We start from the raw sequence: 212,162 nt of genomic DNA on the forward strand, positions 1-212,162 counted from the left end.
TTTTGTCCCCATCTCCATGTATATGTCAAATAAACCAGTCTGCTGTGGACATGACATGCATTAGAATGTCCCTATTAAGCGCTTCTGGGACGGACCGCTGCCACAATATCAATTGTCCTGGTCAGACGGTGTGCCGGTCAAAATAAGCGGCGCTGATGGGAGCGGTTAATGAGTGGCCCGACACGCTGAACTCGTTCAACTGTCGATGTTCGATGAGAAGGAGGCCGGGAGTCACCTGCCTCGTGTCTCGACCGTCGAGTGGACGAAGCGTGTAAGAAGCAGCTGCTGTTAGAAATGTCCACGTTTCAGGTTATGTATACTATATGAAGGTATATGTATGAAGTACTGACGTACTGATAGTAGTAGTACTGTTGTCAGCTAGTTTTTACTGCAGCGATCCAGCAGTGACCTCTGGTGGCATCTCATTTGTCTGTTGCTCTGCCAAAGTTTTGATTCTGAAGAAAAGGTTCATTTACAACACTTACTCACTTAATCCTTGTTAGAATAACATTCAAATTATTTGGCAAATGAAATTATATCTAGAGTGAACGCACACATAGGTCAGGTGTTAATACTTCTGGGTTTATTGAATAGGATGACTGACATTCTGCACTTATAACCCCTTTCCAGCAGAGAGCAGCAGAGAAACGCTGAATCAAGCATTCAGAGGAATCGTAGACTGAAACTATGGTTATGAACATGAACCAGAAGAGTCTGCAGCGTTCAACCCGTCCGATCAAACAGGAAGCAGAGGAATCACATCTGGGATCAGCAGCTCTTTTTTGCATTGAAAGAAGAACTTAAAATGTCCTCTCAAACCTAATTTACATTGATTTACGTAATTAGAATTAGAAAAGGTAAAACTCAAAATGTGCTCCACAATTTCTTCGAAAAAAGGGCCTTCAAGTGCTTTGTTTTAAGTAATTAAATGACAATTAAACTAAACTCTCATCCCATTGGATGAATTCAAATGTCTATTAAAACCAGAAATAATCCCTTTGTTTTAAATGGTAATCAGTGACACTCAAACATCAAGGACAGACACAGAATGTTAACTAGCAGTACCGCCAACATTGAATAAACTACTAAACTGAACACTTTATTGTTCTTGTTGGGGTTCTTATTATGGATTTATCAGCTGATGTGATGTTCGGCCGGCGCAGGAGGTCCGGCTCAGATCCAGTGTGCAACTTCAAATACACGGTCCAACCAGCGATGAGCTGCAACTCTGACACCAGTTCTGCCTTAAAAGTGTTTCCCACAAAGGTTTAGCGCCTTCGTCCGCGGCTCAGTAGAACCTCGCGTTGGTTTGAGAATGTGTGCCGGGGGCGAGGGCCCACAATGACCAAAGGGGGGGGGGAAATGAAGACGGCAGAGAAAAGCTGAGGAATAAAAGCTGAGGCGGGGAGCCGCCAGCCCCTCACTGCGCCCGAGTCCCTGCAGGCAGAGCGCCAGCGTCCATCATGGGGGGTCTTAGTGTCCAAATCTATGGAGGACCTGAGCCATGCTGCTCCCTGCTGTGTGTGTGTGTGTGTGCGTGTGTGTGTGTGTGTGTGTGTGTGTGTGTGTGCGCGTTGGGATCAGGTGAACATGTTACAGAATGTTACAGAACACGGATGGATGGATGGTACAATATATAGAGCTCAGAAGGTGTTCTGCTGTATTTGTGGTAACTTCGTCATTCATTCTGATACATCCAGAAACCGACGGCAGCAGGAGAGGCTTGATGCCATGTGTGTAACGCTTGATCACGCACTGGGGAGTTACATTTACACAATTAATGGGAAATACACACAGAAATTGGGGAAAGTTTCCACCTGGAGGTTTTGACTCAAGTTCAATTTCTCACTATAACTCCGAGTCGTAACACTATAAAATAATAATGTGAAGCTCAACTTGTGAGATGCTGTAGGCCTGACTGCACGAATGTGTTACTCAAAAACATAAAGTAACATCTCAGAACGTGAAAGCAATAACCTCAAAATAAGTGAGAGCATCTTTAGTCAGCGGTAGTGGTTCTGACAAACCGGTCGATGCAACTAACGACTAACTCAAAGCTTGATAGCTTTTGAAATAAACTGGTTGACGCGGTTCCAACGTTTCCATAACAAGAATCTCTGCCCCACAAGGCCAGCGGGATTCAGCAATAATTGGCATCTGTGTGTGTCCACACACACACAGTGGCACCCGCTGTGTCATACACCTCCTTTTAACAAATTGCAGGCTACACTGAGCTATAGATCCGGCAAATTGCCACAGAAACCACTACAACACACACACACACACACACATAGACACATACACACAAACCGCCTTTTGAGGTGTTGGCATGGTAACAGCTGAAAGGTATCCAGGCTCTCTGAATGGCCGGTTCCCTCCTTCTCTCCTTTGGACTCGTTCGGCTGCAAAGTTAGATGTTCTATAATCAAAGCTCTTCGTTAGACTGCGCTGAGTAGACATGGACCTTCAATACTACGGTGTTGTTAAGCTGTTGTGTACAAACGCGTTTGACCTAAAACTGGTGGAGAAACGTACGTTTGATATGTTGAACGGACCTTTGCAATTCTCACTGAAAATAAATCAATACATGATCTGATGGACACGTTGAACGTTCTTGGTTTGGGGTAAAATAACTATTGGCTGGTGGTGTGATGGGGAATGTTAGGGATTTAAGCCAGAAGTGCACCCCTAGTCAGGAAATTATAGTACGTGTAATAATGTTTAGTGTTAGAATTATAGTTTGTGTGTTATTAGATATTAGTTATTACATTAACATGTTAGATGAAGTGAATGCAATTTCAATCAAACACAATTCATAGTCATTTAAATCATATAAACACTGTACACATTAACATTCTGTCACAATGTGATGTTAAAACCTGGGGACGGATGCCAATTGCCGTTCTTTATGGATTTCTCCCAATTTTATCCCCAAAAAGGGTTTTTTGGGAGTTTTTTCTCCTGTCAGGTAATAAAATGAACGACTTATTGCGAGGCAGCCGACTGAGGCAAATGTCTTGAGAATTGAACCACATGAACTGTTTTAGATCTTATGATGAAGTGTGATGAACGGAGATCATTAATGATGTGTTGTAATTAAAGTGTACTAGTTATAAGATGAAGACTAAAACGATGTATGCTTTGTTAAATTCACTCATTGGGGCATAAAGCCACATGTATCTACATTGAGTGCATTGGAGTGTGAGGGACAGATGGACAGAGAGGTTTCAGGTTACAGCTGCAGCTTCACACCTCGACGTGGAAGGGACAATGGAGGAGGAGACCCTTTGGAGAAGAGGCCAATGACATTCAAATGCACCAAGGAAGACACACCTCAAGAGGTTTCAAAGGACCAAAGCGGGGAAAAGACTGTTAGAACTTCTCCTGCAGCCGCGTTGATAAGTCACTTCAGACTTGCTCAGAGAATTCTCTATTTCGCGAAATATTCCACTGTTCGCTTAGTATTTCACTTTGTAATTGTAATCCCTATTACGTTGTTCAGTTATTAAATAACTTTTGATTTTTGAATTTAAACGAATTGACTCATTCGTGTCCTCGTTTCCGGCCGGGACGAGAACCAGGAGTGAGGCCTCCCTCGAGAGCTTCCGCAAACCTTAACAGGAAAGAAGGCCTCATTGACTGCTGGTTGGGTCCGTACATACCTTTTTATGGTATTTACTGGAATGAACCAATAGGCCGACCAGCTCGTATTAAAAACGTGTATGTTTTCAACACACGGTGGGAGTTGTCTCTGATTTATTGTTGTACACTATGTGAAGCCCCCCGAGCTGTTTTCTTTCAGTCCCTCGCACAACAGAGCAGCAAAATGCAGCGACGGACCAATGAAAGAGACGAAAAAAGTCACGACTTTAGAACTCGTGCTGATCAACTCCTCTAAACTTGTTAGGGCTCGACCAGCCAGAGAGTCGCACACCTGACGCCGCTCTGCTCATCGCCACAGCTGCAGCTCGTCAGCTCATCCCACAGGGAGGTTAAGAAGCAGATCTGCCAGTGGCTCGCTGTGAGTTCGTGCTCTGTGTTTCCCCAGAGAGGGTTGATTGTTCTTCCCCTGTGCTCCTCTTGGAAACCCTTCCGGAATTCCCTACGCAGAGTTTTTGTTTTCCCTGTGAGTATCGTGTGAGTTTTCATTTTTTGATTGGACTAAGAGCGCCCACGGACTAGAGAAGTTTTTGGAGTTGCCTTTTTTTTTGTTTTTTTTCCCCCATGCCAATTAAGGAGGCAGTTCTTGTTTTTGGTTTGTTTCTCGTATTTGGTTATTTTGTGAAATAAACTACGCCGTTTTCCGGCTAAACCTAAGCTGTGTCTGGTGTCGTGCACTTGGGGTCAGAGACAATCCATAACAGTACGAACTCACCATGATGACCCCAGCCGACACAGACCGTGGCAGTTTAGAAGCTGCCCTGGATAGACAGCTTCAGCTGACGGACAATCATACTCACCAGCTGGAGGCGGCCGCCATTGCCGTGCAGAACCTCCAGGTCCAGGTCCAGCCCCTTCAAGCTTCGGTGGAGAGCCTGACTCAGCATCAGGTGGCGTCGGCGGCCCAGCAAGCCGAGATTCTAATACAGCTACGGGCATTGACGGCGGCTCTCACCACCCAGCCGCCGAACCAGCCTCCGCCGGTGAGGGCAGTGATCCCGCCCCCGGGGGATCCCCTCCCAAGTAGCCCTGCGGAACCTGCCTCGTTACCCTGGGAACCCTGCCTTTCCAGCCCACACCCGTTCGGGGGTGACTTCGAGACTTGTGCCACCTTCATAATGCAGTGTGAGTTGGTGTTTACTCACCAACCCAGCCGCTACACCTCCGACGCTGCCCGAGTCGCATATGTGACGAACCTGCTTACCGGCCGGGCCGCCCAGTGGGCTGCCGCTTCCTGGTCCATGGGTGCCAGTTTCCGTCACTCCTACAGGGAGTTCGTGGCCGAGCTCCGCAAGATGTTCCACCATCCAGTAAGGGGTAAGGACCCCGGCGCCCGGTTGGCCAGCATCCAACAAGGCAGCGGCTCGGTGGCGGACTACTCAGTGGATTTTAGACTGGCCGCTGCAGAAAGCGGGTGGAACGACCCAGCCCTTCGGGTTGCCTTCCGAAGGGGACTCTGCGAGGCAGTGAAGGACCAGCTAGCTACACGGGAGGAGCCCGCCTCCCTCGACGACCTCGTCAGTCTCGCCATCCGCATCGACGCATCGACGCCTTAATGAGAGAAGGCGGGAGCGAGTTCCCCGGGGACCCCTCCCTATCCCCCACATCTTCAGCACACGGGAGAGGAACCCGGTCGCCCATTCGACTTCCCCCAGTCCCGTCCGGCCTTCCACGTCACAGACAGCGACCGAGGAGGAGCCCATGCAGCTGGGACGCACGCGCATCAGCCCAGCCGAACGGGAGGCCCGATTCAGGGGAGGGCTGTGTCTCTACTGTGGCCAGAAGGGGCATCGCATCAGCGGCTGTCCCACACGGCCAAAAGATTAGGCTCACCAGGACCCCGGGAGATCCTAGTGAGCCGCCTTTCGTGTTCCCGTAGTCCTGCATCACCTAACCGGCGGGTTAGCGTCACCCTGGCTTGGGCAGATCAACGGATTACGGTAGGGGCCCTCCTCGATTCAGGGGCGGATGACTGTTTCCTGGATTTGGGTTTCGCTGTCCAGGCTAACATTCCACTGAGGACACTGGAGAAGCCTTTAGAGGCCTTTGCACTGGACGACCGTCATCTAGCCCGCATCACCCAATGCTCCCACCCAGTCTCCCTCACTGTGGCGGGTAACCATGTAGAGACCCGCCAATTCTACCTCATCCAGTCCCCGTTGGCCCCAGTGATTCTCGGGTACCCCTGGTTCGTGCAGCACGAGCCACACATTGCCTGGTCCTCTGGGACTATTCTGGAGTGGAGCGCCTCCTGTCACGCCCAGTGCCTCCAGGCAGCTCCAAGTCCGTCACCCCGCCCGACTCCCCGTGCCCCCTCCCCGGACCTTTCCGCTGTCCCTCGGGAATATCATGATCTGGGAGAGGTTTTTAGCAAGTCTCGGGCTCAGTCTCTCCCTCCACATAGGCCATACGACTGTGCAATCGACCTCCGCCCAGGGGCCCCCCTTCCCAGCAGTCGGTTGTACAGCCTGTCCATTCCTGAAAAGGCCGCCATGGATGATTACATCTCGGAGTCAGTGGCAGCAGGGCTCATTCGGCCTTCATCCTCACCGGTGGCAGCGGGGTTCTTCTTTGTGAAGAAGAAGGATGGGGGTCTCCGACCCTGCATTGACTATCGCCAACTAAATGACATTACGGTCAAGAACCGGTACCCCCTCCCCCTCATGAGCTCCACCCTCGAGCCCCTGACCCAGGCTGCAATCTTTTCCAAGCTGGATCTCCGGAGCGCCTACCACCTGGTCCGGATCAGAGAGGGGGACGAGTGGAAGACCGCCTTCAAGACACCCCGAGGTCATTACGAATACCGCGTAATGCCATTCGGCCTTACCAACGCCCCGGGGGTTTTTCAGGCGCTCATGAACGACGTGCTCCGCGACATGCTGGATGAGTTCGTGGTTGTGTACCTCGATGACATCCTGGTGTTCTCCAGGACTCTCGAGGAGCATGTCCAGCACGTTCGTCGGGTGCTCAAGCGTCTCCTCCAGAACAGACTCTTTGTCAAGGCTGAGAAGTGCCGTTTCCACTCCGCCTCTGTCGACTACTTGGGTTTCATTGTGGAGAGAGGGCAGACGCGGGCCGACCCCCGCAAGATCCAGGCGGTGGTAGACTGGCCGAGCCCTACGTCGCGAAAGAAGTTGCAGAGCTTTCTGGGATTTGCTAACTTCTACAGAAGGTTCATACGGAACTACAGCGTCGTGGCAGAACCCCTCACCAGGCTGACCTCCTCTTCCCAGCCGTTCATCTGGTCCCCGGCCGCCGACGCCGCTTTTCGGTCACTCAAGAGGAGGTTCACTAGCGCCCCAGTGCTGCTCCATCCCGACCCAAAGCGACAGTTCATTGTTGAGGTGGACGCCTCGGACACCGGGCTGGGGGCAGTCCTTTCCCAACGGGCGGTGGGAGATCAGAAGGTGCACCCCTGCGCGTTCTTCTCCCGGCGTTTTCTTCCCGCGGAGATGAACTACGACATCGGTAATCGGGAGTTGCTGGCAGTAGTAGCTGCTCTGGGGGAGTGGCGCCATTGGCTGGAGGGGGCAGAGCAGCCATTTACCATTTGGACAGACCACAAGAACCTGACATTCATCCGGGCAGCCAGGCGTCTCAATGGGCGACAGGCTCGTTGGGCCGGTTTCCTCAGTCGGTTCAATTTCTCCCTGACCTATCGTCCCGGTTCCCGCAACATCAAAGCGGATGCCCTGTCCCGACTACATCAGGGGGGGGGACTGGCCACCGAGGAGTCGGCACCCATCGTCCCCGAGACCCGGGTGATCGGCATGGTGGCCTGGGGCATCGAGACTGTCGTGAGGGGGGCGCTGCGCTCCCACCCTGCACCGAGTGGCGTACCCCCACGTAGGCTTTTCGTCCCGGAATCTGTCAGGCCCCGGGTACTTCAGTGGGGCCACGCCAGCCAGTTTGCCTGTCATCCCGGGGTCCACCGCACCTTCACCTTCCTAGCTCGACGTTTCTGGTGGCCCACAATGAGGAACGAGGTGAGGGACTTTGTGTTGGCCTGCCCCGTTTGTGCCCGCAGCAAGGCCTCTCACCAGGCACCTGCCGGGCTGCTGCAACCCCTCCCTGTTCCTAGCCGTCCCTGGTCCCACGTGGCCTTGGACTTTGTGTCTGGATTACCGGCCTCCCAGGGTAGGACGGTGATATTAACAATAGTAGATCGGTTCAGTAAGGGGGTGCACCTGGTGGCCCTCCCCAAACTCCCTTCGGCGTCAGAGACGGCGGACCTCCTGATGAGCCATGTGTTCCGGCTCCATGGCCTCCCCCAGGATGTGCTCTCGGACAGAGGACCTCAGTTCATATCCCAGGTATGGCGGGCATTCTTCAAGGGGTTGGGCGCCTCTGTCAGTCTCTCTTCTGGTTATCACCCACAGACTAACGGGCAGACGGAGAGGATGAACCAGTGTGTGGAGACGGCACTCCGCTGTGTGGCTGCCAGGAACCCGTCCTCCTGGAGTCGGTTCCTCCCATGGGTTGAGTACTCGATTAACTCCCTTGTCAGCTCTGCCACAGGTCTCTCCCCTTTCGAGGTGTCGCTGGGGTACCAGCCACCGCTGTTTTCGGCACAACAACCTGAGGTGGCAGTTCCGTCGGTACAGACTCATCTGGACAGATGTCGTCGCATCTGGGGAGTCGCCAGAGCCGCTCTACTCCAAGCGGCTGAACGTAGTAGCCGGGGGGCCAACCGTCGCCGGAACCCAGCGCCAACATACCACCCCGGGCAGAGAGTTTGGCTGTCCACCAAGGATCTTCCCCTGCAGTCAACCGCCAGGAAGCTGGACCCCCGTTTCGTGGGCCCCTTTGAGGTCACGAAGGTGCTCAGTCCTGCCGCAGTGAAGCTGAGACTACCGGCTTCTATGCGGATCCATCCTGTGTTCCACGTATCAAGGATTAAGCCCGTCACCTGCAGTCCTCTGATGCCTCCTGCCCCGGACCCACCTCCACCCACAATCGTGGATGGGCACCCTCAGTGGAGGGTTCGCCGACTGTTGGACGTTCGGCGTCGGGGGCGAGGGTACCAGTTCCTGGTGGACTGGAAGGGCTATGGCCCGGAGGACCGTAGCTGGGTATCTCGCCGGCTCATCATGGACCCGGGGCTTCTGACCGCCTTTTATCGAGCCCATCCCGAGAAGCCTGGCAAGTCGCCGGGTGGCTCCCTTGGAGGGGGGGGTAGTGTTAGGGCTCGACCAGCCAGAGAGTCGCACACCTGACGCCGCTCTGCTCATCGCTGCAGCTCGTCAGCTCATCCCACAGGGAGGTTAAGAAGCAGATCTGCCAGTGGCTCGCTGTGAGTTCGTGCTCTGTGTTTCCCCAGAGAGGGTTGATTGTTCTTCCCCTGTGCTCCTCTTGGAAACCCTTCCGGAATTCCCTACGCAGAGTTTTTGTTTTCCCTGTGAGTATCGTGTGAGTTTTCATTTTTTGATTGGACTAAGAGCGCCCACGGACTAGAGAAGTTTTTGGAGTTGCCTTTTTTTTTGTTTTTTTTCCCCCATGCCAATTAAGGAGGCAGTTCTTGTTTTTGGTTTGTTTCTCGTATTTGGTTATTTTGTGAAATAAACTACGCCGTTTTCCGGCTAAACCTAAGCTGTGTCTGGTGTCGTGCACTTGGGGTCAGAGACAATCCATAACAAAACTATTTTTATTCATTTGTTGTTTCATTGATATTTATTCCCTGTATTGAATTAAAAAAAAAAAGTATTTATTTTTATTTTTGTATGTATGTATGTATGTATGTGCCTAAGGTGTTTTTTAATACCAAGGTAGAGCTGGAAAATCATTTTTTTAAGTTTATTTTTATTGTCACGGTGTGGTTCACTTCCTGTCTTATTTTGTAGTTTTCTGCCACTCGTGTCCCCGGGTAACTTCACTTCCTGCCTTGTCTCGTCATCCCCTGTGTTCGTCTAATAGTTTCCACCTGTGTCCAATCACCTGCACCTCCCTTGTGTATTTAAGCAGTGTGTCTCCTGTGTCACTTGTCGCGTCATTGTCTTTCGTCTTGGATCGTCGTAGTCTCTTGCCTGTGTGCGTTTGCCCCCAGTTCCGGTGTTTTTTGATCCTTGTGACTATTAAAGTCTTTTGTTTGCCGCAAGTCTGCGTTTGAGTCCTGCCTTCCACCCAGCAACCCTGACAGAATGACGCGACCAAAGAAGGGCTCAGCAGACCCGCTGCCAGACTTCGGTCCGGACTACCTGGACGTAAGGAGTCCCTTCTGGCAGCGGAAAACAAACTGTGTTTTTGGTCCCAGGAGCTATCAGCTCGCCTGCCTCGAGCTCCGGGACCTCCTTAACCCTAGGAGGAGCAAGCGGAAGAAGCGATCTCCCGTTCCCGCTGGGCCGCCGCAGCGATCTCCCGTTCCCGCTGGGCCGCCGCAGCGATCTCCCGTTCCCGCTGGGCCGCCGCAGCGATCTCCCGTTCCCGCTGGGCCGCCGCAGCGATCTCCCGTTCCCGCTGGGCCGCCGCAGCGTTCTCCCGTTCCCGGGCCGGCCCGACTCTCACCCATGCCCCCGACCCGACCAGTTCCGGCCCCACGCTCCATGCCCCCGACCCGACCAGTTCCGGCCCCACGCTCCATGCCCCCGACCCGACCAGTTCCGGCCCCACGCTCCATGCCCCCGACCCGACCAGTTCCGGCCCCACGCTCCATGCCCCCGACCCGACCAGTTCCGGCCCCACGCTCCATGCCCCCGACCCGACCAGTTCCGGCCCCACGCTCCATGCCCCCGACCCGACCAGTTCCGGCCCCACGCTCCATGCCCCCGACCCGACCAGTACCGGCCCCACGCTCCATGCCCCCGACCCGACCAGTACCGGCCCCACGCTCCATGCCCCCGACCCGACCAGTACCGGCCCCACGCTCCATGCCCCCGACCCCCCCAGTCCCCGCTCCGAGACTCAGGCTCCCTCCCTCCCATCCCATGGTCCTCTCCCACCCTCCCGTTGGTGATTTGAGGGCCGTCTGGGATCCGGCCCTTGAGGGGGGGGCTACGGGGTGGGTTATGGGGGGGGCTGAGCCGCCGCAGACTACGGAGGGGTTCCGTGTCCCCGAGCCGGAGCAGACTGCGGAGGGGTTCCGTGTCCCCGAGCCGGAGCAGACTGCGGAGGGGTTCCGTGTCCCCGAGCCGGAGCAGACTGCGGAGGGGTTCCGTGTCCCCGAGCCGGAGCAGACTGTGGAGGGGTTCCGTGTCCCCGAGCCGGAGCAGACTGTGGAGGTGTTCCGTGTCCCCGAGCCGGAGCAGACTGTGGAGGTGTTCCGTGTCCCCGAGCCGGAGCAGACTGCGGAGCCGACTACCCAGGAGGTTTCCCGTGTCCCCGAGCCGGCGCCGCCGACTACCCAGGAGGTTTCCCGTGTCCCCGAGCCGGCGCCGCCGACTACCCCGGAGGTTTCCCGTGTCCCCGAGCCGGCGCCGCCGACTACCCCGGAGGTTTCCCGTGTCCCCGAGCCGGCGCCGCCGACTACCCCGGAGGTTTCCCGTGTCCCCGAGCCGGCGCCGCCGACTACCGCGGAGGTTTCCCGTTTCTCAGAGCCTGCCATTCCTGAGACGTTCCGTGCCCTGTGGTCACCGCTCCGGAGCCGGCGAAAGGACCGCCCGCCGGGCCGACCCCCAGAGGCTCCCCGCTCGTCTGGCTGGCCGCCCGCCGGGCCGCCCGCCAGAGTTTCCCGGGTGGTCCGACCAACGTCTCGGGTTTCCCTCCCCCCCACCCCTTGTTTTGCTCTAGTGTGAGCCGCCTGGAAGTCGGCCCTTGAGGGGGGGGTACTGTCACGGTGTGGTTCACTTCCTGTCTTATTTTGTAGTTTTCTGCCACTCGTGTCCCCGGGTAACTTCACTTCCTGCCTTGTCTCGTCATCCCCTGTGTTCGTCTAATAGTTTCCACCTGTGTCCAATCACCTGCACCTCCCTTGTGTATTTAAGCAGTGTGTCTCCTGTGTCACTTGTCGCGTCATTGTCTTTCGTCTTGGATCGTCGTAGTCTCTTGCCTGTGTGCGTTTGCCCCCAGTTCCGGTGTTTTTGATCCTTGTGACTATTAAAGTCTTTTGTTTGCCGCAAGTCTGCGTTTGAGTCCTGCCTTCCACCCAGCAACCCTGACATTTATTGATGAATTCCGGGAACAACTTTTTTTTAGGTCAAAAAAAGGCTGCTTGAGTCTTGCTGCCGCAAATCACATTTAACAGATTTATTGTTCATACAGAACAGTTTCACAAAGTTTACAGGAAATATTAACTCAACGCCACGAAAATAAGATGTTAATTACTACTATTACCGCCATCATCATCAGAGATGATCAGTCATTGATTGATTGATTGTTCACCGAAACACTATTTTTATTAGTTATTCAAAAAGTTGAAACCGCTCAACTACAATGTAGACAAAAAAACACAGTTAAAGTTAAAAAATTCTTAATTAACACAAGATCCAAAGTTAATGTAGTCAGAATGATTCGTTTTCCTCTTTTCAAATATAGTTTGCAGAGTGTGTGAGGACTTGGAGGAACATTTATGTCTTTTATTTAGTGTTGGCAGGTTTAGTATAATTGTTTTGTAAAATTTACTTGAGTACTTTGTACTCAATCAGCTCAGTGGTGAGAAAATGAAAACCTTTTAGAAATGAGCTGCCTGGTGTTTCCTGCACACATTTGTTTTCTAACATTTTAGATTGTGAATTCGCACCATCATGTGTCAAAAAATCAGCTTCGCATTTCCTTAATAACTTTCACATCAACCCTCAAAAAACTTGACGAAGAACGAGCAGACGGAGTGCCACCCCCCGTTGCAGTAAGTCTGCACGGGCGCCATGTCGTTCACCACCCCTTCCTCGTCGAACCCCATCCAGTCCTCCTTCTTTTTCTCCTCCTCCTGCTCCTTGTTCTTCCTCCTCTCCGCCTTCCCTCCGTCCGAGGCCTTGCCGGCCGGCGGCGCTCTCTTCTTCCCGCCCTTCCTCTCCTCGTCTCCGCTGCGTTGGGCCAGCTTCATGTGGGCCTCGGCCGGAGCCTTCTTGCAGGTTTTAGCCTTCAGGACTTTCTCTCCTTCGCATGCGTTCTGCCTCTTCTTCAGCTTCCCCACCAGCTGCTTCCAGTACTGGCTGGACTTCACCCCGTAGGCCTGGCAGAGGTCGGGTTTACCGGCGTAGCGGCACCAATACCTGGAGGAGAATTGAGGGGCGGAAAAAAGTAAATGGACAGTCCAGTTCTCTGAATGGCTTCAGACAAACCACACAGAACTTTGTGCCAGATGTTTCTCAACGAGGAGCGCAGACAACAGACTTGACAACCACACACGTCATCCTCTCTTTGCATATTACAAAATATTTCCAATATTTTTAAGGCCTGTAGCCTTCTTTGTTTGAATAAAATAGAGAGAAAGGGGACCTGATCCAACTGAAACGTGTCTACATGTTTGGTTTCCATCCCTGTTGCCTTGCTTGTAAAAAACCACATGTTCAACCTGAACCTGTCCACGTCAAGGATGTGAACTGTCCCCACATCACACGCTGTTGGACGTCGTGTTCCCTGTGTTCCCGCTATTATTCAACCGGGACACACTGTCCAAATCAGTCCGACTCAGCTGCTCCGTCTAATCATGAATGTGTGTCACGTTCGTCCCACCAGGCAGATCAGTCCACAATTATTCAAACCACCAGAGGAGCGATTTGAATAACGGGCGCCGGGTTTTGAGTGACATTCTCTCTTGCCGCGGCGCTTCGCTCACCTCTGCTGGACTCCCAGTGTTTCAGCGCTGCAGTTCACCAGCAGGCGGACCAGGCCTTCGCCGGACGTCTGCCAGGTGCAGCTGTGGCCCTCCTTGGTGGTCAGCTCCCCGGAGCCCGGCACCGAGCGGTTTCTAGCTCTCTTGGCTGGTTGGGGGGACGGTGGGGGCTGGCGGGGTTTGTCCGGTTTCCCCTCGCCGGGCTGCCGCTTGGCCTCCGCGATGGCGGGGAGGCAGAGGAGGAGGAGGAGGAGGAGACTGCATGGCAGGACACTCATGGTGACCGGAGACACTGAAGGAAAAGATTAGATGAGAGCCTGTAGCAGCACATCTGTTTTTGCTTTTTTAATAAATAAGCTTTTTTTTTTAGCTCTGAAAGTCAGTGTCAGCGACTTTACAGGTAACAGTTTTGTTTTTGTGAAAAAGAAAAACTCACAAAACTCTTACCTTGCTAGCTGGTGAATAAAATAGAATATTTGGCAGGTGAGGAGACTGGTGTTTTTCTCAGGACCTGGATAGAGACCAAAACCCAAGCTATCAGGTTTTATCAGGTAACAACTTGTAACTTCTTACTCAAAACACTGGATCCTACATTTCCCATAATACAACTTAATACAACCTCTCAGGCCATTGGCGCTTTGCAAATGCCAATACACTTAAACCCCATCATGAACTTTGGTTTTAAATGCAGAAGAACATTGATTGAATACCAAGATTATCGATTAGAATGAATGCTTTTTTCCCCCTATCCATTAATAAAATGCTTATCCAGTGCCGAGTGGAGACAACTTGTGTCCTTCACCACACCAGAGCACAGCGTTCAAGCTCCTCCCCGGGAACCCTGAGGCCAAGCCAGCCGAATGAATGCAATACTTCTAATCCCTGTACGGTGTTCTGAGTCGGCCCCGGGGTTCTCTTGGCATGTTGGGCCACGCCGCTACAGTCGGCCTGTTTCAATGTGAGGGAACAGCACCTTCAACGACCAAATGGATCGATCCGAAGAAGCCGACGGAACCACATCATCCGCAAAGATAGTTGTTTACCGACACGGCTCTTCTTTTTGTTTCCCACAAACGCACGTTTAGACGGGCAAACTCCCACGAGGCCGCAAACAGACCTGCGAGGGAAAAGAGCCGATTCTCTCTGCGCCCGTCCCATTAAAAGATGGCTTTGGAGTGACAGACCCTGGTCTGAGGCGTGTCGGCCCAACTATGTCCGAAAACGTTCCCCCGTGGATGTAACTTACAGTATTCTTACCACGTAGTTAACAGAAGGAATCTGTACAGAATGAAATGTTCAGAGAAGTCGCGTGAGTAGAGAGCTTTCTAAATCAGCAATTCATTTCACTCCTTCAAACCGAGGCCTTGAATGAGGCAAAATAAATCAACACTGGAACATCTTGTGATATAATTCTCTGTCTGAAGGTATTCGGCATCACGGAACTTTTAAAAGGGCTTTGTTTTTTACCCAAGAGGTGGAGAATGTCAAAGAGTGGCGCAGCACGACAGAGTTAAACGTTCTTAGAAAACAGACAATGAGCTCCGAGTGGGGGCGTGAGTCTCTGTCGGTGACTTATTGAAAGTCAGCCAAGCGTCAGAAACACTCCCCCAAGACGCCGCGGACCGGACTCGCTGCTGTCGCACATGGAGCAGGGAGGGAGGGGAGATCGAGGGGGGGGGAAGCAGCTACACTCCCATTAATTATTCATTCCACATGGATTTGTCTCATGAGAAAAAACGTGCTATCAAATGCAAAGAGACACTGGAAAATACAGAGATAGATAATGTCGCTTAAGACCCGTTTTTGTTGTTCGCACACAATATTTTAAACAAAAATGCATGAAAAACAAAACTTAACATTGATTTTAGCAAAGTTCAATAAAGTAAATGTAAAGAACTGGGCATAGTGAATCCGAATGCTTTGTCTCTTCTGCCTGCAGTTGATTACTCGAGTTGTGTGTTTAACTAACTGCCTTTGCAATCACCACAATAAGCAGTTAGAGTGGATTAATGCGAGTGGCCCTGCGTCTGTGCATCCGCTCCTAATGTGCAAACAACAAAAACAGGTCGCGAGGAGCCGTAGTCATTCACAGTCATGTTTGTTTTAATGAGGTTGAAAATTAAATCAATACATCAGTACATTGTGCTCCAGGGATGAGGAGGTTTTTTTTTGTTTCCTCTATATCCAAAGCACTCTCGCAACAAAGGGGAGAATAAATATAAAATATAGTTATTATATTTATCTATATTTGGAGAAAAAAAACAGAGAAAAATAATACGCACACTGATCCCAGAGCTTTCCTGCTCATCAACTCCTTTCAAATTTCATTTTATTAAATCTATTTTAAATAGATTGAGAGTAAAACCGGCATTGATCTGCCTCCCGTGTTCATTTTTGAACAATAGCAAACCCGTTCTTTGTGATTGTATTCTTCCCATAACAGATGAGTGAATCATATAATCACACAAAATATAAAATGTACCACACAACAAGTTGTACCTCTCCTAATTACGCGCCAGGGAGGACTGTAAAACTAAAATGACCACTTACCAAAAAACAACCTCATGCAATCACCGGCCATTCATTTAGTTAACTACTTTGTTATGATTAAGTTTACAACCAGCATGGTTTCTAATTTATCTCCATGCAGCACGCAGGCAAACACACTCTGCTTGAACGGATTAACCTCCCTGGATGGTGCTTCATGCTATGAGCGGCGAGGGAACAGCACGTACAGTTTAACACAAGAGCTCGTGTAACACAAACAAACAAGCGCTGCTGAATGTGAAGCGGCTTCCCTTTGGGTCTGAACCTCCAGCTGGAGTGGCGTCCTGGGTGCGGATCACGTCAGGTGTTTCTGCAACTCGCCGTAACGTGTGAAGCAGTGCGACGCGCATAATCCCCCGTCTAGACGCCCATTGGCCCGCGCGCGTTGTCGACCGCGGGTCATTCGCTCCGTCAACAAGCAGCCGTGTATTTAGGCCACGAGCTCATGTTCTTTGTGTCCGAGGCTCCACCACCAAGGTGTGTGGGGGCCCACGAGGAGACGCCGTCGTAGCGCTAGCTCCGCGAGCCGTTAGCCAGAAGTTTGGCCTAAATAAATCTACGGATGAATAAATGTCTTTAGTTTCCCGGAGGGAATTCTGTTGAGACAGAAAATACATCAAGCTGCTTCTTATTGAAGAAGAAAGTGAGGCCATGCGGATTTCAGAAGCTGTGGTTTCGGCTTTTTCGCTGTTTTTTTTCCCCCCAGATTCTCCTTAAATATTTCAAATGTTGACGCTCATCTTCAAATGCAAAAAGAAATCACATCCTATCGGCAGTGTGAAACGGCTTTCAGCTGCAGCTTTGTCTGAGAGATGGAAAACAAAGACACGCAGCACCAAAACAAAAATAATCCCGCTTCCATGCACGCCCCCCCCCCTCACCCCCTCCCTCCGACAGGCCGCCTCATCAATAAGTCATGACAATAAACACAATCTTTCCCCTTTGCCTCCCACGCTGCGATATCTGGTTTGACAGCTGTAAATGAAGACTACAGTTCCGTGTGCGGCGTTCGTTACTCAGTGTGAGCAGAGGCCCGGTGTTCTTACCATGTGACGCTGCACGCCTCAGAGCTGCTGTGGGAATGTGGGGACCACAAACACTCGGATAAAAGAGGGGGAGAGGAGAAGGATAAAGGAGGAGAGGAGGGAGAGGGGGGGGGGGGCGGGGGGGAGGTGAGGACTATACGAAGAATTGGCCACCCCAAAAGCACCTCCCACAATCCCCCCTCCCGACAAAACCCTATATGTGTGTGTGTGTGTGTGTGTGTGTGTGTGTGTGTGAGGGAGAGAGAGAGGACAATGGACACACTATGAGACACTGATGACACCTCGGGGTTCTGGATGCTTCGGTGTCGTTCATCTCCACAACAAAATGCTTTTCAACAAGATTCTGCACGAATGCTTCAAGATGTTGTGATCTTGTTGAAATAAATATGACAAAACAAAGACTTGTCTGAAGTTGCATGATCTGAACATGAACAGCGTATATATTTAAAAGGCACCATGTTGATCACGCAGCGTTCCTTCTCTCTGTTTGGAGCATCAGGTCTTCAGTGGGCCTTTTGAATAGAGGGTCCATTGCCAGCCCTGGAAAAGTGCAAAACAACTGCAGGCAGATGTTCGGATCCTAGACAGTGCGATAAAAGCAACGTGATCTCCAAAACCTGTTAGTAAAAACGTGTACGAAAATCATGAACATGCAAATTCGTAACAATACATACGTGCTGGCGGGGGTTAACCACGCCCCTTGAGCGAACAACATGGCGGACCATGTCGGATTCTTGAGTGAACGTCTCTCCGCCATGTTGGATTTTTTGAGGGGGTTAGGGTTAGTATTCTATTCTTACAAGTTAACATTGATTGCTCATTAAAAATGCAATCATAACACGTTTATTTTACATCGTAAGTGTGTTTACGGGGCGCGGGTCCCCGTTCACTTTGAATAGGGTGACGTCATCAGTTGCAGTCCGTATTTATTTCGTATATATCACTACGAATTTGTATGTTCAAGATTTTCGTATAGATTTTTACGAACAGGTTTTGGAGATCAGGCTGGATAAAAGAGAGATGCACAAGATACGATCGCCACTGAGCTGTTGTGAAAAATGAAACTTCAGATGACCGAGGTGGATTATCCGCCATGTGCTAAAACAGTCATTATATAATATTCAGGATTAATGTGGTCAGAAAATGATGTTACAGCATTCCATAAATGCCAAATTCAGGCCATTCAGACGGCTGCGGTCGAAGCGTTCGTCCTAAATGTGAATGTGCAACGAGCTCCTGCAGAGCCGGTGACCTTTTCTTCATAAATCCAGAGCTCCTTCCAGAAAGAGAGACGAACAAACACGGTACAAGCGAAAAGAGACCTACGAATGTTCCACGTATCCCCAAAAACGATCCATAACGCATGGACATGAAAGAACGTCCCTGCTCAAAGTCACTTTCTCTGTTGGCCCGAGTCCCCCGTCCATGACAGCGAGTATCACGGCCGTCAGCGGGATGAATGAGGAGAATCTTTATCTCTCTCCTCCAGGACAAAGCGTGGTGGAGGAATCTGGGTCACAGCTTAACCCCCCGTTGACACCCCCAGTCTTCTCCTCATTCAGCTCGGGGGTCGCTGGAGATCCGAAGACGGCCCCTGGCCGGCAGACGCTGCCAAAAATCTGCTTGGCGAGAGAAGGATGTCCTGAAAACAAGGCGACCGCGGTAAACATGTTGTTTTTTTACGCCCGAGCTCGAGACCAATCGGGGACAAACGTGTCACTTTTCTCCTCAGCCGCCGGTACGCTTTGCTCTCCAGCGCGCAGGTAGACGTGCAGGGGGGGTCATGGTGTATGAACCGTGGAGGGGAAGGAGTACAAGTTAGATGGTCTTCCTCAACACTCCATCTTTTGTTTTGGCATTTTTTACACCAGAGAGAGAGATATTTGTCATTTGAGGGCAGTAAAGATGGAGGAGGACAGAACAGAGATCTTTCCGTTGGTAGTTTCCACAGTTATTTTGACCCAAACGGCAATTTAGTGTTTCCTCTGAAGACTGAAGTTTATTTAGAAAAGGCCGTATTTTATAAGCAGAAATGAACGTACAGGTCTATAGATTATGTTCACTTGTGACTCCAACTGATGAACACTCAAACGCCCCCGAAATAAGAAAGAAATCCCTTCAATCGTGTCTCTTCTTTGGGTGGTATACATGTTGGATCTAATGTGTGTGTGTGTGTGAGGGACGGTGCCGAGTCATCAGAGAACAGATCAGCAGCTGTGACTCTGTTGCCTCCTGTTGGTGGATTCTAGAAACACAAACAGAGAGCTGAATAGGAAAAGAAACACTTCATCTGTTGTTGAACGCTGAAGGTGCTGACACCTTGTTCTCATGCACACGTTGTCGTATTCATGCTGCAGGGAGGCCTTTTTTTGCTTTTCGGAGGCTTGATTTGAACACACGTTCCCCCATTCATCTTCCAATGTCTTCTCCTCTGTACATTTACCCCACAAGACTGCAAAGCTGACGGAGCGACTGCTAAGTCGCCTTCTAGCTGTCCACTCGTGTGTGTGTGTGTGTGTGTGTGTGTGTGTGTGTGTGTGTGTGTGTGTGTGTGTGTGTGTGTGTGTGTGTGTGTGTGTGTGTGTGTGTGTGCGTGTGTGTGTGTGTGTGGTGAGCGAGACGATGCTGGTGATACTCGGAGCCCTTGAGAACTAACAGAGGTCTCCACTTTGGGCTGTTTCAACGATCGCTGAGAGGTGGCCGCAATCAGCGCCGCATCTCCGCCGTCACCTCCTCTGCCGTGATTACTGCATTGATTATGACACCAAACCACCAACTTAAGTGTGTCTGTGTGTGTGTGTGTGTTTGAGACAAAAGGGCAACAGAAAGGAGGTGATTTGAAATAGAATGGGACGGGACGGTAAAGGAGCTGCATGAAAATCCTCTAAAGCTGAAATAGCTGTTTTCTGTTTGCATAAATACTGCTCAGGGCGTGAAGGGTGAGAGTGAGATGCTCACAGAATATACAGTATATATATATATATATATATATATATATATATATATATGTATATATATATATATATGTATCTGGTTTTAGCAATTACCATCAACGTCCAATTGCATATTTCAACTAGCAATTAGGCCTTAGTCAACGTTAACAAGCAACCCAGTAAACAAAGCAAAAGGAAGAAAGTAATGAAAGTTTGAAAGAATCAACGTGAACATTTTGTCATTGAACTAAAAGCGCAATTCAAGGGGTTTTCATCATCATCAAAAAATAAATACCTGAGCGATGAGTAAGTGACGCACTGGATGAATGTATCGGAACGGTCCTCCAGGAGGACCATCATGGCTGTTTCTATGACAACTGAGTAACCGTTTTCACTGCCTCACCAGCTTGCGATCACTCCGTCTGTTATCTAAGTGATGGATCCGGGTTCATGCCGCTGCGTGACTACAGGGAACAAACATCCAACCAGATGTTATGAAGTATGTTTGAAATATGTTTCCCAAGTGCCTTCACTCAATCACTCAATTCACTGGACCGACATGTTTAATTTAACTAAAAATAAGTGTAAATCACTTTTGATTCAGGTATTTAATATTCAGGTTGGTGCAGCTGTGCTGCTAATAAATAGATGAAATGAAGCTTGCGTAGCTCCGTGTGTTACTAGGACACAGTGGAATCAGAAAACAATGGCAGCAATCACCATCACTGGAAAGACGAGCGTTAAATGCTGAGGGCGAAGTTGTGCGTGTGCCTGCGTGGGAGTAAATAAGTGAAAATGTAACCGGCAGATCTGGGTGAGATCTCAGCTTCACATTTACATCCAGTGACAGAATTCAGGAGAACACAAAGTCACAAACAGGTGAAGGCATCACATTGGATACAAGGGATCAACTTAACCCAGAAGTTAAAGCATCAACCCTACAGCGGCTTAAACGTGGTAAGTATATAAAATAAAAGAGAAAACATGAACAGTGGTTTCTCAGAAACTGGAAAGACGCTGCACAGCTGGCGTGCAAAGTTCCACATCTGCATCAGTTGCATCGTGTATTCCTGTTGCTGTGTGCGATTTCACATTTTGCATAGTGAAATGTCCCAACGAGTCCTTCAAATCAACCGAGGAGACGTGTCGTTTGTCCACGCTCACGAGGACGCCGCTGCTCATGTGCTTTGTTTCTGTTTAACGATTTTGTTCCACCACTGAAAGGCCTTAAAGTGCTCCACGAAAAACAGACCCCACGTCACCAGAAAGGAGATGCGGAGGACGCAGAAGAACACCGGGTTCAAATGCGGGATGCTGACCTCGTCATTTATTCCTTTTATAGACCCAGATGTGAATTGCATTCAAACAGGTAAAGGACGTCAGAGACATGATGTGCGCGTGGGTGTCGAGAGAGGAGAATGAGCGTGTTCTCGTTAACCACGACCCTGACGTCCCACCTTTTAGGAGATGATCATTGAGTTGTGAAATACTAACATTGCAATCATTATAAATGATTAGTGCAGCGCTTTAAAAAAAAAGGAAGCGAGGTACTTTGGTAAAAGTTCCGGGCTGGTGGAGTGATTTTACTCTCGACCTCTAAATGCAGCGACACATCTGCGTCTCTGGCAGCGGGGACACATCTGCATAGTGATGCCCCCTCCTAGTGATGAAGTGGTGTCGCTTTCCTCTTTTGACAGTCGACAATCATGGAGCAGAGCTGCGGAAGAATAAAATCTCATTATCATTCTGTGACACTTCCTGTGCCTTCTTTATTATAATTAAATGTTCAAGATTTTCAAGATTTCAAGAAGTAAGATTTTCTCATCTAAATTGCGAGCTCTGTCATTGGTTAAGATTCTGCTCAATTCTGCAAATTAGATTTTTGGGGAAAATAAGTGTCTATAACCTATGAAGCAATCACAGGCTCTTGAGCCTCATCAACACATCCACGTCTCTGTTCAGTTCTCAGATGGACAGAGAGACCATGCGGAGACGCGGGGACCTTTGTGTCAAACAGAGAGTCGCTGCTCTTCAGGCATGAAGCGAAATGGGAAATGATGACGGCCGAGAGAAGTGTGACACGGTTTCATCCAGGCAGGCAAAGAAGAGAACAGACAATTTAAAGCATTGAATATCGCTAATATTTCTTTTTCCTCTGTCTGCACCGAATAGTATGAGCACACATCCATCCAGAAACATTGACATGAATCCCAATTGGTACATGACTGTTAAATTTATGCAAGATAGGAACATTGTTTGTTTCCATCAAAGGCGGAATGCGAAACGCTTCAAATGTTGAATTGTGTGCCGCCATCATCTTTCTTTCTTTTGGTAAAGTAGACGAGAAAAGAAGCATCCAAGCACCAAAAACCCTAAAATAGCACTCGGTTAGTTTCTTTCCTAATGTAAAAAAAAATGAATTACTGGAGTAAACAATACAATAGCGCTTGAGCAGCTGAAATGTTCGTCTCTCTTGTCTGGAGGAAACACCTGTGGGGTTCAGGGTGTCGTCCCCTTTGCGGCCCCCCGGGGGCCTCGGCTTCGTTTCAACTCCACTACCGACTGAAGATTAAAGGAGCAGGCGGAGAGACGTTGGGGAAAAGAAAAGCTTCATGCTTTTTCTATCATGTTTTGTTTTATTCCAACGTCAAGGATGTGACATAATTAATCCTCACAGAGATTCATTGTTAGCGGCGTCAGAATAAGCAGCTCATCCTGTGAAACATCTGTACGCTCGGGATAAAATCAATTCCTAAATACACAGAACACCCGGGGGGGGGGTTATGGAGGGGGGGTTGAACATCAACAGATATGCTTCCACTAGTAGTAATACACAGGAAACACTTTGCATATCCTGTGCTGTTGTATTGTTCTTTGAAAGTTAACAACAGAGGTGCAGCAGGATGTTTCTGCAGCAGGTTCATCGTGACTCAGAGGTCACCAGTGAAAATGAAGCCTCCCGCCGCTGTTGTTTGAAACAAGCCGCTGATGACTGCAAACAGGTTCCTTTTTGGCTCCATTGGGCCTGAATTTCACTTTTTCTGTATTCAATGCTTTGACCTTCATCACTTAGACTGGTTTTTAATATTCCTGGGTTCACTGCTGAGGTGCTTAGTGAAGGTGTTTTGAGCTCTCGTCACGCTGATGAAACACTTTCTGTTTTGTGGCAAACGCTTACTCCCCAAACTTGGCTGACGACCTCAGTAATTATTTTTACACTTTTCCTCAGAGGTCTGTAGGAAGCGATTAGGGTGGTGATGGAGGGTGGTGGGGTGACGGAGCAGGTAAGAGTTGGACACCCCCGCATGGTAAAGGTTTATTTTTCACCAGTCCTTTAATACATTATGAGGTTTTCTTCCGTACGATTTACTAACCTGTTGCAAACATCATCATCTTAAATTAGCATGTTCTGAATTTTCCACTTCAGCCCAATATACAGATATTAAAACAACACATTTTCTTCCACCACTAATTTCCTTTTGTTCAGAGTAGGTCCTCGGGGAATAATATCTGTGAGGACATTTTCCCACCAATTACTAAACTTGTGTTGCTGATTATTCCATGAGTAATAAATAAGTGGAATAACCGAAGCTGATCTTTGGCTGGTTGTGTGTCTGGCCTCAGTGTGGCCACAGGGTTCCACCTGCACCCTTCTGGCTCAATAGATTGTGTTCTCAACGGCACAGCGTGTACCAAATGTCTGCAGCTTGCCTCATATTAATATGCTAATTCAATTAGATCTTTATTTGTCGTATGATGGCCTTAATGCACATAAATTGACAAAAGAACGACGTGTACGGCAACTATTGTAATAATCCTGTAATACCAGGAATAAACCAGCAGCTAGCACTGCAACGGTTCCCTTTAATTTTGTGGTTAATTTACATTCAAATGAAAACCTGAGAATGATATTCAACAAACAAAACGATTGAATGAATGAATGAATGAGTGAGAAACCTGAAAGAAAGACGTGAACACTCGCAGACATGATGTGAATGGTTCTTGGTATATCTTGACAGCTGTGTTCCATTTCGGGCCGTCTTCACACGCTGCACTTCGACAACGAGCACTTCATCACAGCCTGATGTCACAGGCACAGCTCGATGTCTCACACCTTCAACTTCAAACTTAACCTTCCAATTATTTTAACTTTTCTCCAAGAAAACCGCAGACATTCTAGAGCGCAGGAATGGAATAGTTGAAACATTTGGAACCACTTTAATGACAATGAAAATCATCACTTGAGGCTGCAGGATTGGGAGCTTTCCTCTCAAAGAGCCTCCTGCTTACAACAATGTTAACAGCCATAACAACGCACACAACAACAAGAGAGCGGACAGAATTAGGGGTGTCAACCTGAGGGGGGGGGCGGGGCGGTTGGTGCTACGCTTCTTCACAGTGAAGATCTGTGGCTCTTATCTTACCGTGTCAAGTAGGTCTAATTAAATTAAACTAAATATGCTTCCATTTAAATAAGTGCAAATACAGAAACTGAGCAAAACAATCCAGCAGTCACATTGAATGAATGAGTAAATTGTGATGTTTTTATTTTATCTGAAGCTTTACGGTTGTGGCTTTAGTATGTTTCGCCGGACATTACAGAGCAGCTTGGTTATAAAGCCTTCAAAGTCCTCCGTCATTTCAAATGAAATGAAAAGAAAAAAACTAGGGAGTAAAAGTTTAACTGCAGTTCGTTTTAAGTTGATGCTTTTATTTTGAAGGCAACACAGCATAACTTCCTGTTTCACTATGGCCGCCCAAACTCAATGCACGATCTGTCCTATTCCTCCTGTTGGATTTGTCCTGGCAGTAGAGCATCACTCTCGAGCCCCATTGCCGAGGTGAACGGCGTGATCGTTTCCAAGGAGACCTCCGGGTCATCCTCCAGCTGCACGGTGGCGGGGAGCAGCGGCAGTCTGTTGTGGCTTCGGGAACCATTGGAGATGATCGAGTCTTCGTCGAACTGGGGGCTCGTGTCCTCCAGGTGATCCGACACCACGTTGATGGTGCGCGGTGGAGGCGGCGGCTGCGTGGGCACCAGCGTCTCCTTGTGGAGCGTCGTGTCGTGGTGGTAGGAGACCAGCTCGTCGCTGAAGTTCACAGCCTCCACGGCGTTGCTGGAGCACATTTGGTTGCAGCCCAGGATGGTGGCGAAAGCCCGGCGGAAGTCCGCGTTGAATGCATAAATGACCGGGTTGAGGGAGGAGTTGGCCCAGCCGAACCACACGAAGACGGTGAAGGTGGTGTCGCTGACGCAGGGCGGGTCACAGAACGGCACCGTGCAGTTGAGGACGAAGAACGGCAGCCAGCAGAAGACGAACACCCCCATGATGATGGAGAGGGTCTTCAGGACTTTGGTTTCCTTCTTGAAGGACGACTTGAGCGAGGCTTCCTCGTTGGGCCTGTGCTGCTGCTGCTGCTGCTGCTGGTTCCGGTTCCCTCCGTAGCCTTGGTTCTGCGCCTGCTCCGCCGCCCGCTCCAAAGACGTGATGCGGCGTATCTGGGTCTGAGCGATCCTGTAGATCCGGGTGTAGGTGGCGATCATGATGACCACCGGGATGTAGAAGCTGATGAGGGAGGAGGAAATGGCGTAGGTTTTGTTCAGGTTGGCGACGCAGCTCTTGGCGGCGGCGCTGGCGTTGACGTTGCTGCTGTTTGTGAAATTCCTGCCAGCGGCCGCCATCATCTCCATCACTCGCTCCATCGCCTCTCCACCCTCCTCCCCGACCTGATGCCAGTTGAGCTGCACAGGGATGAAGGAGATCAAGATGGACAGCGACCACGCCACCCCGATCATCACGAAGGCCACGCGGTGAGTCATCTTGCGCTCGTACTTGAACGGGCTGGCGATGGCCCAGTAGCGGTCCACGCTGATGATGCACAGGTTCAGGATGGAGGCCGTGGAGCACATGATGTCGAAGGCGATCCAGACCCCACAAAAGCGCCCGAACAGCCACGTCCCCGTCACCTCCGTGATGGCCTCCCAGGGCATGACCAGCACGGCCACGAACAGGTCGGACACGGCCAGCGAGATGACGAAGAAGTTGGTGACCTTGGAGCGCAGGTGGCGGAAGCGGACCACGGCGGCGCACACCAGCGTGTTCCCGAGCAGCGTGGACACGATGAGCAGGAAGAGGACGCAGCCGACCAGGACGCGCAGCCCCCCGCTCGCTCCGCCGCTGCCGCCGTCAGCCTCTTCTTCCTCGCCGGCCGTCCCGCCCAGCTCCGACAGAACTTGGGTGAAATTACTCCAAGTCGCGGTGTAGTTTTCCATTTTCTTCCCCGCAGAAGGAGCGACGGAGGTAACGGGGGGGTTAGTGGCCGCTTGTCTTCCGCGCGGCGACTCCTGGCGCACAAACCATCCTCTGTGTCCCTCAGTGGAGAGAAACCCAGCGTGCGACTTTCTTATGGATCAGATTTCATCCGCAGAAGAATTGAAACTGGTGATGATAACTCAGTGAGCACGGGGAGGGAGGACGTGTCCGCCCTGGTCTTTGGTCCCGGAGTGGACTCGCAGTGGACTCACCTCGGTCCGTGTGAAGCGCAGGCTCTCAGTCAGGTGGAGCCCTGCGGGGGGGTCGTTGCCTCCCCGCCGCAGGTTGCTGCCGTCCGATTCCACGTCGTGCGTTTCGGAGTCCAAAGACGTGCGTGGATTTTATGTAAACGCGCGCGCGTCTGAGTTGTGAGATGGTCGTGCCACTTTGTACTCGTGTGTTCCCGAGCGCTTCTGTGACAAATAACATGTGACTTAATGAAAAAAAAAAAGGCAACACAACAATTACGACTATAAGAGGAATTTGTTCTATATTATTTATATCTATTTGCAATGATTTACCAGTTTTCCTCTTTAGAGTATGCAGTCATTTTGGGAAAGAAATATGAATATTCCAATTTATAATCATAATGCAATATTAATTGAAAATAATAACAATAATCAGGAGGAATCTTGAGCAGTAAGCTAGAATACATTCATTTGACTTTGACATTAAATCTTCTGTTATTTCAGTGGGCTACTGTGATTTTCAGCAGGCAAAAGGCAAAATAACAAGATATTAACAGATGCACAATAAGCACATGCGGCATATAAAAGGAGTAGTTCAGTTAAGCGCATACATGCAAAACAAATCCTGAACTAACTAACTGAATATAAAATGATGACATTTTAGTGCTACTTCCTCTAAAGATGCAGACGCATCCTTTTAATTCCGTCTTAATGATCAACGCATTTGACATTGCATTATTTTAGAGGTCCTTTTCCAGTGAAATTCGAATTAATCGGCCAATTCTGAGCGAACTGTTTGTCGACATCTTCTTCATGCTACACTGTGTTTAATCATTAATGAAATTTAAAAGCCAGGTGCTTCTTTATTTCTCAGGTTGTTATGGGGCCCTCTGCTGGTGTCTGCTGCTGTCACTGTTGAGGCATTAAGGAGCAAAAAAAACAAAAAGGCTTTGCATTTCTGGCTCCTTCCCACCATTTGATTGGTTATTCTCCACAATCTGTGAAGTCACGACTCGTATTTGCTGCATTTCAAGGTGAATTTGATGTTGTGTTTCTTTTGTCATTCTGCTACATCCAGTCCCTTCAGTCCTTCTCACGTTCTTGTGCCGCAGACGTCATTCATGAAAGTCTCATTCATCAAACTGAGCTTTAAGCTTTAAACAAAAGGAAGTCCAACAAACCTTTTAAAGGTGGTGCGAAGAAAGAAAGGCCTTCATTTTTTGTGGCAACCCTGAAATATGTTTGGCACATCGCCCGTGGTTTTATTTCTGCGCCAGGGCTCCGAAGTTTGAAGCTCAGTGAAATGTATTTTTATGAAAACAAATGAGGCACGTTGCTTAAATCTGAGTGGATCTACTAAGTGCGCAGTAGAAAATAACTATGATGCCTGAGTTTAGTCATCTGGGATTCAAGGCAAAGAAATGACCTGAGGCCGTGACGGTAAGTGGGTCATGTGGCCACCAGATGGCGCCACCTGTCTACTGTTGTGTCTTTACACGCCAAACTATGAAGTAAACTACACCTGAATTATTTCGTGTCCTCTTTAAACTTATCAAAGATAATCTGACCAACACGTGTTGTGGAACCCGGCATACTGGTAGTGCTCATTACCTCTAGATCAACAATGGTTGTTGTGTAGAAGCTTCTTGTTCTTTAATGCAACACAAAGGAGGGATTCCAAAATGGCCTCGGTATTGGTCACTGTGAGGCACGACGTATCTCAGGTAAGTGTCCCTTTGTTTAGTTTCAGTAGTTCAAATGTAAAGCAACGTTCCTTCATTGCACGTTAAGCTCTTGGTATCACGTTTGTGATGAACGCACTGAACTCTGTAAGTCTCATTTTGGGGGTTTTGCAATGCATCCACAAACTACAACAGCAGACACAGCCGGTAACAAACCAACGCAGTGCATTGTTAATGTGAAAGCTAGAACAGCTTTTGAAGCCATGTGAGGACGTCAGCGTGTCACTCAGAAGCAAACCCCGCCCCAAATTCCCAAAAATCAAAGGGTGTGTATAGCACTGCTTCAGCAAACCGGTCTCCTAATACCTAAAGTTAAAATAACACAGTTTTGTTGAGCGGGCCGACAACAGAAAGGTCGGATCAAGACTCGCATTAGTTAATGAAGACCGGTCTCACCTCACAGACCGCTCGGGCACGGCGTTACTGGTGAATTATAAGTGATGGCGGTGGTTTTGAAGTCTGAACTTTCTCTTTTTTTAATCTCAATGACAGACTTGAACACACGATTGACAAGTGATGACTAGTGCGTGTTCAGCAATAGCAGCGCCTCCTTTGTGCAAACGGTCCGTATAGCCAGATGGAAAGTCTGTTAACATGGAAGAGCCGAAATGGGTTAAAACACGCAGGCAACTAGAAACCAAATACACCTTTGCGTTTCGCGTTATTAAAACTGTCTAAGGGAGCTTATCTGAGGGGGGGAATTATGCAAGCGCAAGTATTGGCACAGTTTAAGCTCCGCTCTTTCTCTTTAGGGATCAAAGCGTTGATTCCGTTGCTGCCCTCGGGCCTTGGAGTTAAACTGTCCTCGATTAACTTTCACAAACCCCCCGAAGCATACATTACTGCTTATCCGCCCAGATCTCAGTAATGGCAACACCTTTCTATCCTTATAGACAGATGTGAGATCATGAAAAGGTCAAACCGAGTGTGCGTGCATGTATACGTTGATCTTTGTGGGAACAAATAGAACGTTTAACCTTTTAGAATCACACACCTCTGTGCAGCCTTTAAACTTGTGTTTTCTAGTGCAGCATTGGAAGAGCTGTGTGGAAACAACAAAGCTGATGAATTGGATAAACGTCCTCAATGACAAAAAAAATTCTGTTAAATTATCACAGCAAACTATAGTTTCCAATTTGTACTTGAAAATTTGAGAGATGCACAGCAACAACAACAATAATAATACCTATTACCTATAATAGATATATGACGCACAACCGTGACTCACGGCAACATCATGTCTTTGTTTGCGGTTGCTATAAACCTTTGTTTTTTACATCTGCTCACACGACGTGTACTTGCACGTATGTGTGTGTGTGTGTGTTGCACGTTGCCACCAGGCGAGGGAAGAGTCCCCTCTGACGCAGGCGGGCGGATCCTTATCGCCCGTAGTCACACCCGGTGGCAGATCGCGCTGAGGCTGACGGTTGCACGTCGAGGTGAATAGTTGAAACTATAATCACTGTTTTGGTGCGACTGTTGATGGGCGAGGACGGATGCTCATTGTGTGCGTGTGTCTGTGAAAGCGCGTGTGTATACACTTTTGGTTTTAGTTTGAATGCACATAACTATAGTTTGATAATGACGCACAAACAAACATTTTGACAGGGTAAATGAATGTAGTTCCCTCAGGAAACCAGCTCGTAGCCCACCTGTCGTTGAACCAAGGCCTGTGTTTGTGTGTGTGTGTGTGTGTGTGTGTGTGTGTGTGTGTGTGTGTGTGTGTGTGTGTGTGTGTGTGTGTGTGTGTGTGTGTGTGTTTGTGGAATGCCGCGCAGTGAACTCGGCAGTGCGTCTTCCACTGAAGCCGAGCGTCACTCGGAGGCTTCCCAGCCGACATGAGCAGAGCATCACGGCTCACCTGAGAGCTCGTCTGGAGGAGTCAAAAGGAGAAGGAGATCCTGTGTGAGTGCAGCTCACACAGATGAGAACACTCAATGCTCAAGCTAGCTGGTACGTTTCAGTTCCCCACGAAAACCCCCTGAGGACACTTGATATGTGTTTGGGGAGGTTAGTGCATCACAGCAAGTACTTTGCCACCTTGTAAGTGAAATTACATACTGTGTTTTGAGCAGAATTTTTTTTGGATCTTGGAACCTGGATCTTATTTTCATGGTTTTCTCCACTGCGCTTATCGTACACTTAATTGCTCGGTGAACATATGCTACAACTCGTCTCGCCCCAAAGCAAAGTTCCTGTCTGTCTACTTTGGATGTTGTGCGTGCCATCGACAGTAAAGAGAGACAGTTAATACCCACTAAGGTGTAACCTATCCAACAACACGTCCGTCAACCTAAAAACAGAAACAAACCTCGCCAACGCTCTCCAATGCTCGCCTGTCAGTCGCTTCTTTTTGTAGTTATTTAGTTGTCCGTGACCTTTTTTGCTTTAGTGTGAATGCCTCCCTCGTCACAGCAGGTGAGGACCGGGTCTCTACCAGTTCATTCAGATGACAGAACGTAGCAGAGCTCCACCACCAACCCCCTCATGCAGCTTTTGAGTCATTGCTCAACCTTCTTGTTGCTGCACTTGAAAAACTTGAATTGGGAAATTGTCTCTTCACATTACCTTGTTTGACCATGGAAGTCTGGATTAATGAGCGTAATTGGCAACCTTGATGACAGGATATATCACGCTCCTTCAGTGAATGCGGAAGTTCAGGTAGTCGCGAGGGTTGTATTTCACCCACAGCCGAGGGTTTAGAGAGTAAAAAGCCCAAAGTAGAGAGAGACACGTGGGGTGGTTGTGACCCACTGCTGAACTTTACAGGAATAATGACCCTAGAGGACAAGTGTGTGTATGTGTGTGTGAGCGAGTGTCAAACATGTTATCGTAGCAGCCGTGCTTGTTTTAGATCTTATCCTGGTTTTCAGGGTTCATGTGTTTCGGAGTTAATAGTTGTTATCGTCCATGATGGCTCTGGGCTTTAAAAACACTCCACTCGGCTGTCAGGATATTTTTAGCTTCTGGGGGGAATTTTGTGTTTCCCTTCTGAACTTAAAGGTCAATTCAAAATGTGTTTTGGTATCCGCTGATTCAACTCAATATAAACCCATATGTTTACCTTAAAATATCATGTTATTATGAATTATGTATACATTGGAAATTGACCTCTATTTTTTGGCAATATTTTCTTTTTTTATTCGCTCAGCCTGTAGTATGTGACCCTTCTACTTATCGGAAATTAGGCTTTTAACCGTCAGGGACCGAAATACACCTCTAGATTTCATAGTATTCCCAGATCTTAATACTTTACTTCTAATTCATTATTTGTACACTTGGGTTTGAACACATTTTGGCCCCCGTCGTTTTCCACGAAGACGGAGCGATTGAGAGAGCGGTCCAGTCATAAATCCTGCAGTTTGACAGCAAACACACGGCCGGGTCACCAAGAAAACACACACACACCTTCACACACACAAAGGTGGTCTCTAGCCCCTGGCTGCAACTGAGATGAGGGGTGTGAGTGTGTGTGTGAGTGTGTGTGTGTTTGTTCCCTATTCATCCGTTTATCGGCTAATAAGAAACAGACAGCAGCTGTGTTCAGTTTTCGCTTTAATACATAACTTTATTTAATCAAGATCTGAATGAAAGATTCTTCATTAAAATATACCAATCATATTTAGGCAACTCATTCAAAAACACGTTAATTCATTATATCGGTTTAAACCTTTCAGACTGAATCCAAGGAATGAAAATGTGTGGTTTCTTTTTTTTTATCAAGCAATACGCCGATGATGCAGCCCTATCGTCCTACTTTCCCTTCCGATAAAAGCACCAGCTGATCCTTGGAGTCCAACTGAAAGAGGGGACTAACTTACACCCAACATGGAGGCTGGCATAAATCTGGAGAAAAGGGACCGACTGAGACAGACACAAGCGAGTTGGACACCGAATGAAGAAGACATGCAAAAGGGGAGCCGTGTGACTAGACTCTCACATCGGAGCCTCGAAAGCGAGGAGAGCTGTGAGTGATGGCGGAGACGCCGTCCAACGGGAAGATGAGCGAATCCCAGTCATAAATATTTACACTGAGAACAGACAGAAGCCATTTCAGATGTGTGGTTATGTTTTTGTCAAACGGATTATAAAAGAAAGCATCGGGTCAAAGAGAGTGCAGCTGTCATTCAGAGGTTGTGCGTTAAATTTTCAGTCGCTGACTATGATTCAAAGTGAGAGAAACGGATGTGAAGAATCCCTTTTATTTGCTAACTTATTTGTTTGTTTGTTCACATAAGTTCACATAACCCTTACATACTTACACAATGCATATTTCATCACTTGACGAGAGATGGTCATTGTGTTTGTGTGTGTGTGCAACATTGACCACAATTCAATAATGTTTACATCTTATTCTTTAAATCCCGATCGAGCCCCTATAGAGAGAGTAGGGTCTGGATATTAACGCTTCATATGTCCCTTGTGTGTCTGCATGCATGAGCTCTGTGAGGATCATGTGATTGAACAGAACCTACAGTTGGTGCCTCTTGGTATAAACTACATGAAGAAGACCCAAGCGGTCGCTGAAAGGGTTAAACAGATGAAGCCCCTCTCCCCCTAAAAGCTTCCAGAAGCCAGCCGCTCTGAGGGGATCAGAGCTTTCAGACCACTTGTTGCTAATAGAGGGATATTTACGGGAACAGAGAGAGAGTGTAACCTCGGGTCACTGCACTCTGCAACAACACTGACACTAAGACACACAGACAGCCTGTTCTGCTTTTACAGCACGAACAGACAGATTCAAAATAAAAGAGTGTGAAGCAAAGAGGAAAGCTGTGCTCAGACAGGCAGCAGGTTCAGTGCGGGTCGCTTTTGATTAACAGATATCAGCAGGAGAAACGCGGCGAACACGGCAGGTGTTTGCAACCAGCTGTCAAGCAGAGGTGCCTGCACCTGCTGTGACATCATCGCTCAGGTGTGGCTGGTTGCGCAACAATGCTCGAATATTTCGGCATCGGGGAGAATCCACTTTCTGTTTTTTTAAATAGAAGGAACAGGTTAGGTTGGAAACTTCACTTTCACTTCTGTCTAATTTGAAACTGTTGTTAGAACAAATTACACTATTATTAAGTATTACCATTATTATGTTAACAACGCATTGACGTTTTTAATGGGTTAACGTTTTCTTGACAGCAGTACAGCCGATTCTGTCACAGTCTAGAAGGTTGAATCATGAATTATGTAGATAAATAGTAAAACTGCACTCTATATTTGTTTGGTCCATACTAACTAACAACAACTTCCCTTCATTGGCATTTGCAAATATAAATTGTAAAAATGGAAAAAACTAAATTGTCCCAATAAAATAAAGACTTCCATCAAAAACCCTGGTTGGTTGGTTTGTTGCAAATCTGTGCAGAAAATAAAAGAAAAAAATGTTTTTGTGGTTCTTTGTTGAATAATGGCAGCCAATCATAACAATGTCCCATAAAAGAAAGCTATTAAAACAGAAGCAGGGCCTGAGCGGTTACTTTGGGGGCGGAGGGACGGCGAGGGTCCTCGACACGACACAAATAAAATGGAACACTGATTGAGTCAAACGTCCGGTGTTGTCAGCTGAGCCCCGGCTTTGGGAAAATCACCAGCAAATTAGCCGGAACAACACAGTCCGACCGTGTTTGTTGTCATTCCGGAGCCAGTTATGCCTGGCGCTGCTTCGCTGTAACCCCGCCGCGGTGACACCTATCTCGCCGTTGAACAAATATGGCGAGGTCCTGACCCCTCCGTGTTTGGATTCGCAGGCTGGGAGCCCAGACAGCCGCGCAGCGCCGCGACGCACGTATCAACACAGACCTCCGTACAGGAATGCAGCCGCGGCCCGCTTGACTCGGCCTCGGACCCCGCCGTGACCCCGGGTGTGTGAGCATGTGTGTGTGTGTGAGAGGGAGAACGTTCGCTCCTCTAAGTCTAAGCTTCTGTCTCTGACACACAACACATTGACCAGTTCTGAAGCATATCGATCGCACAGTTAGAGGACGGTTACATTTTACCGTGGTGTCTGTTTCAGAGCCGTCTCCATCACTTCATTTTTGACCCCTTGTGTATGTTTGTAGAATATCTGCAATTATCCTTCACTAAGCCACTAAGTGTGTGTGTGAACACAGTGAGGTGGACGATCAGGAGCAGAGGGCTCGATTGTTTGTTGTCGCTCTTCAGAATGAAGCTGATTGCTCCTGTTAAACTCTTTGAGGTGAGGCAGACCTGCACTTCAGGGCTCTTTTTAAACACAGACTACCCCTCATTTGGACTTTATGATTCAAACCTTCCTCCATTTCACGGTGCTCTTTTATCTACGATGTAGAGGTTGCTTCCTATACCAAATGTGCAATAATACATTCAGACACAAAAGTGAGTAGTTGTATAGACACATCGCGTAAGTAACATGTTAATATCGGAGCAAACTGTAGGATGTTTTCACGATTCTTTGCCCCCGATTTGTTCTTTTCCGCTGAACAGTTTCTGCTTGATTTGTGGTATTCATTCCTACATCAGTGTTTAATGATGATGATGGATGTGGGTTCATCGTAGACAAAGGATCTGAGTCTGCAAAATGGGAAGGAATCTGCGTACTGCTCGTAAACACTGTCTCGCACACAGAGGGTACAATATGGATAAGAATGTGTGCATGCACAGTTCAACAGATTAAGTTTGTCTACGAGGGGGATTACGACGTCAATCATACATGAGCTGGAAACCTGTTTCCAATCTGCTGTAGAAAGTTGGGAATGTCTGACAGCTTCCTCAGAAATCCTTCCAGTGTGCGTTTGAGCTGCGTTACAACCAGAAGGTCCAACTAGTGGATGCTGGTGGCGACCGTTTCATTTGTTCCGTCTTTACAAGCGAGACGCACAGAGGGAGAAGGAGAGAAGAGCCCCAGGACTGTCGGTCGCGTGTAGGAACTTTAAAAACGCATTCATGTACGGACAAACTTCCACACATGCTGTAGAATGAGTAACGCATGAGGACGCGGCAGCCCTCGTGCTCGGGGGATTCAGCGTGCCGCTGGCTAGGTGTGGCGCCCCGGCTGAGTTCATGAATCAACTGAACTCTTGAACCGTTCTGTGGTATGCAGCAGACAGTCATTCAGACAACCAGTTGTTCAAACTGCGCAGGAATAATCTTTGTCTAAACAAGTCTGCGACTGAGACCTGAAATCCTATTTTCAAAGGGGAGGAAAGTGAGCGTTTCAGCTGACGGACAGCACGGGACCGTTTTTGCAGGTTGATTCCTCACAGAGATGCTTACAAGTTGTGCTTTGGACAATGCAATACGGAACCGAGTCACAACCGTCAGTCATCTAGACATAATCATTAAACCAAATCGATAAATCTGCTTGTATGTTTTCAAACGTACAAATCTTCAGGTCTCCCACGTCTCACTCGTCCTGTTCTCCTTCTCTTCTGCTGACCCCTTAAAGGGAAACACACCTGCTGCGGCATGTATGCGTGTTATGCGGCGCATCTGGTTTACATGGCGAACTCGTCACATGCAGGCAAGCGCCCAGGTCATGTTCATGATGTTGCACAAAAAAAACGGATGGGGGAAGTTGTGCAAAGACCGTACGTACGTTCACACCTTTGAACACCTGGCCAGTTGCCGTGAGGGTGTGATTGTTGGATCGTCTGTAGCTGTCGTTCATTGAGTCCTGAGTTTTCAGTTTCTTGTTTATTTTTCTGGTCGCTGCCAGTAAATCCTGTTGGCTCTTGACAGCTGTAAAGTTAACTCATACCTCCGGCTCTGTTATCTGCAGAAGGACGTGTCGAATTGACAGAGCAAAGCCCCCCACAGGTGAGTCGCATTAAGTCCTAAAACGCGAGTTCAAATGTGTGGGCCGTGGAAAAACACCGTAGCTAAGGCAACGCGAAACTCCCTGGGACGCTAGAAGAAGGTCAGAGGTCACGGTCAGCCCGAGGGGAGTCCGTCTTGGTCAAGGACGCTGCAGCCGGGCAGACGTGGATTTGAACTTTTGACCCCCCCGGGCGGAAGGTTCAGACTGCGCTCGCATAAACATGAAGGTGAACTCCAACGCGTCCAAAGCGGAGGCAGGTTCTGCCTTCCTGTGTCTGGCCTTGTTTCTGTCTGTCTCTCACAGGCTCTGCGGGCGCTTTGCAGCTCGTCCTCCTCGGGGCTGACGGCTGGAATGCTGACATAACAGATGTTGTCTGACAAAACCAATAATTATCTGCTGTACGGCTGTATGTCCGTACCCGCTCCTCCTTCTCCACATCCTCCTCCACCTCCTCCGAGTGCTGCACCATCTTTGTTTCCTCCAGCTGGTCTGTGACTCCACTGCACACACAAATGAGATTGCATTCGTCTCTTTTCCGAAACTCGGCCGAGAGGTTTGACAGATTGGTTGATTGACATGAAATTAGCCCCAGAAATACAATTTAATGGTGTGTAATCTACTCATGCAGAATCTAATCTGCGAATAGTTTGGGTTTCGTTCATCCACATTTAAACATATCTGTCTCCACTAACAGCATGATGTTCATTCATCGTAAACGATGGTTCCATTTAGAATAAAATACACAGTAAAGTCTATAAAATAGAACCTGTTAACATTATGACCTTCCCGGTTGCTTTTTTTGGGTTTTATCGTGCTTGGATCCGACCGACCAAAAAGCCAAGATGGCGACGGTCAAATCACCAAACAGGAGGTTTTAAAACCGCATTCCACCAACCAATGGGTAACCGCACAGAAACTACGCCCACCTGCAGACTACAGACTACAGCATTTTATTAAGGAAATACGCTATTTTGGTTGCCGTTGCCTTTTGCCTCCTGAGCTATATTTTAGGTTTTTTACATGCTCAAAAATGTTAACCAAGAGTAATTGTACTCTTAAAGTGGTGCCATTTGGTCAAGACAGTTAGTTAATCTTCTATTATGAGGAATCTTCTGGTTCGTTTGGAGCTTATTTCTGAGTAGCTAGTTTTAAATAAACCTGGCTGTTGGAGGGTCACTGCAGTGCACCGCCGGCACCACCAAAACGGTTAATTGTTCTCCAAGGGCCCCTCTTTTACCTCATTATTATAATTAAGTGTTCTCCCAATGACCTGAAACAGCCATTTAGAGAAATCTTTATTGATGTGTATCTTTGGTTCTGAACCAGAACACAAGCAACACGAGTCCAGAGGGTGAAGAGGTTGAATACGGGCGACGGACGGGTGAGGAGTTATGGAGTCAAATGATTCTCACTCATTTTAGGCGTTGAAAAACAAGAATAATCAGAAAAAGGTTACTTCATCTATTCATTCTAATGTTTTCATGAAAGTAAATTATATTTTGGATTCAACCTTTTGTTTTTCTCATGATTTGATTCAGATGTATTTTCTTAGTCAGGCCAAACAGCACATCAAGGAAAAACAGAGAATTGCACTAATGACCAATTGACTGGAGGTCCCTTGTTGCTTACAGTCAATGCCCCAAAAGTCAAGTTATCTGTAGAAAATAGGATATTTGCACACAACTGGACTTTTTGTAAGGCTCCAAGGGTTTGGAAACACTCAACTGAAACAGACAGAAAAATGTCCCAACATACAAAGGCCGGCTAAATATACCAGTTTGATTTTAAAAGCAACCAAAAAAGACAGTAAAAATATCGGGCATAGTTTTTCTGCTCGGTCAAGATGGATGACCTGCTGGGCATAGCCGCCACAATTTCAACCCAGTCCATTCTTATTTCTGAAGTCACACAATGAAGCCCTGAAGGTTCCTGACTGACTCAGCATTTAAACGGCAAAGTAAACTTTCAATTACAAGGACTAAAAAGAAAAACCACCAAGATTGCAGCGCTGCGGTTTTTACTGTGACAGCAGCAGCTATGGAAATAAACACAGAGAGAACCCAAGCTGGAGGTGAAATATCTGAGCGAGCACACACCGAGCGGCTGGCCGAGGTGCTGCCGTCGGCCTCCCAGCTTTCTGTCCGAGGCACCATCTGATCCGGCGTTCCCCCTCAGTTTGCTTATCATGCCCTGTTTCTGCCATCTGAACCAGAACTCACATGCACAGAGGAGCTAAGAAGAACTTTCAGCCTCCCTGCGAGGATTTTTATTTTAACTCAAAGGGAGAGAATAAATAGATTTCATAGGAGGGATAATGAAATGTAGCTGAAACACATCAGGAATCACTCATTCGAAAACGTAACCCATGAAATGATGAGTAATAGAAACATTCACAGAACTCAGCATTAAAGGTTATACTTTAACGTAAAGGTGGATTTTTCGTGGTCCAAAGTCTTGAATCTTTCAAGAGGAATCCTCTCCTCATGATCACTGTTAACACGACCCTTTTGAAGGCAGCATAAGTTTCAGTTGTTAGAACAGAAGCTACCAAAATAACAAAAAATCGCTTCAGCTAAAAAGCGCTTTCTGAGTCATAAGTGGATTAAGGCAGGAACACAAGCTACGCTAACGCTAACGTTAGCTGCAACCATGTGTTTTTTCGCAGTGTTAGCGGGTGAAGGGATTTGAACACAAATCAGCTGCTTTGTATCACAGAGCCAACGGAACAACTACAATGTGGGAATATTAACGTTATTCAGATGAGATCGTGTGACGTCACGTCGCTGTTTTAGCCGCACCAGCAGCAGCATGATGGCTGCTGTTCCCCTAACGGCCGCTGAGGTTATTGGTGACTCGTTTGTTCTAAAAGTAACATATTACACCTTTTTATAAATCAGATTGCAAGAAATGCAATCGTATTTTAATCGGAGTTAAGTCTTCAGAATTCATCAGAGACAAACATAATTTCGGATGGGATGATGAAAGGACATCCTCGCCTTCAACCTGTCCTGAGGTTGACCCCCACCTGCCCTCTATGCAGTTATGCATATAATTACCATAAAGACAATTGCTGTTTGCACAAAATATGTATTACATCGACCAACAGATGTTTTTTTTGAAAAAACACATTTGACGGAAAGATTCAGGCTTCACGCCTAAAGAATAAACTTTCATCTCTAACTCATAACTTACAAATTCTGTGCATTGTGCACATTAAAGCCCTCTGTTGTGGTCAGGTAGAAATATCCCGCCCGTAGGGGGAGCTGCTGAGTCGCTCAGACTCTGTTTCAGTTGTATAATATGTAGCAACGTTGTGTCGGGTCCCCTCTCTGGTTCCCATGCACCCTCCCGTCAGTTGACCGGTTGCTGACCTGTGCAGCCGGTGGCACTGGAGTGAACTCTGGTTCAATTTGTCGCTGAGTTCCCAGTGACTGAGGGTCCATCAGATAACGACCTTGGCAGAGCAACAGGGCCCTGCAGCGGACATAATTAGGCCGGGCTGTTTGTCTCCCATTATTCTCTCCACCCCGTTCTCTGCCTATGGAGGGTGTAGGATGGAAACGCCTGGTGACCTAACAGGTGACCCCAGCGCCGTCCTCCATGATGACCTCCGGCGTTACCACACTGTCCTTCTTGTTAGTAATGAGGTCAAGTTATGAAGTGTGTCTTACATTCATTCACTGTAAATACTGTGCATACTTCTAATACCACTGTTAAGGCAACTCTGTGCCACTGCGTGTCGGTTCGGTCTCTGAAGTCCACAATCGTAACGTCTTGACTCACCAGTTAACGGCTGTTAGTTTTATTTTTATTGTTATGTGGGATGAACCTTCTATGTTTGTGTCATCCGCATACGTGTAGATGATGACAAACTGTGGTGGGATGTACAGTGGCTGGTGTGAGGATTAGTTACACAGTGAGTGATAGAATGCTGGATATAGGAAGCGGTGGCAGGGGGATCCAGATGTGGCCAGATGTGATTAACAGCCATGTGTCTGGCTTAATATGCGATTCTTTCTGAATTGATCATTTTATTATTTGCTACTGTGAAATGGGATGTTTTTGTGTGACGTGATAATGTTAGTTGTATAACAAGACATTAAATAAATAATTCAACAATATTAATGTAAACAAAATAATTATCAAGAACTTTAAAAAGCATTTATAAATGACAGTCTAAACTCATAAACATCTCCTTGTCGAAAGCAAAATATGACAACTGTTTCTGTTTTTCATCTTCTAATTTACTCTTTATCAACTGTACAGCAGCTACATCTGAACACTCAATGAATGCATCAACAGGACAAATATATACAGACTCCTTAAAGCAGAGAAAGTGCTATCTCCTTCCACGAATCCATCCGTACATAAGAATTCACAGCGTGTCCGTTAGGCTTCGAACCTAGATAGAAACAGTCATAACATTAGACCAATAATGATAATAATTATAATAACTTTACTCTATATAAATGCTGCTCTAAACAATGAAAGATATCTACGTACTGGCACTGAAATATAGTTGTATGGACAGTCCTTTACAGTTTAGTGTCTATCTATTTATAATTATAGCAAATATTGTTACAGAATAAAAGCAAAACAGAAATTATACATCTGCATTTTAAATACAGCTTATTCATAACGCTACTTCATTTGATACACACATAATAGCACTGTTGAGGATATGTAGTATATTACATTCGTGTTCCAAAAACAGAACCGTTTGAATGTATTTTGCCCTGATGTTTGTGTAGTTCCTGGTTGTGGGATTTATGTGTCAATATTAAGTGCAAGTTCCGTCAGTAAAAGTGGTTTAGCAGATGAGTTCATTGCAAAAATGTTGTGTCCAACATTGGGCTGGAAATGTTTCCTAAAAGTGTTAAAATACCACCGCAGATCTTTTCACTCTTTTTCTGACTTTACACTGGTCGTAATGAGAACTCACATGTAGATTTAATAAAGAGCATTTGTTCCTGCGGATTTTCACAGAGCTGACCGGCATCAAGTGCCTTGCTCATATACAGGAATACAACCAGCTGTGTTTTTTGTCAGTTTTCAAAAAGGCATTTTTTTTTGAAGTGAAATACGAAATGCTTGCTCATCCAACGCAGCGACCGCTCATAGCTCTCGGGTATGTCCTTACAGATGCACGTTGGTGCAAAAGCTACATCTGTAAACCACTTTGTGTAACAAGTTGTTGAAACTGCAAGATGGCCTTAGGGAGACTGTAGGAGGTCTTTCATTCCTGTCAGCGAGTGTTGATGTGTTGCATGGTCTTAGATTTAATAAAGTAGAATGTCCTGTAGGTCTGTTCACTCGGCACCTTTTGTCAAACCCAGAAGTTCTAGGTAGGAAAAGGCTACACAGACAAACTAAATCGCACCGAGTTACCTTAACTACCGTAAAAAAAAGAAGAAGCATGTAATGGAGAGTTGTGGGATGCTGCAGGTGAACACGTTGAGCTGGTGGTTTCTAAGGAGGTTTGGGTCAAGCCACTGTAGAGATGATGAGTTGCTCCAAACCACCAATGTAAACCCCTTCTACATGCCTGTGGAAATGAAGGTTGGCCGAAATTGCACCCTCGGGCCTGGCGCGGTGCTCGTGTCTCATGTATTGGAGCGCTTTTCCAAAAGCAGACTGGAGGTTAAGATGCCCGTTTGGGTTGAATTTATTTGGAAAGTCTGTCACGCGGTGGGGTTTTTTTTTGTCTAAAGAGGGTTGTTGTAAGTGAAATTCACATGCAGCCCGTTGACCGGATGCACTATTGGCACCGTCTGCATCTTGGGGAAGTTCTTGGTGGCCAGAGTCCATTTACAGGTCCCGATGAGCTCCACTGCCAGCGTCTTTAGGATCATCTGGGCCAGTTCTTTCCCAACGCAGCTCCGCACGCCCCCGCCGAACGGCACGTAGCTGAAGCGAGCCGACCGGCTCTCCTCCCGGTCCGGTCCGAACCGGTCAGGGTCAAACAGCTCCGGACTCTGGAAGACCGCTGCGGTCTCATGAGTGTCCCGGATGCTGTACATTACACTCCAGCCTTTGGGGATCTGGTAGCCCTGTGAAATCAGGATATAATTCAGTTAGTTTGGTACATTTATGTGTGTGAAAATCTGCAAAAAACCAATGTCATGCAGTACAGCAAAGAAAGAAGTCCAACCGCTGTGTGGACTTATGGACAGGTATCTTTTAATGGACAATATACTTACTCTTGTAGAAACTTTTATCAAACATAAATTGAAAAGCTACATAATGATGTTTTATTACTTGAAAAACATTTGTAATTTTTTTTTTTCCGACTTAATGTATTCATTGATTCCATTGATCCCAACCCCTTTACAACCTAATCCTAATTATTCCTGAGTTCTGATTCCCATGTCTCAGCTTAAACAAGATGCACTCGGGTGAACAGGCATAATTACATTCTCGATGCTGCAATTACTTCTCAGCTAAAGGGGTTTATCCCCTGCGAAAGAGGCACATAAATGGCACGTTGCACTACAATAGTATTCTGGGAATCTGTTTGGAACTTCAATTGTCCCGTCGCAATAAGTGCGGCAAATTGGGGGCAAACTGAGGGCATAGAAGAGGCTCGTAAGGCCGAGGGACGAGGCTGTGACGGGGCGCTTTCTCAGCAAAGGCCACGCAACTCTGTGTGTCAATGTGTTTGTCCGTTGAAGTGCAGCGAGGCCTGCTACATCACAATTGGACCAAGATAGAATTCAATTGAACCAGGAATTAGTTTTTCCTCTGGCATAAAGTTTTAATTGAAGATCTCACTAGTCGTTTAATATTTTCTGTTGATAAACCACCTTTCGACTCTCTCGCAAACAGCCACATGCTTGCATGGTCGGACCAATTGTACTCGTCTGCATTTAGCTGTTAGCAAATAACCAAACACAGATCTAATTGCACTAACCCAAATCTTGGTATGAAGGTCACTGTAGTGTGTAAGCTGTTCCCAAACATGAAGAAGTATGAGGAAGGATGCCATTTCAATGGAAATAATTAGACGCCATCTTTGAAGACGGTATCCAGTTGTCTTTCATGTCTCCATTTGCATCACCAGTTTAGACTTGTAACTGCAAACATGTAGAAGGCTTCAGGCCAAAGGCTAACACGGTATAAACACTGCAGCAGGCTAATGGTGCTTATTGGCACTTCTGTATTTCTGGCTGGTCTTCTCAAACTCTAACAATGACATCTCCAAGAAAGGGGCGGTCAAAATAAGTTGCTGTGTCTTCAAAACCACGGAGGTCAGCCGCTGATCCACCGTTGTTTCTGTGAGCTTAAAAGATGCTCTTTGTACTCTACTTCTCCTCATATGTGGCTATGTAAAGGAGACAGAACACCTACCCAGACTGACGGTGTACACAAATGGTATACTCCCACCAGAGACTTGAACTTACGTCTAATTCGAACGTCTGCAGGGCGGTCCGGTAACCGCCGGATACCGGCGGCAGGAAGCGGAGCACCTCTTTGACGACACAGTCCACGTAGCGGAGCCGGCTCAGCTTGTCCAGGCTCAGATAGGGAACACGAGACTGAGACTGTGGAAAACCATCCCTGGGATTCTGGTTATTATGACCGTCTCCGTTGAGCAGGCGACTTGTCTCCTTGTCTGCAGCTTCCTCCTCTTTCTCCGTGGTGACATCAGATGGTCTGTGGCTGCTGTGGGATTCGTAGGCAAGGCCCTCGGCTTCCAGCTCGATCCTGGCCCTCTCCACCACCGCTGGATGGCGGAGAAACTGCAGAATCAGAGATGTGGAGGCGCTGGCTGTGGTGGAGTGAGCCGCGAAGATCAACTCTACCGCCGTTTCCTGCCAGGATGGAAGTGAGTGGATGAAATTCGTCTCAATTAACCGGTTAGGATCAATTCATTTGAACAGTGATCATATTCATTCCACAGACATTTAGTGCGCTTGGAGATCTGCTGTTGCTTTTAGAGAACTCTTCAGCCAAAGAACCACTACAGAACTGAACCCTGAACTATTACCTTTGCACATGACTTGGGTTAAGAAGTCTTGTGTGGCCGTATCTGAATGAAGTGTCGTCTTATCTCATTGCCACTTTCAGAGTGAAAGTTGAGCTGACCTCCCTGAATGGCCAATATAAAGTCTGTATCATAGTGTGTGCTGCGCTCGGGTACCTTAAGCTCCTGGATGTTGAGCTGCTGGCCGTGCTCCTTGGAAGTGGACAGCATGTAGTCAAAGGCGTCGTGATATTCTTCCTCTGCCTGCTGCCGCTCAATCTTTTCCTGAATAATTTTCTCCATGTTGGCATGCAGGATTTCTCTTGCTTTTATCCCCTGGACAGAAAACGACCCCCCCCCCCAAAAGACATAATTAGATGATCATTATCCAGTTAAGTTGGGTGGGATACATCAGCCCCTGTGATGCTGAAGGGATAAAAGGTCAGTAAAATAGTGTGTCGTGAGTTGGTTTGTTCGCTCTCTTCTCACCTTGCGTAACCCACTGAAAGGAGCATCAATGGGCAGCGAGAAAAGGTTGTTCATCAGCTGCTCAAAGGTCTTGGCCAGATAAACTATCCGCTCCTCCTCCATCTGCAGACCCAGCAGGACCCTGACTGCGATACGGAACGTCATTGACTTGGCCGCGCTGTAAACGTCGATGGCGCCCGGCTCGGAGCACCACTTGGCGATTTCAGACTTGACGACGTCCTGCACCCGGGGCAGGTAGGACTCCAGAGCCCCCCGGCTAAACACTTTAGCTAGAATCTTGAAAGGGTCGGGGAAACAAAGGACAGAGGTGTCATAAAAGGTTACCACCTTCTACACGACAGTCAACACCTTTCAGCAAATAAAAAGGAGGACAGGGTGGGGACGGCTGGGGCTCCATAGAGGTAAGACAAAAACGTAGAAGATACGAGGACCGGACAGGGTGCACGGGTTACGATAGCATACAGGAGTACAGAAATGTACACTGCCAGGTTCAGTTGAGATGAGCATTATGTGATTGTTGAAAACTAGACATGATACCAATCAGAAGATTGACAGAGTCAGAAGTACCGGGTGTATTTCCTTATAGTCACCTCAATAATGGACCACACTTAAGTGAAAAGGTTCCATTCTTACTTTTCGGTTCCTCTTGTGCAGGTCTCCAATGGAGTTGACCAGGGTGTTGGGTCCCAGGATGATGCGGGTGCTCTGGGGCCACTGGGTGCACACCAGACTGTGCTCCCCCAGCAGGATCTTGCGGATGTTTTCTGACCCCGTCACGCGGATGACGGGCTTCCCCAGGAGGTGGGTCTTAAACACGTTGCCGTGGCGCTCTCTGCGCGAGATGTGGAAGTTGGAACCCTGTAGTGTGAAGATTGAATCGGAGTTACAAGTTTGTCACATTTCAGGTAACAAGTTGTCGACGAAAATACCAATTTAGGCGGAAATCAGCTTTCCCACACTTCACTGTTCAAAATTCCAACAGCTAGTTTCGGTCCAGTTTGTTTGCTGCTCAACAGGAAATGTCGAAACACTAATTGGTAGTTTCTGTTGACATCTGTTTCTCTGCGTGGGCCAAGGCTGTTTTGTTTGTTTGTTTTTGGGGTAAAATAATTAAGGGGAAGATTTTATTGTCACCCAAACTGCTAGTTTCAAGTTACTATCATCTGCATAACAATCACTCAGAAACTGTAGTTGGCAACGAGAGTCTTTGATCCTAATAATAAAACTCATTAAATATGATTACAAAAAAACACTAAGAATGTTACTTACTTCAATTATAAAACTATCGATCCCAATTGGAAATGGTGTTGTCATGGGAAGTTCTTTATACGTTTCTCTCAAAAATCCTACATGCATTGCGACCTGTGTGCGTAGCTAAATATTGAAGGGGATGAAATATCCGAATCGAGAGGAATAAAACAAAGGAACCCGCCACATCACGTGTGCAGTAACACGGCGCCGTGCGTGACGCACACGCGTGGTTTGAGGGACACAGATGAGGGGACGCGAGTGCATTCCTCACCGTGGAAGACACAGAAATAACGACAGAGACCTGGAGGGGGGAGGAGGGGGGAGAAGAGGAAGTTTTGAAAAGAAAACGTCTGTTTCTGCTCCGCAGGAAGGAATTGCGCACCGAGCATCAAGTCCGCACATGTCACATTAACAACGGAACTCCGCCTGGAAGAATCTCCGCAGGATTTTAAAGCTTCCCGCGCGCTCCCACATACGTCATACATTATTCGAATAGTAAGACGAACATTGATCCGGTCATTTCAAGTCCTCATGAAACAATCAACACAAATAAATAACTAGAGACGCACAGGAACCTGTATTTTGGAAGGCTTTGTAAAAAAAACAAGACGAGTCAACTCTCACCTGGAACAGCCAGTGGAAAGTCTCTCCGATCAGCGGCCAGCCCATGGAGCCCTTGGGCAGCGGGAGGCTGCTCTCTTTGTCCCGGGTCAGGCTCCAGCGGAGGCTCCAAAGCTGCCGGGTCAGCGCCAGCAGCAGGAGCGCGGACAGGAGCGAGGTGAGCGCGGTGGCCAGAGCCGACAGCACCCCGAACTGGGCCATGGGTAACATCTCCTCGAGAGCTGGTCCGCTGCCCAGCATCCACCTGTGTCCGTGCGTAAAGGCGCTTCTGCTCCGTTCACAGCAGCGGCGTTGCGCAAAGCTTCCCTCTGCGTCCAATTTCTCCTCCCTCTTGTGCTTTTTCTCCTCCGTAAATTCTGCCCAAATAAAAAATAATTGTGCGTTAGCGGGACGTGGATGGGTTTGGAAAAGGGGGGCAGTGTGACTCTCAACTCTCTCTGAACCCGTCGCTGGAGACAGCCAATGGCCGAGAGCCGTTATAAGCTGTTATTACAGCCAGTCCGTGGACAATAATAACAGTAATCAAACCAGCTGGACCTTGGCCTTCCTTTCCAGTTAGTATTATCCCGCGAGGATTCACCTGGCTGATATTTATTAGAATGCCTCAAACCACAATAAGTGATTATTTTTTATTGAAACAAATAATAATGAATGTCCAGTAATTGATTATATTGGATGTGATACAACAGTAATCGGACCGGCTGGCTGCATGAAATGTGTGAGAAACGTGCTCAATTCTCTCCTGTGCGCCCTTTATTTCGCTGTGGCTGCTCCTTCAAAATGAGGAGTAGCTGTCAACTATTCCAAATAGTTTTACAGGTTTACATGCGCCGGCTTGTCTATTAGGTTATGCTCCTTTATAGGTACAGTTCAGGGGGCTCAGCTTAACCCCCAGGCGGGCCGCGGTTTATGGAGCAGGGGCAATAAATCAGACATCAGAAAAAAAGCAGAAGAAGGGGGATTTAAATACAGTAGGCTGCAGAATGAAGCGAATTAACAGGCCTGGAAAAGTTGGGGTGAATCGAGAGGAGGCCAACAGGATGAACAAAAAAAAGTTTAACAATGTATTCAGTCATGCGCTCACTTCAGTGCGACATAACGAGAAAACGCTCCGTCCATACGGAGACTTAAACACGAGACTTACCTGCGACCGGCGTCCCGTCAGCGCCGAGGGAAATCCGTGTACTTTTAAAGCAACGTTTCCTTTCTGCCTTCTCTGACGAACCGGCGGCTATTTGTCCCCAGCGAGCGGGACGCGGGGGGTTTTATAGAAAAGACCGCGCGGCATGATCCACCTTCGCTGGATGACGTTGGTCTGGATATGTTAAAGAGGCTCGTTCATGCACCGCGCGCACCGGAGAGGTGGAGAGGCGGCGGCGGGTGGAGGGGGGGGGGGGGGGGGGGGGCAGTTTGGAGAGATCAGAGCAAAGACGCAGCGGTGCGCTACGAGAGAGAGAGAGAGAGAGAGAGAGAGAGAGAGAGAGAGAGAGAGAGAGAGAGAGAGAGAGAGAGAGAGAGAGAGAGAGAGACTTGGCGCAGGAGGGAGAGAGACAGATCGAGAGGGTGAGAGAGCGAGAGAGAGAGAGCGAGAGGGGTGAGACTAGGGGAGAGGAGATAGGAAGAGGGCACCAGATGGAGGAGACCAACAGGTAGCCAATCAGCTGCCAGCGCGCTACAGACACAACTTCTCACTTCAGGTCGGAGCTGCAGCCGCTGCGTCGCTCTGCCGATCAGAGGGTTCGAGCTCTGAAAATAATCTAGATTTCAACTGGATTGATTTTTTATTTCTGTGGATGAAATTTGACGGTGCGTCTATGGAGAAAAATTTCCAGCTCAGACTATTTAAATCTGATTTAATCATTAAAATGTAGGCTGTTAGTTTGAGTAGTTTTACCTGTGGATAAATTGTTGGAAAAAAAAGTAAAATACAAAAATTGCAGGACAAGGTAGTTGGGAATGCATGAGGCCGACTGAACGACTAATTGTGGTAATAAAAAATAATTATTACGATAATAATTCGTTTTTGAAAAGTGTCCAAAATGTCCAAATCTGAAGCTCACATTCATTAAAATAATCAATATACAGCAGCCTGAAACAGCTCGCTTATTGACACATGTGGCCAGATGTAATAGTGGGTTTTGGTGACGCGGTGTCCGATGAGAGTTCCGCTATGAGACGGACAACATGACTCTCTTTTGTCCACCCTGGAATTATATTTGAACCCAACAAAGGCCCCGCGATGAGAAGGATATTAAACACATTAGATTTCATTTGTACAACACAACATATCATGTATAATTCCATTCATTAACGTGACGTGGATTTTTATTATTTTGGTGTTTCCTCGTTTTAGCTGCTGCGACGCCGAGTTTAATTCTCCAAATATTGGAGAATAATTATTTTCACCCTCAAGTCTCCAATGCAGTTTATTTGATGAATACGACGACGAAGATACAAGAGATTAAATGCGTAATTCCCTGTAGATCTGAGTGGCGCTTCAGTCACTTCGGTTCCTGCATTAATGGTTCGTGTCTGATTAAACCGAGACGTGATCGTTTGTAGAAGCGCACCAATCAGCGCAACGTGCGCACACGTCCAGCGGCCCGGCGCGTTTTCTCAGGGAGGAAAAGTCTATACGTTTAGTTTGGCGCGGTGACCGTGGGCGGCGAAGGAGCTGCGACCCCGAAGGAAACTGTTCAAAATGAGGGTTTCTGCGTGGATTTAACGTGCATGTCCGCAGAATAATTAAAAACCGCTCCATCTGCGGCTTCACAGATGTGTTAAATTCCGCTTAGACGCATTTTCACTTGTCCACGCAACCCTTGTTGGTTTTTAAAATACACATTTTAATTATTTTGAACAAATTTCGGGTTGTAATAATTGCCCAAACATAAGATGCGACCCGAGGTGTTTTTATTTCAAATTCAGTTATTTTGGTGCTTTTGTCAAAAACGAAGAAAAGCCGTTTCATTTTTTCTTGGTTTCTTCATGTTTGAACTTGATCATTAAAACGTCGGCAGAGCAGTAAATCTCCAGATGACATTCAATAGGTATTAGAACGATGGGGAATTCCCCCAAAATGCACAAATCACACATCAAAATGAAAAATGATATTTCATATCAGCCGTTTGAAGATAATTAATGCAAATGGCACTCATGTTATATCAACCTATTATTATTATTATTATTTTTATCAAGGTTATATGATGGTTATTGTTTGTATTATTAGGATTATTATGATCATCATTAATATTATTATAGGCTGAAAAGTGTTCTTTCTGGTTCTTCTTGTTAAAGACAATATATCAGAAATGTATTGAGATCACTGTATAGTCCAGGATGTGGATGATAATCCACTAATCTTGACTGAAATGATTCCTGACTGATGAAGATACGCTTTGGAATTTTAGATTTAATATGGACTGGAGTGCTGCTCATATTCAACTTTGCATTAAATCTGACCCTTTCTGTCTCACAGTAATGATGTAAAATGTTTGTGTTTGCGTCTGTGTGAAATCCTAAGTAGGCGAAACCTTAAATAAAAGTGGGTTTAATTCAGTTGCTTAGAGAGAGAGAGAGAGAGAGAGAGAGAGAGAGAGAGAGAGAGAGAGAGAGAGAGAGAGAGAGATAAAATGATTGGAACGAATTTTACAAAAAAATCCTCACTCAAACCTTAACATTAAGAAAAAACTTGTATCTACTTTCACGGTTGTGCTTGAAGATCATTAAGGGACACCATCATCCTGGAAATCGATCAGTTTCATTCAGATCAAGTGTTTTATGGCCTTTAGTCAATACAATAAAACCAGCGGCTCCTCTTCTCTGCCTTCACGGTTTCATCCACGTCCATCGTCCTCCTCTGCTGCTGTTTTCAGCGTCTCTTTTTGTCTCCCTCCCTCCCTTCCTCCCTCCCTCCCTCCGCCTCCTTCCCTTTGTGATCACATTCAGTTCATACTTGTGTCAGAGCGTTCCTGCCTGTCAGCTCCCATCACACAGAGCCGGATTATTAATAACAGCAGCAGGGATCCTTTCGGACAGGAAGAGCGGCGGCGGCTCCACGTCAGCCGTCTCCTGCAGGTCCGGTTGTTGATGGAAAAAAACAATTGTTTATTGATCATGTTAATGTGAAGTGATATTGTCATTTAAAAAATCACCAATTGAGATATCTTTGAAGTCTTTTGAAACGATCCCTCTGGACACACATGCTGAGGTGCATTTCCCCATTTCCCGTGCCGTTTGTCCCATCACAACACACAGCTCTGGACACTTAAAGGGCCATTCCACTAATCCTAATCCTGAGCTTTTAAAAGCTTCTGAAATGGAGATCTTCCTCCACGCGGCGCCTCGGGCCGCTTCACCACGGGTTGTTCTCCAGATCCCATCTCCGGTTTCAACCTCAGACACTCCGGAGACCCAAAGTACATCAGCTCCGATTCCTCTTAACTCTGAGAAGAAACACTGGGCGACATGAAGGGTATCTTCTCATTCAGCGTCGCCATGCTGAGAAGAACAATACCAGGAAGAGTTCAGTCTGAATGAGGCAAATTTACAGGTTTGAGGTTTATTTATTTATTTCTGTCTGTGTGTGTGTGTGTGTGTGTGTGTGTGTGTGTGTGTGTGTGAGCTCTGGCCCGGGGGCCGATGAGTTGATAACTTAAGCCTGACTTTAAAACAGTGCGCTGATCCTCTTGGCTTCAGTGCTTTCATCCCATCGGAAGTATTCTGCGCCTCAGAAGTCTTCACTGGGACTATAAAACCAGAGGAAATGTTCTGCAGAGGTTTCAGCCGGACGTCAAATGAGCAAATCCGTTACTCCAGAAGCCTCGACGAGAACAAATAGAAAACGTGTATTCGTCTCTTTGTGCCTTTGGAAATGGAGGTTTGTGCGAAACCTTTTTTCGTCCGCTGTGGCGTCAAAAAGGAGATGAGGACAAGCTCCACGTCCACTGAGGTCTACTTCTCTTTTGATGACGCATTCGTGGTTCCTCTGTCTGTCGTCACCTGAGCTGAGAGCGAGGACATTCTGCTCGGCCCTCACTGCTTCAGCTGGAGGTTTTAGTCTTGGATTCGATGTCAGGCTTGAAGCTACGTTTAGGTCATGCGTGGTTCTCTGGTTGTCCTCAGGGCGAGACGTTGTCAATCGTCAATTTCCTCCAGTCACCTCCGATTATTTATCATATCTGTGAAGCAGACAGACAGAAGGAGAGAAGAACAGCAGAGACCGAAGGAGGCAAGTAGGAGCATGCTGGACGCACACACACACGCACACAGACACACAACTCCAAATGCACCAGCCCATTTAGATACAGGACCATCGACACGTTAGTTATTCGATGAGCTTCCCCGCGTTGGGCGGCTTCATGTGCACGCGAGCAACGAAGGAGGAACGTTTTAGGTCAGAAAACGCTTCATTAAAGGACGAACATCTCAAAAGAACCTCCTCAATTTAACAGTAGTTCCTGAGTCAAGGTCATTTTCCTGTTCATCTACAGCTTTGTGACCCGCTGACCTTCGACCTCCTACTCTTGGCTACACAACTTCTTCTTTTTACACACTTGCACTCGTGACCTCCCCTAAAAACGTCTGGTGGTGTCACGAAAAAATCCCCTTTTTTTATTCCTCAAAACACGCGTGACTCCCCCGGACGAGCTGCTCTCTCCTCACGGCAGGAGAGCTCAGGTGTGCGTGAAGACGTCGGCCATCTTATCGCGCTGCAGATCAGCCCGCTGAAGTGTGTGTGTGCGTGCGCGTGCGTGCGTGTGTGTGTGCAGGGAGTAGAAAGTGCTGTAATGTAAACACTGGATGAACTGTGGCTGCTGTCACCCCGAGGCGACGCGGCTCTGACAGTCCGAAGGCTTCACTCTCATCAGGGCCCCCGTGTGTGTTTGTGCGTGTGTGTGTGTGTGTCAGAGAGAGAGTGTGTGTACGTGTACAAATGCACATGCGTTTTCTCTAAAGTTGTATTTGGGGCCCTTGAGTTATTGTGTACATAGTGAGTGTATGTGCACATGTTTAGGTGTGTGTGTGTGAGTAATTAGTGAAGTTGCATGTCTCTCCGGGTCGGGGGGGTCTCCTTAGTTTTGAGGCCCACAGGTGTTAAAATCTGCCTCCGTCTCCTGCTATCTGAGGAAGACGCACACACACAAACACACACGTACACACGCTTTCTAACAAAAAACAGAGGTTGTGTTTCTCTGTGAATGTAAAGCAGACTGATTAATGACCTGGATTAAGCCTCAACAGTTACATAGAAGCCCATTGTGTGTAGATGTATTTTGATACGATGGAACAGGCCGCGAGGCAGAAACGTTTGTGACGTCGACTCTATTTTAGAGGGAAATGTGAGATTTGTTGCGTTAACCTTTGTCGCTTCGTCGTCTCCTTTAGATCAAAACGCTGCAGGACGTTCTCAGATAATCTGGTCTGATGCTCATTACACTCACTCCCTCTCATTTCCTTGATCTGTAATGGCACCAAACGTAATTTATATATACACGCACAACAAACACACACACCCGCACTTATTTAATTAAATCTGAGACTGAACGTGTTTCACCAGTTCTAAAGAAGTCTTTCCTCTTCTTCATTCAGTGGATGTTCTTACTTTGTGTGATCGGGTAAAAATAAGACAGTTTATCCACTTCCTTTATTATTATAAGCCACTATTTAGACACGGAGGTCCTTCAACATTTGGTCTCACACTCGACACACAAACGCGGGTCCTCGTGCGTTTGTCTGACCCGTCCACGGCTCCTCCCATCGCCATTAGAGCCACTCTCACCCTCACCCTCTCGGCGGCGCGTCTTGCTCTTCCTGTGACGGGGACGCAGATGGCGGCCGTGGCTCAGGTACGAGGGGGGGTGGGGGGTTGTCCTTCATTCACATAACCCTCCAGTTCATGTCAATGTGCCTTTGGGCAATACACAAAGTCGTCCCGTTGCTGTGTGTGTGTGTGTGTGTGTGTGTGTGTGTGTGTGCGTGTGTGAATGCTTAGTTAGTTGAGGGCCTGCCATCGGGGTGTGAATGGAGGGTGAATGGGGGCGGGGCATGAGAGAGTCTTAAAGCGCTTTGAGTGGTCAGAAGACAAGAAAGGAGCTTTACAAGTACAAGTCCGTTTAGCCTTTAACATGGCTTTGCATTGGAGACGCCTCACACAGGCCATGAAATAAAATAAAGTGGCGAGTGTCGGCACCTGACGTGCGTCACTTCCTGTGCAATGCAAAACTAATCTGCCCCAAACAACAACAATTGCGAAAGGTGTCTTTAGCGCGAAGATCACGAGGACGGAAATGATTTGTGCAGAAGGAGTAATTGTTACGTTTTGATCAAAAAGGAGAATCATTCAGCCGTTTGGTGCATGACCCGCGCGGGCAGCACGCTGGACGCAGACTTCCTGTCCCGTTAAAGAGCTGCCCGTCAGGGGAATGGTTGTCAATTTACAACGGAAGCAACGTTTGGATATTTTACACCGTCTTTCCTGGAAATCCAACACTCCGACGAGCAGCAGGAGGGAAGAGAGAGAAAGTTTTCAGTTGTTCCCCGGAGACAAGAGAAGATGAATGAGGGGGACGGGGGGACGGACGGAGGGGGGGGGGTGGTGGGGGGGAGAGGTGTAGGACGTTGGTGATAACGAGGTAATGCGAATCATCGTGTGTGCTGTATGATTTGATCCATCTGGCATCACAAAAGTAAAGACGGCGGAGCCACCTTCTCTCGTCAGACGCCTTCAGACAAACCAAATCTCTTTTATTTGTGTGTGTTTCTGTGCGGTTGGAATTCAAAGAGGCTTTGAAGACCTTTCAGGGTGCTACAAAATAAAAGCTTGCAAAGCTCTCAGAAAATTATGAGAATTACAAAACCTGACAAGCAAAAAAATCCGTTCACAAAGGGGATGAAAAAATTGTGTTTATCGTTCACTAACCCCCCCCCCCCTCCCCCCTTCCTCCCCCACGACCCCACTTCACTTCCCCTCCTCCTCCGCCCTTCTCCCCTCCTCCTCCTCCCCCTTCCTCGTTTCTTTGATTCTCTCCTCCTTTCTCCTTGTTTGAGTCGCTACCTGTCATCGGCAGCTCCCTCTGGGGAGGGGGTATGTTTGTGTGTGTGTGTGTGTGTGTGTGTGTGTGTGTGTGTGTGTGTGTGTGTGTGTGTGTGTGTTGACCTGTTGGCCGAGGACGGTTCTCTTCATTTTAATGGCGCCCAATTCAACATGGCGACTTTTGGCCGTTCCTCAACATTTTCACAAACATTCTTTGTGTTACATTAAGAGTTCACATTCTTTACTTGTGCAGAATATAAATCAGCCTCCGGTATTCAGATGCAAAGTAAAAGCGTGTGATTTTATCAGCCTCGTGTACTTTAAAGTATCCAGAGTCAAATTATGGCAAAAACCCGCTCTCATACGACTCATATCTGATTCTATGTGACAGAAATGTAAACAGATATTTATTGGGGTAAATGTTCAACATATGTTTGGTGCCAATGGCAACCACATCAATCTGACACACAAATATGAGTTCATGTTTTGAACTTTTCGCTTTGCCGCAGTCTCAGACATTCCTTTGACTTAAACAACGTGAGAAGCGACGGCGGGAAACGTCTCTGGATCACAGCAGACCAGCGGCCCAGCTGACCCGGGTCGGGTTCTAACGCACTGGAAACTATGATGCTCAAATGCAATAAAAATGTGGTGAATGAAAAAAAGTTAAGTGAAAGTAGGAATTATATTTAGGTAACATTTAAACACCTCGTGCACACCTACATGTGGTAACAGTCTAAATATTAGTCATGATGTGTTTTGTTCTTCTGATTCTGTTTTTGACTTACAGGAGATTCATCAACAACACAATATAAAGATAAACTTCCTCTTCATGAGAATTAGTTAGATCCCTTTAATGAATTTGTTGCTGTGAGCTCAAACATTCGTGTTTGATTAATATGGTGTAAAAAGGTCTCCGTGCCGGGTGATGGAGCCACAAATGTAAAACAGAAACGCGTGTTCTGAGGGAAAAGGTGAGCGGAAGGTGAGTAAGGTGAGGCGCACTGGGTTTGACCCCCTGGCGGCCCCAGGGCGAGGGGCAACACCGGGACTACCGGTGGTCCACTTCCTTATCTTTCAGGCGGAGCGCCCCGCCGAGCTGGCGGGCCGCGTATCGGGTTCGGGCCGGGTGCGAGGGGGGTCGCGACCTCTGCCGGGAACAAGGGCTACTGTTCTGCTCCACTCGAGCTTTAAAAAGAGACGCCTGTTTTCAGAGAGGAGGGGAGGCAGCGAGTCCAACGCTTCATGCGCGGCGAAACAGTGAGAAGCTGAACGTGTGATTAAAATGTGTAAAGTGATATTTATCTGGGAATATTCAACTCTAGTTACTTACAGATGTTTGAGGTAGCGCTGTTGACCCGCGTTCCCGCGTTGGACACTCGCGTGGTCTCTCCTGCCGCTTTCGCCTCGAGCCCACTTGTGTCGATGCCACCGAAACCGGCGCCCGTGGCCTCGGGGTGGACATACCTGACGGGGGGTGGGGGTGGGGGGGAAATGAGCGCTCCACTTCCTGCCGGCGTGTGTGCGTGCGTAGGAAGTGGCATTCTTTGCTGACTGTGATGAGGGAGTAAACAAAGGGGAGAGGAAGCGTCCTTTATGTGAGGGGACGAGTGTCCAACAGGCCCCGCGGTGCACGTGCACACACACACACACACACACTCACAGCGGGACCACCTGTTACGCAAACACACACACAGAAGAGTGTCCTCGGGCTACAATTACAGATATCACACACACACAAACACACACAACGGTTGTTGCAATGACTCCAATCAGCGGTGAGTTGGATCAGCTAAGGTGTGTTTTACGAGCTGAGATGACGTTCTCAGTATTTTAATTGGGGTGGGGGGGGGGATGTAATTGAAGTGTGTGCTTGTTTTTGTGCGTCCCCGATGAAAGGAGCACATTAAGAGCACAAACGTCGTTGTAAGAGTTCAGCAACAGTCGTTCTGCAGCGTCCTTCTGTCCTCTTTGTGCAATAATCCAGTTCAGGATTGAGGAAAATCATCAGAGGACACGAGTGGAGAAAGCGTGTGTGTTGACTGAGGAATGCAGGAATCCAGCGGCCTCCTGTAAACTAGAACCCACCTCTGAGCAAACTGAGCGGGATGATGTGGGAATAAAGTCAATGTTTTAGTTTATTTACACAATTTATCCAAAAACTCCAAATAGGAAAATATTTATACAAACCCTCTGAATCTGAAAACATGTCAAGGTGTGAAAAAGACAAACCAACACAACACATGAGTCACAAAGTCCACATGTCTTAAGTTACTAATATCTGCTGTGACTCTTAACGAATGAAATAGTTGCTTTTGTACATTAACCGAGTCTCACGCTCTGTCTCTCTGTCTCCTTCTGTCTCTCTCAGCAGCGTGTCCTCCTCCCTCTCCTCCCTAATCCATTCATCATTTACAGTAGGAAGCAACCTGCCAGCAGTGAATCTTCTCTGCTCCACCCCCACCAACCCCCCCACACACACACACACACACACACACACACACACACAGAGGTCCTCCATCGCGGTCCAAACCTCAGCGGCGTAAAGTCAGTGACTCAAGTACTTTTGCGGTATTTGTACTGGACTTCAGCATTTCTCTTTGAAGTGAAAGTCATTTGAGAAGTTTTTTTCCTCAGTAGTAAAATTGAATTAAAGAAGTTGATATTTGATTCAGTTACGCCATTAAAGCATGAACCAGAGGGAAGACAATTGCACAATTGGATATAACACAATTGTACAAAAACAAAAAGTTTGTTGGTAACAAGTAGATATACTTGTATTATATTTTAGTCATTGAAGGAGTGCAAAAGGTCTCGTTTTGCTGATCTCTTGTCATCTGTTAGACATTTACTCTCAAAGGATTCAAAGAAAGTCAAAATCCATCATTTTAGTTTTTAAAATACACATATCCTAAATATTCTTGTGGGTGACGTGCAACGATCACGAACCTGAGCGTGTTCAGGTGTGTGTGTGTGTGTGTGTGTGTGTGCGCTTGAGGGGGATGGGTTCTTCCTGTCAGATGGAGTTTGTGAATGAACGTCTGAACTCCACCTACACACACACACACACACACACACACACCTGGACTAAACACATGCAGACGCCCAAAAAGACCAGACACTCACACATTCACATTAATTTCTGCTTGCCCTCCAATTCCTGTCCAACTGACCCCTGACCTCTATCCATCAACTGAGGTGCTACCTACCCTGCAGCTCCGTGTGTGGCTCTGTATATGTGTGTGTGTGTGTGTGTGTGTGTGTGTGTGTGTGTGTGTGTGTGTGTGTGTGTGTGTGTGTGTGTGTGTGAGTTTTTGCTTTCTTTTGTTTTCTTCAAGAATTAGATTAAAGATTATCGTCAAAGGCAATGAATTGTTCTACTTTATTTAATTGTCAATTAAAAATGTTTGGGGATTGGACTGTTGGTCAAATGGGTCATTTTCACTAGTAATTAGGAAATAATTAACAGAGGAAATGGACCCAAACACCTCCATCCATCCTCTGTTTAGTGGTTCATATCTTTTATTATCGGTTGACCTGCCTCAGTTCTTCTTACACTCAGCCTTTGTCGTTCCAACCCACAGTCCTCACGCTTTGCAGCGTCTTCTGGCACTCGGTTGTCCTCACGTCGCCTTTTTGTTTCAAATTCCGACCAACAGAACGTTAGCTAGCTGCCAGTGGCTAAACGTGACCGCGTGCATTCAAAATTGAATCATGCAATGTCACGATTTGCTTTAAAATGATCTTTTTTATTCAAGTGCATTCTTGAGCACATTTATATCGCTTATATTGATGCCAAAGATCTTAAATCTTAAATTGAAACGTTTGGCGGTAGATTTGTGCCCACTAGATGGCGCTCTGAAGCCCAGCGAGTCCTGATGCAGAGGTTACAGCAAAGTCATTCTGTGCCGGCCAATGAAACTCGGGCCGCACTTTGACTTTACATTTTACCGTTTGAACTGTTCCTTTAAAGTCACGCTGCGTCTCTCCCTCCCAGTGTTTGGTCCCGACACGGCCTCGCTGATTCACGCTGGCCTCGCTTTTTATACAAGGTTTCCAGGAAATCAAGTGTGTCATCAACCCTGTGTGAGACGTGTAACTGGTTGGCCTGATGGTGTGTGTGTGTGTGTGTCTCTGTGTGTCAGTGTGTGTGTGTCAGTGTTCAGTCAACGCCTCTATAACCCGTTCTGTCCCTCTGCTTTAGATTGAGGCTGTAATTATACCATCCGGCCAAGAAACACCTGTAATGTGTGTGTGTGTGTGTGTGTGTGTGTGTGTGTGTGTGTGTGTGTGTGTGTGTGTGTCTGCAACAAACAGCTCCACCTCATCTGCTGCCTTTGAAACCCTCGTACCGTCTAACCACAGCGTTGCACTAAGTGACGGAAACACAAACCTGCAGGTACTCAAACCCCTCTTCACGTGTCCTTCTGCACACATTTAGGAAACACACAATCGTCTGTGCAGGAATGTTCAGCTGCGCATCAACGTTTCTAAAGACTGTTTTCTGGATGCTCATTGAAACCTGTTTAGCCACAAACCCGGGCTGAGTGTCGCGGGTTTCTTTTGCTTTTTTGAGTGTGTGTCCCAGGTTGTGCCTCTTAAAGGAGATTTGATTGTGAAGGAGCAGGCTGATGTGTTATCAATAGGTTAATTGGATAGTTGGATTAACTGTATGATCTGGTGTCAGGTAGGACGGAGCACCGCTCTGCCTCAGACTGACACAAACAGATGAGACGAGCAGCAGGGAAACGGCAGGAACAATGAGGGAGCTAAACACACGGGGAGCTGCCCCTCCTAATGCCCTCCATGGTAATTGTATTGGCTGCGCTGTGTGTGTGTTTGTGTGTGCACTCTCCCCTGCTAGGTGGAGGGAGGGTCGCAATCACTATGAAAAGAGGGGAGGAAGGACGTTTGGCCAGCGGAATAAAAGCTGATTTAATGAGAAAGTGAAAACCCTCAGAGACGCTTAATGTCCTGGAACACTTGTCCCGCGTGATGGATGGCAGAGGAAATACTCAGTGTGTGTGTGTGTGTGTGTGTGTGTGTGTGTGTGCAGTTAACCACTCCATCATATCATAATGTATTTGCATTGTTTTCTTCTTCAAGACTTCTTCTTGTATAACTAACAATAAAGACTTTCCTGAACAATTTTGGAAGAAACTTCTCCGCCTCCAGTCAGCTGATTCGTCCAATCTCCAGCAGGTATATAAGTGGACACACCTGCTGTGAAATAAAAGGAAATTCAGATTCTTGGAGACGTTTCACTGTATCTGAACCTTCAGTCCAAAAGGATTTTGCATTGATGTGTTGCTCCATCAACTTTTTGCAAGAAGAACGTTAAAAAAAGATACAGCTCACAGTGAATGAAGAGTTAAATTAAGGGTTTAATGTCCCACTGGGGCCACTGTAGTTCCTGTGGAGGCCCTCAGGGGACCGGGAGGTGTTTGGATAAAAGCCTCCTTTAAGTCTAATGTTTTTGAGGAGTCGGTGCTCCGCTCTGCTGTAACATGATTAAGATTCAGGTTGATGCATCATCTGTCAGACAAAGTAAAAGAATGCATTAGATACAGTGGTAGAAAACCCTCTCACACACACACACACACACACACACACACACAATGTTTCATTGATCAATTAATCAAATGCGCTCAAAGAAACTGGGGCAAAGTAAAAGAACAGACAAAAGAAGATGCAATGAAGGAAAAAAGTGAAAAGAAAGTGAAAATACAGAGGATAACAGAGAGAAAGAGACAAAGAAAAGAGCAAAGGGGAAAAGTGATCGTCAGGTTCTTTACGTCTTCAGACCTTCAGACAGACAAAAACACTGCTGACCGGCCATTTTTGTTTATTCAGACCGAAGATGTTTGGTCGGCCGTCTGAAGAGAAAGAAGTCAAAGTTCAAACCAAAAGAAAACTCCTGTGACCTTCTGCTGAATGGATTCTGCTGCAGTCAGACACGGCTTGTGTCCCTTCCAGCCAGATCAGCATCGACCTGCGAGACCCCCCCCTCCTTTAAATCTGTCCCCTATCGCCCACCCTGACAATCTGTCCTCCACTTGTTTAACTCCCAAAGGTTTGTCTGTGTGGGTTTAAACTCGCCCACCTGCCTCCATTGCCACGGCTGAGCTTTATCCCTTCATATGTGCAGCCAAAGGGCCCCAAAGGGACACCGCCAAGTCCCCCCCCCCCCCCCCCCCCCGAAAGTCCCCTTAAATACGCTACACAGGTAAAACACCTGCTGATGCCCTGTTTATTCTACCAATAATAAATGCACATTTTAATACAGCCAACAAGAACCTGCCGAACCTCAAACATACGTCAAATGATGGTCTAATTAATTAATCATCAGTTTAAAGAAGTGAAACTAAACTATTTGAAAAACTATAGAAAATCATTTTTTTGGCCTCATCACAGCACTACAGATATTTATTTAAACAATATATTAAAACAACTTTTTGACTTGAGTAACAGCTTATTTTGTCAGACCTTTGATTTTCAAAAAAGAAAGAAATGTCGTCTCTCCCGATCACAGAAACGATTTAACCAAAAGAAAAGAAAGATTTAAAATAAAGATTTGTGTGCTAACATCACAATATTTAAAGCATATTACATATAATTAAATTGCAAATGTGTTACTCAGCCAAGGGGTCTGTTATTACTTATTTTTGCTGCATGTAGCATTTTTTGTTCTTACAATTCACATCTTCTTTCTTTCTTTTGTTTTTTACTCCAAACTATCAGCGTCGTTTCGTGACATGTGTGTATATTTAGGAAGACAAGTATAACCGCATTAGCACAAAAGGAATCCTTAGACAAACAATCAAAATCCCAGCTTGACCTCAAGAAGAAGAAGAAGAAGAAGTCTTCTCGCGCTGCGCGATGAAAACCCTCCGAAGTGCAAACTGGAAATCGCGCGCCCGGGCTGACGGCCTCATGGGAGGTTTGAACGAGTCTTGATGGGGTCACGAAACTCACTCAGCAGACAGACGCCCGGGTCAACTTTCAGTTCAGGTAAGAGAAAGAAAAACAAGCAGAGTTGCCGTTTGTGGCGCTTCTTCAGCGGCGGGCGGACGCTGCTGACACACGCGGCTCCTGAAAGGCAGCAGAGATACACTGGAGGGGTCAATCATACACTCACTCAATGCATTCCTGCCTTCCCCCTGAGCTTCGTCTTTCTTTCATTTCTTTTCTTCTTATGGGGGCCGGAGGGGTACGGGGGGGGTGTACGGGGGGAGGGGGGGGATGGTGGAGCTTGCGAAAACAAAAACCCTGGAAGAAAGAGAGAACGGAGAGAGAGAGGAGAGGACAGAAAGGGAGAGAGGAGGAATAGAAGAAGAAAGGGCGGGCAGAAGTTAAAGTGAATCACTTTTTTTGTGGGGGGAAGCGTCACGAGTGGACGGCGTGACAGGCAGCTTTCATCACGGGCCGCCCTGTCAATTCAGTATGATTAATGTGCCGCTCGGGGACGACCTGAATGAGAAATATGACTACTGTCTGCTAATTTGTTTAGTATTGAGCTGCTTAGACAAGGGCTGGTGTGTGTGTCTGTGTGTGTGTGTGTGTGTGTGTGTGTGGGGGGGGGGGGGGCAGGCCCATCCATCCTTAAAAAAAGTGAAGAAAAGATGCTTGAACCAAAGCCTGCAACTCACTCTTTTGATTGACACACTGTCTATCCAGAAAGGTCCACACAGCCATGAGGGGGTTCTGTGTGTGTGTGTGTGTGTGTGTGTGTGTGTGTGTGTGTGTGTGTGTGTGTGTGTGTGTGTGTGTGTGTGTGTGTGCGCGCGCCCCGCGACTGGCAGCTGGGTTCCTAAAGCTGTCAATCATTCTAACAATGTGCACCGGGGTGCCATCCCCCTAATGGCGTCCCTTTCTCTCTCTCACACACACACACACACACACACACTCAGTCATTCTCAGGAAATGCTGCAGAGTCTCTTCCTGTTGAATTGTTGTCACCGTCTTAATGTAACGTTACGCTCATGTGCGCGTTTGCTACATTAAACCAGTGATGAAAAAGACATTTGAAGCAACATTTCTGCTGTTTTTCCTCTTAACTTGTGAGTTTCCATGTGACAGAGTAAATAAACACGGCTCGGTCGCCAGGCAGGTTTTATTTACTGTATAACAACAAGTCGAACCTATAATGACTGCTAACAGCTCATAAAACACACACAACTCGCCCGCTGATGTCTGCAGGACAGCGATGCCCCTCGACCGTTTCTTCCCTTTTGCCCTCTCATCCCTCCGCTGAATGGAACATTTACTGGGAGCGCCCACACACACACGCACACACACACACACACACACCCTCACTTACACACTGCATGCATGCACTCCTTTGCTGCTGAAACAGCCCCTCAAAGACATTCACAAGTGGAGCAACAACGCCCTGCACGCCTGGATGATGCAGCCAAGACGACGCAGCCTTTACCCCACCTAGACACACACGCACACACACACACACACACGCACGCACGCACACACACGCACACAGGGATGATCTTTGAAGCCCAGGCGAGGTGAGCCGGGGATCACGGAGATTGATGCGGCGGCACGCATCCTTTGAAACAACAGCCAGAGTTGTGACAAGTGGTGATTAGCGGGCGCTTGTGTCTCTAAGCTTCACCCGGTGTCCGTCTCCAAGGAGAAAAAGAGACATCCACCCTTTTTTCGTGCGTGTTTGTGTTTCACACAAGTCTGAGTCTGTGTCACAGTGTGGGCGAAGGTGTCTCGCTTGTGTATTGACTGTGTGTGTGTGTGTGTGTGTGTGTGTGCTCTACATGCACATGCTCTGTTTCTTAATAGAAAAGCTTCCAGCACCGAGGATTCCACTTACTTTTGACCTTGAATTAAACGGCACACGGGCCTCGCGTCCTAAAAGAACAAATAACGTTCTCCTCGTCTTCTCCTGCTGAGGACACAGGCGGTATTGGAGGGATAATATGTAGTGAGTCCGATTAACTGTAACTAGTATAAAAATAAATGACCGGAGCTTCTACTGAACGGTTTTAACAGACTTTAAGCCGCTCCACTTGGCGTCACGGATATAACATGCAGAGAAAAGTCAACCTGCGGAGATCAAAACCCGGCGGGTTTCCACGGCGCACCACCCGGCGCGGGGTGGATGTTTTCGCTCTGAGCGGTCGGCAGCGGCGGATCTTGAGCACTGAACCGGAGCCGAGCAGAGTAATTGTCTCTTTCCTCCTTAACAGGATTAGACCCCAGCGGTGTGGTGGGTTCAGGCCGCCAGTCAACCGTGCCGCCGCAGTCACTTCAGCCGGGGTCACTGAGCTCCTCGCGGGTCTGCAAGCCCACGTGAGAGGGGTCCCCCTAATAATATATATGATATTTGATATTATTCCTGTACTCATGGAAGTCTACGTGCGGCATGAACATCGATGCAAACACCCGACGCAGCGGAAAGAGAACCGTGAAAACACCCCACATTCATGTTAATGTCCAACACGGACCGTCAGCGGGGGCCTTGCTTCACGCGTTGGACGTCTCTTTCCTCCTCTGCTCGGGGCCGTGGTGAACCTGATGTGATAACAGCTGACAGGTTACATCTTCTGATGAAGGGAGCGAAGAGGCCTCAGGCAGCGAGGCACCAACTTTTGTGTGTTTGTGTTTCCGATATTTGTGTGGACTCGATTGAGCTTCAAGCCTTGAATGTGAAGACAGTGAGGATGTCTTGGAGAACAGAAGACATTGTTTTGGCAGTGGGGACATTTGAAGACATTGAAAAGTGGAAATATTTTGGGAAGAAATGGTGCCGTGTTTGCGTAGCAAGGAGATACTGTTTTTCCAAAGGATATTCTTGGCCTTTTTCTGCACCTCAATTCTTTTAATGTTGATTATCGCATTCATGTGTGTGCGCTTCACTGTGTATCAGTAACCCAAACACACACACACACACACGCACACGCACACACTCACTCACAGGTGGATCAGCAGACAGTTTAGTTGCAGGTTTTCAGTCCATTGAGCGCAGACATTAAATGTTGAAAGGCTTCTCCTCCTCCTCTCTGCTTCTTCTCACCTCTGTGTAACCCCGAACGCACACACACACACACACACACACACACATCTCTACACATTCTCTCATACACATCTTCACACGTTAATGACGCTAATTACAAGCAATTACTCGACATATCTGGCGCTGCTGCCCTCCGGCTGTGTTCCGAGCGTGTTCACTCAGAGGAAGGCCCAATGACCTGAAGGTAGCTGAAGGCCTCACACTCCGTCGCTGTACTTTTGAGTGCTTTAGTTCATAAAGACGACTACAGCCGCCTTCAACTTCAGACAAAGTCTATTTACATCAACTTACAGAAACACGTCGTCATTTGTTGATGCGTTCAAGGATGCTTTGACATCTGATATTTAAGAAAGAAACCAAATAAGTCACATTGTTCTTTCCACAACATCCACACTAAATAGTAATTGTAATGTGAAAAGATAAAATATGTTAATGTACTTTTATTTTCAGTTACCTCGGTAATAGGCCGTCTAAATTTAGCTGCATGTTTAAGAGTGTCCAAACTCACATTGATCAGCATCTCAATAGTCTTAACTTAAAACTCTTATCTGTTACAATGAGCTCAGATCCATTTCAGTCCGGTATGCAAATCCCTCTCACTCCGCTACTGTCAATGTTTGACCGAGGCCTTAAAGCGGAGGAGGTGAAACCTGACCAAACATCTGTGGACGGAGGCTTATCCGGCCGGCAGACTGCAGGCTGCTGCTGGTCTCTGCCGGGTGTCTCGCAGTCCCCCCGTGCGAGACCCACAATGTGGTCAAACGCCGGGACGCGAGCATCAGTGCTCAGTGTGTCACATACAATCACAGTCAGTGCTTTTCAAGTTGGCTCCTTTTTAAAAAGATGACCCGATTGCAAATTGCCTCTCGCACTGTAAATGACCTCCGTGACAGATTCACAGTAGTCCCTCCTCTCTAATGAGCGTGCTGAGGTTATCACGCGCGCGTCTTGCTGTGTTATCAGCGGTTAGCGAGCTGATAGCGCTGATGGTGACCGCCTGCTGTCTGCGTTGACTCCCCGTCCCGAGGGGGGGCCTCGATGACCTGCAGATCAACCTATCAGCTTCCATCTCGGTACCGCCGGCTCACAGGTGGTTGTTTTTTTTGGGGGGGGGGGGTGGGGGCGGGGTGTAGTTTTCTTCTTCTTCTTGGTGCTCGCTCGCATCTGCAACGCCGCTGTCTGCGGCAGATAAAGGAAGGGAAGCTGAGCGTAAGGAGAGGAGGTGGGAAGGCAGGAGGAGGGCCGGGCGGGGGAAGGAGGACGGAGGCTCAATCAGGCCCGTCGTGCTCGACTGTTTACACAACAAGCCTTTCAATTAGCAACAGGCGACAGCAGGATAACTGTGCTGATTAGCAGATCATCGGGGGCATGTGTGTGTCTGTGTGTGTGTGTGTGTTTGCTGTTACCTGTGTGTCTGTGTGTGTGTGTGTGTGTTTGCTGTTACCTGTGTATCTGTGCTGATACCATCATGAATGCAACTAGTACCGATGACAACGCGCAGGCTGAAGGGACGTTGGTTCAATCATTGAAGGATTGTACAAATGTCTTGAAAATCTTGTCGGGGTTATTCAATTATTTGAAAGAAGCTTGAACATTTGAACAGATGAAATCTAAACTTTTCTATCCAGCCTCAGTTTAGATCAAATTGTGAGTAATATTAAACTCAAGATCTTATTTCAACAAATTTAAACCTTTACTTCTTTTGCGAAACTGCGACTAAAAATGATCTCAGATGGGCTGGTTGATGAATCCTTATTGGTGCAACGCACCCAAAGGCGTTGTTTGGTATTTCTGCTTCGTCAATGAGAGGTTCTCAGAATTGCTGGTGAGCATTTTCTCATCTTCCGCTTCCTCATACTGGGCCACTGCAGTACATAGTGTGTACATTCTCCAGCCGCACCTACATGTGTTTGCTAGTGTTGATTTATTTTGCTGAAAATATAATTTAAAACACGCCGACGTTGTAATCCATAGTAGTGGACATCACTTTTATCTCATATGTTGCTGGTCATCGGTGAGGTAAATTGTGGGAGAAGGAAGACGTGAAAATAGTTTTGTTTGTTTTATTTTGTAAATTGGACTGGCGGTTTCCCTCGGTTACAGACGGGGACGACAAAGGCCTCATTCCGGAGTTCAAACAGCTCCTCAGGCACCTTTTGTTCTTTGCGTGACCTACGTCAGTCTGTCGGGTCTTTAAACCGATGACATTTGTAAGTGTCTCCATACATCTGGCTCACTCAACTAATTAAAGTGAATAAAACCATCCTCCTGCTCTCCACCACCTTCAGTTCTCCGTCAAACGAAACGAAGCTTCTTCCAGCAGCGTCCGCGGGGACACGAAAAGGTGATTCAAAGAGTATTTTTGCGTCTCAGTCACAACAAAAGAAAGAATGTGAAGGATTCTCCTCTGGACGCCGCAGATTTGTTCCTACCTGTTGGCCGTCGCAGAAGACGCATACCTGCTCTGTGAGGCGTGTTTTTGCAAACAGCGCTTCTGCAGGATGCTGCACACCAACATGTGACAGACACACACACGCACGCGCACACGCACGCAGAGGCTTTGACATACTTTCAGCATACTTCCATACAATTATGTTCAACACCCCTCCGCCCACTCACACACACACACACACACACACACACACACACTCTTAAACTTGCAGAGGTGTTACGTGCAAGAACGCACAAATGCACATTCGCACATTCGCACACGCAACTCACACATAATGTCAGGATATTACTTCAGGGAGAGTGGAAGCGCCTGCCGGGGGGGGCGAATAAGTCCATTCCTGGGGAGGGCGGATGCTCAATCAGCGACTGCTTGATGAAACAACGACACTTAAACAATGACTCACGGATTCGGTGGGTGAGAAAAGTGTGGTTTTATTGGAGGCCGTCACGCCCATCTGTTCGTCCGTCGTCACGGGGAGTTTGAGTTTAACCTTCATCCGCATTCAATCAGTCCTTAATCTCGGTTCCGTCATCCTTTTATTTCCCAGGCCGTGGTAATTTAATGTGAACGTTTGACTGTTAAAATACAGACTCCTGTAGTGACTGATTATCTGCCTATTGGAGACAAACATTCAACAGGGCAGACTAATTAAAAGATGGCTGGAAGACAAATACAGCAGCAGAAGACAAACACTGAGTAGCTTAAAGTGCCGTTCAAGAGATTAACATTAATGATCATCGATGTTTCCAATGTTTTAAATGTTGCACAACCTTCTCTGAAACAACCTGATCCACGTAGTTACTGTGGAGCAGTCAGACAAAACCGCCTGTGTGTAGGGAAAAAACATACATGGTTGGGTTTAAATTAAGTAACCAGGTAAACAATGTGAAGGAGAGTGTGGAAGGGATGCGAGTGCCCCGCAAACCAATGCTGAGACGGTAACCTAGCAACCTGTTTAAGTCTCTCTCTCTCTCTTCCACAGTCTCTGTCCCGTCTATCCTGAAGACCGATTGGACAAAAGTTATCTAAAAAACAAAAGTGAACACAGAGGGGAAATACGACTTTCTTATATGTTTTATTCCTATTAATCGATCAGAACTCGGTTCTGGCTCTGCAGCGTAGCGCCGTGCAGCGACGGCGGTGAGCAGCAGGACGCATGAGGTCGTCTCTGTTCTTCTTTTTAAACTCGCCTGCAGCACCTGTGACCGTGTCAGCACACGGGTGTCGGCGTGGTACATTCATCAGAGCTGACGTCCGCATCCCCTTCGTGTTAGTCGCTACTATCACGTAGATTCGATCTAATTGAGTGAGTTTTTCTTTTTTTTGCATGAAAGTATTTTCTAATTGAGGCCCCGAAATCCCCGCCGCGATCCCCCTGATCCTGAACAATCATGACCCGCTCTCCCTAACGCCACCTTATCATCATGACATCATATTATTTGTCGGTGGGATTACAGCAGAACAAAGGTCACGTTAATTCCCTCGGAAAGGCCTCGGTCCCTCCACAGATCACGAGTCCCCCCTCACAGCCGCCGGGCTTAGAGGTTCAAGGCGTCTTCGGCTCTGCAGCTTCCGCGTCTTTTGTAGACAACCTTGGGAGGCTTTCCATTCATCCCGGGGTGTACTATGGCCGTCAGCACTCGGCCTATATGTAATTAGTGTCGGGGTCAAGGGTCAACGCGGGATTTAAGCCTGAGACCTTCTGGTCAGTCAACAAACGTGGGGAGCAAATCCCCCTGGACTCCGGGGACAGAAACCCCGCCGCTGACAGATCTGAGCCGCGCAAACACACACACACAGTTTGATCTAATACAGGGACACACACACGCTAAACGCACAAAGTAAGGCGAGCACCAACACAACCAGGCAGGTTAAATATACTAGAACTGTGTTTTATAGTCAGTTTTATAGATAAACTTTATCGATCCCCACGCTGGGAAATCAGAGGAAGGAGAAGAAAAATATATATAAACAAAACTTTGATGAGATTTTGAAATCACTCAACCGGAAAATCACTACACACGCAGTTTAAATAGAAATATAATAGAATATTATATGAATAATAATGTGTGCTCAATGCTAAATAAGTAATAATTGTGCTCAAATCAGCATGACATCCATTCTTCAATGTTATTATCTCTAAATACACAAAACGTACTTGATGGTGAACAAATGAAACACAGATTATGTTCTATAACATGTGTATTTCTGTATTGTATTATATGTTATTCTCAATGTAGGGTATTAATATATATGGCTAAGGGAGGTTAATTATCTCTCCACATACAACACATATAAATATTTATCCATTTGTACGTTGGGCGTCTTCGGTCGCTTTAATAACTCCGCATGTCGCCACCTTCCTGACATGATTCCGATGTAAGTGATGGGAAACAAATCCTCACTTAAAAGCGTTCAACTAAAGATAACATGAGGTTAAGCTACATAAAATGATTGCTTATCCATCCAACCAGTAACTTTGTGCTTACTTCTAAGCCATAGTACGCCACATAGTGAGGATAAAAGCTTTATTTTGAGTCCGTAGTTGGCACATTGAAGAGGCAAAAGTACTGTGTGTAGTGATAATTATTATTATAATAACAGAACGACTTTGAAGCGTTTTTCTTGTATTTACTGCATGTAAGCCGGGCTGCAGTCAGATGAACGGACTCACTGCTGCTTTTCTTTAAACCCTCCACTGATACTTTAAAGTCTTGCCTGCAATTTGCTTTCACTGCTTGTTTACTTTTACTGAAGTTAAACTTTAAATGGAAGCGTTTTCACTCCTAATGATGTGTTCTGTGGTACCACTTCTGTATATAAAAGGATTTCACCAAACACACACACACACACACACACACACACACACAAACCTTTGTGCAGGTAAACGCACTCTCACCTTTTTTCCATAAAGTTGTATTTGGGGCCACAGCAGGTCACACATGCAGCCAGGAGCAACAATTTCCTAATAATCGATCCAAATAGATAAACGTTTACACACACACACACACACACACACACACACACACACACACACACACACACACACACACAGACACACAGACACACACACGCCTGATTGTGCAAGTTTTCACGCCAAGACGAAAGCCAATAATTCATCTTCACTCATGAATACTGGAGAGCGTTGAAAGTTCAGCAGCTTCTCTGAAACCTTAAATCCTCTTTGTGCCGTTTCTGCTGATGTCAGCGCGTATCGCAGCCAACCAGAGGAAAGACACACACACGTCAACCGTGATAACAACAACTCCAACACATTTAAAGGCTCCTCTTTCTCTTGTTATAAATCACTTGACCTGAAATATTTTATTTTAATAATATTATTATTCCAAGTCAAGATCCATTGATTTTTAAAATATATATATATATATATATATATATATATATATATATATATATCTTTGTGTGTACAAATACACAAAGTACTCCTTGTCTTTTTATCCAACTAACTCAGCATATTAGAAGAGGATCCATTTTTAAGCTGATCTTACTTAATATTTTTATTTATTCTTTTGTTCATCAGCCATTCTGTTTTTACACTCAATTTTTATTATAGAAATGGTTAAATAGTTCAAGTCCAAGGTCCCATGTTTGTGGTTATTTATAGTGTGGTTGTGGCTCTTTATTTGACGTTTACTCAGCCAATCAATAACTCGGTTGTGCAATCACTTTAATCTGCGATAGTTATCGTGCTCCCTGCAGCACATCGCGTCAGAAACATTCCAGTCCTGTCATGACATTTTACAGACCAATGTGCCATTCAAATAAATAAATAGTAAGACGTTCTGCCAATTTCTTTACAGTGACAGGCAGATATGTTTGGAGCTGTTAAACAGAACAGCATTTGGGTTTTATGGGCTCTTCCCCAGTGCCTGTTTCATAAATTCACGCAAAAATGTAATTTCTTATGTAAAAACATTTTCTCACCAGGTTACCAAATAAAGACATAACGTTAACAGATATTAGCAATGTGTCTACAGCACTACGGTAATTACATTAAATAAAATGATGAATATGAGTCGTGTTTCTTATTGTGATGATTTTAAATTGATATGTCTTCCTCTTACAGCATTAAAAAACTCAGATGGAAAATAAATCATGAAGCCCTTCTATCACGCATGGAAGCCGCCTGTTTCCTAAAGGTCTACTCTGTGTCGCTAAAAGTTCTGATGACCTGCAAGTGTTTGAATACTTTCGCTTCTGTTAGCGGTGGCAGCCGGGCGGGACGGTGTCCATGGCTCTAGACGGAAGGACCTTAGCATGCCGCTAAGTCCTTTTTAATGCACAACACAGCTAACTCGATGCTAAACTCACGTAACATGGATGAAGCAAAGGGGGGTCAGGACGGGGGGGGGCTGCTGTGCTGACCTGGAACCGGAGCTGCATGTTGAGATCACGACTTAAACCACAGAAGCGTCCGAGTTTGGAGAAAAAAAAGCACATTAAAAAGTAAAAGAGGAAGCACGACGCATCGTGACGCTGAATGTCACGGGAACGAACGAGGTGTTCAGTGGAAAGCCTGAGGCAGTCCGACTGTCCACCCGCTGGTCTGCACTGAGGTGAGGACGTAAACGAGGACAACTCTTTAGGACGGCTGCTCGGAGGAGGATCACACTCGTGAGGCCGGAGGGAGCCGAGATTGGCGCTGAGGCTCAGGGCTTCATTAAGTGAACTCATGAAGTGTGTGAGAGGTCAAAGCCCACGCAGCGCTGCCTAATAAGAACAGCACCACCCCTCCACACCCCTCTCAGGCCCCTCTGCCCCATCAGACACTGGGCCTGTCAGTTAGCATCGCAGACCCCCTTACTGGTCCTCTGTTCCGCACCAGTAAGCCTGCCTGGTAACCAATAACCACTGGGTGGTGTGTGTGTGTGTGTGTGTGTTCACACAGAACTGAACAAAGTTTACTCTGATTGATTCTACTCTTTTAAATTCAACACCATTTTTTGTTTGAAATGCTTAATTCTGTGTTCTGTGTGACGCGTGTTTACACAGTAGAGATGCTCACAGGCTTCTTATATGCTGCTAACAACCTATTTGAATGTTATGTCTGTTTTATTTAGTTAACGTTAACCGATTGATCGTGACCTGATGGATCGTATTCAGATATTTGGCCAGACGTCCTCTTTGTGCTTCTCTGCAGGAACGTACGATCACGAGTGGATCCAGTGAACAGACTGGTTTCCCGACTGGGACTTCAACACTCATCTCTAGTCGTAGATGAACTCACATTAAATCGGTTGAGCTCGATATTGGTTGTTATGTTATACGGTGTCGGTTACATTTCATACAGATGTTCCTGTCGTCCCGCTGAACATGTGACCAACTCGCTTCAACAAAGTGCCTCTGTGTCTTGTTATCGTTTGTCTGGCAGGCTGATCAGGGATCTGCGTTTGTCTTGTAAAAACGTCAACACTTAAAGGACTGCTGGCTGTTTCCGGACTCTGTGTGTGTGTGTGTGTGTGGGGGTGAGTTTTTGTGTGTGTGTGTGTGTGTGTGCAGGGGCGTTGAGTGTGTAAATGACTGATTGAAGGCACCGGCTCTGTCCACTGACCACACACACACATAAACTAATCAACCTGACTACATGCCACACACACACACACACACACACACACTTTGCAGGCTGTCCCTGCTCCGTCAGCCCCTCTTGTCTTTCCGACTGGAAGCCGATGAAAGCAGGGAGGCGGTTTCCCCGACTGCAGCGGTGGCGGCGAGCGAGAGAAGCCATCCTTAAGGGCCGCAGCTTGTTTCCACAACAACATGTCAGTGGTTATTATAAGGATTCACTTCCTGGTTCGGCATCTCAAACTATTAAACAGGAGGTGTACTGAGCTGATGGGGGGTTAGAACAACAAACACACAGCGGCTGCAGGAAGTTTTGTCGGCCCGGTGGAGTAAGAGATGAACCTCCTGTTGCTCAATCCATCACTGCGCGTCGGGTTCCACCTTATCAGATGTTCTGTCTGCTTTCACTAACAGATGAGGGACGGGTGTGTACATCTTCTGGACTGTCACATGGTCAGGAGATGGCGGCTGCTCCGGCTGGAGGTGTACGATGGAGGTGAGGGGAGGCGCTGGAGAAGCAGGTCTACCAAGGACAGACGCCCGGGACCGGGTGCAGGACACTGGTGCTCGTACAGCTCATACCTGTTGCATGTTTAAAGTGAAACAAAGATGTTTGTATTCTTATGGTCCAGTTGAAAATGTACAAATTTGCTCAGCAAACTGTTAATAACTGAACTTATTATTTTACAATATGTGATACCAAATTTAACTGATGATGTGTCAGATTACAGCTAAAAGTTGCGTCCTTACAGCCTTCTTGCAGATCTTGAGGTGCATCTTGATGTGACGAGGCAGATAAAAGAACAGACCTGAATATTAGACTCATCAGACTCTTCATTCTCCTGCAGACAGAAGCCTGTGCAAACATTTTCTCCGCCTCGGCATCTTCTCTCCCCTCGTCAGCGGCTCCATTGACCAGAGCCTCCCCTCCCTCCCTCCCTCCCTCCGTCCTCCCGTCTGTAGAGGGACACGGTCTAAATGAATCCGCCGCCCCGGCGCTGGTTTCGTTCCCTCGTTCACCCTTTCTCCTTCGTGCACAAGAAGAATACAGGCTCCTCTTCCCTGGGTTTTTCGGGGGTGAGCGGCGGGTCAGGCCTGCTCACAGCCTCACGTCAACAAGCAGTTTGTTACATCTAATGGTCATTTTAAACATCCCAAACACTCTTCCCAATGTTGTAAAACCACAGTATCAAGAGCAAAGTTAACTACTTCCTCTTGCGTAGTACTGTGTGTTCACAACTCATCATCAAACTTACATCAAGACAAACATTGTGAGGGGGGGTGGGGGGGGGGGGGGGGTCCTGCTCAGCAGCTTCTAAACGATATTAAAAGGGAACTTCACGTGTCTTTAAATTGTTTGCTTCTCCTCACACCTCGACGGGACCACTCACACTGCCCCCCCTCTGGCCTCGTTCCTCCCGTTGCCCTGCACATTTAAGCCTGGTTGCAGATGGTCTCTGGCTGGGACCCCCGGTCCTTGTTCTCCCTGGGTGTGCCAGCAAGGAGTGGATGTGAACTCACGGGGTGGACGGCGCAGCTGATTAGGCCATGTCCTGCTGCTGTCGTTAGGACACAGTGGAGACACTCAGCTTAATGGGGAAGACACATCGCCGCTAATTGCCTCAATTTGGATGAAGCCCTGTGACAGCTCGCTGGTGAGGAAGGGCACACACAAGGTCAATTGTCCTGCGCCTGAATGCTAAACTCATTTCTGATGTGTTATGATTGAGCGCGTAGACACTAATGAACAAGGAAGGGTCATTATTTCAGGGTTCAGGGAGTACAGAATAAGCAGAGCACAGGGAGCCCGTTTTTCCCCCTCAGTGCACCGGGCTCCACCAGCGAAATCATATCATTTCAACTTCCGTCATTCCTACGTCAGCTCTGGTCATTTGGAAAATGACCTGCTATGCAAGTGATTCCCAGAGCGTTCCGTCTTTGTCTCCTGTGAAACATTAACACGGCAGACAAAGCCATCAAAAGGAGAGACGGACCAGCAGACGGCGAGTTGTGACGATTCAAACTTTTCACAAAATCAAGAGACCTCAAGTGGACCGAAACTCTGTGAATACATCGGTAGACTGCCAGTGTGGCAAGTTTGGACAATGAAAGGTGTAGAAAAGACGTAGATGTAGATGTCTGTGCGTCATCTTTTTTTGTATTTTTTTTTCGTTGCAATTTCCTCCTGAAAATCAGGGGACGAGCATAGTCAGAATAATCGTGAATCTTAGCCAGTGCAGATGCTTTACTCTGAATGTCACAAGGTGACTGAAATCTCACAAAATGAGAACTTTTGGGAAGTTGCTGATGAAGGAGCCGTAGTAAGACTCTGAGGAAGTTTATCGAGTCGAAGAAGAAGAACACGCAAATAAAGGTGGAATTGGGCTTAAAAAGCAGAATCATAGCGATGATGAATAAAAGTAGAAAAAGGAGCCAATACGGAGAGAGGAGAGACGAAGGCGGGAGACGGACTCAAAAGGACAATAAAGTGAAGGACGACCGGGGGGAGGAGGTGGGGAACCGCACGGTCTTCAAAAACTGTGCAAAACTGTTGTGCTGTAAATATGATTATTGTGTGAGCACGTGGATGAGACGCCGCCTCGACAGGGGGACATTCATAGAGTCGCACATGCTCGATCACATATGTGACCGTGTAGAGAATGAGAAATTAGGCTTCAGGAGACACTCAGACCATGATGGTCACTCAACAGGAAGATCTTGACGTGAGCGAGAATGTGGCATTTAAGTCGAGTGTGCTCTGTAGACGTTGAAATTGAGCTAATTTACGCAATTCTTGCAATTCACGCAAAGCTGCAGACTGAAAACGATGAGACGAGGAAGACAATGGGAAGAGGAGGTGCAGGAAAAAGAAAGAAGTCTGGCGAGGAGAAAAAGGAGGTGATTATCGAAGAGGCGGGTGGAGGTAGAGAGACGTGGGAGCAGGACTGGGTGCGTGCCGCCGTCCCAGACACACTGGAGACACTCTAACAAAGACAGGAGAGGAGACGACATGCAAACACAACACACTAATGACCTCCATCACGAAAAAAAAAACAAGCCACAATCACAGAGGCTTCTGCCCAAATGCAGCGATCCTTCAGAACCAATCAGATCAGCTTTTACTGATTCAGGACATTTCATTTAGAACTCAAATTACCGAACATTTCTGGAAAAAGAGAAATGGGAAATTAATTGGCAGTTTATAAAAATACAAATGTGAAAAGTTAGTAAAGTTATGAAAAGATAATAGTTTATTTATTATTATATTGTTGAAGTATTCATGCCTAAATGTGTTTCGAATGTCAGATAATAAAGATAGTAACGATAGTAAGTAATATCAATAATAATTTAAATTAAAACTATCCACATCTAAATGTATTTTAAATGCCATTTAGTAATAGAAATGATGATAAAAAAATATATAAAAAATGAATGATGTAATATGAATAATAGTAAAAATAACAATAACATATTTTTTTTCTTCTTTATCAATTAATACAGATTTGGATATATATATTTATTTATTTATTTTAATTATATATATATACATACATATTTTCACATATATATAACTAAATATATATATCAATATATATCATATATAGATGTATTTATATACAGCTGTGTGCAGTGATTTAAAAAATCTTTTAAAAGATTAAAAACAGTGAAATTATGTAATATTTTTATTATAATACTATACTATATACTATTATTTAATTTTTTTTATCCGAATTGTAAATTGGATTTTATTTGTTTCAATGAAACGGGAACATGCCTACATTTTAATTATTATTATTAATATTATTACAAATATTATTTTAATAGTATATTGTATTTATATGTATAACTGAAAAAATGTTGACCTTTCTCTAAGGTCTAATTAGTAGCCACCAATAGAAAGGCGCAAAAGATCAATTTGGGGAATCAGCAGTTGTCAATCGCATTCTTGTAGTTGGGCTCCCTCCAACAACGCTACTATCAAATGTTTTATTACATGTAAAGTAAAAAATATACCTGTCAAAGTTGAAGCTAAAATAAAGTAATAAAATAGAAAACAATTATAATGTAATGTAAAATATAACACCATGTTGGACTGTTGTACGGAAGTGATGATATGAATAATCTAATCGCATAAAGTAAATGAATGTGTAAACTGCTGTGTACGCAGATATTAACTGATAGTTTGCTAAATCACATCATTTTTGTTTTGTTTGTTGTTTTCACATTTTCACAAGAGTGAAAATGCTGCTTTTTTCAAACAAAAATTACAGTTACAGTAAAGTAAATCTAAATTATTTTAAATATCCATAATATTAATGTGTCATTATTTTCCAAGTAATCAAATGAAAGAATATAGAACACAGCATAGAGATTTTTAGATCCTAAATATAAAAACGGTTATTTATGGATTTCTGTTTGTGGCCCTTTTGATCTGATCACAATGCAGATTTGTTACCATTGCTTAATAAAATATGTGATCTGTTATAATCAGTATTGATTAAATTATTATTGATCAGTATCATAACTCAAGTGAGTTTTATCCATATTGCTAAAAATTCGATGCAACAATGTTCTCTACGTTTTACATATTTAAAACTTAAATTTACAGTTATTTATGTCACATCAACAAAGAATAAATCCTTTATCCAGGTTGAACACATATATGTATATCGGCGTCTGCCTTACCAAAAATAAAGAAGAATGCCCCCAAAATACTTTAAAAAACATAATTTACCAAATTTAAATCAATTAAAAAAAACATTTTTAAAAGATGGCAGGAAAGAAAAGGAATCAAGGAGAGGAAAGTTATGAGGGAAAAAGCGGAGAGGAAGAACAAAAGAAAAAGGAAGAGAGCAATGTTTTGTTCCGTGCTGCCCTTTTCCACCCTGGAACACCACTGGTGGCACATTCAACCGCTGAAGCTGCTGGCCAATCGCCTCTCCTCATTTTCCCTGTCACCCCGCATCATTGGGGTCAAAGGGCGCTGTGCCTCCCAATTAATGAGCCGGCGAGCGCCACAGTGCCTCTCTCCTCTCCCCCAAGCTCCCACAATCCAGTGGGAGACAGAACTGAAGCAGGACGAGAGGTAAACAGTGCGGGAAGCGGCCCCCCGACCGGCAGGTTTCGTCGCTCCCGAAGTTCTGCGCGGAGGCCGACAGTTTGTTTAAGTTTTAAAAAGTCCCGATCGGCTCTGTCAGGCAAATAAGCGCCGTTTGCACGTTCCCCTTTTTCCCCTGGCGGCAACTGTTCACCCTTGTAATCAGATCATGCCTGCTGAAGGGTCAGGAACAAAGGCATGCAAATTCTAATTAAATGTGCAGCGTTGGGACAGGCCCCGTTTGATCGCTGTGCCCTTTCATGCCCCCTAATCGCTCCTGACAGCCCCTTCCAACAGATTCTGTGACAAACTTCTCGATTCAACTGAGGGGGATTTTTGAACTTTGCTTGCTCCTGCGGCCTTGGCTCCGGGTCTGTCAAACAATCCAAATCAATGACCCAATTGACCAGTGGTCCCCTTGTTGATAACCTCAATGAGCTCTATGTTGCCATTCACATTGGCGGCGGGGCTAAATGCCGATAGCATTTTATGGTAATTAAACACTCCTTTGGTCCCGAGGTCTGAATGCAAACACTGGAGGTGGGGGGTTGGAAAGCACGGGGCAGCACTGGGTCGATGCAGGTGCAGGGAAAGGAAGCAGGGATGAAGTGGAATGAGGGGGGGCGGGGCGGGGGGTTGCGAGAGACGGCTACGACCGCGGGACTTTCCCACCAACATGGCCCGGCGCCACCAACAAACTCATTAGGTCATTACAATAAGGAAGGGGGCATTTTTTTGTTTTATTAAAATCCTCATTAATCCCGCAACAAAGGGCATGTACTGACCTCATTGGTGCCCCTGTTATCTGAATATGCCTTTATATAATGGAGCGTCTAATTGCAACTCGGCGCCTAGCGGCTTTCCCTCCGTCCGACCCAGCGGCATTTGCTGCGTGAGGAGTGAAAGGGGAGCTAAAGAGAACCGGCCTCCCGGGGCGACCACTGACCTAATGGGGAAGCGGTTTGTGCCGCCGTTTGAGGGTCTGAGGGCTTTGCGCAGGTGGGACCACCCGTCCGCAGTCGTTGTGCCTCGTGAGGTTATCGCACGTAGTGTCAGCCTCGTCTTTTTTTGAGAAGTCAAAAGATCCGCCCGGAGGTCACAGGAGGTTATCAGGGGAAGTAATGATAAGGAAAATATAAAAGTGAAGCTACAAAGAGGTGAGGAGGGGGAGGTGATTCTTATTAAAAGGTTCTCTGACAGGTGAGACAGATCTGACCCGTGTTTACCGAGCGTTGGCCATCTTAGCTTAGCATGCTAAACAACAACATTTGACCAATAAAAACACGTAGCATCATGAAAAAAAAAGTATCCCTCATAGTTTTACATAAAACAGGGATCCACAAATGAAGGGAGCGTATCTTTCAGCACGATGGGTTTTAAAAATATCACAAAAACATCAGATCAGCACCTTGAATATTAATGTAAAATAAAAAGTTTGCTGCAATGATTTTGCAACAATCAAGCCGCCACTAAGTGCTGCAACCATTTTGGCCATCACTGCCCCCCCCCCTTCCCCCCCCATGCCGAGTGGTTTATGGCCCCCGCTGTGTAAATTGAGCTTGTAGTTGCAATCTTCCATCAACCAAAGCTGGCAAATAGACGCCTGTTCTCACTCCCAACTTGTCAAATACTGTTGTTGAGTTAACATAATAAAGTATCTGCAATCTTTGAATAACCTGATTCAGTGGAGCTGAAATATTTCTTCCTTCATTTATTATATTAATGGAACTGTGGAAGAAGAACTCATCTTGAACTTTAATTTAATTTATGTTACGTAACGTTACAGCTGGCTTGAACTAATCTTCATAATGTTTCATAGTTAATTCTATCGCTCGGTGCCATATTTATTAACTGATCATGTGTTGCATTTATAAAATTGTCATTTCTGTCGTAACTCCAGCTGTTCAATAACAAGTTGCTGTGAGAAAGAAGTGGTGTGAACTTGACATATTTAAAGTCACCTGTCAGCTGTGCCTGATATGAAGACCTTCAGGGAGGCATTCAAGGTCGTTCCGCGTGAACCGACAGGTGACATCGCGGTTCCTACCTGTCCGTTAAACGGTGTGGTAGTCACGGTAACGGTGGCGTGATCGCTGGACAGCCCTCTGCAGGGGCTAATGCGGACAGAAAGCAAAAAAGCCTGTGGTGACGGAGTGATGGGTGGAGGAGGAGGGAGCGGGGGGATGAAGGAGTGCAGGAGGAGGAGGAGGAGGAGTGAGTGAGTGATCCAGTCATCCAGCGCGAGCCGACATCCCAGGTGACAGGAAGCCCTGTTGACCTGCAGTCTGCAGCCTCCGTCCTCCCTCTTCCTCCTTCTACCCACCGCACACATATATATCTATGTATGTATGTATGTATTTTATATCTTCATCATCAATTAATACAGATTTGGTTTGTTTCATACGATAATTGTTAAAATCACACAAACAATTCTAAATTGTTGGTTTAATTAAGGAAAATTGTTTACATTTTACTTTTGTCTTGATAATCACTGCACACGTGACATGGTTCTTTAGAGGGTGTCTTCCATGTGGTGTGTGTGACGTTTTAGGACTGAACCCCACGGAGTCGTGTTGAATTAGGACCGTCGCCCAGCTCTGATGTCATTTTGACTTTTTGACTTTTGTTTGCAGCTTTTAAAAAGACCTACTACTTCTAGGCCTTTTGCATTATGATATCACCCCTGTGCAGATTTTGTGTAAAATAAATGTATATGTTGTGCAATGTTTTGAAATGAGAACCACAAAAGTTCCAACATCTTCCAATTTACTGTACTTTTTGTACAATTTTTGGACAATTGGATCGATAAAGTATATTAACGGAGCCCCTGAGAACTATGATGCGTGGACGTGACGTTGGAACCAAACGGAGAAAGAAGAACCACATGTGTGCAGCTTTCTGATGGTTTCAAGTAAACGAACCACTGACATTCAAAAGGTTTTAAAGGTAAACTCAAAGTTGTTACGTCTTCTCCTTCTGTTTCCACTGTGTGTTATTGTGTGTTACATCGTGGGACAAATGTGTGCGTCGACGCTGCTGCTGATTGATTTGACACTTGATTTATTTAAGTGTTTCTTCACAGATTTCCACTTTGTTGCATCCCCCCCACCCACCCCCCCTCCCCTCCACACAGAGCCTCCTCTGCCCTGACCTCGGCCTCCAGGCCTCCCGCTGTGGTATCCCGGAGGCCCCCGGGGCAGCGGGCTCCTTCTTCCCCTGCAGCAGCCCCACCTCCACAGGAAAGCCCCCAGACTGCCGCCAAATACCTCCACAGATTCTTCCTGTGGCTCGGCGGCGGCGAGAGGCCCCTCGCGGCTTCGCCTCACTTTCACCGCAGGGCCTAGGAAATACCTGCGATCCCCGAGTGCGCTCGCCGTTTATCTGCACCGAGAGGTCCAAACCACAGATGTTCACACTCGGGTTCAAATCAGACACTTTGGGGTATTGATTTGATCTGTTGTGGGATTTAAGCCGCGGCACAAAACCCCCGTCAGACCTCATCTAAGATTAAGATTAAGAGCCACTGCTGCTAATGGGGGTCTAAGTAAACAAGAAATAAACCAATGGTTGAAAGACACAAGATGAGATGGTGAGTTACTGTCCCGCTTTAATGAATATATGAAACAAAATAAACTGCTTCTACAAAGAATAATTGTACAGGACGGGTTAATATCCAAAAGTCAACTGCTGCAGTCAATCTTTATTCTTTAGTCAACTACACCTCTCAACGCCACGAGTCTCACGATACATTTCCTTGCTAATTGTTCACCATTAGGTTACTATGAATAATTCAGCATATTCATCACTATGATGAATATGCTGAATTATTCATAGTAACCTAATGTGTCCGTTAACAGCGAGGAATGAAGCTGTGAAGTTCCAGCTGGTCATCAGGCTCCATCTAGTGGTGTGAAGTGGACACAGAACAACGTCCAACATTAGTCACAATAAATGACATAGAAGACAAAAAAGTACCATCGAACTCTGTATTTTAAATTTGGCAACAAAACGTAAAAATATGAGAAAATTTAAGATTATAAGAATATGTAGGAGTTTATGAAATCATATCATTGTATAGTGCGTTAAAAGAAAGTCACAGAATATAATGTGAAGAGCAATCGATTTCAAAGAAGAAGAAAAAAGCTGTTGCAGAATGTTGAATGTCATGTTTTCACTTATATGATAGAACAGTATGTCATTAACTATTTAAAAGACAACTGCAAACAAGTGTGTAGTATGCTATAAATAAATAATCCTAAAGGCATTTTATTTGAAATGGTCGGTTAACCCTTAAAGGACGGAGAGGAGTAAGTTTGCAGAGATATTTATTTACACATTCAACTAGTAGCCGTTATATGAAAAGAAAGAACACTTTTTACAGTTTATTTACATCACCTGTAAGGCATCATGAAAAATCGTTACTCTGGAACTCGACAAAAAAACAAAACACATTGAGTTAAATGCTGAATGAATCTACGTGAAAGAATAAAAATAAAACTGAGAGCAAGATGAAACCTAAAGAAAGGAGGAGGGAAGATTTGTGGGGGACAAATGTCATTAATCTCATCTCATATTTGCAGCTGTGTGAATGTTTGGTGAATATTCCGGAGCGAGGAGGGACGAGGGAACGCTGAATCAGCCGCTGAGGATTCTGGGTATCAATCAATCAATCAATGGATCTCCTGCCTAGAAACAGGATCATATTGCACTTTGCTCCTTGAGGAGTCTAAAGCAGTGAAGATGAGTACAAACAGAGACAGAAAGCTCTTCATCATCGACACGTCTGTGTGAACTCAATTTAACAACGTTTATTATGAATGAAAAAAAAGGTTTGGTTCACATTGAAAAGTGTTAATAAATTCTTCTAGTTGTTGTTTAAGAACTCTTGTTGACGACCATCAAGTTAGATGTTAAGAGTTAAAGAGAAAACTTCTCAGGATCGAGAGACAAACTGAAAATTGGAAAAAGTGCATCTGACTGTAACAAACAAAGCTAATGGAAATGAAAACGCTCACAGATCACAAACATGTAGGAAATAAGGTTTGTTTTCACACCCAGTGGTCACATTTTAGTTTGTCATGAGACCAGATGGAAACCTGTTAATGGGAATTTATTACCTTTAAACCAACATTTTACCACAACTTCATTAGAGATTAATTGCACTCATTTAATTGTAATTAGTGTAAAATAAAAATAAACAAACAGCTCATGTTCCCAAAGTGCTTATTTTCTTCTATTGCTTCTTCGGATTCCCTGGAGGTGTTTTAAGAGTTTTCTTAGGAGGTGAATAAACTCAGAAAGTGTTGTTTGTAACCAATTAACGCACACGATGCCATCTTAAAAGTTTCGTACACGCATGTGTTAATCCTTTTTTACATGCATGTTTAACTGCATAACATCCTCCAGCTTCCAACATGTGGCACGGACTCCGTCTCCATCTGATGTTCAAGTACTTGCTCAGCAATTCGTTCATATTAGAACTTGAAACACAAAGACTTTTTGAGTTGACTTCCTAAATCGCTCATAGAGGTTACGAGTCTCAGTGTGAAGTCAGTGAGAATTTGAAGAAGTTTCTGTAGTTTTATTTTGGAGCGTAAAGCCAACGGTGCTTTTACCTTGAAGGGATCAAAAGTATATAACTCACTTCAAGACGACATGACTCGAACAGAGTTTAGCAATTCATACAAACATCAACACAAACGACAGGCTGGATGGGGAGTTTCCCCCCCAGTCGGAATTTCCCACTGTGACAAAAATACAAAAGTGGCGGTTTGGTCCACATTCTTAAGGCCTGCTGCTCATTTGCTGGTAGGTAAGTGGAGTGTGTGCGTGTCATGGAGAGGTAGGGGTGAAATGGAGGTGAAGGCTACACTCAGTGTGTGTAAATCAAAGGAGTGCTAATAACAGAGTGACAGGGCGGACGTGGAGGTGATGTAAAGCACTTGAGCGGCGTACGGCCTCTAGATTCTAATCCAGATTCAATAAAAGGAATCGCGCCATCTGGAACAGAGGAGTTTGATCGACGTTGCTTCACACTGAAGCAGAGTGTTATATGTTGAGGCAAAAAGTCGGAAGTATCTCCCGCGCAATTTCCTCATAAGAAAGAGTTGTAACATGTGCATGTTCCTTTTTTAAGAGTTCAACAAGCGTAACTTTAAATCTGCAGCGGAAATTGATCTATGCATTTTCACAGACGATGAAACAAGCGAGAAAAGTTTGGCTGCAAAGACTAAAAAGCTCAACTGCCAAGCGGAAACTAGTAAAAGCTAAAAGCCGAGCCGGCGGTGGTGCTCTGGAATCTGCCTGCAGGTTTCTATTGAACGCCGGTCGCCTGGTGTCCATCGACGGGACAGAGAAAACCTGCAGGCACTTGGCGCCCCGTTTGGTTTCCATCATGTAGATCCGTGCTGCAGGTATAAAGTGCTTTGATGAATATAGATCCTTGAAACACTGATTTTAAAATGTGATGGTCCCCTTAATGCTGCAGCGACGGTCCGTACGGATCATTTAGACCCAAACACTTTTAGCTAAACTTCATATAAATCGACATTTCATGAATTCATCTTCATGCAGTTTTCCCACTAAATTTCCCCCAATAAACTTTAGTACTATTCAACACATGGGGTCATGGAATAGTTGATTACCTGCAAAACCATAAAAATATCTAGTCTGCTTGGAGCTGATGAGATGTGTATTATTTCTTACTCGTTATCAGAAAGACTACATAGTAAAAAAAATCATTCCATTTCCTCCATTGCTTTTTGTGTTCTGTGTTTTCTTCCCTCATTCCGTTGTGTTTTCGCCTACAGATGAATGATTTTGAAGTTGGGGGCTGATTTATATGTTACCCCAGTATAACAGAGTCAGCTATGCTACTGCAGATCTACGTTCAAGCTGGAAATGCAAATTAATAATAGTGTCAAATCAAAAACCTACAGGGAGCAACAATAATAGTTAACGCAGAGGTCGTTTCTGAAGCCTTTAGAGAATCGTTAGCACCGACGACGAGAATTAGAGCCTCTCGGGAGAATTACGCCGGGCGCAATGCTCGGTGTTAGTGGTGTTTGTGTCCCGACGTGGAGGCAGAATCTCCACAAGCGAGTGAACATCTCCTTCCGTTAGGCAGGAGGAATAATACAGAGTTCATCTGATATTCAGTTTGCATTGGTGAGCTTCTCGGGGCTGGTAGATCAGGTACACTGCTGCTGAACGGCAGCCGCTTCTCCCCAATCTGTCTGGTGAAATACTGACAATGGCTGTTGAGGTTTGGACTTAACAAACCGCTCTGGTGTCGCCTCTCCGGCTCCAACACAGATTTAATTTCTTCCTTCCGGCAGCTCTTCTCCGGTACAAAATCCCGAACGTGGCTTCCACCTTCGCGACCGGCACCGTGTTCACTTAAAGCTTCGTAGCGACGCCTCCGGAGGGAAAGTTCAGCTTCGGGCTACGTAGCTTCAAGCTGCACGTCTAACCTCGGAGGGCCCGGCTGGCGTTCTCCTCTGAAGTTCAGGGTTGGCAGCATGAGCTTCAACCTTCACAGCTTGAAGAAAGGTGGCGTTAGCATCGAGGGCGGCTAGTGTTAGCTTCTAAAAGCTGGGCTGGAGTTTTTGTCCGTCTCTTTGTTTACATCCTTTGTCAAGGCAGAAAACACCTGAGAGAAAAAAAACAGAGGAAATCAATATCTGCTTTTCATTTAAAAATCATGGGCCGATCAGAAATAAATCTCTGTATCTTCAAAGCCCGGCGGCGTGCGCGTGCGGCTGACCTGAGCCCAGCGGCGGTTCCTGCTGATCATGTGCGTGTTGGCCATGGCGGTGAAGAGCGTGTGCGCCTGCAGGTCCTCCGGCAGGCGCGTTAGGAACTGGGCGATGTGGATGAAGTCCATCTGCAGCAGGACCTCCTCGAACAGCCGCAGGATACCGAGCCCCGTCCGGAACAGGCTCTCCTCCCCGTCCCGACAGAAGACGTCCCACACCCGACACGCCACGTCCAGGGGGAGCGACTTACTGTACAGGGTGAAGATCCTGCAGGGAGACGCACCAAACCTTGCGATCACTTCACAAAATCAAAGGGCTTTCATTTGAAAATGATATTTTGTTTGTTATTTGAACATCAGAGTTTTACAGTAAGCAGTAAATTGGAAGCAAAAAAAAACTAAAAGTGTTGTTGGAAAACTAAATTAGAGGCGGCGAGGTGAATTTCTGCCTGCAGTGTTTACAAGTTACTGACTGGATCAAAATAATACTGCACATCCTCAATTTACCACCAAATTCAAATGAATGATTGAAGTAGATCAGCTGCACACCACTTATTTAGCAGCGCAATATAGAAGATAAACATCTGAATACAGAATATTTGAAAGGCACCAACCAGTCGATCAGGTAAAGGTCGGGGGTCAGGTTGTTGATTTGGAAGTGGCTGAAGAGACGAGGAAGATTCTCCTCAAAGAAAACCTCAAAGGCGGCAAAATACTTCAACATCTAGCACAGACGGAGAGAGAGAGACAGCAAAGAGGTGATGAAGGGCCACGCGTGAACAAAATGGAGAACAGAGATAACAGTTACTTTGTGTGAGTGTGTCTACCAGCTCGTGGTCCACTCTGAAGAAGGCCATCTGACAGGGTTTATTGAGCAGGTTGGCGAAGGTGATGAAGGCCTCGGCCTCCTCCAGGTTGAGGATCAGCACAGCAGCGATGAACGACATTCCCTGGACCTGAAACATCACAACACAGACTCCAGATCAGCATGAGGCTACAAGTGTGGACCATTCAGTCTTTAATTTACAATTCTGTTACAGCCACTCGGAAATATTCAATATGTCCCATAAAACAAACCCAAAGAAACCATTGAAAAGCCTCCAGCGATCGTTGTTTTGAGGTGGACAAATGATCAAACTCACGTAGCCAATGTCAGGTCTGTAACAGGTGTAAGCCCCCAGCACGCTGTGGAGGAGGTCATGGTAGGGCCCGCCCTGCAGAGGCACAAGAGAATGTGGATATTTAAAGACAGAATGGAGGAGGAAGAGAAAGGACGGGTGTGGAGGCCGGTTGTAATCAAAGGAATTTGAGGAATGGAAGTTCCACGTCCTTCTGCGGGTTTTTTAGGAGGTGCGTGGCGGCTCTCTGCGAGCTCCACACCCCTCTTTACTGAAGCACGGTGTCACTTCCTTGAATGGTTGTCAGAGCGGCGAGTTGTAGGCTCCTCCTTCGCTTCCTCATCGCCCTTTGACCCCCAGAAGGTGCCAAGCGGACGAAACGTTCACACTGAAGTTCCAAAACTAACTTCACAGTGTAGGAAATACAACACACACACACACGTGTGTGTTAAAGATGGCATACCTTCTGGAAGATGAAGAGATAGGGGAAGGTTCTGGAAATGTCTAGTTTGATGAGGTCCAGGCTGGACTCTCTGTCAGCCAGAGACGCCCCTCCGTCTAACAGGAAAACGCACAAGATGGATGTTTACGTTTCATTTTAAGGCTCATTTTAAGTCGACTTCATTTCAGAACTGATGTTTTTTATATTCACCTTATGCTGCACACTCCACACAACACAGTTCAAATGGAATTGTACTGCTTTTCAACACCGGTAGTGTTGAAAACAACACTGAGCAGCTCACCCAGCAGTGAACGACATTCAGCGCCCTGAAGTCGCATATTTAGTAATGACTTTATAATGTCGCTTGGGTCAAATGTAATAAGTATCAAAGCATATCAGTCCACCTGCTTATCACACACACACACACACACACACACACACACACACACACACACACACACACACACACACACACACACACACACACACACACACACACACACACACACACACACACACACACAGCAGAGTTCCTGTAATCACTCCGACTGATAAAAGGGTAGTTCAAGGTTCGCACAGGGAGTTGGAATTTGTAGATGTACGCTAATCTCTACGTTTACTTTCTGGTCTGAGAAGCTTTTTGTAGCTTACAAACACCTCTGGGAAGGTTAAGGATGATAAAGCTGGAGACGCTAAACAAAGTAATTACACTTCTTGTTCTTTGTCTACTTCGCAGTCTAAACCCGCAGTAACATCACAAAAGAGGCCCGGTTCAGGAAGAGTTTTCAGAGTCCAGACTTGATGTTTCGTACCATTCTCACTGTCGTTGACTGAACTGGTTTCGCTGTAACTCCTCCACTTCTCTTTGGCTCTGGACAGGAAGATCTCATACAGCTCTACACACAGAGAGAAACACAGAATCAGGTTTCCACCTCAACGTGTGACAGAACAGGTCAGAAGCTGCCACACAGCTCGGAAACAATCGGATGCATCGAATCCATTTTTCTATTTTATATTTTTACGTTTAAAAGGAAATGTATGGTTCTATATTTTAAAATCCTCTTATTTTCTGCCTCCTTGTCTCCTCTGTCCTATATAAATCTCAGTCTCACTGAACATGACATCTTCTGACAGGGAGCGAGATGGATTTGTGCGAGCGCGTATCCGTTGGTACCTGGCGTGATGTTGAGCTCGTTGCCGATGGCGAGGCTCCACACTCGTCCTCTGACGCTGGGAGGAAGTCCTTGCCACCAGAGGTCCCTCACCCGCCTCGTTCCCTTCCTGCACACAAACACAACGAGAAAAATGAAAACACTGTTCCGGGGGAAAACACACAGACGCGCACACATGTTGTGTACACACAGCTGTGGAGACGTACACGCTGTCCCATTGAGGCAGGATCTCGTTGTTCCAGATCACCATGGCGTTGGAGATGCTGTCCTCCTGCCTGTGCCTCTCCTTCATCTGACGCTTCTTCCTCTGGGCTTCCTTCATCTCTGAGAGGAAGAACATTAACAGACGATCGAAGCGCCGGTTGCAATCAGCTGTTGACATTTTTCTCTGCGTAGGTTTGTGTTTACCTCTCCTCTTCGCTCCTGCGACCATCTCATCGTACTCCATTTTGTGTCTCTGAGTTTCCTCCACAGATTTGGCAGGAAGGTTCCTGAAGGGCAGAGAAGCAGTCAGACAGACGGACACTCAAATAATGACTCGACTTCAAGTATGTATGAAAGATCCAGGTAATCAGAGCATGCTGACGCCACTCTTCACTGGTGAAAAGCGCTCCAAGGTTTTAACAAAAGAAGGGCGAGTTACTCTTCAACTCAAATCTGAAATATTTTCACTTTGCAGCAGAAATGACCGCGTGTCAGGATTTACTCCGGAGATAAGAATCTGGTTTCATTGGATCAGAGCGTGCGTTTCATACGTTCGACATGCAGAAAATTTAATGGAGTACTTATAACTAAAGTGTGTTGGGGCTACAACTAACAATAATTTCCAAAATCAATTTATTTGTCAGTTTCTGGGGTGGATTATTATTATCTATTATTATCATATTTGGTTTTATCTATTTGCATCTTAAATATCAGCTCAGGTTCCTGTGGCAGTTGGTAAGACTGTAACAAATCAACAACGTAACAAATGACAACCAGTCTGCGGCTGAACGGGACGGTTACTCACGCTGGACGGTCCTCCAGGATGAGAGCGGTGGTGGAGAGCGGCTCAAACTCCAGGTTCTTCCTCCTGGCTGCAGCCGAGGGAAGCGGAGCGCCCGCGGACTCTCCCGCGTCCTCCTCCAGCTCTTCCTGTGGACACAACGAAGAGACAGCGGCTGTCAGATGAACTCCTCATGCAGCTGCAGTTCTACCTTGTGATGGGCAACACATTCATGATACTTCATGCGTATCCACATCGAAGACCAGATATCATTGAAGGTTTCAGCAAAAGATTTCTTTTCTTGGCTGTAAAAGTCGCATCACAAGAGTATTCTACAATATATATATTATATCCACATATCTACTGATTATTTTATCAAAACTCTTATTGCGTGTACTACTACTTACTCTTTTAAGTGTACACTGGATATTGGGGTATGAGGTCACAACATAAAACGGTAAAGTCATTTGATTTTATTCCACATCCTCTGTGTTAGTTCCACCAGCGACTGTAAAGGTTTCTTTATAATGGGGCAAAAGGGCAAACTCCATTTGCAGGGGGGGGGGACCAAGTGATGCAAAGCTACTAACGGGCAAAGGTTAAAATACGGACATTTGGTTAAAATAATTCATAATGATCTTACAATCCACAAATAATTTCCCATATAGTTGATTAGCATGTTTCGTGGTGTGAACGTTGTTTACGGGTGAACGCCTGATGCGTATGGCGTGTATGCGGTTTGTATGTATGCGTTTGCGTGGACTTGTGTACCCGAGGCCTAACGTTGGCCTTCACTCGCAGGACGGGGGAGTGGGGGTAAGGGGGGGAGAGACAGCTGCGTGTCAACAGGACAACAAGGCTTCTGTACTCTCATTTCCCAGCGCTGCCAGCAGAGGGAGTAAGAGTTCACTCTGACTGACTATGGAAAATTCAACTGGTGCTGCTTCGTCATCAGCTCCATGAAGCAAGCGAGAGTCACATTTAGATAAATCAGGTGACGCTGCTGCGTATCATTGACATAGTTTTTTAACAATCCCAAGCCGCATCATTTGAACACCTCATTCTAAAACTCTTCCCTTCTGGTTTGGGCCCAGATAGCGGAGCTGCCTCTGGGCTCTGCTCCCATTCAGCCAGAACAGGTCCAGTGAGGTCCAACTCTAACGTCGGGGGATCGATCTGGCTCACAGTTGTGTTTCCGTTCACCCCGAAGGCGTTGAATGGGGACTTTGTAGTGTTGCCATGTTTGAAACAGGAAAGAGACAAACCATTGTCGCTAGGTCGACAGATACTTTTAGTTAGGGTGTATTACATAAAGGAGTAACAAGATGCAAAAAGGATGCAAATTGTATAAACTATTTTGTGATAAACACCAGAGGCGGACAATGAGGACTGCTACGCCATGACAGTTATCATTTTAGAAGTAATTCCTGCTTTTGCTGCTCAAACTGAATTCAAAGGAAACATTTTAAAGTATGCTTGCTTCCTCCTCTTCCTCTTCCTCCTCCTCCTCCTCCATAGTTGTGTGTCTGACGTGTCAACCAAGTGAAGCCAAACCACCTCTGGCCACTTCCTTCATCATGTGAGCGGAGGCAGCTCACAGGCCAGCGGCTGTCGGAGGGTTTGCTGTTAGCACCATCAGCACCGTCAGCTTTCAGTCTTTCTCCGCCGCCTTCAGACTGCACACCAAGGTCAGAGACCCTCCCTGGAGCCCAAATCACTATAGAAGGGATGTGCCGTCTTCATCAAGCTTAGAGTGCCAACGAGGCCTCCAGCTCAAGGATTATTTGGAAGCAGCTGTGTCGAACACTTTTTTTAGTGTTTGTCCAATATGAAAACCAAACCCCAACTGATTAAATTCCACTCTAGGGAAGCAGTGCTGCTGCCGTTGTGTGCACGTGTGTGCACGTGTGTTCAGACTACCACCTGCCCTAGACAACAGGAGAGGAACAGCTGTGTATATGTTTGAATGCATAATTGCATCACGGCTGGCAAGACCTTAAAACACGCACCAGGTGGGGAATACAGGGTTCAATTGCACATGTGCGTGTGTATGTGTGCGTGTGTGGGGGTTGGTAGTGGTCTGCATCCTCAGCTGCAGGCAGCGTGCGGACGTTGCCTAGCGACCAGCTACACACAGTAAATCCATTCAGCAGTCTCTAGCAAGCCATTATGTTGTATGTAAACAGATGCAGGCTAACTGCATTAGCCTGCATTAGCCTGGTGGCGGTGTGTTTAAAGAGCCGACCTCCTGCGTGGACGAGGGGGAGTCGGGGTCCGTCGTTGGATCGTCTGGAACGGGGGTCTTGCCAAACAGTCGCCACCCTGTTGCATTGTGGGACAATGCCTTGGGCTCTTTGGATTTCCTAGAAAACAGGCTCCTGAAAGAAGAAGACAGAAGGAAAATGATTAGTACCGATGGCAGATCCGCTCAAACTGAACTTCAACGAACATAACTGGAAGCAACAAAGTGATTGAATGAATCCACACAGTATTCCAGCGTAGTCAGAGTCATAACTATGATGTATCGTACCAGAACCTCAAAAACATTGCTTTGGGAATATGAAAAAGCAGTCAGAGTGTGCGCGGCAGAGTGAGATGTTGCACGTAAGTCCAGATGTATTTCTGGTGATGACGATTTGAGCTCTGCAGGAAACCGGCTCCACACAGGAAGCCACAAATCAAAACATTAAGGCAAAACATCTACAAAAGCAACAAGGGAAAAAACTTTGATCCAGAAAACTCCACCTGCTGCAGGTCGGACTGACACGTTAAACTGCACCATTGGTCCACATAACAATGAAAATAAGTTTACAATACTGACAGAAGGACTGATCTTTAAAATGTGAGATCGTTTTTTTTCTCTACTGAAGGAAAATCTGTAGGTTTCCACAGTGTTTAATTGGCATTCTTATAATTGGACTTTTGTTTTCCATGGTAGACGGTTCCCAAAAAGGAAAAAGAACATCTCTACAACATCATTCTAAGGAAGTTCCTCTCCAAATCAATACGTGGGTACTTAACAAGCACCATCTCACAATATTGTTTTGGTTTTTCCTATAATTCATATAATAAAAATGTGGAGTTCTTGATGTCAGACTTAAAAGCTGCAGAAAAAATAATTCAGCTCCACGTAAACAAAAGAAAGAAACAGCTGTGCAGAGTGAAGATGTAATGAGGGAGATTAATCTCTCATCATTATTCGTGCAGCTGCAGCGCTTTTTGAAGTGATGCTGGAGCAGAAAAAGCTGCCAGATCAACAGCTTTTAATGTGCTCCAGTGAAAGGAGAGTTTGAGGGTCAGCTGGTGGAAAGAGAAAGAGGGAAGGAGGCAGAGGAACCGGAGGATTATGAAAAGGAAGTGAACACACACAGCGACTCAAGCAGACAGCCAAGTAAATATTATTCCTCCCGTTTCTGCTGGCTCGACTTTATTCACTCAGAAGAGTTTTCTTGTAATTATTCATTTATTCATAAACTGTGTAGTTTTGTTGAGTGACTGTTACAACCTTATTAACTGCATTTTGTTTTCTGGGTGCATTCTGACTGAATTTAAGTTGATGTAACAAGTCTGAACTAACTTATTTTTGTCATTGTTTAGTGAAAAACAGACAATTGTCAAAAATACAAAATAATGAACTGTTACTTAACGTAAGGATCATTTGAATTTATTACTGAATGGCAAATATTCTTTACACCTTTTAACCTGATTCCTGCTTGATGTATTGTAAGTAGAAGAACACAGTAACATTCTTGTCCTTATTGTAGTTGTCATGCAACAAGTGAAACCACATGTCAGAATTAGAAAAGAGGAAGGTTTTTTTTCTATTTTCTTTGACTGTTTTACAGTAAACAACAGATCTGGCTTTTGGGTTCTTACTGAGGGAAACATGAAGATCACAGAACACCTGAGAAACCCGGAGGATCAAACACTGAACAGCAGCATCGGCTTCAGCAAATCACAAGAAAACGCTCAAATGCACCAAATAGATGCCATCAGCCTTCTGGAGAGAAGAAAGCGAGACGCTCGCAGCGTCAGTCGGCCTGACGCAGCAGGTCAGGTTGTCGCTTCTCATCCTCCAGCACTGGCAAACATAAAACGCCGCGTCTCCCTCGGCGCCGGTCGCAACCAGCGCCTCCTCGGATCAGAAAGCGCCTTGTTCTCCCGCTGGTGTCAGATGTTAAAAGAGGCTCAGCAGAGAAGCCTTCTGCATAGGGAATAAAAACGTAACCTTAAACACACGTTCTGGAGACAGTTTACACGTTGGCCTTGATATGAGAGCAGTTTTCAATCTTTAAAATGTACTTAATTCAAAATTCTGATTTCATGACCTAAAAGGCTGCTGTTCTAAAATGCACCTGTTCCAAAATCAGGGACTAACATTTAAAATATGCGTACCAGGTGTGTTTGTGAACATGATACCAGGGAGCATCTTGAATCCCAGCACAGATGCTGCCGATCAGACGGTTTACAGCCTTCAGTTTATCTTTTAGCTCATAAACAAGAGTAAAAGTGGTCAGATGAAGGCCGACGCGTGCTGCCTCTTCTGTTCTTTCTGTTTACCTGCCGGTAACCAGAGACGCTCTCGTGTGATTGGTCAATAATTCTCAGACTACAAACAGAAACCGGAATGCTTCCAAGTGGAAAACCTGTCTGAGTGGCCTCCACATTCGGTTTATGGGTCATTATGTTTCTGAAATAAGCAGAACATTTCAGTGCTATTCTGTTGCTGAACCAACCGCTCAATGCCACCGTGGCTGATTACACGCCGTGTTGATATTAAGAAGGTTCATTATTCTACGGTTGAACCTTGAAACAATACAGAATGTTACAAACAGCCAGATGCTGTCGAAAGGTTGAACGGCTCTCGGCTGATTTTGAGTTACAGCCTAAATAAAAGGAGCGATCCTGGTTGTATTTGTTAGAATTACTCAGGAGTTGATTTGATCTGCAGTGTGAAGCAAACAGCCAGCGTGGAGGCTTCCCAGCAGGCCAGTTTTCTCTCCGACTGTCTGGATTTCCTCTGAGACGTTGTGACATTCAAGCCAGCTGCTGCGGGCCGCGTCCAAACCAAGAACCAGACGGGGATTAAACAACATCTGTGAGGTGTTACTGCATCAGTGATCGCCCTCTAAAAACTGCACCCAGCTCAACTTTCACTTCCTTGTGTGTCTTTTACAAGAATGCTGCCAGGGTGCAGTTCCACTTTGCTCAGCTTGACTGCTGGTGATCAAATATCACAATTGGAGCTGAAGTAGAGCCGCAAGAAAGAGTGAGTGTGTTTGAGAGGCGGTGGAGGGGAGGAGGGGGGGGTATTTTTTTCCTAGCTGTGGCACAAAACAATGAGGTCTACATTCTGAATCCCTCTACGGTCACCAAGGAGCCCACAGCTCTGTCGGAATAATCACAGAAGTCTAACATGTGGCAGACAACTCAGAGGCCTGGATGCAGTCTAGTATTGTGGGAAACAAACCGAATGAAGAATCTGAATCTGTATCACAAGACGTGAACTTGATCTGGACGATCCCTTACAGCCAATAATAGAAGATGGTGCAGCGATTTAATGCTGAAGCCCAACGATTCACACTACATCAGCAGCAGGTCCACGGACAACCGCCCACAGCGTCCTAGAAGAACTCCTACGGTTTCTAAAAGGTTTAAAACAAACAGCGCCACAGCTGTCAGCCGACCTCCAGGCCGCAGCTTTTGACCGACTCCTGAAAAGCCTTGCAGGCTTCCTGGTGTTAGTGGGAGCACACGGTGCTGCTGGTGTGTCAGGACTTGTGGCTCACAGCAGATCAGAAAAAAAAGGTTAAGGTGTGGCACCATCGAGGCCGATACGACGGCGCTCTCCTTCTAGGACGAGCTCCGTCGTAACGGGACATGTTTGAGGATCGCGTTCTGGAGGTTGGGCTGGTATGAATGAACTATACCAGAATATAACCACAATTTATTGATTTAATCACTTTGTTTGAGGATAATAACCGTTTCGGGGGCTATGAGGCAAATGTGTTTAATAAATGAATACTTCTTAGTATTAACACTTAAGTTTACAAGATGTAAAATCAAATACTGTAAATGTCATGAGCGACACAAAGAAAAATAATAACGGTCCATTTCGAAGGCGTGTTTGCAGTATTTCTGGCTAAACAGCAGCGAGTGTGGTTGTTGAAAAGGATCATGTGATTGTGCCCAAAGCCTCCATTGTTCACAGAGCGAGTTGGTTTCCGTGGCTGACAGGCGGACACGGCGTCTCTGCTGCATCATGGCGGCCACGTGGAGGTTAAACGGCCTGATGGAGGAGAACTGGAGCGCGGAGGGAGCAGTGAATGTGGGCCAAGCCCCGAGGAAAGAGGCTGCACCGAGTCAATGCTCACTGAGATCTGCTGTATCACTTACTGCGCATACGCCAAAGTGGGGCACGATTAACATGCACGCTATTACGCTACACAGACGGAGGCTCGCAGCGTCTATGAAAAGAAGCAGATACGTCAAATGGTCAAGTCTATCATCCCGTTTAATCCCTGCTAGAAGAGAAACTGATGTTAAATAAGGAATCATCCCACCGCATCTCTGGCTCATCTTGGGACACAAGGATTTATGTGTGTGTTCATCAGATTATCCCCAAATGTGGTTATAACAAACTACCTTCGTTTTCCGTGAGGGATTCAAGAGAAAAGGCACGTTTCTGCAGGAGAAATGCGTTTAGTCGCCAAACGTCATGTTTTGTTTCTGTTGAAGTCTCTTTTCCTCTTCTTTGGCGTGTGGTTACTGATGCAACCGGGCTCCGATTGGACAGTAAGAACTGCCCCCCCCCCCCCCCCCCCCCAAAGCGGAACATAACGTTGTGATTCATCAGTTGAACCACGTCAAGAACTCTAATAGCTGACCAAAACACATCGCGACCACGTCTGGCTTACTCATTAACCGACGCCGCCTCTCCTTAAAATGGATCACGACATTCCCGCTTGTCAACGTCTCTCTACCTGTTAAAATGTTCTGAAGTCATCCGGGTCACGCGTTGAATCGTCGCTGCTGTCAGAACGATCAATTAGTCATTTATTGTGCAAGCGTTAAACAGTCGCTGGTTTTGGAGGACTGCACTGGAATATATGTAAGAAATTCATACATTGCTATTTATTCCCTCTGATCCGGACCCTCTTGACTTTGGACAGACGTCACAATGACATCGGCTCGTTCCAGAGTTCAATCCCAATTACCCCAAAATACAAATTAGTCACGTCAGCTACTCCTGTGCAGTTGTTGTACAAACAAGTGGGCGATTAAGACAAAAGAGAAGTCAACCATCCTAAAACCAAAACTAAGATAACAAATTCCAGCAGTTTGAGCGCAAGGGAACTCCGCTGGAGGCCCAATGTGGAGAATGATGCCACGCTGGTGGTGATGATCGTGAAGATGAAGAGTTACACAATCCTCAACAAAAGCACTTTTAACGGAAAACCATTCAACATGCCAAAAAAAAAAACTGTCACATTTGACAGTTTCTGAAGTTTATTGTCAGCTGGTGTCCTCCAGGCGAGGCTGATAAACTGACTGTTCTTTCTCCTTCACATAGAAAGTACATTTTCCGGCTTATGATCAGACGGACTTGATGAAGCCTATTTGGATCTCACCACTCAAGCATTGGTCTGTAATGCAGGAATTGTGTGATGTAAATGATATTTGCATCAGCTGCTGCATTCCCTAAAATCTACAGTAAAAGGAGATGAATGCACAAGGAGGTCTGTTTGTGTTGTGTATCAGGAGTTGTGGGTAAACTCTTAATATTAACTTTAACGGTTTGTAGAATATCAGAGTGAGAATCTAAGGGGACGAGGATCGGCCGCTGGAGAGCGAAGTGAATCCTCTACTGAGCGTGTGTTTGGGTTGAGTAATGATTGTTTGGCTTGCTGGCACTCGTCGCCTGCAGGCCTTTTACGACACGTGACGCGGGCTGTGCGTGGACGTTTGCACTATACGCGGACACTCGCTCGCGGTTACCTGGTGAAGAAATCTGCTATGCCGAACCTCTTTGGCATGAGCTTCAGGTCCGAGCCGTCCGCCTCCTGGGTCACATCGGGCAGCTTGTCCGGGGCGCTCTGCCTGCGACCCGCTTCCAAAACGCCCCTGAAGTCCCCCTCGCAGCCCTCGTCTCCGAAATAAAACCCCCCATCGTCGTCGGGGGACAACGGCGTGGCGTCGCAGCTGAGGGACAACACGGTGTTGGAGTTAGTCCTCAAACTCTGCGGCCTGACGGGCAGACTGAGGTCACCGAATTCGTCCTCCGCGGTGGACCGGCAGGACGGGGGCGGTTTGGCACTTGGTCCCAGGGTGGGGGAGTCCTTGGGTGGGTCGAGGGAGTGGGGGACGCCGGTCGCATTGTCCCCCGGGTACCGAGAGCTCTGCCGCGTCTCCCCCAGGTCAAGGTCCACGTCGGAGTGGTTCTCGGGGGAAGAGTCCGAGTCGGACCAGTCGCACGTTGCTCTGGCGTTGGTCACGATGTGGAAACCGCCGTTCACAGCTTTAACTCCCGCGCACTGACCGAGTGTCTGGTCCAGAACCAGCGCCCCTGTCTGTTTACAGCAAGCCAGGTCGGCTTCGGGGCTGCCAACATCCCCGTTTGCCATGTTTACATCCGGACCCCCGAGGGCCGTGCAAGCGCCGTCCCGCTGGTGCTTCCCCGTGCACGGCTGCCGGTCGGGGGGCAGGAAGGTCCTGGTGCAGCCGGTGGCCTCTTCTCCCGGCGTGGCGTCGTCGTCGTCGGAATCCGGGGTTTCCCCTTCGCTTTCCCCCGCGGGAGGCTGCCTCGTCCCTCCGCCCCGGTCCCCTGAAACCCGAACCTCGAGCACAGCTGGACGGGAAGCGCCTGTGGTCCCCGAGAGGCCTCCTCCGCCTACGACCACCCCCGGCTCCTCCTGGCCGGATGACTCGTTGAATCCGTTCAGGACGCCGCGAACCCCCGATGTCACGCGGCCGCCGGTCAACTGGACGGGGGGGCAGTTCTCCGCAGCGACCACATCCAACGTGATCTCCCTCTCGCGTAGGGGCGGCTGAGCCGAGGCGTCTCTGTTTGCATTCCTCTCGTTACCGGTGACATAAACGTGACCCCTCCCGGCTTCCTGACCCCCGCTGACCCCGGCGCGCGGCGCGGCGCTGCGGTCCTTCAGCGCTACGTAGCGTCCGCGAGCCGCCGGCCCCTCTCCCGCGTCGGCGGCGCCCTCTTCGTTCTCGTTCAAGTCGACGGCGAGCGCACCTCCGTTCTCCTTCGTCGTTTCCATGGCGACTCAGTCCGTCGAGCGAGCCTTGACCCCGGGCGTGAAATCCCGCAACGAGTCCACCCGCCCGGTCGGCCCGGCTCCGCAGCGGCAGCAAAAGCAGCAGCAGGTTTTGTTGTTCTTTGAAGAAGGGGCTACCATTTTAGCCTTCAACGTTACCCGATACTCACCGCGTGGGACATGTCAGTCCTTTAATGTCTCACAGTGACTGTATTAGTTCCGTCTCGAGAATACAACGGCGCCGCCGGACAGAAGATTAATTAAATCCCCTCTGCGTTTCTAACTGGCTGCATCAGCGGCATTCCGGCCACAGTCCAGCGCCATCTTGAAAATACCCCAACAATGACGTCATTACCGCCCCCCTCCCCTCCGGCTCGCGCCCTGATTCGCTGAAAGGAAAACAGGGCCACCTGCTGGACGCCGCTTGTAACTGCAGCAGATATTCAGAATGTAGCAGCAGTGAGTACAACGATTCTTCACTGAGGTAGAAGATCGTAGTCAGCAGGACACTGTCGTTAATCAAAGAGGGCTGAAGCTGCATAACCAGTGTGTGGAAGCCCAAAACAGCCAACTATAAAACAACTTATTATAGTCTCTACAATAAAAGCTGGCTATGTGATTATCTTTGGATAACAAGATAATTGATTTATTATCACAAGGACACAAGTTGTGTCCTCTTATTACTTAAAATGGTTAGGTGGAATCCTTATATGTAAATTAGTAAGTAAAGTACAAAGTTCAATATGTCCATTTGTAGTGCAGTAGGGACATAAAGCTGAATAAATCTGGGTGAACACTATATGAACCTATTAACGACTTTGATGTCTTTAAAGGGTTGATTCTGACCCACCAGTCCCACATGAACACAAACTGACTAACCGATTGATGAGCAGTGACCCCTTTGTTCTGTTTTCAGCATACTCTTACACTGATATTTTAAGTAGGTGTTCCTTTAGAAATAAAAACACATTTTTGGCCTTAAGCATTATTATTATGCTTTAACGTCATAGCGATTTCTTATCATTTTCTTATAGTGTACATTTTGGAATCTTTTACGATGCACCTTCAGGACCGAAACACGGCTGTTTCCGGGTTACAGTTGAACCGTATCAGTGGACACAACACTTGGAATTGTAGTTGGTCACCAGAGTGAAGGAAATAAGACCCGCCAGGTAAACAACCGTTTACTGTTCATAACATAAATAGATCATTTTACATTTTAAGGACCCAGAGACATTAAATCTACATCGCACACAATGTAAGAGTATGATAGTATACAAATACAATACAAAATGATGGCATAGAAAACATCTCATACAACTAATATAACCTACATTTCTATTTACATCTCCATAATATCTTACAGGTTCTCTTTAAAACATTTCAGAGGTCGCGGCTACATGAGAAGGCACACAGGGCAGTGATGACATGTTTAGATGCACGTACAAAAATATGAGTTTCGTTTTTGTTACCAGAGTTGTGGTTTGATTAATAACTGCACGGTGTTTGTTGTTAATCTAAAGTTGTTTCACCTTGTTTCACGCACTTTGGTGGCATAATAATAATAAACACGTGTCACTCCTTTGGCACCTTTTGCTTCGTGCAAACACAAAGCGTCTTTCTCATAATACAGCAAAGTGTGTCAGTCTTTTTATTGATAACAGGAATAAACTTGAAATGGAGGCACCCCAACATTATTACTGGACGTGATTCTCCATGAATTCAAGTCGTAATAAACCTTCAGCCTAAAAAGTTCCTGTTGATTCTTTAGTCGTTTGGTCACTCACAAAATTTCAACTCCAGCTACCATTTTACTGCTTTTGCTTTTTTCTTAAACACCAGAAAGTGGAGATAAGTAGCCAACTAGTGAACCATTAATAATAATGTTTATATATTTTCGGCTCAAGCCCAAAGAGCCTTTGAGATTCATGGATTTACAGATTGAAAATGTAAAAGAAAATGTGAAACGGTTAGAAGCCCCACATCATTACACGTCAACCAATAAGGAACATGAAGGCACACGCAGCACCGAGCACATACATAAGGGGCAAAAAGTTGCTAAATAAAGAATATAATTAACGTTTCCTCTGGTCCTGAGTCACATATGGGAAGGTCGGATCAAGGACGCTTTGCATGATCCACATTTTATTGAAAGTGTGTCATGCAGAGTTTGGCCTGTTCACTTTGTCTGAAAACACTCTGTTTCGATAAAGACACACCGACTTGGCTCAGGTGGTCTTGACTACGACACTGGCTTACACTTTAAGTAGGAATGTATAGTGCGTTTGATGTCAGATCATTTCCATCACACCTTTGTGGGCAGTAAGCGGTTTTTCTGACTTCCTGGAATCTCTGGAATGTAACGCAAGTCACGTATCGGTCCGTCTCAGCCGTCTACCTCCAAATAAGGCACAAAGACCACGACGGTGTTCAGGAAATTAACTAAAAAGGCAGGAGGTCACCTGTGGTAAACCTCCGTACGAGAGGAACTGCTGGTCACTCGATTAACGCCCTCCTCGGTCGGCGTCTACTCCCCTGCCCCCACTCAAGAGGTCGTAGTTCACAGACATCAACGCGGTGACTAGTCCTTCAAGTCCATCATCAAAAAAAGGGAGAGTCCAGCGATTTCCTGAGGCAGCAGTTTCAAACAGAATGAGGTGAAGACATTCCGCGCCGCCGCCGTGAGCTGCTCTGGTGACGAAGACCCGACACCGCCGGCCTCACATGCGGTTTGATTTCTTATTGTCATCTTTGTACAAAAGAGCCTGCGGGGAACAAAAAACAAACGCCGGACGTGACGAGTGAAAGACGTGATCATGGACACGGCCGCCCGCGCGGGTTCCGCCGCCGCTGAGATTGCGTTGTGTGTCAACATGCGTTTGTTTTTTCGCGAGCACGGCGGCAGAACCAGCAGCTCGCTCACCTTGCTCTCCAGCACTCGGCCGCGGCTCGAGCTGCCGAGCTCCTCCAGAGTCTCGGCCGCAGGTCCGTTGAGGGTTTCGGGCAGCAGGAGGCCGAGGCAGCCCGCAGACAGCCCGCTCAGACAGAACACGGTGAAAGGCAGGGAGGTGTGGAGAGCCCGCTGCAACACACACACACACACACACAATCAAAATGAGCTACAGTAGACGTTGATTAATCCAACTAAGGAATTTGCAAAGGAGATTTCAAGTGACTCCCTACATTTGAAGTGGTCGATTATTTATTTTCCTTTAGTCCATAAGGATCCAGTGAATACAAATAATATGTAGATACAATAACCTTTTAGATCTTGGTTGTTTTCTTAATATTTTACCGCTTTAAATCACCATGTCGGTTTGTTTTGGAGAAGACGAGACTTCTACAATGTCACCAAACTCACCGTATTTTGCAAATGTTTGGATTGAGAAAATTTAACTAGAAAGATGGAGTACGAGTGAATGAATCAGACGGCTCTGACACGACATGACATTACTGACCATGGAGGGAACAAACGGTGCAAGGATTCCTCCAACTCGGCAGGACATGGAACAAACTCCCAAACCAGCATTCCTGAAACGCACGGAAATAAGCGGTGAGGAAGAAAGCGACACCCTCGGGTCCTCTTTAGGCGGCGCAACGTCCGTGTCCTTAGTTCACCTGATAACCGTCGGGTAGAGCTCAGAGGTGTAGACGTAGGCGATGTTGAACGCCGCGCTGACCATCAGTTTCCCCAGAAGAGCGAACGACGTGACGCTCAGCAACGCCCCTGTGGACGAAAAGGAGTCGGCCAAAGAATTGAACATTTTAGAATGTGAGCTCATGGTTGCTGGCGGCTGAGTGGATTCAAGATGCTTTTAGGCCGTCATGGCAACGACCAAAAACTACAGGTCACAGCTAAAGAAATATTTGCAGTGCTAAATAGATTTAATTCAATATAATCTAATTTGAAGCATTAATTTGGCTTGTGCGGTGTAAAGAAAATTCTTCCAAACTTTTAATTGTATGAGATAAGAGCATTAATTAAAAAAAAAATTTAAGCCTTTTAAAACCCCTTTAAATATTCCGGACCTGTCGGGTTTGTTTCGCCGCACATTTGAGATCAGAAGTGTACTCGTCTGTCTCACCGGAGCCTTCGGGGATGAACATGGTGCAGAAGCAGGCAGAGCCAGCCAGACACAGGAAGCTGGCCATGCTCTTCCTCCTCCCCGCCCTGAAAACAGAAGACCGCCGGCAGGCGCTTCAGCGGGGACGCTTCGCAAACATTGTGCGCCGCAAACGTCTGAACCGAATGAACCGAACTGAACATGGCTGATGAAACTAAAAAAAAGAGCTGTGAGAAGGTCAAAAGTGTGTGTCGCCGTGTGTGCGTCCGTCTCACCAGTGTTTGTTGATGAAGTATATGCAGAGCGGGTAGGCGGGCAGCTCCACCAGGCCGTACATGGCCACGTTCACATAACGGCTGCCGGACGTCTCCCCGGCCCCCAGAGTCAGACCGTAGTACACCAGACTGCACGCATACCTGCAACACACACACACACACACTATGTAAGGCACTTTGATGATTATAGTTAGAAGTTACATCTCCAGCATGCTAAGGCGCTCCTTGACATTTATCTTGTTTTGCGTGTCCTTAAGATGTGTCTCTTCCCTCTTCTTCTGCAGGTGAGCTTGTTTACTCTAAACCGTGCAAAATATAAGCAAAGCCAAACTGTTGAAAGCAGAAGGTGAAGATTTCAAGAACACGTAGAGATGTGTGTGGCAGAGTTTACACTACGTAAAGTTGCTAATACTCTAAAGTTAAAGTGGTGAACATCTCATTTCCTCCTCACAGTCTGAAAATACTCTATATGTCACCGTACAAGAAACCACAGTGTTCTTACAAACAATAAACATTCCCTGACTATTTCACAATCATCATTTAAGTAAATATTCTGCTTGTTCCTAAAGTTTGCACATTTCGTTCTTCTTCTGTGGTGCTACACACTCACCAGACATACATGAGCACCATCGTCCTGAGCCGGAGGACCGGATGGATCACCAGCTGCAGGACACCCGCACCCCCGTTGCCGCGGTTACCGGCTTTAGCACCACCAACGCGTTTCAACCGCAGGTTGTTCGCAGCGTTGCCGTTCCTCAGCGCGATGTAGCGCAGGACCTACAACGACAAGATGACACAAAGACCATGCACAATCCAGGAGTCAAACTTGTTATTGTTTCTAACTCAAATCACGTCCAGATCTCCAGGAGAACTAAACATTCTTCTATAAAAATAGTCATTCCAATGCATGTTTAACTTACTCGGACATTATGAATTCTCTCTTCGTATTAATCTATTTTACCTCTTCAGCCTGCTCCGTCCGACCCTGAGAATACAGCCAGCGAGGAGACTCTGGCAGAGTTCTGGAGGAAAGGAGGCAAGGAGAGATTGTTGTATTTGCAGCAAAACATGTATTCTTTGAATCATAAATTTGACGATTTTAATTGTCACGCCTGCGTTTAACCGACAGAGCTGCAAAATCATCGGAGATGGAAATCTGTCTTCAAAAGGCTGTAATGAAGGTCTGGAAGCCAGCGTGAAGATACCAGCATCATACACAAAACTAAATGTAACGTATTCTGCTTCAGGCGCATTCATTACACTCTTTAAAAATGCCCGTATTGCCTTGAAACTGCTGCTGATCAAATAATGCACCAAATGTAGAATCCTTTTAGAATCCTCTTGTGAGAAGAAACGCTTCGGATGTTTTTGGAATCATCCCCCTGACATTTAAACTCACACAGACATCAGGAAGAAGAGGACACCAGACGTGTTCGCCACGGCGGCGAGGTTCCTCCACGGCCGCACGAAGTAGCCCAGAGCGGCAAACAGCGCGATGCCGACGGCAAAGCTCATGCTCGTCAACGTCCCTGAAGACGGAAATAAAGTAAAAACTCAACTCAGCTAGTCATTCCTTCCATCCCAACCAAATGATCAACAGGTAAAAACTAAGACGCGGTACGGAGGGAAGGACCGATGGGTGCTTCGTACCGGTCATGGCCCAGTAGGACTTGCCCACGTACTCCTGAGTGAGAACGAAGCAGACGAGGCCGATGCCGCCGTTCATCAGTCCCACGAGGAGACGAGACACGGCGAAGACCTCGTAGCTGGGCGCCAAGGCGGTCACATAGCCGAAGATCACCTCAAAAAAGAGACCTGGGAGGCCGAGGAAGAGATGAGCAGAGCGGGCCTGAGCACAATCTGTGATCATGTTCATGGTCTTCCTCACCTGTCAGGTAAACCGGCCTCCTCCCGATCTTGTCGGAGAGCGGCCCGAAGACGACGTTCCCGACCAGGAGCCCGGCGAAAAACAGCGACCCGGCGAGGCTGACCTTATAGGCCTGCTGCTTGACGAGAAACCACTGGAACACAGAGGAAAGGCTCACTTGCTGAGTCAACGGCGTCGGCTGGGTGAGGGTGACGATGAACTGAAGCTCCCTCACCTCAGTCACTATGGAGTCAATGTCCTCCGTGAAGGTGACGCGTTGGAGGAGCTCCTGCTGGCCGGACGGGACCCCGTCCTGCGGCTCCATGCGGTACTCCGGCGTGGATCCAACCAGAATGATCAGCATGGACTGACAGGCCATGTACACCTGGAAGCACACGGATCAGCACAGTACCTGAGGGACTAGTTTACAAGAAGGAGCATCAACGTCACCACAGGAGCCTTCAAGTCCAACAACCGGTGTGCACGTCTCACATGCGGATTTAAACTTGTAGATGCAACATTATCTAAACCACAAATTAAAGTCTAAAGGAACACTTTATATTATTCCTCTCTAAACTGCAATTGTGGGATAGTGAAAAAAAAAGGACTGAAATATCATCCAAATTTGACGCTATACTTCTCCTCCACTTTATTTCACTACATTTATCTGACATTACTTTTTCAGATTACAGTTTTTCATTCAAGTGTCAAGGGAAAACAACGCAGTATCTACATGTGTTGTTGAGTGTTTAATGAAGTTGAGTAAAACATACTACTTAAAAAGCCTCTTGGATCCCCGGCCTCAGAGATGGGAGGCCGTGCTTTATAGAGAGGAAACCTCTGTGCCACTTAGTTTGGGGAGCAAGCTACCTAGCTAGCTAGCTAGCTAGCTAGCTAGCTAACGCAAGCTTTAACGAACTTCATTTAATATAACGATATATTTAGAAGGCTGTTACATACCAATGAGTGACTAGTGTGGGGGGGGGGGGTTTAAATACACTTGAGACGGGTTTTTTTAACCAATAAATCCGATCCTTGTTGACGTCATCAAGAGCCGTTATTATTTTAGCTATGCCGACTGGCCGCGGGGGATTTCCATCTTGACGAGCACAGGACGAACAGATGACATGTTTGACACAGTGACGTCACGTTCAAACGGCCTTTGTGTGATATTCGGAATTAAAAAGTAAATCATCTCCAGTTGCTGCCGCGCAGTGCGGAGGCCCGTCTGACAAACGAGGAGAACGCTCGTCTCGGTTTAAAAAAACAACAAAAAAACAAGGAAGTCTGGTGTGAAGTTTTCTACCCGCAGAGTTTACTAAACGCACTCGCAACTAAGTGAATGATAAACTACCAAGTTAACGTGACGGCTCCAACGTGTCAATGTCCAACCGCCAACACGCTAAATGATGATGTTGATCCACAGCGACGTTAGCGGGTGAAAGCCACGTCGCGCTATAGCTGTGACAACGCACACGCTTTACCGCGCTTATTGTGCATGCACGAACCAGTTATTATGGTTTTTATTTATTATTTTACCTGTGTCAGAACAAGGATGGCCACCGCCCGCCTCTGGTAGGGTCCAAACTCGCCGACAACTTGAAGAGCTTCTTCTAAATCCATCCCCGGTTAAACGCTGCTAGCATCACCGCACAAAGAGGAACGAGATGAGAGTGATCCCCGACACACTTCCGGCTTCGCTTCGTTCCTGCGTTCGCTCGTCACTCACATGAAATAATGACACATTCAATCCGTATAGCAGAGTCAAAGTTTTATTTTCAAAGCACTTTCTAAAAACAATTCATATGGAAACGGTAAGTTTAAAATGTTAACTAAAATAAATTAAAAAGTGAGACAGAGAAAATAATGAGACAGAAAGTGGTGCTTAAAAATAGAAAAGAGTCTTATCCAGTTAATCACGATGCATATATGCTTCAAATGCTCTGACATCGACTCTGCATTGGTTTTTCTCTTTATCATAAAAGCATGCATGTTTAACCATGTACATTCAAATCATATTCTTCTGCCATTTTAAAAAACAGTGCCGGCTTATCCAGGGTCGGGTCAGTCCCAGCAGGCCACCCCAAACTTCCCTTTCCCATGCCTCACTTAGGCATCTTTAACTTGATTTAATGTGGTACCTTTGGTAGAGTAATTTATACTCATACGTATTTTTAATTAGTATATTTTTGGGATGGTGTAAGATTGTGACCTGCTGACACGTAGCTGAATACTGAATGTTACATTACATGTCATTTAGCAGACAACCCATGGCTTTTTCACATTTTGCCCGGGAAGCAATTAGGGGTTAGGTGTCTTGCTCAGGGACACTTCGACATGGAACATGGGGCAGCCTGGAATTGAACCACCAACCTTGTGCTTCCCAGTAATAATCAAAAGTTCTTTTCATGGGCTTTGTTGGGGGTTCGCTGTCTTGTCTTGATTCAAGAGTTAGGTAAGAAGCAGGATCTGCCAAGCAGGCAGACACGAGTCTGACAGGATGGGGAGTCAGTTTATGTCCTGGCTGAGGAATGCCGTTCTTGCTGATGTTAGTTAGTTGTTCTTCCGGCCTGTGTGCTGCCTGAACTGCTCCTGCCTTTGCAAACGCAGTGCTGATACTTGACCTGTGATCTGACAAATAAATTTCCCAGAACAAGAGAAGTCATTCGGCTGAATTTTTGATAACCCCGACCAGGCTCCAAATCTTGAACACGTATTCTTACACCAGCACACCTCCTCTAACCCCTGCGCCACAAGTTGTTTCATCCGTTCATCTTCCCCGCTTACATCTCATATGTGTTGTGTTGCATATAAACCTAAGCAGCAACAAACTATAGGCATATTTAAAAAAGGCAAGATAAGATCAAGATAAGGTCACGTTTCTCCAACTACCATTGTTCGTTTGGCAAAAAAAAAACGCTTTAAAATCCATCTAAAAATCAACTAACAGTCCACGAGGCCACACATCTGGAGGCCAAACACCCACAATCAGTTGGCACGTGTTTGTAGCCACAGTTCTCTTGAGGACAGATGTTGATGCAGATGTTGTGAGACACTTCACAGCTTCACAAAGTTGAATCAGACGGGGGGGGTTTGAGTGGTATTATCTCTGAGGAGGAGTTAGGAGGGTTTCCGGGAGGATTTTCCGGTTCAGATGAGACGCGATCATTGAAGGGCCATTTCTTATATTTAAAAGACCAACCCAGAGCTAACGCTCCACCTATTAGTGCAAGTACAAGTACGACGATCCCCACAATTGCACCTGCAGACAACGAGTGGTCCGGGAGGAGCGGATTGGGGATCGCTTCACTCTCTGCTTTACTGACCGGGTTCTTCATCCGGCAGGCGATGTCCTTAACATCACGATGATCCGCCTTGGTGATCTCGATGTCCTTTCCCGGGTTCTGCCATTCTTCGGAGCCTATTCTCCAGTCGTAATCGATGGGTTTGGCCTCCTCGGTGCCTCCGTCGCAGGTCATGTTGCATTTATCAGAGTCAGGCGAACACGTTAAAGTTCTTAGGTGCACTTCCGGTTTGTTGACTTTACGGATCCATTTCATGTCATATTTCCCGCCCTGGAGCTGGCGGTTGATCTCAACAGAGTACTCGCCCGTGTCGTCTTTAGTCATGTGTTTGATGACCAGACTGCCGGTGGTCGTGTTCAGGTCCGTGCGGGTTTTAAACTTGGGGTAAATCTCCAAAGGACTCGTATCGGTCCACTCGGCCGCCAGATCACTGTTGAACTTCCACACGATGGACTCGATCGGCTCGGTGACGGGAGGCCTCACCTCGAAGGTCCGCTCGCTGCCGTCCGTGAAGTAACGAAGATCTTGCGCGGTTCCGACGGAACTCAGCGCCGCGAGCAGCACCAACACGCGGATCCGCTGCTCCATCGGACACGGATCAATACGAACTGATGGGAAATCGATGTTTATGTCAGCAGAGGAACATTTTCTGTCGGGTCCTCGCCCTTCCTTCGCTACTTCCTTCTTCTATTCTCTTCTTCTGCGGATCCGATCGCAACCAGCGCGTCTGGGTTTATTGCGCCACCTACTGTACCGGAGTGCGCAGATTCAGCGTCTCTTTTTTAATTGTATCAGCGTCCTAGAGGAGTCACCCACCCTCCTCCACTGCCAGAACTCCCTCCACACTCCACCTTCGTCCCCCGCCGGCACTTATATTATCTGATCCCCTTCTTGCCACTAAGGACGGAGCTGAGTTCAGTCCTGCGTGTCAGAATCTTATAACGACCTCGTCTTTCCGAAAGTTCCCTTTGAATGACTTTACATGAATGGATTTCTGACGTTATGATGCCTTTACGTTCGTATGATGGCCTCGGCCAAGACAAGTTTATGCTACTGGTCAATCACCATGAGGAAGCCTTGGAAGTGGTTCTGAATCTGTTCAATCTGATTTCTTTCTTTAACAGCATGACGCCGTTGTCTTTTTCCCCCTTCACTTTACTCTTTGCAATGCATCTTGATGCAGCACCTGGAGTCATAGAGGATACTACGCTCTCCCAGCTGACCCTCTGAAGATAGATCCTTGCATGCCGTCCTACAGCGTTCTTTAAATGTTCCCCAGATGGCTTTATGAAAACACCATCAATCTATTGTATTAGATTCTGCAATTTAATGAGCATAGTATTGGGTAATGGTCGCCTATGTCAGACGCGTTCATATTCGGAGCTTCTTTAATCCCCAGTATCTCTACAATTGTCTTAATTCTGTCACTTTTTGTTGCATTTGCCAAATTCATTGTTTTACATATAAATTCAGTAAAGTACCAACACACATTTAGAACAAACGCACAACGAGCAGCTCACGTTAACCGGCAGCTCGTCTGTAGTTATTAGTGAAAAGTCACTTTAATGACTTTAGAGGTTGACGCTGAGGCGTTTTTGTATATAGTTTATACTTCATATTATGAACAGAAATGGATCAAAGTGAGCTCAGGTAGACAAGTTATCAACCTGAATCATCACTTTCTAAGTCAGTAACGTGACAGAATAAATACACAAATGAACTGAAGTTGATTTGCTCCTTTTGTTTTGTTGTGTGGTTATAAACTAACTTTACATTAGTTGTGTTTTATGGAGCAGGAGGAAGCAGCATCAAGCTGAAGGAGAACAATGTTCTTTGCTTCCTCCTTCCTTCCCCATCTCTTCTGCTATTTGTGTTTCATTACAGTTTAAACCTTGACTTCAAAAACAACATAATTTACGTATAATTATGTTTCTTTCTTCTTCCCTTGTTGCCATCTTTGCGTATTTGTGTGCCAGCTGGTTCCCTTCAACCTTTTTATGATTTGGGGTCCACATGAATGTGACTGCTGTCTTATTTTTCTCCATTCGGAGAAGAGTTTGGTGGATTTCTACAATGGCGCGTCTGACTGGACATCTCTGATGGTTACTAATGCGTTGCATGAGTCTGATCCTATTAAACTTTCCCCGGCCTGTTGTCTTCCACCCAGTTCAGCACCAGCAGTATTGCTGTTCTGCATACTGACAAGTGGTCCTTTATTAATTGTTTGACATTATCTTATTCTGGTAGGACAAATGCTACTTCCACTCTTCCATTGATTGTTTTTGATGCATCTGTGTAAATTATTGTGTGGTAGACTACACAGTCTATAGTGGCTGACTGATACACTGCACAGTCTATAGTGGCCCTGATGAGTCCCGTGTCAAACCTTTATTTTCAAGGCACTTTATAAAACTGTTCATATGCAAAATAGCAAGATTAACATGAAAAAAGTGGCATCGCCAGACAAAAGAAGAGTTTACTTTAGGCAGCAGACAAAAAAAGTGACAGCGTTCCTAAGGTGCTTTACTACAAGAAACTTTAATGCGATACTTTTGGTAGAGTCATTTATTTTCGCCCACAGTTACCCAATTACAGCTGAGAGCACCGGGTCCGGGAAGAGCGGATTTCTGACCGGGTCACTCTCTTCTTCACCGACCGAGCTACTCATCCGGCAGGTGATGTACTCAACACCTCCATGATCCGCCTTGTTGATCTCAACGTCCTTTCCCAGGATCCTCCATCCTGCGGAGCCTATTCTCCAGCCGTAGTAGACGGGTTCCAGCTCCGCGGTGCCTCCGTCGCAGGTCACGGTGCATTTATCAGAGTCAGGCGAACACGTTGTTATGTTCACCTCAGGTTTGTTGACTCTCGGGATCCATTTCATGTCATATCTCCCGCTCTGGAGCTGGTGGTTGATCTCAACAGAGTACTCGCCCACGTCGTCTTTAGTCATGTGTTTGATGACCAGACTGCCGGTGTTCGTGTTCAGGGTCGCGCGGGTTTTAAACCTGTTGAAAATCTCCAAAGGAACGATGTCTTTGACCCACTCGGCCACCAGATCACTGTTGAACTTCCACACGATGGCCGCGATCGGCTCGGTGACGGGAGGCCTCACCTCGAAGGTCCGCTCGTCACCGTCCGTGAAGTAACGAAGATCTTGCGCGGTTCCGACTGAAGTCAGCGCCGCGAGCAGCACCAACACGCGGATCAGCTGGTCCATCGTACACGGATCAATACGAACTGATGGGAAATCGAGGTTTATGTCAGCAGAGGAACATTTTCTGTCGGGTCAACGTCCTTTTTCCCCTTCTTTTCCCTCCTCTTCTTCTTCTTTTTTTGGGGGTTTTATGTCAGTTTGCATTCCTGTCATTGGTGTATTACCACCACCTTCTGCACCGGAGTGTGGATCAGACGATATACTTCCCTCTCTTTCTCCCCGAAAAAAGGAAAAATATAGAAATTAAATAAATAACTGAACTACTCATATACACACATGTACCACAGTCACCTTTGTACCAGATCCCTGCATTTTCATCATATGCGATGAAACACCCCGTCAACGGTATTCCAACCTGTGCTCTCTCACCTGTTCCTCTCTCTCTCTCGCTCCAACTCTGACTTCTATGAACCTCTTTGACATGAAAATCTTTATCCATTTATACATCCGCCCCTTAACACCCAACTTCCGAGAGAGGGCTAGCGCAAATTGTGGCACCGGCAACTCGCTGAGGCACTTCCTGTTGCAGGTTGCGGTGCCGCGGCGAATCGTGGCAGCTGCCTCGTGAAATCGTGGCAAGTGCCTCGAAGTCGTGGCAAGTGTCTCGAATTCGTGGCAACTGAGGCAGGCAATCGAGGCAGTTGCCACGATTCGTCGCGGCACCGCAACCTGCAACAGGAAATGCCTCGGCGGGTTGCCAGTGCCACGATTTGCGCAAGCTCCTACTGGAGCTTCCAAAGTCTAATTAACAGCCCTTCCTTCCACATCATGTCATGTGTCTTCTCTATGAATAGAAGTACTTTATTGATCGGCTGTCAAAGAGGACCACTGCCACACTTTCTGTATACCGGTTTCCTCGTGTCGTGTTCCAAACTTGAAGCTGCTCCGTTGTATTTCTCACTTTTCTGAAACCACTCTGATGTTTGGACAAACACACCTTACTTTCTACATCATATGTTAATATTTCATTTATACTTTTCTCCATTATTTAGCAGAAATGTGTCAACACTATCGGTCTATTGTTCACTGGGTTTGTGGGATCTTTACCGTGTGTCCGTATCGGTTCTCCTGAATCCATCCCGGCTCTCTGCAAAGAGCAAAGAGGTGAGAGTGATCCCCGACTCACTTCCGGCTTCACTTCGTTCCCGTGTTCACTTGGCACATAAAATAATGACTCATTCAATCCGTATAGCAGAGTCAAACGTTTTATTTTCAAGGCAGTTGAATAATGATGCATATAGATGCTCCAAATGCTCTGACATCAACTCAAAAGCACTTTCAACATGGTGTATGTACATTCAAATAATCGGTTATTTAAAGCATCAAAAAACAGTGACAGCGTTCCTAAGTGCATTACTACAAGCAACCCTAACTTTACATCTCATATGTGTTGTGTTGCATATAAACCAGGCAGCAACCAGCTAGAAGCGTATTTAAGATGACAAAATCAAGATCACATTTTTCATGCTCTTCTCCAACGAACATCCATCTAAAATCAAGTAACAGTCCACGGCGCCACACAGCTGGATGTTAAAAAAAAACACACAATTGACGTGTTGTTTTCTGCAGCCACGGTTCCCTTGAGGACAGATGTTGGTACAGATGTTGTGAGACAGTTCACAGCTTCACGTTCAAGTTTCACCTGACAGGATGGGTTTTTCAGCGTCACTAGATGGATTAGTAGGTTTAGGTTCTTGTGTGTCTCGAGTTTTAAGGGACCTTTTCTTACGTCTACACAACCCAATAAGGAGCACAAGAAGAACCAACACAAGCAGACATACGACGATCAACACAATTTCGCTCCATTGTAAGGAGTAGAGCGGATTGTTGACCGGTTTGCTCTCTGCTTCACCGACCGGGTTCTTCATCCGGCAGGTGATGTCCTTCTCACCTCCATGATCCACCTTGGTGATCTCGATGTCCTTTGTCAGGTTCTTCCATTCTGTTCCTATTCTCCAGTCGTAATCGATGGGTTCGGCCTCCTCGGTGCCTCCGTCGCAGGTCACGGTGCATTTATCAGAGATATGCCAACACGCTCTAATGTTCACTTCAGGTTTGTTGACTTTACGGATCCATTTCATGTCATATTTCCCGCTCTGGAGCTTGTTGTTGATCTCAACAGAGTACCCGCCCGCGTCGTCTTTGGTCATGTCTTTGATGACCAAAATGGCGGTGCTCGTGTTCAGGCTCGAGCGAGTTTTGAACCTGGGGTAAATCTCCAAAGGAGCGATGTCTTTGAACCAGTCGGCCACCCGATCACCGTTGAACTTCCATATTATGGCCGTGATCTCCCCGGTGACGGGAGGCCTCACCTCGAAGGTCCGCTCGCTGCCGTCCGTGAAGTAACGAAGATCTTGCGCGGTTCCGACGGAACTCAGCGCCGCGAGCAGCACCAACACGCGGATCCGCTGCTCCATCGAACACGGATCGATGTTTATGTCAGCAAAGAAATACTTTCCGTCGGGTCCGCGCCCTTCCTTCTTCCTTCTTCCTATTTTTTTTCGCTGCAACGAAAATGCAGCGGAAAAACCGTTTGCAGTGTGAAGAGACGAGGACCAGCTGCTCCTCTCAAAGGTGCCCGTCTCACTGCCTGATTAAATGTTCGTTTATATTTAGTGGAAGCAAAGAGTAGAAGAAGTGCGCAAGTCATGTTTCTATGTAGAAATTCCAAATTTTACGTAAAAAACCTTGATCAAGCGTTATAATTTAGCAACATTACGAAGTATTCGAATACTACCAAAGTGTCCTTCAAAACTAAAAGCACTGATTAGTAAAGTCACATATATTATTTGTATAACTTACCAGCTGGCCACATTTAAAGGATTATATTATGAATTATATCTCTAATTACGATGCTAGAGACGTACAAAAATAATGCAGCCACATCCTGAAATCAGCAAGCCACATGTTAGGGAGACTGGAAAATATAAAGAACATCGACGCAAACAGAAACAACAGAAAGACCAATAAATAAAATGTCGACATTTCACAGCCAAGCATGGTTTCAGGCCCACGCACAAATTACCACCCTGTATTTACCCCCGTACTCTCCCTTCCTTAACCCGATTGAGGAATTTTTCTCATGGTTCATGATAAGCAGCCTCGTGAACAAGTCACTCTGCTCCAGGCCATGGATGACGCCTGCAATGACATCACAGCACACCAGTGTCAGGCCTGGATCCGCCATGCCCAAAGGTTTTTTCCAAGATGTTTGGCTAATGAAAACATCCATTGTGATGTAGATGAGAAGCTGTGGCCAAATCCACAACACAGAGTTGATGACAACGTAGAAGTAAAGTAATCACTCCTGTTTTGTTTCTTACAGTACAAGCAAGCAAGTTGAGGAACACTGCATTTGATGTTTTACAGTACTGTCTTTTCTTTTCTATTCCATAGATAATTGTTTTTGCTTTGATTCAAATAAACCTATGTTGTGATTGTACTGTTGTGTTTTGCATCAATATATTGCAAATATATTTTTCAATGATTCCACTGTGTCTGTAGTATTCTCTCTACTACTGCAGCACTTTTACAGAGATGTATTTGCTGTACACGTAGTACCATAATGAAACCTGAATCACCCATTTTGTTCTACAACATAAACAAACAATGACACAGTGAAATTATCAGTTGCTTGTGTGTGGGTGATCTATAGCTGGTTCCTGGTATTTCCCAGTAAATTTGTTTTTTTGAACCAATGCTTGTGCAAGTGCAAGATTTCTTTAAAGGTGTGAATGCACGATGCAGTGTTTTGAACATTCGGCAGCCTGTGTTACCGTGATAACCTTTTTGAGTTTTGACAAATTACATCAAGGTTCTGGAAATAGCAAAGTGATTGTAAAAAAAAATAATTGTGACGAATAGAGTGACGTCACGTATTTTTAGCAGGCAGTTTACCGGACACCACAGTGGAACGCGTTCAGTTGGGGAGACATTATTCACTGATACCTCTTGAAACCGAAAGTAAAATGCGGTTGTTTCCCGGAATTTCCCTCGTGCTTACAAGTATAATTAGTAATGACTATCAATCTATCAATTTTTGGGGTCTATCACCAAATATTTATTTATATGTCAATTACTTTAGGTAAACCAGTGCCAAGTAAGCTAACATAAAAAAAAACACATTTAACAAAAAAAAAAAAAAAAAACGTAGATGAAAGCGAAACCTGATTCTGTCCACGGCCTCTTATCCACTGCTTACACCAGCTGCTTTATTCGGGTTTTAAAACAAGCAGAAGCAGAAGCTGTCTGAAGTCAGTTTATCAGAGTTCATTCTTGTAAACGTCTCTGCTGGTTGAGACAAAGCAGCCAGGAGGACCGAAGGTTTGACTGATGAGTATCTGAGGTTTGTGTTCAATAGTTTGACTACTGTCATTTTGTAGACTTCAGCCATAAATGTTATTAATTTTATTGTTGATCTACATTATATAGATTTTATTTAGACAGTGAGATTGAAAACAAAATGTACAGATCTACTAGAATAATGATTCATAAAAGTATGAAACAAGTATAAATCTCTTTATTTTTTACAAGCTACTTGAAGACGATGAAACATTCACGGCTAAAAAACAAGAGACATTCATCACACAACATCCTAACATTTAGAAGGCAAATGGTTCAAAATAAAAGACGGACAGTAATAAGACGTTAAGGAGGAATATATTAACATTGTGTTAGTTCTGGGAGCGGAGTGGTAGTCTGGATCTTTGTGGCGTCGCGGCTTCGTTTTCGGACGTTTTCTGCCTGCCGGGAATCTTCGCCTCCTTCTTGCTGCCCTTCTTTTGCTGGGAAAGAAATTACAGCACATCCACCCTCGTTAAGATAGATCAGATAGATACGGGGAATAGAAACTTTCAGTGTTTATTTTTTGCCGCTCACCTTGAAAAAGGGAACGCGTTTGCTCTCGTTGAAGACGAGGTTCTCGTCGATGAAGGACGGCTCCGTGTTCAAGCTTTCACTACAAGGACTCAGCTCGTCCTCCAGAGAGTCCTACACACAAAAAGACGGTAAAGACGGAGCAGGAATTTATCTCCAGGGAGAATTCATTTGTTGCCACGGAGAGAAAACAAAAAAACATCCAACAACAAACTCCGCTGAAAAATGGAAACAGTGTCCCGGGTCAGTTAAAAACTAAATTGTTGAAAATATGAAGCCCGTATGGATGAGATCGTACGTCCTACAACATGGATCCCGTCATCAACGAACGCTGGAGGAAACAGAAAAGTGAACCTACGTGATCCACCTGGCTGTCCTCCTCTTCCTCCTCCCCCTCCTCATCGATGGCGGCCTGCAGCTCCTCCTGCTGCATCCTCAGGTTCTCCAGCAGCTCGTTGCGGCTCCGCAGCTTCTCCAGCCGCTTGGGATACACAAAGTCCCGCCGCTGAGGGGTGGAACCTGAAGGCAACAGCAGAACTGGTTAATGCGCTTGGCAGGTTCGTTCATTGACGTGTTCTCCTCTCGGAGTGGATTTTTCAAAAGAAGAAAATGACAGTAGAACATCAAGAGGAACAAAGTGAGCTTGGTTTACCGGTGGGGACGTCCTGCTGCAGCTCCTCCTGCAGGAAGCCGAGGACCAGCTGTTGGCTGGCGTCCACGTGGTCCCGTAGCTCGGCGTGCTGTTGGTCCAGGACCGTCCGGTCCAGGGAGGTCTGGTTCTGCACGGCCGCCAGAGAGCGCTTCACCTCCCCCTGCCGACCGGACAGCTCCTCCTCGGCTGTCCGGAGCCGTTCGGTGCAGCGCGTCTCCACGGTCTGCAGGAGAGATGAAGGATTCAGGGTGAGGACGAGTTTCACCTCTGAGAAGCTGCAGAGTTTGGTGTGAAACGGAGTGTTGCTCTGTGAGACACCAGAGGCTCCTTCTACCTGACGGAGGGTCTGAGCTTCAGTGGAGATCCTCCCCATTAGGGACAGGTGCTCCTGGGCTCGAGTCTCCGCCTGCTCCCTGGCTGTGGAGCTCCGCTGGAGATCACGTTGGACCAGACCTGCAGTCACCAAAATGGAGTCAGCAACAGCAACAAAGCACGGCGGGGAACTTTAAGCGAAGGGGAATGAAGTACCGGACACGGCGCCGTGGAGGTAGGAGCAGCAGCCCGTCATCTCCTCCAGCGCCTCCTGGCCTCCGTCGGCGTTCAGACGCAGAGAGGCGGCGAGCGAGGCCGAGGTGGAGGAGAGCGCGTCGGCCTGGGATGAGGCCCGGCGCTCCGCCGAACTGCAGCCGCTGTGCAGAAGAGACACAACGCAAGAGGAATGAAGACCAGGCTCATCATCTCCCCTCAATCCCACAACGCTGGTTTGTGACTCACCTGCTGATGTTCTCCTGAAGGACCTGCAGGGGTTCCTGCAGAGCTTTGGTGGCGGAGCGCAGACCCGTGTAGTCCTTCTGGGCCTCCAGGCACAGCAGGCTGAGCTGGTCCTGCAGGACCTGCATGGTCTGCTTCACACCCTGACAGCAGGAAGCACGGGGACGCGTTGGTTTGGTTTGACATTTTCATAACGGGTCTCAAATTAACTGCCCTCTAGCGGGACGAAGCCGTGTCTCACCGCCTGCTGGCGGTCCTGCGCCCGTCTGATCTCGTCCTCCAGCTTGTCGTGCTCGGCCTGCAGCGAGCTCAGGCTCCGCACGGCTTCCTCCCGCAGCGCGGCCAGCTCCTGGACCAAGCTGCTGAAGAACACGCCCACCTCCTTCATGGCCTCCACCTGAGAGGGACACGATCAAGGACCATGAGGAGGTGGAGCACAGGAGGCTGACTGCGTTCGTGGATTTCACTGGTGTGAAACACAAGACAGAAGACGGGGGACGGACTCACCTTGTCGGCCAGAGCTCGCTGCGTCTCCACGGTGGCCGTCAGAGTCTCGTTGAGCTCCTTCAAACCCGCCAGACCACTGAGAGTCTGAGCCACCAGCACAGTCTCCATGTCCCGCTGATGCTCGTCCTGCACACACGCGTATCAAAGAAACCGATGAAGAAGAGGACGAGGACACTGAAGCGGGGGTTATTTTGGGATTGTGTCGGCCATGTTTAAGGTTGTCCTTGTCCTCACCAGCAGCTGCAGCAGGCCCTCCTTGTCCTGCACACACAGCGCCTCCTGCTGCTGCACTCTGTCCCGACAGCGAGTCACGCCCTCGGCCACCAGCTGCCCGACCCCCCCCACGAAGGACTCCACGGTGGTCAGCGCTCCCTTCAGCGCCGCCTCGTTCATCACCAGCACGCCGTCTGCACGGGGGAAGCGGAGAGGCACAGAATTAGAGAACGTCCCCTTTGTGTCTCTAGCGCCGCCCCTGTGGGTCCCTGCTGCATCGCTCCCCTGCAGCTCTCCGGTCTCACCGATGGCGTGCGAGTAGCTGCTCAGCATGTCGTGGTGTTTGGCGCCGTGCTGCTGGACGCAGCGCTGCACGAGGCCCAGCGCTCCCTCCATGCGCTGAGAGAAGCTCTGCTGGACCTCACTGTTGTGCTGCTCCACCTGGAACGGCCATCAAGTGTGCGTTAGTCAGATTTGTGTCCTCTTTACACTCAAAACATCTTACAAATCCTATTAAAAGGAACTTGCGGTGTGTTTCTACATTAAAGGAATTGTAGAAATAAGGTTATCGAGAGCAACCCTTTGTTTGACCTTCATTCACTTAAATGTCACTTAATTTGAAGGTCAGAGCTTCAGCACATTCATTTTTATTCGACCCTGGAAGTTGTTGCTGAAGAAAGACGTTTTCAGTCCGACAGCAAAGAGAAGTTGTTTAAGATGGAAACGCATCGTTTTCACTCGGCGACTGTGTTCCGTTTTGAAAAGCGTCACCTTCTTCTTCCTGTCCAGCTTGTCCTGGAGGCCGCACACGTCCCCGGTGCTGGCGTCCACTGTGCTGAGCAGCTGGAGGACGACAGCAAACAATGTCAATGAGTTGGGGTGAAGATGTTGTGAGTGAGTGGCACTGATTAAGAAGGACCGGTCAGTACCCGCCCTGCAGTGTCATAGAGCGACTCCTGGACCGAGGTGAGCTCGGAGCAGACAAACTCCTCCTCCATCAGCTTCTCCTTGGTGTGCTGCAGGTCTCTGCTCGTCTCCTCCAGCCTGACACGCACGCACGCACGCACACACACACACACACACACGTTGGTTAGAGTATAAACCCCCTCCCGGCCCCCGCCGCCTGGTTTCACACAGCGGTCGCTCACCTCTGCTGCTTCTCGTCCAGGTCCACGGCGCACAGCTCCAGCCGGGTCTTACTGTCCACAAACAGCTCGGTCACCTGCGGGGAGGACAAAGGACGCAAAGGTGGCAACTGGCTGACTTGCATCCTTCAGCTTGATCGATGGATGATGACAGAAAACGACTGAAGTACCTTCTTGATCTCCTCCTCCATGGCGGCGATCCTGTCGCTGTACTCGACTGTGTGCACCTCGTGAGAGGTGATCTGACCCATCATACTCCTGCAACACAAACACAGGGGTCATAAAGGAAGCACACCCTCTCCGTAGGACAGATGGACCCCCGGGGTGCCTCTAGGAGACCTACTCGTAGTTCTCTGCAGACAGATAAATCCCGTTCTTGTCTCGCGTGGCGGCCAGGTCGCGCTTCAGTCGCTCGATCTCCTCCGTGTATTCCTGCGTGCACAGAGAGCGCTTACAGGTGAAGACATGTCCCCGAGCTACCGGCCCGTCCCCTCACAGCGAGATACGGAACTCATCTGCACCTTGATGAGCGTCCTCTTGGTGAGCTTCTGGTTGACCTCGGGTTTGTTCATGATGTTCTTGGCTCTGCTGGCGTACTCCAGCGTGCTCAGAGTCTCCTGCAGGGACAGAGAGCAGCGTCACATCGTGCACCCGAGACGCACAATTGACATCTCGTAAGCAAACATTGACATTGACGGAGGCGAGAGAACCGACCTCCAGGTTGCTGGAGGACGGCGACACGGTGGCGATGATGGAGGTCTTCGTTCGGCCTCCCAGGGAGTCCTGCAGGATTCGGGTCAGCTTGGACTCTCTGTTGGAAGAGTGAGCGTTATTCACCCATCTGGTCAGGAAAGTGATGGAACTTGAAAAACAAACTAGTGAAAACTAAATCTGAGGTCATTTAGAAACCGTTCCTGCTGTACAGATTTCCTCCAGAGACCCGATGAGCATAATACACAACTCCTGGAAACCAGTGACGTCTAATGAGGCAACAAAGACTTCAAGAAGGATCTACGGTCCAGGTGTTAAAGCGGTTTGAGAGCTGTGTGGATCCTAGGCAATGCTCAATTTGGATGGTTAAGTCGGTTGCGTGATGTCGTTGGAGGTCTTCGATGGCCAGAGACGTCTTCGTGTTACCTGTACGGGACGTGAGGCCTTTTCTCCACCAGAGCGGTGATCACTCGGCCCAGAGTCAGCAGCGACTGGTTGATGTTTCCCGCCTCGCGAGCTCGCTTGTCCACCGCTCCCGAACGCCCGATGTTCTCACTGCCGGCAAGATCCACCTGGAGGAGGAGGGGGGAAGACGGGAAGGTTCGGTACTGCAATTTCCCACTTTGTAAAGCATAATCATGGAAACTTTCCTCACGAACGTCAGCGAAACGGATCCTTCTTTGAATGCATCAATAAATGCGTCAGTCACATCATGTAAAACATGAATAATTAAAGAAACATCTTATAATTACATTATAATTACTTCCAGTAGAAAACGTCTCGCATTAAACGCGAAGGATCATTACCAGATTGAGCTTGCCGATCTTCACCAGCTCCTCTCCATCCATCGTGATCTCCTTCATGTGAATGGTGACGGAGAAGACCGAGTGGGAGCGACTGTGCAGAGAGACGACAGGGAGCGCGTTCACAAACCGGCTACACGCTGCTCACGGCGCCTTGTGCGCTACTCCTCTGTGAGGCTTCAGCACGGCTCACGGCCAAGCAAGTACCTGGAGTAGGCGTTCATCAGCGTGGAGGCCGTCCTCCTCTTGGCCGATCCCCTCTCCAGGATCTGATACACCTCGTCCTTGTTGTGGACCGTGATCTCCTCCAGGCCCTTGACCACCACGCCGCGCTGCAATAGTTCATCGTTTAGGGAACTTCATTTTTGGTCCAAAAAAATGCAATACAGGCCCATTTGAAAAAAGGCTAATTGTGCATCTCCCGAGATGTTGCAGCGGGACTCTGCTGCGGCGTCCCGGGCGGGCAGGTTGCTCAGCACCCGTCACCTTGTTACGAGGGTCGTCGAAGAGCTGCAGCCGCTCGGTGACGTCCTCGCTGGGGCTGAGCAGGTCGAACAGCTCCTCGTTGTAGATCTCCAGCAGGGAGACTTTCACGGAGAACTCGGTGCCGTTCTCAGAGAGCTTCTCGAAAATCTGATGCAGCGTTCTGGGGATGATACCGGCCAGAGGGTCCTGGAAGGCCAAACGCAGCGTCAGCTTGTTTTCTTCTCCTTAAAGTTCTCTGATGAGGCAGCAGAAACACTCCTCTTACCTCCTCCCAGGTGAATTTCTCATCTGGACTCCTCTCTCCCTCCATGGTGAAGGTCTTTCCTGTTCCGGTCTGACCGTAGCTGAACAACAAGTCAAAGGGTTTGTACTTCATGTGAATAAAAACTAAAACTAATACACAACGCGAGTAACAAACAAAGCATTTTTAAAAAAAATATTTGGAGCAGCAGATCACTCACGCAAAAACTGTGCAGTTGTATCCCATGATGACTTCATCCAGAATGGGACAAACGACGCTGCGGTACACTTCAATCTGCTTGGCAGCTTGACCGAATACCTGGTGGAAAAATGTCATATTTAAAAAAAAAAAACTGTACTTCTGAATAAGTTCTTATAACTGAATAAGCTCTTAAAACATTATTCAAGGTGTGACAGGGTGAATATAGTGACATCCTGCCAATTGGTTTATGTCCATAACTAGAGGTGGACGACCGTGTTTTCAGATCGTGGATTAATCATGTTTCTGACACAACTTATTTTCAATAAACTTGAACTTGATCTAAATGCTGACGACCAAAACAGCCGAAACCGGTAAAGGAAGTTTCACTTCCCTTCCTGCAGATACAGATTGAATACAAATGGCCCTGAAACCGGTCGGGAGCCTCCACTAGACAGGGTCAGGTGAGTGAAGACGGAGCGCGGCGACTCACCATATCAAACGTGTAGGTCTTGCGGGACGCCTTGTCATTCACCCCTCCCGTCTTCACGCTCACCTCCTTCCTGCCCGCGTCGCAGTCCATGACCCCGTAGGACGACTTGCGCTCCATCGTGTTGAAAGGCCTGAAAAACACAAGCCGCGGCGCGGACGGCCGCGACGTCTCCATGTTACACGTTCACCGCGCTCTCCCTCTCCCACCGTCAGGAGCCCATCGCTCACAAAGCCTGGATCGATGCTAGGTGTCCCTAATCCCAACCTCTGTACCCTCATGGACACCTCCATCACATGAGGACCGTCCCCAGCCTCCCCTACACGTCCTCCCATCCGGCTGCGGATAAAGATCTGTGATCCGTGCAGTGACTGGATCGTGTCTCCTGTTTATGTTTCCATCATGAATGGTTGTCAATGTTTCCTCTTTTGCTGAGCCAATGAACTATTGATAGAAAATGTTAAACATCCTGGAAACTGATCACAAAGAATATTTGAGATTCTACGAGGAGGGAAAGTCGTTCTTTGAGTCCACGTTATTAACATGATGGAAAAACAAAGCAGTTATATCTCACGAATTATCGTCTTCAGACAAAAAGGGTTCTTGTTGTCTTTCATAAATCCTTAAATAAAGTATTTTTGGCAATAAATACGCCTATTGTGAGTAAGTGTTTTTCCTCAAACACGATACTGATCCGTACAAACACATTGCTGCTGATGCATTTGTACTGTTAGTCAGATTACTTCTCCTTGTACCCGTGGGAGTGGATTCCCACACAGCAGCGTTGCTCTTCTCAGTAAAAAGGGAAACATCTGGATATTTTCTTTAAAAAGAGATTTCTTTTTTCTGTCCGTACCTGCATCTCACAACGACCTGGATGTTTCTGCCCTTCTCGTCCCGTTTCAAGCCGCTCGTGTTGAATGACGACATGGCGGCAGAGAGATGTTCTCCTCCGCGGAAAAACTACTGAAAGTAGTCACACACACCTTGAATTAGCACATGAACAGAAACCGCTATTTTATTAAGTTAGCTGCGATGTGGGCCGCTTCGCTGCCGCTGAATAGTTACGTTACGACAGTTAGTCACAAGTTAAAGCTACGAGAGAAACGCGGTCAGCTAACGGGGCGTAAATTAGCATGTTAGCTATCTTAGATTCTAACTGACGTTACTCCAAAGTGCCGTTAACTCACCGAATGACGTCGTGCGCCTACCGATCCGCACTCCCTGTATGAATAGTCCGATTATTAATCCCAACGGTGAAATTATGTATCAAATATTAAATATGTTGCGTTTTCCGCCTCCTAAAACACACTGTCTGTCCGCAGAAGACCTCTCTGGCGCTCTAAAACCTCCGACAGCAGGAATTTCAAACGGTACTTTTAAATTTTCCTGAACCAATAGAGGGAGATTACAGGCCAAACAAACGCCGCCATTGGCCAACGAGACCCATGTGACGGTTTCAGCGCGGAGCATCACGGGAGGTTTGTATAAATTTTACAATATTTCCACCAGGTGGCGACATTGTCAAGCTCGGTGGGAGAAATACGAGGGCAATTTATTGAAGTAAAAGCAAGTATACTGAGCAATAAACAGTCTCCGTGGTCGCCCCACTGTAAAAATACTCTGTTTCAAGTAATACTCCTGCATTGAAGTATAATCAGGACTCTCTATGGCATTTACATTGTAAAATGTCCCCTATGACTGTTATCCTGTTACATGCATATATAATGAGCTATAGATATCTATTGTACAAATAAACACACATTTCAGGAATACCAACTGTCTTGGACGTATCCAATCAAAAGCCACCAATTTAAAGAATGAAACCAAACATTATATATTCATATTATTTATCGGTTTCAGGTTTATGAAGTGAGCGGTGGCGAGCAGCAATCCATCTGCTGAGGACCGTCCGCCCACTCGGGCCCCCGAGGGGGACGAGGGGGACGAGGGGGTTGCCCTTTTTGCTCTGGCAACCCCTTTAACACACACACACAAACACACACACACACACACAAACACACACACACGCACACACACACATGCATTTATGGATTCAAAGACTTACGTTAAATTTATTTAAAAAAAACCTTTTTAGATAAGAACAATGAGGACACAGACTTAGTGAATGAATCAATATTAAGCATAAAAGGCTAAAAAACATGTGAGAAGCGAAACATGAAACAGGGAGAAAAGTCACATGTACATTACGTTTTTTGTCCATTCTTTGAGATTTGACTGTTTTTTGTTTTTTTTCCTTCTTCTGCAGAAAACTGGAGAATTATCTCCACCCGTTTATCTCCATCAACCATTTCACTGATGTTCACATGACAGCAGTGGACGGAGGCAAGCGTTCATTCGCTTTACTCTTTCAGATTTACCAAACGTGGTTCAAATTTCTGCTGAATTTCAATGAACTCCACTGCTAAATTTCCACCAGAAGAAAGTTTGTTTTTTTTGTAAAATAAAAGTGATTTATTATTGACGTTAAATGATGTATTCCATACAAGCCATAGAGATAAACTCACCACAGCTCACAGTGGAATGCAGACACAAAAAATCATGCATACTATGAAGCACAAATACTTTAGGTAGTAAAACATTAACCGATCATTTCCATCGCACAGTGAATGAGCGGGAAGTGAACTGCACATCCTGGCTGACGATGGAGGTCAAATGAAGTGTTTATATTTGGCTAAAAACCTCACAATTATTATTTAATTATGAAGAAGTATCCTTTGGATTATTCCTCAGAGTAGATATGTTTTGGAAAGAATTAAGTCTTCCTTAATGTGTTCATCTTAAGAAAATAAAGTTTTTTGCATTTAAACAGAGGCATTGTTGTACATTAAAGAAAAGGGTTACGGGTCATATTCGTTACCTTTACTGTGAATACTTACAGTACATGTTACCAATAATACTTCCATAATTCGACCTGAAGGCAGGACTTTTATGGTGGTGCCTCAATACTTCTTCCACCACTGCTTCTACATTCGTATGTAGAGGGTTTGTTCACACCATCATCATCATCATCATCAGCAGCATCATCAGCATCAGCATCATCATCACCTCCGGCCAAAGAAACATCTCTCTGTTACAATCTGCAGTCCAGCAAAAAATCCACTTCATTACCATAACAATTTTAACTGCGAGGGTGGAAGCAAAGTGAGGTGGGAACAATCGTACTGCCCCCCCCTCCCCCCCCCCCCTTTACGCTGTCTGTCTTTTTGTCATTGGTGGCCCACTCAGACCCCGGGTGACGATGACCCTTTCCGGGGGCGAGTCAGAAATCCAGAGCGGGGAAACTTTGTGTCGGGCTTCATTCATCTGAAGCAGCGTCTCCGTCGCCATTCCTCTCCTTCTCCTTCTCTTCCTCCACCCGTCGCTCCACCTCTGTGGAGAGCGAGGAGGAGGCCCGCCGGACGCCGGACGATTCATCTGTTTAAAGTGAGTTTGCTCTTTTGTCTCATACGCTGGGAGATGGATCTTCATCAGTGTAACTTTGTGTATCTTGTTGATAAGTAGCTTCATGAAATGAATTGTTAGTGCTAATCGCACAGAGATGGAAAAGAGACAAAGAAGGAAACATCACTTGTTTCCACCGTTTGGATTCCGCGTCTCCTGATGATGAGCTTTACCACGTGTTCCGCTCTTTTTTGTTTATGTGTTTGTGTGTGATGTGAGGATTTAGATAAAAAGATCTAAACACGTCTAAAAAAGGAGCTCAAACACGTGGAAAACAGAAAGGTCAAATCAACGTCTTTAGCTCTGTGAGATACTGGCGTATTGTGCAACGTTTGGTGGTAGTCAATGTTATTTGTAAAAGGTTTTCTTCTCTGGTAGTAAACTTTATTAAATATGCTACTTCTGTTCGGCTATAGTTTGTTTTCTAAGTCAACAAAAGGCCTAAACTTTGGGTTCCTTTCGTCCTTTTGTTAGAAGAATTAAAACTGGTGGACACGGATCCAAACGGGATTTTTTGGATCTAAAATGAATAGATGATTAGATGAATTGATTCGTTGGTCCTCTGGATTCTACTATTACCACTATTTTGATGGTTGAACAAACATCCTGCAGCTCTAACTTTTTAAATGTGAGGATTTTTTGGGTAATAAACTTCACATCTTTGGATCAGGCTGTACTTTGTAAAAGACAAAACATCTATTAATTAATCGAGGAAAAAATGAATATATAAAGAACATAATGTTTAGTTGCTTCCCTAGTTTGATTCAGGGTTGAACTACATCATTTGGAGATAGATTTTGTGAGGAATAGTAATATTGTTCAAATTGCATGAATTTATTTTGAACCCTTCTGGTTAAAAATAAAATGTAGTCAATTTAAGTCCCCCAATATGATGCTGTTTGCAGCCTGTTTATATTTTGTCAATTTTTCCTTTGTTTTCATGCCCTTTTTTGATAAAATAGCGCTTAGTTCTCAGATGTTTAAACTGTTTGCTGTGTGAGGCTCAACCAGTTTCATCATCTGGCTCATCACAACAGGACGTTATTCTCTTTGCCTTTATGAACAACAAAAGGGATTTGGAGCCTTCGCAAAGCGAATCATCCTCATTTGATATTAGTGGACGAGCTCTGAGAGGAACCGAAGACTCATTCTGGGCCCCAGAGATAGAGCTCCGGCCATTGACGTGTCTGTCTATTATCCGACAGAGTCAATACGCATCCCATGAATATGCAACGCTTCTATTGACGGCTTGTTCAGAGGGTTCATCTCCAAAACCTCCAGAACCACAAATCATGTGCAGGTTGATCAAGGATATCCCCCCCTAGTAGGAGAAATGTGTGCGACGCGTAGGAAACCCAAAAGAGGAGCGCTTCAGAGTGATCCAAACGGTTTCCCCTCTCTGGACTCCGTGTTCACAACGCGACGGATTGAACACAACTCGGTGGCATAAAGAATCAGGCACTTTACAGGTTGAACACAGTGTATTATTTAAAAAGATGTACTGATGTAAAGGTACTTTCAGGCTTCGGCGGATCAGTTGTCACATATTAACTTCCAGTATTGCATAATTTGACTATTGACCTAAACTCCAACTTGCGCTGCCGGATGAACCAGCAGCTGTTTGTCCGTCCACAACGACTCCGTTTCCATTCCACCGTTTAGAAAACCCCCAGAAACACCCGCCGTCAGAACACTCAGATGTTGACTAAAAGGATTGAATTGTATTTGATGTACTTTCTGTATCCAAACTATGAATAACTGCTTTTTGCTGATTTGAAGAACCTTGGAACTCAGCGATGAAGAAGTGAGCAGATTAATATTTATAAGTTCAGGTTTGATCCTGCATTTCTGGCCCTTAATAAATGGAAAGCTGGAAAGTTTAAAATAATACCAAAGGAAAGGGTTTCAACAGTTTCAAGATGTGCATTTAAACAATGATTGCAGCATAAAGCAGCCAGCAGCAGTTAGCTTTAAAACTGTGTCACAATTTAGGTACAAATCTCAAAATGTCCTTTTTGGTAAAAAAATGAAAAAAGTAACCTATTGTTTGGTCACAGCACGAGTGTCTTTGATGCTACAAAAGTCAGGTGTCAATATTAAGCTCAAGCACTTCTTTCTAGCAGCAGATGACACCGTTGAATCCTTCCACTGGGAGAATAGAAGCCCCAGAAAGAGGCCGATCGCTCAGTTTTGTGGGTTTTCTGGTTTATAAAAATGGGGCAAAGGGGGCGGCGGCCGGCCGGCCTCGACCCGAGGCGTCGTTTGAGGACGAAGACAAAGATCCATATTAACAAAAACTGCAGATGACAGATGATTAATCGGCGTGGCGGGGTCCGCCGAGCCGCCGGACCCCCGGCTGACACCCCGAGCCACCAAACACAAAACCAAAAACCCCCCAGAGCCTCGGCGGCCCGCAGGAGCGTGGGCGAAGGGTGGAAGCAGGGCACCGTCCCAATGGAGCAGAATGTGTGTGTGTGTGTGTGAATGTGTGTGCGAAGTGTGGAAAAAGAAAGATTGTGTGTGTGTGTGTGTGTGTGTGTGGGTGGGTTTGTGTGCGTTCATCAGATTTTGACAGAGAAAGTGTGTGTCTGTGTTGTTGTGTACATTGGTCCCAGGACAAATGAAAGCGGGTATTTGTTTGTGTGCGTGTGTGTGTTTCTGTGTTTTGTGTGTGTGTGACAGAGCCAGAGTTACATTTCGAGCAGTTGAAAGTGTGTATTTCTATGTATGCGTGTGTGTGTGTGTGTGTGTGCGTGCGTGGACTGGCCAAACCCCCATCTGCCACAGGGTGGGCGGTTCGCCACACAACGACAATACACACCAACATTTTTGTAACCGTGGGCGTTGAAAGGCGGAGGAGCTGCCGTCCTGCTCGCGATGCAGCAGAAGGCTTCAGCTCCATCAGCTCTTTGATCGACTGAAATATGTTCCGTCTACACTGCAAACCTCTGAAAGGATTCACTCTCCTCCGTCCGGACGCACCTTCTGGCCTGCGGCTCGTGAGCTTAAGGGCTTTATCCTCGGCCGGCTCGGTTTGATGTGAAGGTGTTTAAAGGAGAGAGGGGGTTCATCCTCTGGGGGTCAATGATTTTCTGGAGAACCTTTCACGAGCTCCACAGATGTTCCAGCGAGCACTCCAGTCAGCATCAGTTGGATCTGTGCGAAAGGGTTAAAACATCTGGAGGAGGACCAGAACTCTGCAGGAGTTCTGCTCAAGGCGGCAATAGCCACCAGCATAACACACCGAAATCTCTGGTGTCGTGAGTGGCATTGTGGGTAATGTAGGCACAGGTCAGGCCAGGCCAGGATTTGGGCAGAATGACAAAGAAATCAAAGTAACTGTGATGGAAACAGTTCTTCATCATTTTTCTTTAAAGGTTCCTTGTAGGTTTTAGGTGGATTTGATATCAGTTATGTCATTAAAACCAGACCGAACCACTAAGCATGCGGGGACGCCATCGGTGCTTCTCACTAATCACCCCATCTATCTCGGCGGGGCAACAATAGCGAGCCTCAGTCAGAGCAGAACTGTGTTCCTGACAGAGGAAACAAATGGGTCCGTGCTGTCAGTGTGTGGGCTCAGCTGGCACAAAGACAAAACAAAGCAGCACAGTTTTACCCGGATAGCAGCCATATAAGCAGCCACAGATCCTCTCACCTCACCGGAGGATCCTTTTATGGAGAGAGTGGGACCGGAATTCCGTATGATGAGGTGTTGGGGGTGGGGGGTCTACCTTTACATGGGTCCGAGGGCGGCACGAAGCGTGTGCTGACGTTTATAATGCACATTAGGATAAAATCCACACATGTTTTTTTCCTTTACTTAGTTAAACTTTAACATGTCGTTTTAATCGCCTGCACGTTTTTATCACGCAGAGCTCCAAGTCCTATTTCTGGAGTTCGTCCTTTCTGTTTTTTTTCTCAAACCCAAGTCCATACTTGGTGAATGACGCGCGGGGACACCCAGCGTTCCCCTTTATAACCACACTGCACCATTCAGGAGCTGTTTTTCAAGAGACGAGGGGATGAACAAACAAAATGTTGGAGAGCAAATCGGATTGAAATAATATCCTGTGATTGATCTGAGCCGCTGGATCTTCGGGATGACCGCTAAACTGGCGAATGAAGTGTTCGCGTCCCTCAGCGGGTTTGTGGAGAGCATCCCTAAAGATGTGTACTCGGCGGAGGGGTCCGTTGTTTTTAAGGAAGAGGCCGTGGGAGAAGAAGAGGATGACAGCGGTAAGAATGCGTGTAATTTGTGTCCTGAGGTGTTTGGATGGAAGTCTGGCTGAACGCACAACGCTCTGATTTCAATCGCTCCAAAATGTTTAAACAAATAGAGGTGACGTGTTGCGCGGATACGACAGCCGTGATATTAGATGATATTCCCGTTTAGTTGCAGTCTAACCAAGTGTACTTTTCCACATATTTTAGGTGGCTTTCTGTTCGAGGGGAAGAGTGTCCCTGAGCTGCCTTACCACGGCGACTTTGCGCAGTACGTGGCCACATTACGCACGCAACCTGTGGCGTTTACTGGCAAGATCTCCGTGGATTCCAGAGGCGCGGGAGGACCGTGGACACCCAGGGACATCATCAACGTGATCAGCGCTGACATCGCCGTTCCGGTGTCGGGATCGTGTTCAGGATCACCAGAGATTTGCGCAAGAGGAGGTGGAGGAGGAGGAGGAGAGGGAGGAGGAGGAGACACAGCGGAAGCTGGGGACTGTACCATGGCGCACGGCCATCCCGACATCAGCCACATGTACGCGCCCCCGCACCATCATCCTCACCCTCACCCGCACCCCCACCCCGCCCCTTCCTACTCCTGCAGCGGGGACATGTACCAGGACCAGTCGGCGGGAGGGTACCTGTCGGCATCCACCTGCTCTGTGTCCTACCACCCGCCTCCAACCTACAACCCTCCACCTAAACCAACGGTGGACGGCGGCGCACTGCTGTCTATCATGCCCGAGTACGGAGGCTTCTACCAGCAGAGCTGCCAGAGAGACATCCAGGCGGCTTTCCCGGAGAGGAAATCCCTCGCGTACCCGCTGGACTCCCTCAGGGTGCCCCCGCCTCTTACTCCTCTCAACACCATCCGGAACTTTACGCTCGGTGCGCCCTCAGCCGCGGCCGAAGGTCCGATGGCCGCCGCCTTCCCCAGCCACCAAAGCCTCCCCTTAAGGCCGATCCTGAGACCCAGGAAGTACCCGAACCGGCCGAGCAAGACGCCGGTCCACCAGAGGCCGTACCCGTGCCCGGCGGAGAGCTGCGACCGCAGGTTCTCCAGGTCGGACGAGCTGAGCCGACACCTGCGCATCCACACGGGCCACAAGCCATTCCAGTGCCGCATCTGCATGAGGAACTTCAGCCGCAGCGACCACCTCACCACCCACATCCGCACGCACACCGGGGAGAAACCCTTCTCCTGCGACCAGTGCGGGAGGAAGTTCGCCCGCAGTGACGAGAGGAGGCGCCACATGAAGATTCACCTGCGGCAGAAGGAGAAAAAGGCCTCGGCCTCCTAATCGGCGTCGCGCGCGCGCGCGCGCCTCGAGGCTGTTAAATCCGAACATTACCAGAGGATCAGATCAGTTCATGCTCAAAGGGAATCTGGTTGGAAGCATTTCAGGGAACAGCGGTGACGTGTTGGGGCCATGCTGTCGTTATTTATCGCATTATTAACTAAAACATAACTCCTCACCAGTCAGAGTAACAGAGAGCCTGCACACACGAACACAGTTGACATTGTGGCGTTAAATTGTAAATGGAGTTTGATTTGCATTTAAAATGAACACAGTGGGTGTCGTTTTTTGGAAAACGCTGCTTTCTTTACTGCCCTGTGGCCTTGTGCTGTCTGTCTGTTGGCTTCATATTCTCAGGGATTCATTCACATGCTGCAAACGTGAGAACAAATGCTGCAGGTCAGCTGAGCAGCTGTTCAACAATCTTCTCCTAAAATCAAAACACGTGTAGTTTCACCACAAGTATTTTCTCTTGTTACAGTTGTCCTGCAGGGTTTACATGCACGCTATACACTGTGTAACGTTGTGATGGTACTAAATAACTATGATCACTTATTTATCCCAACTGACTATTTTACTTTTGCTAATCTGTCACAATGCAAAGTGTTGGAATGTTGATGTAACACAAGAACAAACGTAAAATGCATTCAATGTGTGAGTGTGCCTGGTGCACATTATTTAAAGGATCTCTATGTGACATTCAGAGCATAGCAGCAAACGGCGATTGTGTTCCTGTCCGAGCTTCTCTGGGATTTTATGCCCTTTAGTGCATGTTTGTGCGCGAGGGTCCGCCTCACTGGTACATCAGCGCTGTTAGCTGCGGGCCGCCGGCTCAGCGCCGCGCGCAGGTGTGAGAAATGTTCTGAATGTCAAATTTAGCCCCTTTAAAGATACATGTGCTTGTCGGTGTACAGAAACGAGGGAACTTGTCCATTTGAGACGTTTGAGAGTAAACCCAAGAAATAGCGTGAGGGCACAAATCAGGACTGTTCATTGCAGCAGAATGAAGTTGTTTTTTAACCTGTATTTTGTATATTAAACAATGACATCTGATGAAGAGTGGACATTGGTTTACGGGACATGTTGAAGTCTGATAATCCATTTCTTTGTGCTTATTAGTATTTGCAACCTGCTGATGAAGAGAGTAACTGGAAAAGTTGTGTTTCTGTGTTTTATCCTTTTTATGCAAACAAGTCGAGCACTAAAGCTTTTGTTCTGCTGGACCGACGCTTCTTGTCAATGCGAATAAACGTTGCCTTGTCGAGTCGTTGTCGTGTGTTCCTTCTTTGTATTGTCATGAACGTCTAGTTGGAGGTTCTTCTGGAGCTTTTGTTCACACCGCAGGCCAACTTGTCGTGAGTTGTAGATGTTCAACTTCATCTACAGTTGCTTCTGTTCTCTCCTGAATGTTGGAAACTCATCTCTCTGCTGTGGAACCGGTTGAGATGTTCTTGTTACCAACACATTTGGAAACTAAACATCCGTATACTATTTTTTTTTTTAACATCAAGACAATCTTTCCATCTGAAACTCCCAATATAGACACAGATTTGACCTCCAGTCAGCTTCAGTAACCTGCTAAAGAAGAGATCTAGTTTGAAAATTACATTTTATTAAAAAAAACCATCAACAACTTTATTCAATGCGGAACAGGCAACGTCACCAAAACACGTTGAATCAAAATGAAATGTATTTAAACGGTCATGGTTGTTTGCTTTCTTTAATCACATTTCATACAAATAGACAGAAAACTTTCGCCGGAGGCAAAATAAATGGATTCAGTTGCTGATCGTTTAGCGCACATTAGATTCCGGACAGGCTTCAGTGGATGAAACATCAGCCAATTAGACTTGTCGCCTACAGCCTTTATTCCCACAGTGATACAACATATAGCACGCTATACGACGCTCGCTCACAGCTCTCAAATCGAAACATTGCAGAAACGTACTTTCCCCCCCCCATCAGATTATGAAGCCGTTAATCCAACTAATCCAAAATGTCCAAACGGTCCCATTTTTAAACAGAGATTTGAGTTGTTCTGCAAGAGCTTTGCCACCATATAGAAGTATCATTTATTATTGAACAAAACCTTTACATTGAACCACGTCGTTACTTTAAGCTTCATTTCTTTGCTGCTGAGCTGGAAATCTTGGAACACCAGGAACCCAAACCCTCACTTTCACCTTGCATTCCTCATTCATGGAAATTGTAATCATGCTGACATCTTTTTATTTTATTTTACACTGGGGCCAAATAGTGAAAAGCTCTCTTTTTCGTGGTAACCAACGTCACACTTTGTGCTGAGAAGCTTCGTACCGATCCTTCAAAACGGTCTCCTGAAAACCAGCCAGCTAAACAAATGACTAAACAGATCAAGATCCAACCAAACAAAACAAAACAAACAGCCCACAGTTTTAAACACAACAGTCTTCAGAAAGACACCTGAAGATTCAGGTTAATCCAACTGGAACTAAACGCCACGCAGCCTGAAGCGGGAAGACGCTCAGAAAGACACGGACACAAGTCCCTCTTTGGTCTCGGGGGCAAATTCCACAGAGGAGACTCAACTCTGCTCGACTTGGGACACTTACTTTCAGTGCTGCAGTCAGAAGCCTGGATTATAACTCGAGCATTCATGGTTTCACTGGTGGAGCATTGCATCCCTCATGCAACGGACAGCCACCGTTAGCGTGACGCCACATTGTAAATAAATACTCTAGCTCTAAAGGGGGAACTTCATGCAATACTAAAAGCTGACATGTTGTGTATTTGAAAGGTGAGAAAAAGAGGATTGAATGCACAACGTGACCATGAAGCCTTCTCATTCGACCTGCATGCAAGCCGTAGACTTCCTGCATGCACTTGAATGCAGCATCATCATCATCAATTTGGCATTTCTTCTGCAAAAATATTTCAAAGGGTCTATTTTAGCAGTGATTGTGGCTCCAATTATGGTGCTTTTTTAAACACCTCTACCCTTCATCTGATTAACAATGGTTCACACAACAAAACCACCTTTAATTAAGCTAAATCAAGTTTTTTGGGGGGAGATATACCGGCCTTCAGTTGCAAAGCACCACACGACCTCAACACCAGGTCCTTGCTCCTTTCTTACAGCGGCAACTCATCGAATGCCTTCTCATGTTTCATCCAACATATTTTAGAGAACACGGTGTCAAACTTTCACAACATCGGAGAATTAGGAAGTAGAAGCAAATGCATCACCAACCCATTGGTTGTGGTTTCTTTTTGGGTGTGAAAGAAATACATGAAAGGTGTTTCTTTGCTGCTCAACAGACACACGGAGGGGATCACAGTAGAGCAGGTTGTTGTTTTAGCAAAGCCTCAGCCTCCAATGTCATGTGGGCTAAAATTAAAACGGAAACTCAAGTCCTTATATTTCACCTCAGGATCGCCCTGTTTGCACCACCTAACAATGAGGTCACCTGTGTCGTGTGCTGTGGCTTCTCTTCGGGAACGGATCACAAAGTCTTCACGTGGATGAATCGTCAGGTCGGCCACAGATCAGAGGCACACCTCCGGGCCCGGGTACGGCTCCCCTCCGCACCAGAAGCCCGGCGGCTGCGAGATCTCCACGAGCCAGACCTCCTTCTCCTTCTGCTCCGTGTCCTCCGCCTCCGTCAGGACCTTGTAGTAGTGACAGTCTCTGCCGTCGTCCGGGTCGTACGGCGGGGCCAGGATGTCCATGAACGCCGTGGGGCCGTCCACGGCGTCGATCCGGTGCAGGTTGTCCCGGTCGGGCGAGAGGACGCACGGGCCGCTCTCCTCCGTGTACTCCTCGGAGGAGCGCAGCACGGAGCGCAGCAGAGCGCCCGGCGGGGCCGGGGGCGGCGGGGGCGCCTCCTGCGGGCCGCCGGCGGGTCGCTCCGCCCGGTCGAAGCAGCTGATCCTGACCTTGCCGTACATGACTTTCAGCATGCCGTGCATCCCCGGGTGGTCGTGCAGCGGGATGGAGGCGCCGCTCTTCAGCAGGAACACCCCCATGCTGAACTGGTCCGTCTCGCAGATGTGCATGTAGGTGACCGGCGGCCCGGCGTGCTGGTAGGGGAGCGCGGGGGACGCGGCGGGCGGGCTGTCGTCGCCGCCGCCCCGCCGCGGCGCTAGCTTCAGGTCCGCCGCGCGCACTTCCGTCATCAGACTCTTCAGCTTGCTCTGGTTCTCCAGGAAGGACTTCGCGGCCTCCTCGCCGACCCGAGGCGGGCTCCTGAAGGTGACGAGTGCCTGCCGGGCGATTTTGTGCACGATGGAGGTCATGTTGCTTTCGCCTGGCATCATACCGGAGCGAGGAACGGCGCGGTGTCCACTTGTTGCCACGGTTAGCGGTAGCTCGTTAGCTAGTGACAAAGATCGTCTATTAGTCGGATGGCTCACTCAGCGGGAATTCTTCATATAGCATTTTGATGGAACGATTTTCATCAATAAAAATCAAAACAACCCAATTGCATCGAGCAAAGAAATACAATATGTTACCTAAGTAATTCGCCAACAGAGGCTTCACACTTGTATAACCACGATATGAAAGTGTAAAATGGTGACGGAGGGAGACCTCGGCTCTGTGTCCTTCTCTCTGCTCAGCCAGACGCTTCCATCGCCCACAGTCCGATTTATTCCCTTTAATGTGGCGGCTCATCCGCGTTTCCTTCGTTTGTTGACAATTGAGAAAAACGACTCAAACGGAATATATGGAGACATGTATCCGTGCGCGTGATTTTCAGTCAGAATTCGACTCAGTCAACCTTCAGTCATATCGACTTCAAGGCCATTTTTGAATAACTGTCACACACGTCCGCACCAGGCTCAGTTCCGTGGGTGGAGAAGGCAAGGCAACCTGTGATTGGCTCAACCGACTAACGGCAATGACCACTAACCAATCAGAGGCGAGGGGCGGGTCACGCCCTCTCCCCTGCTTTTTACCATTTTACTCCACTTTGAGCATCATGGTTCTACTTGTGAAGGTGTCGCCGTATTCATAGATTTTTTGTATCACAAACCGGTTGTCTGCGGTGGGATAAATTACTTTTTTCTCAGCTGTATTAACACAAAATAAACCAACACAAATGTGAACATTTGAAGCTCAACAAGAGCTTTCATTAAAAAAGATACACATTCATTTATCAACAATTCTCATCCAGTACTATAAGATATATCATTATGCAATAGAACACACATTAAATTAAATGTTTAAAATAATACCACCCAGAAGTGTATGTTCTTCTTTGTCCATCAGTTTTTGGCCTGAAACTCTCCAGCTGTTTGAGGTCGAAAGGTCGCTTGGCTGCTTATCCAACACTAATTCAACTGAAAGTTCAGTATAATAAAACACTAACATTTTTGCATCCTTGAGGAACAGAACCACACTTATGTCCCCACAAGATGAACAATGACTCATCTATGTGAGCGTGACTCACTTGTTGTGGCATCCGTGTTTGGCATTTCAATATAAAGACGTAGGCCGTTTATTTGGACATCTTTCTGCTGGGAAACACCCACCCACACACACGCTCATAAAAAGAGAGAGATGGCCGCCTACTTCATGGAAAATCAACCTATAAAACAGATTTGTTTGGGGGAATTTGTCGGCCTACTTTTGATTTATTTGAGAACTGGTGTGACGTGGACACAATTAAACCCGGTGGTCAAAGTCATCAGATTGTGCGTTTGTCCCCAGTGTATTGGACGATTCTGCCAAACGTTGGAACTAATCCAGTGATACGGTTTATAAAATTGGCGACGGCAATCTGATTACGGTTGCAAACTTAAACTCTTGGTGCAGGTATTATGTGTCGTTGTAGCAATCTTCCAGAGATTAACTAAAACTATTTTAACCTGACAATCCATTATTTACAGCTACAACGTGCACACATAATGATGCAAATATAATTTAAATGAATTTAAGTGATCGTGAGGACACGGACTGTCTCTGTCACCCGCTCAGCTCACCTCCTCACTTCCCCTTCAGCTCCACAGTTTTCAGCCCGATCGGTTTTGACACCCACCTACTCACAATGTGACCCCGGGGCCTTGTGAGTGTGTGTGTGTGCGAGTGTGTGTGTTTGGGTTGTTGTGCAGTCTGCGCGTGTCGTGCGGTTCTCCTCGAAGCATCAAGTCGGGGGTTTTTTGGGTGGGAAGTGAAGGCGGGCTGAAAATAGACGGCGTGATTCAGGCCTCGGACGTTTTTAGACCCGATGTGGAGCCAAACTGAGGAAGCCCTGTGCAGGACGTCCTCCAAATTAAATAAACAGGATGAATTATTGCGCAGCAACAGGCTGTCGGGCCAAACAAAACACACACACACACAGACACACAGCGCCGTGTATATTTATAACACAACAGTAAACAGCAGAAGCTGTGTATGTTGTTGTGTGTAAACTGAAGACTCTTTTCGAGGTTTGCTATCATGTAAGTAGTCTCAATGTCACTTTGATGTCAACTCTGTGTTAAACACAAAAGTCACGTTCCCATAACAACATCACAAACCGGCGTCGCCGGCTGTCAGCGAGGTAGGTGATGGGGGACAAAATCCATACAGAAGGGACTTCCAGTGGTTCATCTGCTTGGTTTCTAGCTTTTCACTGCAGAGAAAGAATGTGCACATTGACCACTTGTTGGAGGCCCACTGGACTGTATTAGCGAGCATGCGATTGAACTCCAAGGCCTAGCTGTGCTCATGTGGGCCTGGATCTTCTTTTTGGACATGGCTTTTTAACCTTTTCTAGTATTTTTCCTCGTTCCTCCACACAGAAACGCCTGGACCGTTTCTTTCCCCCATTTATCTGCCGAAGGAGGAGAGCTTCTCTCAGATCAACATCTGGAGTACACATCTGTTGTTAGCGCCACGCGGTTGGTTTTTTCATCAACATCTCAAGATAAAAAGATGCGTCGCAGGTGATTGTAAGATCCATCCGTCAATCAAACTCTTCCCGTTTAGTGTCCGTCATGGAACTCTGAACAAATGTGTTTACGTGCGACAAACATTTACTCACCGCATCATCCGAGCTAAGCTGCTCAAATCGACCTCAGATTTACGTGCTTATTGTCAAAAAGACTCCAGGCCGAACAGAAGGATTCGAGTTGCGGCGACGCCCCATCGGACCGAGCCGAGCGTGGGAAGGTTCGCCTCGTCGGCTGGTAAAAACTGAGTTTAAAAGGCAACAGTAAATCCTTCTCCTTTAATACTTAAGTGATGCATGTCAGCACCGAGGACCCTGCTGTCTTCCCATTGGCCTGCAGACGTGAGGTCGGTAGCCGTTTAATAAAATAAAGATTCACAGCATCTCGCCCCAGTCGCATGAAAAAAAACGAGAAAGAGACCGCGAGAAATGAGGATTGATTGATCACATTAAAACACACCTCTCTTCTTCTTCCAGTCAAAAAGAACTTCCTGCATCTAACAAATCATCAACAATTAGCCACAAAACCTTTTGAATGCAGCGCACAATGATTAGCTGATGTGATAAATATAAAAACTGGTTTCACGGCCTCGGGGCGACCGAGGTAAAGAGGATCCTTGTAACCGTGATCTTCATAGAGACGGTTCAGATCATCCATCAGCCTCACAGACGAGATTCTCCCGATCACGTGGCGCTGGAATCTCAACGAGGCTACTCGGGGGTTTGCGTGCCGTTGTCCCTCAGACACTTCAACTTGAGTGGATCCAAATGTGTTTTGTGACAGAGGCTCTGGTCCGCAGGGTATAGACAGGAAACTGGATCCGGAGAACCGAGAGTCCCACAGGGGAGCTTCACATGCAGCTCCCGACATCCAGTGTGACCCCGGAGAGGTACTCTGGACGCGGAGCTCATCCCACAAAAAAACTCACCACAGTTGGGCCGTTAATCGCGCCAGAATTCAAGCCTTTGACGTATAAAATCAAATGTAGAACAGTGAATTCTCACACAAACTGCTCCTGTTGTTGTTTTTGGATTAAAAAACAAGCTCTATGCATAATCTCCTTCCACATACGACCACGACGCCTCGGCCCCGTGTGTGGTTTCCACGTCAGCTGTTGTGTCTCTGCCTGCAGAAACCTGTTATCTGCGGCCCACATGGCCTCGGACGGCGGCCCGGGCCTGCGCAGGGGCGACAATCTGTAGATGCTCGCGCTGATACGGCTGCGTGACTGTTCCAGAAAAACAGTGTGCTCTGCAGAGATTGTCCGACGTCAAAGCGCGGGGGCCGAGAGCGCTGCGTGACGTCAAGGCGCCGCGTTATCGCGCTGACTCTCTCCATGAAAGATCAACAGCAGCCGGCAGTATTTATTGACTCGCTGCTGCACAACACGACGAGGCATTTCAGATTCCTGATTTCCACCCTCGCCGCTACGTTTGTCCCAATGCACAGAGGCCCCGATGAAAGAGGCCCAAAAAGAAACAGCAAATGAAAACATGCATCCATCCATCCATCCATTGTCAAACCGCTTATCCTGCACACAGGGTTGCGGGGGGGCTGGAGTCCATCCCAGCCAACTTCGGGCGATATGAAAACATGCATGCGTTTGAAAATCAGGAACATTTAACTATTTGCTGGCCGAGCTGACTAAAAGCACAAGGAATACAAGTGGAAATACAGTAGATTAGAAATGTCTCTAAGAGGATGAATCCAAAAACCCTGATTTCTCCAATTATCAGAAATGTTACATAATCCATCAGTTTATTTTTTAATTTAACTTCAATATCAGTTTGATGAGCTCTGATTTTTACAGTTAAAAATACCACATTTTTCCCATCTTGCAGTTTGTTACCATTTCGGTCCTTACGTGCTGTAATGTTGAATATACCCACATTAATTACAATAAATCTAACCACTCTGAATCAAACCTACACGTGTGTCATATTATAAGATGATGGTAAAAAACAGCCAGCAGAGAGATTGTCATCACCATCATGCGGGTTGTGTGTTTCTTTGCATTTTACCAAAATAAAAGACCTCACTCCCCATAATACACATTCTTGACATTCTCTACAGGGATACCGGAGCACATTATCAGACAGCATGATGAAAAGTTACATCAATAGCTGCTCAACAGGAGGAGAGAGAGAGCGGCTTGAGCCGCGGCCGCTTCCTCTTCTCAACACGTCGCAGTGATGGAGTTCATCGTGTGTGAGCGGTGCAGAGCCTCCGTCAGCGGGACGGAGACATCAAGTGGCCATCTGTGAGCACTGCGGTCCCACTGAGGACATTTAGGCGCTGACCTGCGGGTGCATCCTGTTGGGGGGGGGGGCATTACATTTCACAATACGTGGAAAAAACCCCGAAAACAAACACGGTGGGAAACTCGGTGCCACGTTTGTTCTTTAATCGTCGATGGTTACGAGACAGACGGACGATTTTCAACATAAAAAGTATTCCAGTTCTTCACAGTATTGCATTTTAAACTGTTACACAGACAATTTCAGTGAAGGCACAAAACGAGAGATCACTTCTGCAAAAGGAAATCCCTACGGACAGACATGAGGAACTGAAGGATATCCAACAGGGGGAGAAGGGGGGGGGGGGGGCACTTTATTACAACAACAAAAAACTTTAATCTCTACCGACAACAAAGGTAGTAGTGTCCTAATCCAACTAACAAACACCGCAGTCCTAATATACTGGTTCGGTTTATGTTTCTCTCCATTTCAGAGCACACTTTCCTAAAAACATCCCAAAACACACAAGTACAAGGAAGAACTTTTCCCCTCGTGTGCATGAACCCTGCTGATTGTCCTCTTTACAACACGTCCCCGTCACACAGTCCAACGTGCTCGCTGTCGGTTTAGTGCAACTGTCCTTCGAATACGGCACCGTTAAAATAGACCCCGCTCTGCTACAAAAGTACACACAGTAGTACATGATAACAGTATAAGTACTTTGCTTTTTTTGCTACATATGAAGCATGCTTTCACAGTTACACAACAGCCACATATGTAGTAGTAGTAGTAGTAGTGCTGCCTCATGCATCTTCCACCAACAATTTGACACAACATAAATCAGTACGATCTTAAAGCACCGCGCGCACACACACACGCGTTCACACACACACACACACACACACACACACACACACACACACACACACACACACACACACACACACACACACACACACACACACCTCTCTAGAGTTCTGCTGCTGTTTGCATTGAAAAAAAAACAGTCACAATCATTGAAGGTTTTACTATTCGACCAGCGGAGGTCACAGCCGGTCTGCTGTCTGGATGTGAGGAAGCTGGTTTCCTCTGGAGGATTCCTGCTGGAGAAGGCGGGTTTCTCTACGACGCATGCAGGGAACGCAGGTTTGCTACATGACTCTCTTTTTTTTTTTTTTTTTAACTGACAGCAGCAGGAACACATTCACAAAGTGCTAAAAGACTCAGACTCTGATCACACGACGGATCTCTGGATTAATCTACACACATTTAGACGAATGTATGATATCAGGTATCACTGAAACTTCAATACATCAGTCTAATAAAATAAGACAAGAATTCTTCATCGTGAGGAATTTACCAGATGTAATCTCAGGAATATTGACCCCTTTATAGACCAGAAAAAAGAAACGCGGTTTGTGTTTGAGACCCAGAGAACAGTTCTAGCGGGTCAAAGTACTGTAGGACTACTACTTCCACTTGACGACACATTATAGCTTTGTATACAAAATATCCACCAACACGGCCAACGAAACCTAAACCAACGACAGCGAAGACACCGAATACCGTCTTTGAAGTTTACATTCTTCTCACTGGATGAGTGCAAAAAACGAGGTGTAAACGGACCGCACAGAAGGACCCGTCGCACGAGAGCCTCGTAGTTTACTGCAATTAACTGTTCGTGGCACTGGAAGTCACTTTGGATGAAAGCGTTGATACGACGTCCTTCATTTGTGATCGGAGGATCTCCACCCGTTTCTGTGGGAATGAGGGCGACTTTAAATCTCTTCAGTGGTAGTTAAACGGTAACGTTACATTTGTTATGTGTGTGGCGTGTTCTCCTCCAAGCCCATTGGTTCCTACGGAATCCTCTAAACGTTTCACCTTCAGTCTTTGTGCTAAGCTAGGCTAACGCATAGCGGACACACTGAGATCAAACCGATATCCGTCTCTGTAGGTTACTCTGGCAAAGACGGCAAACCTTTAACAAAACAGATTCCTTTAAAGGAAGCTGGAATATTCTACAAATCCTAAACGGGTTGATGGGTGCGATTTGGACTTTAAACGACAGAAAGAAACCCATCATGCCTCTATGATCAGTCATCAGACTCCTCACGCACGTCCATTTACCATTTGACACTTTCTGAAAACCAAAGCAGAGAATTAAATGCAGTTTATTGACCCGAATCTGGTGTCAACTCCTGTCTGTGCTTCACAAACCAAATGAGAGGCCGAAAGGCTGAAGCTGAAAGTTTAAAAAACAAACCTGTCCACTTAAGTGTTTTCCCTTTTAACAGTTATCCCAAAATGCAACAGAGCGCACAAACCAAGACAAGATGCAGCGCCGGTCTTCCACTCAGTGGAGAAATACGTGCGGAAAGCCTCAGAATCACCTCGGCGGTCGGTTAGAACTGTGGGCCGCGAGCTAGCCGACCTGCTAACAGTAGCATTTAATGTTACACGACACTGTTAAATCTAATGCGTGAGCTTATGCTCCATCCGAGTTCTGTATAAAACCAGCTTCTCCTTTGCGCCGTGTGCACGGCTTTGACACGTGGAGCTCGACAACCACGACCGTTTGGCCTCACGAGCACGGACGGAGGTCAGATAAGTGTTTTTTTTGGCGGGAGGGAGAACCGGGACATAAACATGTCGTCAACATCACACAGAGCTTCTACAAAATTTAACGACAAGCATATTTTTACCTGAAGTTTTACACTGCAATGGACACTGTGATTTGTGCTGACAAATAATACAAAAATCTACAAACGGTCATCAATCTATGCGTAATGTTAAACCACACTCACAACCCGCTGAAACCCAGTGCAACATATTTTAGTATCATAATCTGTGGAAAAGTACAAAGTATTCAACAACAGAGTGCTGGAAGTAGAATATTCTCATGATATAGTGTTGTGTACTTGAATACGTGGTCGTGCAGTAATAGTAGTTATGCATTGCATACGTCACCCTGTCTGCAGTGGTCGTTACTGTGAACAGAGTTTTGTGTGAATTCTCTCACTCAGGATCAGAATGCCGAAATAAAGCTGCTGACATTCACACTAAAGTGTAATATTACTCCTTAGTTTCTTATTATTTGACTATAAAAGACTTTTACTAAACAAATTGGGTTTATAAAAGTTTATAATTAAGAAAATGATATATATTTTAAAAAAAAGAAGAAGATCATAGCGAGTTTAGAGACGTTAGCCAAAACAGGTCAGTGTTAATAAAGCATTAAGAGCTGCGTGCATCAGTACAGAACGAATAACATTCAGCAAGGAGATGTTTTAAAAAGAAGCAGATAAATAAACTGACCACTCGACGTGAATGTGACCTTTCTGTACTTTTCCACAGATTAACACACTGGAATAACCGCCCGCCTCTTTTTTTTATTTTTTTTTATTGACGTTTTTTTACTCGCTGACCGGCCGTCTCCCCCTGGTGATTCTTGAGTTCTACGCCTCGTACCCGGCCGACCGGCGCCGCTGGTGGTTCCAGATGTCGTCCCGGTGTTCGGGTCGGCAGAACAGCCTGGACGACTGGGCCAGACGCTCGCGGCGCTCCCGCTCGCGCTCCCGCTCCCCGCCGCCCGCTTTGCAGGACGGAGGACGGCTGCCGAACTGCGAGGAGGAGCGGCTCCTGTTGTCGTGGAGACCGGAGGAGGACAGCTGACCTCCCGCCGACCTGGAAACGAGGTGGGGACGGTTGTGATGAACGTAAACAAGCAAAGCTTTTTATGTCTGTATTATCACATCTCTACAATAGAGACACAAAGACAAAATAACTCAGGTGAGAACATTTTATGAGAGTGATTTAATCTGCTTTCATTGCAGGCGAACCGACACACTTTCGTACTTCCAGCAGCTTAAATGTCACGTGACGGACGACGCGAGCGTCCTCATGAAGGATTTTCAGCTGTTGGCTTTGATTCAGAAATACATCCGCAGCAGTTTATCTGCACCGTTAGAGGAGGAACTAATCAACGTTTTTACGGCCCACTGGAACAACTAAATTATTTTTTCTGGCCTCAAAGCAGGTTTCTTCAAACAAAAGTAAAACTCGTGCAGGCAAATGTCTTGTGTGAAGCGAGTGGTGAGGGATGAATCTAAAACGAACCAGCTGGAGGAACCAAAATAGATTCCTCAATGCTAAATTTGTCCAGAGATAACCCATTTCATTTTAGTGTTTGAAAGGAAATCAAACTGATCTGCTGCTCGCTGGAAGACAAAGTGAATCCCTACGAGTTCATAATAAGGAGTTATATTTGGACCCTCTACTCTCCCAACACCAGAACATTCACTGTGGAGGAGTTTACACTTGAAAATGTTGGCTTGGCTCGATTTCAATGGAGGCAAAACACAAAATAGATATTTGATAGAGACCGAATGCAAAATGTATCTCATAACACGTTTAAACTGATCTCAGTGTTACAAGATTTCATGTTTTAGAACTGTTACAGAACATCGGACGAATCAATGTGGAGGTACTTACCTGCTTTTAGTGATTCTCTGAGGTCCATTATCTGTTGGCTGCTGGTACTGAAGGGGAGACAAAAAAAAAAGGTCAAAGGTTACGTTTCACTCGACAGCAGTCGCTGATCATAAACCAAACCAGCAGAAACTAGCTTCAGGTTCAGGATGAATTCAGTGTTAGTGCTAATCTCACCCCGTCAATGTTATCTGTTACCTTTAGTATGGATTATTTTATTATTGTCAGCATTTTATTGTTGGATCTGATTGAAGTACAGCAGTTTACCACCAATTATATTTTTTCTTAATCAGTAATAATGCATCTGCATGCATTTTATGCAGTAACCATGCATGTAGGAGGTAAACGTTATCCCACAGAAAGCCAGACTCGAGCTGTGATGAGGGACACTGCGGCCTCCTCGTTGCACCTTGTAGTGGTTGCACTGCTGCGGGCTGCCGTTGACCTGGTAATACTCCACCAGTTCCTCGGCCAGGGCGATGCGTCTCAGCAGATCCTCGATGAAGTGCTGGATGCGAACTTTCCCGCTCGTCTCCTGCCGAGCCGCCGCCTCCAAAAACTTCTGGATGGTTATCACCTCCCTGGCAGACGAACCAAGACCCATGTAAGCGCAGCCCTTCAGCAGGTGAGCGGCTCGCCTCACTACTAAATAACCGCGGCGGCGCTCACCTCTCTCGCCGCTCCAGCTCGTTCTCCGAGGCGTTGAGCTGCTCCCTCAGCGCGGCGATCACCATGACGGCCACGTCCACCTGCCGGCTCAGCGACCTCTCCCGGTCCGCCACCTCTTGCCTCTCCTGGGCCAGGTGCTGCGAGTGGGCGCGCTCGCACAGGAGCTCCGTGTCGGTCTGCGCGAGCTCCGTGCTCACCGCGGCCAGCCGGCGCTGCATGGTGCTGTCGGCCGCCCGCAGGATGCGGGCCAGCCGCCGCCGCACCGCCGCCGCCGCCTCGAAGCCGGAGTACGAGCTCTGCTCTGATGGCGACAGTAAAGGAGACGCGTTAGAGGACGTGCCGCCTGATACAACGTGGTAATAATAATCCACAACGTGCGGGAAACACAGGCAGAGATGGACCTACTTCTTCTGATTGCATGCATGAAAAGCATTTACTTCACTTTAACAAGTCCTGCTTCCTCGTGATGATGTCTCTGAAGCAGCCAACGTACATTTCTGAGTAGAGAAAGAAAGTAAACCAGAACGCACCGACCAGGTCCAGGTCTACGTCCAGGTCCGGGTCCGGCGGGCGGCCGAGTGGTGCCGAAGGAGGGAACGGCAGGTGGCGGTGGTGGTTGAGGTGATGATGGCACGTGTCTGACTTTTTCGAGGACATTGTTATTTCCTCCTCATTTCTACGTCCATCTCTCTCTTCCCTTTCGTCGTCCTCGTCCTCGTCTTCATCTTCTGACCCAAATTCCTCTTCATTGTCATCGTCGTCGTCGTCCTCCTCCTCCTCCTCGTCGTCGTCCTCTACTTGCGTCCCCACCCCGACGCTCTGGGTGCGTCTCCTCGCCGAGCCGTAGGAGTGGGGGTACCCGCTGTCCCTGCTGTCGCTGAGGGAGCGCACGTTGGGCGGCCGCCACGCGCCCTGCGCCCCCCTCCGCGTCGGCAGGCTGGCGTCCTGCCAGGGGATGGCCGCCGTCAGCGGGTCGGGGAGCTTGCCGGTGATGCTGAAGCCGCTGCTGGAGGTCACGTCCGGCGAGCGGTAGGAGTGGCGGTACTCCAGGTGGGCGCGGAGCGAGGCCAGGCTGCGGAAGCGCTCCGCGTCGCCGCAGCGGGGGCAGCGGAAGGGGAGGTCGCAGCGGGCGGAGGTGCAGCACGGCTGCTCGTTGCTCTCCGAGAGGGAAGAGCCGGAACCTCTGGAGCACACCTTCTGCTGCATTACTCTGCAGCCGAGAAAACAGAAGAAACTCATCAGTAAACTAAGCAATTAGTTATTCATTAATTCATAGCGGGAAGCACAAGGCTGTTGGTTCGATTCCAGGCTGCCCCATGTTCCATGTCGAAGTGTCCCTGAGCAAGACACCTAACCCCTAATTGCTCCCCGGGCAAAAATGTCAAAAAGCCACGGGTTTAAAGTGTAATGTAAGTCGCTTTGGATAAAAGCGTCTGCTAAATGACCTGTAATGTAATTTGAGTTTTTCACTGTCGTTTGGGCTGAGAAGTCATTTGAACATATTTTCTTGCGCTGTACCGTAAAGAAAAATATAATTACCAAATATATTGATGCTCGAGTTACAGTGTTAGTCATCCATCAAGCACAGAGGCCCTTAATGTATGGAATAATATGAGAATGTGCTGAATATTTGGGGGTTTTGGGCCGATGGTCGGACATAACAGGACGATTGATGACAACAAACGCCACGGAGCGTTTTGTATTATCCACAGACTAAACTATTCATTGATTTATCTAGAAAATAACAATGTCAACAAATGAAGCAAACTACACAACATTACAGATTATAATCCAATAAAATAGTACCAATTGCAATACAACTGTTTAAGTAGAAAACAGATTGAACTGGAAGCACCAAAACACCGTTATATAAATGCAGTGGTCACAACATTTAGCAAGAAATGGGAAAGAATCAGCTGCTCATGGACGCACATCCTCACTGCGCAGAGTCAGACTGTTCCGGACAGATTCAAAGTTGCAGACGGGAGTTCTCCCGCGATGCCTCAATGTGGGATCAGCTGATCGAGAAACTTCTGCACCAGTTGTGTGCATTGTCTTACATTTGGTGTATGACGTAACCTCATTCCCACGACGGCGATCAATGGACATGTGCCACCGCGCAGCAACACATCGGCACGCGTTCATTTGCCCGTAATGAATAAAAGCTTCGGGCGGAGAGCAGCTGAGCGCAGACTGAACCAACGCGATACGATCGGTTTACGTTACCTTCAGCGTCCATTCAACGACCGCGTAACAGGTCAATCCATCACACCCGTCTTTGGCGTCGTTAGCGGGTTAGCGACCCGGGCTGCGCGCTCTGAGGCTAACGCTAGCTTGCTAGCTCACGGGAAACAGTCGCGGAGTGGTGAACGGGAAGCTGCTGTCGCGTGTGCACCGGCGGCTTCTAAACACACGTCCGACCGTTAGTGTGTGACGGTGTCACGTCGCAGATGGAGACCGAAATAAACCTGCATGATGTCATTCATTCAGCAGCCACACAGTGGACCGCCGCTAGGTTAGCAACGGATCATAACAACAGCGGATCCGGTTGGCCCTTTCAGAATAAAACATATAAAGCGGATAGGTGTGACTGTTTTGGTTCATTGTGTGATGAAAACATATGAGATTGAGAAGGAGTCACACAGTGGAGTACAACTAGGTGTTGTGGAAATTATTTTTATTGCCATGTCATAATTCTGATCACGTACAATAATAATAATATGCAACATTACAGCACAAGCATAATGTAACATAATGCCCTCTAATCTCGCCACAATGTTTCACAATCACAAGTTCCTCGACATACTTTCCCTCCCTCTTTCCCTTTCTTTTCTTCTTCCTATTTACAATGCAGCTGGTAGTTGAGTTTGGCTCCCAGCCTGGTTCCGGCCAGGTGTTTGTTGAAGGCGTCGTCCATCTCTTGGCTCTGCTTTGGTGTGAAGTGGTTCTTCCAGTCCCCGACCTCACCTGCTCACAAACATAAATGCCTCTGATTTATAGCTTCATTCTTCTTCCAAAGGATTTAAAAGTATGAATAACTATTTTTTTATTCTGTAGTTGCACAACTGAAGTTCAAGCTAATGATAAGTGGAACATCAAAATCTTTGGCATTTTTAAAATTTCTAAAAAAGTTGTAGTTATAACTGTTTAGATGCTGGATTCAGGTGGTTATTTTATCGAAAAAATAATCCCAGTCAGAAGGCAAGTGAATTGAATACTTTTGTGAAATTAAGGTAAAGGTAAAAGACCTTTTCTGAAGAAGACGTTTCCCATATTGCCGTGGGAGTTGGAGGAGCTCTGCTTCATGGCGCTGAAGGTGCTCTGCTCTGCGATCTGCTGCACCTGAGCCTCCGTCAGGCTGAAGCCAAAGAAGGTGGAGATCTGACGGACGCCGTCGCTCAGGTCCTTCACAACACCAGAATCGGAGCCGGTACGGTCAGAAACTCCTCGCGGACTCATTCTTTATTCTTTTTTGTGTGGTGATGGTTTTTCACATAAACGATACCTCCTTTAGCTCTTCGTAGGTGACAATCATGACGTCAGGGTTGTCCATCCTCTTCTCCCAGGCCAGAGCCTGATCGAAGTACGAGCCCCAGGGAACTACACGCACAGACACGCACGCACACACACAACACCGTCAAAGTACACCCAGTTGTTTGGATCAGGGTTTCCTAAAAGCCTTTCACTTTTTAAACATCTTGGACGTAGATGATCACAATACGGAATCCAGAGCGTCTCCATTTCAAAGCTAAATGCAAGTTCCCAACTCCATTGCAATGCAGCATAGTGACACCATGAATCAATTATAATTGTTTTTGAGATTTCATACATTTTATAGGCAATACTATCCTGGAGGCATCTTTTATTTCATTTCTAGATCTGAAATGCACCACGACTCACTATTGAAAGGAGTGGTTTTCTGGAACCGTGGCTGCATGTTATCAGCATAACAAACGTATGAAGCAATAAAGTCGACCTCTGTACACACCTGTAATCTCTGCAGGCAGTAATTCACAGTTAGAGGTGTGGCGACACAGAGCACAGTGATGTTGCAGAAACGGTCCAGGACTCTTGCATTTGATGTCGCTTTGAACACTCTGCTTTTAGTCCGTGGACGGATTTTAAGACGTCACGCTGGCAAACTGCCCTCTGTTGCCCCATGAAGGCTTGAGGAGCCTCCCGACCCTCTTTAGCCCCACTTGGGTTCAAAGGAATCCCGAACCCCCCACTGACCCTGTTTATTAGGCCATAAACACAACTTAGCCGCGGTATCGGGAAGAAGGGCTGCGATGTGTGTGCAATGCAACACGGGGGGATTCCCGCGTGTTTCTTCTCACCGTCTCCACTCATGAAGTCGGAGAAGAAGGCATCCCAGGACTGGCCGGATGGGAGGACCGGGTTGTTGTTGGAGAAATGATAGAAGGACACCGCGGTGTCTTTGGGGTTCCTGAAGATCACCAGGATCTGCACGACACGTAGCACAACAAAAATCTACATGAAAATATGTCACCGCGCATTGAACTGGTTTTCTACAAAATCAAGTGTAAGAAAACACAAAAATTAAAATACATTCCGATGGGATTTTATTACAAGAATGAACTTAGTTGGATTCATTTTGAAAGCCTCCCTTATACTTTCATGTATTTTCACAGTTGATGACATGATGAGAAGGAAATGTTGCTATAACTTACCTTGGTTTTCTTTGCACGGAAGGAGGCGGGCATGTTGTCGGGGTGCACGTGAGTCCCCAATAACCTCGGGGATGGAGCCTCATTTACGGTCTGCAGGGGGGGGGGGGGGGGGGGGGGGGGGGACAGCCGGGGGAGGAAGGGGGAGAAAGGGGGAGTCAACTTCACCCATTAAGATCTACACATATGCTGCTGTTAAGACCAAAAGCCACCGAGCAGCGGAGGACTGCTCAGACACAGAGGAACCTTTCTTATTCTTAGAAAACGTTGCAACAAATACGAGAGTGGTTTGTACAAATCATCCAATTGGTTAGTTGCTTCTCTTAATGTTGTTTCTCAGGATTTAACAGTGCAGAGTGCAGCACACGATTGATGAGGCGTGAACATGTGACTGCAGGCACAGCTGTGCTGTTTCCAAGCATCGCTCTGACCGCAAAGCACATCTGCATTTCTGTGTAATGCCTTTATTTAGTGTCTGCAAGAATGAGGTTTCCATTCATTACTCCTGTAACCGGGTGCAGGCAGGACATCCAACAACCAAAATAATAAATGGCTATTTGTCAGAAGAAAGTCATGGGAAACAATCACCCAGAAGGACATTTTTGCACGTTTGTTTTGTCCAACAGTGCAAACCGCCACATTATTACAAATACGTCCCAGTTATGAACATCATAACAAGCAGAAGCAGCATGAAACGTTTGTAAATGAAAAGGGACTCTAACCATGAAGAGGGTTTCCAAAGGATTAATGAACTAACTCCAGCTAGTTGTATACTTGTTTTGTACATAAAATAAACGTTTATTTGTAAAGTAGCGAAGGCAGTGGGATGAATGTGGTGAAGTAAGTCGAGTGGCTGAAAGAAAAAGAACCTTTATGACATCCGGCCCGAAAAACTCGATCAGCGGAGGCATCTTCGATTCCGTTTTCACCCCTTTGGCCTCTGCGATGATCTTCCTCAACACTCCCACCATCCAGTTAAAACCTGCACACAAACACTAGGTGAATACAGTGAAATGTGAAGAGGGACTCTTCTTCCTGGAGGTTAGGATGTGTCAGGTTTTTAAATATCTCACTTAAATAGTTTTTTCCAATTTCCAACACAACAAGATTGACGCTCACAGACTAAAACCGTAGCTCAGGTCTACAAGACTCTCACGAGAAACTTTTCCGCTTCGCAGCACTTTGCACTTCGACGTGTCACCTTTTGTCCAAGCATGACCCATGAATCAGACGTAGAGTCGCTTGTTTGCCGTTTCTAAGCACTGCCATTGGAAAAGCATCAACCCGCCGATCGGCTCATACACTCCTGATCAAACACCTTAATGCTCCATTGTTGACTCAATCAGGAGTAATTCTATGCAAAAAAAGGACCAAAGGTGTGGAACTAAAACAAAGTTAACATTACAAAATGTGCTGAACACGTATCAGAAAAACCACTTTCCATCTACTTCCGTGGACTCAGCTTCACTTCTTCTTCTCTCATTTCGGCAGCGAGTTGTAGTTCTTTGTTGAGAAAAAAATGATTAATCCTCCTCAATACTCCTTTAAGTCACTTGAAATGCAAACCGAGTTGAGAGAGATCAGTAAAATATTATTTTAATGGACTTTATTTCTCACTTCCATTTACTTGCAGATGTTTTTTTAGTTTGTCTCATGCTCCAATAAGATGCAAATGAATGGACTTTGGTTTTCTGCTGCTCAATTTGGTTGGATTGACTTGAAAGAAATGGGTTGAGCAAGAGACCAATTTCTACTTAATCCAATCAGAACGCCCTTGAAAACGACACCTGGCTACTTCTTGGGGATTATTTTTAGGGGTCAGACGAGGATGATAAAACCAGATGTGTAGCCGTCTAGTGCGACGCGTGAAAAAAAGACCTATGAACAGACGCAGGTCGTAAATGTGAATGTCTTGTTAATCGTCAATCTCCCCCCGTAGACCATAGATCAGGGGGCAGACACCTGTGGCAGTCTGCTGTGTAGCCGAGTTCACCCGCCTGTAAGGGGCCACTTAAAGAGCGGGTCCCATTGGCTGAGCTGACGGGAACGTCACACGGCCACGGAGCCACGATCCCCCATGCGGGCCCCGGGCCAAAAAGGCCCCTACGCGCAGTGATCCAGCATTCCTCCAAAGGCGATTAACGCGCCTCGGTCTCCCAACAGCCTTTTATAAAGTAAACAAAGACCAAAAGGAAAACATGTCACATTCCTGGAGCGCCTGGCGGCGACAGCAGAAATGTCACGTTCAGAAAAATTGCATAAAATTGGCTTTTACTTGACTTTTAATAGAAAAAGCAAATATTTAGGTCTGTGACAGTGAACTCAGTGTGTTTTTTTTCTTATTCTTTGTCTTAAAGCAAAGCCGTACTCATACAGAGATCAACAAAGTTACTTCTCTAACTTGTATTCTTCTTGTTTGCTGACGTTTCAAGCATTGGTTGATGAAATCCAGCGTGACCTCTTGAGCCTCTAATACAACGCTGTGTTTGAGTGTTTCCAATTCCAAAAGGGAGGTCAAAGTTCAGGAGGTTGTTATTCTCCAACTAAAACATTTGAAAAAAAAAAGCTCACCACACTTGGGATAAGCCACCAGCATGACGTCGTCCTCTCTGGCCTCGAAGTTCTTCAGAGCCTTCAGGTGTTCCTCAGGGCACATGAGGCTCGGGTACAACACGCCGTCGTATCTGTACAACTTGTCCTCCTCCTTCATGTCCTTCGCCTGCTCCATCCTGGACAGCGCTGTAGGAGGTCGGGCGTTGGCGCTCATCTTGATTCAGTGAAGTGAAGATTTAGCTTGAGAGTAGAGAATTTGCTTTTTTGTACAGTCAAGCTTCCTTCCACTGCCGGCCGGCCGAGGTTTGAGCAGCTCTGAGGAAGAGAGAGAGAGAGAGGGTGTGAGCCGCTGTAATAAAAGGAGGAGCTGCCTAGCTCCTTTCAACACATACACGCACACACATTCACACACACACGAGGATGTGTGTGTTTGTGAAAGAGTGAATGATGGAAGAACCCTGTTCAATGTCTACCAGATGGGAGGCACAGTGCATGCTGACAGTCTGCAGACACACACACACACACACACACACACACACACAAATAATTACCCACTAAAAGCAAAAGAATAATCAAGTTTTGTTCACATGTCCCCATAGGTCTGGTTTATTTGTAGAGCTTATAATCACATTCCCTCTTATTTGACTTAGAGGAACAGCCGTCGCCAACCAGACCCCAAAAGTCTGTGAAGAGGAAAAACTTCCCCACAACTGCTTCAGATGGGAGAAAACTTTAAAGGAGTTTATTATTGAAAAGTTAGTGAACCTTTCCTCTTTCTTTTAATGCTGGTTACTTTAACAGACATAAACAGTGTAATTAAGACATTAAATCCACACTGCAGTGGTTGGGGTTGGTATATTAAGTTAGCACATCTGTAAATCGGAGGCTCATTGGCGGGTTTAAGGAGGCGTTTTCACTCACATACCGTGAGGTTAAACGAGCCCTTTCAATCTGACCACACCACTTCTTCTCTTTCCATATCTACACTAACTCCCAAACAACTGGTCCACCTTCACGTCCTCACAGGGACGATGAAAGGAAGCCCGCTGGCTGGTGGCAGTGAATCCTTTGGTAATGGTCCGTTGACATTCTTTACATTTCTCAAGCCGTGGGGCGGTTGAGGGCAGGAATCGCTGGGCAAACACGTCTGATCGCGTGTTTTCAACATCTTTTGTTGTATAAAACTGTTCCTCCCCGTTTGTGGTTTTGGTCTTTGTGGATTTGAACAGTACATTTGGATATAAGTTGTGTGAAAACAAGGTGTTACTGAAAGGCTCGAAGTTGATCAAACAAAACATAAAACTTACGTATAGAAATATCTTATTTACTCAGCTGTTTGTTATAAAGTTGTTTTCCCTGTTAATGTAAGACATCATCATAACATAATGATCACGTGCCATGAAAGTAATCAAATCAATTTTATTTCAAACACACATAAGAGCAAAAGTGAGGATGTGAATTTTGAAAGAAATGTATGTTTTCTTTTCTTTTTGTAAGATATATTATTATATTTACAGAACTCTTTCCTAAATTACACACACATCTTGTGTGTATGTTTGCCTTTCGTTGTGCTTCGACATATGGAATGTACTTCTGCGTTCTCTGTTTCTTTTGTCGCACCACTCCTTTCCTCCCGCTCTCTCCCCCCTTCCACACTTCCTATCCCTCCCCCGAGGCACGCGACTCAGTTTGGGGGGCCTCTCCCTTGAAAAACACACACTCAACTTTAACTGAAATTTATATTAAACAAGAACACAAAATAAGACCAGAGAGTTGCCAGGAGAGCAATCATTCCCCCTGCCTCATTGTTATGATAATTTTGTCAGCCAGGACTTTAAGAGTTTGAGTTTGGCATCTGATTTTAATCTATGAACAGAGTTGAGAAACAGGCTGTGAAGCTCATGAATACCAAACAGGCAGTTCGATCTAAGTTCAAGGAGAAAATCTCACTTCATCCTCCGGTACAGCTGGAGGCGCTGTGGACTCATTACACGTTGGTCGCAGCCCTTTTTTAAAACCAGACGAAGAAGAAATCGTGCACAGGAAGTTCAAAATGGCGACGGACGGAATGATGTCCACGTCCTCGGGTCTGCCTTACCACAACACCGGGGACTTTTACCCCAGAAAGTTCGGCTCTAAGCCCGATGTGGTGCCGTCTGGAGTCACCGAGAGGAAAGTGGGGCCGCTGGATAAACCTGACATGGTGTCGGTGGACGTCATTAGCGTCGGGGATTCAGGTTTGTTATGCTAGCAGGCTAACAGCTAACAACAGGCGGCTGTGCTAACCGACGGCTGACAGCTCATTCTGAGTTTTAGTGTTGGACCTCAGCGGAGTTTTTCTTTAACGACGGTCCACACGGACAGCGACTCTTACGGTCCGCTTAAACCGTTTCCCCCCGTTGGGGTCAGTGAATCATGTTTTATAGATGGTAATATTGTATATAGTAGGCTAAACTACCTAGCAGTGAACCTACTCTCGACTAGTTTTAACCTCTCACTTATGTTAACGTTAGTTAACGATCTTCAACAAAATTTACGGAAACCGTAAATCGTATTCTGACCTTTAATGCTCATACGTGTTGATGGTGGGGTCCGTCTTCCTCCACAGATGTCCACTTGCACAGAAAGAAGCATGAGCAGGACACATACGTCTTGGTGAGTGTCTCTGGGGGGTTTATTGGATGCGTTTTATGGTTTTTGACTAAAGGCACACACCCACACACTTTCCTTATTTCTCAGAGTTCTTTCACTCTGTGTTTACAATGACTTTTGTTCTCTAGTATGTATTCATGCCTGTAAAGAAGGTTTGGGCCGGGGTTTGTAGAACGTCTAACAGGCTTTAAAGAATGATGGCACACTTTGACTTGAGAGTTAAGGTGTTTTGTTTTTGATTTGTCACACACGATGGTAATTGTTGACAAAGGTCCAGTGGTACTTCAGTGGTTGAATTAAAAATATGTGACATGGACAAAAGTAAAAATTCTACAGTTAAGAAAGTTTGATTACTTTAAGATGCCTGTACTTTCAACAGAAAGGGGCATTCTTATCAGCCATCAAATTATCCAAATCATTGTTATGTAAAGAGGCTCCGCCGCTCTAAACACAGCAGAATATAAATGTATATTGTTACCTGGTGTGACAGGATGCCTGTTGTATCCAGTGTAGCTGAGGTCAATGTTGTACACCGACACGCCACTTGGTGGCAGTGCAGACAAGTCTTTCATCAAATGAAGTTCCATCATCTGCTTTCAGGTTAAAAGTTAGTTCAGTACTGATATTTATTTTTCTTTTGTTTTAATTTGCAGGGCACTATTCATCCATTCAGAAAGACTCACAAATCCTTCTTTGGAAAACTCCAGCAGGAATTCAGACTGGTCACCTCAGATAGACGGGTAGGTTTGTGTCAGTGTGTGTTTAAATACATAGTGTATCTGCACTGTACATTCAGAATATGAACATAACAGCAAGCGCCTATTATCTTCTTAAAGATCTTGTGTGTGTTTTATCAGAGCATCTATTTCTTCTTTGTCAACGCAGCCAGGAGGTGTGTGTGTTCGCACGTTAGCTCACAACCCTACTCCAACTTCCTTGTTTAACAGGCAATCATGTTGGACCCATTTTCATGATTTCCTCCTGGTTCTAAATCGGTAGTTAGCGCCTGGAAAGTCCGCTCTTCATAATCCCATTGTGCTCTAAGCCGTGTCGCCCCCGTCGAACCCAAACACCTCCAGTAATCCTGTTTTCATAGCAGGTCACCGAGTTCCAGTGAAAGCAGCGAGTAAAGTACCATCAGCCCCAAGCTGGCAGCCGGTCCGCTTTGTCTGACAGCTCCCACCTGTGGTTTTGATTTCTTTATATTCCCTATTCCGTTAGCACCAATTGTAAGTGCAGTGATTCATTTCCATTGTGTCTGTTTTTAAATCGGTCTATTCAATTGAGTTTGGTGCTTTTCAGCTTGAGATGGAACTTGAGAATCGTCCCTACCAGGGACATAACAATTCATCGGCCCTTTAATATTATTCTCAACCCTCATTCATACATTTTTTGAGCATCACTAGTATCATTTGTGGTCATTTTAGATTGCTTTCAGTTACAACACATGCCAATGCGAATAATCACTGTTGTAAAATGGAACCGATATGATCTTCAACCACTTCTGACGCATAACCTACATCTCTGTTCCACCTCACATCACGGCCTGCTGAATATTTTATTTCCTCAACTTGCTTTCTTTAGCACAAGCTTGTTTATTATGGAAAGCTTGATTTAGTAAATGTGTTTTAACACCAATTTTACTTTGGATGAGGTCCCTGATGAGGAATTTCTCATTTCAAGTGAAAAACTTCCCTCAGAAAAAAGTTCTTAGCAAATATTACAAAGCTGATTTAAAGGCTCTTCCTTTATTGCAGGCTGTGATCTGATGCGATAAAAATACATTTAATGATCCACTAAAGCAGTAAACACTAAACTCACTATTATGAAGCCGGGAATAAACAATAACAACGACGACAACAACACTGTTCCAAAAACATGTTTAGTTCAAATGCTTGAAGTGATTTTCTTTTCTCCAAAATTAGAGTACATGGAAAAAGGGGAGTTCACCTCATTTCCCAACAAAACAGAGACAGATGTAGAATTTAAGCTAAAAATTCTTTCTGAACAACATTGGGATGTAAAAAATTCCAAAGAAGGAACTGGTGTGTGTGTGTGTGTGTGTGTGTGTGTGTGTGTGTGTGTGTGTGTGTGTTGTACTATAATCCACTTTGTCCGCACACTGGCAGGGGGTCCTGCCTTCCCATAGAGCCTTGGATTGGATTACATGGTGTCTTACACGGCTTAGGGACCAAACACAGTTCAAAAGGGCGAAAGCTGAGCGGTGCTTCATCTACGCCTCGTCGCCCTCGTCTCCTGTTTCCTTTTCTCAGTCTTTTCCGCCTCTGATTTCAGGTAGCCTGCGTGTTTTAACACCAGACGTATGATACTTCATGCCAAATACATCAGATGTTGCCGGTGATCTTTGATCCAAAGGTCTTTAAACCATTGAGGGAACCGATGGCCTCGGTCGGCCACGAACGTGGTAACAACATGTTAACAACGTGTCACCTTGCAACGGTGCTTTAGAACGATCCTGCACGACCTGTGACGTCAGAATCCAAAGGCTGTGTGTGTGTCTGTCAGAATATCGTAATCAATCAACACCTTTATCTTGAAAATAATGGTTTGGCAGAAAGTGCTCTAAGCTCCCACAGTACTGGATCCTGCTCCTCTCACAATGCAACTCAATGACGTCTGCTCATGAGACCCTGCTTGACTCGACAAACCTGTTTGGACTCAACTGAACTGATTTTACACGTGAAGAGGGGACTTTTTAAGAGGTTCTTTTGTGTTTGGGAGCCGGTTTGTAGGACGAGCGACTGCATCGTGCCCCACATTTCGTCTGGCTAACCCCCGTCCCCCCCTCCCCTAGCACGTACCGCACCGGTCCGCCGGGGTCAAACTGACCTCTCGCTCGACCTCTCCCTTCATGAGTTGCGGATGTGCGGCCGGAGCACCAGCGCTGACTGGACAGATGGGGGCAGCAGAGCGTCAGGGTTTTGTGTGTGTGTGTGTGTGTGTGAGAGAGCGACTGTTTTGGGCCAAGTGCTGTCTCTCTGTTTGCACACACAGACACATGTACGCGTGCACACGCACACTGTGGGTCTCCCATGCCTGTCGCTGGCTAGTGCTGTCACCAGACGCCCCAGTGCTGTCATAACACAGCACACCACAGTAATTGTAGATTTCACAGCACTCGGCGCCCCCCACCGAGGCATATGACTCCAACACGAAGTGACAGGCCAGGGCGTGCGCGCGCACACACACACACACACACACACACACACACACACACACACACACACTCGTTCCATTTCTAATTCCGCTCTTCTTTGACACTCACACAAATGCACTCTCTCTTTCTGCTCTGAGGGTTCATTTAGAATCAAGGATTTCTTTATATATTTCTTTTGCTCATTGAAAATTTAGCTGGAGGTTCAGGCTGTAAGGGAGGAGTAAGAGCGGCGTTGTATGGTGTCCGGTTCACATTGTACGCACAAAAACATGTGTTTCTGCTCCATTCTTTTGTGCTATTTGCCATAGAAAGCAAAGGATTTTGAAAATGCTCGTTCTTTGCCGTCTTTATTCATTACACCCTGGAGGCTTTTTGCATCATTTTATATTACGTTTGTTATTTCAGGAGAATACATCTTGAAATTGACAAACCGACTATAAATAATTTTGTCAAACTCTGGTGATGTTCCAGATGAGCGTGTCTCTCTCTCTGTGTCTGTGTGTTTTTGCTTGCTTGCTCGCCGGATGTGACCTTCCCCCGGGCTGCTGTTTCTGTGACGAACTGATTCAGACTGCAGTGACTCCTTCAGTCAGAGTTTTAACCCAAATCCCCCAGCGCAGCAGGTGCACCGCGAGGCAGGACGCTCGCCCGGAGAGCCGCGCGGCGGCAGCCAAAACCCGGCGAGCTCCCCGCTGGCTTTGTACGCCTGGAATTAGATTAAACGGCGGCTGGTCGTCTGCCAGACCGCCTGCCGCAGGACGGCGAGTGACAGCCGGGGGAAACCCCGTTCAGGAGGACCCGCGTTGTGTCACGTCTTCTGGGTCAACGAACGCTGTCATCTACGTGTGGCCTTGTGCGGGAAAAAAAAGTCATTGATTATGAAGACATGGTCAATGTTCAAAGTCAGAGGCGACGTCTTCAAGAGTCTTTTTCTTTTCCAACTGACAGCCCAAAAGCAAACAAATTCAGCTTAAAACAGAAGTTAATCTTATTCAGATCGCGGAGCCCAAGAATGAAGGCGATGAAAGGATGACCCCAGTCGGGTCTCGAGCCAGAGGTTGAGCCGCTCCTTTTCTTACTGCTCCTAAACAGTTCTTTTTGTTTGCTTGTTGTCGTTTTCAGTCGTGGAGGATCCTGCTGTTCGGGGCTCTCAACCTGCTGTGCACCGGCTGTCTGCTGATGTGGTGCAGCTCCACCAACAGCATGGGTGAGCACGCACACACACACGCACACACACACACAAAGGCAAATAAAACAAACACAGCGACAGATCGACGCATGCAAGCTGACGCGCAGACACAGACGTAAGCCGAAAAAAAGCCCACACTTTGGGACTCGGGAAGCAGACATTGTTAGGCGGAGATACCTGTCTACACACAGTAAACACGGATTGACAGTTACACACACACTTAACACGTGCACAAAGAGCGTGTGTGTGGGTGTGTGCAGCTTTAAGCACAGGTCGAAGTGTGTTACCAGTGTCGTCTCACCACGGGGGTTCAGATTGATCCTGCTTTTGCCGCTGCGGCCGCGTGCACTGGCGTGCGTGCACGTCTTTGACGGGGGTTACCTCACTCAAAAAATGGCACTTTAAAGGGCACGTCGCAGAAACGGAGTCCTTCACAGCGGCTCTTTCTACCCTCTGGTGCTACAACACAGAACGCATCTGTCATGCTTTTTTCTTTCCTTTTTTTTCCCTCTCGCAGCAGAACAACGCTTTAGAAAAGGTTTTAAAGGGCGATTCTGGTTTTCAACTACTCTACTCTTTTCACGCTGTAATTTCTATTAGTAATAGTAATCACCACAAGCCTTCAGGATCAGACAGACCTTTTATAGAAGACAACTTGAAGATGAACGATTTATTGCTTAAAGCAGCGGCGCCTACCGGGCGGTAAGTAGTGGCGGTGACCAACAACATCGACTCGATGTGAAAACAACGAGCCTCTCATCGGTCAGAACCGTCACAAGCATCCCGCACGTTCTTGGTCTTTACTGATCGACCGATTGGGCCTAAAGTGTCTGTTGTTCACTGACAAACCTCAGCTGTGAGCACGCAGGTGCTCCTGTGCAATGAGGGAGTATCACATTGCATCCCAGGTACAAAGTGGCTGATCTGGATCCACTGCCGGTTTGCCTCCAGCCTGCCTGATCATCTGCGTGTCTGAATGTAATATTTTGTCACTTACCCCCACAGCCGTCGGTGTTGCTCCTGAAAGCGAGTGCATGTTTGTTTGCAGAGACGCAGGAGCACTTAAAAGCATTTCTCTGCCTCAGCTGAGCTGTCCGCTGGTTTCACTGTGAACGATGTGCCAAGCTTATATTTAGGAGGCTAAAACGCACACAAAGACGGACGCAGCTAAATTTAGCATACGTGTATTACACTGAGTGGAGGCCATGGAAGAAATGTGCAGATTTTAAGGTTAAAGTACAAGTAATCTGTTGGGGGGGAAGTGCAAATGATTGAAGTCAATTCATGTTGTATTTGTTTCAGACACCCGGTGTGTTCTAAAGTAAGTTTAAATGTTGAGTCAGGTGGGACTTTGGGTCTGTGCAGGCAGGCAGTTGTATTTTTGGTCAGCGTGCCTCGTGTCTTCCACCAACCTGAGATCCTCTCAGGGATTCCATCGCTCAGGAAAATGCTGCCACGCAAAGAACAACATGCAACCGTATCCTCGCTCACTCCGCCTGCAAATACTGCAGCATTTTACAGACACACACACACACACACACACACACAGACACAGCGGTGGCGTCGGGTGTCGTGCAGACAGGAAGCTGAGGACAGGGGTATTGAACAAGCGGGGGAAAGCGACCCCGCTGTCGATACTTGGCCCCCGATGAGAACAACAGGAGCAGAGCGCGGCCCCGTCCCAACACTTATCGGGCCCTTTCCTCCTCGCGCATGAAGTCTCCTCCACCGACGTGGTCAGCACAGCCGCATTCGCACATTCAGAAGACCGTCTGCTACTTTGCGTCGCTCCATTTATCCGACAGATGTAATGATGCTGAGATAATGGCGAGCGGCGCATGCGGCATTCACAGTGTGAGAAGTCAAAGTGTTGATAATCAAACACGCTGAAGGGAGCCCGTGGTTTTAGGGAGCGTGTTTTACTCTTGCTGCACAGGTGCTACTGGTTAATTTCTATATTATTCATTATTATCATAAAGAGAGGTACAGTTTACAGCATTTTATCCATGTCGGCATGCCTAACATCTAATGACAGCTGGATGGTCAAACAACAGAAGCAGAGCCGGCAAAATAATCCAAAATAATCCCCAATAGAGGCCAAACCTCCGAGCGTAAACTTTGACATCCTGATGGGGGGGTTGTTCTCCCCCATCATGCAACACTTGGGACATCGATTAAGTGGCGGTTTGAGCAGCGTGCGCATATGGCTCCGTACCCGATGTACATGTACAGCCAACGCCTCCAGTGCCTTTCCACTTCCTGCTCAAATGAAGCATAACCTACATAGAAGTTTGACACACAGACACACACACACACACGTCCCTTTGCAAGTCTAATGCCATGTGCCAGAGCGTCATGTGTGCGGACTGTACGTCCTGATGCACATGCTTGAAAACACACACAACCCACGTACGCAGACACACACACACACACACACAGGCTGCTCTGGCCCCATTAGCGGATTAACAGCCGTCTAAATGCACACACACACGTACACACATGGATGGCGGCAGAGACTTCATGCCTTGATGGTGCAGTGAGGCGATTAACCCTTAGTTCAAGCTGCAGAAAGACAGTTATAAAGTTATACAGACCCATTGTTCCTTATCTTATTGTGTGTGTGTGTGCACACACGTGTTAGTTTACGAGGACACAGGACCACGTGTAGTATATTGTTTATGTGTTCATGTGTGAATCTTTTCCAGCCTGCAGCCTGTGGAGGGAACACAGTGCTGACTCTCCTCTAAGATTCACCAATGTGTTTACAAAGAACGAGATGTTCATGTTTAGTAAATAATAATATCAGAGACATCCGGTTATTACAGCAAGCTGCTGTGTGTTTGTGTACATAAAGGTCAGCTTGTGTGTCTGAGTGCTGCTTAAGCAGAGTCTTTGTTGCACTGTTGCAGAAACATAAGCTGATGATGATTCTACAGAAGTGTGTGATTGTGTGTGTGCGAGTGTGTGTTGGGGCGGGGGGGTCATGCTGGTCCTCTTGTATCAAATTTTGCTTTGGACAACAGGATCGACTTTCTTACAAAGCATCAGCTTTTTGTCCTACTGGACCAAATGTGTGTGTGTGTTTATACACACACACACACACACACACACACACACACACAGCAGTTTAGACATCTGTGTGTGTCTGTCCAATAGTCTGTCTGTTCCCTTTTTTCTTCCCTCAATCCGACAATCACAGACAGCCCACTCCTTTGTGTCACTTAGAACCACGTCTCCCCCTTCTCTTTCTGACACACACACACACACACACACTCCTCAGCTCTTCATCCCCCCCCCCCTCTCTCACCTCTGTCCATCTCCCATCACTCCTTCCCCTGATCCCACCCTCTTGTTGCCTCTTCTCCTCCCAGCTGATGGATGGACAGACTGTCTTGGTGTGTGTGTGTGTGTGTGTGTGTGTGTGTGTGTGTGTGTGTGTGTGTGTGTGTGTGTGTGTTTTCCAAGATTAGATTTTTGCCCCAAAGAGGGGAAAGTATGAGCAAAATATATTTTAAACTTACTTCCCAGTATTGTTCATTTGTCAGTGTTTATGAGTATTTAATGACTTCCTGGTTTTCTATTCTATTGTAGTACTGTGTGTGTGTGCGTGTGTGCGTGTGTGCGTGTGTGCGTGCCCCCAGCTGTTTTTCGGCCCAGAGCAGCAATGAGAAACCAGGTCGAGTGTCTGTTCCACAGACGTCTAAACACAAGACGTAGATACGATTAAGTGTGTGTATTTCTATGTGTGTAGAAGCAGGAGATGTGTTTCTGTTATTGGAAATGAATGTTTTGTTAAATGTGACATTTTGCTTTGCGTTCATGGACTGACTCTCGTTCAGTCAGTCAGGAGGGGGAATACGGGAAAGGCTTTAAATTCATCATGTTTTGTGTTAGCGCAGTGTTTGTGTGCATATCCATCAGTTTGTTTCTCTTCCAGAGACTGTTGTGTGTGTGTGTGTCTGTGTGCGTGGTCCCCGGGCCCTCAGTGTTCCTGTGTGTCAGAACACAGCTGGTGAAGCAGTGCGTCCCAGGGGGGCCGTGAGTACAGCCAACACACGCGCTCAGTAACGCTGTCACCACATCTGCTTCTTCTCTCGGTTAGCCTCGATCGCCTAAACACGCCGAGGACGTCCGCGGATCGGCTCCCCGGGGGCCACGCCTACGGGACGTTCCACCGCAAAGCACCCGGGCCTCTGATGACTATCAAGTGTTTGTTGATCTATAAAATCATCATCAAATGGCAAAACATCTTCTAGATCCTCTCCAATCAACAGGTTAAACAAACATACTCATGAACATTTCAAATTGGAAGACGGAGTTTGTACAAAAAGCTTTTGTTTCTAAACATGAGTGCAAATATTCATGAATGAGAGAATATTTGACCTGAATTGCAGAGAGGAGTCTGAACAACATACCAGAGCTTAGTTTTCCTTTCAGCAGTTTTGTCTTGACAGAAGATATTGCATTGATTATCAGGGGATGGGGGGGGGTGCAGGGTCAGGCCACGGGGGGCGAGGAGGCGGCTGGGTGTGGCGATGTGGTGGGTTTAACATCGCTGCCAGCTGCCGCTCAAATCCCACGTGGAGACACGAGAAGCCATTTGACTTTGGTCCGGTTTCATATCGACAGAAGTTGCTTGTCATATGTCAGGATGACAAGCTGTCTCTGTGTGTGTGTGTGTGTGTGTGTGTGTGTGTGTGTGTGTGTGTGTGTGTGTGTGTGTGTGTGTGTGTGTGTGTGTGTGTGTGTGTGTGTGTGTGTGTGTTAACCAGATGTAGACATGCTTGTTTTAATGCATACACCATACATACATATGTGGCTGTGTGTGTTCAGTGTTGTTTAAGAGCGTTTGACATTTGAGGGCTTCAAGGACGTTTTTGTCCAGTGAGCGTGAGGATCAATTACAACTCTTAATTAAAATATAGTTGTGTTGATTGTTCCTTGTGTATATAAGGAAAAGACGTTGCCTTGATGTGAACATCAGGTCTGGTTACTTATGTTCAGCCCATCGTTGAGGGGCCCCCCAGAGGAGAGGAGGCTCTTTATGTGAATCAGGTGTGTTTGCTGTTTCTCACAAGGGCCACACTTTGAGTTTAACAGCCAGCTGCTGCCATGGGGAGTTATTATGGGATGGATAATAATCCCTGAATCTGTGTTTTAATTGTTGATCTCGGAGATGGAGGATTCCTGTTTTGAGAATTTTCTCGTCTGTCACCACTGCAAAAGTATTTCTTTTGGGGGGCTGTGCAACTACATGTGCACAACACAATGAATAATGCCACTTATTAATCATTTTAGGGAGAGAGAGGACTGGGGGGGGAGAAGCCCTCCGCTCCAGTCTCATGTTCCTCCTTGTTTACTGTCCCTCCTCTTCACTCGCTCATTCATCCTCCTCACCGCAGCACTTGAGGCGTTCGATAGAAGCTTTTAGTTTACATCTGCAGAGCACAAGAGCTGACCTGACACCACGACCCTGTGTGTGTGTGTGTGTGTGTGTGTTTTCTAGGTCTCACTTTACTATTAACCAGAACCAGTGACGACTTTACCAAACTGAATAATTAACCATTCCTTTCAGCTGTACTTCAAATATCTGAAAATGTTAAATATATAGTGTCATGAGAAAGGAGAGACTCACGTGAAGCAAAAGTACCTCAGATTTGTACGTAATCGTTTGAATAAAACTTGAATAAATGCATTCAGGGCTGTTGTCATGTGACCAACTCCACGCAACGTTATTTTTGTACTGAAGCAAAGAAGTCCATTGTTGTAACCATCTCTTGTTGTCCGTGTGCGTTGTAAAAAAAACCCTCCCATCATCAGGTCTTCATCTTTCTAGCCACGTCGACTGAATGTGACCGGAGCAACTGAGGGAAAAAAAAAACTGCTTCAGCCTTCAGAGGGCGAAGAATCTTGTTAGAAAATATTCTTTCCACTTGAATACTTCAGTCAGGCAAACTGTGATAAATGCAGGCCCCTTATATGAATTTACTTATACGCATTTGTACTGCGTATATGCACAATTACTGTAAATGTGCTTATACGTAGATTATAGCTTGTGTGTGTGTGTGTGCGCGCAAGCTGCTCCTCTGCAGACAGCATTAAATATTCATCCTCCTGCTCGTATTTCTCCTCATCTATCCATCCACCCCTCACCTCCTCCTTCCTGCTACCTCTCCAAATCCTTCGTCCGTCCTTCCTTCTTCTGCATTCTTTCTAATCATTTGTGACTGTTTGAAAATAAATTAATAAGGAAGGAATATTAAATAAAGCTAAAGGAGTTTAAAATGAGAGCAAGGAGACAAACATCTTTTGTTGATCATTTCTGAAAAGAAGAGGGAGAAAAAGATTTGAATCGGTCTCTCTGTTGGGGGTATTGAGTTCAGGTCCTGTGTGTGTGTGTGTGTCTCTCTCAATGCGTCTGCATGGGTTAAGACGTGTACATTTCTGTGTGTTTGGTCTGTGTAGTTCTGTTGAAGGTGAAATCATATACTGTGTGTGTGTGTGTGTCACAAGAATAATGTCCCGTGCTCTGTTTGTTGCTCTGGTTTCACATGCACGCGTCCTCTGGGTGTCAGTGTTTGTAAGCAGGAGACTTTATGTGTGTGCGTGTGTGTGTCTGTGTCTTAACGTGTGTGTTTCTCGTGTGTATGTAAACCTATCTGAGCACAGCGGAGGGGAAACTTCAGCCCAGTTATTGATTTGGTTCCGGCCCCCTTTCAGGGTCACGTTTGTGATGTCAGGGTTTGTATTATTATTGCTTTTATTGTCTGCTGCTTTTAATTCCACACAACACGGGGACATTAAGCCCCATTGATCCCTGTGGGCAGACGAGCTGCTGCATATCAAAATAACAGAAAGGACTTCAAACACTGCAGGTTCAGCCGTAGAGCGCAAGGAAACGGATGATTACAGATCAATAAACCTGCGTGAAGCCGTCCTGGTGCTCCACATAAGACTCATTTTCCACCACCACATCTTGATACAGGGAAGGAACTCTGTAACATGCAAACATTTCCTCAGTACCGTACATAGGAGGTCTTTAGGGAGTAAAGCAGAGTTCTGTGGTCGTTGTGGTCACGTTGCCCTGGTGATGGCGCTGGAGAAAAAGCCCCATTTCATCACAATCCATCGACAGCTGATGGTGATTTTTTTGTTTTACTGGATGCGAAACTTCCTGTTTAAAATCCTACAATAAAGTTATCCTCCTTTTTAAAAGACTTTCGAACTAAGATTATGCAACTATGCTTGTGATGGTGTGAAGGGGTAATGTTTTTTTGATGTCCCTAAAATCTAAAGTGTTTGATTCGACTAGGAAGTGTTTTGGTCTCTAAGGGGACAAGGGAGGATTTTGGACCCAGCCGATCCTGTATGTTTCCTCCTTCCTACCTGGAACTCTTCTCAGGGATTGTCTCCTTCACTTTCCCTCTATCAAATGTCCCCCTCACACGCCTGTCTGTCTGTCCGTCCGTCCTCTAAACTCTCTCCGGCTGTCTATCTGCGTGCCCCCCTCCACCCCCCCGCGTGTCTCTCAGCCTCGGTCCTGCTGCCCGTCTGCCTCTCCGGGCCTTCGCCGCGGGCCTCTGTCAGGATTACACGGTGTCAGGTTGGCCAACATGGACACTGGTGGTGGGGAAACAAAATGTTCCTCTCCGCACAAAGCCGCTCTAATCCCCCCCCTCCCCCACTCACAGCAGAACCCGATTACAGAAAAAACTGGTCGACTGGCATCAGGATGGAAAGGCAGGACGACGCTGCTTCTCTCTGTGATGGTTGATTCGTTAATTGGCTTTTGGGCTTTTCAGCTCGCTGTCTAATTAGACCCAGCAGCCCATAATAAAATAAACAATCCATCAGATTGATGTGACGCAACTTCCTTGTATGTGAACATGCTGCAGAAATAAATAATTGACATGCCGGTTCAGCATCATGAACTCATTGATAAATAATCCAACTTGGTTGTTGATCTTCCAGAGCTGTAAATGGGCTTGTGTTTGAGTTTTAATTGTCTTTTTATCCTTCTGTTGTGTCATTTCAGCCTTAACCGCCTACACCTACCTCACCATCTTTGACCTGTTCAGGTGAGTGTGTTCTGCATCAGCTGGAACATTAGTGTGTCTCATCAGAGAAAGGGGAAAAATCAAATTAATTAATAACCAATGACAAGAATAATTACATTCCTGGTTCCAGCTTCTAACGTGTGCCGTGTATTTATTTAGTCTAATATGAAGTAAGTAGATTTTCTCTATGAAAACAACCTTTTGCACAAGATATGCAGGATCACTCGTGAAACAAGTGTGTAAGGGATGAGAAAACACTTGTATGTCTGCTCAGCTGGGACCAGGTTTAAAGGTTTTGAGGGACAATCTCCACTCATGACACATTAATTGTGAGATTAAAATTAATAAATTACAGAAATGGTGTACTTTAGCTGACCTCTGTTTCTGGTGTCATTATCTAACCCTTTTTGCCTTTTCTTCTCTGCTGTCTCTGCAGTTTGATCACATGTCTCATCAGCTCCTGGGTGTCCATGAAGAAACCCAGTCAGGTCTACTCGTTTGGGTGAGTCCACAGTTCCATCCACTGTTGGAGCTTCAGTCAAAGCGCCGTGTGTGTGTGTGTGTGTGTGTGTGTGTGTGTGTACTTTCATTCTCTCTCACACACACACACACTGAGGTAGCAATGACAGAAAAGCTTCAGTTACTGTTGTCAGGCTCAGCCAAAGCTTTTATAAGTGCGTGTGTTTGTGTGTCAGTGAAGGTGCCCAACTGTGTATTTGCAGTTGACCGGTGACCTCTGACCTTGAGGTGGTGAAGAGTGGCGATCAAGTGGAAATCTGTTTTTCGGCTCCACTTGGCTGCTGTAATACCTCTGTGTGTGTGTGTGTGTGTGTGTGTGTGTGTGTGCGTTAGGGTGGGGGGGCTTTACATCTGGGTATGCCGGTTTATATGTGAGTTCGTTTTCAGGATGTGTGTGTGTGTGTGTTATCAGATTGCGTGTAACAGAACAATGGTCTCAGCAGCAGATTGGCAGTAAAACAGCTGCTTCACTCTGTTCTGCAGTTCGCTCGACATCACCTCTGCTTCTGTTGTGGGTTGCAAGCTGTATTTTAGTACAAAAATATTATATTTATGCACACATTACTACAGACGCACACAGACATTATATGGGAGTCTGAAGGTGGAAAGATGACTGACAAAACAAATCAAGATATTTTTTTTCCAGGGTGGTAACAGCAGTTTTACTGTTACTTGTCCCTTCGATTAGTTTGCTGTTAAGCAAATGTTGGTCATTCGATTACTGTCGTGAGTTGAGTAAGACAGCGTCGCGAGAACGTAGTGACCGTTTTTCTGACATGACGTTCTTTCATTCACCACTTAACCGATGGGCTGCATTCACAATAGTGGCGACGATACGAGTCATTATCTCACGGACGGCAGATTTCCTATAGGCGCTCCCACCACTTAACAGCTAGTTATGACAATGCAGAGCGTGACCTTTCGACCCAGCGTCATGCAGGCTGCGTGCTTCGATTGTTCAGACTGAGAGAGTGTGTGTGTGTGTGTGTGTGTGTGTGTCCGATCTGTCTGAATTTATTCAAAATAAATAATTGGTTATAACCTCTTAAGTAGACAATTAATATCACACAGCATGGGACGGTAAAACGTGTTATTCAGAAGTGACATTTTAGACCTTTAAACTCCCTGCTTCGGATTAGAGAAGCGGCCGCTAGAACACTGCACACAGGCCACTACAACACTAGAACACTGCACACAGGCCTCTAGAACACTGCACACAGGCAACTACAACACTTCACACAGGGCTCTAGAACACTAGAACACTGCACACAGGCAACTACAACACTGCACACAGGGCTCTAGAACACTGCACACAGGCAACTACAACACTGCACACAGGGCTCTAGAACACTGCACACAGGCCACTAGAACACTGCACACAGGCCACCACAACACTAGAACACTAGAACACTGCACACAGGCCACTACAACACTAGAACACTGCACACAGGCCTCTAGAACACTGCACACAGGCCTCTAGAACACTGCACACAGGCAACTACAACACTGCACACAGGGCTCTAGAACACTACAACACTGCACACAGGCAACTACAACACTGTACACAGGCAACTACAACACTGCACACAGGCCACTAGAACACTGCACACAGGCCACTAGAACACTGCACACAGGCCACTAGAACACTGCACACAGGGCCTCTAGAACACTGCACACAGGCCACCACAACACTGCACACAGGCCTCTAGGAAACTGCACACAGGGCTCTAGAACACTGCACACAGGCCACTAGAACACTGCACACAGGGCCACTAGAACACTGCACATAGGCCTCTAGAACACTGCACACAGGCCACTAGAACACTAGAACACTGCACACAGGCCTCTACAACATTAGAACACTGCACACTGGCCACTAGAACACTGCAGACAGGCCTCTACAACATTAGAACACACAGGCCGATAGAACACTGCACACAGGCCGATAGAACACTGCACACAGGCCACTATAACTCTAGAACACTGCACACAGGCCGATAGAACACTGCACACAGGCAACTACAACACTGCACACAGGCCACTAGAACACTGCACACAGGGCCACTAGAACACTGCACATAGGCCTCTAGAACACTGCACACAGGCCACTAGAACACTAGAACACTGCACACAGGCCTCTACAACATTAGAACACTGCACACTGGCCACTAGAACACTGCAGACAGGCCTCTACAACATTAGAACACTGCACACAGGCCGGAACACTGCACACAGGCCTCTAGCACACTGCACACAGGCCGATAGAACACTGCACACAGGCCACTACAACTCTAGAACACTGCACACAGGCCACTAGAACACTGCACACAGGCCATTAGAACACTGCACACAGGCCAATACAACCATAGAACACCGCACACAGGCCTCCAGAACACCGCACACAGGCCTCCAGAACACTGCACACAGGCCACTAGAACACTGCACACAGGCCACTAGAACACTGCACACAGGCCACTAGAACACTGCACACAGGCCACTAGAACACTGCACACAGGCCGATAGAACACCAGAAGACTGCACACAGGCCGATAGAACACTGCACACAGGACACTAGAACACTGCAGACAGGCCTCTACAACATTAGAACACTGCACACAGGCCTCTAGACCACTGCACACAGGCCGATAGAACACTGCACACAGGCCACTACAACTCTAGAACACTGCAAACAGGCCACTAGAACACTGCACACAGGCCAATACAACCATAGAACACCGCACACAGGCCTCCAGAACACTGCACACAGGCCACTAGAACACTGCACACAGGCCGATAGAACACCAGAAGACTGCACACAGGCCGATAGAACACTGCACACAGGCCGATAGAACACTGCACACAGGCCGATAGAACACTGCACACAGGACACTACAACTCTAGAACACTGCACACAGGCCACTAGAACACTGCACACATGCCACTAGAACACTAGAACACTGCACACAGGCCACCACAACACTAGAACACTGCACACAGGCCACTACAACACTAGAACACTGCACACAGGCCTCTAGAACACTGCACACAGGCAACTACAACACTGCACACAGGGCTATAGAACACTAGAACACTGCACACAGGCCACTAGAACACTGCACACAGGCCACCACAACACTGCACACAGGCCACCACAACACTGCACACAGGCCACCACAACAATGCACACAGGCCACCACAACACTGCACACAGGCCACTAGAACACTAGAACACTGCACACAGGCCTCTACAACATTATAACACTGCACACTGGCCACTAGAACACTGCAGACAGGCCTCTACAACATTAGAACACACAGGCCGATAGAACACTGCACACAGGCCGATAGAACACTGCACACAGGCCGATAGAACACTGCACACAGGCCACTATAACTCTAGAACACTGCACACAGGCCGATAGAACACTGCACACAGGCAACTACAACACTGCACACAGGCCACTAGAACACTGCAGACAGGCCTCTACAACATTAGAACACTGCACACAGGCCGATAGAACACTGCACACAGGCCACTATAACTCTAGAACACTGCACACAGGCCGATAGAACACTGCACACAGGCCTCTAGAACACTGCACACAGGTCACTAGAACACTGCACACAGGTCACTAGAACACTGCACACAGGCCACTAGAACACTGCACACAGGCCACTAGAACACTGCACACAGGCCACTAGAACACTGCACACAGGCCACTAGAACACTGCACACAGGCCGCTAGAACACTAGAACACTGCACACAGGCCTCCAGAACACTGCACAAAGGCCTCCAGAACACTGCACACAGGCCTCCAAAACACTGCACACAGGCCTCCAGAACACTGCACACAGGGCTCCAGAACACTGCACACAGGCCACTAGAACACTGCAAACAGGCCACTACAACTCTAGAACACTGCAAACAGGCCACTAGAACACTGCACACAGGCCACTAGAACACTGCACACAGGCCAGTAGAACACTGCACACAGGCCACTAGAACACTGCACACAGGCCACTAGAACACTGCACACAGGCCTCTAGAACACTGCACACAGAACTCCAGAACACTGCACACAGGCCTCTAGAACACTAGAACACTGCACACAGGCAACTAGAACACTGCACACAGGCCTCTAGAACACTGCACACAGGCCTCTAGAACACTGCACACAGGCCTCCAGAACACTGCACACAGGCCACTAGAACACTAGAAACTGCACACAGTCCTCTACAACACTAGAACACTGCACACAGGCCACTACAACACTAGAACACTGCACACAGGCCACTACAACTCTAGAACACTGCACACAGGCCTCTAGAACACTGCACACAGGGCTCTGGAACACTAGAACACTGAACACAGGCCGCTAGAACACTGCACACAGGCCGCTAGAGCACTAGAACACTGAACACAGGCCTCTAGAACACTGCACACAGGCCTCTAGAACACTGCACACAGGCCTCTAGAACACTGCACACAGGCCTCTAGAACACTGCACACAGGCCTCTAGAACACTGCACACAGGCCTCTAGAACACTGCACACAGGCCACTAGAACACTGCACACAGGCCTCTACAACATTAGAACACTGCACACTGGCCACTAGAACACTGCAGACAGGCCTCTACAACATTAGAACACACAGGCCGATAGAACACTGCACACAGGCCACTAACTCTAGAACACTGCACACAGGCCGATAGAACACTGCACACAGGCAACTACAACACTGCACACAGGCCACTAGAACACTGCACACAGGGCCACTAGAACACTGCACATAGGCCTCTAGAACACTGCACACAGGCCACTAGAACACTAGAACACTGCACACAGGCCTCTACAACATTAGAACACTGCACACTGGCCACTAGAACACTGCAGACAGGCCTCTACAACATTAGAACACTGCACACAGGCCGGAACACTGCACACAGGCCTCTAGCACACTGCACACAGGCCGATAGAACACTGCACACAGGCCACTACAACTCTAGGACACTGCACACAGGCCACTAGAACACTGCACACAGGCCATTAGAACACTGCACACAGGCCAATACAACCATAGAACACCGCACACAGGCCTCCAGAACACTGCACACAGGCCACTAGAACACTGCACACAGGCCACTAGAACACTGCACACAGGCCACTAGAACACTGCACACAGGCCACTAGAACACTGCACACAGGCCACTAGAACACTGCACACAGGCCACTAGAACACTGCACACAGGCCGATAGAACACCAGAAGACTGCACACAGGCCGATAGAACACTGCACACAGGACACTAGAACACTGCAGACAGGCCTCTACAACATTAGAACACTGCACACAGGCCTCTAGAACACTGCACACAGGCCGATAGAACACTGCACACAGGCCACTACAACTCTAGAACACTGCACACAGGCCACTAGAACACTGCACACAGGCCAATACAACCATAGAACACCGCACACAGGCCTCCAGAACACTGCACACAGGCCACTAGAACACTGCACACAGGCCGATAGAACACCAGAACACTGCACACAGGCCGATAGAACACTGCACACAGGCCGATAGAACACTGCACACAGGCCGATAGAACACTGCACACAGGACACTACAACTCTAGAACACTGCACACAGGCCACTAGAACACTGCACACAGGCCACTAGAACACTGCACACAGGCCACTAGAACACTAGAACACTGCACACAGGCCACCACAACACTAGAACACTGCACACAGGCCACTACAACACTAGAACACTGCACACAGGCCTCTAGAACACTGCACACAGGCAACTACAACACTGCACACAGGGCTCTAGAACACTAGAACACTGCACACAGGCCACTAGAACACTGCACACAGGCCACCACAACACTGCACACAGGCCACCACAACACTGCACACAGGCCACCACAACAATGCACACAGGCCACCACAACACTGCACACAGGCCACTAGAACACTAGAACACTGCACACAGGCCTCTACAACATTATAACACTGCACACTGGCCACTAGAACACTGCAGACAGGCCTCTACAACATTAGAACACACAGGCCGATAGAACACTGCACACAGGCCGATAGAACACTGCACACAGGCCGATAGAACACTGCACACAGGCCACTATAACTCTAGAACACTGCACACAGGCCGATAGAACACTGCACACAGGCAACTACAACACTGCACACAGGCCACTAGAACACTGCAGACAGGCCTCTACAACATTAGAACACTGCACACAGGCCGATAGAACACTGCACACAGGCCACTATAACTCTAGAACACTGCACACAGGCCGATAGAACACTGCACACAGGCCGATAGAACACTGCACACAGGCCTCTAGAACACTGCACACAGGCCACTAGAACACTGCACACAGGCCACTAGAACACTGCACACAGGCCACTAGAACACTGCACACAGGCCGCTAGAACACTGCACACAGGCCTCCAGAACACTGCACAAAGGCCTGCAGAACACTGCACAAAGGCCTCCAGAACACTGCACAAAGGCCTCCAGAACACTGCACACAGGCCTCCAAAACACTGCACACAGGCCTCCAGAACACTGCACACAGGCCACTAGAACACTGCAAACAGGCCACTACAACTCTAGAACACTGCACACAGGCCACTAGAACACTGCACACAGGCCACTAGAACACTGCACACAGGCCACTAGAACACTGCACACAGGCCACTAGAACACTGCACACAGGCCACTAGAACACTGCACACAGGCCACTAGAACACTGCACACAGGCCTCTAGAACACTGCACACAGAACTCCAGAACACTGCACACAGGCCTCTAGAACACTAGAACACTGCACACAGGCCTCTAGAACACTAGAACACTGCACACAGGCAACTAGAACACTGCACACAGGCCTCTAGAACACTGCACACAGGCCTCTAGAACACTGCACACAGGCCTCTAGAACACTGCACACAGGCCTCCAGAACACTGCACACAGGCCACTAGAACACTGCACACAGGCCACTAGAACACTGCACACAGGCCACTAGAACACTGCACACAGGCAACTGCAACACTGCACACAGGCCTCTAGAACACTAGAAACTGCACACAGTCCTCTACAACACTAGAACACTGCACTCAGGCCACTACAACACTAGAACACTGCACACAGGCCACTACAACTCTAGAACACTGCACACAGGCCTCTAGAACACTGCACACAGGGCTCTGGAACACTAGAACACTGAACACAGGCCGCTAGAACACTGCACACAGGCCGCTAGAGCACTAGAACACTGCACACAGGCCTCTAGAACACTGCACACAGGCCTCTAGAACACTGCACACAGGCCTCTAGAACACTGCACACAGGCCTCTAGAACACTGCACACAGGCCTCTAGAACACTGCACACAGGCCACTAGAACACTGCACACAGGCCACTAGAACACTGCACACAGGCCACTAGAACACTGCACACAGGCCACTACAACTCTAGAACACTGCACACAGGCCACTAGAACACTGCACACAGGCCTCCAGAACACTGCACACAGGCCACTATAACACTGCACACAGGCAACTGCAACACTGCACACAGGCCTCTAGAACACTAGAACACTGCACACAGGCCACTACAACTCTAGAACACTGCACACAGGCCTCTAGAACACTGCACACAGGCCGCTAGAGCACTAGAACACTGAACACAGGCCTCTAGAACACTGCACACAGGCCGATAGAACACCAGAAGACTGCATACAGGCCAATAGAACACTGCACACAGGCCACTAGAACACTGCACACAGGCCTCTAGAACACGGCACACAGGCCTCTAGAACACTGCACACAGGCCTCTAGAACACTGCACACAGGCCACTAGAACACTGCACACAGGCCACTAGAACACTGCACACATGCCTCCAGAACACTGCACACAGGCCACTACAACTCTAGAACACTGTGCACAGGCCGCTAGAGCACTAGAACACTGAACACAGGCCTCTAGAACACTGCACACAGGCCGATAGAACACCAGAAGACTGCATACAGGCCAATAGAACACTGCACACAGGCCACTAGAACACTGCACACAGGCCTCTAGAACACTGCACACAGGCCACCACAACACTGCACACAGGCCACCACAACACTGCACACAGGCCTCTAGAAAACTGCACACAGGGCTCTAGAACACTAGAACACTGCACACAGGCCACTAGAACACTGCACACAGGGCCACTAGAACACTGCACATAGGCCTCTAGAACACTGCACACAGGCCACTAGAACACTAGAACACTGCACACAGGCCTCTACAACATTAGAACACTGCACACTGGCCACTAGAACACTGCAGACAGGCCTCTACAACATTAGAACACTGCACACAGGCCGGAACACTGCACACAGGCCTCTAGAACACTGCACACAGGCCGATAGAACACTGCACACAGGCCACTACAACTCTAGAACACTGCACACAGGCCACTAGAACACTGCACACAGGCCAATACAACCATAGAACACCGCACACAGGCCTCCAGAACACTGCACACAGGCCACTAGAACACTGCACACAGGCCGATAGAACACCAGAACACTGCACACAGGCCGATAGAACACTGCACACAGGCCGATAGAACACTGCACACAGGCCGATAGAACACTGCACACAGGACACTACAACTCTAGAACACTGCACACAGGCCACTAGAACACTGCACACAGGCCACTAGAACACTGCACACAGGCCACTAGAACACTAGAACACTGCACACAGGCCACCACAACACTAGAACACTGCACACAGGCCACTACAACACTAGAACACTGCACACAGGCCTCTAGAACACTGCACACAGGCAACTACAACACTGCACACAGGGCTCTAGAACACTAGAACACTGCACACAGGCCACTAGAACACTGCACACAGGGCCACTAGAACACTGCACACAGGCCACCACAACACTGCACACAGGCCACCACAACAATGCACACAGGCCACCACAACACTGCACACAGGCCACTAGAACACTAGAACACTGCACACAGGCCTCTACAACATTAGAACACTGCACACTGGCCACTAGAACACTGCAGACAGGCCTCTACAACATTAGAACACACAGGCCGATAGAACACTGCACACAGGCCGATAGAACACTGCACACAGGCCACTATAACTCTAGAACACTGCACACAGGCCGATAGAACACTGCACACAGGCAACTACAACACTGCACACAGGCCACTAGAACACTGCACACAGGGCCACTAGAACACTGCACATAGGCCTCTATAACACTGCACACAGGCCACTAGAACACTGCAGACAGGCCTCTACAACATTAGAACACTGCACACTGGCCACTAGAACACTGCAGACAGGCCTCAACAACATTAGAACACTGCACACAGGCCTCTAGAACACTGCACACAGGCCTCTAGAACACTGCACACAGGCCGATAGAACACTGCACACAGGCCACTACAACTCTAGAACACTGCACACAGGCCACTAGAACACTGCACACAGGCCACTAGAACACTGCACACAGGCCAATACAACCATAGAACACCGCACACAGGCCTCCAGAACACTGCACACAGGCCACTAGAACACTGCACACAGGCCACTAGAACACTGCACACAGGCCACTAGAACACTGCACACAGGACACTAGAACACTGCAGACAGGCCTCTACAACATTAGAACACTGCACACAGGCCGGAACACTGCACACAGGCCTCTAGAACACTGCACACAGGCCGATAGAACACTGCACACAGGCCACTACAACTCTAGAACACTGCACACAGGCCACTAGAACACTGCACACAGGCCAATACAACCATAGAACACCGCACACAGGCCTCCAGAACACTGCACACAGGCCACTAGAACACTGCACACAGGCCGATAGAACACCAGAAGACTGCACACAGGCCGATAGAACACTGCACACAGGCCGATAGAACACTGCACACAGGCCGATAGAACACTGCACACAGGACACTACAACTCTAGAACACTGCACACAGGCCACTAGAACACTGCACACAGGCCACTAGAACACTGCACACAGGCCACTAGAACACTGCACACAGGCCTCTAGAACACTGCACACAGAACTCCAGAACACTGCACACAGGCCTCTAGAACACTAGAACACTGCACACAGGCCTCTAGAACACTAGAACACTGCACACAGGCAACTAGAACACTGCACACAGGCCTCTAGAACACTGCACACAGGCCTCTAGAACACTGCACACAGGCCTCTAGAACACTGCACACAGGCCTCCAGAACACTGCACACAGGCCACTAGAACACTGCACACAGGCAACTGCAACACTGCACACAGGCCTCTAGAACACTAGAAACTGCACACAGTCCTCTACAACACTAGAACACTGCACACAGGCCACTACAACACTAGAACACTGCACACAGGCCACTACAACTCTAGAACACTGCACACAGGCCTCTAGAACACTGCACACAGGGCTCTAGAACACTAGAACACTGCACACAGGCCACTAGAACACTGCACACAGGGCCACTAGAACACTGTACATAGGCCTCTAGAACACTGCACACAGGCCACTAGAACACTAGAACACTGCACACAGGCCTCTACAACATTAGAACACTGCACACTGGCCACTAGAACACTGCAGACAGGCCTCTACAACATTAGAACACTGCACACAGGCCGGAACACTGCACACAGGCCTCTAGAACACTGCACACAGGCCGATAAAACACTGCACACAGGCCACTACAACTCTAGAACACTGCACACAGGCCACTAGAACACTGCACACCTGCCAATACAACCATAGAACACCGCACACAGGCCTCCAGAACACTGCACACAGGCCACTAGAACACTGCACACAGGCCGATAGAACACCAGAAGACTGCACACAGGCCGATAGAACACTGCACACAGGCCGATAGAACACTGCACACAGGCCGATAGAACACTGCACACAGGACACTACAACTCTAGAACACTGCACACAGGCCACTAGAACACTGCACACAGGCCACTAGAACACTGCACACAGGCCACTAGAACACTAGAACACTGCACACAGGCCACCACAACACTAGAACACTGCACACAGGCCACTACAACACTAGAACACTGCACACAGGCCTCTAGAACACTGCACACAGGCAACTACAACACTGCACACAGGGCTCTAGAACACTAGAACACTGCACACAGGCCACTAGAACACTGCACACAGGGCCACTAGAACACTGCACACAGGCCACCACAACACTGCACACAGGCCACCACAACAATGCACACAGGCCACCACAACACTGCACACAGGCCACTAGAACACTGCACACAGGCCTCTACAACATTAGAACACTGCACACTGGCCACTAGAACACTGCAGACAGGCCTCTACAACATTAGAACACACAGGCCGATAGAACACTGCACACAGGCCGATAGAACACTGCACACAGGCCACTATAACTCTAGAACACTGCACACAGGCCGATAGAACACTGCACACAGGCAACTACAACACTGCACACAGGCCACTAGAACACTGCACACAGGGCCACTAGAACACTGCACATAGGCCTCTAGAACACTGCACACAGGCCACTAGAACACTGCAGACAGGCCTCTACAACATTAGAACACTGCACACTGGCCACTAGAACACTAGAACACTGCACACAGGCCTCTACAACATTAGAACACTGCACACTGGCCACTAGAACACTGCAGACAGGCCTCTACAACATTAGAACACTGCACACAGGCCGGAACACTGCACACAGGCCTCTAGAACACTGCACACAGGCCGATAAAACACTGCACACAGGCCACTACAACTCTAGAACACTGCACACAGGCCACTAGAACACTGCACACCTGCCAATACAACCATAGAACACCGCACACAGGCCTCCAGAACACTGCACACAGGCCACTAGAACACTGCACACAGGCCGATAGAACACCAGAAGACTGCACACAGGCCGATAGAACACTGCACACAGGCCGATAGAACACTGCACACAGGCCGATAGAACACTGCACACAGGACACTACAACTCTAGAACACTGCACACAGGCCACTAGAACACTGCACACAGGCCACTAGAACACTGCACACAGGCCACTAGAACACTAGAACACTGCACACAGGCCACCACAACACTAGAACACTGCACACAGGCCACTACAACACTAGAACACTGCACACAGGCCTCTAGAACACTGCACACAGGCAACTACAACACTGCACACAGGGCTCTAGAACACTAGAACACTGCACACAGGCCACTAGAACACTGCACACAGGGCCACTAGAACACTGCACACAGGCCACCACAACACTGCACACAGGCCACCACAACAATGCACACAGGCCACCACAACACTGCACACAGGCCACTAGAACACTGCACACAGGCCTCTACAACATTAGAACACTGCACACTGGCCACTAGAACACTGCAGACAGGCCTCTACAACATTAGAACACACAGGCCGATAGAACACTGCACACAGGCCGATAGAACACTGCACACAGGCCACTATAACTCTAGAACACTGCACACAGGCCGATAGAACACTGCACACAGGCAACTACAACACTGCACACAGGCCACTAGAACACTGCACACAGGGCCACTAGAACACTGCACATAGGCCTCTAGAACACTGCACACAGGCCACTAGAACACTGCAGACAGGCCTCTACAACATTAGAACACTGCACACTGGCCACTAGAACACTGCAGACAGGCCTCTACAACATTAGAACACTGCACACAGGCCGGAACACTGCACACAGGCCTCTAGAACACTGCACACAGGCCGATAGAACACTGCACACAGGCCACTACAACTCTAGAACACTGCACACAGGCCACTAGAACACTGCACACAGGCCACTAGAACACTGCACACAGGCCACTAGAACACTGCACACAGGCCAATACAACCATAGAACACCGCACACGGGCCTCCAGAACACTGCACACAGGCCACTAGAACACTGCACACAGGCCACTAGAACACTGCACACAGGCCACTAGAACACTGCACACAGGCCACTAGAACACTGCACACAGGCCGATAGAACACCAGAAGACTGCACACAGGCCGATAGAACACTGCACACAGGACACTAGAACACTGCAGACAGGCCTCTACAACATTAGAACACTGCACACAGGCCGGAACACTGCACACAGGCCTCTAGAACACTGCACACAGGCCGATAGAACACCAGAAGACTGCATACAGGCCAATAGAACACTGCACACAGACCACTAGAACACTGCACACAGGCCACTACAACTCTAGAACACTGCACACAGGCCTCTAGAACACTGCACACAGGCCTCTAGAACACTGCACACAGGCCACTAGAACACTGCACACAGGCCACTAGAACACTAGAACACTGCACACAGGCCTCTAGAACACTGCACACAGGCCATTAGAACACTGCACACAGGCCACTAGAACACTGCACACAGGCCACTAGAACACTAGAACACTGCACACAGGCCACTAGAACACTGCACACAGGCCTCCAGAACACTGCACACAGGGCTCTAGAACACCAGAACACTGCACACAGGCCACTAGAACACTGCACACAGGCCACTAGAACACTGCACACAGACCACTAGAACACTGCACACAGGCCACTACAACTCTAGAACACTGAACACAGGCCACTAGAACACTAGAACACTGCACACAGGCCTCTAGAACACTGCACACAGGCCACTAGAACACTGCACACAGGCCACTAGAACACTAGAACACTGCACACAGGCCACTAGAACACTGCACACAGGCCTCCAGAACACTGCACACAGGCCTCCAGAACACTGCACACAGACAACTGCAACACTGCACACAGGCCACTACAACTCTAGAACACTGCACACAGGGCTCTAGAACACTAGAACACTGCACACAGGCCACTAGAACACTGCACACAGGGCCACTAGAACACTGTACATAGGCCTCTAGAACACTGCACACAGGCCACTAGAACACTAGAACACTGCACACAGGCCTCTACAACATTAGAACACTGCACACTGGCCACTAGAACACTGCAGACAGGCCTCTACAACATTAGAACACTGCACACAGGCCACTAGAACACTGCACACAGGCCGATAGAACACCAGAAGACTGCACACAGGCCGATAGAACACTGCACACAGGCCGATAGAACACTGCACACAGGCCGATAGAACACTGCACACAGGACACTACAACTCTAGAACATTGCACACAGGCCACTAGAACACTGCACACAGGCCACTAGAACACTGCACACAGGCCACTAGAACACTAGAACACTGCACACAGGCCACCACAACACTAGAACACTGCACACAGGCCACTACAACACTAGAACACTGCACACAGGCCTCTAGAACACTGCACACAGGCAACTACAACACTGCACACAGGGCTCTAGAACACTAGAACACTGCACACAGGCCACTAGAACACTGCACACAGAGCCACTAGAACACTGCACACAGGCCACCACAACACTGCACACAGGCCACCACAACAATGCACACAGGCCACCACAACACTGCACACAGGCCACTAGAACACTGCACACAGGCCTCTACAACATTAGAACACTGCACACTGGCCACTAGAACACTGCAGACAGGCCTCTACAACATTAGAACACACAGGCCGATAGAACACTGCACACAGGCCGATAGAACACTGCACACAGGCCACTATAACTCTAGAACACTGCACACAGGCCGATAGAACACTGCACACAGGCAACTACAACACTGCACACAGGCCACTAGAACACTGCACACAGGGCCACTAGAACACTGCACACAGGCCTCTAGAACACTGCACACAGGCCACTAGAACACTGCAGACAGGCCTCTACAACATTAGAACACTGCACACTGGCCACTAGAACACTGCAGACAGGCCTCTACAACATTAGAACACTGCACACAGGCCGGAACACTGCACACAGGCCTCTAGAACACTGCACACAGGCCGATAGAACACTGCACACAGGCCACTACAACTCTAGAACACTGCACACAGGCCACTAGAACACTGCACACAGGCCACTAGAACACTGCACACAGGCCACTAGAACACTGCACACAGGCCAATACAACCATAGAACACCGCACACGGGCCTCCAGAACACTGCACACAGGCCACTAGAACACTGCACACAGGCCACTAGAACACTGCACACAGGCCACTAGAACACTGCACACAGGCCGATAGAACACCAGAAGACTGCACACAGGCCGATAGAACACTGCACACAGGACACTAGAACACTGCAGACAGGCCTCTACAACATTAGAACACTGCACACAGGCCGGAACACTGCACACAGGCCTCTAGAACACTGCACACAGGCCGATAGAACACCAGAAGACTGCATACAGGCCAATAGAACACTGCACACAGACCACTAGAACACTGCACACAGGCCACTACAACTCTAGAACACTGCACACAGGCCTCTAGAACACTGCACACAGGCCTCTAGAACACTGCACACAGGCCACTAGAACACTGCACACAGGCCACTAGAACACTAGAACACTGCACACAGGCCTCTAGAACACTGCACACAGGCCATTAGAACACTGCACACAGGCCACTAGAACACTGCACACAGGCCACTAGAACACTAGAACACTGCACACAGGCCACTAGAACACTGCACACAGGCCTCCAGAACACTGCACACAGGGCTCTAGAACACCAGAACACTGCACACAGGCCACTAGAACACTGCACACAGGCCACTAGAACACTGCACACAGACCACTAGAACACTGCACACAGGCCACTACAACTCTAGAACACTGAACACAGGCCACTAGAACACTGCACACAGGCCTCTAGAACACTGCACACAGGCCTCTAGAACACTGCACACAGGCCACTAGAACACTGCACACAGGCCACTAGAACACTAGAACACTGCACACAGGCCACTAGAACACTGCACACAGGCCTCCAGAACACTGCACACAGGCCTCCAGAACACTGCACACAGACAACTGCAACACTGCACACAGGCCACTACAACTCTAGAACACTGCACACAGGGCTCTAGAACACTAGAACACTGCACACAGGCCACTAGAACACTGCACACAGGGCCACTAGAACACTGTACATAGGCCTCTAGAACACTGCACACAGGCCACTAGAACACTAGAACACTGCACACAGGCCTCTACAACATTAGAACACTGCACACTGGCCACTAGAACACTGCAGACAGGCCTCTACAACATTAGAACACTGCACACAGGCCGGAACACTGCACACAGGCCTCTAGAACACTGCACACAGGCCGATAAAACACTGCACACAGGCCACTACAACTCTAGAACACTGCACACAGGCTACTAGAACACTGCACACAGGCCAATACAACCATAGAACACCGCACACAGGCCACTAGAACACTGCACACAGGCCGATAGAACACCAGAAGACTGCACACAGGCCGATAGAACACTGCACACAGGCCGATAGAACACTGCACACAGGACACTACAACTCTAGAACACTGCACACAGGCCACTAGAACACTGCACACAGGCCACTAGAACACTGCACACAGGCCACTAGAACACTAGAACACTGCACACAGGCCACCACAACACTAGAACACTGCACACAGGCCACTACAACACTAGAACACTGCACACAGGCCTCTAGAACACTGCACACAGGCAACTACAACACTGCACACAGGGCTCTAGAACACTAGAACACTGCACACAGGCCACTAGAACACTGCACACAGGGCCACTAGAACACTGCACACAGGCCACCACAACACTGCACACAGGCCACCACAACAATGCACACAGGCCACCACAACACTGCACACAGGCCACTAGAACACTGCACACAGGCCTCTACAACATTAGAACACTGCACACTGGCCACTAGAACACTGCAGACAGGCCTCTACAACATTAGAACACACAGGCCGATAGAACACTGCACACAGGCCGATAGAACACTGCACACAGGCCACTATAACTCTAGAACACTGCACACAGGCCGATAGAACACTGCACACAGGCAACTACAACACTGCACACAGGCCACTAGAACACTGCACACAGGGCCACTAGAACACTGCACATAGGCCTCTAGAACACTGCACACAGGCCACTAGAACACTGCAGACAGGCCTCTACAACATTAGAACACTGCACACTGGCCACTAGAACACTGCAGACAGGCCTCTACAACATTAGAACACTGCACACAGGCCGGAACACTGCACACAGGCCTCTAGAACACTGCACACAGGCCGATAGAACACTGCACACAGGCCACTACAACTCTAGAACACTGCACACAGGCCACTAGAACACTGCACACAGGCCACTAGAACACTGCACACAGGCCACTAGAACACTGCACACAGGCCAATACAACCATAGAACACCGCACACGGGCCTCCAGAACACTGCACACAGGCCACTAGAACACTTCACACAGGCCACTAGAACACTGCACACAGGCCACTAGAACACTGCACACAGGCCACTAGAACACTGCACACAGGCCGATAGAACACCAGAAGACTGCACACAGGCCGATAGAACACTGCACACAGGACACTAGAACACTGCAGACAGGCCTCTACAACATTAGAACACTGCACACAGGCCTCTAGAACACTGCACACAGGCCTCTAGAACACTGCACACAGGCCGATAGAACACCAGAAGACTGCATACAGGCCAATAGAACACTGCACACAGACCACTAGAACACTGCACACAGGCCACTACAACTCTAGAACACTGCACACAGGCCTCTAGAACACTGCACACAGGCCTCTAGAACACTGCACACAGGCCACTAGAACACTGCACACAGGCCACTAGAACACTAGAACACTGCACACAGGCCTCTAGAACACTGCACACAGGCCATTAGAACACTGCACACAGGCCATTAGAACACTGCACACAGGCCACTAGAACACTGCACACAGGCCACTAGAACACTAGAACACTGCACACAGGCCACTAGAACACTGCACACAGGCCTCCAGAACACTGCACACAGGGCTCTAGAACACCAGAACACTGCACACAGGCCACTAGAACACTGCACACAGGCCACTAGAACACTGCACACAGACCACTAGAACACTGCACACAGGCCACTACAACTCTAGAACACTGAACACAGGCCACTAGAACACTAGAACACTGAACACAGGCCACTAGAACACTGCACACAGGCCTCTAGAACACTGCACACAGGCCTCTAGAACACTGCACACAGGCCTCTAGAACACTGCACACAGGCCACTAGAACACTGCACACAGGCCACTAGAACACTGCACACAGGCCTCCAGAACACTGCACACAGGCCTCCAGAACACTGCACACAGACAACTGCAACACTGCACACAGGCCACTACAACTCTAGAACACTGCACACAGGCCTCTAGACCACTGCACACAGGCCTCTAGACCACTGCACACAGGCCTCTAGACCACTGCACACAGGCCTCTAGACCACTGCACACAGGCCTCTAGAACACTGCACACAGGGCTCTAGAACACTGCACACAGGGCTCCAGAACACTGCACACAGGCCTCTAGAACACCAGAACACTGCACACAGGCCTCTAGAACACCAGAACACAGGCCACTAGAACACCAGAACACTGCACACAGGCCTCTAGAACACCAGAACACTGCACACAGGCCTCTAGAACACCAGAACACTGCACACAGGCCTCTAGAACACCAGAACACAGGCCACTAGAACACTGCACACAGGCCACTAGAACACTAGAACACTGCACACAGGCCACTACAACTCTAGAACACTGCACACAGGCCTCTAGAACACTGCACACAGGGCTCTGGAACACTAGAACACTGCACACAGGCCGCTAGAGCACTAGAACACTGAACACAGGCCTCTAGAACACTGCACACAGGCCGATAGAACAGAAGACTGCATACAGGCCAATAGAACACTGCACACAGGCCACTACAACTCTAGAACACTGCACACAGGCCACTAGAACACTGCACACAGGCCACTAGAACACTGCACACAGGCCACTAGAACACTGCAAACAGGGCTCTAGAACACCAGAACACTGCACACAGGGCTCTAGAACACCAGAACACTGCACACAGGCCACTAGAACACTGCAAACAGACCACTAGAACACTGCACACAGGCCACTAGAACACTAGAACACTGCACACAGGCCACTAGAACACAGCACACAGGCCTCTAGAACACTGCACACAGGGCTCTATAACACCAGAACACTGCACACAGGCCACTAGAACACTGCACACAGGCCTCTAGAACACTGCACACAGGCCGATAGAACACCAGAAGACTGCACACAGGCCACTAGAACACTGCACACAGACCACTAGAACACTGCACACAGGCCACTACAACTCTAGAACACTGCACACAGGCCACTAGAACACTGCACACAGGCCACTAGAACACTAGAACACTGCACACAGGCCACTAGAACACTGCACACAGGCCACTAGAACACTGCACACAGGCCACTAGAACACTAGAACACTGCACACAGGCCACTACAACTCTAGAACACTGCACACAGGCCTCTAGAACACTGCACACAGGGCTCTGGAACACTAGAACACTGCACACAGGCCGCTAGAGCACTAGAACACTGAACACAGGCCTCTAGAACACTGCACACAGGCCGATAGAACAGAAGACTGCATACAGGCCAATAGAACACTGCACACAGGCCACTACAACTCTAGAACACTGCACACAGGCCACTAGAACACTGCACACAGGCCACTAGAACACTGCACACAGGCCACTAGAACACTGCAAACAGGGCTCTAGAACACCAGAACACTGCACACAGGGCTCTAGAACACCAGAACACTGCACACAGGCCACTAGAACACTGCAAACAGACCACTAGAACACTGCACACAGGCCACTAGAACACTAGAACACTGCACACAGGCCACTAGAACACAGCACACAGGCCTCTAGAACACTGCACACAGGGCTCTAGAACACCAGAACACTGCACACAGGCCACTAGAACACTGCACACAGGCCTCTAGAACACTGCACACAGGCCGATAGAACACCAGAAGACTGCACACAGGCCACTAGAACACTGCACACAGACCACTAGAACACTGCACACAGGCCACTACAACTCTAGAACACTGCACACAGGCCACTAGAACACTGCACACAGGCCACTAGAACACTGCACACAGGCCACTAGAACACTAGAACATTGCACACAGGCCACTAGAACACTGCACACAGGCCACTAGAACACTGCACACAGGCCTCCAGAACACTGCACACAGGGCTCTAGAACACCAGAACACTGCACACAGGCCACTAGAACACTGCACACAGGCCACTAGAACACTGCACACAGGCCACTACAACTCTAGAACACTGCACACAGGCCACTAGAACACTGCACACAGGCCTCTAGAACACTGCACACAGGGCTCTAGAACACTGCACACAGGGCTCTAGAACACTGCACACAGGGCTCTAGAACACCAGAACACTGCACACAGGCCACTAGAACACTGCACACAGGCCACTAGAACACTGCACACAGGCCACTAGAACACTGCACACAGGCCACTAGAACACTGCACACAGACCACTAGAACACTGCACACAGGCCACTAGAACACTAGAACACTGCACACAGGCCACTAGAACACTGCACACAGGCCTCTAGAACACTGCACACAGGCCTCTAGAACACTGCACACAGGGCTCTAGAACACTGCACACAGGGCTCTAGAACACCAGAACACTGCACACAGGCCACTATAACTCTAGAACACTGCACACAGGCCACTAGAACACTAGAACACTGCACACAGGCCTCTAGAACACTGCACACAGGCCGATAGAACACCAGAAGACTGCACACAGGCCACTAGAACACTGCACACAGACCACTAGAACACTGCACACAGTCCACTACAACTCTAGAACACTGCACACAGGCCACTACAACTCTAGAACACTGCACACAGGCCTCTAGAACACTGCACACAGGGCTCTGGAACACTAGAACACTGCACACAGGCCACTAGAACACTGCACACAGGCCACTAGAACACTGCACACAGGCCTCTAGAACACTGCACACAGGCCGATAGAACACCAGAAGACTGCATACAGGCCACTAGAACACTGCACACAGGCCACTACAACTCTAGAACACTGCACACAGGCCTCTAGAACACTGCACACAGGCCTCTAGAACACTGCACACAGGCCACTAGAGCACTGCACACAGGCCACTAGAACACTGCACACAGGGCTCTAGAACACCAGAACACTGCACACAGGCCACTAGAACACTGCACACAGGCCACTAGAACACTGCACACAGGCCACTAGAACACTGCACACAGGCCACTAGAACACTGCACACAGACCACTAGAACACTGCACACAGGCCACTAGAACACTAGAACACTGCACACAGGCCACTAGAACACTGCACACAGGCCTCTAGAACACTGCACACAGGCCTCTAGAACACTGCACACAGGCCTCTAGAACACCAGAACACTGCACACAGGCCACTAGAACACTAGAACACTGCACACAGGCCTCTAGAACACTGCACACAGGCCGATAGAACACCAGAAGACTGCACACAGGCCACTAGAACACTGCACACAGACCACTAGAACACTGCACACAGTCCACTACAACTCTAGAACACTGCACACAGGCCACTACAACTCTAGAACACTGCACACAGGCCTCTAGAACACTGCACACAGGGCTCTAGAACACTGCACACAGGGCTCTGGAACACTAGAACACTGCACACAGGCCACTAGAACACTGCACACAGGCCACTAGAACACTGCACACAGGCCTCTAGAACACTGCACACAGGCCGATAGAACACCAGAAGACTGCATACAGGCCACTAGAACACTGCACACAGGCCACTACAACTCTAGAACACTGCACACAGGCCTCTAGAACACTGCACACAGGCCTCTAGAACACTGCACACAGGCCTCTAGAACACTGCACACAGGCCTCTTGAACACTAGAACACTGCACACAGGCCTCTAGAACACCGCACACAGGCCTCCAGAACACTGCACACAGGCAACTGCAACACTGCACACAGGCCTCTAGAACACTGCACACAGGCCTCTAGAACACTGCACACAGGCCACTAGAACACTAAAACACTGCACACAGGCCTCTAGAACACTGCACACAGGCAACTACAACACTGCACACAGGGCTCTAGAACACTAGAACACTGCACACAGGCCACTAGAACACTGCACACAGGGCCACTAGAACACTGCACACAGGCCACCACAACACTGCACACAGGCCACCACAACAATGCACACAGGCCACCACAACACTGCACACAGGCCACTAGAACACTGCACACAGGCCTCTACAACATTAGAACACTGCACACTGGCCACTAGAACACTGCAGACAGGCCTCTACAACATTAGAACACACAGGCCGATAGAACACTGCACACAGGCCGATAGAACACTGCACACAGGCCACTATAACTCTAGAACACTGCACACAGGCCGATAGAACACTGCACACAGGCAACTACAACACTGGACACAGGCCACTAGAACACTGCACACAGGGCCACTAGAACACTGCACATAGGCCTCTAGAACACTGCACACAGGCCACTAGAACACTGCAGACAGGCCTCTACAACATTAGAACACTGCACACTGGCCACTAGAACACTGCAGACAGGCCTCTACAACATTAGAACACTGCACACAGGCCGGAACACTTTACACAGGCCTCTAGAACACTGCACACAGGCCGATAGAACACTGCACACAGGCCACTACAACTCTAGAACACTGCACACAGGCCACTAGAACACTGCACACAGGCCACTAGAACACTGCACACAGGCCAATACAACCATAGAACACCGCACACAGGCCTCCAGAACACTGCACACAGGCCACTAGAACACTGCACACAGGCCACTAGAACACTGCACACAGGCCACTAGAACACTGCACACAGGCCACTAGAACACTGCACACAGGCCACTAGAACACTGCACACAGGCCGATAGAAAACCAGAAGACTGCACACAGGCCGATAGAACACTGCACACAGGACACTAGAACACTGCAGACAGGCCTCTACAACATTAGAACACTGCACACAGGCCGGAACACTGCACACAGGCCTCTAGAACACTGCACACAGGCCGATAGAACACCAGAAGACTGCATACAGGCCAATAGAACACTGCACACAGACCACTAGAACACTGCACACAGGCCACTACAACTCTAGAACACTGCACACAGGCCTCTAGAACACTGCACACAGGCCTCTAGAACACTGCACACAGGCCTCTAGAACACTGCACACAGGCCACTAGAACACTAGAACACTGCACACAGGCCTCTAGAACACTGCACACAGGCCATTAGAACACTGCACACAGGCCACTAGAACACTGCACACAGGCCACTAGAACACTAGAACACTGCACACAGGCCACTAGAACACTGCACACAGGCCTCCAGAACACTGCACACAGGGCTCTAGAACACCAGAACACTGCACACAGGCCATTAGAACACTGCACACAGGCCACTAGAACACTGCACACAGACCACTAGAACACTGCACACAGGCCACTACAACTCTAGAACACTGAACACAGGCCACTAGAACACTGCACACAGGCCTCTAGAACACTGCACACAGGCCTCTAGAACACTGCACACAGGCCACTAGAACACTGCACACAGGCCACTAGAACACTAGAACACTGCACACAGGCCACTAGAACACTGCACACAGGCCTCCAGAACACTGCACACAGGCCTCCAGAACACTGCACACAGACAACTGCAACACTGCACACAGGCCACTACAACTCTAGAACACTGCACACAGGCCTCTAGACCACTGCACACAGGCCTCTAGACCACTGCACACAGGCCTCTAGACCACTGCGCACAGGCCTCTAGAACACTGCACACAGGCCTCTAGAACACTGCACACAGGGCTCTAGAACACTTCACACAGGGCTCCAGAACACTGCACACAGGCCTCTAGAACACCAGAACACTGCACACAGGCCACTAGAACACTGCACACAGGCCACTACAACACTGCACACAGGCCACTACAACACTAGAACACTGCACACAGGCCACTACAACTCTAGAACACTGCACACAGGCCTCTAGAACACTGCACACAGGGCTCTGGAACACTAGAACACTGCACACAGGCCGCTAGAGCACTAGAACACTGAACACAGGCCTCTAGAACACTGCACACAGGCCGATAGAACAGAAGACTGCATACAGGCCAATAGAACACTGCACACAGGCCACTACAACTCTAGAACACTGCACACAGGCCACTAGAACACTGCACACAGGCCACTAGAACACTGCACACAGGCCACTAGAACACTGCAAACAGGGCTCTAGAACACCAGAACACTGCACACAGGGCTCTAGAACACCAGAACACTGCACACAGGCCACTAGAACACTGCAAACAGACCACTAGAACACTGCACACAGGCCACTAGAACACTAGAACACTGCACACAGGCCACTAGAACACAGCACACAGGCCTCTAGAACACTGCACACAGGGCTCTAGAACACCAGAACACTGCACACAGGCCACTAGAACACTGCACACAGGCCTCTAGAACACTGCACACAGGCCGATAGAACACCAGAAGACTGCACACAGGCCACTAGAACACTGCACACAGACCACTAGAACACTGCACACAGGCCACTACAACTCTAGAACACTGCACACAGGCCACTAGAACACTGCACACAGGCCTCCAGAACACTGCACACAGGGCTCCAGAACACCAGAACACTGCACACAGGCCACTAGAACACTGCACACAGGCCACTAGAACACTGCACACAGACCACTAGAACACTGCACACAGGCCACTAGAACACTGCACACAGACCACTAGAACACTGCACACAGGCCACTACAACTCTAGAACACTGCACACAGGCCACTAGAACACTGCACACAGGCCTCTAGAACACTGCACACAGGCCTCTAGAACACTGCACACAGGGCTCTAGAACACTGCACACAGGGCTCTAGAACACTGCACACAGGGCTCTAGAACACCAGAACACTGCACACAGGCCACTAGAACACTGCACACAGGCCACTAGAACACTGCACACAGGCCACTAGAACACTGCACACAGACCACTAGAACACTGCACACAGGCCACTAGAACACTAGAACACTGCACACAGGCCTCTAGAACACTGCACACAGGGCTCTAGAACACTGCACACAGGGCTCTAGAACACCAGAACACTGCACACAGGCCACTATAACTCTAGAACACTGCACACAGGCCACTAGAACACTAGAACACTGCACACAGGCCTCTAGAACACTGCACACAGGCCGATAGAACACCAGAAGACTGCACACAGGCCACTAGAACACTGCACACAGACCACTAGAACACTGCACACAGTCCACTACAACTCTAGAACACTGCACACAGGCCACTACAACTCTAGAACACTGCACACAGGCCTCTAGAACACTGCACACAGGGCTCTGGAACACTAGAACACTGCACACAGGCCACTAGAACACTGCACACAGGCCACTAGAACACTGCACACAGGCCTCTAGAACACTGCACACAGGCCGATAGAACACCAGAAGACTGCATACAGGCCACTAGAACACTGCACACAGGCCACTACAACTCTAGAACACTGCACACAGGCCTCTAGAACACTGCACACAGGCCTCTAGAACACTGCACACAGGCCACTAGAGCACTGCACACAGGCCACTAGAACACTGCACACAGGCCACTAGAACACTGTACACAGGCCTCCAGAACACTGTACACAGGCCTCCAGAACACTGTACACAGGCCTCCAGAACACTGCACACATGCCTCCAGAACACTGCACACAGGCCTCTAGAACACTAGAACACTGCACACAGGCCTCTAGAACACTGCACACAGGCCTCTTGAACACTAGAACACTGCACACAGGCCTCTAGAACACCGCACACAGGCCTCCAGAACACTGCACACAGGCAACTGCAACACTGCACACAGGCCTCTAGAACACTGCACACAGGCCTCTAGAACACTGCACACAGGCCACTAGAACACTGCACACAGGCATCTAGAACACTGCACACTGCACACAGGCATCTAGAACACTGCACACAGGTCAATAGAATACTGCACACAGGTCGATAGAACACTGCACACACGCCACTAGAACACTGCACACAGGCCACTAGAACACTGGACACAGGCCGGACAGGCGGTAGTTCTTATGTCTGTGGCATTGACCCGCTTTACTGTGGCGGGCCGTTATATCGCTTACCGTTCACGTCACGTTTAACCCCCTTAAGCCCGGCGGACCGCTCACCCGGGCAAAGCCGCTCATCCTGTACAGACTGTGACGGGATTGACCCCGTGATGAGGGCAGAAGGTCAGCAACAGTTAGAACCTTGAATCAGCCCGTCGCTCGCCTTCCGTCCTCGTCCATTTAGACTGGTAGAAATGGAACCTTCATATACATAAGATGAACAAGTCCATTTCTCTGATTATTGCATGGTTAGGGGTAAGGCAACAACCGTGATGCAATCCACATGCCTGGGGGAAATATGTCTTTGTTTTTAAAGTGATGTGGGAATGGCTGTATTTCCACACTGTCACAATGACGTCTGACGGGGAAGTTCAGAATCTGGTCTCTTGTGTTTTTCTCTTGATTTCCTGTTTCTACAGAGTGGCGTTTTGGTGCGACAGGTTTTTGGAGACGGCACATGAAGCCAAAAACAAGGCTGTGCACATTTCTTGTTTTCCTGGTGGTCCTCGACTGAAGCAGTATGTTCCGTTGGTTTCTCCCACATCGGATGACGCTGTCCCTCCTTCTCCCTGCAGGTTTGACAGACTGGAAGTTTTGGCCGTTTTTGCCTCCACTGTTCTGATCCAGCTGGGAGCCTTGTTCATCCTGAAGGAGAGGTGCGTAAACAAACAAGCACACATGCATCAAAGGAGACACTGGTGGACAAGAATTTCAGACGGATTAAATACGGGGTCGTTAATCCTGAGAAATTAGCAAGAGCATGCCAGATTTAAAAAATTGTCCAAACGCGTAAAACCCAGAGGTCCTGTGAGGCTCCCCTGCTAGCCCCGCCCCCAAATAATCAGTACAAACATAAACAACAAACGCGTCTGTTGTTCATACTCCGTCAGCAACGTGCAGCATCTGGATCTCCGGTGAGGCACAAAATAATAATAATTGCCCTTTTTCTTCATAAGGATTTAATAATTGATTTTGGGCTTTCTGGAACAAATTCCAACCAAAGTATTGAACATCAACATCAAGATCATCAAGAATTAGCAGCCCGGCTTCGAGAGTCTGTTTCTTTTGTCTCATTCACTCTGTCTCTCTCGATTAAAACTTCAATTATTTTCTTAGCGTGACTCAGAATTAATATTTCCAAAACAATACACAAAATATTTCCAATTGTTTCTTTCTTTTGTCTTTGTTTTTTTCCTTCCACATTATTAGTCTCACCAGAGTGCTTTGCTCCACTCCGGGTGCTTGTTTTTCTGCAGTCTCAGCTCTACGAGGCCACCAAACCATTTAAAAAATGCAATAATTGGACCCCAGGATTTTTCTAACCCGCTCTGCGTCATTGATACTTTTAAATACTTGAATACTGTTCGTGTTGTGTGTTTGTGTGCATGTGGTTTTAAATAAAATTACTAACAACACAGTGTAGATATACTACACTGAGTGTTTAGTACTTTTATCCACACTGGTCATGAAAGTCCACGTTTGCGACAGACTAGAAAGAAAAGGTTTTCTGCTAGTGTGTCATCGTGAGTAAAACAAGGGCAAACCGTTAACACAAGGTACCCAAAATTACAGTGAACTTAATAAATTCTAATTGCAGAAATAAAAATGAATACACATTGCGTGAATCATCTTCCGGTGTTGTCATGGCAACGTGCATACGCCGGTCAGCTACAGTACTTTAACTTCCAATTAAATATGACTCCCAAACGGATATTGGGTCTTGCATCATTCCTATCGTCAAATAAATGAATGATGACATTGTAAATGAAGTGTAAAAAGTAATAGGGTGGGATCATATGTGATACGGAATGTTTAGGAAAATATAACAACAAAAGGATAAAGTGATCACACCGTAAATCAAGGGAAAAGTGGTTGCTCCCTGTCATGAGACCATTAAATAAACATGTTAACAAACTTTCAGTCTAAAACACAATAACTTCATGTGCAAAGATGTAAAGACATTGATCAGGATCAGGAAACATTTATTGCCAAAATATGTCAAACATACAAGGAATTTGTCTTGGCGGTTGGTGCGTGACAGTAGACAGTGTAACAATAGACAACAAGACAGCAGTGCGCAAGTAGTAATAATAAAATGAAATGCGAATGCAATGGGTTAGTAGAATAAGGCTATGGGTTAGTATAAAACGAGAATAAAGTTAAAGTTACAAATGTCAAGTATTTAAAAAGTAAAAAAATATTAAACATAAAGTGCACTATCGAACAAGTGACAAAGTGACGAGTGAGAAATGACAGTTAAAGTGACATGTGCAGTATGAAGGAGTGACCGGTGGAATGTCAGAGTCAGTCAGTGGGGGACCGGGCTCTGTTCATGAGCCCGACTGCCGACGGGAAGAAACTGTTCGTGTTGTGTGTTTGTGTGCATGTGGTGTGAACTACTACATCTAATAGGGGCTGTGGGAATGTCACTGCCTGGCTGTCATGACAACCATGCACACACACACACCCTCTCCTGGCGCCCCGTGTGGGGTTGTCTTGCGGTCAGTCCCCAGGGAAGTGGAAGGGAACATTTCCAGCCCAGTTTGAAACCGAGCTGACCTTTTATTTCTCTTCTTTGGAGGCTCCCGTGTGTCCATTTAATGACCCTCGACCAACCTACAACATCACCTCATCCTGTGACACACAACTACATGTTTTACAACCAGTTTTTTTATCTGGTAAAATTTCAGTTCATTTTTTGTGTTGACGATATAACTAATTGGTACGTCCCCAGGTCAGCGTGGCCTATAACTTACTCAATATTAGGGGTCAGAGGTCGAGATCAGTGTGGTGTCGTTAAACCCGCCTTTGAGCCAAGAATCCACAAACTAAACTTGGATGTTTGCTGCAACTTAACTTCACTTATTGCTACAACATTTACTCCAAATTTCAATTAAAGAAACTGCCCAATTCATCAATCCTGCTGTTTTTTCCTCCTGGTTTCGATACGCTTGCCGCCATAAACATTAAGATGGTATCAAATCCTCTTTAGTATGACGAGCCCAAATAAAACTAATTATTTCCATTGGGTCGCCCTGCAGCAACCCTGAGGGACACCAGACACTTGTCTCCCTCTTTGTGTAGCCGAATCACTGCATGAGACACACACACACCGTTTACAGTACATGTCATGAATGGCGCAGTAGGGCAGCAGCACGGAGGGAGGAGACCCACTGCCTTGTGTGTGTGTGTGTGTGTGTGTGTGTGTGTGTGTGTGTGTTTGCCTGTTAATGTGTTTCCTGTTTGTTAGCTCCTTGTCTACTTTCATTCATTTCAGTTGTCTCGATCGCTCTGTCTCTAGCTCACAAACACCCGCCCCCACACACACACACGCACAGACACGCGCGCACACACACACACACACACACACACACGCGCACACACAGTCAGCGTAGTCCCACCTGGCCAGTGTTGTTGACTGTGTTTGTTTCTGTTTTGTCAGTGTGGAGCGCTTCATGGAGCAGCCTGAGGTCCATACGTAAGTATTTTCCGTTATGCACACACACAAATTCCCTTTTGATACTCGCAAACACTCACGTCCAGCTGTTGTCGGAACAGAACATCCCAAATATTTGGGTCAGACATGCGGTCAGAGGGTCGGGGAGTGAAAAGCGGCGTTTTATACACACACACACCCTAAATACCTTTTAACAGCTAATTGTCTAATGTAAACCTCACAGCTTTCAGATGTTTTTTTCATGTTCATTCAGAGGACCGGGGGTGTCGTTGGTTGTCTGCAGAGTCCATTGAGGAATATGTGTGACTTTGCACTGTACTGAATAAACAAGTTACTTTACAGGGATTCTCATCAGTCAAGTCAGATTTTAACAGTAAAGTCTATCTGGATGAGGCAGTGTGTTAAATTAATTTAAATTTAGATTAAATGAGTTGATCAGTTACTCAGACTCTACCCCGCACCCCCTCCCTCCATCATCCCTCCATAATAAAACAGATTAGTGGCGGCTTGTATAACCTAAAACACAATGAGCCTTAAACCTGTCTCCTGTGACGAGATTACCTCCCCCGCCCCTCCCTCTTGTGTCCCTTCCCCCCAGCTCGCTCCCACCCCTTCTCTTCTGTGAGTGAATGTGATTGAGCGGCATGAAAGACGCTAGCCAAAGGGACAGGTGTCTGCTGGGTGAAGAGACGGAGGCCGTCTCTCTCTCTCTCTTTGTTCTTGGAGGGAGGGTGGGGGTCGTTGAGGGGGGAGGGGGTTTGTCACCCAGTTGTTTTGGCTCACCGGCGGGCAACCTTTCGCCCCCCTTTTTTCCTGGGCCCACTGTTTGGTCCATTTAAAATTATACACAATAATTGCAATAACAAAACTTAAGACCAGCTCATTCATTGATGGAGTGAAGGCCGCTGGCAGAGGAGCTGCTTTGGAGACCCCCCCCCCCAACCACCCCCCCGCGGCTCCCTGGGAAAGGCAGCGGCGTCGCTCTGGGCTCCTTTGTGACACTTTGATTTTCAAGAGTGCGTCTTACGAAACCGACAAACAGCTTTACTCGGAACAGAGTTCCACTGGCGCCATGTTTTATGCACTCGACTGTGACCCTGAAGTGTCCCGGCCCGTCTGGAGGGGGGAGGGTTGAACACACGTCAACTAGATTTGTAATGCAACAGTGCTTTATTATCTGAATAAAAGTTACCACTTTACAACTGGGGTACAACTGCACCAACACAACAGCTCGGCCATAAATGCATCCTTCGGTAATGGAACTACTCGAGCTAAAATGTGGCCTAAAGGCAGAGCAGTGGTATCTGATTGCACCGGAAGTACCTAATAACGTTTCGCTGTGTGTCTCTGCAGCGGCCGCCTGCTGGTCGGGACGTTCGTCGCTCTGTTCTTCAACCTGCTGACGCTGCTGTCCGTCAGGAACAAGCCCTTCACCTACGTCTCAGAAGGTACGGCCGAGCCCAGTGCGCCCAACTACAGGTCCTAGTGCGCCCAGCTACAGGTCCCAGTGCGTGTGTTGGTCCTGGAGAACAGCGGCACACTCTGCACGCCGTTTTAGAGGCGGTGGATTAGTGTGTGTTTTGGGGAGGTTTCTCCCCTTGACGGTTGAGGTTTGGTAATCCCCCCCCCCTCCCCCTAACTGGGGAGCGAGGATTATTGATGTAAAAACAAATGCTGCGCTCTGTTTTGGCAGTAGATGAGTCACGAATGCTCTGGGATCAGAGATTACTCCTTTCCTCACTGCAGGAATCAGGAAGTTGTACACACACTTAAAAATCGTCTTAGAAATCGGACAATATGAGTTTAAGTTACTTGTTTTTGTCGCACAGAGAGAAGGAAATACTTAGATTTAAGTTGACACGCACCACTGCAAGTGAACTGGATTTTGAAAGATGTTCTTTGGGAATAAATCTACTAAAGTAATAATTTGTTGCATCATGAACTGAACACAAACGCACACACACACACACACACCTCATTTGTACCTGAACCCAAACAGACAAAACATATTTGTCTGAAAGCACACACCAGTGTTAATTTTGGCAGCTATTTTTGATTTAGTCTTTAGACGAAAATGCATATTAGTTTTAGTCATTATTTAGTAATTTTAATCCCTCTTAGTTTTAGTCACATTTAATAGCCATATTAAACTCCTTTTCTTCCCTACTCAGGCCCAGGGACCCCCTGTGTTGTGTCTACAGCTGCATAATAGTCTAGCTTGCAGTACTTGGTTGTCCATTAGATGTCCCTCCTAGGACAGTAGTCTATAGCAGGGGTCGGCAAACGTTTTGACTCGCGGGCCACAATGGGTTGTAAAATGTGACTGAGGAGCCGGGCCAAGAACAAATGGTAGAAGTGTTTGTGTGAGCTGATATAAATGACATGTGAAAAATCATTACATGAAAGGATTTTGATTTTAACAAATAGCAAAGCATTTATTTGCAAGGCAATTTAACAAATTGGCAAAGGTGTAACAACTTCATGAGGACCAGGGATCTAAACGCAACGCTTTGTTGTCTTTGTCTGTTTACTTGCAATGCTTTTGACACGGCCACCGGAAACTTCATCGTCCGTTATTGTTTCCGCTGTCCCAACAAAAGAGACCTTAAAGTCCTACAATCGGTGCAATACATTATTTTCTTGGCTGCATCATAAACCAGCCGTTCTAAACTGGACCCCCACTTTTCATTCAACAGTCTTTTCTTTCTCTTTGTCTCTTTGTTTATTTGTTGGTTTCATGACCAGTTATTCTCTCTTGTGTCCTGCGGGTTTTCCTCCACCTGCTCTTTGCCGCCACGTCCTTCACCTGCACTGCGCACTTCTATCAAAACGATCCACCTGTCACATGTGCGCGCCTCTACGTTGCTTAGTAACGAGCGTACGGTGGCCTAGGCCGTACTTTGCCTGTCTGGTGGGTGCGTGCAAATTTAGGGGGGAAAAAGTAGTGCGACTTAATCAACCACCAACATTTTCGTCTCGTCTCGTTAACGAAAGTTAGAATTGATTTAGTCCTAGTTTTTATTTTTTAAGATAGTTTTTGTCACGTCTTAGTCTCGTTTTCGTCATGGAAAAAAAGGTTGTTAACGAACATTTTTTTCATAGTTTTCGTCGATGAAATTAACACTGGCACACACAGGCACGCACAAACACACATCTAGAGAACAGAGGGTCTCTTGGGCCCGGCAGTAGTTTGGGGCGGATGGGAATGGGAGAATGAAGACGAAGAAGAAGAAGGGAGCTATAAAACTGAAGCATTGTGCTTTTTCAGAAATGTCTGTTATAAAACACATCCAAAGATCTCCCTTCCTCCTTCAAACTCTCCAAATGCTCCTTGTTCCTTCCTCTCCTCTACACCCCCAGATGTAAGTTACAGTGAAGAGAAAAGACTAAACTGATTTTAAAGGTGAACTTCTCTTAACTCCACTTACTCATCTCTCATTGTTTCTCCTCTCCTCTGTTCCTCCCTCTGCTCCTTTTCCTCTTCCTGTTTCCTCCTCTACCCGCTCCTCTAGTTTGCCCTGTGTCATCCACTTTATCATGTAATGGCTTAATAAAGGGATTTTAAAAACAGACCTTCTGTCCTCACGTCACATCCGTCTCATCCTTTCTAATCCCTCTCCTCCTTTTCCTCCCCTTTCTCCTTTCCTCTCTCCTTTCCTCTCATCTCGGGCTGACTCACTATCCGTATGAACAGTCTACTGATGAATGAGGTCAGTGTGTGTGTGCGTGTGTGTGTTTGCCTGTGTGTGTGTCAGCTGTCTGCTCTTGCGTCCATAGCAGTCTCAACATCACTTAACATCTGACATTTAGGGGATGGGAGGGGGATGAAACCACACACACACACAAACACACACAGGCACTTAACTTTGCCGAAACACACAATATCTCGCACTCATTGTGCGCACACACACTCTCTGACAGAGCGAAACTAAAAGTGCATTACGCAACCATGTTCCAGACAGTGGTAAAGTAGTGAGCCAGAGGGCCAGCCGGGCAGACACACACACACACACACACACACACACACGCACACACACACATTGTGCGCCCTCCTCGTACACACAGATCATAAATAAGTCACTCTATTAAAATGTTTGTTTAGACTGACTCATCCTGCTAGCAAAACAAACAACCCCCTCCCCCCCCTGCCCACCCACCACCTCGACACACACAGACACACACTCCGGTCTGAGCAGGATGGGATGTGAAGGGCCTTTGACCCGACACCGAGCCTTCAGGTCTCGCTGTTAAAGGTGGGACGGCGCGGCGGAGTCGAGAGCGCTTATCTTTTTTTAAAGAGGAGTGGGTGATCCCCCCCTCCCCCCTCCTCCTCCGCCCCCCCGTCCCCACAAGAGTATTTTTAACCCTCGTCGTGACGAAGAGGTCGACTGCTCCCCGCTCGAAGCGGCTCTAATGGTTTAATCAGAGCGGGGATGCAATCTGCCCTCACATTAATATTATTATGTTATGATAGTAACTTTCAGTAAAGCGCAGTTATTGACTCAATGCTGCGAATTGACGCCAGAATCATGTAAATTCCTTACAGCCTAAAATTTCTTATGACAGCTGTTAAGAAATAGTACGTGACGAGTGAATAAAAGATGCCGAGATCATTTTACAGGCAGAAATGTGACCATGTGTGCAGCATTTACAGCCCTCTGAGGACATGACGCTTCAGCAAAAATTGTGTGTTTGTCCCAAAAGAACCCCGGTGACACGTGTCTCTCCAGGGGGAGAAATGCTCACTGGGGAAAATGTTTGTTTTTATGACTAATGCATCACCCTGATTATGGTAAAACCTGGTTACCCGGACAGATTGAGTTATGAAAACTGTCTTTTTGGTTTTTGATCAAGTTTGTTTGAAACATCTTTGTCTTTGTCTCTGTCTCTGTGTCTCCAGCGGCTAGCAGCAGTTGGCTTCAGGAACACGTGGCAGATCTGAGTCGAAGGTAAGAAGATCTGCAGCACTTCCTTTCTCTCTCTCTCTCTCTCTCTCTCTTGCCTTCACTGTCGCTCTCTCCCTCATCAGCAGATCTCCGTCAGGTAGGAACAGGAAGGATCTACTTACACTGAGTCAACACACACACACACACACACACACACACACACACACACACACACACACACACACACACACACACTCCTGACACTGTTAATGGTGCCCATACGTTGTGTCATTGCTTACACTGTGTGTGTGTGTATAGTGTGTGTGTGTATATATATATATATATATATATAATATATACACACACATACATATGGCCGCACACTGGGGTCAAAGGTTACCGTCGGGCAGTGTGAGGTCACATGCTCAGGTGGACAAACAGATTGGCTCATTGATTGAGTTTCAGAAGCAGCTGCGAGATCAACGTGAGCAGATCTTCACCTGGGTTCACGGTTCACCGATTGTTACTTGAGATTAACCGTTAGTAAAGCAACACTTAATCCATAGCTGACTGTTCACCTCCCATTCTGTGACGCTTCGCATTCCGGGTCTCTGATTTTAAAACTAATGCAGTATTCAAAGTAAACCTCATTTCTCGTTAAGCTGCCATGGAAACGGATAGCCTGACTCCGAAGCAGACGGATGCTGCTGTGATAAATATTACATCCCACTGTGTATTCCCACATCTTAAGTGGGATAAGTAGGAGTACTCCCTCACTCATGCCTGCATGCACGCACGTACACACGCGCACACACACACACACACAACAGAGTCAGCAGCTCAGTTTGTGCAGGTTACTGAGGGCGACAGCCTGGAGAGTTGTGCAGCAGTAGAACTGTGCTGAGCCGTGATTGGCTAAGAGGGCAGAAATGAACAGGACGTCCCAGCCTAGTTTCCAGTCTTTGTGTGTGCGTGCGTGTGTCTGCGTGTGCACGTATGTGTGAGTGTAACGGAGACGCTCGGGATGCCTTCACAGGAGCACTTAGTGTGTGTTTGTGTATGTATGTGTTGGTTTAACAGTGCGTGTTTGATTTGTTTGCTTGACTTTGTGTTTGTGTGTGTGTGTGTGTTTGTTACCCTCTGTGTTGTAATAGCATGTCCGTACTTAACCTCAACAGGGTCTGGGGGCCAACTGGGTTATATAAAGCCTGCTGCTCTCTCGGCCTCACCAGCCAGAAGCCTGAGTTGTGTGTTTGTTTAACAGTGTGTGTGTTTGCAACTGATTTGTTTGCCGTGTGTGTGTGTGGGGGTGGGGTTGAGTCCGACTGTGAATCACACTCGCGGTCCTTCCGTTACTCACCGCCTGTCTCTGAGGACGTCATCACAGGGATTTGTCTTTAATGTCCATCTGCATGAGAAAAAACGTTCCTTACACGCGCACACACACACACACATATTCTTTCCTTTTCCCTGCTCTCTAGTTCTTCATATTTTGTATATATCTTATTGAAGTCCCGCCCATTGACATTATGAAATGTTGGAGATGAATTTCGTCGTTTTGCCTTTTGAAGCTGACAGGCGGCACAGTGCCGATGCGTCCCGGAGTGGCGTTCATTGACCCGTTAAGGGGCTCCGCAGCGCCGCCCCGGGTGTGTTACACAAAGAGAGCGCTCAGTTCGGGGTTTGGGGGGTAAATCAGCGGATGGTTACTCAGGACAGAAAGGGCACTTTGGGAAAGTGGGATCATCTGTTTTTTTTAGTAGTAGTAGTTGTGTTCAAACTCGCATCAACAAAGACGAGCGGCTTCCCAGGAGTCGATCATGGCTTTGCACAAAGGATTAAGAATGTCATCTTTGTTTTCCTTGTATTAGCATTTCGTGGAAGTTTCAGAATTTATCTTATCTTTTTGTCCTTAAACTTGGTCTTTATAACAACAACAACCAAGAGTTAAGAACACAAAGTGACTGAAATGACGGCAGAGCAGTTTTATTAGAACAGTAATCCTTGGCTGTGGAGGTTTGTCAGAGATTTAGTCTCAGACAAACATGGCATGAAGCAAAACAACGATGATCCAATAAAGTCCCTAACATCTATTACAACGGTGTGATGGGGTTAAAGGTCTGATCCTCGAGACAAACACAAACGGCAGCTTATCGAGGCTGCAGAGGAGCCGGTGTGCTCGGTTCAAATGTGAACTCTTTCTATTTGACTTATGAAGCTTAGTGCAGAAACTGATTGTGCGTCTTAATCTGTTGAAACAGGGAGTTGAAAGTGAAGATGAGGATGTTTTCTGTCTCTGAATGACTCTTTTCAAAAACATACTGACAACGTCCAGGGTGACACTGACTTTTCTATTACGATGATATTCGTTACGGTTTTAATGTTATTGCACTGTGTTGAAGCTCGGGGCTCTTCTCCGTGCTCATGTGCACTAATGTGGTTTCTGGTGTTTTGTGTTTGTGTTTGTGTGTGCAGTTTGTGCGGCATCGTCCCAGGTCTGAGCAGCGTGCTGCTGCCGCGCATGAACCCGTTTGTGCTGATCAACATGGCGGGAGCTCTGTCGCTGTGCATCACCTACATGCTCATAGAAATCAAGTAAGAACTCCTCTCCTCTGATGGCAGATTCCCGAATGCCTCAGCTGCTTATTAATACTGAAAATGTTTTTGCCTGGGTGATGTCATGTGACGTCCTGTCACTGCTTTAAACTGTCCCGATCTTTATCCGCGCTCAACTTAAAACGTGTGCCGACGCAGAAGCACTCTGGAGGGGAGAAGAAATGAGACTTAAATTGATGGAAAAAGAGTTTAATCATTTAGGGTAAGAGGGGAAAAAACAGCTTCTTCTCAAAAAGGGAAACACGGTACCGTGTATAAGTAGGTGCTCACCAGCGGTGGAATTTACTTTACTAGTTTAGGACAAAAAATGTAAATAAATTATACATTTTTGATTCAAAGTAGACTGATTAAAAGTCAGTATTTTTGAATACCTAAATACCACAAACTGTCTTGTAGTTGTAGACTATTTTCTTAACATCCTCATTATTCCTAAAGGCTATCTGGTAAGACCCAAAGGTTGTGTAGGACGTTAAAAATGATGTCATATTTTTTCTCATCGTGTGTGTGTCTGTGTGCGTGTGTGCGCCCGCCCAGTGACTACAACGCGGTGGACACGGCGTCGGCGGTCGCCATCGCTCTCATGACCTTTGGCACCATGTATCCCATGAGCGTCTACAGCGGCAAAGTGCTGCTGCAGGTGAGTCCCCGCCCCGTCCCCCCCCCTCACGCTCACGTCCCCGCCTCACAGAAGAGTCCCATCGTGTCCTCCCTCTCTCCCCCCCGCAGACGACGCCGTCGCACGTCATCGGCCAGCTGGACAAACTGCTCCGAGAGGTGAGAGGATTGATTCCAGATTCCTGACGAGATCATTTTACTGCCTTTCGCCCGAAGACGTCTTTTGGTCACGTGATCACATTTTCAGCCTGTAGGCTCCATTTCTGATAGATGGTGACATGAAAGCCAGTAAGCAGCTGCTACTCTGATGAAAGCCTCTTTTGATGGCATGTGAAGGGCTCGACCTATTGATGATCATCGGTTAATCGCTCCTCCCGGTGTCCCATCAGGTGTCGACTCTGGAAGGAGTGCTGGAGGTTCGAAACGAGCACTTCTGGACCGTCGGCTTCGGCTCTCTGGTACGTCTCTCGTCCAAAGAACTAAAGACGTATGAATGAAGCTACCGTTTCATGTTGGACATTTAGCTGTCCGTTAAAACCGTCTTTCTTTCTAATTGACTGAAACCATGAATGAATTAAAATCTAACTGGCAGTGATGGAGATCAGAGCATTGAGTGTGAAGTCCAAACAGCAGAAGCAGAAACAGTTAAACTGACCTGTTATTACTCCCTTACTTTGCGGCAGCGTGATGAACTTTATTCAAGAAAACGCCTCCTACAAGGAAGTTATGAAGGTTTTTAGGTGATTCAATAACGCATGTGCTGAGTTATTATTTTACATGTATAGGCAGAGATTTACCAACCAAAGCGCACAGTCCACCTGATGCTTTGAGGCTCCGTCGTCTCCATCTTCTCTCCTCATTTCTTCTTCCGCTCTCCCGTTAGTTCATTTGTTTTGTTCATCTTTGTATTTCTTTCTAGATTTTTGAACTCCCCCTTTCCCCCCTCGTTCGTCCCTCTCCGTCATTCCTCGTTTCCAAATGACGATCAGCAGGGATTTGTTCACCCAGATGAAAGGAAAGAACGAGTCATTCATGCGGAAGATTCTCTCTCTCTCTTTGTTGTTGTTGTCTCTGTCGAGTTGTCGTCGTCTGTGTTGCACGTTGTTGTAGCGACAGATAACAAGCCCAGCTGGCTTTCTGGGCAACCGAGGTCCTTGGGAACACACACACACACACACACACACACACACACACACACACCAACATCCGTCTGTCTTGTTGCAGGAGCACACTCTGTTCCAGGAATGCAGATTTTTAGATCTTACCAGATCAAACTTTACAGTAGCAGATCCTGAGCGGAAGAAATGCAACAAAATACTGATTTATTATTCAGGTTCTACTGAAAGGACGACTGATGTCACAGCTCAATATGGTTTTATCAAAAATTGTATGTGGACTGACTTAAAGTCCCTGTGTGTGTGTGTGTGTGTGTGTGTGTGTGTGTAGTAGTTGTACCTCCTGCAGGTGGAGCAGCGTCCTCTGTTTACATCGGGCCTGATGCTGCGTTTACTGTTGTTTGTGTTATCGATGCCACTGCTCCCGTTGTTGTTGTTGTGACTGATGTTGATGTTGCTGCAGTTACACAACTGTTGGTTGTTGGCCCACTGCTAACAGAGCATCTGTCCAAACTGATTTGACCCTCTGACTGCACTTCTGCCCCACGGGGGACTCTCTCCCTCCCTCCCTCTCTCTCTCTCTCCCTCCCTCCCGCTTTCCCCCTTTCTGTGTGTGTGTGTGTGTGTGTGTGTGTGTGTGTGTTCTCTTGATTTGAGGTCTTTATATTCGCGTCAGAATGTTGAAATGAGCAGGCAAAGACAAAATAAGGAAATTAGTTCAGATGTAGATGTTGGAGGCTGTATGTGGTGTGATGAATCGGGATGATTATGTATCCAGCTGTGTTTAAAAAAAAAGATTTGTAAAACATGATGCAAATTTTTTCAGATTAATTATTTGAGATAAAATATTGCTTGTTAACGATACATAATTAATTCATTTCAAATTATATTATGGATATTTGTTCCATCATCAAAGCTCACACAAAAATCCTACTTTTATTTTGTGTGCCCGTGATAATTTGTCGATAAGGAGGCGATAACTTAGGCATCCAACATTGGAAAAAAAAGATGACATCTTCCTTTCTCCCCCCCTCATCCTTCATCTTTCTCAGGCCGGCTCCGCCCACGTTCGTATCCGCCGCGACGCCAACGAGCAGCTGGTTCTGGCTCACGTCACCAATCGGCTGCTGCCGCTCGTCTCCACGCTGACCGTCCAGATCTTTAAAGACGACTGGACCAGACCCCTCCTCACCGGGACCCTGTCCTCCTCCTCCTCTGCTCCCCATCAAGGTCCCGAAGGCTACGCCGCCCTCTCCTCCTCCTCCTCCGGGCCTCCTCAGCTGCTCACCCCCGGAGGGGAGATGGACCCGCTGACCTCCACGCCCTCCAAACCCAGCAGCCCCCCTCCAGAGTTCGCCTTCAACACTCCGGGGAGGAACGCGCAGCCGGTGGTCCTCCCCGCCCCGGGACAGCACTCCCACAGGCCCTACGGGGGGGGCCCGGGACTCCCCTACGGAGCGTCCCCCTACGCTGGGATGCTGAGTCAGGGTATGGCGCGGCCCGCCGGTGGGCTGGGACTCGGGCCGCAGGCTCTGGGGGCGGGCTTTGGACTGGGCGCCGGTGGGGGGCCGTCCCCTCAGAGCTACAGGACTGCCTATGCAGGGTCGGCGGCGCCGCCGCCGCTGCCACTCCGGTTTGGAACCAGCAACCCTCTGGTTCCACAGGCACAGTACAGACAATACCGACCCTGAGTGTGCCGGCGCTCCCGTTGGGACGCTTTCATCGACGGGAAGGGGAAGTTTTGTCCACCTGAGACGCTGCAGCATTTAGTCCCAGTGGGACAACGTGAGGGTTTCTTGTGAGCCTCCCCTGACATTAGGAGAGGGGGGGCGGCCCTGTTGCGGTATTTATTTTGGGGACCAAATGGATGAGTGTGGTCGGATTCGATATGATTGAGTCCGTTGTCTTTTTTTGTTTTTTTATCAGGAAGCCTCCTCAGCTGCTTTCTTCACGCTTTGGTGACATCATCTAACATCATCTCTGGTAATAAAGTGCTGAGTCAAAACAGAAGTCCGGTTTTACATTTTTAAATTGCAGCCATTTAAAGGACATTATAATCCAACGTGAAGGCAGAAACCTCCCAGCCAGTAGGTCAAAGGTCAGAGATGATTGGCTAGTCCTTTTAAGAGCTTTTATGTTGAAGCAATTTAAATCAGAGGGGATAAAAGAATAGCTCTACAAAATCGGTGGCTGCCTTCCTCATCGGCGGAATGTGATGAGGAAGGCAGAAACTCCTCGTGTGAAAGTTAATCTCCTGAAGCTCTGGTGGTGTTGAGTGCAAGTGTTGCCTTAAAGTGACCCGAGTGTTCTGAGTGCTGCAACGGCCACTCGACCAGCATCCAAATATGAAATGTTGGGTTTTCAGGTCGTGCGACTCTGCTGCTTTGTTTGTTTTTGCTATAAAACCACATTTCGTTTCTTCTGCTGTGAACTGCAGAGCTGCTGAGGAGGCATCAGAACCGTCGGGATCCTGCTCGTCGCGGCGCGTTCAGGGCTCGTTTATGTCATCGGCGGAATCTATTTTGTATAAAAGATGAATTACATTATTTAATTATTTGTTCTATAACGTGTCACAGCTTCCTAAACCGTACGGCCAACATTCCTAAACAAACTATTTTTCTTTTATTCCATTTTTTGTGCATAAAATTATTCCCGATCTGAAAATTGTTGCAAATATGTTTTTTTGTTTAAGTGACTTTTCTCCAACTATTCTCCAGAGTATTTATCTACTAACTGTATGCTTTTCCTTTTTAAATATTCCCATGTTTTCCTGGAGCAGCTCTGCAGACGAGTCTTTTGTTTTGTATTATTCCTCCAGATAAATTTAATCTTTGTATCTCCTCATGTTGGATTTTGAGGAATGTGAAGAAAAGTTTAATTACAGTGAATCTCTTATATTTTGTCATTAAACATGCAGCCTGTTCATGAGCACCATGTCATGTGACTGCGATAGCTTCAAACGGTTTAATTCAGAGATTTTTTTTCACTATGAATTCAAACCAGTTATTGCTTGTATCCATTTTCTGACGGCACACAGCTTTCTGGGTCCTTTGTCACAGTCGCAGTTCAGGATCTGTATGTTGTGTTTTGTTTACTGAGAACCAAAGTAAAATCTAAAAGTGATGAAGTCATTCCTGATCCACGTCAATTTTAGTGAGTCGATAAAAACACATTGTCTGAGTCGTTACCCGTTCTGTCACTTTGGAACTGTTCATTCAAAGAGCAACTTAAAAGTGCCGGCAGTGATGTCACAGACCTTCAGGGAGTCTTTACTGAGCAGATCTCTCACTGATGAATGAAGTCAGAATTAGAAAGAGGGAGATATTCAGGACGATCCGTCCACTATGGGGACAGATTGCTTCAGTCGCCCTCGACCTGCTGTCCTCTGCTGTGTGCGTGATGAGTCTCTCTGCTGCTGCAGCATCTTGCTCTCTCAAAGCATCATGGGAAACCTCTTCTCACTTGACCTTCCGCCCCCGGAGCATCACTTGCGAAGATGAATCTCCGTGGAAACGGCTCATAAGCAGGTAAGAACGTCCACTCGGGTTCAGTACAAACAAGGTGGATTATTTCCAAAATCTGAAAATAAACCGCAGATGTTTGACATGCGTCAGACAGGAAGGCCTCGTCCCGTTGAGCTCACTGTGACACGTCATGAACCCGACGACGTTCTTTATTCCAGCCACACGCTGCCGACCCCCCCCCCTTTCCCCACCCCCCCTTTCCCCACCCCCCTTGCTCAACAATGCATGACATGATTTTAGCAACTTTACAGTGTCAGGTCATTATTTTGTCCCCTGCGATTGTGTTGGTCTTCTGGCCCTCGCGGTCCGTTGGCCTCATCAGCCCAGAGAACCATCCGATGGGCGGCGCTGTGGGGGGAGTGAGAAGGGGGGGGGAGACTGCTTCGTTAGACGTGTTAGGAGGCCAAAGGAGCCCCGACCCCGTGACTGAAGCTCTTAACGGGGTCGAGCGCCCCCGCTTGGCTTTCCGGCCCAGTACTCATTGATCACTGCGTTTGTTTACAACCTGACGAGGTTAGGCTGTAAACTTTCCTCCCCGATGAGAGAAAGTGACGCCTTCATGAAAACATCTCGTTTATCACAAATGCATCTTGGCAACATTAGAGAGCATCACTTTCATGTTGTTTGTTTGTGGCACAGAGCAGCATCATCTGATACAATGTGGCCACCCTTCTATCTTTGAGCCTTTGACTCATTAAATGTCGATAAATACTTTTTGAATCAATCTTTGACTGAATAATACCAAGTGTGTATCGCTCATATATCCCCCAACGCACACACACAGCAGCTTCCCATCATTCATCCTGGAACCCGTTTAAGTGCCTCGTCTGAAGAATTTCATTTCCTCCACAAAAGAGGATAATCTGTCCTGTGTTTGTGCTCTGTGGCTTTTGGAAGAGATTTTGAACAAACAATCAAAGAACTACTTTGCCCTGAGAGCTTAGCGCTCACTGTGCTCGCCGGCCTTAAGCCTCTTGAAAGGTCCCCCTGCATTTTGAAGTTCAGAGCCGCGGCGTCGGTATTAGTGTTGACTCCACGTGCTTGTTACAAAACAAATGGGGAAGAGCCTTTGTAATCTGTGCTGGAAATCCCTGAAAACGAGTGAGATCCGCGCCACGTCTCGGCTTTCTGGGTCAGTCCCACGAAGCCGCTTCACCTCGCTGAGGTCGGCCGCTGGTGTGTGTGTGTGTGTGTGTGTGTGTGTGTGTGTGTACGTGTGGTTTTCTTTGGGGCCAAACAATACATTTTGTATTTGCATGTTTGTGTTTT

The 212,162-nt window shown here is 47.4% G+C and overlaps 14 protein-coding genes across 20 annotated transcripts; 2 read left to right on the top strand and 12 right to left on the bottom strand.

The window, feature by feature from the left end:
• Positions 1 to 11,823: 11,823 nt before the first annotated feature.
• fgfbp3 (fibroblast growth factor binding protein 3) lies at positions 11,824 to 17,116 on the bottom strand. The gene is made up of 4 exons (XM_040179119.2): positions 16,960 to 17,116; positions 13,814 to 13,877; positions 13,370 to 13,658; positions 11,824 to 12,803 (listed from the first exon to the last, which is right to left on the bottom strand). Exons 3-4 carry the CDS (start codon positions 13,642 to 13,644, stop codon positions 12,380 to 12,382), a joined length of 699 nt encoding a protein of 232 aa, XP_040035053.1. The 5' UTR covers positions 13,645 to 13,658; positions 13,814 to 13,877; positions 16,960 to 17,116; the 3' UTR covers positions 11,824 to 12,379.
• Positions 17,117 to 24,096: 6,980 nt separating this feature from the next.
• On the bottom strand, positions 24,097 to 26,563 carry LOC120820200 (D(1)-like dopamine receptor). Its single transcript, XM_040177708.2, has one exon. The coding sequence runs from the start codon at positions 26,164 to 26,166 to the stop codon at positions 24,673 to 24,675; it is 1,494 nt and encodes a 497-aa protein (XP_040033642.2). The 5' UTR covers positions 26,167 to 26,563; the 3' UTR covers positions 24,097 to 24,672.
• A 13,584-nt stretch (positions 26,564 to 40,147) lies between these two features.
• On the bottom strand, positions 40,148 to 47,649 carry cyp26c1 (cytochrome P450, family 26, subfamily C, polypeptide 1). The gene is made up of 7 exons (XM_040179444.2): positions 47,394 to 47,649; positions 46,253 to 46,605; positions 45,011 to 45,235; positions 44,378 to 44,653; positions 44,066 to 44,224; positions 43,326 to 43,736; positions 40,148 to 41,975 (listed from the first exon to the last, which is right to left on the bottom strand). Exons 2-7 carry the CDS (start codon positions 46,487 to 46,489, stop codon positions 41,631 to 41,633), a joined length of 1,653 nt encoding a protein of 550 aa, XP_040035378.1. The 5' UTR covers positions 46,490 to 46,605; positions 47,394 to 47,649; the 3' UTR covers positions 40,148 to 41,630.
• A 34,121-nt stretch (positions 47,650 to 81,770) lies between these two features.
• LOC120821070 (TBC1 domain family member 12) lies at positions 81,771 to 99,250 on the bottom strand. Its single transcript, XM_040179457.2, has 13 exons — positions 96,934 to 99,250; positions 91,181 to 91,313; positions 88,960 to 89,084; positions 88,359 to 88,441; positions 88,157 to 88,274; positions 87,953 to 88,059; positions 87,591 to 87,674; positions 86,800 to 86,894; positions 86,361 to 86,432; positions 86,046 to 86,174; positions 85,833 to 85,942; positions 85,228 to 85,486; positions 81,771 to 85,113 (listed from the first exon to the last, which is right to left on the bottom strand). The coding sequence occupies exons 1-13, from the start codon at positions 98,208 to 98,210 to the stop codon at positions 85,042 to 85,044; spliced, it is 2,664 nt and encodes an 887-aa protein (XP_040035391.2). The 5' UTR covers positions 98,211 to 99,250; the 3' UTR covers positions 81,771 to 85,041.
• A 126-nt stretch (positions 99,251 to 99,376) lies between these two features.
• slc22a15 (solute carrier family 22 member 15) lies at positions 99,377 to 106,156 on the bottom strand. The gene is made up of 13 exons (XM_040179458.2): positions 105,953 to 106,156; positions 104,649 to 104,798; positions 104,435 to 104,567; positions 104,197 to 104,361; positions 103,946 to 104,075; positions 103,508 to 103,568; positions 103,157 to 103,323; positions 102,547 to 102,687; positions 102,293 to 102,378; positions 101,826 to 101,934; positions 101,666 to 101,738; positions 101,131 to 101,289; positions 99,377 to 100,972 (listed from the first exon to the last, which is right to left on the bottom strand). Exons 1-13 carry the CDS (start codon positions 106,034 to 106,036, stop codon positions 100,928 to 100,930), a joined length of 1,503 nt encoding a protein of 500 aa, XP_040035392.1. The 5' UTR covers positions 106,037 to 106,156; the 3' UTR covers positions 99,377 to 100,927.
• A 13-nt stretch (positions 106,157 to 106,169) lies between these two features.
• LOC120821073 (lymphocyte function-associated antigen 3) lies at positions 106,170 to 109,862 on the bottom strand. The gene has a single exon (XM_040179459.2). The coding sequence runs from the start codon at positions 108,304 to 108,306 to the stop codon at positions 107,479 to 107,481; it is 828 nt and encodes a 275-aa protein (XP_040035393.2). The 5' UTR covers positions 108,307 to 109,862; the 3' UTR covers positions 106,170 to 107,478.
• Positions 109,863 to 110,240: 378 nt separating this feature from the next.
• Positions 110,241 to 110,938, bottom strand: LOC120821075 (CD48 antigen-like). Its single transcript, XM_040179462.2, has one exon. It carries the CDS (start codon positions 110,936 to 110,938, stop codon positions 110,300 to 110,302), a length of 639 nt encoding a protein of 212 aa, XP_040035396.2. The 3' UTR covers positions 110,241 to 110,299.
• A 1,186-nt stretch (positions 110,939 to 112,124) lies between these two features.
• Positions 112,125 to 113,352, bottom strand: LOC120821074 (SLAM family member 9). Its single transcript, XM_040179460.2, has one exon. It carries the CDS (start codon positions 113,350 to 113,352, stop codon positions 112,567 to 112,569), a length of 786 nt encoding a protein of 261 aa, XP_040035394.2. The 3' UTR covers positions 112,125 to 112,566.
• A 2,080-nt stretch (positions 113,353 to 115,432) lies between these two features.
• On the bottom strand, positions 115,433 to 123,493 carry kif11 (kinesin family member 11). Of its 3 annotated transcripts, none has more exons than XM_040179202.2 (27): positions 123,218 to 123,493; positions 122,884 to 122,993; positions 122,031 to 122,160; positions 121,560 to 121,657; positions 121,364 to 121,442; positions 121,099 to 121,284; positions 120,820 to 120,944; positions 120,616 to 120,706; positions 120,236 to 120,381; positions 119,813 to 119,909; positions 119,620 to 119,715; positions 119,442 to 119,530; positions 119,269 to 119,356; positions 119,102 to 119,175; positions 118,883 to 118,997; positions 118,725 to 118,796; positions 118,259 to 118,394; positions 117,975 to 118,147; positions 117,741 to 117,866; positions 117,475 to 117,630; positions 117,237 to 117,376; positions 116,991 to 117,151; positions 116,797 to 116,915; positions 116,463 to 116,685; positions 116,169 to 116,329; positions 115,814 to 115,924; positions 115,433 to 115,719 (listed from the first exon to the last, which is right to left on the bottom strand). In XM_040179202.2, the coding sequence occupies exons 2-27, from the start codon at positions 122,955 to 122,957 to the stop codon at positions 115,609 to 115,611; spliced, it is 3,177 nt and encodes a 1,058-aa protein (XP_040035136.2). In that variant the 5' UTR covers positions 122,958 to 122,993; positions 123,218 to 123,493; the 3' UTR covers positions 115,433 to 115,608. The 3 variants fall into 3 exon arrangements, with proteins under 3 accessions (XP_040035136.2, XP_040035137.2, XP_040035138.2); XM_040179203.2 differs by having other exon boundaries at positions 122,884 to 122,990; positions 123,218 to 123,491; XM_040179204.2 differs by having other exon boundaries at positions 122,884 to 123,013; positions 123,218 to 123,377.
• A 5,978-nt stretch (positions 123,494 to 129,471) lies between these two features.
• LOC120820281 (early growth response protein 2b) lies at positions 129,472 to 132,281 on the top strand. The gene is made up of 2 exons (XM_040177825.2): positions 129,472 to 129,731; positions 129,927 to 132,281. Exons 1-2 carry the CDS (start codon positions 129,596 to 129,598, stop codon positions 131,018 to 131,020), a joined length of 1,230 nt encoding a protein of 409 aa, XP_040033759.2. The 5' UTR covers positions 129,472 to 129,595; the 3' UTR covers positions 131,021 to 132,281.
• A 331-nt stretch (positions 132,282 to 132,612) lies between these two features.
• adob (2-aminoethanethiol (cysteamine) dioxygenase b) lies at positions 132,613 to 136,229 on the bottom strand. Of its 2 annotated transcripts, none has more exons than XM_040177826.2 (2): positions 135,509 to 136,229; positions 132,613 to 135,372 (listed from the first exon to the last, which is right to left on the bottom strand). In XM_040177826.2, the coding sequence occupies exons 1-2, from the start codon at positions 135,666 to 135,668 to the stop codon at positions 134,543 to 134,545; spliced, it is 990 nt and encodes a 329-aa protein (XP_040033760.2). In that variant the 5' UTR covers positions 135,669 to 136,229; the 3' UTR covers positions 132,613 to 134,542. The 2 variants fall into 2 exon arrangements, with proteins under 2 accessions (XP_040033760.2, XP_077960926.1); XM_078104800.1 differs by having other exon boundaries at positions 135,585 to 135,853.
• Positions 136,230 to 143,552: 7,323 nt separating this feature from the next.
• znf365 (zinc finger protein 365) lies at positions 143,553 to 147,890 on the bottom strand. Of its 4 annotated transcripts, none has more exons than XM_040177824.2 (6): positions 147,553 to 147,890; positions 145,857 to 146,536; positions 145,327 to 145,627; positions 145,103 to 145,238; positions 144,661 to 144,707; positions 143,553 to 143,853 (listed from the first exon to the last, which is right to left on the bottom strand). In XM_040177824.2, exons 2-6 carry the CDS (start codon positions 146,530 to 146,532, stop codon positions 143,625 to 143,627), a joined length of 1,389 nt encoding a protein of 462 aa, XP_040033758.1. In that variant the 5' UTR covers positions 146,533 to 146,536; positions 147,553 to 147,890; the 3' UTR covers positions 143,553 to 143,624. The 4 variants fall into 4 exon arrangements, with proteins under 4 accessions (XP_040033758.1, XP_040033756.1, XP_077960923.1 ...); XM_040177822.2 differs by having other exon boundaries at positions 145,067 to 145,238; XM_078104797.1 differs by having other exon boundaries at positions 145,067 to 145,238; positions 147,387 to 147,872.
• Positions 147,891 to 147,986: 96 nt separating this feature from the next.
• Positions 147,987 to 155,226, bottom strand: sult6b1 (sulfotransferase family, cytosolic, 6b, member 1). Its single transcript, XM_040177827.2, has 8 exons — positions 155,129 to 155,226; positions 152,586 to 152,882; positions 150,884 to 150,996; positions 150,018 to 150,107; positions 149,664 to 149,790; positions 148,832 to 148,926; positions 148,575 to 148,731; positions 147,987 to 148,293 (listed from the first exon to the last, which is right to left on the bottom strand). The coding sequence occupies exons 2-8, from the start codon at positions 152,779 to 152,781 to the stop codon at positions 148,166 to 148,168; spliced, it is 906 nt and encodes a 301-aa protein (XP_040033761.2). The 5' UTR covers positions 152,782 to 152,882; positions 155,129 to 155,226; the 3' UTR covers positions 147,987 to 148,165.
• On the top strand, positions 154,584 to 210,500 carry slc30a6 (solute carrier family 30 member 6). The gene is made up of 15 exons (XM_078104796.1): positions 154,584 to 154,804; positions 155,176 to 155,222; positions 155,873 to 155,959; positions 159,520 to 159,604; positions 167,622 to 167,664; positions 168,080 to 168,145; positions 195,256 to 195,336; positions 198,123 to 198,158; positions 199,491 to 199,585; positions 203,038 to 203,086; positions 205,499 to 205,618; positions 206,174 to 206,276; positions 206,366 to 206,413; positions 206,644 to 206,712; positions 208,422 to 210,500. The coding sequence occupies exons 1-15, from the start codon at positions 154,621 to 154,623 to the stop codon at positions 209,058 to 209,060; spliced, it is 1,752 nt and encodes a 583-aa protein (XP_077960922.1). The 5' UTR covers positions 154,584 to 154,620; the 3' UTR covers positions 209,061 to 210,500.
• Positions 210,501 to 212,162: the final 1,662 nt, after the last annotated feature.

Source organism: Gasterosteus aculeatus, chromosome 6 (genome assembly GCF_964276395.1).
Source record: "Gasterosteus aculeatus chromosome 6, fGasAcu3.hap1.1, whole genome shotgun sequence".
NCBI classification, from domain to species: domain Eukaryota; kingdom Metazoa; phylum Chordata; class Actinopteri; order Perciformes; family Gasterosteidae; genus Gasterosteus; species Gasterosteus aculeatus.

Bases quoted from the DNA above. Each gene is read 5' to 3' on its own strand.
- fgfbp3 (XM_040179119.2), bottom strand. From the start codon at position 13,644: ATGAGTGTCCTGCCATGCAGTCTCCTCCTCCTCCTCCTCCTCTGCCTC. The intron at 12,804-13,369 runs GTGAGCGAAGCG...ATTCTCCTCCAG, and splicing joins ACACTGGGAGTCCAGCAGAG to GTATTGGTGCCGCTACGCCG.
- LOC120820200 (XM_040177708.2), bottom strand. From the start codon at position 26,166: ATGGAAAACTACACCGCGACTTGGAGTAATTTCACCCAAGTTCTGTCG.
- cyp26c1 (XM_040179444.2), bottom strand. From the start codon at position 46,489: ATGCTGGGCAGCGGACCAGCTCTCGAGGAGATGTTACCCATGGCCCAG. The intron at 45,236-46,252 runs GTGAGAGTTGAC...TTCACACTACAG, and splicing joins CTTTCCACTGGCTGTTCCAG to GGTTCCAACTTCCACATCTC. The intron at 43,737-44,065 runs GTACCCGAGCGC...CCATCCTGGCAG, and splicing joins TCAACATCCAGGAGCTTAAG to GAAACGGCGGTAGAGTTGAT.
- LOC120821070 (XM_040179457.2), bottom strand. From the start codon at position 98,210: ATGGAAACGACGAAGGAGAACGGAGGTGCGCTCGCCGTCGACTTGAAC. The intron at 85,487-85,832 runs GTTGGTGCCTTT...GTCTCCCTGCAG, and splicing joins GACCTTTACCTGATCGACTG to GATCTTCACCCTGTACAGTA. The intron at 85,114-85,227 runs GTCAGCCGCACG...TTTTTCTCTCAG, and splicing joins GGAACCGCCGCTGGGCTCAG to GTGTTTTCTGCCTTGACAAA.
- slc22a15 (XM_040179458.2), bottom strand. From the start codon at position 106,036: ATGGATTTAGAAGAAGCTCTTCAAGTTGTCGGCGAGTTTGGACCCTAC. The intron at 104,076-104,196 runs GTACGAAGCACC...TTCCGTCTTCAG, and splicing joins GTCCTACTGGGCCATGACCG to GGACGTTGACGAGCATGAGC. The intron at 100,973-101,130 runs GTGAGCGAGCTG...TGTTCCCCGCAG, and splicing joins GCCGAGTGCTGGAGAGCAAG to GCTCTTTTGTACAAAGATGA.
- LOC120821073 (XM_040179459.2), bottom strand. From the start codon at position 108,306: ATGGAGCAGCGGATCCGCGTGTTGGTGCTGCTCGCGGCGCTGAGTTCC.
- LOC120821075 (XM_040179462.2), bottom strand. From the start codon at position 110,938: ATGGACCAGCTGATCCGCGTGTTGGTGCTGCTCGCGGCGCTGACTTCA.
- LOC120821074 (XM_040179460.2), bottom strand. From the start codon at position 113,352: ATGGAGCAGCGGATCCGCGTGTTGGTGCTGCTCGCGGCGCTGAGTTCC.
- kif11 (XM_040179202.2), bottom strand. From the start codon at position 122,957: ATGTCGTCATTCAACACGAGCGGCTTGAAACGGGACGAGAAGGGCAGA. The intron at 121,285-121,363 runs GTAAGAGGAGTG...TTGGCCTTCCAG, and splicing joins AGAAATTCACCTGGGAGGAG to GACCCTCTGGCCGGTATCAT. The intron at 119,357-119,441 runs GTAGGTCTCCTA...TTTGTGTTGCAG, and splicing joins CTGTCTGCAGAGAACTACGA to GAGTATGATGGGTCAGATCA.
- LOC120820281 (XM_040177825.2), top strand. From the start codon at position 129,596: ATGACCGCTAAACTGGCGAATGAAGTGTTCGCGTCCCTCAGCGGGTTT. The intron at 129,732-129,926 runs GTAAGAATGCGT...CACATATTTTAG, and splicing joins AGAAGAAGAGGATGACAGCG to GTGGCTTTCTGTTCGAGGGG.
- adob (XM_040177826.2), bottom strand. From the start codon at position 135,668: ATGAGCCGCCACATTAAAGGGAATAAATCGGACTGTGGGCGATGGAAG. The intron at 135,373-135,508 runs GTAACATATTGT...CTTTGTCACTAG, and splicing joins TCTGTTGGCGAATTACTTAG to CTAACGAGCTACCGCTAACC.
- znf365 (XM_040177822.2), bottom strand. From the start codon at position 146,532: ATGCAGCAGAAGGTGTGCTCCAGAGGTTCCGGCTCTTCCCTCTCGGAG. The intron at 145,239-145,326 runs GTGAGCGCCGCC...TTCGTCTGCCAG, and splicing joins GAGCTGGAGCGGCGAGAGAG to GGAGGTGATAACCATCCAGA. The intron at 144,708-145,066 runs GTGCAACGAGGA...TCTCCCCTTCAG, and splicing joins AGCAGTGCAACCACTACAAG to TACCAGCAGCCAACAGATAA.
- sult6b1 (XM_040177827.2), bottom strand. From the start codon at position 152,781: ATGAGCGCCAACGCCCGACCTCCTACAGCGCTGTCCAGGATGGAGCAG. The intron at 150,997-152,585 runs GTGAGCTTTTTT...GTTTGTGTGCAG, and splicing joins GGTGGCTTATCCCAAGTGTG to GTTTTAACTGGATGGTGGGA. The intron at 148,927-149,663 runs GTGAGAAGAAAC...CTGTGCGTGTAG, and splicing joins CGACTTCATGAGTGGAGACG to TTCCCTGGGGCTCGTACTTC.
- slc30a6 (XM_078104796.1), top strand. From the start codon at position 154,621: ATGGCGACGGACGGAATGATGTCCACGTCCTCGGGTCTGCCTTACCAC. The intron at 168,146-195,255 runs GTGAGTCCACAG...TTCTCCCTGCAG, and splicing joins AGTCAGGTCTACTCGTTTGG to GTTTGACAGACTGGAAGTTT. The intron at 206,713-208,421 runs GTACGTCTCTCG...CATCTTTCTCAG, and splicing joins CCGTCGGCTTCGGCTCTCTG to GCCGGCTCCGCCCACGTTCG.